Source organism: Nomascus leucogenys, chromosome 3 (assembly GCF_006542625.1).
Source record: "Nomascus leucogenys isolate Asia chromosome 3, Asia_NLE_v1, whole genome shotgun sequence".
In the NCBI taxonomy this organism is placed as follows: Eukaryota; Metazoa; Chordata; class Mammalia; order Primates; family Hylobatidae; genus Nomascus; species Nomascus leucogenys.
Window position 1 is genome coordinate 94677815 of NC_044383.1, and position 244822 is coordinate 94922636.

The 244822-nt window shown below is 39.4% G+C and overlaps 1 protein-coding gene, 1 long non-coding RNA gene, 2 other non-coding genes and 2 pseudogenes across 4 annotated transcripts; 4 read left to right on the forward strand and 2 right to left on the reverse strand.

Annotated features, from left to right (window-relative positions):
• Nucleotides 1-1190: 1190 nt before the first annotated feature.
• On the forward strand, nt 1191-1292 carry LOC115834515. Its single transcript, XR_004029462.1, has one exon. It is a non-coding gene; the product is annotated as a U6 spliceosomal RNA (small nuclear RNA).
• Nucleotides 1293-3411: 2119 nt separating this feature from the next.
• On the forward strand, nt 3412-237637 carry AFG1L (AFG1 like ATPase). Its single transcript, XM_003278929.4, has 13 exons — nt 3412-3752; nt 34809-35032; nt 58520-58571; nt 67109-67210; nt 68147-68277; nt 77683-77782; nt 121923-121981; nt 168952-169034; nt 200691-200761; nt 201018-201118; nt 227892-228032; nt 231822-231935; nt 234413-237637. Exons 1-13 carry the CDS (start codon nt 3614-3616, stop codon nt 234539-234541), a joined length of 1446 nt encoding a protein of 481 aa, XP_003278977.3. The 5' UTR covers nt 3412-3613; the 3' UTR covers nt 234542-237637.
• Nucleotides 84551-84706, reverse strand: LOC115834442 (annotated as a pseudogene).
• Nucleotides 112288-112392, forward strand: LOC115834513. Its single transcript, XR_004029460.1, has one exon. It is a non-coding gene; the product is annotated as a U6 spliceosomal RNA (small nuclear RNA).
• Nucleotides 178729-178852, forward strand: LOC115834612 (annotated as a pseudogene).
• Nucleotides 204959-222580, reverse strand: LOC115834443. Its single transcript, XR_004029332.1, has 3 exons — nt 222499-222580; nt 206160-206166; nt 204959-204969 (listed from the first exon to the last, which is right to left on the reverse strand). It is a non-coding gene; the product is annotated as an uncharacterized LOC115834443 (long non-coding RNA).
• Nucleotides 237638-244822: the final 7185 nt, after the last annotated feature.

Sequence of the window (244822 nt, forward strand, 5' to 3'; positions counted from 1 at the left end):
AAGAAAAGAAAAAAAAAAGAAAAACAGAGAGAGCTTGAATTAGTGACAAAATCAGAAATCAAATATATCTCCTGACTCAGTATGTTTTGTATTGACCACTTTCTTTCTTATTTCCTCATTTCTTTCATTGTATTTGTCCTTCTCTAGACTATTTTAGTTTGGTTTTATCCTTAATTTTACATGCCAGAGCTACTTGCCATTTTCTCTAGGAAGATTTTTTAAACAACGACAAGAAAATACCTCGTAATTTTATGACTTATTTCAAATAGTTTTCCTGACAATGTTAAAAATTTTTTTCAGGCTAATTATTTTGTTTGTTTTAGGAATTGCAGGAACAGCAGGATTAATGTTTTAATAAAATGGTTTACAATGGCTACTTAGTCTTCTGGTCATTCTCTTGACTACATCAATTATAATATAATTGAATACATCAATTACAATCTAAGTTATTAAGTTAATCTAAGTTATTTCCCTCTAAATTAGCTTACATTTGTACAAAATAAAGTTAATTTCCTATGTTTCTACTTGCACAACCATGTGAAAATTTCCTGTAGGTCTTCTTTGGCATCAAATTATCCATGAGTGCTTATATTACCTCCATAATTATTAAGCTGTTGGAATTTCTAATAAAGGATAATTTCATTGGCCAAGGCAAGTGATTTTTTGAAGCAAACATAATGAAATCTAAATACTCTCTGAAAGTCTTTTGAGTGTGATAAATACATCTGCAAGTCAAGGGAGAAACAATCAGATTTTTCAAAAGGTCTTTCACAAAGTGTCACACCAAAAATTAGCAACAAAATAAAAAAAAAAAATCACCATAGTATGGAAGAACAGTTTGTCATGTCAGGCAATGGAATTACAGATAGAAGATAAATAGTACGTGTAAATTGGCTTATTTTGACAGATACAATCAAAATAATTTTTTCCATAAATGATTTGACCAAGTTGGTAGAGACGTCTCTAAATTATGATGCCATGCTACACTTTCTCTTTCTTTTTTCTTTGGAATCCCTCTTCTAGTGTGGACCAACTGTCTGACTTCCTTGAATTCTTCTTAGTGTAGTCTTTTCATTTGTTTTCACACAACTGAACTTTCTCCTTCCTATACTCCAGACTTTCTTGCCTGCCTGACTTCACTCTATTCCCTGTTCTTGGAAGGTCTTTATCTCTTAAAAGTTAAGCTTGTAGTGCTTGCTTTGGCAGCACATATACTAAAATTGGAATGATAGAGATTAGCATGATCTCTGTGCAAGGATGACACACAAATTCGTGAAGTATTCCATGTTTTTTAAAATTAAAAAAAAAAAAAAGCTTTAAAGTTTAGGATGGTGGTTGCACCTGTAGTCCCAGCTACTGGGGAGGCTGAAGCAGGAGGATCATGTAAGTTCAGGTGTTCAAGGCTACTATGCACAATGATGGGAGTCTGTGAATAGCCACAGCACTTGGGCCTGGGCAACATAGTGAGGCCACTTCTCTTAAAAAAAAAAAAAAAAGTTGAGCTTTTAGAAGGCCTTTTTGATTTACCAGCTAAACTGCTCTCTCATTGATTCCACAACACCGAATTATCTTTATTTTAAAAAAAATTTATTTAAAAAATCTTTTTATTTTGTTCCTTCCCCTTTTCCCCTTCCCCTCCCCTCCCTCCCCTTCCCCTCCCCTCCCCTTCCCCTCCTCTCCCCTCCCCTCCCCTCCCCTCCCCTTCCCCTCCCTCTCCTCCCCTTTCCCTCCCTTCCCCCTCTCCTCCCCCTTCCCCTCCCCTTCCCCTCCCTCTCCTCCCCCTTCCCCTCCCTTCCCCCCTCTCCTCCCCCTTTCCCTCCCTTCCCCCTCTCCTCCCCCTTTCCCTCCCTTCCCCCTCTCCTCCCCCTTCCCCTCCCCCTTCCCCTCCCTCTCCTCCCCCTTTCCCTCCCTTCCCCCTCTCCTCCCCCTTTCCCTCCCTTCCCCCCTCCTCCCCCTTCCCCTCCATTCCCCCTCTCCTCCCCCTTCCCCCCTCCTCCCTTCCCCTCCCCCTTCCCCTCCTCCTTCCCTTCCCCTCCCCCTCCCATTCCCCTCCCCCTTCCTCACCTCCTTCCCTTCCCCTCCCCCTTCCCCTCCCCTCCCCCTGCCCCTTTTCTCCTCTCCCCCTCCCCTCCCCCTCCCCCCCTCCCCCTCCTTCCCTCCTCCTTCCCCTCCCTTCCCCTCCTCTTCTCTTTTTATTTTTTTCTTTTTTTGAGACAGAGTCTTGCTCAGCCACCCAGGCTGGAGCACAGTGGCACGATCTCGACTCACTGCAGCCACCCTCTCCCGGATTCAAGCGATTCTCCCTGCCTCCGCCTCCCAAGTAGTTGGGATTACAGGCACCCGCCATCATGCCGGCTAATTTTTATATTTTAGTAGAGATGGAGTTTCACCATGTTGGCCAGGCTGGTCTTGAACTCCTGACCTCAGGTGATACGCCTGCTTCAGCCTCCTAACATGCTAGGATTACAGGTGTGAGCCACCGCGCTGGGCCTTCTCCTTTCTTTTTTTTTTTTTGAGACAGGGACTCACTCTGTCTCCCAGGCAGGAGTGCAGTGGCACAATCCCAGCTCACTGCAGCCTCCACCTCCTGGCCGCAACCCCACCTCGGCCTCCCTAGTAACTAGGACTACAGGGCACAGACCACCATGCCCAGTTAATTTTTGTATTTTTTGCAGAGACAGGATCTCGCTATGTTACCCAGACTGGTCTCAAACTCCTGGGCTCAAGCGATTCTCCTGCCTGGGCTTCCCAGGCATGAGCCACCTAGCCCGGCCTGTATTATCTTTTCTGGAATTCATCTCGCTTACTGGATTGCCAGCCTCTTCTGGACAGCAATTTGTACTCCTAATTCGCTTATTATAGTATGTCAAAGCAGTTTTTGTTTAATCAAATTAGGGCTGATCAATGAGAAGTTACCCTTCGGATACACTGTCCCATGACTTCTCCGTCCACCAACAGTCCTTCTTAGGCCCTTGGCTTTCCCAGGCCGCTTATACATTCTTTCAAAGCATATGAGTGCGTACCATTTATATTATTCAAATACGAAAAGGGAAAGTGGTAGGCGCACATTTCAGGTACTCGTCAAAGATGAGTTGGGCGCTGGAGGTAAAATAAAAAATGGGCCTACCATTTAGGGAGGTGTGACGAAGTGACATCACTCTTCTGTTAAAACCCGAGGGCCCATTGGGTCACCTCCATTTTATTCAGGTTTCGGAATCTCGGTCATGTGAATTAACTTAAAAGGCTCAAGAGTGGTTACCTGCCTACCCGTCAAAATCACTTCCCAATTCCTTGAAAACTTCGGGTTCCTCGGCCGGCCACCAGCGCCTGGCGGAGAATTGCCCTCCCTCCCACTGCGCAGACTGGAGCTGCCCATTCCGTTCCGCCCCGCCCCACTGCATGCTGGAAGTCGTAGTCCCGGCTGGCAGCGTCCGGAAGGACGGGAGGGCACGGGAGCCCGCCCTTGTGGCTACTGGGGGTCACGTTCCCTAACTGATCCCTTGGTTCTCTCGGGTGGAGCCTTCAGAGTGCACGGCGGGATTTGACTTTGCCACCGTCTCTCTTCTGGGTTTCAATAAAGTTTTCCTCTTCCTCTCCTCGTACGGAGTTCAAGATGGCGGCCTCCTGGTCGCTCTTGGTTACCCTGCGCCCCTTAGCACAGAGCCCGCTGAGAGGGAGATGTGTTGGGTGCGGGGCCTGGGCCGCCGCTCTCGCTCCTCTGGCCATCGCCCCTGGGAAGCCCCTTTGGAAAGGTCAGTGACTGTGCCATGAGTAGTCCGAGCCGACTGCATATGACTGGAGAAGCCTCTGGGGTTACCCTGCCTGTCCCATCTACCCCAGGTGTCTCCTGCTTTCACGAAGCTGAGGGCTCTTCGAGAGGCGTTTCCATTTCTCTTGACTTTTTATACTGTCTGTGAATGAGCCCTGAGCACTGAGGGAAATGACCCTGAGTGACTTTCATTTTGAGGGTCAGAGGTCGACTCAGAGTTTGTTCCCTCCGGGACGTTTAGAGAGCTGAGCCTAGTGGGAGTGCCTGGCTTGAAGTAATGGAGGTGTAGGGTTGGGATCTGGGGACCCCTACCTTCTGCGTTTTCCAAGCTCTCAGGGCTGGTGACTGACGGGCACTGGAGGAAGAGCCGCGCCTGGGACCTCTGCAGGCCCTGATATCTATCGTGATTCTAGGAAGGAAAGTCCACACACATTCTCAGATTGAGGAATCGATTCTTGGTATTCTTTTCAAGTCACTAGAAGCGTCAGTGGAATTATTTTGTCACCAAGCTTTCTTTCTCCCTGGCTTCCTTCATTGAGTTATATGTTCATGAATGAATGAATGAATGAATGTATATTCTGAGTAACCAAGTCAAGAGTGCCAGTTTTACTGCTCTATTTATATATTCGCACTAAACTGCACGTTTTTCAAAGGCAAGGACATTGTGTCATTGTTTCCTAAGCACTTAGCGCAATGATTGGTACTTGATGTGCAAATATGATTTTTGAATGAATGAATGAAATTATTCTTATTGTCTCCCTCATCCACATACTCGTTTTCCTTTCTCAAATCCAAGCAACCCCTGTAATATACCTTAATAGATTGATAGACCTTAATAAAGTATATACCTTAATAGATTCTTATTTATTAATTTAGCTAAAAATATGACAGTCTTTGACCCTTATCATCAATGCAGTTGAAATTAATACTAGAACTTTGATTAGGTCACCTTACGTTTTTCTCCAAAGATTAGCATAATGCACTTAGTATAATGGAATAGGCTCCACACACTACCTAGGGGGTAGCCCTGATCTGCTGGAGTAGTCGTTAAAAGTAAATAAATAAATAAAGATATAATGGAATCTTCTGGTAGTGTAAGCTGTGGATTATAATATAAATTTCATTTTTCATTTTTGGTAGTCAATAAAAGCAAATGCTATAAATTTCAACAGGTGCAAGAAAGAATATGGCAAAATGTAAGGCTTTTTTCTGTCCATATCCCTTAGCTGCTTAGTTTTTCTCCTCAGAGGCAATCCGTGATACTAGTTTCTTATGTATTCTTCCAGATACATTCTGTGTATGTACAAGCATATACATATATAGATAACCGTATTAAAAAAAAGAAGTAACATGCTGTACACGTTGTTTTGTGTTTACAGCAGTTAATTCTGTTAATTGTTAATTTCTTTTAAATTTAGTAGCTCGGAGATCATTCCATATCAATACCATATCAATTTCATATGAATAGAACTGCCTCGTGTTTTAAGTTTTAAAAAAGTATTCCATTCTATGTATATACCATGATTTATCAACATTAAAGATTTAAGGAGCATCATTATAACATACAAAATTCACTGAATGCTTATTCTGTGTCATACAATATACTAAGTACTTTCTACATACAGTATCTTATTATTCCTCATTATCCTCATTTTGGAGATCATGAATCCAAGGTTGCTGAAGATATATGGCTAGTAAGTGTCAGAACTTCTGGATTCAAGTAAAGGCTGTGCTATTAATCTATACTCATACTTTCTCCAATACACAAAATTTAGCCAATTCTGGGTGTGAAGATTTGATGAAAATGCAGTTAGGTTAGAGGTCCATTTAATTGTATCTAAAGATGTTCCCTTCCCCTATTTATTTTTTTGAGATGGAGCCTTGCTCTGTCTCCCAGACTGGAGTGCAATGGCATGATCTCGGCTCACTGCAATCTCCACCTCCCGGGTTCAAGCAATTCTCCCTGCCTCAGCCTCCCTAGTAGCTGAGATCACAGGTGCCCACCACCATGCCTGGCTAGTTTTTGTATTTTTAGTAGAGATGGGGTTTCACCATGTTGGGCAGGCTGGTCTCAAACTCCTGACCTCAGGTGATCCGGAGCCTCGGCCCCGCAAAATGCTGGGATTACAGGCGTGAGCCACGGTGCCCTGCCCCCATCTTTAAATAAAAGGAAAATTTTAGTTGAAATTTTGTTCAGTATTCAGAGTCTGATTTACAAATGGATTTTCTATCCCTTTCCTGTTTTTTTTGGGGGGGTACATTTCGATTTTATCTTCATTTTTCATCTTTTGAAGTCTACTATTTAGTACAGTGTAATGTGGCTGGGTGTGGTGGCTCACACCTGTAATCCCAGCACTTTGGAAGCCTGAGGGGGGAAGATCACTTGAGCTCAGGAGTTTGAGACCAGCGTGGGCAACATGGCAAAACCCCCTCTCTATAAAAAATATAAAACTTAGCGGGGTGTGGTGGTGCACACCTGTAGTCCCAGCTACTTGGGAGGCTGAGGTGGGAGGATCACTTGAGCCCAGGAAGTCAAGGCTGCAGTGAGCTGAGAGAGATGGCATCACTGCATTCCAGGCTGGGTGACAGAGTGAGACCCTGTCTCAAAAAAAAAAAAAAAAAAAGGAAAAGTGAATGAAACTGAGTTCTAGCCCTTGAATAGCCCATAGCCTTGAGAGGCAGATGGAATTATGGTAGCCAGCATTTGATGAGCCCCTTCTGTGTTCTAGGCACTTTGCTAGCAGTTTCGGTTTCATAATTTAATCTTCATAAAACCCTATAAAAATTGTTGTCTTTATTGTATAGATGAATAAACAAGGATGGTCACCCAACTTGGATTTTAAACCTAGGCATTTTTGCTTCGGAGTCACAAACTTAACTGCTATTTGTACTAGCTCTTTAATGTAACAGTGAACATTAATAACATATTGTACCATGATCTAAGCCTGTTTGAAGTGTTATGAGACTACAGAGGAGGAAGCAGCTCTGCTTGGAGAGGGGAAGAATTTTTTTTTTTTTTTGAGACAGAGTCTTGCTCTGTCGCCCAGGCTGTAGTGCAATGGTGTGATCTCTGCTCACTGCAACCTCTGCCTCCTGGGTTCAAGCAATTTTCCTGCCTCAGCCTCCTGAGTAGCTGGAATTACAGGCGCTCGCCACCACACCCACCTAATTTTCGTATTTTTAGTAGAGAGGGGGTTTCAACATGTTGATGAGGCTGGTCTTGAACTCCTGACCTCAGGTGATCCACCCATCTCGGCCTCCCAAAGTGTTGGTATTACAGGTGTGAGCCACTGTGCCTGGCCAGATTTTTTATTTTTAGCAAAACTGTGGATGTGAGCTGTACATGGCCCTTATTGGTTAATGGTCTCTGAGACAGCAACTAGAGATGAAGCTGTAAAGGTGGGCTGATCTGGTTGAGAAGAGTCTCTTACAGTATGTTAAGATGTCTAAGCTCAGTGGGACACTAGTGGAAGTTTCTCAGGAATAGAAGTGATCAGATCTGTTTTAGCATGATTGTTCTTGTGGCCACCTGAAAAACAAATCAGAAATGGCTGGATGGGAGAATACCGGAAGCTGGGTAATTATTTAGGAGGAAGTTGAAGTAGATACAGTGTTAGGGAGTGGTTTAGGGGCTGAATTACTGCTGTGGTGAAGGAGAGCAGGGCAGCTGAGGGAGGGAATTCAGAGACACTTCTTTGATAGAATTAACATACTTGGCCAGGCACAGTGGCTCATGCCTGTAATCCTAGCACTTTGGGAGGCTGAGGCTGGCGGATCACCTGAGGTCAGGAGTTTGAGACCAGCCTGGCCAACATGGTGAAACCTCGCTCTACTAAAAATACAAAAATTAGCTGGGCATGGTGGTACATGCCTGTAATCCCAGCTACTTGGGAGGCTGAGGCAGGAGAATCGCTTGAACCCAGGAGGTGGAGGTTGCAGTGAGCCAAGTTCACACCACTGCGCTCCAGCCTGGAGGACAGAGCAAGACTCCATCTCAAAAAAGAAAAAAAAAAAAAAAAAATTAACATACTTGGACATACTTGGAGGAGACAATGAAAGGGAGGAGTGAAGGTAAATTTAGATTTCCTATTGCAGGTGAAATAATGACATAATAAGTAAAAAGTAAAACAATAAAAAAGCAATTTAGGTTTCTGAGTTTGGGCAATTTAATCAAAAGAAACAAAACAAAAATGAAACAAAATGGTAGGGCCAAAGGATTTTAGAGAGAGATTCAATTTGGCTCTCGACTCACTGCAACCTCCGCTTCCCATGTTCAATTTGTTGTTAAATTTGAGGCATTTATTATAGTTCTAGGTAAATAAGTCTAGTTAGTTGTAGGACATTTGGGGATCTGAGACTAAGAAAGAAAATATGAAGCATTGAGAGCTATGAGAGTAGAAGAATGAGCCTGGGAATATATGTGTAGGGTGAAAAGAGCCTGTGGCTTGTGCCTGAAATCCCAGCTACTCATGAGGCCAAAGCAGGAGGATTGCTTGAGGCCAGGAGTTTGAGACAAGCCTGGGCAACATAATGAGACCCTGTCTCTAAAAAAAGAAGAGAAAAGAAAAGCAAAAGCAAAAGCTGAGGGCTAGTGCTTGAGGAAACTTGACATTTTGTGAGCAGAAGAAGGGGGCCTCATAGAGTGGTCTTAGGAGACTAGGAGAGAAGCCAGGGAGGGAAATGTTTATAGGTTTTCCAAAACCTAAAAATTAGCATATCCGAAATTCCATTTTCTTTAAGCTAGCCTTAGAAATTAAATGTATTTCATAGAAGCAAGGTAATATGAGGATCACATCTTGTGATTTCTTTTTATTATGCTGACAATATCACAATATTATATTTTTAGGTGCCTCTATTAAATGATGATTCATATTTAACTCCACAATCTCTTTAGTATACATACATAGGAGTTTATTCCCTTTTAGGGTTTTTTTTTTTTTTTTTTTGAGATGGAGTTTTGCTCTTGTCGCCCAGGCGGGAGTGCAATGGTGCGATCTTGGCTCACTGCAACCTCTGCCTCCTAGGTTCAAGCTATTCTCCTGTCTCAGCTTCCTAAGTAGCTGAGACTACAGGCATGTGCCACCACTGCCCAGCTAATTTTTTTGTATTTTTAGTAGAGACGGGGTTTCGCCATGTTGGCCAGGCTAGTCTGGAACTCCTGACCTCAGGTGATCTACCCAACTTGGCCCCCACAAAATGCAGGGATTACAGGTGTGAGCCACCAGGCCTGTCCCCTGATTAGGTATTAATGTGAGTAGAACTAACCCTCCTCAGCCATATGAATTGGTATAGTTTATTATTTATTTATTTATACATATTTTGTTTCTCTTTTACTTTTACATGTTACTTGCCAAGGTACAATTTATAAGTAGTACATATTACTAGTTAAGAAAATAGTCTTTGGACTTACTTTCTGTTTCCCTTAATACTCACTGGTTATAGCATTTGAACTTACTTTTTTTTTTTTTTTTTTTTTGAGACAGAGTCTCGCTCTATCGCCCAGGCTGGAGTGCAGTGGCGCAATCTCGGCTCACTGCAAGCTCCGCCTCCCGGGTTCACGCCATTCTCCTGCCTCAGCCTCTCCGAGTAGCTGGGACTACAGGCGCCCGCCACCACGCCCGGCTAATTTTTTTTGTATTTTTAGTAGAGACGGGGTTTCACCGTGGTCTCGATCTCCTGACCTCATGATCCGCCCGCCTCGGCCTCCCAAAGTGCTGGGATTACAAGCGTGAGCCACCGCGCCCGGCCTTTTTTTTTTTTTTTTTTGAGACGGAATATCACTCTGTCATCCAGGCTGGATGACAGTGGAGCGATCTCGGCTCACTGCAACCTCCGCCCCCCAGGTTCAAGCGATTTTCCTGCCTCAGCCTCCTGAGCAGCTGGGACTACAGGCGCACGCCATCACGCCTGGCTAATTTTTTGTATTTTTAGTAGAAATGGGGTTTCACCGTGTTAGCCAGGATGGTCTCGATCTCCTGACCTTGTGATCCACCCACCTTGGCCTCCCAAAGTGCTGGGATTATAGGCGTGAGCCACTGCGCCCGGCCTGAACTTACTTTTTGTTATCCAATTAGATGAATATCTTTATGTGAACTTATTTCATGTTTCTTGGATTTTTGTTAATATTTATTATATTAGAAAAGAATGTCATGCCTATCCCTGAGACTGATTATCTTTATCATAATTGAGGATTTTGTGGTGCTGGTGGGAGTATAGCAGTAAGGCCAACCAGAGGTCACTCTCATCGCCATCTTGGTTTTGCCTGGCTTCTTTACTGCAAGTTGTTTTATCAGCAAGATCTTTATGACCTGTATCTTGTGCCAACCTCATATCTCATCCTGTGACTAATAATGCCTTAGCCTCCTGGGAATGCAGCCCACCAAGTCTCAGACTTATTTTACCCAGCCCTTATTCAAAATGGAGTTGCTCGAGTTCAAATGCCTCTGACATTTCCCCCCACTCCCTTTTACAAGGGAACCCTTAATAAAGGTTGAAGAGAAACAAAGATCCATCTTCTGCAACTTCTTCAGGCTGAATAGGGGCAATGCTATTCCTGCCTAACTATTAGGGTCTCTGGTATTCAGGGTAGAGAGGAGCTCAGTCACAAAGCGTGGGTATGGCAAGGGCCTTTCATAACTCTTGAGTTCTGACAAAAGGTGATATCTGGAAGATTAATAACTGTTCAGTTTAAGAGAACATTGAGTAAGCTTATCCTGCATTCCTTCACAAAGAGTACAATAGCAATATATTCCACAAAAGTAAGGTAAAATAAATAAAATTATTCCAAGTAAATGAACTTAGAAGGCTTTCCATGAACTGGGCAACTGTTGGAACCAAGCTCATGTGGGGTTGCTAGCTGATTCCAATATGTGCCCAGGATTAGAATATTGATCCAGATTTTTACATTATCTATTCCTCTTGTTTCTTCTGAGTAGCAACCAAAGATCACTGATTGATTTACAAGAATAAGCAGAGTCAGTTTAAATTGCAGAAAAACCTTAAAAACAACTGATGAGACTAGATTTTTTTTTTTTTTGAGACAGAATCTCATTCTGTTGCCCAGGCTGGAGTGCAGTTGGCATGATTTCAGCTCACTGCAACCTCCATCTCCCGGGTTCAAGTGACTCTCCCACCTCAGCCTCCTGAGTAGCTGAGATTTTAGGTGCCCACCACCATGCCCTGCTAATTTTTGTATTTTTAGTAGAGACAGGGTTTCACCATGTTGGCCAGGATGGTCTCGAACTCTTGCAGGTGATCTGCCTGCCTTGGCCTCCCAAAGTGCTGGGATTACAGGCATGAGCCATCATTGCTCCCAGCCCGAGACTAGAATTTAATAGCAGGTATACCACAGTTCTTGAAACATAATTTTTCTCTCCAGTCTCCCATTTTTACTAAAGACAAATCACGGTAAGACGGATTTGCTTTATTGTACTTGGCCTGATATTTGTATAAAGTGCAGGAAAAGTAATTATTTTTCACATAGGCTTTTAAAATTGACTTTGATGGAACTCTGTTCCATAGAAGGAATCTCAGATAAGACTTTTTTTTTTTTTTAAAGCTGAGCCCAGCCATGGGTTTGTACCCTCAAATACCTATGAGTTGAGTAAATACCTCTTCTCTTGAGGTTCCAAGATAACTTGGGGCTCCTGGGCCTGTACTTTACTTACTTACTTGCTATAGGTCAGGAACCCAGGGCAGGGACTGTGTGGACAAGATACGAGGCCAGTTTCCAAAGGAGCTTTTATTGGCTCTATAAGTCAAGTTTGATTCCTTAAAGGAAAGCACACCACTCCAGTCAAAACCTTGGTAAAATAACCAGTTTCTCCAATTGTGCCCTGTTACAAATGAAAACAGATTTCTATTGCACTTATGCAAATAAGTATTGCCGTAAGTTAAGATACTCACTAATAGTTTTCAAGTTCTGGAGAAATCAGTTAGAGAGAAACAATTATGCTCCAAATTTTTTTTATAGGAGTATACTTTACTTAATTGTTAAAAGCTGTCAATAGCTCAAAAGAAAAGTTTCCTTGACTTTGGAAATTGGAGTTTCGCTCTGTCACCCACTGCAACCTCCACCTCCCAGGTTCATGCAATTCTTGTGCTTCAGCCTCCTGAGTAGCTGGGATTACAGGTGTGAGCTGCCACACCCGGCTAATTTTTGTATTTTTAGTAGAGATGGGTTTTGCCATGTTGGCCAGGCTGGTCTTGAACTCCTAATCTCAAGCGATCTGTCTGTCTCAGCCTTCCAAAGTGTTGGGATTACAGGCGTGAGCCACCACGCCTGGCCTTTATATTTTTTTAAATTAGAGACACAGTCTCACTATATTGCTTGCCCTGGTCTGGAACTCCTGGGCTCAAGCTATCCTCCTGCCTTGGCCTCCCAAAGTGTGAGGATTACAGGTGTGAGCCAACATGCCCAGCCTGGTCTCTAATTTGAGCTCAAGTGATCCTCTAACCCCAGTCTCCAGTAGTAGACTTCAGGTGTGCTAGCTCTGTCTTCTCTCCTAAAAGCATTATGGATGCTAGCTCTTCCTGCTGTCTTTTGCCTCCCTTGCCCAAGTTCTCTGTTGAGGACCATTTCTACTCCTTGCCTGGAGATACCTGATACTTTAATTTCCAGAATCTCTTTCATAACCTCTTTTTACTATCCTGCTTATCCTTCTTATTTCTTCTCTTCATTGCCCCCATCCCAGAAGCTACTCTATAAACATATTATCTATCCATACTCTTGACCAGGTGGCAGTTTTCAATAAGTTTTTAAGCCTGAACATGTAATTCTTTATAGTCGTTCCTCCATTTCTTCATAATATCATTTAAATGCAACTCCTGTAGATTCCATTTTGAAATTCTTATTTATATATGTGTGTGTATAAAATTTAAACTAACATAACAAATGAATGGGTTTAAAAATCTTTTGAAAAAAATTAGATCCCTTAGATGTCTTTATTAAATAGTATGTGAACAGGGTGAATATTAAGGAGTTACTCAGTATGCTGGGCCATGCCTGTAATTACTTCAGAATAGCTTTATTCAGATTTTTAGGCATTATTTTACTGATTTGTTATCATGAAATTTAAAGTACAATTTTTTTTCCCTTTGTAAAGTTATACACATTGGCACATTTAAGATTAACTAGCTTCTGAAGGAAAAGAATGATAACCACCAAGCATTTAGTTTTAATTTTCATAATTTTTCTATTTAAATCAAAAGCACCCTTTTAAAGCCCCTAACTAAGCCTTTTATAAATAAAGCAAATCATCTTGCAGTGCATTCCTTGATGATGGCTTATGTTGTTTTTCTAAAGAAAGTTTAATTAAGATTTGATTTTCTTCTATTCTGTACTTTGTTTATTCATCACAGAATGAAACATAGGTCTTTAATGTCAATGGTAAGTCTGACTTTTTGGGTCATTGATGACCATTGCAGTTTTCAAAAAAGCAGCTGAATATTTATCTTTTGGGTATGATTAGAACATAATAGAGCATAAAATGGGCTGCCTATGACCTTAGCATAGGCTTTTGTCATTGCAGGAGAACATTTCTGGTCAGTGGCCACTGTTTACAGTTTGTTAAAATCAGCACAAATGTACAAATAACTCATGAATAATTGTGAACACAGTGTTTAAATGGATGTTTAATAAATATGCATTAAAAATCTCATTACAGTAATGAAGTTTACAGCTGAAATTTTAATCCAGCCCTTTAGAAATATTAAAGTGCTTTTCCTGATTGTGCATTTTTCTCACAGCAGTTGGGTAAACATTTTAAACTGGAAATCTGAATTCCTTATATAGTTTTGATTTCATTTAACTAAGCATGTGTTCTTTTTGGCAACCCTCTTCTTTCTCTTTGTGAAGAAGTGAAGCTCCTTTATTCCATAACTGTTACTTTGAAGCATTTTGATCAGTTCTGTTTTAGGAATGGTGAACATATGGGATACCAGATGACTAATAAAACCTGATCTGGAAAAGACTAGATTGCGATTTTGGTTTCATTCTGCAGTGCTGGATCAATCATTTGATTTGGTATTTCCATTTGTCATCTGTAGAATGCGTTGCATTTTCCTAACTCTACCTTCCTTGCAGGTAATTTATGAGACTCAAATAGGTTATTATGTGAGAAAGTCTTTTGAAAACTGTAAGAAATGTTACATAAATGTATGTAAGTGAAATATTAACAATAACATGCCAGAGGTGGTGGATTCTAGTCAGTGACTAGAAATGGAATGTACTCAACTTTATACAGAATTTTTAGAGCCATTTTAATTCTGGAGAGGCTCATTATATTAACAATGGCCAAGGGCCTAATCTGAATTCAGTGCTTTGGATTCCAGAAAATGCAGTTCTGATTTTTCTGAGATTGTGCAAAGGGCCTCTGTAGATAACCAGGGGTGGTTTTTGTTCTCCTGGACTTCACCTTTCCTCTGGATACTCTGGACACCTAGAGGTTTTTAGAAATTATGAATTGCCTCTTTTTTGAGACAGAGTCTTGCTCTGTTACCCAGGCTGGAGTGCAGTGGCGTGATCACGGCTCACTGCAGCCTCAACCTTCTGGGCTCATGTGAGCCTCTTGACAGCCTCTCGAGTAGCTGGGACCACAGGCACAAGCCACCACCACTACGCCCGGCTAATTTTTGTATTTTTTTTTTGAACCTCTAAGTCTACTTTATAATTTTTTTGCGGGGAGGTAGAGACAGGGTTTCAGCATATTGCCCAGGCTGGTCTCGAACTTCTGGGCTCAAGCAGTGCGCCTGCCTCAGCCTCCTAAATTGCTGGGATTATAGTTGTGAGCTACCACACCAGGCTATGAATTACTTCTTTTGCCATTATGTTTCAAAGAAAGCTGTTGAAATTTGATTTATACTATGCAGGTAAACTATCTTCATTTAGTAAGAAATGGATACTGGTTTCAAAAGGAACTGGAGTGATTGTGAATTATTTGCTGTACAGTGAGATCTAAAGATGGCTTTTTTGTTTTGTTTTGTTTTGAGAGCTGTGCTCTGTTGTCCAGGCTGGAATGCAGTGGTGCAATTTTGGCTTACTGCATCCTCTACCTCCCAGGTTCAAATGATTCTCCTGCCTCAGCCTCTTGAGTAGCTGGGACTACAGGCGCCTGTCACCACGCCTGGCTAATTTTTGTATTTTTAGTATAGGTGGGGTTTTGCCATATTGGCCAGGCTAGCCTTGAACTCCTGACTTCAGGTTATCCACCCACCTCATCCTCCCAAAGTGCTAGGATTACAGATGTGAGCCACTGTGCCCAGCCTCAAGATGGCATTTCACAGAAGCATAGAGTATTAGTGCTGCAGAGGGCCTCTGGGCCACATAGTCAAACAATGTTAGACATGTAGCTTCTGCCTTAACTGCTTCTTTTTGAGGCATCCTATTGATTTTTGGATAGCCTTAATTTTGAAAAAACTCTTAAGTAGGATGAAATTTGAGCACTTATGTAACTTCTCCCCATTCATCTTGAATCTTTCCTCAGGTGTGGTATATATAACACTAATACTGATTCCATGTGTGACCGCTCTTTTAACATATCAAGACTGATAATATTTCATTCATTTATTTACTCACTTACTCATTCATTTATCAAATTATTGGGTGCCACCTTGTCCCAATTCCATTTAATCACCTTTAAAACATTAAAGGCTTATTATATTTCTCCCATTCATTCATTCATTTCCCAAGCACTTCTTGCTGCCATCCATATGCTACATGCAGGATGCGGGGATGTATGCTAAGTGTCTTGTTAATGTCAGCAGTCTTTTGTGCTGTCAGTCAAGTCTCACAACATAGTTTCTAGATCCTTGAACTCCTTCCCTTCTTGAGATTACTATCTACTTTCTGAATGACACTCTGAAAATGTGGCCCCCATATCACAATATATTCCTTCAAGTATGGTCAGCCTAGAGCCTTGTTTAGGTTACCTTTTCTGTGTCCTGTTGCAGTAACTTTTGGTGGTCAGGTCACATTCATATCTCACTTGCGACTCTTAGAGTTATTAAAACAGGTCTCTCCTGTTTGTATTTGATTTATTATTTTTTTCTATTTAAACATAAATTACTTTTTTTCTTTCTTTTTTTTTGAGATGGAGTCTTGCTCTGTCACCCAGGCTGGAGTGCAATGGCATGATCTCAGCTCACTGCTATCTCCATTTCCTGGGTTCAAGAGATTCTCCTGCCTCAGTCTCGTGAGTAGCTGGGATTACAGGCACATGCTACCATGCCTGGCTAATTTTTGCATTTTTAGTAGAGACAGGGTTTCACAATGTTGGCCGGGCTGGTCTAGAACTCCTGACGTTGTGATCTGCCCAACTTGGCCTCCCAAAGTGCTAGGATTACGGGCGTGAGCCACTGCACATGGCCTAAAAATAAATTACTTTTAATTATAAAAATACTACATCATATTTACAGTAGAAAATATAGAAAAGACAACTGCTGTTAACTTTAATTTTTCTTTCCTCTTTTTGTTTTTTTTGGAAACAGGGTTTTGCCCAGTCGCCCAGGCTGGAGTACAGTGGTGTGATCACAGCTCACTGCCGCCTAAACCTCCCAGGTTCAAGTGATCCTCCCACCTCAGTCTCCTGAGTAACTGAGACTACAGGCGAGCACCACCATGTCTGGCTACTTTTTGTATTTTTTGTAGAGATGGGGTCTCGCCATGTTGCCCAGGCCTATAGTACTGCTATGAATATGTTTGTACATATATTTGGTGCATATATGTATGCTTTCTGTTGGGCAGATACCAAATAATAGAATTGCTGGGTGATTTTATACATATGTTCAGCTTTAGTAGACAAGGCCAGTTTTCTAAAATGGTTATATCAATGTATCTTTCCATTAGCAGTGTGTGAGATTTCAGTTACTATGCATCCTCATGAACAGCTGGTATTCTTTTTAATTTTAGTCACTCTAATAAGTGTGTACTGATATCTCATTATGATTTTATTTTGCTTTTCCCTGATGCATTTTAAGGTTGAATACTTTTTTTATATATTTACTGGACATTTGGATAGGCTCTTTTGTGACATGCACATTGTCTGTTTCTTAATGAGTGGCAGTTCTTTATATAATCTTGATGTAAGTCCTTTGTCAGATACATAGATTGCAAGTATTTTCTCCCAGTCTGTAGCTAGCTTTTTAATTTTATTTTTTCATTTATCTCTTATCTTATAAGTGGTGTGTAAGGCCAGCTTTTTCATTAAAAAAATTTTTTTTGAGACTAGATCTCTCTGTGTCATCCAGGCTGGAGTGCAGTGGTACAATCATGGTTCACTGCAGCCTGGACCTCCTTGGCTCAAGCAATCCTCTCACCTCAGCCTCCCGAGTAGCTGGGACAACAGGCATGTGCCACCACATCCAGCTAATTGTTAAAATTTTTTATAGAGACAGCATCTCTCTATGTTGCCCAGGTCATTCTCAGACTCCTGGCCTCAAGCTATCCTCCCACCTTGGCCTCTCAAAGTGTTGGGATTACCAGCATGAGCCACTGTGTCCAATTTAGCTTTTTCATTGCTAATGGAGTCTTTTCATGAACAGAAGCTCCAAATTTTATTTTACTTATTTAATTTTAATTTTTTTAGAGATGGGGTTTTGCTCTGTTGCCCAGGCTAGAGTGCAGTGATGCAATCATAGCTCACTGCAGCCTCAAACTCCTGGGTTCAAGCGATCCTCCTATTTTAGCTTTCCAAGTAGCTAGGACTACAGGGTTGTGCCTAGATGAAGAAGTTCTAAATTTTATTTATTTTATTATTTATTTATTTAGAGACAGAGTCGCACTCTGTCACCCAGGCTGGAGTACAGTGGCACAATCTTGGCTCACTGCAACCTCTCCACCTCCCAGGTTCAAGTGATTCTTTTGCCTCAGCCTCCTGAGTAGCTGGGACTACAGGCGTGTGCCACCACGCCCAGCTGCTTTTTTGTATTTTTAGTAGAGATGGGGTTTCACCATGTTGGCCACGCTGGTCTCAAACTCCTAACCTCAGGTGATCTGCCTGCCTTGGCCTCCCAAAGTGCTGGGATTACAGGTGTGAGCCACTGCGCCCGGCCAAGAAGTTCTAAATTTTAATGTAGTCCAATTTAGCAATCTTTTTGTGGTGTGTCCTGTTTAAGAAATCTTTGCTTACCTCAAGGTCACGAAGGTATTTTTATATGTTCTTTTAGAAGCTTTATTGTTTTACCTTTCATGTTTAGATCTATGATACCTCTGGAATTAAGTTTTGTGTATGACATTAGGTTAGGGTCAAGATTTATTTTTCTTTGTGTGGATATCCAGTTGATCCAGCAACATTTTTTATATAGAGCATCTTTTTTTTCTGGGCTACTGCAGTGCTGCTTTTGACATAAATCAAGTGACCGTGTATGTGTGGGCTTCTATTTTGTTCCATTGGTCTATTCTTGTACCAGTATCACACTGTCCTAACTCTGTAGTTTTATAATAAGTTTTAATATCTGGTTGTGTAAGTCCTCCAACTTTGTTCTTTTTCAAGATTGACCAGACCTGAGCTTTGATACCATCGTCATTAGCCACATGTGGACACTGAGCACTTGAAATGTGTAATATGACTGGGGAACAAAATTTTTAATTTCATTTAATTTTAGTTAAATATAAAATTTAAAAAGGATACTTGATTCTGCTGTTGGAAAACCGTTCAGCTATTGGAAAACTTTTAAATATTCTTGGAACATCTTGGGAAAGTGAATCTACTTTTTCTCCACTGTAGATTTTATGAAGTCTAAATACAACTTAAATATTTCCAATGAAAATTTAGATTCCAAATTGAGATGTGTTGCAGGTGTCAAATACTTTAAGACCTAATAGAAAAAAAGAACACAAAATATTAATAATTAAAAAATTTTTATTTTATGTTGATTACATGCCAATTACAATTCTTGATGTCAACAACTCTCAGGGGTTTGAGATTTTTACCCAGCTTGCAAGACAACACTTTAGCTTGTTACTGTTTCATGGATGTTGGAAAAAGACATGGAACTCCTGGATCAGAGATAAAGAACTTTATCATGGACTAGCAGGCAACGTGAGCTTAATTCCCCTTGTTCCTTGCCTCAGTTCCATTGCCTCAGTTCCCCTTGTTCCTCAAGTCCCATGGGGCTATTCAGAGGTCGGTCCAGGTGGGTGATGTATACTCAGCAGGTTTGGTTTGTGTCATGGTTTAGGAACCCCAAGCTTAGGAAACCTCATCTTTTATAAGGGTTGCAAACAAGCCTTCCCAGCTTTTGACCTGGGGGAGACGTTATTATACTAGACAGCAAACAAGCCTGCAGCATTTACATTTCCATCAGCAGTGTATGAGGTTCTAATTTCTCTGCATCTTCTCTAACACTAGTTATTGTCTGTCTTATCATTGCAATCCTAGTAGATGTGAGATGGTATCTCATTTTAGTTATGATTCATATTTCCCAGATGACTAATGATATTGAGTATCATTTCATGTGTTTATTGACCATTTATATATCTTTGGAGAAATGTCTACTTAAATCCTTTGTCCATTTAAAAATTGAATTTGCCTTTTTATTGTTGAATTGTAAAAGTTCTTTATATATTCTGGATACAGATTCCTTATCAGAGATGTGATTTGCAAATATTTTCTCCCATTCTGTGGGTTGTATTTTCACCTTCTTTTTTTTGAGACAGAGTCTTGCTCTGTCACCTAGGCTGGAGTACAGTGGGGTGATCTCAGCTCACTGCAACCTCCACCTCACGGGCTCAAGTGATTCTCGTACCTCAGCCTCCAGGGTAGCTGGGAGTACAGGCGTGTGCCACCGTACCCGGCTACTTTTTGTATTTTTGTTGGAGACAGGGTTTCGCCATGTTGGCCAGGCTGGTCTCAAACTCCTCAGCTCTGAAGCAATCCTCCCACTTAAACCCCTTGAGTAGCTGCAAGTACAGGCAAGTGTGTCATTGTGCCTGGAAGTTAATATTATTTTTATTCTAGAATTCTTATTGTAATTGTGAATGGAATCCTTTTTTTTCTATTGTATTTTCCAACTGGTTATCTATGGTATGCTGAAAGATAAAGATAGTAAAATGTGTTTCTCTGTTTCCAGTATCCTTCTTTTTGGCTTAAGAGAAGGTGTAAGCCACTGCATTCTTTAAAACGTTTAAGTGGCTCCTGTGGCCTTTAAGAGTTAAATTCAAACTGCTTATCATTGCAAGGCCCTGCTTCACCTGGCTCCCTTGTACTCCTCCAGTAGTTCATCTCTTACCTCTCTCCGCCTTTCACTTTATGTCTCAGCCAAACTGAACTTGTTCTGTTTTTTCTAGTGTTTCACACTGTCGTGTTTCTGGGCCCTCTTTCAGGCTAGTACATCTCCCTCCTTCCTTCCCTCCCTTCCCATGGACCACTTCTGTCTGCCCTTCTGATCTCAATGGAAACATCATTTCCTCTGAGTACCCTTCCTAAACTCCCTAACCTAGATTACTAGCTTTGGCCCTGTGATCTTATAGCATCTGCCCCTTCCCCTTATGACATACCATACACTTTATTAGAGTTGTTTATCCACTTATTTGTGTCTACCTGTTTTTTTGTTTTGTTTTTTTTGTTTGTTTGTTTGGTTTTTGTTTTTCTTTTTTTTGAGATGGATGTGTTGGTGTGTTGCCCAGGCTGGTCTTAAACTCCGGGGCTCAAGCTATCCTCCCACCTCAGCCTCCTGAGTAGCTGGGATTACAGATGCACTCCACCATGCCCAGCTGTCACTGCTTTGAGTGCAGTTAACAGCATCCATCCAGCTCGCCACTGATGGTATTTGCAGTTTCTAGCACAGAGCTTTGTACACTATAGATACTGTATCATTATTTTTGAGCCATTTATTACTTCACGAAACTCTATTTTATACTTTTTAAAACTGATTCTTTCCAGGATAATTAAGTTATTTATTTATGTATTTTATTTTATTTTATTTTATTTTTTTGAGACAGTGTCTCGCTCTGTTGCCCAGGCTTGAGTAAAGTGGTACGATCTCTGCTCACTGCAACCTATGCCTCCTGGGTTCAAGTGATTCTCCTGCCTCAGCCTCCCGAGTAGCTGGGATTACAGGCATGCACCACCATGCCTGGATAATGTTTGTGTTTTTAGTAGAGATGGGGTTTCACCATGTTGGCCAGGTTGGTCTCAAACTCCTGACCTCAGGTGATCTGCCCGCCTCGGCCTCCCAAAGTGCAGGGATTATAGGTGTGAGCCACTGCGCCCAGCTAGGATAATTAAGTTTTTAAGCCTAAATGCACTTTAGTTAAATTCTATGTTGGTAGTTTCATCCAACTTTTGTAGCACATCAACATCTTCTTGAATTGTGATTGTGACCCAGCATGATTTGCTTCCTGATTTGGTGTCATCTTCAGATTTGAAGACTAGGTCATTTATGTCTTCATTTAGTGCTAAATATATTAATATTTTATACTTGGAGTTCAACAAAGTGTACATAAACCTAGTTATTATCAAAATTCTTAGGAGCCTGTTATGTAAAATATAAGGGCTTTTAGATGTATATGAAAAGGAATTTCTTGGCCAGCACGGTGGCTCATGCCTGTAATCCCAGCACTTTGGAAGGCCGAGGTGGGCGGATCATGAGGTCAGGAGTTTGAGACCAGCCTGGCCAACATGGTGAAACCCTGTCTCTACTAAAAATACAAAAATTAGCCCGGCGTAGTGGCGGGCGCCTGTAATCCCAGCTACTCGGATGGCTGAGGCAGGAGAATCACTTGAAACCGGGAGGGGGAGGTTATAGTGAGTGGAGATTGTGCCATGCACTCCAACCTGGGTGAAAGAGTGAAATTTCTTCTCAAAAACATAAAAAAAAGGAAAAGGAATTTCTTCCCTCCAACACTTTGGCTTTGGGCTTTTCATAGAAAAAGCTCCTGCTGCTGATTGGCTTTAGAAGAGTGCCACTTATTAGTAGAGGCAGTTGACCTTAGCATGTAGGCAGGGCCAAGCTCTAGAAAGGTTGAGGAGGATGGAGACCCAGGAGGAGTGGGTTGTTGGTTGCTCTAGGAGGCTTGAGTACTTCAGATATGAGAACCTGAAAGAGGTTTGTGTTTTGATTTTCTGTTACCTGCCTGTGACAAATGGGAGCACAGCCTTCATTAGTCTATAGTATTATGGTTGTTTGAGTAAGAGTGAAATCCTGGTGTTTTGGGTCACTTAGCTTCAGATCCTGGCTTGGACACTCACTTAACTTTTTAAGGTATTTTAGTTTCTTCATGTATAAGGAATAATAATGCCTAACTCAGGTTTTTCTGGAGAAGTAAGATAATATACAGAAAGTGCTATTTGTGCACTGGCTATATAGTAAGCACTTTTTTTTTTTTTTTTTGGAGATAGGGCCTCTGTTGCCCAGGCTGGAGTACAGTGGCATCATCTCAGCTCACTGCAGCCTCGACCTCCAGAGCTCAGGTGATCCTTCCACCCCAGCCTCCCAAGTCGCTGGGACTACAGGCGCATGCCACCATGCTGGATTAATTTTTGTATTTTTTGTAGAGATGGGGTTTCGCCATGTTGCCCAGGGTGGTCTTGAACTCCGGAGCTCAAGAGATACTTTATTTTATTTTATTTTAAGATAGGATCTCACTCTGTCATCCAGGCTGAGTGCAGTGATACGATCATGGCTCACTGTGGCCTTGATCTCCCAAGCTCAAGTGATCCTCCCACTTCAGCCCCACAGAGTAGCTGGGACTATAGGTGCATGCCACCCCACCCAGCTGATTTTTTATTTTTTTGTAGAGACAGGGTCTTGTCATGTTGCCTAGGCTGGTCTTGAACTCCTGGACTCAAGCGATACTCCCTCCTTGGCCTCCTACAGCCGTGAGCTACCACACCTGGCCAGAAGGATAGTTTTCTTTACTTTGGATACACCTTACATTTGTATAGATATATGTAATTTTGCATGTCTTCAATTCTTTCCTTTAATCATGGATGTTTTTGAGTTGGAAATTTTTTATAGAATGTTTCTAGCTCAACGCCACTTTACTAATAAGTTGTAAGTTTTGTGCACATTATATGACATCTTTATTGATTTTGAGTATGCAGTTGGAGATGGATTCTCAAAAAACATTGACCTCAAGTATTAAAATAACCTTAAGAAAGAAGCAAAGCTTTTACATATATATATATATTTTTTTTTTCTTGAGACAGGGTCTTGCTCTTTCACCCAGGCTGGAGTGCAGTGGTATGATCTCAGCTCACTGCAATCTTCACCTCCAGGGTTCAAGCAATTCTTCTGCCTCAGCCTCCCGAGTAGCTGGGACTACAGGCATGTGCCACCATGCCTGACTAATTTTTGTATTTTTAGTAGAGATGGGGTTTCACCATGTTGGCCAGGCTGATCTTGAACTCCTAACCTCAGAGGATCCACCTGCCTCAGCCTCCCAAAGTGTTGGGATTACAGACGTGAGCCACCGTGCCCAGCCTAAAATATAATTTTAAAAAGAAAATGTTTACTTTCTGTTGAAAGATTCTGGTCCCTCATTTTTCCTAAGTTGCTAAAGAGTATCAAATATAGAGGCCAGGCAAGTGGCTCATGCCTGTGATCCCAGCACTTTGGGAGCCCGAGGCAGGAGGATCACTTGAGGCTAGAAGTTCAAGACCAGCTTGGGCAACATAGTGAGACCCTGTCTCTACAAAAAAGTAAAAAAAATAAAAAATTACTCCGGCATGTAGTGCGTACCTGTAGTCCCAGCTACTGGGGAGACTGAGTTGAGAGAATCACTTGAACCCAGGAGTTGAGCCCAGGAATTTGAGGCTGCAGTGCTATGCTTGAGCCACTGCACTCTAGCCTGGACAAAAGAGAGAGACCTTGTCTCTAAAATAAAGTAATAATAATAAAAAAGAATGTCAATACAATACAGATATTGAATCTAGTCCAACTTAAAGCACCAAAGAACACATAGGCCCCATGTTCCCTTTGCTATTATCACCCTAGCTATGTGGAAACAGTGTCAATACAATTAAGCTTTATGACATATGTCAAGATTAAGATTATCTTGCCTGTGTCAACAATGTTTCCCCTTATGTTCTTTTTTTGGTTGTGAGATAGAGTCTCGCTGTGTTGCCCAGTACAACTACAGTGCAGTGGTGCGATCATAGATCATAGTTCACCGTGGCCTTGAACTCCTGTGCTCTAGTGATCCTCCCACCTTGGCTTCCTAAAGTGCTGGGATTACAGGTATGAGCCATTGCACCCAGCCTTCCTCTCATGTTCTTAAGATGCAGCAGTCCAGGTATCCTGATTTCACAGGTAGAAGTACAAAGGTAGGAAGGAGCGAGTCCCTGTCCTGGTCTCCTTTTGAAGAGCATCGGGGAAGACTTTGCCAGAAGCTAACTTACCCATTAGGCATCATTGGCCAGGGTGGTGATCACATGCTCAGTCCACCATGGAGAACAACGTTATCATGATTTAGAGCTGAAACGGTGGAGTCAGGTAAGGAATCTGGAGGTTATTATTCCAGAGCCCACATTCCTTCCACTACTGTAACATCCTGCCTTCCTGCTATACTGGGGGCCACAGATGCCACTTCCTGGCTTTGGGAACATGGACAAGTTACTTCGCCTCTCTGTGCCTCAGTTTCTTCATCTTTAAAGTAGGGATAATATTAGTACCTACCTCAAAGGGTAGTTGTGAAGATCGAATCAGTTAATGTACAGAAATTCCTTAGAAAAGTAACCTGTTACTTAATAAATACTCAGTAAAGGTTAGCAATTGCTACTGTTATTAACTACATGATCTTGGTCTATTAACCTACAATGCCAACTCTCTGATCCAAATCATAGACATTGCTTTCTCTCTTTCTTTTATTTATTTATTTATTTTCTTTAAGACAGGGTCTCACTGTTGCCCAGGCTGGAGTGCAGTGACATAATCATGGCTCACTGCAGCCTTAACCTTCCTGGGCTTAAGTGATTCTCCCATCTCAGTCTTCTATGTAGCTGGTACAACAGGTGTGCATCACCACACCTGGCTAAGTTTTGTATTTTTTGTAGAGACGGAATTTCACCATGTTGCCTAGGCTGGTCCTGAACTCCTGGACTCCAGTGATCTGCCTGCTTCGGCCTCCCAAATTGCTATGATTACAGGCATGATCCACTGAGTCCAGCCCATGGATATCGCTTAACTCAACTATTTGAATAGTCTCATAATTTCTACTTCCACATAAAAAAATACATAATAGTTTTATCGAAAATAATTCACAGCTGGGTGCAGTGGCTCATGCCTGTAATCCCAGTACTTTGGGAGGCCAAGGCGGGTGGATCACCTGAGGTCAGGAGTTTAAGACCAGCCTGGCCAACATGGTGAAACCCCATCTCTACTAAAAATACAAAAAATTAGCCAGGCGTGGTGGTGGGTGCCTGTAATCCCAGCTACTTGGGAGGCTGAGGCAGGAAAATTGCTTGAACCCGGAAGGTGGAGGTTGCAGTGAGCCGAGATCGCTCCATTGTACTCCAGTCTGGGCAACAAAGGTGGAACTCCATCTCAAAAAAAGAAAAAAAAAGATAAGAAAATAATTCACATACTATATAATCCACGCATTCTGCTTCTGCTTTGCATTCCTAGTCTTATTTTCTAAAGCAATCTTTTATTATCAAGTGTTATTATCTTCAATAATATCTTGTACCCTGATCAAAACCTTCTTCTGCTTCTTTTTTTTTTTTAAGAGATGGAGTCTTGCTCTGTCGCCCAGGCTGGAGTGCTGTGGTGCGATCTCGGCTCACCGCAACCTCCACCTCCCAGGTTCAAGCAATTCTCCTACCTCAGCCTCCCGAGTAGCTGCGACTACAGGCACACGCCACCATGCCCGGCTAATTTCTTTTGTGTTTTGGTAGAAATAGGGTTTCACCGTGTTGCCTAGGCTGGTCTCAAACTCCTGAGCTCAGGCCATTCGCCCGCCTCAGCCTCCCGAAATTGCTAGGATTACAGGCGTGAGCCAGCACTCCGAGCCCCTTCTGCTTCTTAGAGGGGTTAAGTTTAATAATAATAAAAAAAGGAAATAAAGAAAAACAAAACAAAACAGAAAAACCTTCTCCTTGTTCTCAATCCTACTTATAAAACCTGCCTTCCTTACCATGGCTTTTAATGCCCTACGTCATTTAGTTCTTGTACTTTTTTTTTTGAGACAGCATCTTGCTGTCACCCAGGCTGGAGTGCAGTGGGGTGATGTTGGCTCATGCAAACTTTGCCTCCTGGGTTCAAGTGATTCTCGTGCTGCAGCCACATGAGTAGATGGGATTACAGGCATGCACCAGCATGCCCAGCTAATTTTTGTATTTTTAGTAGAGACGAAGTTTCACCATGTTGGCCAGGCTGGCTTCAAGTGATCACCGCCCGCCTCAAGTGATCTGCCCGCCTCGAACTCCTGGCCTCAAGTGATCTGCTGGCCTTAGTCTCCCAAAGTATTGGGATTACAGGTGTGAGCCACTGTGCTGGGTCTCTTATTGTCCTTTCCAACCTCTTCTTGTAGCACATACTCTACCTTGCTCATTTGCATCAACCATATAAACTTCTTTTCTCTTCCCTCGAAAATGTGAAGCTTATTTCCATTTCCACTTTGCCTCATCTATAACCTTAGGCTGGGATATTATTGATATTTCTCATGGGTGACTCCTTTTGGCATTCAAGTGTCAATTTAATGTGTTTTTCACAGAAAGGCTTTTTCCTGATAATCTGTAGGAGTCTCTGGTCATTCCTTGGCACAGTTCTTCTCAACCTTTAATGTGCATGTAAAACACCAAAGTATTTTGTTGAAAATGCAAATTTTGATTCAGAGGGCTGGGGTAGGGCCTCAGATTCTGTATGCCTTCCTTCCTTCCTTGTTCTCTTTTCTTTCCTTCCTTTTTTGTCGCTTTTTTAGAGATAGGGGCTTCCTTTGTTTCCCAGGCTGGAGTGCAGTGTTATAATCATAGCTCACTGTAACCTCAAACTCCTGGTCTCAAGTGATCAGCCTCCCACGGTGCTGAGATTACAGGCATGAGCCACTGTGCACAGCCCAACAGTTCTTTTTTAAACAATGGTTCTTGGGTTGGATGTGGTAGCTCATGCCTGTAATTCCAGATCTTTGGGAGGCCAAGGCTGAAGGATCGTTTGAGCCCAGGAGTTCAAGACCAGCCTGGGCAACATAGGGAGAACTCCTCTCTACAAAAAATGAAATATGAGCCAGGAATGGTGGTGTGCACCTGTAGTCCCAGCTACTCGGGAGAATGGAGGGGAAGGATAGCTTGAGCCTGGAAGGTTGAGGCTGCAGTGAGCCATGATCATGCCACTGCACTCCAGCATGGGCCACAGAATGAGAGACCCTGTTTAAAAAAAAAATTATAAAACATTGGTTCTTATCTTGTTTAAAAATCAGAAAGTTGTATATTTAGAGGACTTGCCTCAGATTAAACATACTCACACATAATATTCTTTCTTTTATAGAACTCATAAATTAATTGACAAATAATTGTATATATTTATGGGGTATACTCTGATTTTTTTTTTTTTTTTGAGACGGCACCTTGCTCTGTTGCCCAGGCTGGAGTGCAGTGGTGCGATCTCAGCTCACTGCAAGCTCCGCCTCCCAGGTTCACGCCATTCTCCTGCCTCAGCCTCCGAGTAGCTGGGACTACAGGCACCTGCCACCACGCCTGGCTAATTTTTTGTATTTTTAGTAGAGACGAGGTTTCACTGTGTTAGCCAGGATGGTCTCAATCTCCTGACCTCGTGATCTGCCCACCTTGGCCTCCCAAAGTGCTGGGATTACAAGCGTGAGCCACCGCGCCCAGCCCACTCTGATGTTTTAACAGATATATATGTTCTAGAAAGATTAAATCAAGTTAATAACATCCATCACCTCAACTCCTTATCATATGTTTGTGATGAGACCATTTAAAATCCATTATTAATTTTGAAATATACAATATACAATTTTATTTTAATTTCAAGAGGCTCCAAGACACCTACCTCCCCTTAAGTCTGTCTTGGATGCCAACTCAGACCTTTTTAAGAAAAAAAAGCCCTATATTTATTATATAACAATTCTTGTAAGGATATCAGTGACAATTTGGATTGCCTCTTCTTTTTGGATGGTGCTATTAAGAAGAACATGATTATGAATTGGTAATTACCTGTTTACTGCACAGACAAAATCAATCCCCTGAGACCGTGGCATTGCAGTAGAGAAAAGAGTTTAACTGATGCAAGGCAGTCCCACACAGGAGAACTGGAGTTATCCCTCAAATCAGTCTCTCTGCAGGGTTAGAGCTGAGGGTTTTTATGGACAATTTCACGGGCAGGGGGCTAGGGAATGGCGCTGTTGATTGGTTGGGGATGAAATAATAGGGGTGTGGAAATTGATCCTCATGCGCTGAGTCCAACTGTGGGTGGGACAACAGGACCAGTTGAGTCATGAGTCCAGGTGGGGTAAGTCTGAAAGACATTTCAGCAAAACCAATCTTAGGTTCTATAACAGTGATGTTACTTGTAGAAGCAGTTGGAGAAGTCACAAATCTTGTGACCTCTGGCCACATGACCCCTGAGCAGTAGGGGATTGTAGAAACTTGGCCTACATTTTAGCAGAGTTCGGGCTCCTCCCATAATTTTATTCTTGTAGGCTTTCATTAGCCTTACAAAGGTGGCTTTTGGTTTTTGAGAAAGGGTGGGGTTAGCTTAAGGGAGGGAGCAATAATATTGTCATCATTATTTTAAAGTTAAACTATAAACTAAATTCATCCTAAAGTTAGCTTGGCCTGTGCCCAGGAATGATCAGGCAGAGCTTGGAGGTAAGAAGCAAGGTGGAGTCAACTATGTCAGATTTCTCTTACTGTCGTAAATTTGTAAAAACAGTTTGTTTATTATATATTATTTGTTTAATGTAGTAAGATTAGTTAAGGGGAGCATATTAGCATAAACTTGGGATTCCACAGCTTCAGGAGAATTTTATTTGTTCCAAACTTATGTTTTAAAGTGAAAATGGGACCAGGCGCGGTGGCTCACGCTTGTAATCCCAGCACTTCGGGAGGCCGAGGCGGGCGGATCACGAGGTCAGGAGATCGAGACCACGGTGAAACCCCGTCTCTACTAAAAATACAAAAAATTAGCCGGGCGTGGTGGCGGGCACCTGTAGTCCCAGCTACTCGGAGAGGTTGAGGCAGGAGAATGGCGTGAACCTGGGAGGCGGAGCTTGCAGTGAGCCGAGATTGTGCCACTGCACTCCAGCCTGGGCAACAGAGCGAGACTCCGTCTCAAAAATAAAATAAAATAAAATAAAGTGAAAACGGAAAAATTGAAGGAAATCACTTCTTTTCTTGCAGATAGCATTCCCATAAAGATGGTGAATGTCTCTAAAACCCTCTAGACTTTCTGTAACATGTGTGGCATGTGGCAAGTACCAACTTCACGACAAGATCAGGATAAGAAGGGCAAGGATTCTCTGTGTGCCCAAGGAAAGTGGCGTTATGATAGGAAGCAGAGTGACCATCATCATCATAGGCAGACTAAGCTGATTTTCCAGAAAAAGGCTAAAACAAAAAGAAGACTGTGCTGAGACTTGAATGCGTTGAGCCCAACTGCAGATCTAAGAGAATGCTGGCCATAAGAGATGCAAGCATTTTGAACTGGGAAGAGATAGGAGAAAGGCCAAGTGTTGATCTAGTTTCTAAGTATCATCTTTTGTTTTATTATGCAGATAATAAAATCTTGAGGTTACATTTACTTAAAAAAGTTGGAGAAAATAAAAGTAATTACGACTATACACAAAGCCTGAGGAAACTCATTTTTTCCCTGGGGAAAGTAAAACTAAATAGGAGTAATTTTTACAGTATCAAGGAAGTTTTAATAGGTTATTCAGATGTAGGACACAAGATATTGATGAAATCTTTCAGCAAGTGGGCTGTGGAGTATAGTAGGATCTTCCTGAAACTTAGTTTAGGAGAATATAGTGAAATAAGGTATAAAATTGAAGTATTCGAAAGAATAGCTCAGACTTTTTGGGTTCCTAAAATCTTTCATTTATGTTTGTAAATTAGTGTGTGGAACTTCCGCATAGCATTTTCCCACTGTCCATTTGGAGTACAATAAGACAAATTAATACGAATCAAAATAATATGGCAGCAGCATCACATAATTTGTGTACACTGATGTAGTAACAGATTTAATTTAATGCAGCTTTTGGGAAGTCTTTTGTATTTCAATTTATACAGCTGCTATCCAGGGCTAAGCTGGCCAATCTGTCAGCCTTGAGTATCTTGCCTGACTGATTCTCTTTTTATCTCTGCTGACTAGCTGAATTTATGCCTCATCTTCACTGTACCTTGGTTTTCTTTTCTGAAAACTGGGAATGAAGTCTACATTATTAAATCAAGATGTTAGGCTAGTGAAAATAAAAGTAGAAGGACTTTAAGCCTCTCCAAAGGCAGATGCCAAGATAAACAGTATGTTTTGCCCACAATACTGATATTTCCTATGATTAACTTTTAAACACTTTGTAATTAATTAATTAATTAATTTAGACAGGGTCTCATTCTGTCACCCAGGCAGGAGTGCAGTGGCACGATCTCCACTCACTGCAGCCTCAACCTCCCAGGCTCAAGTTATCCTCCCACCTCAGCCCTCCGAGTAGCAATAGTTCCTAGTAGTAGTAATCCCTATAGGACTAGAGGCATATACCATTATGCCTGGCTAATTAAATTTTTTTTTTTTCCATCTGTAAACACAGAGGTTTCACTATGTTTCCCAGGCTGGTCTTGAGCTCCTGGACTCAAGAGATCTTTTCACCTCAGCCTCCCAAAGTGCTGGGATTACAGGCGTGAGCCACTGTGCTTGGCCAAAACAATTTTTATTTATCTTATTTTTATTTTTTTTAGAGTTGAGGTCTTGCTATGTTGCCAAGGCTGGAGTGCAGTGGCTATTCACAGATATGATCATGGTGCTCTGCAGCCTCCAACTTTTGGTTTCAAGGGATCCTCCTGCCTCAGCCTCCCAAGTAGCTGGGACTGCAGATGTGCACCACTCCACCTAGCCTCAGCTTTAAAAAATTAGGTATTATTTATTTATTTATTTTGAGACATAAGTAAATATGCTCTGTGGATGGTAGTCTCAGGCCTGTTGTGTTAACCCTTTTATGCACATTATTTGTACTAAATATAATCCTCTAAAGTGAGGCTGTTGGGAAATAGGGGTGGTGTGGGTATGTGAATGAGGGGGATATGAAGAGGGTGGGACTTTGTGCCCCCCTTCCCACTTTTCTCTTTAATAAATTGAGGATTCTATGGAAGATTTTGTATGTAAAAAACGTACAGCTATTAAAAAAGTTTGAAAACCACTCCTTTAAACAATGAGATGAATTTCAAGCCAAAGATTGATAAAATCACATTTGGATTTTAGTAAGATCAGCCCTGGAGTTGGCGGAAGATATTTTACAGATCATGATAGTGGTAAATTTGGCACAGTGGTGGTGATCAGAGTCATACATCAGTACATGGAGGCTATGCATTGATTTGACCTAAAATAGTGGGACATCTTGAAGGGAGTGGCCTGCAGGTCAAAGCTGGATTAAAAGATTTTCTGATTTGCAATTGGTTAAGGAAACAAAGCTTTGTCTAAAAATTTCAGGTCAACAGAAAAGAATGTTAGCTCTGGCTCGTGAGCATAACCTCCTCCAGGCCCCTCAGGAAGAAATTTAGAACAAAGAATAGTGGTCAGAATTCAGTCCTCTGTTCCCTCTTATCTGAGGTCTGTGTGCCAGTGGATCCATTTGGTAGGGGTTGGAGTTTCTGAAAAACAACTCAGTGACATATATTAAGATGTTATCTTTAGTTTCTGTAGGGAACATCTCTAACTTCCTTGGCCATGATTTTGAGCTCCTATTATCTTCTTGCTTATCAAGTGGCTCATTTACTTCTCAGGGCTAGGTAGGTGTCTGGAATTTCCCTTGAAGAAATTCCAGATTTTTCTTTATTTCCACGTTGCAGGGGGCATGGCAGGCCCTAAGAGAGACCCCTGCTTCCTTTAAAGGGCTCAAGCTGGGGTGGTAGGATGAGGAAGGAGAGGAGGGAATGAATTAGAGAATATTTCGCATACAAAATTGAGTAGCATCGATGATGGATTGGCTGAGAACCTGGTTGAGGAATAGAGAACAGGATTGTGGGAGGAAGAGGAATATATCAGTAATCACTCTGAAGTTTCTCACTTGGTTGACTCCAGAAGTCTAAAAGAGGGGGTAGAGACGAGCGTTTTTCTCTTGTGAGATTCTCAAATCCTGTAACACTAACTGGGTATTCAACAGTTCAGTTTGATTCTGGCACTCTTTATTTGAAGTGAGCATCAGATCCCACAAGTAAAAGGGCTCAGTCCCACAGAATGCCCCCACTTCACATGCCAGCTGCAAATGGGGTATACAGGCTACCCACATATCTACCTGGCAATTACAAATTCGGGAATTCCCATAGCCTTCCTCCCCTTTAGATTTGATAATTTGCTAGAATAGCTCACAGAACTCAGGGGAAAACGTTGCTTATGTTTACTGGTTTATGATAAAGGATACAACTCAGGGAGCCCAGTAGAAGAGATGCCTAGGGGGATACCTAGAGGTTGAATGCACCTAGATGTGTTCACCAAGCCAGAAGCTCTCCAAGTCTCCTTGAGTGTTTACAGAGCTCAATCTCTAGCCCCACCTTCCTGGGGTCAGTGCATGGGGCTGAAAGTTCCAACCTTCTACCCACTTGGTCCTTCTGGCTACCAGCCTCACCCTAGAGTCACCTCCTTAACATAAAGTCAGGTGTGATGCAATGAGTAACAGAAAACACTCCTATTACTCAGGAAATTCCAAGGGTTTTAGGAACTCTGTGCCAAGGACCAGGGTATATTTGTTATTATGCCACACTGGCAAATATCTCAAATTGCCGGGAACATTTAGGAACTCTCAACCTGCATCTCCAGCTTCAACATTGAACCCAAACCTTATCCTGGTGCTGTGAGGCCCAGTGTTCCAGGATACCCTTAGATTCTGTTTTACAGACCTTAGGCAACTATATCAGTTAGGGTACAACTTAGGCTCATGTAACAGAGACCCCAATTATACACTACTTTAAAAGCAAGATAGAAGTTTATTACTCCCTTTTTATTTCTTTTGGAGAGAGAGTCTCACTCTGTTGCCCGGGCTGGAGTGCAGTGGTGTAGGTCATAGCTCACTGCAGCCTCAAACTCCTGGGCTTAAGCCGCCTCCCACCTCAGCCTCCCCAAGTAGCTGGGACTACAGGCACATGCTAATTTTAAGCCTGGCTAATTAAAAAAAAATTTATTTTAATTTGTTATTTTTATTAGAGATGAGGTCCCACTATGTTGCCCAGGCTGGTCTCGAACTCCTGAGCTCAAGTGATCTGCCTGTCTCAGCCTCCCAAAGTGCTAGGATTACAGGTGTGAGCCACTGTGCCTGGCCAGAAGTTTATTATTCTTTTACATAAAAATCCAGGTAGGCAATCCAGAGCTGGTTTGGCAGCTCAGCATTGTTGGAGAACCAGGCTTTGTGTTTCTTGTTGCTCTGCTTCATTCAACATTCTGTGTGCATCTCATTGCCTCTTCCAGCTGCAGTCATTACACTTTCACTCCAGTTAGAGAGAGGGGAGGAAAAGGGAGCCAGGAGGATATGCCCTTTTCCTTTAATGGGGTATGTCAGAACTACACACGTTTCTGCTCATATCCCATTGTTAGAACCTGCTCACATGGCCATACCTGACTGCAAGAGAGGCCAGGAGATGTAATATGTATCTGGGCAGCCATGCATCCAGCTAAAACTTCTATTTACAAAGGTGGAACAAATAATGGAAGACAGCCGTCCCTATCTCCAACATTCATGGTATATTTAAGGACTTTTCCCCCTCTTTTGGGGAAAACGTGGACCTAACATTGTGGTTGTTAATTCTTTTCCCTAAAGTAATTTTTATGTTATTGTGACAAAGGAAACATGATGTTCAATGAAATGAATAAAATGCTGGCAGAGTACCTTTGGGAAATCTTGTTCTGAAAAATGTGCCAGGTTGCTGCTGTTTATTGTTGCTTCTAAACAGTAGAGAAGGAGTTAGCTGCTTATTAAACCTGCCCCACATAAGGAATGGAATTATGTTTGGACCTCGCCACAATCATTTCTCTCCCAGGAGAGGCCAAAAGTAGGATCAGAACACCACCCTGCTTTGAAGCAGACACTCTTGCTGTGTCTCAACTCCATGTCCAACTCCCTAAATGTTATGGAAAACAGAAAAAGATCTTAGAAGCAGAGGGCTGAAATCGATGTGGTAATATCTGAATGTTGTGTTGTCTTTGGGTAGAGAATTAAGGAGCAGTGGAAAACCCTTGGGACTAATCTTGACGTCTCTGCTTGGTGCTTAAGAACCAGAATTAGGGCTAACTCAAAGAAAGACAACTCTCTTGCTTTGGGAAGGAGATGAGGAACCCCATTGTCTCCTTTAGTGGGCTGGAAGCAAAGCAGAAGCTGTAGTAGGAATAGGCCTTCTGGAAGAGAGGTTACAATTATAGTTTATGGGTTTGAGGTTTATTTCCTTTTGTCAAAACAATTAGAAATATATTGATTGTTTAAATTTTTTTTTTTTTTTTTTGAGACCAAGTATCACTCTGTCACCCAGGCTGGAGTACAGTGGCACAATCTCTGCTCACTTCCACCGCTGCCTCCCAGGTTCAAGCAATTCTCGTGCCTCAGCCCCCTAAGTAGCTGGGATTACAAGCATGCACCACCATGCCCGGCTAATTTTTGTGTTTTTAGTAGAGATGGGGTTTCACCATTTGGCCAGGATGATCTTGAACTCCTGACCTCAAGTGATCCACCTGCCTTGGTCTCCCAAAGTGCTGGGATTACAGGCGTGAGCCACTATGCCTGGCTGAAAATGTATTTTATATTATTTTTATCAAAATGACATTTACAAAAACTGCTCAAATAGATATACTTGTAACTAGTTAAAAGTTTGAATTTGACCCTTAAGAAACATGTAGAGCACTGTGAAATGTATTTAAGAAAGTCTAAAATTTTATATGTTTTTGTTTGTAGCCTATACGGTTCAGACATCCGAGAGCGTGACCCCAACTGCCACTTCAGAGACTTATTTGAAAGCTTTGGCCGTTTGCCATGGACCTCTGGACCACTATGATTTTCTGATCAAAGCTCATGAGCTAAAGGATGATGAACATCAAAGAAGAGTCATACAGTGTTTGCAGAAATTACACGAGGACCTTAAAGGATACAATATAGAGGCAGAAGGCCTTTTTTCAAAGGTGAGGCTTGTGTGATATGAAAGATGAAACAGTTAAAAGTGTAAGCATTTTCTAAAATGGATGCAATGCAGTAGGACACAATCATGAAACAGCTTGAAAAATTTTCACCAGTTCCTTTACACAAATTCTGTTGGATACCCATTCCTGGCCTTTTGATGTTCCATAGCTTTCTTTTGCCTTCAGGGGTTTGAATAGCTTCATATTTAGGTATTTAAAAATGCAGTCCAGTCTAAATAAAAACTTCTATGGAAATCAAACTTTCCCTTTCCTCTAGCTCAGGCCTCATCCAGGGATCAGCAGTGGAAAAGGAGGAATGATGTGTTCTTTCCCTTTTCTTCCTCCTTCTTTCTCTGTTTGCCTGACATGTCTAGGGTCAGAATGAGAGGAATGAAAGATTAGAGTGAAACAGCAGCCTTAAGTGACCAGTTAGTTACTGGGGCCTTTGTATGGTAGATGCTGACATGCTGGCTCTTTGTTGAGGGTCTTATTGGTGGGTTCTTCAGGACTCCCATGGGGACCTCCACACTTCTCCAATCTTTGACGAACCTCTTATGACTCTGGGGAAGCAACTCACAACCCTGCATTCTGCTGACACCGCCTCGCCCTTGCCCTTAGCCTTCTTTGGTGGGGTCCTTTCAGGACTTTTTTTTTTTTGTTTTTTGAGACAGAGTCTTGCTCTGTCACCTAGGCTGGAGTGCAGTGGTGCAATATCATGGCTCATGGCAACCTTTGCCTCCTGGGTTCAAGCGATTGTCCCGCCTCAGCCTCCCAAGTAACTGGGTTACAAGCGTGCACCACTACACTCAGCTAATTTTTGTATTTTTAGTAGAGACGGGGTTTCACCATGTTGGCTAGGCTGGTCTTGAACTCCTGACCTCAAGTGATCCACCTGTCTCGGCCTCCCAAAGTGCTGGGATTACAGGTGTGAGCCACTGTGCCTGGCCTGGGACATTTCTTGTTGGGACATCTTTTATGGTGTCCGTGCAGGCCACAGGAAACAACATCTCCTTTCTCTACCCCTTGCTGCATGGGCAGCCTCAGTCAGCCTCCTGTCTTCAGACTTCTGCAAGCAAGAAGCAGGCACTAGTTTCTGTCTTTGTCATGCATACGCCTTTCTCCTGGGGACTTACATCAAGTTCTCCCATGAACCCTTCCACTCTCTGCTCTGGCAGCTGCTTGTGCATTTCCTTACCTAGGCAAGCATCCAGCTGGGGAGAGCGATGTCCATCTCAGTTTATATTCAGTCCTCATCTCTTTGGATGCTTCTCTTGGGAACCCCTCGTATTTGTTACGAGATATCTGAAGGGAACACCATGGCACTCTACCCAGCTAACAACTTTATACCTTGATCACTTTCTTCAGTTTCACTTTGGTTTTAGGGCTGTTTTGCCTTTTTTTTTTTTTTTTTAACCTAATTCCTGCATGGATGTGACTAGTGTGTATATTTATTTATTTATTTATAGATGGATTTTTGCTCTATTGCCCAGGCTAGAGTGCAGTGGTGTGATCTTGGCTCACTGCAACCTCCACCTCCCAGGTTCAAGCAATCCTCCTGCTTCAGCCTCCTGAGTAGCTGGGATTACAGGCACACACCACCACACCTAGCTAATTTTTGTGCTTTTAGTAGAGATGGGGTTTCACCATGTTTGTCAGGCTGGTCTCAAACTCCTGACCTCAGGTGATCCGCCCACCTCGGCCTCCCAAAGTGCTGGGACTACAGGCATAAGCCACTGCACCTGACCTATTTATTTATTTGAGACAGAGTGTTACTCTGTTGCCCAGGCTGAAGTGCAGTGGCGTGATATCTTGGCTCACTGTAGCCTCCACCTCCCAGGTTCAAACGATTCTCCTGCCTCCCAAGTAGCTAGGATTACAGGCGCCTGCCACCATGCCTGGCTAATTTTTGTATTTTTAGTAGAGATGGGGTTTTGCATTACTGGCCAGGCTTGTCTTGAACTCCTGATCTCAAGTGATCCCCCTGCTTCGGCCTCCCAAAGTACTGGGATCACAGACATGAGCCACTGTGCCTGGCCTATTTATTTTTGGAGATACTGTCTCATTGTGTCACCCAGGTGGGGTGCAGTAGCACAATCATAGCTCACTAGTAGCCTTGAAGTCCTGGGCCCAAGTGATTCTCCTCCCGCAGCCCCCTGAGTAGGCTAGGGCTACAGGCATGCACCACGATGCTCCACTAATTTTTTAATTTTTTGTAGAGACAGGACCTTACTATGTTGCCAGGCTGGTCTTGAACTTCTAGTCTTAAGCAATCCTCCTGCCTCAGCCTCTGAAGCACTGGGATAATTGGTGTGAGTCACCACACTCAGCCTTTGTCTTTCTTTAGAGTGAGTGGGAGCTTATTTTCGCTGGTCATCAGCTTTGAGCTTTTGTTGAAATTCTATGACAACAGGAAAACTCCTGTTCCTTATCTAATATAGAAGCCAATAGTCTCATCTTTAAATTCTGGAGAAAACATTAATAGTAATAAGAGTTAAAATATGGTCCAACCTAAGAAACTAGTTTTCCTTTAATTGACTGTCCCCACCCCCTGCCAAATATGCTTTTACTGTAAAGTCTTTAGAAGAAAGGCACCGTGGAACAACCATTAGTAGTACTTTATTTAAAAACAAATGAGGGGCCAGACGCAGTGGCTCATGCCTGTAATCCCGGCACTTTGGGAAGCCGAGGTGGGCAGATCACCTGAGGTCAGGAGTTCGAGACCAGCCTGGCCAACATGATGAAACCCTGTCTCTACCAAAAATACAAAAATTAGCCAGGTGTGGTGGCAGGTGCCTGTAATCTCAGCTGCTCAGGAGGCTGAGGCAGGAGAATCGCTTGAATCCAGGAGGCGGAGGTTGCAGTGAGCCAAGATCACTCCAGCCTGGGTGACAGAGTGAGACTCCGTCTCAAAAAAAAAAAAAAAAAAAGAATAACGGCCAGGTGTGGTGGCTGAACCTATAATCCTAGCACTTTGGGAGGCCAGGGTGGAAGGATAGCTTGAAGCCAGAAGTTTGAGATCAGCCTGGATGATATAGGGAGACCCCGTCTCTACAATACAAATAAAAAACAAACAAACAAAAATGAATGAAAGTAATTTTACTTTTTAATAAAGCTCCTGAGAGTATAATTAGTTTTATTTTTATGTAAAGAAAATGTCTTCCCATTATGTTAACACCATTAGTTGAAAGAAATAGAGATTCATTTAGATTGCAGAAAGAAATGGAGATTTAGAATAAGATTATATAAGAACATAGCAATGAAAGGCATCTCCATGACACAGCTAGGCCTTACAGTGCCCTGCCATTCATGTCATTCATTGTCTTGGTCCACTTGGGCTGCTATAACAAAATACCATAAACTGGGTAGCTTATAAACAACAGAAAAAGATTTCTCATAGTTCTGGGTGCTGGGAAGGCCAAGATCAAAGTGCTGGCAAATTCAGTGTCTGGTGAGGGCCTGCTTAACTATTCGTGGGCAGCTGTCTTTTCACTGTGTCCTCACATGGCTGAAGGGACAAATGAGCTCCCTCGGGCCTCTTTTGTAAGGGCACTAATCCAACTGAGGAGGGCCCTGCTCTCATGACCTCATCACCTTCCAAAGGTCCTACCTCCTAAGAGCCTCACTTTGGGGGTTAGAATTTCAACATATGAATTTTGGGGTGATGCAAACCTTGAGACCATAGCACCCACTTATTTTGTTGTTCGTTTTCTCTCATGTCTGCTTCCACTTCTGTTCACTCTACCAACTTCTTAATTCTGTCTGTGTGTCTGTAGTTTAAATTCCTGAGTAAGGATCTCACAGGCCAACCAATGACTTCATCCCTGTTTGGGTAGTGCTTTCACATTGGGTTTCTTAGAGGCCATTAACCAGCGTAAAGATTTGCTTACCTATGGTCCCATGCAGGGCTGCTCCTGTGAGCATGGCAGTTGCTCTCAGAAGTGGACTGTGAGTGTGGTGGGCACCATGAGTGACCAGTCCAGCACAATGATTATAGGTAATGATGAATTATTTCTTTTGATGACCAACCTCTTTTTCCCATATTTCTCAAAGTTTATAGGTGAGTAAAGAACCAAAAAGTGTGAAAAATATAGACTGCTTATGTACTGCATATCTAGTTATATGTTATATATATAGGGATATATTTGCGTATAGTATATAAACTATAACATATAAAACTATGTAATTATATAGTTTGTGATACAGGTGGGCCTCCAAGTAAAATAATAATTTGGTTACGTGGCCTAGCTAGGAAACAACATGTTGTACTCAACTGGATATTTTGGTTATCTGAGACTTGAATTGCTTTCCTGAATTTTATATCTTGTTCCCTTTCTAGTCCTCTTCCTTTTGGAAATATATTCCTTTTGTTTTGTTTTGTTTTTGAGACAGGGTCTCACTCTATTGCCTAGCTGGAATGCAGTGGCACAATCATGGCTCACTGCGGCCTTGACCTCCCGGGCTCCAGCAAGCCTCACACCTCAGCCTCCCCAGTAACTGGGACTACAGGTGCATGCCACCACACCCAGCTAATTTTTTGTATTTTTTTTTAATAGAGATGGGGTTTTGCCATGTTGTCTAGGCTGGTCTTGAACTCCTGAGCTCAAGCAATCTGTCTGCCCTGGCTTCCTGGAAATATATTCCTTTTATCCCTCCTCCCTACTCTATAGCATCCCCAGGACTCATCTTACAGTGGTTGGTGACCTCCCATCCAATCACAAGTATCCTATAACTATTAACGTATTTGGTTGCCAATTCAACAACGGTGGTTTTTAAAAAAATCATTGGCTCTTCTTAGGGGTATTTTCCCATACGTCCACCTTTGATATCAGAGTTGGCTATGATGGGCCAGCTAGTGAATAACCCTGGTTTTATTGGGTAGTTGAAATCTAATGTAAATGGAAGATTTGATATGTCAGGTAGAGTTTCAAATGTGTCTAATGAAAGGTCCTATTTGTTAAATCCTAGTGCATGTGAATAAATGTTTAGTAGGTAGAGCAACATCTTTTTCTAATAGTATTTGTCTTATTCCCTCCCTCCCTCCCTCCCTCCCTCCCTCCCTCCCTGCCTGCCTGCCTTCCCTCCCTCCCTCCCTGCCTGCCTGCCTGCCTGCCCGCCCTCCCTCCTCCCTCCTCCCTCCTTCCCTCCTTCCCTCCTTCCCTCCTTCCCTCCTTCCCTCCTTCCCTCCTTCCCTCCTTCCCTCCTTCCCTCCTTCCCTCCTTCCCTCCTTCCTCCTTCCTTCCTTCCTTCCTTCCTTCCTTCCTTCCTTCCTTCCCTGCAAGACAGGGTCTTGCCATGTTGCCCAGGCTGGTCTTCATCTCTGGGCTCAAGCAGTCCTCCCATCTTGGCCTCACAAAGTGCTGGGATTACAGGCATGAGCCACCGCTCTTGGCCCTTATAGTTTCCTAAACCCACTAAATGTTTATTTTAAATAAAGATTTTATTTAAAAATTTTATTTTTTATTTTTTTTGAGACAGAGTCTCACTCTATCACCCAGGCTTGAGTGCAATGGTGCGATCTTGGCTCACTGCAACCTCTGCCTCCTGGGTTCAAGTGATTCTCCTGTCTCAGCCTCCTGAGTAGCTGGGATTACAGGCGCCTACCACCATGCCTGGCTAATTTTTGCATTTTTAGTAGAGACGAGGTTTCACCATCTCGGTCAGGCTGGTCTCGAACTCCTGACCTCAAGTGATCTGCCCTCCTTGGCCTCCCAAAGTGCTGGGATTACAGATGTGAGCCACTGCGCCTGGCCCCACTAAATCTTTAAAATATTGAAAGAGATCCAAACATCTAACATTATTTGAAAAAAAGTATATAAAACTTTAGTTTTTGAAGAGTATAAAGATGACACAGACCTATTTTTTTCTAAAAACAAACACTGATATGCCAATTATCAGAAAAGGAAACTTTGGGCTATTAGGTTTTCCAGTGATGGAAAAACTTTATTTGGAGAGTTCTTTATTCTGGTGCTACGGTTTGAATATTTGTCTCTTTCAGAACTCATGTTGACATTTAATCCCCAGTGTGGCAGTATTGAAAGGTGAATCCTTTCAGAGGTGACTGGGTCATGAGAGCTCTGCTGTCATGAATGGATTAGTCCATTCGTGGAGTAATGGGTTAATGGATTAATGGATTATCATGGGAGTGGGACTGGTAGCTTTATAAGGGGAAGAGAGTCTTGAGCTAGCATGCTCAGCCCCCTCGCCATGTGATGCCCCTGTGTCATCTGGGGCTCTGCAGAGAGTCTTCACCAGCAAGAAGGTCCTCACTAGGTGGGGTCCCTCAGACATGGACTTCTCAGCCTCCATCACTGTAAGAAATAAATTCCTTTCTTTTCTTTCTTTCTTTTTTTTTTTTTGTGACTGAGTCTCACTCTGTTGCCAGGCTGGAGTATAGTGGTGCGATCTCAGCTCACGGCAACCTCCCCCGAGTTCAAGTGATTCTCTTGCCTCAGCTTCCCGAGTAGCTGGGACTACAGGTGCGTGCCACCATGCCCAGCTAATTTTTGTATTTTTAGTAAAGACCAGGTTTCACCATGTTGGCCAGGCTGGTCTTGAACTCCTGACCTCATGCTCTGCCTGCCTGGGCCTCCCAAAGTGTTGGGATTACAGGTGTGAGCCACTGCACCTGGCCCATAAATTCCTTTTCTTTATAAATTACTCAGTTTCTGAAGATAAAACTCTGACTTTGGACTGTAAACCTTTGCCTTGGGTATGAAACCTTGACATTGTTGAAAGAATAGTGGAAGCTGTAAGGGACAACAAGTTTCACCACAGCACAGTCTTCTTTCCCTGACAGGCCATCCGAACAGCTAAGGAGAAGACAGATCACTCAAGAACTGAAGTTGTTTATTAGCTACAGCATTTCTGCTGCTGTGATACACATTTAGCCATTTTGGAGGAAAGCTAAGCAGTACTGACTGCCCATTTTCATGAACTTTAAATAACAAATACTATTTTTCAAGGTCTTCATTTTATCATTAAATTCAGCTAATTACTACCTGTTTAAAAATAAATAAATAAATAAATAAATTTCAGAATATCTGAAACTCAGTTTCAGATATTCTGTTACATGCGACAGAAAATGAACTAAGACATGTGCTAAGTAGGATTTATGATTTTATGAACTTTAGATTTTGTTTTCAATACAGTTGTTTAAACTTCATTATAGGCTGGGTGTGGTGGCTCATGCCTGTAATTCCAGCATTTTGAGAGGCTGAGATGGGAGGATTGCTTGAGGCCAGGAGTTTGAGATCAGCCTGGCCAACATAGGGAGACCCCATCTCTACCAAAAAAAAAAAAAATTAGCTAGGCATGGTGGTACATGCCTGTGGTCCACCTAATTGGGAGGCTGAGGTGGGAGGATCACTTGAGCCCAGAAGGTTGAGGCTGCAGTAAGCCAAGATCGTGCCACTGCACTCCAGCCTGGGTGACAGAGAGAGACTATCTCAAAAAACAAAACAAAACACAAATAGACTTTGTTATGGTGGACTAATTTTTTTTCCCTCATTATACTCCTAAGAAACTTTCTGTAAGTCTATGCTATAATATTAAAATAAAGTATACCTTCTTCACAAGATACCAAATTTATTAACCAAGGTGAAAAAATTGGTGACAAACTACCAGGCTGCTTTCACCTACCTATGTAACAATGTTTTCTCTAGTAAATTAACATTTGAAGATGTTATGAACAGATGACCATGCCATATGAGCAACCAACTATGAAGAATGAACATTTATAAACACTTACTTTTGTTATTGAATAAAATTTACAACCAGGTTAATCTGACACTTTTAATGTATGCATAATTGTTATTGTGCTGTGAGGTAATTAGGCATAAATGGTAAGTAGTTCATGTAAATCACTATAATTAGAATTACTTTTACACAGCCAAATCAAGCATTTCCAGAGTCAGGGAGGGAGAGAATTAAATAGAGTATGGAGCTACTCTGAAAATCTCTGTTTCCATTAATCGGGGGTCTATAGGCAGCCAGGTTTTTTCATCTCTTGGGAGGAGACATTGTAGCCCAAGAGACCTGAGAATTCGGAGCCACAGAACTCCTTTCCTTTTTCTCCTGCCCTCTACCAGATAATTTTCAGTTTTTCCCTAATGAGAACTTATTTCCAACTCCCTCTTATATCCTACCATCTTTTATTTAGATACCCCCTCCTCACCCTTCCAAGAACAATGCATGAGGCAGATGGAAAAGAACTACTCAATTGTACCATTGCACTCAGAGCAGCCACAGGCAATACATAAATAACTGTATTCCAATAAATCTTTACAAAAACAAGTGTCATGCTGGATTTAGCCCATGGCCATAATTTGCTGGCCTTTGCTCTAGATGACTGCTACCTGACTAGATATGAGGGCTGGTAGATCATTAATTGTATTCAAAGTCCTGCTTGAACTTTACCTAGTCTAGCTTTCAAGTTTAATATTCCATTACTATATTGTATCCCTGCCTCTATTCAACAGGAGCTATTCACTATTCCATTAAATAGACAAACAGACAAATAGAACAAAATAGAAAGTTGAGAATATACATGGGAACTTGATATATGATTGAGTTGACATTGTGAATTAGTTGGAAAAGTATCGTCTATTCACTAAATTAGCATGGGATCATTGGTTATCTATGTGAAGATTAAAATAAAATTAGGTACTTACCTCTAGAAATAAATGCCCTAAATTTAAAGTGAAACTTTAGAACTTCTTGAAGAAAATATAGAGGAGTAACTTCGTGAACTTGGGAAAAGAAATAATTTCTTTTCTTTTTTTCGAGGTAGAGTTTTGCTGTGTTGCCCAGGCTGGAGTGCAGTCATGGCTCACTGCAGCCTTGACCTCCCGGGCTCAAGCAATCCTTTCAGCTTAGCCTCCCTAGTAGCTGGGACTACATGTGCATACCACCACGCCTGGCTAATTTTTTGTATTTTGTAGAGATGTGGTCTCACCATGTTGCCCCGGCTGGTCTTAAACTCCTGGTCTCAAGCAATTCACCTGCCTCAGTCTTCCAAAGTGCTGGGGTTACAGGCTGAGCCATCATGCCCAGCCAGAAGAATTTCTTATACAAGATATGAAAGTCCAATATATATGTTCATGTTGTCCTGTAAATTAAAAAAAAAAAGTCCAACTTGTAAACACTGATACATTTGACTATGTTAAAATTTAAAACTTCTAGTTAACAAAAGGTACCATAGGAAAAGTGAAAATGTAGACGACAGACTGGGAGAAAAGATTTTTCATCAAAAATAATTGACTACTGGCTGGGCGCGATGGCTCACGCCTGTAATCCCAGCACTTTGGGAGGCTGAGGCAGGAGGATCACCTGAGGTCAGGAGTTCGAGACCAACCTGGCCAACATGGTGAAACCCCGTCTCTACTAAAAATACAAAAATTAGCCAGGTGTGGTGGCGGGCGCCTGTAATTCCAGCTACTCAGAAGGCTGAGGCATGAGAATCGCTTGAACGTGGGAGGCGGAGGTTGCAGTGAGGTTATATCCGCCACTGCACTCCAGCCTGGGTGACAGAGGGAGACTCCATCTCAAAAAAAAAAAAAAATTGATTATGGATCGCTCTCTAGAATACGTAAAGAACCCTGACCAGATGCAATGGCTCATGCCTGTAATCTCAACACTATGAGAGGCTGAGGGTTGGGAGGATCGCTTGAGGCCAGGAGTTTGAAACGAGCCTGAGCAACATAGCAAGACCTCATCTCTGCAAATGATAATAATAATAAAGAATATATAAATAACATCTACCATATAATAGAAAAACAGACAACCCAGTAGAAAAATAGACAAAGGAGAGTATTTTTTTTCAGAAATAACTAGCAGATGCCACAAGACTGGATAAACAAATCAGAATGTATTTATAAAATGGAATGTTGCTTAGCATGGGGATGATAAACTATACATTCAAGTGGCTAATACTGAGGAGGAAGGGGACAAGGGAGGCTTCAACTATACTTAATGCTTTATTACTTAAATTTTGAAATAAATGTCAACATAGAAAGATTTGATAAAGCTGGAGGGTGGGTAACGAGGTGTTCCATATAGTCTTCAGTTTTGCCTGTTTGTAATATTCCATTGTGAAAATATTTTACATGTGATTGCAAGATATTTCAACAGGTTAGTTTTGTTTTTGTTTTGTTTTGTTTTTGAGACAGAGTCTTGATCTGTCACACAGGCTGGAGTTCAGTGGTGCGATCTCGGCTCACTGCAACCTCTGCCTCCTGGGTTCAAGCAATTCTCGTGCCACAGCCTCCTGAGTAGGTAGGGCTACAGGCATGCACCACCACGCCCGGCTAATTTTTGTATTTTTAGTAGATACTGTGTTTCACCATGTTGGTCAGGCTGGTCTCAAACTCCTGGCCTCAAATGATTGCCCACCTCAGCCTCCCATAGTGCTGGGATTACAGGTGTGAGCCACTGTGCCTGGCAGGGTTAGTTGAATTTTTTTTTCAGTTTGAAAAAATTACAACTTTTCTTGAAAATAAAATTTTAGAGTCTACTAGTTCAGCCTTTCCTTCTTACAAATAGACTGAGGGGCTGGGTGTGGTGGGTCATGCCTGTAATCCCAGCACTTTGGGAGGTTGAGGCGGGCAGAACACTTGAGCCCAGGAGTTTGAAATGAGCCTGGGCATCATGGCAAGACTTCATCTCTAAAAAATAAAAATTACAAAAATTAAAAAAAAACAGACTGTGGAAGGGGAATTATTAGCACAGTCCTCAGAAAGGTATATGAAATGTGTTTATAAGAGGGTTTTAGCAATGCAATGTTTTCCTGTTTCTGAAATTTCATAAACTGAATACATATAAATCTGATCACACTCTTCTCCTGCTTAAAGCTTTCAGCCCCCTCGGGATAAACTACAAACTCAGCATGTCCTTCAAGAGTCTTGAGAGCCTAGTCCCTGCCTCTTGCCAGCCTCCTCTGCCATTGTTCCCTGCTGGCAATAAAAGCCCCAGCTATGATGACCCTGCTTTAAGATCCTTGGATGAGGCGGAGACCTTATTTTGTCTCTGGGTCTTTGCTAAAGCTGCCCACCCTTCATCCTTTTGTTATGGCTCACCTCACGTTGCCTTCTTGGTGACCACATCCTCCTCTGGTAGATATTGTATTTCTTTCTTTCTTTCTTTTTTATTTTTTTTTGAGATGGAATCTCACTCTGTCACCCAGGCTGGAGTGCAGTGGCACGATCTCAGCTCGTGGCAACTTCCACCTCCCAAGTTAAGGCGATTTTCATGCCTCAGCCTCCGAAGCAGCTGGGATTATAGGTGTTTGCCACCGTGCTTGGCTAACTTTTAGTAGAGATGAGCCAGGCTGGTCTTGAACTCCTAACCTGAAGTGATCTTCCTACCTTGGCCTCTGAAAGTGTTGGGATTACAGGTGTGAGCCACTGCCCCTGTCCGGTTTTTCTTTTCTTGGCCTTCTGGGCCTGAAGATCCCAGCCCACTGCCTAGCACAAAGTAGGTGCTCAATACTCAATTCATGTTTGTGGAACGAATGAAACGTGAATGAGTAACAAAGCCATCACTAAAGAGTCACAGAGCCTATCCATGTATCTGTGTGAGAGTGTAGGTGTCTCCATTGTTTGCCTGTATCCACGTATGTCTCTGTGAATGTGTCCTCTTCTCATTCCCTCCTTAACATCAGTTTTTAGCTAACCCTGAAGATGCCTGGAAGGCCAGTTTAATTTCTCAGATTCAGAACAACAACAGCGTTCAGAACAAGGGATATTTTCCACATCTTTCTTTTGATGAAGCCCAGATTGGCTTGAGAATAATGCTCATATCTCAGTAGTGGACTGAACTAGTAGTGGACTGGAGTAGACCAGACCTAGCAGAGCTTCACCTAAGCTAGGCCAAAAGCAGAGTATCAGGTAGGAGCAAAGTGAACATGGAAGGATTTGCCAGAAAACTAGCCCGCTGTCATTTGTCTCCCAGTGGTGCACACAGGAACTTATAAATGTTTGTGACTTGAATGCATGAGACATCAAAAAGTCATTTGCATCTTTAAATTGTGTTATAATCAGAAATTGAGCCATTTCTTACACTAGTAGTTTTAGAGTTTTAAGCACACCCCCAACTTATTTAGATACTTAAATAGGCTTAATTATGCTAGTAAACTGAGCAAGTTGGTGTATTATACTTTAGGCTGCCGAGATTCTTTTGCAAATCAGCTAAAGACATTTCAAAAACCATTTTCATTTAAAGAGAATTTATGGGTGCTAATATATAGTTCAGTTTTTTAGTTTTTAAAGATCTTCTTAGAAACCTGAAATGATCTACTTTTATCAAAAAGTGGTCCATGTTGAGAATGCTATAATGCCAGTTTTTAAAAGATGTAATTATGCTCAGCATTCCAGCTGGAATCATTGTTTCTGATTCTATCATTTTGGAGATAATAATGCAATGGTGGGGGGAACGGAGAGAAACAGGAAAAGTAGTATTCCTGCATTTTAAACAAATTGAAAACAACACTTTTTATTTTAACAGCACCACCCTTATTATCTAATTGTCCTAGTGGAAATGATGCCAGAGTAGCAGGTGGATAGTGACCCAGAAAGGCAGAGGACGTGCTATTTCAATGTGTAACTTTGATGAGAATCACCTTGGATCATTTTTTAATGCTAGAACTTTAATATCATAGGGAACAAAGGATAATGTTAAAATCATTAAATCAAAATATTTGGAAGGATGGATGACATACATTCTTTTAGTTTGCAGTAAAGGAATAGTTCTGATAACAGTTTTGAAAGCAAATGTCTACAATATAAATATGCAAATATTTTTGAATAATTTTAGATTTATTTCAAAAGTAAAAGTAATATAGTAGTCACCTTACCAAATTTTGTTCTGTTTTTTTCCAACTTTTCATTTTGAAAAATTTCAACAATATACTTAGATCCACTAATGGTTAACATTTTGCCACATTTGTTTAATTTTCTCTCTAAATATCTTATTTTCTAGAACCATCTACAAGTAAGTTGCACCATAACACTTGACCCCTAAATATATCACATATAATGCCTAACAAGGACCTTTTCCTGCATAACTATATTATCATCATCACATTCCAGAAATTTAACACTCATTTAGTAATGTTATCTAAAGTAGGGTTGGCAGATTTAGCAAATAAAAATACAGGCTGCCCAGATAAATGTGAATTGTATGTATGTATGTGTGAGATGGGGTCTTGCTATAGCCCAGGCTAGTGTCTAACTCCTGGGCTCATGTGATCCTCCTGCCTCGGCCTCCTGGGTAGCTAGATTACAAGTGTGAGATATGACATTTTTGAAAGGAATGTAGCACGATCTAACCTTGAAGATGTGAACTACCTCAAGCTAATAGTTTACCTGATATACGAGAGATGTTGCTGTATCTCAGTAGTGGACTGAAACATTTAAAATAGCCCTTAGAGCTCCTTCGAGTTTGCTGCAGTGCCCTGGGTGCCTCAATTTGAGAACTTCAATTCTTTGCAATATGTTGTATTGACTTTTTAGTACATGCGAGCATTGTGTGTTCACTACACATGCAGTATATATTATGTTATATGCTCTGTGTGTTTTATTATTTGTGTTTTGTCTCCCCTTCTATTCCGTGAATTCCTTGGAAACAAGGATTGCTTTCTACACATTATTGTATCCTCAGCACATAGCACAGTACATGCAGAGTACAGAGTACATGCCCATAAATGCTGGTTGAATTGTATGAAATTGAATCTAGGTTAATCTCCTAATTTTATTAATGAGACATAAAGGCCTAAGGTTAGCAGAAATATCTTGTGTTCAGAAATATTTGTTAGTGATAAAGAGATCTTAGTTTTCAAATACAACCCTGACTTGAACCTCTGCTTTTCAGTTAAGTAGAAACCTAAATTGGACATATATCATATATTATGGGTAGTAACAGTGAGGTATATTGAAATAAATAATCAAAAAATTCCAAAGCTAAATATTATAATGTTCGTCTTGGGATTGGTGCTTGGTGGTTACATGAAAGATAGGGCTTTTACTAAAGCTTTTCTGTTTTTGCTACTAAATCCTCAGGGAGATGGTGTAATGAAAACATTTCACTGCAGTGGCTCATGCCTGTAATCCCAGCAGTTCGGGAGGCTGAGGCGGGAGAATCGCTTGAGCCCAGGAGTTTGAAACCAGCTTGTGCAACATAGGGAGATCTCATCTCTACAAAAAATGTAAAAATTAGCTGGGCATGGTGGTGGGCACCTGTGGTCCCAGCTACTTGGGAGGCTAGGGTGGGAGGATTGCTTGAGCCCGGGAGGTCAAGCCTGAAGTGAGCTGTGATGGTGCCACTGGACTCCAGCCTGGGTGACAGAGCGACACCTTGTCTCAAAAAAACAAAAAAATCATTTTGGACTTTGGAGTCAGAGTTGAAGTGCATTTCCATTTTGGCTCTGACACTATCTTCATCTTTGTCTTAGTTTTGCCATCTAATTCATAAGTCATTTGCTAAGAGTGGGAATATCTATCTCTGAGAAAACTTTTTCCTCCATGATTACAAAATGTGAAATATTTAAAAAAGAGCTCTGTGATCAAGTAAGTTTAGGAAATGCTATGTGAATAACTCTCAGAGAATCACAATGCCGTTAGTATATCAAAGGCTCTGAGAAATTCTGCAGTAAACAAACTTTTTTTTGTTGTTTTTTATTTTTATTTTTGTAGAGATGAGATCTCTCTATGTTGTCCAGGTTGGTCTTGAACTCCTGGGCTCAGGCATTCTTTCTGCCTCAGCTTCCCAAAGTGTTGGGATTACAGGAGTGAGCTACCATGCCTAGTCAAAGAAACTTTTAAACTTTGGTCCTGTAATTCAGTGTTTCTCCAACTTGAACACATGGCTTCTTTTAAAATGAACACCCATAAACATAATGCAGAAGTAATGCTTTATGCAATAAACTTTAGAAAACCCTACTTGCTTCATAGGAATTGTTTGATGTGTCTGACATGTAGTGAGAGCTCAACAAAAGATGCGAGACCTCATTACCAAGACACACATCCTGGATTCTGGCTTGAAGACATTCAATGCTTATTTATTTATTTATCCAGACAGAGTAGTCTTGCTGTGTCGCCCAGGTTGGAGTGCAGCAGCGTGATCTCAGCTCGCCTGTCCCCCTACATCTTTGTTAATACAGTGTCCTCTCAAACTTTCAGATTTTTACCATGGTGGTATTTCATTAATATTTTAAGTCGTACCTCTTGTATTGTGAATGAGAGTATTCTTTCAACGTTAAAGCCATTTGCATTTGTTTTTCTTACTGATTGATTTATAAAAGCTCTTTGTTTATTAAGAAAATAAACTCTTTTTTTTTTTCTTTTGAGCCAGAGTCTTGCTCTTTCGCCCAGACTGGAGTGCAGTGGCGTAATCTCAGCTCACTGCAACCTCTGCCAAATGATTCTTGTGCCTCAGCCTCTCGAGTAGCTGGGACTACAGGCACGTGCCACCACACCCGACTAATTTTTGTATTTTTAGTAGAGATGGAGTTTCACCATGTTGGCCAGGGTGGTCTCAAACTCTTGGCCTCAAGTGATCTGCTCATGTTGGCCTTCCAAAGTGCTGGGATTACAGGTGTGAGCCACTGCACCTAGGCAGAAAATAAATTCCTTAAATTTTTTTTTTTTTTTTTTTTTGAGACAGTCTTGCTCTGTTGCCCAGCCTGGAGTGCAGTGGCATGATCTCTGCTCACTGCAACCTCCGTCTACCGGGTTCAGGTGATTCTCCCACCTCAGTCTCCCAGGTAGCTGGGATTACAGGTGTGTGCCACCATGCCTGGCTAATTTTTGTATTTTTAGTAGAAACGGGGTTTCACCATGTTGGCTAGGTTGGTTTTGAACTCCTGACCTCCCACCTTGGCCTCCCAAAGTGCTGGATTACAGGTGTGAACTACTGAAATTCTTTTAAATTATTTTTTAATTTTTAATTTTTGTGGGTATATAGTAGGTGTATATATTTATGGGGTACATGAGATGTTTTGATACAGGCTTGCAATATGAAATAATCACATCATGGAGAATGGGATATCCGGCCTCTCAAACATTTATCCTTTGTGTTACAATCAAATTATATACTCTTTTAGTTATTTTAAAATCTACAATTAAGTTATTGACTATAGTCATTCTGTTGTGCTATCAAATAGTAGGACTTATTCTTTCTATTTTTTTTGTACCCGTTAACCATCCCCACCTCCCCCTCCACCCCAGCCTCCCACTACCCTTCCCAGTCTCTGGTAACCATCCTTCTACTCTCTATGTTCATGAGTTCAATTGCTTTGATTTTTGGATCCTACAAATAAGTGAGAATATGTGGTGTTTGTCTTTCTGTGCCTGGCTTATTTCACTTAATGTAATGACCTCCAGTTTCATTCATGTTGTTGCAAATAACAGTATCTCATTCTTTTTTTATGGCTGAATAGGACTCCTCTGTGTTCTTGTCCATAATAACTGATGCAGTTTTTTTTTTTTTGCAGTTTATTTGCTGTTTTTCCTTCCTTAGGATTTTTTCTAACAAAGTTTTAATTTCAGTGGTTTTTTTTCTTTCTTTCTTTTTTTTTTTTTTTGAGATGGAGTCTTGCTCTGTTGTCCAGGCTGGAGTGCAGTGGTGCAATCTAAGCTCACTGCAACCTCCACCTCCCAAGTTCAAGCGATTCTCCTGCCTCAGCCTCTCCCAAGTAGCAGGGATTACAGGTGTGTGCCACCACAGCCAGCTAATTTTTATATTTTTAGTAGAGACAGGGTCTCACCATGTTGGTCAGGCTGGTCTTGAACTCTTGACCTCAAGTGATCTGCCTGCCTCAGCCTCCCAAAGTGCTGGGATTACAGGTGTGAGCTTTATAAGCTGTTGATAAGAAGGATTACAAGAGAAGAGGAATTTGATTTGATGGGCCCTGGTTTCTGAGAAGGTAGATGGGGTATGAAATAAACACTGATAGAAGGTTGGAAGAAGGACAGGAAGAGGAATCGTTTTCCTTTGTAACAGGAGGAACGTCACAGGAGGGAGGAATGGATGGGTGCAGACGTGGGTGGGATTGCAGTTTCACATAGGAAGTTGAAGGACTTTCAACCCAATGCCTTCTGTTCTCTTTATGAAGAAGTAGGAGACATCTTCTGAAAGTGATGAGTGAAATGTAGTTTTGCTTAATGGGAAGTAAGAAGGTTCCAGAGATTCTTTGCAGAGACACAGTGAACTCACTAAGGAAACAGAATTGTTGACAATATGGAGGGCCCGGAGAGAGGGTCCTCTCTGCACGACTGTCAGACTTTTTTCAGCAATCCTCAGCAATCTGGGTGAAGTTCATGGAAGGGTATATATTTTAGTATGAGATTTTTCTATTTTTAGCTATCTTTTTATCATTTACGTATAATTTTATTAAATTATGGTTAGAGTACATTTGATTCTTTGGAATTTATTGAAGTTTTCTTTCTGGCTTAGCATATGGACTATATTTGAAATTATGCTGCTTGTTCTTGAATGTATTCTTGGTTTGTTGGGTTTAGAGTTTATATGGATGTAAATTGCTTGAACTTACTAATTGTATTGTTCAGATCTTTGAGAGGGATGTGTCAAAGGGTGTGATGTTTCTTTTTTCACGAATTACAGGTCTGAGTATAAACAGATATTGGTAAGCACATTATGCTTGCAGTCTTTGGCGTGATTACACATGCAGAGGTGAGCAGTGATGGGGAACTTCCCTGTGCTGGGCCCTGCACGCAACAGATAAGGAGACAGCAGGTTGGAGAGTTGAGAGGGCTTACCCAGGGTCACCTAGCTAATAAGCAGCCAGCCAGGATTTGTACCTAGATCTTTTGGGTTCAACTCTAATACTCTTCTGCCATATCTCTTATGCTTGCTGGAGGTAGGTGGTAGGTTATCACTGTCTTCCAACATCATCCTTAAGCTTATGATCTGTCTGCACAATCTAAAAGGTGATGTCACTGGATCCTCATCAAAACCCATTAGAGAAGGTATCATCATCCTACTTTACAAACTCCCTAAGATACAGGTAACTTGTGACAAATCTTATAACTGGTCACTAGATAAACGTAATCATTTCAGATTTTGAAGTCTGAGTCTAATGTTACGTGTGTGCATTTTGGGAGTCCGGGATGTGTCAGAGTCCTGGCAGAAAACAGTTCACAGCAGATGTTTCAGTAAAGACCAAATTTAGAGACTACTTAGAGAGGCATGGGCAGGCTTAAGGCAGCAAACAAGGGATGGAAGGGCAAAGGAGGAGACTGGTGAGAGCTGGAGCTGTGGCCTGAGGGATGGGCCGCTTGTTGGTCTGGAGGGATGCAGCTCTACTGAGGCACAGCTCTGAAGCAGGGAGGGATGGGAGAGAACGACCCATCCCTTTCTATGCCCTCTCTCCTATTTCCTGCAAGGAATGCCTCCCACGGGCTGAACCAGCCAGGAGCCAGCCAGAAAGGTCAGTCGCTTGGGGTACAGACAGGATGGAGAAGGCATCAGGGGAGGGGAGCACATGGAGAATGACCAGCACCGAGAAACAGTGTAAGGGTGGAGTTCACTGTGATTTCTGAGACATAAGGACAAGTTATAGGGAATTAAATTTAAGGAAGGAAATTTAATAGAACAGAAAAATAGCGTTAAGTTGCGAGAAAATGTAAATTAGGAGCATGCAAATGATGTGGGTTCCTAAGGGACAGCCATTTTGAAGAAAACCGTGTAAACCTTCCTCTCCCTGAAATCACTACGATTAATAAAGAATTCAAAAACTTTTTTAGGACCCATTTTATATCCTTCTGATTAGTCTCACTGTTCTCCATTTGATCCTCTGATTTTTCCCTTAAGACATAGATTTTTAAGCCCCTTAAAATAATTTCAATAATTATTAGAAAACTGAAATTTTTATTAGGAGAAAATTAGCTTGTTTCCCCAAGTAAAAATACGTGGAGTATATAATATTGTTTAGATAGACTATGTCTATGTCTAATGATTCTCGTTAGGAGGGTATTCATTTTGTTGATCAATTTACTTATATTAAAATCTCCGTCTTATACGGTATTCATGCGATATGAGGTATTTGTGACCTTAGATGTTTGAGGATCTTTTCTTTGGCACAGCAGTATCTCTTTGTCATCTTCTAAATATTGCTATAAAATATAAGACAACATAACAGATTATATATGTAATATGTAATGTAGTATTTGCTAAAGTGCTCTTTCTAAAATATATTGAGTTGAGAGAGAAAAATAGAAGAGAGGACCGTGAGTGCAACTTTTTCTTTCTTTTCTTTTCTTTTTTTTTTTGAGATGGAGTCTTCCTCTGTTGCCCAGGCTGGAGTGCAATGGCGCAATCTCGGCTTACTGCAACCTCTGCCTCCTGGGTTCAAGTGATTCTCCTGCCTCAGCCCCTGAGTAGCCTGCCATCATGCCTGGCTAATTTTTGTATTTTTAGTAGAGACGGGGTTTCACCATGTTGGCCACTGTTCTCGAACTCCTGACCTCAAGTGATCCGCCCACCGGGGCCTCCCAAAGTGCTAGGATTACAGGTGTGAGCCACCACGCCCGGCCAACTTTTTTGTTTTTTTAGAAGCATTCAGCTCTCTCCATGCAATCTTTCCCCCCATCTTTCTTCATTCCTTTTCCCTAAACTTCATTTATTCAGCCTATCTTGAGTATATCATGTAGCAGTATTAGAATAGGCCTTAAACTATTCCCACAAAATGTATTGTGAAGAATTATGAATTGCTATGACACTCTCAGTTACCTAATACAAAATGCTGCTTTCAAAAGATTTCACATACATAGAATATACTTAGAGATTATTAGGTTTTATGCAAGTTTTCCAATTTGAAGCTGTTCTAAAATTAAGAGCATAATGCTTTTTCTGGCAAGTTGAAAATAGAATAACCATTGCATGATAATGGTTCATATAAGAAACAAAAAACCAAGAAAAATTAAGAAGTTTTGGCAGGAGTAGAAAACTGTTTTGAGTGGAGATTTAAGAATAGATGGAGAGTTAACATGCAGAGAAATGCCAGGAAGCCATCCAGATGGCAGAGTCAAAGCAAAGAAGATCCTTTTGTCTGGCCTAGACCATGAGTGAGGTCTAGAAGGCACAAGCTACATTTAGTAGAGAAAGAAAGCAAAAAGGAACAGGAAAGCAAGAGAGGTTTCTGAGGCAGGTTGGACTGAACCCATAAATTATAAAACAAAAACAGGCCAGGTATGGTGGCTCATGCCTACAATCCCAGCACTTTGGGAGGCCTAGGCTGCAGTTTAAGACCAGACTGGGCAACATAGTGAGACCCCATCTCTACAGGATAGTTTGTTTGTTTTTTGAGATGGAGTCTCGTTCTGTTGCCCAGGCTGGGTGCAGTGGCGCGATCTTGGCTCACTGCAACCTCCGCCTCCCGGTTCAAGCAATTCTCCCACCTCATCCTCCCAAGTAGCTGAGATTATAGGCATGCACCACAGCACCCAGCTAATTTTTATATTTTCGGAACAGACAGGGTTTGACCATGTTGGCCAGGCTGGTCTTAAACTCCTGACTTCAAGTGATCTGCCTGCCTTGGCCTCCCAGAGTGCTAGGATTACAGGCATGAGCCATCGCACCCAGCCTACAGGATAGTTTTTTTATAAAAATTAGCTGGATGTAGTGGTGTCCACCTGCCCCAGCTACTCAGGAGGCTGAGGCAAGAGGATTGCTTGAGTCCAGGAGTTCAAGGCTGTAGTATGCTATGATCATGCCACTGCACTCCAGCCTGGATGACAGAGTGAGACCCTGTCTCTAATATAAATAAAATAAGACAAAGCCAAAAGCATTATGGATGAGACGCTGAAAGCTAGGTTTTGAGAATGTTCTCTGCCAAATTATTGACCACTCTAGTTGATGCTAAGTGGCATAATCTTCACTTTTTTCTGTTTTACCCTCCCTTTCTGAACTCACTCCACCCTATCATACCTTGTTTTTTGCACAGGTGTTTAGGAACTGCTGCAGAGTATGAAGGTTACTCTTCTAAGTGTAACAAAATTCAAGATGGTTATTTGGGTTGATAATAGCATTAGGTAAGAGAAGTTCTATTTTGCTTCATCTCCAGAGCCCTTCAGTTTCCAGTTTTGCTCTGGACCTGACTGCTTTCCTGACCTGCAGTGCCACTGTGGTCCTGGAAGCAGGCCTCCCTCTGACAAGCTTTTTTCCCTCCCAGGGGCCCTCTACATTTCCCAGGGCCTATGTTTTCTTCTTGCTGAGTAGGAAGTTTTGTTCATACCCTGAATTTATGAAAGGACAATTTTCCATTTTCACACTTGATGAATAGATTGGATGGATTGGTAGGAAATCATTTTTCCTCAATTGAAACAATTTCTTTTTTGTAAAAATGGTATCTTGCTTTGTTGCCCAGGCTAGTCTCAAACTCCTGGGCTCAAGCAATCCTAATGCCTCAGCCTCCCAAACAGCATTTATTGAAGAGACAATTTCTTTCTCCCACTATGCTTTATATAGTTTTAGTAGCTTCTCTTATTTTTCCTTAGTATATTATTATATTGACTTCACTTTTATTTTTATTTTATTTTATTTTATTTTTTTGAGACGGAGTCTCACTCTGTCGCCCAGGCTGGAGTGCAGTGGCGCAATCTCGGCTCACTGCAAGCTCCGCCTCCCGGGTTCACGCCATTCTCCTGCCTCAGCCTCTCCGAGTAGCTGGGACTACAGGCGCCCGCCACCACGCCCGGCTAATTTTTTTGTATTTTTAGTAGAGACGGGGTTTCACCATGGTCTCGATCTCCTGACCTCGTGATCTGCCCGCCTCGGCCTCCCAAAGTGCTGGGATTACAAGCATGAGCCACCGCGCCCAGCCGACTTCACTTTTATTTTTACTGATTGATTGATTGAGTGAGACAGGGTCTCGCTCTGTTGTCCAGGCTGGAGTGCAGTGATGTGATCTCGATTCACTGTAGTCTCCACCTCCTGGGCTCAAGCAATCCTTCCACCTCAGCCTCCCAAGTAGCTGGGACTGTGGGAGTACACCACCATGCCCAGCTGATTTTTGTAGAGATGGGGTTTTGCTATGTTGCCCAGGCTAGTCTCAAACTCCTGAGCTCAAACAATCTGCCCACCTTGGCCTCCCAAAATGCTGGAATTATAGGTGTGAGCCACCATGCCTGGCCCACTTTTATTTTTGAGGTTTTTTTTTTTTTTTTGATGTCTGAATAGTCCTCTGTTTCCTCTGAGTTTATTCCCCTCTGTATATTCTGGTCTCTGACTGTTATGTTGGAAGTTTTTTCCAAATATCCATTGACCACTGGTATTAACAAGCTGATTGAAGCTCCAGCTTGAGAGGTTTGGTGACTGGTGTGCTTTACCAGAAGGTAATCTGGTAGGGATCTAGGTCTTTCTTTGGGAGAAGCTTAACCAATGTAAGTGCCTCTGGCCTTTTTATCTGGAGATCATTCAGTTTCACCAGAACAATTCTTCTACTCTATTAATTGCTGAGAATGAACCTAGCTGCCATTGTTTGGGGAGCCCATCTGGGAAAGAAGGGAAAGACTACATGCCTGGTAAATGGTAGAGGGGATGTACATTCAAGTTGTGTGACTGTGAACCCCTCGCTGTGGGCTACTATGGTTATTGCCTCCTGTGTTGACTCCTAAGAGGGGCTTCACAGCATTTTTTTCCAATTTTCTTTTTTGGTAAATACACACATAAGATTTACCATCTTAATCATTTTTTAAGAGTACAGTTCAGTGCTATTAAATACATTCTTAATGTCATGCAACCATCACTACCATTTATCTCCAGAACTACTTTCATCTTGTAAAACTGAAACTCTGAACCCATTAAACAATAATTCCCCATTCCTTCCTCCCCCCAGCCCCTGGCAACCCCTTTTTCTACTTTTTTTTTTTTAAATTGAGATGGGGTCTTGCTCTGTTGTCTAGGCTGCAGTACAGTGGTGTGAACATGGCTCACTGTAGCCTTGACCTCCTGAGTTCAAGCAATCCTTCAACTTCAGCCCCCTGAGTAACTGGGACCACAGGCGCATGCCACCATGCCTGGCTAATTCTTTTTAACTATTTACAGAGACGAGGTCTCCCTATATTGCCCAGGCTGGTCTTGAACTCTTGGGCTCAAGTGATCCTCCCACCTCAGCCTGCCAAAGTGCTCAGATTATAGGCGTGAGCCACAGCACCTGATTTCTACTTTCTGTCTCTTTAATTGTTCGCTGTTCTAAGTACCTCATGTAAGTGGAATGAGAATATTTGTCTTTTTGTGACTGGTTTATGTCACCTAGCATAATGTCCTCAATGTTCATTCATGTATACATTAAGAGTTTTTTCCCTTTTTAAGGCTGCATAATATTTCAGCTTTACACACTTTTATATCAAGTTTTTTTCTTACTTATTGTATATAATAGCCCCTCTTGGTTCTGTATATAGGACAGTTAGGAAGACTATGTATATGATTATATTTAATTATTTGCATGGTAGAGATTAATAATTTGTTCTTAATTTGCAGCTTTTTTCAAGGAGCAAACCTCCAAGGGGCCTGTATGTTTATGGAGATGTTGGTAAGTGTGTTAAAATAAGTTTTGGGTGGGCAAAACAGAAAGTTTCTCAGCTTTCGCTCAGGGATGATTTCTATTTCTATCCCTCAATCTGTTACCAGCAAGGGAATAGGATGAGGCAGGGTAAGGTAGGGAGAGAGGAAAAGGGAGAGAGGGCAGTTATTTCAGCTTTTACTTTACTTCTCATAGGGTACAGCTGTAGTCTAGGGCAGAATTAGTCACCATGTTAGGGTGCAAACATTATTTAATGTATAAAGTAATTAATATCAGGGAAGGAAATCATCTACAGATAGGTTATTGGACAAATCAGGATTCCGTGACTCATTAACTCAGCTTAATACTTTTTTAAAAAATAAGCTGTTCTTTTTTACTTTTAATTTCCACTAAATTTCTAGTCATAACCTAAGCCCTTAGATGAATAATTTAGTCATTATTATCTTTAATGTAGTTGATAGTAGATACTCTTAATGCATAAGTGGTAACATTTCCTTGGTCTCCCAGTTCTAGACATTGGGCAGAAAGACTCACATTTTGGTGGAAACCTTCTGAGTGGTCACTTCTTTCTAGGTTTTCCTAATCATGTAGTGTCTTGCTTATGAAGTCTTCCCTGACCTCATTCTTACTGAAATAATTCTGTTTTGTGGTTTCTATTTTCTTCAAACAAATCCTTTTCTCTTAGTCTTAAACCTCTCCTTGGCCACCCTCAGCCACTGATATCATGAAGGAGTTTCTACTTGACTTTATTGCCTCCTTGCTTTCAATTATTTCTTTGATGCCTTTTTAAATTTTTTAATTTTAACTTTTTCTAATCCCTCAGTTTACTGTCAATCAATTATTTCTTCTACTGGCATACTCAAAACTCACATTCACATGTAACAAGGTCAGTTTTGGACCTAGACTAATATTCACACTCCAGGCTCCCCTGTAGCCACAACACATTTGCGTTATGAGGGAGTGATGGCAGGGAATATTATCTTAGTAACATTTTTAGGAAAAGAAAAAAAAAGGGCATTGAATAAGTAGGTTCATGCCATTCTCCTGCCTCAGCCTCCCAAGTAGCTGGGACTACAGGTGTCTGCCACCATGCCCGGCTAATTTTTTGTATTTTTAGTAGAGACGGGGTTTCACTGTGTTAGCCAGAATGGTCTCGATCTCCTGACCTCATGATCCGCCCTCCTCGGCCTTCCAAAGTACTGGGATTACAGGCGTGAGCCACGGCGCCCAGCCGAATAAGTAGTTTTAATGCCTTAAAGATAAAACTGTTCCTTTCTAAACTGTTCCTTCTTTTTCTAATTTGTTTACTGCTGCCTTGCATTGAATGTCCATTTTGTATTTCCAGATTTAGCTTATCTGAGAGAATAATTTAGTTGACAAAAGTGAACATTAGAGATTGCCCCTTAAAATTCTTCAGGTTCTTGAAATTACAGAAAAGAAGCTCAAACTATTCTTTTTCTTAGTTCACTGGCTAATTGGTACTTTTGAGACCAATGTATACTTACTTCTTATTTAGAAAGCAGTTATAACAGACACTTGAACAATTTTATGTTCTTGCACCTTTGGGCACCATTAATGATTCTCATCTTGTTGTCAGGTCTCATTCTTTGCCTCCTGAGAACATCTACTTCTAGTACCTTCACTTTCATATTAAGTCATCGCTAAAATCAACAACTTTGTTCCTCCTGTTACCTTAACCACCTGACCATAAATGGAGATGGTTAAAAAAGCATAACTGCTTCCACTTCTGTAAAAGCACTATTTTTTTTAAACCCTATGAATATTGTTGGATTTTAGTTTAGAAAATACAGCCATATGGTAACTAATTGAAGGGAAGCACATTACAAGTTATTCATCTGAGTGTTTGAAAGCAATAGAAAAGATGTGATAGTATGGGATGTTCATATAGTTTGGGTATGTGGCAACCTTTGTTTGGAAACATCCTTATAATATAGAGAGGGGAAGAGAAAGGAATTCTGAAATGGGAAGTGAGACGAACATTTTGGTGGCTATAATAAGTTTAGTTCAGACCACTTATAAAATACGTAATCGGCCAGGCATGATGGCTCATACCTGCAATCCCAGCACTTTGGGAGGCCGAGGCGAGTGGATTGCTTGAGCCCAGGAGTTCAAGACCAGCCTGGGCAACATGGCAAAACCCTGTCTCCACAAAAAATACAAAAATTAGCCTGGCGTGGCAGCATGTGCTTATAGTCCCAACTGCTCGAGAGGCTGAGGTGGGAGGATCACTTGAGCCTGGGAGGTCAATGCTACAGTGAGCCATGATTATGCCACTGCACTCCAGTCTGGGCAACAGAGTGAGACCCCCATCTCAAAAATGAAATAAAATAGGTAATAAAAGATCAAGTTTTCATTTGAGGGGCTCTCTGTATGAGAGAGTAGCCTCAAAATGCCACCATAAACTCTTATTCTTTATTCTTTTCCTTTGTTGGACTTGGGAAACAGGTATTAAATTTTAAGAAGGCTGGGCATGGTGGCTCATGCCTGTAATCTCAGCACTTTGGGAGGCTGAGGCAGGATGATTGCTTAAGACCAGGAGTTTGAGACTAGCCTGGACAACCAGGTGAGACCCCGTCTCTACAAAAAAATTAAAAAATTAGCTGAGCATGGTGGTGTGTGCCTGTGGTTCCAGCTACTCAGTAGGATGAGGTGGGAGGATCACTTGAGCCGGGGAGATCAAGGTTGTAGTGAGTTGAGATTGCACCACTGCACTCCAGCCTGGTCTACAGAGTGAGGCCCTATCTTAAAAATAAATAAATCAGTAAATTGGGCTAGGTGCGGTGGCCCACGCCTATAATGCCAGCAACTTTGGGAGGCTGAGCAGGGCAGATCATTGAGGTCAGGATTTCAGACCAGCCTGGCCAAAATGGCGAAACCCTGCCTCTACTAAAAATACAAAAATTAGCCGGGTGTGGTGGCGGGTGCCTGTAGTCACAGCCACTCAGGAGGCTGAGGCAGAAGAATTTCTTGAACCCAGGAGGCAGAGGTTGCAGTGAGCCGAGATCACACCACTGCACTCCAGCCTGGGCAACAGAGCAAGACTCTGTCTCAAAATAAATAAATAAATACATAAATAAGTAAAATAAAAATAAATAAATAAACATGCTTGAGCTCAGGAGTTCGAGACCAGCCTGGGCAACATAGTGAGACCTCATCTCTTATGTTTTTTTTTTTTTTTTAAGAAAAATTTAAATTAATAAATAATTTTTAAGGAGACTTCATGGGATAGAGAATACCTACCTGGTAGCACTCCCTTCCCACTCTTCATTCTTGCACTCTATTTGGGCTTTGTCCTGCTCGCTTCACCTCTTTCTTTGCAGATGTGTTGAGATGATTGACTCAGATGGACCCTAAATCCTGGGAACTGCAGTAGGGTTGATGTATGAGTTGGAGGGATTATTATCATGGTTCAATCTTGAAATGAATTATTTTTGTTATAAAATATTTATCACATCTCATATAGAAGCCAAAAGCTGTGGTAGTAGTATTTTGTGGCTTCATTCATACCCTACAGCTGGCTTTCTCACAACAGAGCCTCAGCTGTTGACCAGCTGACTGCAGTGGTTATGGCAGGGTTAATGATTTCTCTGGTACACTAGAAGAGAATAAAAGTACATTTTGCTTATCAGCCCCTTTTCTGCTGCCTCCTGGTTTCACCTCACCTGTTTCACATTGATTCAGATTCTAATTTCACCAGTTGAAAGGTAGGCTGGCTTTAAGGTTAGGAGTTAGGAAGCATAGTTCTCCCTGGCTTGGATGCAGGGATACATCTGCCTACTGCACACCTAGGCTGTATTATAGAATCTATTGCTCCTGTGCTACAAACCTGTACAGCATGTTACTGTATTGAATACTGTAGGCAGTTGTAACACTGTGGTATTTGCTTATCTAAACATATCTAAACAGAGAAGATGCAGTAATAATACAGTATAATAGATAAAATATGGGATGCCTGTTTGACCATGAATGGACTGGAAGTTGCTCTGAATGAATCAGTGAGTGAGTGGTGAGTGGATGTGAAGGCTGAGGACATTTCTGTATACTTCTTTATACAAGATATTATCAGTGCTGTGTACTTGGGCTACACTAAATTTATAAAAAAATTTAATTGTACTTCCATGTTAGGATAGCTATGACATCACTAAGTGACAGAAATTTTTCAGCTTCTTTATAATCTTTTGGGACCACCATTGTATATGTGGTCCATTGTTGACCAAAATGTCATTATATGCATTACTGTTTATAGAAATGCAGTGGGTTTTTTGATGACCTTGTATCCTGTGATCTTGCTGAATTTAATTATTAACTCTAGTGGTGATTTGGTAGATTCTTTAGAATTTTTTTTTGTGTATACAATTAGGTCATCTGCCAATAAAGATAATTTTACTTCTTTAAATTTTTATGCCTTTTATTTCTTTTTGCTGCCTCCTTGCACTAGCTAGGACCTCAGTACAATGTTGAATAGAAGTAGTGAGTGTAGACGTCCTTGCCTGTGTCAAATTGTAGGGGAGAAGTGTGCAGTCTTTTACAAATAAGCATATTAACTATGTTTTAAAAAAATGTATTCAATTGTTTTTATTATGGTAAAACACATAACATAAAATTGTCCCTTTTAAACATTTCCAGTATATGATTCAGTATCATTAAGTCTATTCACATTGTTGTACAACTATTACCACCATCCATTTTCAGAACATGAGTGTAGACATCCTTGCCTTTGTCAAATTGTAGGGGAGAAGTGTTCAGTCTTTTACCAATAAGCATATTAACTAAAGGTTTTTAAAAATGTATTCAATTGTTTTTATTATGGTAAAACACATTACATAAAATTTACCCTTTTAAACATTTTTAGTGTATAATTCAGTAGCATTAAGTCTGTCCACATTGTTGTACAACTATTACCACCATCTATCTTCAGAACATTTTTATCTTCCCAAACTGAAACTCTGTGTCCATTAAACAACAACATCCTATTCTACCTCTCTCCCACGTTTTCCACATCCCGCCACCTGACTCCCCTGGCCTGGCAACCACCATTCTACTTTCTGTCTTTATGAATTTGATTATCCTTCAGTACCTTATATAAATGGAATCATATAATATTTGTCCTTTTGGGTCTGGATTATTTTACTTAGCAAAATATCTTCAAGATTCATCCATATTATTGTGTATTGCATATGAGTTGGATTCCTTTTTAAGGCTGAATAATATACTTGGTATTCATGGGGGATTGGTTTCAGGATGCCCTTGGATACCAAAATTTGAGGATGCTCAAGTTCCTTATGTAAAATGCTGTAGCATTTGCATATAAACTTTGTGTGTTGTCCTGTACACTTTAAATCCTCTAGATTACTTATAACAATGTAAATGGTACATAAATGCTATAATAGTTGTTATACTATATTATTTTTTGTTTATGATGATGATTATTATTATTTTGAAGCAGGGTCTCGCTCTGTCACCCAGGTCCTGAAGTGTAGTGGTGTGAATCAGCACACTGCAGCCTCCACCTTCTGGGCTTAAGTGATCCTCCTGCCTCAGCTTTTTGAGTAGCTGGGACTACAGGCATGCACCACAATGCCCAGCTAATTTTTATATTTTTTTGTAGAGATGGGATTTTGCCATATCACCCAGGCTGGTCTCGAACACCTGGACTCAAGTAATCTGCCTGCCTTGGACTCCCAAATTGCTGGGATTATAGGCGTGAGCCACTCCACCTGTTCCTTGTATTATTTTTTATTTTAAAAATATTTTTGATCCACTGTTGGTTGAATCTGGGGATGTAGAAACTAGATACAGAGGGCCAACTGTAACATTTTATGTATATACCACTTTTTGTTTATCCATTCATCTATTAATGGATGTTTGGGTTGTTCCATCTTTTGACTATTGTGAATAATTCTGCTGTGAATATTGAAGTGTAAGTATTTGTTTGAATCCCTGCTTTTGGTTGTTTTGTGCATATACTCAGAAGTGGAATTGCTGGATCCTATGGTCACACTATGTTTAATTTTTTTTTTTTTTTTGGACACAAAGTCTCTCTCTGTTGCCCATTCTGGAGTGCAGTAGCACGATCATAGCTCACTGCAACCTTGAACTCCTGGGCACAAGCAATCCTCCCATTTCAGCCTCCTGAGTAGCTGGGACTACAGGCATGCATCACCAAACCTGGCTAATATTTTAAATTTTTAGTAGAGATGAGATCTCACTATGTTGCCCAGGCTGGTATTGAATTCCTAGGCTCAAGCAATTCTCCCTCCTTGGCCTCCCAAAGTGCTGGAATTATAGGTGTGAACCATTGCACTTGGCTTGTGTTTAATTTTTTTGAAGAACTGCCATACTGTTTTCCACAGTGACAATAGCATTGTTATTCTCACCAGCAATTCACAGGTTCCAATTTTTATACATCCTTGCTAACACTTGTCATTTTCTGTTTTTTTTTTTAATAGTTGTTCTAATGTATGTGAAGTGGTATCTTGTAGTTTTGATTTGCTTTACCCTAATGATTAGTGAATGCATTTTTGGTTAGATAATTCATGACTTTATTCTGAATCTATAAGTATACTACACTGCATGCAGCAGAATTTGAAACTTTATTAACTTTTCTGGGTAAATATAATTATTTAAAATCTACTGCTAATCACTATATCAAGAGATACTGTACTGAATATTTTTGCAATGAATGACTTTCCATCAAAGTGACTTCTTCATTAAAAAAAGTTTGGTGGATTGTTTTTTCATATACAAAAGCACTCTGACATTCAAATGGCATGGGCCCAGTGTCATCTTGTGGCATGAAGGAAACCCGAAAGATAAGACTTAGATCTTCTTACTTTCTGAAGTGCCTTTGGATTCTAGTAATTGCAAAGGAATTACTAGACAGGAAGTAATCTTGTGATGGTGGGAGACGGGGAAACCGGGAGGGTGTGAGACTGGACTAGCACATGCTGGCCTGGCTTACTGAGGAATGCCAGGTACAAACTGAGCATGGACCACTGACCTGAATGCCCTAGGCTTTCTGAGAGGGAATAAGGCATTTTATGCTACCTGCATTAAATGCTCAGGCTGTTGGATATTCAATTACAGTAGTTTCCCCTTATTCGCAGAGGATAGTTCCAGTGGATGCCTGAAACCTCACATAGTACTGAACCCTATGTTTTTGTTTTTGTTTTTGTTTTTTAAGATAGAGTCTCTCTCTTGTTGCCCAGGCTGGAGTGCAGTGGCACGATCTCACTGCAACCTCCGCCTCCCAGGTTCAAGCTATTCTCCTGCCTCAGCCTCCTGAGTAGCTGGGATTACAGGCACCCACCACCATGCCCAGCTAATTTTTGTACTTTTAGTAGAGACAGGGTTTTGCCATGTCTCATGTTGACCAGGCTGGTCTCGAACTCCTGACCTTAGGTGATCCACCCACCTTGGCCTCCCAAAGTGCTGGGATTATAGGCGTGAGCTATTGCGTCTGGCCTATATACTATGTTTTTAACAGAGAAGGCCACTAAGTGACCGATGGGAGGGTAGTGAATACAGTGTGGATATGCTAGACAAAGGGATGATTTATGTCCTGGGTGGGATGGAACGGGATGACATGAGTTCTCTTCATGCTACTCAGGATAGCCGCACAATTTAATACTTATGAATTGTTTATTTTTGGAGTTTTCCATTTAACATTTTTAGACTATGATTGATTGTGGGCCTTGAGTAACTGAATTCTCAGATAAGAGGGTTCTACTGTACTAATGCGATTGTAGTCATTAAAAGTTTTAGTGTTGAAAATTAGATAATTTAATTATAAGGATTGACTGTATCAGAATTTCCTCAAGTAGGCTTTATTTTGAGAGATCTATATTCTTAGCTTTTAAAAAATGGAAGTGTTACAATTGGCAATTCTCTAGCTCTAATCTACATATATGATTCATGTTCAATATTTATGTTAGATACTAATCTTTATATTTCATCTTTCTTCTCTCTTTTTTTTTTTTTTTTTTTTTTTTGTGATGGGAGTCTCACTATGTTTCCCAGGCTGGTCTTGAACTCTTGGGCTCAGGCAATTCTCCCATCTTGGCCTCCCAAAGCACTGGGATTATAGGCATAAGCCACCGTGCCCAGCCTCTTCTCTTATTTTTCATTTTTGAGTTTTCCCATAGTGCCTAAAACAGTTCTTTATGCATAGTAATGACCCAATAAATATTTAATTAAGTTATTTTATTTATGCTAGTGTCTTTTGGAAGAGAAGACTGTAAATCTTGCCAGTTTATGAACATAGTTTTCAGGGGGAGATAGCCCCTGTAATGTTAACTAAATGTTGAATTTCCATAAACAGGATTTTAACAGAAAAGAGTAATATTAACATTTTATTTTTAGCTAGTTTAACATACAAAGTAAGCTCCCCCTTCTAAAGAAGTGACATAGTCTTCAGCTTCCTAGTGGAAGAGTATGGTTTCATTATCTCAAAGCTAATGAACAATCATTACAGCAATCAGTACATACTATTTAATAGTATTCTTAAATTTTTTTTTATTTTTAAGGTACAGGAAAAACAATGGTGATGGACATGTTTTATGCTTATGTGGAAATGAAGAGGAAAAAACGGGTTCATTTTCATGGTTTCATGCTAGATGTGCACAAAAGTAAGCAATGATCTGAAAGAAGTGATTTTTTTCATTGGGGAAACACTACAAAATGGTTTTCTTCATTGAATGAATATACACTCTTTAAAAATTAGATTTTTGCTTGCAGTAAGATTTTATTTGGTTCCATTTGTTTTGTGCTATGTTGAAACAGTCAGTAATGTGTCCAGAGTTGGTCCTTAAGACCAATTTAATACTTTCAAATCAGAGAACAGAGATTGCTATATGAAGCTCAGGCATTTTCTGTTTCTACTAAGGGCCAATAAAAAAATGTTAAAAATGCACCTGTTTAAATAAGTGATTCTTGATTAGGTCCTTTACTCTGTATTACCTTAGCATGTAGGCATTCAGTTTGAGTACGATGTAAGCTTTACTGCTTTGCTAGTGATCTTACGTTATTTCACTTTTGCATGATTTGTCTACCAGCTGCACTGTAACCTCCCCAGAGCAGGAATCATGTGTTTTTTTCCTCTAATACTTGCAGCATTTAGTACACACATAATGAATGAAGTGGACTGGCCTTAGTGTATTAGGCTAGAGATAAGGACGCATTTCGATTCATATGCTAGACATAACATGCACTACTTGGGCAGGATCACATCCTCTGCTCTCATCCCTGAAATAAAGGACTAAGGTGGATGTGTTGATGCATCTAATCACTTGTCTATCACCTTGTCGTTTCTGAAATGATTAAAGAGTAGAAATGGAATGACCTTGAAGTTTCCTTACAACTATAAGAACATAATAATATTTGAACAAACTTATTTTGAAGTAGAGAAAATGCAAACAATTTCAATGATCAAATTTGATTTTACATGGAATTTAAACTTAATTTTATGTCCATACTAAAGTTTCATTTAGAGATTTTAAAAATATGTTATAATTGTCTAAAATGTACTAATGTATTTCATCTGTGTTTAATTTCATTCATTTGAGGAATACATCGCCTTAAACAGAGTTTGCCAAAAAGGAAACCAGGATTTATGGCTAAATCATATGACCCAATAGCTCCCATAGCTGAAGAAATCAGCGAAGAAGCATGTCTCCTATGTTTCGATGAATTTCAGGTAAAGTAGAGATTTTTCATAGATAGAGAATGGTATATTGAATGAGGTATGAAGATTTAAATTTTGCTCCTGATTTTATCATTGTTTTATAAGGTGATTTGACACATTATCTCTTACTGCTTCAATTTTACTATCTAGTTCAGGAGCTGCACAGGGCAAATCTGACCTTCTTGTTTTTTTATGGTTAGTGAGAAAAGAAGAGTGTATACACACATACACACACACACGCACGTACACACACACGCACGTGCACACACACACATATTTTAAGAGACAGGGTCCTGCTCTGTCACCCAGGCCCAGGCTGGAGTGCAGTGGCATAATCATAGCTCATTATAACCTCAAACTCCTAGGTTCAACTTCCTGCCTCAGCTTCCTGAGTAGCTGGAACTATAGGCTTGTGCACCATACCTAGCACATTTTTAAAAACAATTTTGTAGAGATTAGGTCTCATTATGTTTCCCAGGCTGGTTTCAAACTCCTGGCCTCAAGTGATCCTCCAGCTTCAGCCTCCCAAAGTGCTGAAATTACAGGCATGAGCCATGACACCCAGCCAAGTTTTTGTAATTTTAAAGGTAGGTGAAAGAAGAAGAAGAAAAAGAAGAAAGTACAAAAGAGACCCTATATGGCTTGCAAAGCCTAAAATATTTACCATTCAGTCTTTTGTAGAAAAAGTCTGCCCACCTCTAAATTTTGGTCGATGACTGTACATCTCCCCTACACCACAAAGATAATGTAATTATTATAAAACAATATCTTTAAAGATGTTTGAGTATTTTTAAAAAGTGTTATATAAAGAACAAGTGATTCATCTCATTTAAGCCTCACAACATATGTATCTGTGATAAAGGGAGGGAATTGCCTTAGTTGAACTTTTAAAGTTTCTCTTAGTTTTAGGATTCTCTGAAATTATGCATTTAAATTAGTAGTGAGTTATTTCTTGTTCTTCTGTGTTTTATAATCTGGATTAGTGGGAAGATGATATGGCCAAGATGCTTTTATCCCAAAGCATGCATGATTGGTCTCCTTTAGCAACTGGTACACATAGCTAACAATAGTCTAGATTTATGATGGAGGGGAAAGAATTTTTACCAGCAATGCTGTTACACTAAACCATCTGGGGAAGAGGGATCTTTGCTTCTTTCTTCCTTCAGTCATATTAAGACAGACTAGACTCACCTTTGTATTTAGAACTGCAAAGGTCTTCCAAGGAAAGGCTTTATGGAAAAGAACAGATGCTCTCCTGCTGCTCTGAAGAGTCATACTAACCACATCAATGTTTTGCAGGAAAAGGGCCTCATTGAGTTGTTTGAAAAAGCACTGACTTAACAGTTATGCTGCTTTCAAGAACAAAAGTCAGTGGTGAATCAATAGGGGCCATTTCTCTTGATTTTCCATTACTAGCCTTTTAACCAAAATATCTCTAAATAAAATTGAACTGGCATAGTTACAATTTTGATTAAGGTATTGAAGTTAAATTTTTAAAGAGGTTTATTAATACGTAGCCTTTGTAAAATGATCCGTAGTTTACAATGCGTTTTTACATCCTTATCTCATTTAATTCTGCAAAATAGTTGATATCTCCACATGGCGATGAGAAATCTAAAGGCATTAGAATTTCCTAGGTATCATGTAAAAATCATTACCCTTAACTTTAAAAATGTAGATTTCAAAACTTTCTGAGAAATGATTGGCTTTTTTATTTTTATTTTTTTTGAGATGGAGTTTCGCTCTCGTTGCCTAGACTGGGGTGCAATGGCGTGATCTTGGCTCACTGCAACCTCTGCCTCCTGGGTCAAGCAATTCTTCTGCCTCAGCCTCCTGAGTAGCTGGGATTACAGGCAGGCGCCACCATGCCTGGCTAATTTTTTTGTATTTTTAGTAGAGATGGGGTTTCACCATGTTGGCTAGGCTGGTTGCGAACTCCTGACTTCAGGTGATCCACCTGCCTCGGCCTCCCAAAGTGCTGGGATTACAGGTGTGAGCCACCACACCTGGCCTGATTGGCATGTTTTTATGGCATAAGTGTATTGGAAGGCAAGACTAAGAAGGTTAGGATGCTATGAAAATCTGGCTGTGCAAAGCACATGATCCTGAAGAAGATACAGAGCAAGCAGGGCAACTTGCCCGGTCGGTGCAGCAGACATAGTGTCTAGGGCTCATGATACTTTTAGGGATCAAGAAAATATTTTAATTTCTTTTAAAATTTGTGGACATAAATGAATATATCAATAATGACTCTAGCCTGTATCTGTCTATTTCGTATTATATTTGTCCTTATACCAACATAGTCGTAATGTTTTTTGAATTGAGGATGGGGCTTATGAAAGTAAAAGTTCCTAGGGCTTACAAGAGTCATAATGCCACCTCGATAGTGAAGTCCTACCAAAAACCTGCCTGGTTGTACTGACATACTCCACTGGGTTTAGATTTCAAAAGGTTGATATATAAATAGAAGGAAACAAAAACAACTGTCAGAACACTAATGTTCCAAATGAACTGAGTCTTGCAAAGAAATGCAGGCCACAGAAAGGATTTTTCAGATTACGTGTTGAGTGTAAGAGAGATCCAGGGGAGACAGGCTCTTATAAAATGCTGCTTGCTGATGGAGAGAAAGCAGATGTGATAGAGATCCCTGTTATTGCCTGCCCTGTCCAGATTGCTTTGATATTTATTCATTCATTGACTCATTCATCTCAAGGATGCCTTGAAGGCCCTTATTCCATATCACAGGACAGGGCCCTATCTGTCCCATAGCTAAATGGACCATGCCTGGACAGCTGATCTATAAGTAGCTAATCCACAATCTTCTCAGCAGCCTTGGACTTGTATGATGTGGCTTGGTGAATGGGCCAGTTGTAGCCCCTCTCTAATGAATTTGAACTAAATGGCACAGAGGGAAGCTCTTCTTAGTAATGAAACAGAAACAAAGAAATATAGAAAGTAATTGAGCTGTAGTTCCCATAAGGTGCCATCAGTATTGTCCCTATCCTGGAGTTTCAAGTAAATCTCTTTTCTTCAGCTGGATCTCCGGTGCCTATTTCTTACAAACAGTCTTGATGAGAATAGAACTATTTTGCTGCCATCTACTATGTCAAGACGTATTTCCCTATGATCTGTAAAAGATAGCATAAACATTGGTAAGAAGTACTGTGAGGAAATGTCACTTTCCTTAATATGAAATCCCTTACCTCCAGTGGAAGAATTAACCAGTGAGCTAAAGCCCAGGAAGAGAAAGATGAGGTATCTGCTAGGAATGCTTTTGGCCACAGGAAACAGAAAACCCAACTTAAAAGGGCTTATACTCTAATGGGGAAATATTCTGTTATATAAAGTAGTGTCATTTTCCTTGTTCAAACCCTTCTGCTTCCTCTCTGACTTTGTCTCCTACAGGTTCAGCCTCACTCATTGCTCCCTACTGTTCCCAATACTATTTTCTTCATAGATTAAGGAACCACAGTTAGTAGTTGGGTATTATACCAACTACTTATTTCTCTCAGGGCTCTGAGGAAAACATGCACAGAGATGACAAAACAAGACAATACCAAATTGATTGCTTTCATTTGATCCCAAATTTTAGTGTAGCATTTTTTTTTCCATTCCCAATTATTGCATAATATAGCATTCTTCTATGTTAGAGTTGACAACATGGGAGACCCTATTCCCCTGAGCAAGTTTGGCCTGAATGTCCTAGAATGCAAAATATTAATAGTTTTGCTCTTTTATTTCCTTTACAATTCCAACTTGAATCTTGGAGATTACTGCTGAATGCAAGAAAAAGCCGATATCTGCATATACCCAGTGTTACAAGAGCCAGAGAAAGTGAAAATATAAGGGCAAGAATGTGTCCCCTAAGGGAAGAAGTGATCTCTGCTAGTTTCAGTATCCTGAACTGTCTCCTACAGGTCTTAAAGAAGTTTCTCCAATACACCAAAATTAGATGATCACAAGTCCAAATCTCTACTTACCCTTCTTCCCTAAAACTCAAGAGGGTGAAATATACTCCAAGATGTTGCTACACCAGCACTCTGATCCCCACCATCTACTCAATGTATAACGAACAAGCGGAGCCTTTGCACTGGGCATTCTTTCTGCACAGAGTGGTCCCTCTGTTCTGAGAGCCCCCAGCTAAATTGGGGTTCTAGCACCAGAGCGGCTGGCAACCCTGCCCTAACAGGAAGTGCAGGGAGCTGGATATAGGTGTTTACAGCATGCCTTTCACAAGATACTTCTTTCACCTGGAGGACGGCCTAATGCCTGGTTGTCTCACCCATGACCAGGGGGTCCCTCACACAGGAAACTTGTTTATACTGGCATATGCCTTTGTGGCTCTTGTCTGACCTATGTCCAGTTTATGCCTGTCTGACTATTGCTCTGGCAGTGGGAGCCTGATCTTGTGTTCTTCCTGGCGTCCCAGGAAAATCCTGGCCTGGGGCAGACCCTGGTTCTTCAGATGGAAGGTGCAAATCAATACACCACTACAATAGAAAATAAGTTCAAAGATTGATTATTTACAGATGCTGGGCAGGGAGGGAGCAATGAGTCAGAAGGCCAGTCCTTCGTCCCCGGTCACAGGAGGCAGTAATGAAGAGTCAGGCAGAGAGAGAGTATGGCAACTAGCAGCATGCGTGTATGTGTGTATTTTATATATGTGTAGGAATAGGGCGGGGTAACTATGTTTGTGAGCAAAAGCCTGAATGGTTCATTTAAAGTAAAGGAAGCAGCAGGAAAAGTGAGGAGCTCCATCTTGTAAGCAAGAGCTATGCCTCTAAGCTCTTATCTCTGGCCACAGGCTTGAGCCATTGGGTTCTACTTTTAATGCCTAGGCAGCAACCATTGCTGTGTGGTTTCCCTCACGCCCTTACATATTCCTAAGAGCAACTCCCTCATTTCATCATCTCTTTGTTCAATTACCTCCTTAACAAGGCCCATCTTAACACCCTATTTGAAATTGCAGCTTACCGTTGACCCCCACGCTTCTGATGCCCCTTACCCACCTTTTTTCCCATATCATATATCACCTTTTAACATATTATATGTAATTTACTTATTTATTATGTTTATTGTTTATCTGTATTCCCAGAATGTAAACTTGAAGGCATGAATCCTTATTAATTGATGTATCTCAGGTTTCTAGAACAGTGTCTGAGAATGAATGAATAAGTAGTGAATAAATGAATGAATGAATGAATCTAATACCAAATGAAAACTAAGGAAGTGGTTCCCATATTGAGTCCCACTCCCCTTACATGTAATAGCATTTCTCAAGCAAAATCAGCATTTATAGAACCCAAGGTATATTATAACTTCAACCCACATTTTTTCCTGTCATCATTCTGAATTATCTGAACATTTTTGTCTAATTGAATACATAAAAAGTGGTGTCTTGTTTTAATTTGTATTCCTTTAGGAAATAATATGGTTGATTTTTTTTCATGTTTGTTTACATGCTAGTTAAATCCATCTTTTATGAACTGTTTGAGGTATTGCCCATTTATTTATTAGAATGCTTATATTCCATCTATTATATATGTTCTATAATATTAGTTACTGTTTATTGAGTGTTTTTCTATGTGCCTGTGTTCTTAATAACTGTATAATGCTAAATGTAATTCTAGCTACAGCTAAAATTCTATGTAGCTATACATGAATAATACAGAATTATATTAATACTAGCATATATACCATACATAGGTAATAGTCAAAGTTAATGGTCTCTCATTTCTTGAGAGTTTACTTTATGTCTCATAACAATATTGCAGGGTAAGTATTATTACTGCTTTCGTTGCATTGATGAGGAAATTGAGGGTCAGAGAGGTTCAGTAACTTGACTGAGGTCACACAGCTGGTAACTAACAGTTTAGGTCCAGCACTAATGCTCTTGTTTACCAGTAACAGCTATGCTATACATTTTCCTTGGTATATAAAGTCTTGTATTATGTGTTTAAATATACAGTTCTAGAGCTGGGTGGGGTTTTGGTAGATGTTTTAGTGATGGAACCTAAAAATTATCCTTAAGCCTATTAAGCCTAGCACAATACTTGCTGATTTATTAGAAAAGAGTTTTTAAGGCACTTTATTCTTAGTGACAGTATATCTACAATCACCACTTCACTTTTAAAATGGAATCGTATTAGTAGCCTTGATTTTTAGCTAGTTATTATTGGCCTTTAGGTAGTGTTAATTAATATAATATTTATTTTACTAGGGAGACGAATGGTAATTATTGCTGCTTAAAAACATGGATATACTCCTTTTTTGTGCTCTTGAATTTAAGGAATTTTAAAGATTATGTTTTGGTAAGCATTCAGATTACACTTGCAGAATGCTCTTCATTAGTTTGGTCTTCCTTACTAAGTGTAGAATTTCAGCTTTTTTTAACTTTTATTTTAGGCTCAGGGGTATGTGTACAGGTTTGTTATATAGGTAAGCATGTGTCACAAGAGTTTGCTGTACTGATTATTTTGTCACCCAGGTACTAAGCCTAGTAGCCAATAGTTCTTTTTTCTGCTCTTCCCCCTCCTCCCACCCTCTATCCTCAAGTAGGTACATTTCAGTTTTACCTGAGGTGTTAGATACACGATTCTTATCTTGGTTGAGAAATGTGTTTGGATAGGTTTTTTTTTTTTTTAACATGTGTTTTGGTTGGTGAAATAAGTAATAGCTTATCTTCAGAGTTTTCCTTAAGATCTTCATTATGTCCTCTTGGAATATTTATGTTACATGTTAAACTGTTTATGATTCTGAAGACATAAGATTAGTGAGGAAAACTGGTGTTTAAAAATGTTATTTCTTCATATCTCTTCTGAGACGGACACTGAATAGATGTTTTACCAATATGGGTCCAGAAAAAAAAAAAAGAATTCTGATGAGCAGAAGATCATGCAAAATTCTCCTCTATAAGCTATCAATATCATTTAAAAAATAGTTTTAACCATTTTTATGAAGCAGGAAGAAAGCTGTTAAAAACTGCTAATAAAAAATAGGTGCTTATTTTTGTGCTAATCCTAATTACTGATAATGCATGCTTATGTTTGTCACTCATTATATGGCACTGTACCAATCAGTGGATGACTGAGACTCAAGCACTCACACATGTAAATTAACCATTAGATTTTTTTTTCTTTTTTACTTAAGTGAGTCATAATGGAAAGCAACTCTGGGTTATAAAAAAATCTTTTCTCTTTAATGCTAATGAAATGTCTCCACTCTCTGTATTAGCGACTACCCTTATTGGTAATCTGTAGCCTTCTCTTTTGTTCGTGGTGGTAATGAAATGCTGGGTACTGAAAAAGCCAGCTCTCCAAGAATGTGTGGCCAATTGTCTTCTGTTCACTTATACTGTAAAATTACTGTTCCCTGGCAAGGCTGAACAAGTGTGGGGACAAGATCAAAAGAGTATACATTGGCACCCGGCTACACCAAGTGACTCCTTCTTTATTAATTAGTCATAGCTTCTCCAAGCTAATTTACTCTGATAGGGCAAAAACATTCTGATATATAAAAACAGCAAATTATAACTCAACCACAAGCCTTTACTGTTTGCTTTCTTCAACTTTCAGTTTAAACCTTTGCATTGTGTTACAAGCTAAATGTCCCTTCAGTTTTCTAAACCTTAGGGCACAAAAGCTATTTTACATTTTTTTCAAAAACATTAATGATATAGTCAAATGACCATTTTTATTCTCTAAAATCGGGTAACCTTTCATTGATATCGTTCTTTTAAAAAGTCAGTGTATTGGCAATGTAATTTAAAAGTGCAGTTCCTATTAAAATGTGCAAGCTCGTTCTGTCCTCTCATCAGAAATGCCACTGGTGTTCAAGCATTTGAAAGGGACTTTCTCTGTCAGTGTTTTTGCGGAAGCCAAATTTGACAGTGATCCTAAACTCCAAATTAAATAATATCAGCACCACTTTCCTTTTCATTTAATCACCATTTTGAAGTTCCTGAAGTCTTTTTAATATAAGGAATCTTTAGCAGTTTTTTAGTTATAACTTGAGACAGCAAAAAAAAAAAAAAATGTGCATCTCTATTTCATGGTTTTGTTTTCAGGTGGGAAAGAAATAATTAAACCTTTGAGTAAGATATTAGCTGTAAAAAGAAAAGTGATTTAGACCTGTGCAACCCAGGTTATTGTTAATTGCGTTATAACCATTCAGTTTGTAACTTTTAGTATTTTGATTTAATTGAAAGAATTCACCAATTTTTATGTCCTCTAATGGGGTTTAAAAATAACAGTGTACTATATCTTGTGGATATATGTAAAGCAAGTTGTACTGAGGTTATTTGAAATGTGCTATCAAAGAAAGATCAAAACATTTTTACACTGGGAGTATCTAAAGTCCATGTTATTATATTCTTAGGGGAAGTTGCAATGATTGATGTCAATCTTCATTACACATTTATTTTTGGAGTCAACTTCTTTCCCTCCTTAATTGTTGTCTTTCTTTGTGAATTTTAAAAGCCTTTAGAAAAAGTTACATCATTAAGCTTACTTCGTAATTGTGAATTTAAAAAAAAATTTTAGAAAAGATCAATAGTTATATTTCTCTGTAACCTAACTTGGATGGAATAGTTTTATCTGTATTATGCATTTCTTGTATTGTCACACGTTATTTTTTTAAGGGACTGTATTAGCTATTCTTGAAAGGTTGTTTTGGTTTTTGGTTTTTTTTTTTGGTAGAAGGAATATTTGTGTTTGTGAAGGTTAGCAGAGGCTGGCTGTGCTGGAAGTGACTGCAGTGCCTTTTGATTATTCATGGACAGTAATAGAAGGCACTTAAAAAGAACAATGAAATTGCTTATTTTTGTGATGGGCCATCTGTTGAATTGTTTTGTGCAACAATTGCACAATAGTATCTATGTCATATCATTCTATTTTCAACAGCAGCTGATTATGTCTCACTGGCTACTTGTCCTTATTTCTAAAGGCCCATGACCATTTAAAGTCACCTTTCCAGGGACCTTTGCCAGAAAGGTATTAGAAATCTCAAACAGCCTGTGTATTTTATTATTATTATTTTTTCATCTGTCTTTTTTGCGGGGGGTGTGGGAAGTGGTTGGGAAGAGGAGGAGGGTGTTGGTCAAGTTAGTTCTAATTAATTAGACTTCCTAAATGTTTAGGACAATTATCTATGCTTTCCACCTGTAGTTCTATAAAAGAAGTTATCATAGAACCATTTGGTAATTTGTGTAGAAATGATAGGCTTGCAAAAAAGAAGAGTCAAGTTTCAAAGACTGCTATACAGTGTTTCATGCTTTTAATTATCTACTCTTTTCTTCACGATGATAATTAGAATTTTTCTCTTGGAATTTACTTCCATCTTAAAAAAAAGATGATCCACTAGCAAATTTGTTACAGCAGAAGTGAAATTAAAATAAAACAAATGTGTTGTTGTCAATAGGTCACTGACATTGCTGATGCCATGATTCTGAAACAGCTTTTTGAAAATCTGTTCAAAAACGGGGTCGTCGTTGTGGCAACATCCAACAGGCCACCGGAAGGTAAAAACAAACATTGTGCTAGTCTCATCCAATTAGGTGGAAACTAACAAGCTTTTAAAAATCCATAATTTTGAACTAAATTTATTGTGTTAATAAATCTGATGACTTTGCTTATTATTAGTTTTATAACTGGCTTAATCTGAAAAATCAGTTGGTATTTGTATTTGAAAAGTTTTATATTCTTAGCAAGCTAAATCCAGTTGATTCCCATGTTTGGTACACTTGCTGTTTTTTTGTTTTTTGTTTTTCCCTAAATATTAGATATGTCATATGTGCTTAGCAAAAAATGCAGGCCTTTTGGACTGCTTTTTATGGGCCATAAAAGAAACTCAACCAAATGAAAGATGAAACTCATAATTAAATTTTAGAAAAAGACCGAAAACTTGCTTGCATGAATAGTTTCTAATACTTCACTTAAATTATCATTTCTAAAAAAACACTTGTGCCTTATTAGGAAAGTACTTAAAAATTAAAATACAAGTAATATTTAGATTAAAAACAACAAGTTTAAAATCTTGCATGTTTCAGCCCATCATGTGCTCAGTTAAAGGTCTAAGAAACCACAAATATTTCCTGAGAGACTTAATGGGAACATCTTTCTGCCTGGAGTGCTGTTTCTCCAGATACCTGCATGGCTAAGCCCTCACCTCCTTTGTCTTTGCTTAGAAGTTACATTGCCAGTGAAGCCTAGACTTGTCTCCCTGTTTGAACCTGCAACACATCCCTTTCTTCTTGGTACTGCTTCCCTTTACCCTGCTCTCTCTTTTACCCATAGCACTATGGACCTACCATATAATTTACTTATTTATTATATTTATAGTTTATTGTCTGTTCCCTTCCAGGATACAAAAGCTTCATGAGGGCAGTGATTTTTATCTCTTCTGTTCTCAGATGTGTTCTCAGCACCTGTAACAGTGTCTTACACATAGATGGTTCTCAGTAAATAGTCTTAGAATGAACATTGGATGATTGCATGTTTTAAAAAGATTCTCTGGCTGCAATGTTGAGAATAGAGTGTGGGTATGGGGTTTCAGAGTTAGAAGTAAGGAGACCTTTTAGGAGACTACTGCAACAATCCCAGGGGGAGGTGATGGAGCAGTAAAGTGGTGAGAAGAGGGCAGGTTCTGGATATACTATATAGGCAGAGTCAGCAGAATTTACTGATGGAGCTAGAGTATGAAAAAAGAGAGAGGGATCAAGAGTAACTCAAAGGTTTTGGCCTGAGCAATTGGAAGGATGAAGTTGCTGTTTACTGAGATGGGGAAGACTACAGAAAAAGCAGATTTGGGTAGGGAGGTGGAGGTAGGGGTTTCTGTGGTGACAAGGGGGATGCATATAAGAGTTTGGACTTCATTGGAAACGTCTGGGCTGGAGATATACATTTGGAAGTCATCAGTCCTAAAGGAGGCAGGAAAGAGCAGCTGGTGAGGTAGGAGGAGAACCAGGAGAGTGTCAAGTGAGGAAAAGAAAAGTAGTACAAAAAGGATTGATGATTACTTCTGTTAAATGCTGCTACAAGCTGAAAATGAGGTTGAGAATTAACCATTGCAATTAGTAACATGGAATTCATTAGTGAGTCTGAAAAGAGTAACGTCATAGTGGGAACTTTTTTTTTAAAGTAAGCTATGCCACATTGATGGTGTATATTGAATTTAAAATTGCTAACAGACCCAGATTTTACTATGTAGCCTGCTGTGAAACTAGGTCTCTCTCATTCTATGTTTGTGTAGTGGATTTCTTTTTCTTCTATTACATTTCAGCTTATTAGTCTATGTTGTTCCATTTTATTGATTTTTATTGAAGTATTTTTTATTTTTATTTTTGTTTTCTGTTTTTATTTATTTTTGTTTTGCAGATGGAGTATGTTTGAAGTTTTTTTTTTTTTTTTTTTTTTTTGAGACGGAGTCTCGCTCTGTCGCCCAGGCTGGAGTGCAGTGGCGCGATCTCGGCTCACTGCAAGCTCCGCCTCCCGGGTTCACGCCATTCTCCTGCCTCAGCCTCTCCGAGTAGCTGGGACTACAGGCGCCCGCCACCACGCCCGGCTAATTTTTTGTATTTTTAGTAGAGACGGGGTTTCACTGTGGTCTCGATCTCCTGACCTCGTGATCCGCCCGCCTCGGCCTCCCAAAGTGCTGGGACTACAAGCGTGAGCCACCGCGCCCGGCCTTTGAAGTATTTTTGAAGTATGATTCTAACATAAATTTTCTTTGGCTATCCCTACTATGACATTTATACATTTCATAATCATATTTCTATATCTTTAGCCATTCCTTAATTAAAATGTGTAAATCAGATAGGACTAAATTAAGTTACTTGTTGCATACCACTGGAGGTCTTATCTTAGGAAGACATCAATTAACTAATCAACACCTTTTGGATCCAGTTATTCAAACAATTATAGTTATACCTCATCCATTGTACTACAAAAGAATTATGAGTGATTTTGCAGATGTACTTATTAAAATCCATATAATGTTATATACAGCATTCTTGTGATTAACTAGTGTTAGCAACCCTATGAGCCAAGGGAGTGAGCTTTTTAATATTAGATCTTCTATCTAGGTGGAAGTGAAGCTTGTCTCTACCACAGCTGATGTGTTGATTCGACAGTGGCATCAGTATCACCTTTAGACATTCAGTGACAAGCTATGCTCGTAAATAGCAAAGAGCTAGAACAATTTTGGAAGCCCTTTAGCAAAGACTGCTGAAAGGATAATTAGGCTGCTCAGACTATGGCAGTGTAGTTAACTAACTGAGGAAGGACAGCCACCAGGAGGGGTTAAGGAATATTTTGCAGCTCCTAGCTTTGTAGGAGTGAACAAAGCTACCGGTGTATCAGGGTAGCCTGCAGAAATCTGAGCTGGAGCCACCCTTCTGGAGAAGACTGAAAGTTCAAGATGCGGAATTGCAAAAATTGGACAAACTTAGAGAAAGCCTTTTCTAAATATAAACTGTGGAAGGAATGGGATGCTTGTCATAGACCAGGTTTTTTAGCCACAGCAGACAATCATCATAAATAACTTAATATTTTAATGTAATGAAGATGACATGTATATGTGTGCGTGTGTGTGTGTATAATTTTATTTGTGGAGAAAAAGACTCAGAAAGCCTAAGCATATCAGGAAGAGGTAAAACTATAAGACGAAGAATGAAGCAGTGATTGCCAAGGTCCGGGTTGAGGAGGTGTTTGATTACAAAGGGGCAGCCTCAGGTTGCAACTGCTGCATCCAGGTTGTAGTGGTGGTTGCATGTGCTAAAAACTCGTAGAACTGTAGGCCAAAAAAGTTACATATTATATGTAAATTAAAAACAAATCACATGGATAGTGAATGACAGAACAAAGACTAGAACTTAGGTTTTGTGACTCTTTTTACACATTGTTTTCTATCTTTTTGCCTTGTGGTCATCACTGATCTGTCTATCCTGTCCCAGAGAAAGAATGTCCTTTTCTTAAAACAGCAACTCAAAGTACTATATTAAAAAAAGGTGGGGAGTGGGGAAGAAAATAAAGAAGAGTGTCCTCTTTTCCAGCCATCAAAATGCATTCAACTTTTTTTTAGGTCACAATTTTTTTTTTTTTTTTTTTTGAGATGGAGCCTTGCTCTGTCGCCCAGACTGGAGTGCAGTGGTGGGAGCTTGGTTCACTGCAACCTCCGCCTCCTGGGTTCAAGCAGTTCTCCTGCCCCAGTCTGGGATTACAGGCACCCACCACCATGCCCAGCTAATTTTTGTATTTTTAGTAGAGACAGGGTTTCACCATGTTGGCCAGGCTTGTCTTGAACTCCTGACCTCAGGTGATACACCTGCCTCGGCCTCCCAAAGTGCTAGGATTATAGGCGTGAGCTACCGCGCCCAGCCCCAGATTGATCTGTCGATCTGTCTGTCTGTCTGTCTGTCTGTCTGTCTGTCTGTCTATCTATCTATCTATCTATCTATCTATCTATCTATCTATCTATCTTTTAAAATAGAACCAACTTCTTAGACTGCTACAAGAGCTGGCAGAGGGTTGAGGCAAAGCCGAGTGGCTGGAGATAGAATGACCCATTTGAGGTAGCCAGTGGGGCTAGAGTGGAGAGTGAAGGGGAGAAGGATGCAGTAAGGTACAAGTTGAATCTGTAGAAGTAAGAGCTAAACCTTGTAGCAATAATAAGGATTTTGGATTTTATTCTAAGAGAAACGCTAAGCCACTGAAGCTTATTTTAAGCAAGGACTGACGTGATCTGAGTTGGAAATATCCTTCTGGCTGTAGTTTGGAGAATAGGTTACTAGATGGGGTATGGTAATATGGTGCATGCAGGGAGACAGGAAGCTGTTGTAGCACACTAGACAAGAAATGATGATACCTTGGTAAGGGTATAAGGCAGTGATTCTCAATGAGGGGCCTCTTTTGCTCACCAGGGAATATTTGGTAACATCTGAGACATTTTTGGTTGTCTCACCTGGTGGAAGAGGGCTGCTGCTGGCATCTAGTAGGTAAAGGCCAGGAATATAGCCAAAGTATCCTATAATGTAACCCCTGCAACAAGGAACTATGTAGCCTAGGTTAAGAAACCCAGGTACAAGGTGATGGCAATGGATATTAAGAGAAGGATAGATTTGAGAGAGATTTAGGGGGTGAAGTAGACAGCACTTGGATATAGGTTGGATACTGAGGAAAAAGGAAAGGACACTTTCTAACTTTCTGGCTTGTACAGCTGGGTGAATGGTGTGTCTGCCATTCAATAGAGTCAGAAAACTAGAGGTTAGGAGTCTAGAACACACATTTTCTTTTTTCTCTCTATTAATCCTTTAGCCCCTCTGATTAATTCCTTCTGCTTCATTCATCTCATTCCCTCCATTTCTAGTTATAGTGCTTCAATAATTGATGGTCATGTAAAGCAACACCAAGTTTAGGAACCTAGAGAGTAAATAGCTGTGGAGTGGAGTGTCTCGGAAGGTCTTGTGGAAGAGAAGGGGAAGTCATACTTGAGGCGGGTGGAGGGAATAAGGTACCAAAGACTGCTGTCCTGCACTGCATTGTTTTTTCTAGCCCTAACTTCCAGTTCATGCCTTGTTTCGGTCCAAGGCCTCAACCTCTGTACACCATGCAGCTGTTAAACCCCAAATCAGTGTCAGCTTGTGATTACTACTTTATTTTTTGTTTTGTTTTATTTTTGTTTTGTTTTGTGACAGTCTCACTCTGTCACCCAGACTGGAGTGTAGTGGTGTGATACCACTACAAGACACTAGAAATGTTGTTTAAAATAAAGTAAACAGGCTGGATGTAATGGCTCATGCTTATAATCCCAGCCTTTTGGGAGGCCTAGGCAGGAAAATTGCTTGAGCACAGGAGTTTGGGACTAGCCTGGGCAACATAATGAGACCCTATCTCTACAAAAAATTTAAAATTAGTTGGGCCCAGTGGCAAGTGGTACTGCTCACTGCATGCTTGACCTCCTGAGCCCAAGCGATCCTTCTGCCTTAGCCTTGTGAGTAGCTTGGACTACCAGGCCCAGCAAATTTTTAAATTTTTTGTAGATCTCCCTGTGTTGCCTAGGCTGGTCTCAAACTCCTGTGCTGAAACTATTTTCCCGCCTTAGCCTCCCAAAATGTTGGGATTATAGGCTTGAGTCCCTGTGCCTGGCATGATTACTACTTTAGTTTTTAGCTTTCTCTTTGTTTTTTGGTCTCTAGGGATTTTCCTTTCTGGCAGTCTCAAAATGTTTATTAAATTTAATTAATTAATTATTTATTTTTAGAGACAAGAGTCTTACTCTGACCCAGGCTGGAGTGCAGGGGTATAATTATAGCTCACTGTAACCTTGAATGTCTGGGCTCGAACCGTCCTCCTGCCTCAGCCTCCTGAGTTGCTAGGACTACAGGCATGTACCACTGTGCCCAGCTAATTTTTAATTTTTTTGGTAGAGTTAGGGTCTCATTATGTTGCCCAGGCTAGTCTCAGACTCCTGGGCTCAAGTAGTTCTCCCTCCTAGTCCTCCCAAAAGGCTGGGATTATAAGCATGAGCCATCACGCCCAGCCTGTTTAGTTTATTTTAAATAACATTTCTAGTAGTAGTACTATTATGTACGTATATATGTATATATATATATATATTTCACTTTATATAAATTATATAAATTCACTTTTTTTTTCATTTATTTCAAATATGTGATGACATAACTATAAAATTAACATTTGGTTATTTTCTTTATTTTTTTAATTTATTTTTATTTTTTTAAATTTATTTTTATTTTTTGCTAGGAAAAGATTTTTATTTTATTTTTTTACTTACCAAATAGTTTTGTATTTTAGCTATGAAGGTCAATTACCAGAGCCAAACTTGTTTTTTTTTTTTTTTTTTTTTGAGACAGAGTCTCACTCTGCCATCCAGGCTGGAGTGCAGTGGTGCAATCTCAGCTCACTGCAACCTCCACCTCCTGGGTTCAAGCGCTTCTCCTGCCTCAGCCTCCTGAGTAGCTGGGATTACAGGCGCGCACTGCCATGCCTAGTGAATTTTTGTATTTTTAGTAGAGATGGGGTTTCACTATGTTGGCCAGGCTGGTCTCAAACTCCTGACCTCGTGATCCGCCCACCTCGGCCTCCCAAAGTGCTGGGATTGCAGGTGTGACCCACTGTACCTGGCCCAAACTTGTTCTTAACAAGTAAAATTATTATGTCCATTAAGTCAAAGCGTCTCTTAAACCTTTCTGGGCCTATTCACTTGCAGAGAGGAGTAGAAACTGTAACCAGGTTCTTCATGTCATGCATTCACATGTGATGCCCAATCTTCATATGCTGTCCAATTTCTTTAAGATAAAAAGAGTGATTCTCAGCAGGGCCATGTACTGGAGGAAGTTCTATATGGAGGAGAACACATCCTCATGCATCTTCTCTTTCACCTCCTCCAAGTCCAGCTTTGGCATGAGGCCCCCCATCCTGAACATCATGGTCTGACTCAGCATATGCCATGCTCTGCTCTTCTCAGTGGTTGCCTTGTGCCCAGAACTCAGCCTAGATTTTTACTTTTATTTATTTTTGTTTTTTACTTTTTTATTTTTCAACTTTTGTCTTAGATTCGGGGGGTACACGTGCAGGTTTGTTACCTGTGTATATTGCATGATGCTGAGGTTTGGGGTACAAATGATCCCATCACCTAGGTACTGAGCATAGTATCCAACAGTTAGTTTTTCCACCCTTACCTGCTTCTACCCTTCCCCTCTAGTAGTCCCCCGTGTCTATTGTTCCCATCTTTATGTCCATGAGTACCCGATGTCTAGCTCCCACTCATAAGTGAGAACATGTGGTATATGGTTTTTTTGTTCCTGTATTAATTCATTTAGGCTAATGGCCTCCAGCTGCATCCATGTTGCTGCAAAAGACATGATTTCATTCTTTTTATGGCTGTGTAATACTCTTGGTGTATATGTACCACATTTTCCTCATCAGTCGTTATTAGTGGGCACCTGGGTTGATGCTATGACTTTGCTATTGTGAATAGTGCTGTGATGAATGTGCAAATGCATGTCTTTTGGTAGAAAGATTTGTTTTCTTTTGGATAGACACCCAGTAATGGGATTGCTGGGTCAAATGGTAGTTCTGAGATTTTTTTTTTTTTTTTTTTTGAGATGGAGTCTAGCTTTGTTACTCAGGCTGGAGTGCAGCGACATGATCTCGGCTCTGCCTCCTGGGTTCAAGTGATTCTGCTGCGTCAGCCTCCCGAGTAGCTGGGATTACAGGCATGCGCCACCATGCCCGGCTAATTTTTGTAGTTTTAGTAGAGACAGGGTTTCACCATGTTGGCCAGACTGGTCTCGAACTCCTGACCTCAAGTGATCCACTTGCCTCGGCCTCCCAAAGTGATGGGATTACAGGCATGATCCACTGCGCCTGGCCGGTAGTTCTGTTTTAAGTTCTTTGAGATGTCTCCAAACTGCTTTCCACAGTGGCTGAACTAATTTACATTCCCACCAATGGTGTATAAGCATTCCCTTTTCTCCACAGCCTCACCAGCATCTGTTATTTTTTACTTTTTAATACTAGCCATTCAGACTGGTGTGAGATGGTATCTCATTGTGGTTTTCATTTGTGTTTCTCTCGTGATTGGTGATATGGATTTTTTTTTATATGTTTGTTGGCCACTGTGTGTCTTCTTTTGAGAAGTGACTGTGCATATCTTTTGCCCATGTTTTAATGGAGTTATTTGTTTTTTGCTTGTTCAGTTGTTTAATTTGCTTATAGATTCTGGATATTAGACCTTTGTCAGATGCATAGCTTGCAAATATTTTCTCCCTTTCTGCAGGTTATCTGTTTACTCTGTGGGTAGTTGCTTTTACTGTGCAGAAGTTCTTTAGTTTAATTAGGCCTCACTTACAAATTTTTGTTTTTCTTGCAATTGTTTTTGAGAACTTAGTAATAAATTATTTCCCAAGACTGATATTCAGAATGGTGTTCCCTATATTTTCATCTAGGATTCTTATAGTTTGAAGTCTTACGTTTAAATCTTTGATTCATCTTGAGTTAATTTTTGCATATGGTGAAAGGTCCAGTTTCATTCTTCTGCATATGGCTAGCCAGCTATCCCAGCATCATTTATTGAATAGGGAGTCCTTTCCCCATTGCTTATTTTTGTCAACTTCGTTGAATATCAAATGGCTATAGGTGTACAGCTTTATTTCTGTGTTCTTTATTTCATTCCATTGGTCTATATGTCTGTTTTTGTACCAGTACCATGCTATTTTGGTTACCGTAGCCTTACGGTATAGTTTGAAGTTGGTTAATGTGATGCATTTGGCTTTGTTCCTTTTGTTTTGGGTTGCTTTGGTTATTTTGGCTCCTTTTTGGTTCCATATGAATTTTAGAATAGTTTTTTTCCAAATCTGTGAAAAATGGCATTGGTAGTTTGATAGGAATAGCATTGAATTCATAGATCGCTTTGGGCAGTATGGCCATTTTAATGACATAGATTCTTCCAATCCACGAGCCTGGAATATTTCTCCATTTCTTTGTGTCGTCTGTGTCTTTTAGCAGTGTTTTGTAGTTCTCCTTGTAGAGATCTTTCTCTTTCTTGGTTAGATGTATTCATAGGCATTTTTTGTGTGTATGGCTATTACAAATGGGATTGCATTCTTGATTTGGCTCTCAGTTTGAATGTTATTGGTGTATAGAAATGCTACTGATTTTTATATATGGATTTTGGTATCCTGAAACTTTCCTGAAGTTATTTATTAGTTCCAGGAGACTTTTGATGGAGTCTTTAGAGTTTTCAAGGTATAGAATCATACTGTCTGTGAAGAAAGATAGTTTGATTTCTCCTTTTCCAATTTGGATTCCTTTTATTTCTTCCTCTTGCCTGATTGCTCTGGCGGGCACTTCCAGTACATGAATAGGAGTGGTGAGAGTGGACATCCTTTCTTATTCCAGTTCTCAAAGGGAATGCTTCCAGTTTTTGCCCATTTAGTATGATGTTGGCTGTGGGTATGTCATAGATGGCTCTTATTATTTTTTAGGTGTGTTCCTGCAGTGTCTAGTTTCTTGAGGGTTTTTATCATGAAGGGTTGCTGGATTTTATTTAAAGCTTTTTCTGCATCTGTTGAGATGATTCTATGGTTTTTGTTTTTAATTCTGTTCATGTGGTGAATCACATTTATTGATTTGTGTATGTTGAACCAACCTTGCATCCCAGGACTGAGGCCTACTTGACTATCGTGAATTAACTTTTTTGGCGTGTTGTTGAATTCAGTTTTCTAGTATTTTTTGAGGATTTTGGTATCTATGCCCATCAGGGATATCAGCCTTTTCATTGTCTCTTTGCCAGGTTTTGGTACTAGGGTGATACTGGCTTTGTAGAATGAGTTAGGGAGGAGTCTCTCCTCAGTTTTTTGAAATAGTTTCAGTAGAATTGGTACCGGCTCTTCTTTGTATGTCTGGTAGAATTTGGCTGTGAATCCATTTCTGGTCTAGGGCTTTTTTGGATTAGTAGGTTTTTAATTATTGATTCAATTTTGGAACTCGATATTGGTCTGTTTGGTGTTTCGATTTCTTTCTGATTCAATCTTGGGAGATTGTATGTTTCCAGGAATTAATCCATTTCCGCTAGATTTTCTAGTTTGTGTGCATAGAGGTGTTCATATTAGTCTCTGAGGATCTTTTGTATTTCTGTGGGATTGGCTGGAATGTCACCTTTGTCATTTCTGATTGTGCTTATTTGGATTTTCTCTCTCTTTTTCTTTTTTAATCTAGCTAGCAGTCTATAGATCTTGTTTATCCTTTCAAAGAACCAACTTCTGGTTTCGCTGATTCTTTGTGTGGATTTTTGAGTCTCAATTTTGTTCAGTTATGCTCTGATTTTAGTTATTTCTTTTCTTCTGCTAGCTTTGGGGTTAGTTTGTTTTTGTTTTTTCTAGTTCTTCTAGGTGTGATGTTAGATTGTTGGTTAGTATCTCTGGGTTACTGCTTTTGCTATATCCCAGAGATTTTGGGATATTGTGTCTTTGTTTTTATTTATTTCAAAGAATCTTTTGATTTCAGCCTCGATTTTATTGTTTACCCCAAAGTCATTCAGGAGCAAGTTGTTTAATTTCTATGTAATTGTGTGGTTTTGAGAGATCTTCTTGGTACTGATTTCTATTTTTATTCTACTGCGGTCCAAGAGTATGGTTGATATGATTTTGATTTTTAAAAAATTTATCAAGACTTGCTTTATGATTGAGCATGTGGTTAATCTTGGAGTATGTTCTGTGTGCAGATGAGAAGAATGTATATTTGTGGTTGACATATAGAGTATTCTGTACATATCTATTAGTCCATTTGGTCAACTGTTAAGTCCAGAATTTCTTTGTTAATTTTCTGCCTTGATGATCTAATCCTGTCAGTGGGGCATTGAAGTCCCCTATTATTATTTTGTGGCTATCTAAGTCTTTTTGTAAGTGTATAGGTACTTGTTTTATGAATCTGGATGCTCCAATGTTGGATACATAAATATTTAGGATAGTTAACTTTTATTGAATATAACCCTTTATCATTATGTAATACCCTTCTTTGTATGTTTTTGCCGTTGTTGGTTTAAAGTCTGTTTAATCTGATAGTAAGATTTTTTTTTGTCTTTTTTTTTGCCTTTTTTTTGGTTCTCTTTTTGCATGGTAGATCTTTCTCCACCCCTGTACTTGGAGCCTATGGGTGTCATTACATGTGAAATGGGTCTCTTGAAGACAACAGATGGATGGGTCTTGTTTCTTTATCCAACTTGCCACTCTTTGCCTTGTAAGTGGGGCGTTTAGACCATTTACATTCAAGGTTAATATTGATATGTGAAGTTTTGATCCTATTGTGAAGTTGTTAGCTGTTTGCTTTGTAGTTTCTATTGTTTTTTTCTTTATAGGGTCTGTGGGCTATGTACTTAAGTGTGTTTTTGTGGTAGCAGGTATCATTCTTTTGTTTCCATATTTAGGACTCCCTTAGGGATCTAATGTAAGGCTGCTCTAGTGGTAACCCATTCCTTTGGCACTTACTTGTCTGGAAAAGATTTTATTTCTTCTTTGCTGTGAAACTTAGTTTGGCAGGATATGAAATTCTTGGTTGGAGTTTCTTTTCTTTAAGAATGCTGATAATTGGCTCCCAATCTCTCCTGGTTTGCAAGGTTTCTGCTGACAAGTCCACTGTTAGCCTGATGGGGTTCCTTTTGTACATGATCTGCCCTTTTTCTCTAGCTGCCTTTAAGATTTTTTCTTTAACACTGACCTTGCACAGTGTGGTGACTATATATGTCTTGGTGATGTTCATTTTGTATATAGTATCTTGCAGGTGTTCTCTGGATTTCTTGTATCTGGATGTTTACCTCCCTGGAAAGATAAGGAAAGTTTCCTTTTTTTTTTTTTCTTTTTTTTGACATTTTTCACAAATTTATTTATCCATGTTCTAAGGACTAGGGAAGTTTTCTTGAATTATTGCCTCAAGTATATTTTCCAAGTTGTTTGCTTTTTCTCCTTCTCTCTCAGGAATGCCAGTAATTTGAAGGTTTGGTTGCATTACATAATCCCACATTTCTCAAATAATTTACTTATTTTACTTATTTTTAAAAATTCTTTTTTTTTTTTTTGGTCAGATTGGGTTCATTCAAAAGACCAGTCTTGAAGTCCTGAAATTCTTGTGCTTGGTCCAGTCCATTTATAAAGCTTTCAATTTTATTTTGAAATTCCTTAAGTGAGTTTTTTAATTCTAGAGGCTCTGATTGATTTCTTTTTGAGATGTTTATCTCTTCATTTCCTGGATTGCTTTAGAAGTTTCTTTGTCTCGATTTTTAACTTTGTCTTGGATCTCTATAAGCTTCCTTGCAAGCCATGCTTTGAAGTTGTTTTTTGTTTTGTTTTTTTGTTTGTTTTTTTGATACAGAGTCTCACTCTGATACCCAGGCTGGAGTCACGCAATCTGAGCTTACTGCAACCTCCACCTCCCAGGTTCAAGTGATTCTCCTGCCTCAGCTTCCTGAGTAGCTGGGATTACAGGCACATGCCACCACGCCCAGCTAATTTTTGTATTTTTAGTAGAGATGGGGTTTCACCATATTGGCCAGGCTGGTCTCGAACTCCCGACCTCAGGTGATCTGGCCACCTTGGCCTCCCAAAGTGCTGGGATTACAGGCATGAGCCACCACACCCGGCCTGTGCTTTGAGTTCCTTATCTGTTATTTCTGAATTTCTATTTTGGTTAGGGACCATTGCTGGAGATCTAGTGAAATTTTTTGGTGGTGTCAGTACCTTCAGCTTTTTCATGGTGCCAGAATTCTTGTGCTGGTTGCTTCTCATCTGGAGACACTGGCACTTCTGATTTTTGTAATTATTTTCATGCAGGTAGGATTTTTTTCTTTTTCTTTCTTTCCCTATAATGTTGTTATTATTATTATTATTAATTCTTCTTTCCTTTCCCTTTTCCCCGCTTGCCTAGGGGATGTGACCGTAGAGAATGCTTGGTAAGATCTTTTGGCTTTGCTTGAACAGCCCTATGCTGTTGCTGCTGCTCTTCTCCTTCTCCTTCTTTTTTTTTTGGAGATAGAGTCTCACTTAGTCACCCAGGCTGGAGTGCGGAGTGCAGTGGTCCGATCTTGGCTCACTACCTCCTCCTCCCAGGTCCAGGCAATTCTCCTGCCTCAGCCTCCTGAGTAGCTGGGATTGCAGGCACCCACTACCATGCCTGGCTAAGTTTTGTATTTTTAGTAGAGACAGGGTTTCACCTTGTTTGCCAGACTGGTCTTGATCTCCTGACCTCAAGTGATCCGTCCACCTTAGCCTCCCAAGGTGTTGTGTTTACAGGCATGAGTCACCGCGTCCGGCTGCCCTATGTACTTCTTTCAGCATGTTTTATATTGGGCTGTGAAGTTTGCCTTACAAGCCGGTAGATGGCATGCACAGGTGAGAGCCAGCTACAGCTAGTGTGTTTGGGTATATACTTGATCCTTACTTACTGGCAGAAGCTCTCTGTTGCTCCAGGCGATTAGCTGATTTGTAGAATGCACAGTGGTCTGCACTCCTTCAGCCCTGGTGGTGACAGGGGTTGGGAGGGTGGCAATGGGAGCCATGAAGGGCAGAGGCAGACCTGGCAAATCTGCCTGCAGGTCCCCTGATGGCAGACACAATCACTAGTGCCAAGGGAGAATCCAGTGGGTGACCATGAGGTACCCAAAGGTTTTCTGAGGTGTGGAGCTGGGAAACCTGCTCAGCTCCAAATTCTCTGCATGAGGATGAGGGGATGGCCTAAGCTCCTAATCCAGGAGAGTGGGTGCTCCAGATGCCTGGCGTACTGCCTGGACATGGAGCAGAGAGGGTCTTGCTGCACTATGATCTATACCCAGGAAGCGTGGGGCAGCTTAGGCTGCTGAACCAGGTGAGAGGGTGCTCTGAATGCCTGGAGATCTGCCTGGTTGTGAGGCAGAGAGGGCCTCTCCATACCATACTCTCTTCACAGGAAGAGTGGGGCAGGTCAAGCTGCCGATCCAGGTGGGGGATGCTCCAAATGCCTGGAGATCTGCCTAGGCATGGAGCAGAGAGGGCCCCCATGCACTAAGATCTCTACACAGGAGGGGTGGGGCAACTTAGGCTGCTGGACCGTGCATGCAGGTACTCTGAATGCCTGGAGATCTTCCTGGGCATGTAACAGAGAGGGTTCCCCTGCACCAGGATCTCTGTTCAGGAAGGGTGGGGCAGCTTAGGCTGCTGAACCCGGCAAACAGGTGTTCTAAATGCCTGGAGATCTGCCTAGGTGTGGAGCAGAGAGAGCCTCGCAGCACCGCAATCTATGTCCAGGAAGGGTGGGGTGGCTTGGGCTACTGGTTCAGGCAAGTATGTATTCCAAATGCCTGGATTTCTGCCTGGGGTTGGAAGGGAGAGGGCCCCGCTGCATCATGATCTCAGGGAAGCAGAGTGGGGCACCCAGTGATGGCACACGCAGATCAGTTGCAGGTTTCCAAGCTGGCCCTGGCTGCAAGTCTTGCCACCCAGGAGAAACTGCAGCTGTAGCCGCTCTCTTCCATGCCAGACTTGTGACAGGGGAGAGCACAATTCCAGCACCTACTGCTGAAGCACTTTCCACAGTTCTGGATGTGGAGGCCCCCTATCCAACTCTGGAGCAGGTGCTCCAATCTCTGGTCTGAGACTAAAATGCCCATACAGCCATGCTGCAGGTCACCAAAGAATGGCCTGGATTAAAAATGGTGTCCTGCTCTCATTCTCAGATCTGGGAAAATGCCTGCAGCTTTTCTCAGTGTCTTTCCTTCACAGTGTCTCCAATCCTCTCCTCAAGTTAACTCCCGGGCTTGGGAGAAGCAAAATGCTTTCCCTTGGCCTGGGTTGCTTGGATCCCCAGTGGAAAGGTGAGTCACAGAGGAGACTTCTTCCTTTCTCACATACTGGGGCTTCACTCACCTTTATCAGCTGGATGCTATCATGGGGGCTGTTTTCTGGCATTCTCCTCCCTGGGTTCTGGGATGTCCTTTATGATTCTGGTAGATTTCCATTTTCCTTCTTGAATTAAAACTTACAGAGTTTATCTTTATGTATTATCTTGCTGTTTCCAAGTGTCTGAGGCATGCTGAAAGCTGCTAATCCACCATCTTGGAAAAAAACCAACCAAAAACACTCATTTTATATTTCATGGGACAATCTGGTTAAGGCTCTTGAACCTGAAATAAAGAGGATCTTGGGTCAGATCCATAGGAATAGGAAATTATTTGAAAAGTTTCAGATAAAATATACGCAGAGAGAGTTCGTATTTAATTTCTTATTTTTATAAAGCTTCAAGTAAATTATTCATTCAGCAATTTTGTCATTTAGGTAAATATCTTAATGTCTACATACAAGTAGATACATTTTTACTTTTCTTTTTTTTTTAATCAGAAGAGACCTGGATTATGGTTTTTACTTTTCAAAGATTCTAGTGTCAGGAGCTGGGTGCATTTGCACATGTCTGTCATCCTAGCTACTTGGGGGGCTGAGGCAGGAGAATCACTTGAGTCCAGGAGTTCAAGGCTACAGTGAGCTACAGTCATGCCTATAAATAGCCACTGACTCTAGCCTGGACAACATAGGAAGCTTGTCTCTGGAAAAAAAAAAAAAAATACAGTGTCAAGTCATCAGAATAGCTAGAAACAAAAATCCATGATTTAAAATTTCACATATGTGATTCTCACGTTTTAGGTACTGCAATAAAATTTTGTTAATTTCATGACATTCCAATAGGGAAATATAATAAGACTGATTTAAGTGGATGAAGACTCTGACAACAAATTAATAATAGACTAGTAGGTTAAATTAGTTAAACATTTGAAATTAAATTAATAGTTCAACTTGAGAAATTTATTCAATCAAAAATAGAAATACATTTTTATGGGGAAATAGACTACATGAATTGAAATGACTGTGCTTCTTTGGCAGATTAACACAAGGTGCTAAAAATGTCCCATGCTGACTGACCCTAGAACTGTAAGAGCAGTGAACTTTGGAGTTTCTGGTTTTTATTCACTGTTTTTTTTTTTTGAGTTGAAGCTTTGCTCTTGTTGTCCAGGCTGGAGTGCAATGGCACAATCTCGGCTCACTGCAACCTCTGCCTGCCGGGTTCAAGCGATTCTCCTGCCTCAGCCTCCCGAGTAGCTGGGATTACAAGCATGCACCACCACACCTGGCTAATTTTGTATTTTTAGTAGAGACGGGGTTTCTCCATGTTGGTCAAACTGGTCTCGAACTCCCGACCTCAGGTGATCCACCCGCCTTGGCTTCCCAAGTGCTGGGATTACAGGTGTGAGCCACCGCGCCTGGCTATTCACTGTTTATTATAATGAAAATGCATTAGATAGCATTAGAATGTCAAAATAACACTATTTTTCTTAGATTATCAGGCAACAGCATTATGTGATTCCTACTCAGACCAGCATATTCATACTAAATAAAAGACTGAATATCACTAGAAAGTTGGCCAACAGTTAGGGGTATGCACGTACACACACGTATTAATTTTAATTTATTATTTTAATGCTTCTGGGGGGAAAATACAATGTTCATCACCTTAAAGGCCAACAAAGCATTTGGCAAAATTCAACATCATTTCTTCATAGAATAACTTCATAAAATATAAGTGGATGAATAGTTTCTTAATATGAATACCAAATATATGTATCTTAGTTAAAAAGCCTGAATTATGCTTAGCAGGGAAACTATGGAGGCATTTCTGCCACAGTTATGAACACATCCAGGATGACAATGATTACTTTTTAATATTGAACTAAAGTACAGACAGATTATGACAACAACTAGGTGGGAAGTGAGGGAAACTAGGTAAAAGCCACAAATCTTGATTGTAGAGTTGCACCAAAATTAGACCTTGTTCAAGATTATATACACTTGCTTAAGAAAATACCTTAATATGAGAACAACAAAAGATACTGCAGCAATAAATCTAATTCTTAAAAGGTGAAAGAAGCTGAGTGCCGTGGCTTATGCCTTATAATCCCACCACTTTGGGAGGCCAGGCAGGTGGATCACTTGAGGCCGGGAGTTGGAGACCAGCTTGGCCCACATGGTAAAACCCTGTCTCTACTAAAAATACAAAAAAATTTGTGGTGGTGCACACCTGTAATTCCAGCTACTCAGGAAGCTGAAGCATGAGAATTGTTTGAACCCAGGAGGCGGAGGTTGCAGTGAACTGAGATCAGGCCACTACACTCCAGCCTGGGCAACAGAGTGAGAGTCTGTCTCAGTAAATAAATAAATAAATAAAATAAAAAAGGTGAAAGAATAACATCCTTTTACAGATGATCTACTAGAGCAAAGAGAAGTATGTTTTAGGAATTTTTTGTTTTATATTATTCAAAAATCAGGAAAACATAGACTCTGCAATACAGATGATTCAAGCTGAGAAAAGACAACAGACTGAGCTGAAAACTGATTTACTGAGATCAGCTGTGATAAAAGAAAGCAAAATGAAATAGAAAGAGATTAAATTAATTAAAATTAAATAAATTAAAATTTTCAGTAGAAGCACTAAACTGTAGACTTAAAACTGAAGAAAGTAAAATCAGTCATGTAGGAAAACTAACACAAGAAGCTCTGCCAGAATACAGAAATAGAATAATAGAATGATGAAGAAAGAAAAAAGTCCTTTGGTTATAAATAATAATTTTGTTCCCTTTGCAGGGAGAGTTTACAGATCTTGAGGGGCAGTGTCATCAGTTGTAACACTGGTAATTGGGGACAGATACAGTCAAGTATTTTAGAATTTGAAATATGCCTTCTACTTTTCAAATTACTTGAAAATCTTTTCTACAAAAGTAGAAAAGATGAAAGATCAAATAAAAAATATTTCTTAGAGCGAAAGCTAGAAAACAGCAAAAAGTATGAACAAAAAGTGTGAAACAAGATCAGATATTTCACTGACAGGGAATATAAATGGGTTGAGTTCCCTATTAAAAACTAAAACCTCTTCAGTATATGTAAGGCCATAGCCAAATGATCTTTCTGCAGGTAATAATGATAAATTCTGAGCAAAATACTCTACACAACTATGTGAAGGTCCTGGAGAGTTAAAAAAAAAAAAAAAAAAAAAAGCTGGCAGATTCTTGAGGAAAGACAACACTTGGAAGAATGTCCAGCATGGAGAGTTTCCTGTTTTTTATGATACCAGCCTCAGGGCAGGGTGAAGTCAGTGCTGCATTGATACCTGCTATTCTCATAGAAAATCCAGTCTTTCTTGCCTGAAAAACCAGATGACAGAGTTTGCGGTGAGAACTACTGCTGGAAAATGAGAAATGGATCCCAGAGAGAACTAGATTGGTATAGCCCGAGGTTCTGTGTGTAACCCCTGCCCAAATCTCAGACTGACTTCTGAACCATGCATTTGCAGGGCAGACTAACAGCTACCCAACTAGGGGTAGGTCCAGACCTGAGATTTGAGTTGCTGCCCAAGAGAAGAGTTTGTAGTTTTTGAATCCAAGCAAGATAATTTCCTACTAAAGCAAAAATATCAATACTCTTCAGTGAAGAAAATGAAATTCACAGTATAACATTCACAAGGTCCAGGATACTATCCAAAATTGAAAATGAGGAAAATGTGTCCCATTCTGAAGACAGAAAGCAGTTAACAGAGACTAACCCCCAATATGAACTGGATTAGCAGACAACTACTTTAAAGCAGCTGGGGAAGCAATTGCTGGGAAAGGGTGAGGTAAAGAAAATATGTTCAGAATGAGTGAAAAGACAAGAAATCTCAGCAGAGAACTGAAATCATAAAAAATATGAATTCTAGAACTATAAAATATAATATCTTATATAAAAATTCACTTGATGGGCTTAATAGCAGAATGGAGATAACAGAGGAAATGTTCAAATAACTTAAAATTATCCCATGTAAAGAATAGAAAGAAAATGATTAGAAGAAAAGAAACAGAGCATTAGGAATGTGAGGAACTGCGCAAGCTTCTAACATATTTCCAATTAGAATCCCAGAAGAAAAAGAGGGAGAGAATGAGGCAGAAAAACTTTTGAAAAAACAGTGACTGAAAAATTTCCAAATCTGAAACACATAAATTTATAGATTCCAGAAACTTAGTGAACTTAAAGCAGAATAAATTAAGCACACTTCAGTAAAACTGCTAAAAACCTAAGGTAAAGAGCAAATCTAGAAAGCAACCAGAGAAAACATGACACATTAAATATAGAGGTGTTGGGAACAGGCCCCCAAAATCTGGCCATAAACTGGCCCAAAACTGGTCATAAACAAAATCTCTGCAGCACTGTGACACATTTGTGATGGCCATGATGCCCACGCTGAAGGTTGTGGGTGTACTGGAATGAGGGCAAGGAACACCTGGCCCACCCAGGGTGGAAAACCGCTTAAGGCATTCTTAAACCACAAATGATAGCATGAGGGATCGATGCCTGAAGGACATGTTCCTGCTGCAGATGACTAGCCAGAGCCCATCCCTTTATTTCAGCCCATCCCTTTGTTTCCTGTAAGGAATACTTTTAGTTAATCTATAATCTATAGAAAAAATGCTTATCACTGGCTTGCTGTCAATAAATATGTGGGTAAATCTCTGTTTGAGGCTCTCAGCTCTGAAGGCTGTGAGACCCCTGATTTCCCACTCCACATGCTATATTTCTGTATGTGTGTCTTTAATTTCTGTAGCGCCGCTGGGTTAGGGTCTCCACGAGCGAGCTGGTCTCTGCCTGGAGGAACGATGATTGGGAACTGATGACTTCTGTTAGAAACTTTGGAGGTCAGAGACAGTGGAACATCTTTAAAATGTTGAGAGGAAGAAACCATCAACTTAGAATCTTATTCTAGAACTTCCTGTGAGAATGAAGATAGTAGCTCACACCTGTAATCCCAGTGCTTTGGGAGGCTGAGGCAGGAGGATTGCTTGGGGCTAGGAGTTTAAGACCTGCCTGAGCAACATAGTGAGACCCCATCTCTACAAGAAATTTAGAAAAAATTAGCTGGTGTGCTGGCAACATGCCTGTAGTGGGAGCTTCTCAGGAGACTGAGGTTGGGGGGATCACTTGAGCCCACAAATTTGAGGCTGCAGTGAGCTATAATTGTGCCACTGCACTCTAGCTTGGGCAACGGAATGAGACTCTGTCTCTCAAATAAATAAATAAATAAATAAATAAATAAATAAATAAAAGAATGAAGGCAAAATAAAGACATTCTAAGATTAAAAAGAAAAATGCCTCTCCTGGGCGCGGTGGCTCATGCCTTGTAATCTCAGCACTTCGGGAGGCCAAGGCAGGTGGATCACCTGAGGTCAGGAGTTCGAGACCAGCCTGGCCAACATGGTGAAACCCTGTCTCTACCAAAAATACAAAATTAGCTGGGCATGGTGGCTCATACCTGTAATCCTGGCTATTTGGGGGGCTGAGGCAGGAGAATCGCTTGAACCCGGGAGGTGGAGGTTGCAGTGAGCCAAGACTGTGCCATTGTACTCCAGCTTAGGCAACAAGAGCGAAACGCCATCTCAAAAAAAAAAAAAAAGAAAAGAAAAGAAGAGAAAAATACCTAAGAGAATTTATCACCAACAAACCTGTACTACAAGAGATTCCAAAACATGTTCTTCAGGTAGAAGGAAAATGATGGATGGGTACTTCAGTGATGAAGAAGTGAAACACATCAGAAATGAAAATGGTTAATATTGGGGTAAATATAAGCACTAGTTTTGTCTCTTAGTTTCTTTAAAATGTAATTGATTTACGTAAAATTATAGTGTTGTCTTATAGAGTTTATACTGTATGTAGATATGATACATGTGACACCAGTAGCAGAAAGGGGGATGTTTAGATGGTTCTATACGAATGCAGTGTTTCTACATTTTTTTGAAGTGATGTGATATTCTAAGTAGAGCATGAAAAGCTAAGGATGTATATTGTAATCATAGAACAACAACTAAAATAAAGGCTGATAGATTAAATTCAAAAGGAATTTAAAAATGTATTCAAATAATTCAAAAAATGTAGGCAAAAAGTAAAAGAAGGGACAAAAAGAAAACCAATAATAAAGTCATGGACCTAAATATTAAATGTTAATGAACTAAACATTCCAATTAAAAGGTAGAGATTATCAGAACAAATTTAAAAAATGCCAAGAGACATACTTTAAAAATAAAGACACAGATAGATTGAAAGCAATTGTATGCAAAAAGATACAGCATCCAAAAAGTAATGATAAGAAGGCTAACATGGATGTATTAGTGCCAGATTAAATAAACTTCAGGAAAAGCTGGGCTTCTCTTTCGCAGCAAAGATGGATTCTGAGGTGGATGGGGAGGTCAGCTTCCCAGGGTGGCTTCCCAAGGTGGTGGAGGCTGTGGCCACACCATGGTCTCAGATGCTGAGGCAGGCCTGTGTGACTGCCAGTGGGTAGGCCATGGTGAGTGGAGAAAACAGGCAGTTGTCCCCTCTGCATGCCCTGCACATACACCTGGGCTGTGGGCCCCACTAGCGGATGCTTGTGCAGGGCTCAGCCTTTCCCTTGTTGGTTTCTGGCAGCACTAGGCCTGTGTCCCTTACTTCTGGGCCATAGTGCTGAAGTTTGTCTTCTAGGGATTAGGTTGTAGATAAATCAAGTATTGTATGGTGGCTTGTGGAAGACAGTTTTGATTCTAAGATCAGTTCAACAACCGTTAGCTTCAGCTATAATCATTTATGATATCAAAAAGAAATATTTTCAACATGAAGGAATTGATTAAATGATTTTTAAGTTTTTTTTTCTTCCTTGTATCAAGGGACAAGTCATAGATTAAAAAATTTTTGACAGCAAGCCCTATCTAATTTTATAGTTGACAAATGTGTGCTATTATCACAAAGGAGAAGTCAGAGAAAGATGCTATAGACTGCGCCAGTTCATTCATACAATTTTTCTGTAGTTCAAAAACCACAATGTCTCACATCCTCTAGCAGCTAGAATGTTTTTTTTTTTTTTTTTTAGTTTAAGAAAAGCAAAAGACCACAATGAACTTAAATGAACTCTTTAAAGAAATGAGTTGAATAATTCCATCCACTCACACAAACACCGCATCTGGTAGTAAGGCCTTTAGACTCCAAAGACAATCTAGAGGCAAAGTGGAAGCTATTGTTGGCTGAGCCTCAGTCGCTCATGCTTCATAATGAAATAGGTAGTTTTAAAAGTTAACAGGAGGATTCTGGTCACTGCCATTAGTTTGTACATGGATTTTGGGTCTTCTTCACACACAAAGGATTCCCAGAAATGTCTAAGTTTTGTTCTCTTGTTGAAGACTGTAGTCATGATGTTTAAGTCCATTGACTTCTATTATATAAAGAATCTCTGGTGCGAAAAACTACATCATTAGTGTTTGACCTTACTGAAAATAAATATGTAAGTATATGGATGGTGGTATTTTTGCAATCAAATTTTATGGAGCATTTTATAAAGAGAAAATTAGGGTCAGGTGCAGTGGCTTATGCCTGTAATCTCAACACTTTGGGAGTCCAAGGCGGGAGGATGGTTTTAGGTCTAACATTTAAGTCTTTAATCCATCTTGAATTAATTTTTGTATAAGGTATAAGGAAGGGATCCAGTTTCAGCTTTCTACCTATGGCTAGCCAGTTTTCCCAGCACCATTTATTAAATAGGGAATCCTTTCCCCATTTCTTGTTTTTGTCAGGTTTGTCAAAGATCAGAAGGTTGTAGATGTGTGGTATTATTTCTGAGGGCTCTGTTCTGTTCCATTGGTCTATATCTCTGTTTTGGTACCAGTACCATGCTGGTTTGGTTACTGTAGCCTTGTAGTATAGTTTGAAGTCAGGTAGCGTGATGCCTCCTGCTTTACTCTTTTGGCTTAGGATTGTCTTGGCAATGCAGGCTCTTTTTTGGTTCCATATGAACTTTAAAGTAGTTTTTTCCAATTCTGTGAAGAAAGTCATTGGTAACTTGATGGGGATGGCATTGAATCTATAAATTACCCTGGGTAGTATGGCCATTTTCATGATATTGATTCTTCCTACCCGTGAGCATGGAGTGTTCTTACATTTGTTTGTATCCTCTTTTATTTCGTTGAGCAGTGGTTTGTAGTTCTCCTTGAAGAGGTCCTTCACATCTCTTGTAAGTTGGATTCCTAGGTATTTTATTCTCTTTGAAGCAGTTGTGAATGGGAGTTCACTCATGATTTGGCTCTCTGTTTGTCTGTTATTGGTGTATAGGAATGCTTGTGATTTTTGCACATTGATTTTGTACCCTGAGACTTTGCTGAAGTTGCTAATCAGCTTAAGGAGATTTTGGGCTGAGACGATGGGGTTTTCTAAATATACAATCTTGTCATCTGCAAACGGGCAATTTGACTTCCTCTTTTCCTAATTGAATATCCTTTATTTCTTTCTCTTGCCTGATTGCCCTGGCCAGAACTTCCAACACTATGTTGAATAGAAGTGGTGAGAGAGGGCATCCCTGTCTTGTGCCAGTTTTCAAAGGGAATGCTTCCAGTTTTTGCCTATTCAGTATGATATTGGCTGTGGGTTTGTCATAAATAGCTCTTATTATTTCAAGATATGTCCCATCAATACCTAATTTATTGAGAGTTTTTAGCATGAAGGGCTGTTGAATTTTGTCAAAGACCTTTTCTGCATCTATTGAGATAATCATGCGGTTTTTGTCTTTGGTTCTGTTTATGTGCTGGATTACGTTTATTGATTTGCGTATGTTGAACCAGCCTTGCATCCCAGGGATGAAGCCCAGTTGATCATGGTGGATAAGCTTTTTGATGTGCTGCTGGATTCGGTTTGCCAGTATTTTATTGAGGATTTTTGCATCGATGTTCATAAGGGATATTGGTCTAAAATTCTCTTTTTTTGTTGTGTCTCTGCCAGGCTTTAGTATCAGGATGATGTTGGCCTGAAGGAATGGTACCAGCTCCTCGTTGTACCTCTAGTAGAATTCGGCTGTGAATCTATCTGGTTCTGGACTTTTTTTGGTTGGTAGGCTATTAATTATTGCCTCAATTTCAGAACCTGTTATTGGTCTATTCGGGGATTCAACTTCTTCCTGGTTTAGTCTTGGGAGGGTGTATGTGTCCAGGAATTTATTCACTTCTTCTAGATTTTCTAGTTTGTGTAGAGGTGTGTATAGTATTCTCTGATGGTAGTTTGTATTTCTGTGGGATCGGTGGTGATATCCCCTTTATCATTTTTTATTACGTCTATTTGATTCTTCTCTCTTTTCTTCTTTATTAGTCTTGCTAGTGGTCTATCAATTTTGTTGATCTTTTCAAAAAAGCAGCTCCTGGATTCATTGATTTTTTGAAGGGTTTTCTGTGTCTCTATCTCCTTCAGTTCTTCTCTGATCTTAGTTATTTCTTGCCTTCTGCTAGCTTTTGAATGTGTTTGCTCTTGCTTCTCTAGTTCTTTTAACTGTGATGTTAGGGTGTCAATTTTAGATCTTTCCTGGTTTCTCTTGTGGGCATTTAGTGCTATAAATTTCCCTCTACACACTGTTTTAAATGTGTCCTAGAGATTCTGGTATGTGGTGTCTTTGTTCTCATTGGTTTCAAAGAACATCTTTACTTCTGCCTTCATTTCGTTATGTACCCAGTAGTTCACTCAGGAGCAGGTTGTTCAGTTTCCATGTAGTTGAGCGGTTTTGAGTGAGTTTCTTAATCCTGAGTTCTAGTTTGATTGCACTGTGGTCTGAGAGTTTGTTATAATTTCTGTTCTTTTACATTTGCTGAGGAGTGCTTTACTTCCAACTATGTGGTCAATTTTGGAATAAGTGTGACATGGTGCTGAGAAAAATGTATATTCTGTTGTTTGGGAGTGGAGAGTTCTGTAGATGTCTATTAGGTCCACTTGGTGCAGAGCTGAGTTCAATTCCTGGATATCCTTGTTAACTTTCTCTGTCGTTGATCTGTCTAATGTTGATAGTGCGGTGTAAAAGTCTCCCATTATTATTGTGTGGGAGTCTAAGTCTCTTTGTAGGTCTCTAAGGACTTGCTTTATGAATCTGGGTGCTCCTGTATTTGGTGCATATATATTTAAGATAGTTAGCTCTTCTTGTTGAGTTGATCCCTTTACCATTATGTAGTGGCCTTCTTCGTCTCTTTTGATCTTTGTTGGTTTAAAGTCTGTTTTATCAGAGACTAGGATTGCAACCCCTGCTTTTTTTTGTTTTCCATTTGCTTAGTAGATCTTCCTCCATCCCTTTATTTTGAGCCCATGTGTGTCTCTGCACGTGAGATGGGTCTCCTGAATACAGCACACTGATGGGTCTTGACTATCCAATTTGCCAGTCTGTGTCTTTTAATGGGAGCATTTAGCCCATTTACATTTAAGGTTGATATTGTTATGTGTGAATTTGATCCTGTCGTTATGATGTTAGCTGGTTATTTTGCTCGTTAGTTGATGCAGTTTCTTCCTAGCATTGATGATCTTTACAATTTGGCATGCTTTTGAAGTGGCTGGTACCAGGTGTTCCTTTCCATGTTTAGTGCTTCCTTCAGGAGCTCTTGTAGGGCAGGCCTGGTGGTAACAAAATCTTTCAGCATTTGCTTTTCTGTAAAGGATTTTATTTCTCCTTCACATATGAAGCTTAGTTTGGCTGGATATGAAATTCTGGGTTGAAAATTCTTTCCTTTAAGAGTGTTGAATATTGGCTCCCACTCTCTTCTGGCTTATAGAATTTCTTTTTTTTTTTTTTTCTTTTTTCTTTTTTTTGAGACGGAGTCTCGCTCTGTCACCCAGGCTGGAGTGCAGTGGCGCAATCTCGGCTCACTGCAAGCTTCACCTCCTGGGTTCACGCCATTCTCCTGCCTCAGCCTCCCAAGTAGCTGGGAATACAGGCGCCCGCCAACACGCCCGGCTAATTTTTTGTGTTTTTTTTAGTAGAGACAGGGTTTCACTGTGTTAGCCAGGATGGTCTCGATCTCCTGACCTCGTGATCCGCCCGCCTCAGCCTCCCAAAGTGCTGGGATTACAGGCTTGAGCCACCTCGCCCGGCTGGCTTGTAGAATTTCTGCCAAGAGGGGGGTGGAGCCAAGATGGCCGAATAGGAACAGCTCCGGTCTCCAGCTCCCAGCCCCAGCGACACAGAAGACCGGTGATTTCTGCATTTCTGCTTGAGGTACTGGTTTCATCTCACTAGGGAGTGCCTAACAGTGGGTACAGGACAGTCGGTGAAGCGCACTGTGCGCGAGCCGAAGCAGGGCGAGGCATTGACTCACTCGGGAAGCGCAAGGGGTCAGGGAGTTCCCTTTCCTAGTCAAAGAAAGGGGAAGCAGACGGCACCTGGAATATCGGGTCAGTCCCACCCTAACTGCGCTTTTCCAACGGGCCTGGAAAACGGCACACTAGGAGATTGTGTCCCGCACCTGGCTCGGAGGGTCCTATGCCCACGGAGTCTCGCTAATTGCTAGCACAGCAGTCTGAGATCAAGCTGCGAGGTGGCAGCGAGGCTGGGGGAGGGGCACCCGCCATTGCCCAGGCTTGCTTAGGTAAACAAAGCAGCCAGGAAGCTCGAACTGGGTGGAGCCCACCACAGCTCAAGGAGGCCTCCTGCCTCTGTAGGCTCCACCTCTGGGGGCAGGGCACAGACAAACAAAAACTCTGCAAGAACTTCCACAGACTTAAATGTCCCTGTCTGACTGACAGCTTTGAAGAGAGTAGTGGTTCTCCCAGCACGCAGCTGGAGATCTGAGAACAGTCAGACTGCCTCCTAAAGTGGGTCCCTCACCCCTGAGCAGCCTAACTGGGAGGCACCCCCCAGTAGGGACAGACTGACACCTCATTCAACCCGGTACTTCTCTGAGACAAAACTTTCAGAGGAACTATCAGACAGCTGAATTTGTGGTCTCACGAAAATCTGCTGTTCTGCAGCCACCGCTGCTGACACCCAGCCAAACAGGGTCTGGAGTGCACCTCTAGTAAACTCCAACAGACCTGCAGCTGAGGGTCCTGTCTGGTAGAAGGAAAACTAACAAACAGAAAGGACATCCACACCAAAAACCCATCTGTACATCACCATCATCAAAGACAAAAAGTAGATAAAACCACAAAGATGGGGAAAAAACAGACCAAAAAACTGGAAACTCTAAAAAACAGAGCACCTCTCCTCCTCCAAAGGAACGCAGTTCCTCACCAGCAACGGAACAAAGCTGGATGGAGGATGACTTTGATGAGTTGAGAGAAGAAGGCTTCAGACGATCAAACTACTCTGAGCTACGAGAGGAAATTCAAAACAACAGCAAAGAAGTTAAAAACTTTGAAAAAAAATTAGAAGAATGGATAACTAGAATAACCAATGGAGAGAAGGGCTTCAAGGAGCCGATGGAGCTGAAAGCCAAGTTTCGAGAACTACGTGAAGATTGCAGAAGCCTCAGTAGCAGATGCGATCAACTGGAAGAAAGGGTATCGCTGATGGAAGATGAAATGAATGAAATGAAGAGAGAAGGGAAGTTTAGAGAAAAAAGGATAAAAAGAAATGAACAAAGCCTCCAAGAAATTTGGGACTATGTGAAAAGACCAAACCTACGTCTGATTGGTGTACCTGAAAATGATGGGGAGAATGGAACCAAGTTGGAAAACACTCTGCAAGATATTATCCAGGAGAACTTCCCCAATCTAGCAAGGCAGGCCAGCATTCAGATTCAGGAAATACAGAGAACGCCACAAAGATACTCCTCGAGAAGGGCAACTCCAAGACACATTATTGTCAGATTCACCAAAGTTGAAATGAAAGAAAAAATGTTAAGGGCAGCCAGAGAGAAAGGTCGGGTTACCCACAAAGGGAAGCCCATCAGACTAACAGCTGATCTCTCAGCAGAAACTCTACAAGCCAGAAGAGAGTGGGGGCCGATATTCAACATTCTTAAAGAAAAGAATTTTCAACCCAGAATCTCCTATCCCGCCAAACTAAGCTTCATAAGTGAAGGAGAAATAAAACACTTTACAGACAAGCAAACGCTGAGTGATTTTGTCACCACCAGGCCTGCCCTAAAAGAGCTCCTGAAGGAAGCACTAAACATGGAAAGGAACAACCGGTACCAGCCACTGCAAAAACATGCCAAATTGTAAAGACCATCGAGACTAGGAAGAAACTATAGCAACTAACGAGCAAAATAACCAACTAACATCATAATGACAGGATCAGATTCACACATAACAATATTAACGTTAAATGTAAATGGGCTAAATGCTCCAATCAAAAGACACAGACTGGCAAACTGGATAAGGAGTCAGGACCCATCAGTGTGCTGTATTCAGGAAACCCATCTCACATGCAGAGACACACATAGACTCAAAATAAAGGGATGGAGGAAGATCTATCAAGCAACTGGAAAACAAAAAAAGGCAGGGGTTGCAATCCTAGTCTCTGATAAAATAGACTTTAAACCAACAAAGATCAAAAGAGACAAAGAAGGCCATTACATAATGGTAAAGGGATCAATTCATCAAGAAGAGCTAACTCTCCTAAATATATATGCACCCAACACAGGAGCACCCAGATTCATAAAGCAAGTCCTGAGTGACCTACTAAGGGACTTAAACTCCCACACAATAATAATGGGAGATTTTAACACCCCACTGTCAGCATTAGACAGATCAACGAGACAGAAAGTTAACAAGGATATCCAGGAATTGAACTCAGCTCTACATAAAGTGGACCTAATAGACATCTACAGAACTCTCCACCCCAAGTCAACAGAATATACATTTTTTTCAGCACCACACCACACCTATTCCAAAATTGACCACATAGTTGGAAGTAAAGCTCTCCTCAGCAAATGTAAAAGAACAGAAATTATAACAAACTGTCTCTCAGACCACAGTGCAATCAAACTAGAACTCAGGATTAAGAAACTCACTCAAAACCGCTCTACTACATGGAAACTGAACAACCTGCTCCTGAATGACTATTGGGTACATAATGAAATGAAGGCAGAAATAAAGATGTTCTTTGAAACCAACGAGAACAAAGACACAACATACCAGAATCTCTGGGACACATTCAAAGCAGTGTGTAGAGGGAAATTTATAGCACTAAATGCCCACAAGAGAAAGCAGGAAAGATCCAAAATTGACTCCCTAACATCACAATTAAAAGAACTAGAAAAGCAAGAGCAAACACATTCAAAAGCTAGCAGAAGGCTAGAAATAACTAAAATCAGAGCAGAACTGAAGGAAATAGAGACACAAAAAACCCTTCAAAAAATTAATGAATCCAGGAGCTGGTTTTTTGAAAAGATCAACAAAATTGATGGACCCCTAGCAAGACTAATAAAGAAGAAAAGAGAGAAGAATCAAATAGATGCAATAAAAAATGAAAAAGGGGATATCACCACCGATCCCACAGAAATACAATCTACCATCAGAGAATACTACAAACACCTCTATGCAAATAAACTAGAAAATCTAGAAGAAATGGATAAATTCCTCGACAAATACACCCTCCCAAGACTAAACCAGGAAGAAGTTGAATCTCTGAATAGACCAATAACAGGTTCTGAAATTGTGGCAATAATCAATAGCTTACCAACCAAAAAGAGTCCAGGACCTGATGGATTCACAGCCGAATTCTACCAGAGGTACAAGGAGGAACTGGTACCATTCCTTCTGAAACTATTCCAATCGATAGAAAAAGAGGGAATCCTCCCTAACACATTTTATGAAGCCAGCATCGTCCTGATACCAAAACCTGGCAGAGACATAACCAAAAAAGAGAATTTCAGACCAATATCCTTGATGAACATTGATGCAAAAATCCTCAATAAAATACTGGCAAACCGAATCCAGCAGCACATCAAAAAGCTTATCCACCATGATCAAGTGGGCTTCATCCCTGGGATGCAAGGCTGGTTCAACATACGCAAATCAATAAATGTAATCCAACATATAAACAGAACCAAAGACAAAAACCACATGATTATCTCAATAGATGCAGAAAAGGCCTTTGACAAAATTCAACAACCCTTCATGCTAAAAACTCTCAATAAATTAGGTATTGATGGGACGTATCTCAAAATAATAAGAGCTATCTATGACAAACCCACAGCCAATATCATACTGAATGGGCAAAAACTGGAAGCATTCCCTCTGAAAACTGGCACAAGACAGGGATGCCCTCTCTCACCGCTCCTGTTCAACATAGTGCTGGAAGTTCTGGCCAGAGCAATCAGGCAGGAGAAGGAAATAAAAGGTATTCAATTAGGAAAAGAGGAAATCAAATTGTCCCTGTTTGCAGATGACATGATTGTATATCTAGAAAACCCCATTGTCTCAGCCCAAAATCTCCTTAAGCTGATTAGCAACTTCAGCGAAGTCTCAGGATACAAAATTAATGTACAAAAATCACAAGCATTCTTGTACACCAATAACAGACAAACAGAGAGCCAAATCATGAGTGAACTCCCATTCACAATTGCTTCAAAGAGAATCAAATACCTAGGAATCCAACTTACAAGGGATGTGAAGGACCTCTTCAAGGAGAACTACAAACCACTGCTCAATGAAATAAAAGAGGATACAAACAAATGGAAGAACATTCCATGCTCATGGGTTGGAAGAATCAATATCGTGAAAATGGCCATACTGCCCAAGGTAATTTATAGATTCAATGCCATCCCCATCAAGCTACCAATGACTTTCTTCACAGAATTGGAAAAAAACTACTTTAAAGTTCATATGGAACCAAAAAAGAGCCCGCATCGCCAAGTCAATCCTAAGCCAAAAGAACAAAGCTGGAGGCATCACGCTACCTGACTTTAAACTATACTACAAGGCTACAGTAACCAAAACAGCATGGTACTGGTACCACAACAGAGACATAGATCAATGGAACAGAACAGAGCCCTCAGAAATGATGCCGCATAGCTACAACTATCTGATCTTTGACAAACCTGACAAAAACAAGAAATGGGGAAAGGATTCCCTATTTAATAAATGGTGCTGGGAAAACTGGCTAGCCATATGTAGAAAGCTGCAACTGGATCCCTTCCTTACACCTTATACAAAAATTAATTCAAGATGGATTAAAGACTTATATGTTAGACCTAAAACCATTAAAATCCTACAAGAAAACCTAGGCAATACCATTCAGGACATAGGCGTGGGCAAGGACTTCATGTCTAAAACACCAAAAGCAATGGCAACAAAAGCCAAAATTGACAAATGGGATCTAATTAAACTAAAGAGCTTCTGCACAGCAAAAGAAACTATCATCAGAATGAACAGGCAACCTACAGAATGGGAGAAAATTTTTGCAACCTACTCGTCTGACAAAGGGCTAATATCCAGAATCTATAATGAACTCAAACAAATTTACAAGAAAAAAACAAACAACCCCATCAAAAAGTGGGCAGAGGACATGAACAGACACTTCTCAAAAGAAGACATTTATGCAGCCAGAAAACACATGAAGAAATGCTCATCATCACTGGCCATCAGAGAAATGCAAATCAAAACCACAGTGAGATACCATCTCACACCAGTTAGAATGGCCATCATTAAAAAATCAGGAAACAACAGGTGCTGGAGAGGATGTGGAGAAATAGGAACACTTTTACACTGTTGGTGGGACTGTAAACTAGTTCAACCATTGTGGAAGTCAGTGTGGCGATTCCTCAGGGATCTCGAACTAGAAATACCATTTGACCCAGCCATCCCATTACTGGGTATATACCCAAAGGACTATAAATCATGCTGCTATAAAGACACATGCACACGTATGTTTATTGCGGCACTATTCACAATAGCAAAGAGTTGGAACCAACCCAAATGTCCAACAACGATAGACTGGATTAAGAAAATGTGGCACATATACACCATGGAATACTATGCAGCCATAAAAAATGATGAGTTCGTGTCCTTTGTAGGGACATGGATGAAACTGGAAAACATCATTCTCAGTAAACTATCGCAAGGACAAAAAACCAAACACCGCATGTTCTCACTCATAGGTGGGAATTGAACAATGAGAACTCATGGACACAGGAAGGGGAACATCACACTCCGGGGACTGTTGTGGGGTGGGGGGAGGGGGAGGGACAGCATTAGGAGATACACCTAATGCTAAATGACGAGTTAATGGGTGCAGGAAATCAACATGGCACATGGATACATATGTAACAAACCTGCACATTGTGCACATGTACCCTAAAACCCTAAAGTATAATAAAAAAAAAAAAAGAAAAAAAAAAAGAATTTCTGCCAAGAGATCCACTGTTAGTCTGATGGGCTTCCCTTTGTGGGTAACCCGACCTTTCTCTCTGGCTGCCCTTAACATTTTTTCCTTCATTTCAACTTTGGTGAGTCTGACAATTACGTGTCTTGGAGTTGTTCTTCTCGAGGAGTATCTTTGTGGCGTTCTCTGTATTTCCTGAATTTGGATGTTGGCCTGCCTCGCTAGGTTGGGGAAGTTCTCCTGGATAATATCCTGAAGAGTGTTTTCCAACTTGATTCCATTCTCCCTTTCACTTTCAGGTACACCAATCACACGTAGATTTGGTCTTTTCACATAGTCCCATATTTCTTGGAGGCTTTGTTCGTTTCTTTTTACTTTTTTTCTCTAAACTTCTCTTCTCGCTTCATTTCATTCATTCGATCTTCATCACTGGTATCCTTTCTTCCAGTTGATCGAATCGGCTACTGAAGCTTATGCATTCATCACGTAGGTCTCGTGCCATGGTTTTCAGCTCCATCAGGTCATTTTAGGACTTCTTTACACTGGTTATTCTAGTTAGCCATTCGTCTAATCTTTTTTCAAGGTTTTTAGCTTCTTTGCATTCGGTTCGAACTTCCTCCTTTAGCTCAGAGAAGTTTGATCGTCTGAAGCCTTCTTCTCTCAACTCATCAAAGTCATTCTCCATCCAGCTTTATTCTGTTGCTGGCAAGGAGCTGTGTTCCTTTGGAGGGGGAGAGGTGCTCTGATTTTTAGAATTTTTAGCTTTTCTGCTCTGTTATTTCCCCATCTTTGTGGTTTTATCTACCTTTGGTCTTTGATGATGGTGACATACAGATGGGGTTTTGGTGTGGATGTCCTTTCTGTTTGTTAGTTTTCCTTCTAACAGTCAGGACTCTCAGCTGCAGGTCTGTTGGAGTTTGCTGGAGGTCCACTCCAGACCCTGTTTGCCTGGGTGTCAGCAGTGGAGGCTGCAGAACAGCGAATATTGCTGAACAGCAAATGTTGCTGCATGATCGTTCCTCTGGAAGCTTCGTCTCAGAGGGGTACCCACTGTGTGAGGTGTCAGTCTGCCCCTACTGGGGGGTGCCTCCCAGTTAGGCTGCTCGTGGGTCAGGGACCCACTTTAGGAGGCAGTCTGTCCTTTCTCAGATCTCAAACTCCGTACTGGGAGAACCACTGCTCTCTTCAAAGCTCAGTTGGAAATGCAGGAATCACCCATCGTCTGCGTCGCTCATGCTGGGAGCTGTAGACTGGAGCTGTTCCTATTCGGCTATCTAGGAACCCTCATTACACCACAATTTCTTTATCCATTTGTTGATTGATGGGCATTTGGGCTCGTTCCGTATTTTTACAATTGTGAATTGTGCTGCTATAAACATGCCTGTGCAGGTATCTTTTTTGTATAATGACCTCTTTTCCTCTGGGTAGATACCCAAGAGTGGGAGGTAGATATCCAAGAGTGGGATTGCTGGATCAGATGGAATTTCTACTGTTAATTCTTTAAGGAATCTTCACAGTAGTGATTGTACTAGTTTACATTCCCACCAGCAGTGTAGAAGTGTTCCTTTTCTACCGCATCCACACCAACATCTATTATTTTTTGATTTTTTGATTATGGCCATTCTTGCAGGAGTAAGGTGGTATTGCATTGTGGTTTTGATTTGCATTTCCCTGATCATTAGTGATGTTGAGCATTTTTTCATATGTTTATTGGCCATTTGTGTGTCTTCTCTTGAGAATTGTCTATTCATGTCCTTAGCCTACTTTTTGATGGGATTATTTTTTTTTTCTTGCCAACTTGGTTGAGTTCCTTGTAGATTCTGGGTATCAGTCCTTTGTCAGATGTATAAATTGTGAAGACTTTCTCCCAGTGTGTGGGTTGTCTGTTTACTCTGCTGACTGTTCCTTTTGCTGTGCAGAAGCTCTTTAGTTAAGTCTCACCTATTTATCTTTGTTTTTATTGCACATGCTTTTGGTTTCTTGGTCATGAAGCCTTTGTCTAAGCCAATGTTTAGAAGGGTTTTTTTGTTATTATCTTCTGGAATTTTTTGGATGAAACATTTTAAAAAGCCATCCAACAGAATGCATTCCTAGAGGATGCATTTTTTGGTCCCTCAACTGCTTCTGATGTCTTTTCTCACCTAAAAAATAATAATAATAAAAATACAGCGTACAGTACGAGGCTCAACATTGTAGGTAGAGACTGAAAGCCTGCCATTGTTAATGTTGTTTGCAACTGGTGTAGGTGTTCTGATGATGCTACTATGCTGCTTACTTACCGTGAACACATTATTTTTTATTGTATTAATGATATGTCATATTTTTTCCTGTTGAGTACTTATATGTGAATAAGTATAAGAAAATGATTGCTGTGCTTGCTTTGGAAGCACATATATTACAATTGGAATGATACAGAGAAGATTAGTATGGCTTCTGCACAAGGATAAGTTTTATTTAAAAGATGTAAAATTTTTTACAAAAGAAAATGATTGCTTATTGGTAGCATATAAAGACAGGAATGATGGTGATGCTTAACAACCACAGATTGTCCTCATGGGTGGCAGAGATAGTGTTACCTTCGCTTTCTGATCATTAAATGTACACAGTCTTTGTTTCATGCACAAAATTATTAAAAATATTGTATAAAATTACTTTTAGGTGATGTATATAAGTTATATATGGAACATAAATGAATTTCGTGTTTAGACTTGGGTCTTACTTATTATGATTTGTGTGCAGTGGCTGGCAAATTGTGTAGCTTCTAGTAGGTGTTCTGTAAATCTTGGTTCCTTTTTTTATTTATCTGTTGTCTTCAGCACTCGTTTCAGTGAAGACATGGTAGAATTCATCAGTGTGTGTTGAATTGAATATCAAGCTATAATATACTATCAAATGGGTATATTTGATGAGCTGTACTACCTACAGATTTAGTAAAATGTTGTTTGAACTTTAGTTCTTTTAAAAGAAGCTATTTCAGCAACAGCTGCTTAGTCTATAGGTACTCTTTTAGTCTGTAATATAATAAGAATGTCCTAGAAGGATAAATCAAATTGGTTCCATGAAACCATAAAATTATTGTGTGATAATTTATAGGAAACCTCCTTTAATGACATGTTTTAAAAGTTTTTCTTACTCTAAATCAATATGTATATATATAAATAAGCATTATTCAACTTCTTGGTTTGACACTTGGATTTTCAAAGAAAAGATCTGCATATCCATGTGCATCTCCAAAATATTTATTTAGGTACTTGTAATTACTTTAAAAATCCTCTTTGCTTGTGTTTCATCTGTAGGTATTATAGCTATTCACTGTTGAGAATTTAGAGGTACTTATACCATTTTTTACAAAATGAATGTCCTGCAATTCTAGTATTCTGTTTTATATGACCAAGTGCTCATTTCACTCTGTTTAGAAATCATGAAGGAATCATAGTCAAGAACTCCTGAATTTTAAAATAGCATTTAGTAATGACAAATGTTGATATAAATGTATTATGAAATCTTTATGTCTAAGAAAAATAATATTAAACAGCTAATATTAAAAATTTTGGTGGCTAAATAACATTTCAAGAGATGGATGTATTGCGTTGATAATTAGCATGATATTTGAATTACAAAAAACTCTTCAATTTAATGCATATGGTCCCTTTTCACTTGTGTTCTATAAAAACCTAAAGGTTCTTAAGCCAAATGATTTCTGTTTAGAATTCTGTTTAGAATACACTTCTCAGAGCTTATAGTTTTGGATGATATATCCTTGTAAAGGCTGATTTTTTAAAAAGTTCATCCTTTAAAAAATTAAGTCTCTAGGACTTAAAGGCATTGGTATTCTACTTTAACTTTGTTGATGAGTGGAAACCTTTTAATCAAGAATATTACAAGTGGGCCTCTACATCTCTCATTATCATTAATGAACTAAAAGGTGCATGCTTGTTAAACTACATCTCAGAGCCTTGTACATCCGTAAAAAAGATGTTATTCTACAAGTAGGACCAAAATGTTACCTTAACATAGACGAACTTTCATTAGTGTAGTATCTTAGTTTTAATTCTATAACATTGTGCTCTTTAATAATCACTAATGATATGTATGGCTTTTTTCCCAATAAAACTTTTAATGGACTTATTGAAATATATTTGACATATAATAGGCTGCACATAGTTAAAGGATACAATTTTTAAAATACTGTCATATGTGTACCTTCATGAGACCATTGCCACAATAGAACATTTCCATCACCCCAAAAAGTTTCCTCTTGCCCTTTTCTCTCTTTTTCTTCTTCTTTCTTTCTCTCTGTCTTTCCCCTTCCCCTCCCTCCCTCCCTCCTTCTTTCCTTTTGTTTCCTTTCCTTCCTTTTCTCTCTTTTCTCTTTCTTTTCTTTCCTTTCTCCCCCTCCCCTTCCCTCCCCCTCCCCTCCCCCCTCCCCTTTCCCTTCCCCTCCCCCCTCTCCTCTTCCTTCCCCCCCCCTCCCCTTTCCCTTCCCCTCCCCCCTCTCCTCTCCCTTCCCCCCCTCCTCTCCCTTCCCCTCTCCCCTCCCCTCCCATCCCCTCTCCCCCCTCCCCTCCCCTCTCCTCTCCTCTCCTCTCCTCTCCTCTCCTCTCCTCTCCTCTCCTTTCTTTCCAGAGTCTCACTCTATTGTCCAGTCTGGAGGGCAACGGCGCAGTCTTGGCTCACTGCAACCTTTGCCTCCTGAGTTCAAGTGATTCCCCTGCCTCAGCCTCCCAAGTAGCTGGGATTACAGGCATGTGCTACCACACCCGGCTAATTCTGTTTTTTTTTTTTTTAGTAGAGATGGGGTTTCACTATGTCGGTCAGGCTGGTCTTGAACTCCTGACCTCAGGTGATCCACCTGCCTTGGTCTCCCAAAGTGATGGAATTACAGGCATGAGCCACCATGCCCGGCCTTGCCGTTTTTTTCATCTGTCACTACCAAACCTGTCATCCCTTCCCCAAGCAACTACTGATTAGCTTTCTGTTGCTGTAGATTTGTTTGCATTTTCTAGAGTTTTATATAAATGGAATCACATAGTATGTACTCATTTTTTTGGTCTGTCTTCTTTTACTCTGTGTACTTGTTTTGAGTTTCATCTATTTTGCTATGTGTATGAATAGTCTGTCCTTTTTATTGCTGAGTAGTATTTCATTGTACAGATATGGCACAATTTGTTTATCCATTCCCCTGATGACGGATATTTAGATTTCTTCATGTGTTTGGCTATCCCAAATAAAGCTGAAGTTTTTAGCTTATTTATGAACAAAGCTGCTGTAAACATTGAGTATGTTTTAAAAATTGTCTGATTTTCCATTTTTACCACTTCCCACAATTATGACTATCAACTCTTAACATACACCAATGTTTTTATCCACCTTCCTCAGCAACTTGGCAATTAGGAAAGACTGAAAATATTTAACATTAAACCCATTTCCTGCATTTTAATCCTTTTACTCATTAGAGGTATTTACTATAGGGAAGAAAAAAATCTCATTTTGAATCTTGAAATCTAAATAGCCTGGCCAGCATTATTTTACTTTTTATGACATTCCTAAATAAAATTTTTAAATATACAAATTGAAACCTGTAGTTTTTAACTACCCAAAAAGCTTATGCAAATACTTTGCTTACTATAATGATGTTATGATGAATCTTTTCTAAAGAGAATAAATGTTTCCTAATGACCATATTTTATTTCCATAAGTATATGTGGAATTTGAAGTCTATCATACTTACCGAATTTTCTCTAAACAAGGAAATATGGAAAAAATCCCATAATGCCATACTTTTTAAAAAAATTGAGACACATAATCTAATTTGTGTTTTTTATTATTGAAAATTTTTTACTATTCCTTTTTTCTTTTTTTTTTGAGACGGTGTCTCACTCTGCACCCAGGCTGGAGTGCAGTGGCACTATCATGACTCACTGCAGTCTCAACCTCTCAGGTTCAGGTGAGCCTCCCACCTCATAGTCCTGAGTAGCTGAAACTACAGGCATGTACCACCACTCCAGCCTAATTTTTCTATTTTTTGTACAGACAGAGTTTCACCATGTTGCCCAGGCTGGTCTCAAACTCCTGGGCTCAAACAATTCACCCACCATGGCCTCCTAAAGTGCTGGAATTTACAAATGTGAGCCAGCGTGCTGGGTCTACTACTGTATCTATTTTCATAAAATTTAAAAAATCTCATAACTTTGTAGAATGACCTTGAGGGAGGGAGGGAGGGAGGTAGAGAGGGGGAGAGAGAGAGAGAGAGAGAGAGAGAGAGAGAGAGAGAATGGAGTCTTGCTCTGTCACCCAGACTGGAGAGCAGTGGCGCTATCCAGCTCACTGCAACCTCGACATACAGGGTTCAAGCAATCCTCCTACCTCACCCTTCCAAGTAGTTGGGCCCACAGGTGTGTGCCACCACACTGGGCTAGGTGTCTTTTTTTGTTTGTTTGTTTGTTTGTTTGTTTTGTAGAGATGGGGTTTCCCTATGTTGCCCAGGCTGATCTTGAACTCCTGGGCTCAAACGACCCTCCCGACTTGGCCTCTCAAAGTGCTGAGATTATAGGCATGAGCCACCATGCCCAGCCTGTAGAATGACTTTTAAAAGGAATGTTTATATGAAATAAAATTTCAACCTCCATTTTTTAAGAAAAATATTCAGAGCTTAAAACTTGTCCCTTTTCATTTGTTTGTTCTTGACAATACGTATGTTTACATGTATGTGTGTGTAAATATACATACACTGTGACAGTTATGTATATTAAAAAACATGTTCCTAAGGCAATAAATACTACCTGTTTGTGATATAATTGCATTATATTTACAGCTTATTAAGAGTTTTTAAGAAATAGTTTTAAAATTTTCTGTGGGTACATAGTAGGTGTATATCTTTTTTTTGTTTTGTTTTGTTTTGTTTTTGAGGCAGAGTCTCACTCTTTTGCCCAGGCTGGAGTGCAGTGGTGCAATCTTGGCTCACTGCAGCCTCCACCTCCGGGGTTCAAGCTGTTCTCCTGCCTCAGCCTCCCAAGTAACTGGGATTACAGGTACTCGCCACCACCCCCAGCTAATTTTTGTATTTTTAGTTGAGATGGGGTTTCGACATGTTGGCCAGGCGAGTCTTGAACTCCTGACCTCAAGTGATCCACCTGCCTCAGCCTCCCAAAGTGCTGGGATTACAGGCTTGAGCCACTGCACCCAGGCCATAGTAGGTATATATCTTTATGAGGTATGTGAGATATTTTGGTACAGGTATGAGATTATTTGGTAATATTCATATCATGGAAAATTGGATATACCATCCTCTCAAGCACGTATCCTTTGTATTACAAACAATCCATTATACTCTATTAGTTATTTTAAATGTACAATTAAATTATTATTGAACTATAATAATTCTGTTGTGCTGTCAAATACTAGGCCTTTTTCATTCATTCTTTTTTGTTTTCGTTTGTTTTTTGAGACAAAGTCTTGCTCTGTTGCCCAGGCTGGAGGGCAGTGGCATGGTCTCAGCTCACTGCAACCTCTGACTCCCAGGTTCAAGCAATTCTCCTGCCTCAGCCTCCTGAGTAGCTGGGATTACAGGTGCACACCACCATGGCTGGCTAATTTTTTCTGCAATCTCCGCCTTCTGGATTCAAGCAATTCTCCTGCCTCAGTCTCCCAAGTAGCTGGGATAACAGGCATGTGCCACCACACCTGGCTGATTTTTGTATTTTTAGTAGAGACAGGATTTCACTATGTTGGCCAGGCTGGTCTCGAACTCCTGACCGCAGGTGATCCACCCACCTTGGCCTCCCAAAGTGCTGGGATTATAGGCGTGAGCTCTGGCTGATTTTTGTATTTTTAGTAGAGATGGGATTTCACCATGTTGGCCAGGCTGGTCTCAAACTCTTGACCTCAAGTGATCCGCCCACCTTGGCCTCCCAAAGTGCTGGGATTACAGGCATGAGCCATGACGCCCCGCCTTTTTTATTCTTTCTATTTTTTTTTGTACCCATTATCCATCCCCACCTTCCCCCATCCCCCACTACCCTTCCCAGCCTCTGGTGACCATCCTTCTATTCTCTGTGACTTTAGTTGTTTTGACTTTCAGATCCTACAAATAAGTAAAAATATGCGATGTTTGTCTTTCTGTGCCTGGCTCATTTCACTTAACCCAATGACCTCCAGTTCCATCCATGTTGTTGCAAGTTCCATTCTTTTTTATGGCAGAATAGTACTCCGTTGTGTATAAATAACACATTTTCTTTATCCATTCATCTGTTGATGGACACTTCAACAGTGTTGGACACTTAGGTTGCATCAAAATCTTGGTTATTGTGAACAGTGCTGTAACAAACATGAGTGTGCTGATATATCTTTGATGTACTGATTTCCTTTCTTTTGGATATATACACAGCAGTGAGATTGCTGGATCATGTAGTAGCTCTTTTTTCAGTGTTTTGAGGAACCTGCAAACTGATCTCCATAGTGGTTGTACTAATTTACATTCCCACCAATAGAGTATTGAGGGTTCCCTTTTCTCTGCATCCTCAGCAGTGTTTGTTATTCCCTGTCTGGATAAAAGCCATTTTAACTGGGGTGAGATGATACTTCATTGTAGTTTTGATTTGCATTTCTCTTATGATCAATGATGTTGAGCACTTTTTCTTATGCCTGTTTGCTGTTTGTATGTCTTCTTTTAAGAATGTTTATTCAAATCTTTTGCCCATCTTTTAATCGGATTTATTAGATTTTTTCCCTATAGAGTTGTTTGAGCTTCTTATATATTCTGGTTATTAATCACTTGTCAGATGAGTAGTTTGCAAATATTTTCTCCCATTCTGTGGGTTGTCTCTTCACTTTGCCAGCTGTTTCCTTTGCTGTGCAGAAGCTTTTTAACTTGATGTGATCCCATTTGTTCATTTTTGCTTTGGTTGTCTGTGCTTGTGAAGTATGACTCAAGAAATTTTTGCTCAGACCAATGTCCTGGAGAGTTTCCCCAATGTTTTCTTACAGTAGTTTCATAATTTGAGGTCTTAGATTTAAGCCTTAAATTTGTTTTTATTTTATTTTTCTATAAGGTGAGATAGGGGTCTAGTCTCATTCTTCTGCATATGGATATCCAGTTTTTCCAGCACCATTTAATGAAGAGATGGTCTTTTCCCCAATGTGTGTTCTTGGCACCTTTGTCAAAAATGTGTTCACTGTAGGTATGTGGATTTGTTTCCGGGTTCTCTATTTTGTTCCATTGATCTATGTGTCTGTTTTTGTGCCAGTACCATGCTGTTTTTGTCTATAGTTTTGTAGTATAGTGTGAAGTCAGGTATTGTGATTTCTGCAGTTTTGTTATTTTTACTCAGGAGAGCTTTGGCTATTTTGGATCTTTTCTGATTCCATATAAATTTTAGGATTGCTTTTTCTATTTCTGTGAAGAATGGCGTTGTGATTTTGGTGGGGATTGCATTGAATCTGTAGATTGCTTTGGGTAGTATGAGCATTTTAACAATATTGATTCTTCCAATCCATGAATACGGAATAGCTTTCTATTTTTGTGTTTGTGCCCTCTTTAATTTCTTTCATCAATGTTTTATAGTTTCTATTGCAAAGATCTGTCACTTCTTTTTTGTTTGTTTGTTTGTTTGTTTGTTTTGAGACAGAGTCTCACTCTGTCGCCAGGCTGGAGTGCAGTGGCACGATCTCAACTCACTGCAACCTCTGCCTCCTGGGTTCAAGTGATTTCCCTGCCTCAGCCTCCTGAGTAGCTGGGACTACAGGTGTGTGCCACCACACCCCACTAATTTTTGTATTTTTTGTAGAGACGGGGTTTCACCATGTTTGCCAGGATGGTCTCGATCTCTTGACCTCGTGATCCACTTGCCTCGGCCTCCCAAAGTGCTGGGATTACAGGCGTGAGCCACGGTGCCCGGCCATCTTTCACTTCTTTGGTTAATTCCTAGGTATTTGATTTTATTTGTGACTGTTGTAAATGGGATTACTTTTTAAATTTGTTTTTCATATTGTTTACTGCTGGCATATATAAATGCTACTGATTTTTGTTATGTTGATTTTGCATCCTGCAACTTTACTGAATTTATCAGTTCTAATAGTTTTCCTTTTTTTTTTTTTTTTTTTTAAATACTGGGCATGGTGTTGTGTGCCTATAGTCCCAGCTACTGGGGAGTCTGGGGTGGGGTGTGGAAGTATCTCTTTTTTTTTTTTTTTTTGAGATAAGGTCTCTCTCTGTTGCCCAGGCTGGAGTGCAGTGGCAAGATCTTGGCCCACTGCAGCCTCTGCCTCCCAGGCTCAAGTGATACTTCCACCTCAACTTCCTAAGTAGCTGGGGCTACAGGCACATGCCACTACACCTGGCTAATTTTTGTATTTTTTGTAGAGATGGGATTTTGCCATGTTGCTCAGGCTGGTCCCGACCTCCTGGACTCAAGGGATCCACCTGGCTTGGCCTCCCAAAGTGCTGGGATTACAGGTGTGAGCCACTATGCCCAGCCCTCTTGTGGAATCTTTAGATTTTTCCAAATATAAGCTTGTATCACCTGCAAACAAGGATAATTTGACTGTTCCCCTTTCCTTTCCAATTTGGAAGCCCTTTATTTCTTTCTCATCTGATTGCTTTAGCTCAGACATCTAGTACTATGTTGAATAACAATGGTGAAAGTGGGCATAATTTGTCATGTTCCAGATCTAAGAGAAAAGGCTTTCAGTTTTCCCCCATTTCATATGATACTAGCTGTGGGTCTGTCATATATAGTTTTTATTATGTTGAGGTCTGTTATTTCTATACCTAGTTTTTTGAGGGTTTTTATTATGAAGGGATATGGAGCTTTATCAGATAATTTTTCAGCATCAACTGAAATTATTATATGGTTTTTGTCCTTCAAAGAATGGAGTTTTAATTTTTAGGCAATTTCATTTAAAATGACTTTTTAAAACTTTGATATCAAATGTATAATATAATTTACATTATATATAAATATATATTTTATATATAATATATATTGTATTAAATACAATATATAATATATTATATATCGTATGATATATAATACATAATATATTATATATTGTATGATATATAATATATTATATATTGTATGATATATAATATATATTGTATTATATATAATATATAATAATTAAATTATAAAATATAAAATATAATATATTATATATAAATATATATTTATATATAATATATTATATATAAATATATATTTATATATAATGCAAATATATATAATGCAAATACATGAGCAGTTCTATTGATGTATTTTCTAAAAAGGCTAATCTTATTACACAATGTTTAATTCTTTTTTTCTTTTTTTTTTGAGACAGTCTCGCTCTGTCACCCAGGCTGAAGTGCAGTGGTGTGATCTTGGCTAACTGTAACTTCCACCTCCCTGGTTCAAGCGATTCTCCTCCCTCACCCTCTGAGTAGTTGGGCTTACAGTTCCCATCACCATGCCTGGCTAATTTTTGTATTTTTGTATTTTTGGTAGAGTTGGGGTTTCACCATGTTGGCCAGGCTGATCTCAAACTCCTGACCTCAAGTGGCCTCCCCAAAGTGCTGGGATTACAGGCATGAGCTACTGAGCCCGTCCAAGTTCTTTACTAAGAATTTTTATTATAGATTGAGAAAAGGAGAGAATTTTTTTTCCTAGTAGAATTCTATATATTCAAGTATTAAATGCTTTTACATATCTAATCTTCTCATATTGGGTTATTGATTTTGAATTTTAGAAGTGATACCTTCCAAATTCTTTTATTGCCTCTTATTACAGTTTAAAGCTAATTTGATTGAATACCTTTTGATCTTCTTTCTGTGGCTGTTAATTTTTTTCTTTTATTAAAATTATAATAAAGTGTGTGTAGGACCCGAAGAGAAATCAATTTTGGTCTTTTTTTCTTTTTGCTCCTTTATCTTTTTTTTAATCAGTAGAAAGCTTTATTTGCCAGGCTAAATGATAAATTAACATCATGATTTAGGCTAAATAAAAAACTAATATCATTTTTTTCTTTCAGATCTCTATAAAAATGGACTCCAAAGAGCTAACTTTGTACCATTCATAGCAGTCTTGAAGGTAAAAACAAATCATTTATTTGTGTTTACTGACTAAGATCATACTTACTGATAATCAAGGGCTTTAGTAGGATTGTCTTGGTCTTGGCATTCAAGCAGAATTTATTTTGGCATTTAGATAGTAATAGTCACGGTGGCTCAGGCCTGTAATCCCAGCACTTTGGGAGGCCAAGGTGGGCGGATCAGAAGGTCAGGGTTCAAGACCAGCCTGACCAACATGGTGAAACCCCGTCTCTATTAAAGATACAAAAATTAGCTGGGTGTGGTGGCATGCACCTGTAATCCCAGCTACTGGGGAGGCTGAGGCAGGAGAATCATTTGAACCCTGGAGGCAGAGGTTGCAGAGAGCCGAGATCGTGCCACTGCACTCCAGCCTGGGTGACAGGGCGAGACTCCGTCTCAAAAAAAAAAAAAAAAAAAGACTAGCCAGGGCAACATGGCAAAACCTCTTCTCTAGATAGTAATAGTCAAAGACACTAAAGGAGAAAAGAATCTTTTGACATAGTATTCATCCATGTGTACACTGAAAAAATTACAAAATATAGTCTAAATTATTCTCTAACTGAAACATTGGGTAGTTTGCATTTTATAAATTTTAAATTGAGGTATGCTCATAAATATTATAGTGGAAGATTTAAACTTATACATTTATTTCTGAAAAAAATGTTTAATGTTCCCTGTTTCCTTCAGGTTAATGGCCATTATTAACATGTTTTCCCAGCTATTAAAGTTGCTATTCTAGAATAGCATTATTACAAAAATATTCTAATATATTTAAATGTGATTGCCATCAAGTTATGAAATTATGTCAAGTTGAGGCACATAAATGGTTTAAATATTTGTGTGTATCATCACTGCATAGAGTTTAAAATAGTCTTCATTACAATATGATTAAGAATAAAACAGCCTCCTTTTTTACTATTAATTTTAAGTAATATTTTACATGATTATTTAATGATTTCACATTCTGCCAATATTTATTGAGAACCTACTATGTAGAATGTGTTGCATTAGGCATAATGGATAATAGAATTATGAACTAAGCTGTTTTTCTGGCACATTATTTATAATCTAGTTGAGGGTGTAAAATATATAAAAAATCCCTATAAGAGAAAGCAAAATTTGCCAAAATATAATTCCCACAATTTTAGATAAATACTTTCTTCCCATGCACATCAATGAATCTGAAGAAAGGATAAAGTATTTTTTAAAAATTGAAACCTTAAAAATTCTTACCCAAGAAGTGTTCAAATATTTTACCTTCAGACATTCTAAAGGCATAATCAGACAATCTTTTTGACGTGTACTTTGGTTGGAATTATTGTTGGTGCCAAACTTTATTCCCTATGCTACACTTAGGAGAATTCAAACATCTGTTTCCTTGACCAATTTTAGGTTCCCAAGGATTTTAATTTCTCGGAGATATTTATAGATGTAGGAAAAGTACTTTTGGAAGATTTATGCTGTTAGTAATTTTTTTCCCTTTATATTCACGCTTTGCATTTAGGGAGAACATAGACTTGCAACGTTTTCTCCATGCTAGGAATCCAAAGTAATATGGTATACACAGATACCAAAATATAAAGAGGAAGCTAGGAAAAATAGGTGCTAAAAATAGTGTCTTCATATAGCATAAAATACACAAAATATAAAAAGAGAAGTCTCAGAAAGAAACAAGTTAAGGGGTTCTGAGGGAGAAACTTTGTAGCTGTACTTTTTTTTTCTCCTCCAAATATTTTGTTGTTGTTTTCTTTGGCCAGTAATTTGTCATACTTCAATATATAATAGCAGTATTAATAGGCAAAATGAATAGTAACAATTTGAAAGTGAACATGAACTGAGAGGTATAATATACAATTTAAAGTTGAACATGGACTGAACTTCCCAGGAAACTAAATATCAGATTAGATGAGAAAAGGTCTAAAATGTCTAATTTATTCAAGAGACTTTTCATATATGACAAAACATCACTGAAATGAAAACTAGAGCTGGTTTCTCTGAAGCTTTTCTGTTTGGGCATATAAAGTTTCTTTTGTAAGGAAAGATAGTTTAATATTAACTTAAGTGACATTTTGCCTCTTCACAGATGCTAGTGTTACTTCTTCATTCTGGCCTAGCTGAGAGAAAGGTATAGCAAAAGTCAATCTTAAAACAAATTGAGAATCTTAGTTTAATAAAAAGAAATTATTATAAACAAGATAGAAATTTGTTGAGGAAAAAGTACATTGCAAAATTCATTTTAAAAAATGTTCTCTATAAACCAAATAGTTACAAGTTTGTAATTCACCACAGAAGCTTGTGGTTTGTTGCTTGGGATATTGAAAAATAAAAAAACTTGTATAAGCTCTTAGTAAAGCCTGCTTTATGGCCCAACATGTGGATAATTTTTGTAAATATTTTCTTTAAAATATTTCTTCAAAATAGTGGGTACTCTTCAGTTATTTTGTATTATTGTGTAGGTTTGTTAATTATGCTGTTCAAATCTTTATTCTCATATTTTTTTCCTGTCAATTACTGAGAGACTTATTGGAAACATCTCTCACTATAATTGTGAATTTGTCTTTTTTTCTTGTAATTCTGTCATTTGCCTTACATATTTGGAGGCTATGTTATAAGTTGCATACAGATTTATAATAATTATTTTATTTATTTTTTTATTTTGAGACAGAGTCTTGCTCTGTCACCCAGGCTAGAGTGCAGTGGTACAATATTGGCTCACTGCAACCTCTGCCTCCCAGGTTCAAGCGTTTTTCCTGCCTTAGCCTCCTGAGTAGCTGGGACTACAAGTGCACACCACCACACCAGGCTAATTTTTGTATTTTTTGTAGAGATGGGGTTTCACCATGTTGGCCAGGCTGGTCCCAAACTCCTGACCTCAAGTGATCTGCCTGCCTTGGCCTCCCAAAGTGCTGGGAGTACAGGTATTAGCCACCATACCTGGCCAGATTTACAGTAGTTAAATACTGCTTGTGAATGGAACTTTTAAATATTATTGAGTAGTATTGCTCTTTCTTTTCAAGTGTATTTGTAACCATCTCTTGAAACATTGTTATCATGACTGCTTTAAAATCTTTATCAGATAATTCTAACGTCTCTGCCATCTTGATGTTGCCATTTCTTTACATTCAGTTTGAGATCTTCCTGATTTTTCGTATAAGTGATTTACAATGGAAACTGACATTTTCATAATTTGTCATGCGACTTTGAATCTTAATGTTTTAACCAAATTTTTTATTGTGGCAAAATATACGTAACAAAAATTACTTTTTTAATGATTTAGTTATTTACATTTTGAGACAGGGTCTCACTCTGTTGCCCAGGCTGGAGTGCAGTGGCACAATCATAACTTACTGCCGCCTCAACCTCCCCAGGCTCAGGTGATCCTCCTGCCCCAGCCTCCTGAGTAGCTGGGACTATAGGCATATTCCACCATGCCCAGCTAATTTTTGTATTTTTTGTAGAGACAGAGTTTCACTATGTTTCCCAGGCTGGTCTCAAACTCCTGGGCTCAAGTGATTTGCCTGCCTCCACCTCCCAAAGTGTTGGGATTACAGGCAAGAGTCACCACACCTGGCCTATTTGAATGATTTTTAAGTGTACAGTTCAGTGGCATTAAGTGCATTCACATTGTTGTACAAGCACCACCATGATTCATCTCCAGAATTTTTCATCTTATCAAACTGAAACTTTGTACTCACTAAATGATAACCACCCATTGTCCCCCTTTCCCAACCCTGCTTACCACCATTCTGCTGTCTGCCTCTGTGAATTTGTCTTTTCTAGATACTTCATGTAAGTGGAATTACCTAATATTTGTCTTTTTCTTTCTAGCTTATTTCACTTAGCACAGTGTCTCCAAGGTCTATGCATGTTGTAACGTGTCAGAATTCTAATCCTTTTTATGTCATAATAATATTCCATTGTAAGGATATGCCACATTTTGTTTATCCATTCACCTGTCAATAGAATTTGGGTTGTTTCTACCTTTTAGCTATTATGAATATTGCTGCTTCGAACATTTGTGTACAAATATCTATTTGAGTCCCTGCTTTCAATTTTTTTGTGTACATACCCAGAACTGAAATTGCTACATCTTATGGTAATGATATGTTTAATTTCTTGAGGAACTGCCATACTGTTTTCCATAGCGGCTGTACCATGTTATGTTCCCATCAGCAATACATAAGCATTCCAATTTCTCTGCATTTTCCCCAACACTTATTTTCTTTTTCCTTTTTTTTTTTTTATAATAACCATCCCAGTGGGTGTGAAGTGATGTCTCATTATGGTTTTGATTTGCATTTCCCAAATGATTAATGATATTGAGTATCTTTTCATGTGTTTATTTTATTGATTGACTGATTGATTGATTGAGATGGAGTCTTGCTCTGTCACCCAGGCTGGAGTGCAGTGGCACGATCTTGGCTCACTGCAACATCTGCCTCCTGGGTTCAAATGATTCTCATTCCTCAGCCTCCCGAGTAGCTGGGATTACAGGCACGTGCTACCACGCCCAGCTAATTTTTGTATTTTTGGTAGAGATGGGGTTTCACCATGTTTCCCAGGCTGGTCTCGAACTCCTGACCTCAGGTGATCCGCCCGCCTCAGCCTCCCAAAATGTGGAGATTACAGGTGTTAGCCAGTGTGCCTGGCCTTATCTTCTCTTTTTTCAAATTGGGCAACATCTCATTCTACAAAATAGATTGTTATTCTGTTTGTGGATCTCATTTGAACTTTCTGTTTTAGTTAGCTCTTTTTAGACATTCTATCAAGAGAAGGGGGGAGGCACTGCTTGCTTCCTTTACTACCAGATACAGCTAGAAATCCAGGTTCACTATTCAGCCTCCATTGATACCTGAGCTGTGGTTTGGGGTGTGCTCCTTGTTACCTGTTACTGCTGGAAAGAGGGTTCTGACTCCCATGTGATCTCCACTGATATCATTGTGGGAGGAGGATGCTCATTACTGGTTGGCTGGGATGAAAGTCCCAGTTCCTACTTGGCCTTCCGTGACATCACCCTGGCAGTGGTGTTGGGATTCCTCGTGACAGCCTTATGAGGTTACATTTTAGGACCTTTCTAAGCTCTTTACTGAATCCCCATGGTGTTCATTGAGGTATTTCAGGTTTGACTATAACAGAATGCTTATATCTCCCAGATTATGTGTATTGTTCTTTGCCCAGCTCTGCATATGCAATTTGTTATTCAGCCAAAGATTACATTCCCTATGCAGATATCTGGAGCTTTTCTTCTGCATAGCATTTTCCTGTGCTGAACTCTGCTGTGCAAATTCCAACTGTTTCAGCATCCCAAAACTCTGAGGACTGTCTCTTCAACTCATTTAGATTGTTCTATTGCAGTCTAGAAATTGCCTCTAGATAGAAAGCCAGGGAATATGGCCAGCTTGCTTGCCTGATTTTTTTCCCTCATATCTCAGGGATTGCTGTCTTTTGCTACCTATTATGTAATGTCTGATATCAGCTGTTTCACATGTTTTGTCCAGTGTTTTAGTTATTTATTGCAGAAGGGCAAAATCCAGTTCCAATTACTCTGCCTTGGCTGAAGGCACAAATCTCTTTCTTAGTTTTTAGTTATAAAGGAAAAGAAGATCAGGTTTTTTTTCTTTTTTCTTTTTTTTTAGTAATTTAGGAACTTAGAGCCATGTTTTATCATAGAAACAAAAAAATAAATAGGATAACAATAAAGAGACAGTTGTGGGCACAGGAATTTTGTTTCAGCTTTCTCTCACACATTTAGAGGAACAGTTAAGTAAATGATGATGCAGTCACATGAGGGGATATAACAGTTTTACGGAATATTTTTCAAAAACTTTTGATAATGTAGAATAATGCTTACAGATAACGTGAGTGGAAAAGTATGATGCAAGGGTACACCTATTCCTGTCTCAACTGTGGAAATAATACACATGCATGAAAAAATACTGGAAAGAAATATCCCAAAATGTTAATAGAACCTATTTCTGGATCTTAAGATTACGACTGATTAAAATTTTCTCTTTTAGACTTTTCTAAGATTTCTGGAATGATCTTGTATTATTTTTATAATGAAAACCATTTTTGAACAGGTGAATTTTGCTCACTTCTCTTTGGAAATCAGCAGACCTGACTAGGCAAACTTATAGTCAAAGTTGAGAAATCAGCAAATAGCAAAATGGATTGAACATGGGTCCTATCTGTAGAGATCATTATTACAAAAATAAATGGGAAGGCAGGCACAGGGAGGAAGGAGCAAGAGCAGGGGGAGAGGCAGAGATGAACTAACAAGTAAAAGCACGTGACAGATATATTTTGGAGGAAGAACTACCTCAGGAAATGGGAGAATTTTTCAGGTAAAATTTTCTATATTCTAAGAGAAATTAAAGTAGTCATGGTACTGATGACATAAGAGATTAGACATGAAATAATTATAAGATTAGATGATAAGTGAGCTGGCAGAGCAGCTCTCAAATAAACTGAGAGCAGACCATTAAGAAAAGGAAAAGCATCTTAGAAAAAGCAAATGATAGAATCAACACTGCTGAAAATAAAATCAATGATAAAGAGACCAAACTTATGAAAGATCATATAAAATGACGCTGGAATAATCAGAGATGAAAACTACTGCAGAAAAAAAATGCTAGATGTGGAAAGCAGACAGCAGAGATCATACATTCACATAACTCATATTTCTAAAAAAGAAAACACAAAGATACATCAGAAGAAAACTTTCTTTTTTTTTTTATTATACTTTAGGTTTTAGGGTACATGTGCACAATGTGCAGGTTTGTTACATATGTATCCATGTGCCATGTTGATTTCCTGCACCCATTAACTCGTCATTTAGCATTAGGTATATCTCCTAATGCTGTCCCTCCCCCCTCCCCCTACCCCACAACAGTCCCTGGAATGTGATGTTCCCCTTCCTGTGTCCATGAATTCTCATTGTTCAATTCCCACCTATGAGTGAGAACATGCGGTGTTTGGTTTTTTGTCCTTGCGATAGTTTACTGAGAATGATGTTTTCCAGTTTCATCCATGTCCCTACAAAGGACATGAACTCATCATTTTTTATGGCTGCATAGTATTCCATGGTGTATATGTGCCACATTTTCTTAATCCAGTCTATCATTGTTGGACATTTGGGTTGGTTCCAAGTCTTTGCTATTGTGAATAGTGCCGCCATAAACATACGTGTGCATGTGTCTTTATAGCAGCATGATTTATAGTCCTTTGGATATATACCCAGTAATGGGATGGCTGGGTCAAATGGTATTTCTAGTTCTAGATCCCTGAGGAATCGCCACACTGACTTCCACAATGGTTGAACTAGTTTACAGTCCCACCAACAGTGTAAAAGTGTTCCTATTTCTCCACATCCTCTCCAGCACCTGTTGTTTCCTGATTTTTTAATGATGGCCATTCTAACTGGTGTGAGATGGTATCTCACTGTGGTTTTGATTTGCATTTCTCTGATGGCCAGTGATGATGAGCATTTCTTCATGTGTTTTTTGGCTGCATAAATGTCTTCTTTTGAGAAGTGTCTGTTCATGTCCTTTGCCCACCTTTTGATGGGGTTGTTTGTTTTTTTCTTGTAAATTTGTTTGAGTTCATTGTAGATTCTGGATATTAGCTCTTTGTCAGATGAGTAGGTTGCAAAAATTTTCTCCCATTCTGTAGGTTGCCTGTTCACTCTGATGGTAGTTTCTTTTGCTGTGCAGAAGCTCTTTAGTTTAATTAGATCCCATTTGTCAATTTTGGCTTTTGTTGCCATTGCTTTTGGTGTTTTAGACATGAAGTCCTTGCCCATGCCTATGTCCTGAATGGTATTGCCTAGGTTTTCTTGTAGGATTTTAATGGTTTTAGTGCTGGAAGTTCTGGCCAGAGCAATCAGGCAGGAGAAGGAAATAAAGGGTATTCAATTAGGAAAAGAGGAAGTCAAACTGTCCCTGTTTGCAGATGACATGATTGTATATCTAGAAAATCCCATTGTCTCAGCCCAAAATCTCCTTAAGCTGATTAGCAACTTCAGCAAAGTCTCAGGATACAAAATCAATGTACAAAAATCACAAGCATTCTTGTACACCAATCACAGACAAACAGAGAACCAAATCATGAGTGAACTCCCATTCACAGTTGCTTCAAAGAGAATAAAATACCTAGGAATCCAACTTACAAGGGATGTGAAGGACCTCTTCAAGGAGAACTACAAACCACTGCTCAATGAAATAAAAGAAGATACAAACAAATGGAAGAACATTCCATGCTCATGGGTTGGAAGAATCAATATCGTGAAAATGGCCATACTGCCCAAAGTAATTTATAGATTCAATGCCATCCCCATCAAGCTACCAATGACTTTCTTCACAGAATTGGAAAAAACTACTTTAAAGTTCATATGGAACCAAAAAAGAGCGCACATCGCCAAGTCAGTCCTAAGCCAAAAGAACAAAGCTGGAGGCATCACGCTACCTGACTTCAAACTATACTACAAGGCTACAGTAACCAAAACAGCATGGTACTGGTACCACAACAGAGATATAGATCAATGGAACAGAACAGAGCCCTCAGAAATGATGCCGCATATCTACAACTATCTGATCTTTGACAAACCTGACAAAAACAAGAAATGGGGAAAGGATTCCCTATTTAATGAATGGTGCTGGGAAAACTGGCTAGCCATATGTAGAAAGCTGAAACTGGACCCCTTCCTTACACCTTATACAAAAATTAATTCAAAATGGATTAAAGAAAACTTTCATGAAAGAAAGTTAGGTTGAAAGTCTAGATTCAAAGTGTTCACTGTTTATTTTCCATTGTATGATTCCCCCATCAAGGATTATACATTTTTGGCTGGGCGCAGTGGCTCACACCTGTAATCCTAGCACTTTGGGAGGCCAAGGCAGGTGGATCACTTGAGGTCAGGAGTTCGAAACCAGCCTGGCCAACATAGTGAAACCCCATCTCTATCAAAAATACAAAAAAATTAGCCGGCCATGAGGTGGGTGCCTGTAATCCCAGCTACTTGGAAGACTGAGGCAGGAGAATAGCTTGAACCTGGGAGGCAGAGGTTGCAGTGAGCCAAGATTGTGCCACTGGACTCCAGCCTGGGCAACAGAGCGAGACTCTGTCTCAAAAAAAAAAAAACATACTTTTTTTGATGCACAACTGAACCTGAACCTGAAGGATTATAAAAAGAATCCTAGAATCATATGGAAGAAAAATCAATGGGAAAAGAAGTCAAGCTGGTCTGAGACTTGTAAACTGCAAGTAGATACTAGAAGAGAAGAGTTTTTACTATATTCAATTTTTTAAAAATGTGACATCTGGTCAGCTAGGCTGTAATGTACCTCTACGCCTACAGTTATATATTTTGGATATATGATAATTTAGGATATGTAGTCCTTAATTAAGTTTCCTGAATAAACAACTTTAAGATTTTATACTACCAGTCAAAATTAATAACATAAATGGAGATATTGTGGTAAGAAAATATTGGTGGTCATTGAATCTGACTAAACATTGTCTTCTTCTGATCTATAAGTCAGACAATAAAAATTTTTATCATATTATGTGAGAACTTCTGTAATTGAGTTAACTACAGGATGCTAAAAAATAAAGGGGCCCTAGGAGGTTCCAAGATGGCCAAATAGGAACAGCTCCAGTCTACAGCTCCAAGCATAAGTGATGTAGAAGACAGGTGATTTCAGCCTTTCCAACTGAGGTATCGGGTTCATCTTACTGGGGCTTGTCAGACAGTGGGTGCAGCCCACGGACCAGGGCAGGCATCGCCTCACCCAGGAAGCTCAAGGGGTCGGGGAATTCCCTTTCCTAGCAAAGGGAAGCCATGACAGACGGTACCTGGAAAATTGGGACACTACCACCCAAATACTGCACTTTTCCAACGGCCTTAGCAAATGGCACACCAGAAGATTATATCCTATGCCTGGCTCGGAGGGTCCCATGCCCACGGAGCCTTGCTCACTGCTAGCACAGCAGTCTGAGATTGAACTGCAAGGTGGCAGCGAGGCTGGGGGAGGGGCATCTGCCATTGCAGAGGCTTGAGTAGGTAAACAAAGTGTCCCAGAAGCTGGAGCTGGGTGGAGCCCACTGCAGCTCAAGGAGGCCTGCCTGCCTCTGTAGACTCCACCTTTGGGGGCAGGGCATAGCTGAACAAAAGGCAGCAGAAACTTCTGCATACTTAAAAGTCCCTGTCTGACAGCTTTCTAGAGAGTAGGGGTTCTCCCAGCACGGAGTTTGAGACATGAGAACGGACAGACTGCCTCCTCAAGTGGGTCCCTGACTCCCAGGTAGCCTAACTGGGAGACACCTCTCAGTAGGGGCTGACTGACACCTCATACAGCTGGGTGCCCCTCTGAGATGAAGCTTCCAGAGGAAGGATCAGGCAGCAACATTTGCCGTTCTGCAATATTTGCTGTTCTGCAGCCTCTGCTGCTGATACCCAGGCAAACAGGGTCTGGAGTGGACCTCCAGCAAACTCCAACAGACCTGCAGCTGAGAGTCCTGACTGTTAGAAGGAAAACTAACAAACAGAAAGGACATCCACTCCAAAACCCCATCTGTACGTCACCATCATCAAAGACCAAAGGTAGATAAAACCACAAAGATGGGGAGAAACCAGAGCAGAGAAACTGAAAATGCTAAAAATCAGAGTGCCTCTTCTCCTCCAAAGGAACACAGTTCCTCACCAGCAACAGAACAAAGCTGGACAGAGAATGACTTTGACGAGTTGAGAGAAGAAGGCTTCAGACGATCGGTAATAACAAACTTCTCCGAGCTAAAGGAGGATGTTTGAACCCATCTCAAAGACGCGAAAAACCTTGAAAAAAAGATTAGATGAATGGCTAACTAGAATAAACTGTGTAGAGAGGTCCTTAAATGACCTGATGGAGCTGAAAACCATGGCACGAGAACTATGTGACTCATGCCCAAGCTTCAGTAGCTGATTTGATCAAGTGGAAGAAAGGCTATCAGTGATGGAAGATCAAATGAATGAAATGAAGCAAGAAGAGAAGTTTAGAGGAAAAAGAGTAAAAAGCAATGAACAAAGCCTCCAAGAAATATGGGACTATGTGAAAAGACCAAATCTATGTCTGATTGGTGTACCTGAAAGTGACAGGGAGAATGGAACCAAGTTGGAAAATACTCTTCAGGATATTATCCAGGAGAACTTCCCCAACCTAGTGAGGCAGGCCAACATTCAAATTCAGGAAATACGGAGAACGCCACAGAGATACTCCTCGAGAAGAGCAACTCCAAGACACGTAATTGTCAGATTCACCAAAGTTGAAATGAAGGAAAAAATGTTAAGGGCAGCCAGAGAGAAAGGTCAGGTTATCCACAAAGGGAAGCGCATCAGACTAACAGCGGATCTCTTGGCAGAAACTCTACAAGCCAGAAGAGAGTGGGGGCCAATATTCAACGTTCTTAAAGAAAAGAATTTTCAATCCAGAATTTCATATCCAGCCAAACTAAGCTTCATAAGTGAAGGATAAATAAAATACTTTACAGACAAGCAAATGCTGACAGATTTTGTCACCATCAGGCCTACCTTACAAGAGCTCCTGAAGGAAGCACTAAACATGGAAAGGAACACATGGTACCAGTCACTGCAAAAACATGCCAAATTGTAAAGACCATTAATGCTAGGAAGAAACTGCATCAACTAATGAGCAAAATAACCAGCTAACATCATAATGACAGGATCAAATTCACACGTAACAATATCAACCTTAAATGTAAATGGGCTAAATTCTCCAATTAAAAGACACAGACTGGCAAATTGGATAAAGAGTCAAGACCCATCAGTGTGCTGTATTCAGGAGACCCATCTCACGTGCAGAGACACACATGGGCTCAAAATAAAGGGATGGAGGAAGATCTACCAAGCAAATGGAAAACAAAAAAAAAAGCAGGGGTTGCAATCCTAGTCTCTGATAAAACAGACTTTAAACCAACAAAGATCAAAAGAGACGAAGAAGGCCATTTCATAGTGGTAAAGGGATCAATTCAACAAGAAGAGCTAACTATCTTAAATATATATGCACCCAATACAGGAGCACCCAGATTCATAAAGCAAGTCCTTAGAGACCCACAAAAAGACTTAGACTCCCACACAATAATAATGGGAGACTTTTACACTGCACTATCAACATTAGACAGATCAACGACAGAGAAAGTTAACAAGGATATCCAGGAATTGAACTCAGCTCTGCGCCAAGCAGACCTGATAGACATCTACAGAACTCTCCACCCCCAATCAACAGAATATACATTCTTCTCAGCACCACATCACACTTATTCCAAAATTGACCACATAGTTGGAAGTAAAGCACTCCTCAGCAAATGTAAAAAAACAGAAATTATAACAAACTGTCTCTCAGACCACAGTGCAATCAAACTAGAACTCAGGATTAAGAAACTCACTCAAAACCACTCAACTACATGGAAACTGAACAACCTGCTCCTGAATGAACTACTGGGTACATAACGAAATGAAGGCAGAAACAAAGATGTTCTTTGAAACCAATGAGAACAAAGACACCACATACCAGAATCTCTGGGACACATTTAAAACAGTGTGTAGAGGGAAATTTATAGCACTAAATGCCCACAAGAGAAACCAGGAAAAATCTAAAATTGACACCCTAACATCACAATTAAAAGAACTAGAGAAGCAAGAGCAAACACATTCAAAAGCTAGCAGAAGGCAAGAAGTAACTAAGAACAGAGCAGAGCTGAAGGAGATAGAGACACAAAAAACCCTTCAAAAAAATCAATGAATCCAGGAGCTTATTTTTTGAAAAGATCAACAAAATTGATAGACCACTAGCAAGACTAATAAAGAAGAAAAGAGAGAAGAATCAAATAGACACAATAAAAAATGATAAAGGGGATATCACCACCGATCCCACAGAAATACAAACTACCATCAGAGAATACTATACACACCTCTATGCAAATAAACTAGAAAATCTAGAAGAAGTGGATAAATTCCTGGACACATACACCCTCCCAAGACTAAACTGGGAAGAAGTTGAATCCCTGTATAGACCAATAACAGGTTCTGAAATTGACGCAAAAATTAATAGCCTACCAACCAAAAGAAGTCCAGGACCAGATGGATTCATAGCCAAATTCTACCAGAGGTACAAAGAGGAGCTGGTACCATTCCTTCTGAAATTATTCCAATTAATAGAAAAAGAGGGAATCCTCCCTAATTCACTTTATGAGGCCAGCATCATCCTGATACCAAAGCCTGGCAGAGACACAACAAAAAAAGAGAATTTTAGACCAATATCCCTGATGAACATCGATGCAAAAATCCTCAATAAAATACTGGCAAACTGAATCCAGCAGCACATCAAAAAGCTTATCCACCATGATGAAGTTGGTTTCTTCCCTGGGATGCAAGGCTGGTTCAACATATGCAAATCAATAAAAGTAATCCATCATGTAAACAGAACCAAAGACAAAAACCACATGATTATCTCAATAGATGCAGAAAAGGCCTTTGACCAAATTCAACAGCCCTTCATGCCAAAAACTCTCAATAAACTAGGTATTGATGGGATGTATCTCAAAATAATAAGAGCTGTTTATGACAAACCCACAGCCAATATTGTACTGAATGAGCAAAACTGGAAGCATTCCCTTTGAAAACTGGCACAAGACAGGGATGCCTTCTCTCACCACTCCTATTCAACATAGTGTTGGAAGTTCTGGCCAGGGCAATCAGGCAAGAGAAAGAAATAAAGGGTATTCAGTTAGGAAAAGAGGAAGTCAAATTGTCCCTGTTTGCAGATGACATGATTGTATATTTAGAAAACCCCATCATCTCAGCCCAAAATCTCCTTAAGCTGATAAGCAACTTCAGCAAAGTCTCAGGATACAAAATCAATGTGCAAAAATCACAAGCATTCCTCTAACCAATAACAAACAGAGAGCCAAATCATGAGTGAACTCCCATTCACAACTGCTTCAAAGAGAATAAAATACCTAGGAATCCAACTTACAAGGGATGTGAAGGACCTCTTCAAGGAGAACTACAAACCACTGCTCAATGAAATAAAAGAGGATACAACAAATGGAAGAACATTCCATGCTCATGGATAGGAAGAATCAATATTGTGAAAATGGCCATACTGCCCAAGGTAATTTATAGATTCAATGCTATCCCCATCAAGCTACCAGTGACTTTCTTCACAGAATTGGAAAAAACTATTTTAAAGTTCATATGGAATCTAAAACGAGCCCACATTGCCAAGACAATCCTAAACCAAAAGAATAAAGCTGGAAGCATCACACTACCTGACTTCAAACTATACTACAAGGCTACAGTAACCAAAACAGCAGCATGGTACTGGTACCAAAACAGAGATAATAGACCAACAGAACAGAATAGAGCCCCCGGAAATAATACCACACATCTGCAACCATCTGATCTTTGAGAAACCTGACAAAAACAAGAAATGGGGAAAGGATTCCCTATTTAATAAACGGTGCTGGGAAAACTGGCTAGCCATAGGTAGAAAGCTGAAACTGGATCCCTTCCTTACACCTTATACAAAAATTAATTCAAGATGGATTAAAGACTTAAATGTTAGACCTAAAACCATTAAAACCCTAGAAGAAAACCTAGGCAATACCATTCAGGCTATAGGCATGGGCAAGGACTTCATGTCTAAAACACCAAAAGCAAGGGCAACAAAAGCCAAAATTGACAAATGGGATCTAATTAAACGAAAGAGCTTCTGCACAGCAAAAGAAACGACCATCAGAGTGAACAGGCAACCTACAGAGTGGGAGAAATTTTTTGCAATCTACCCATCTGACAAAGGGCTAATATCCAGAATCTACAGAGAACTCAAACAAATTTACATGAAAAAGTCAAACATCCCCATCAAAAAGTGGGTGAAGGATATGAACAGACACTTCTCAAAAGAAGACATTTATGCAGCCAACAGACACATGAAAAAATGCTCATCATCACTGGCCGTGAGAGAAATGCAAATCCAAACCACAATGAGATACCATCTCACACCAGTTTTAGAATGGCCATCATTAAAAAGTCAGGAAACAACAGGTGCTGGAGAGGATGTGGAGAAATAGGAATGCTTTTATAGTTGGTGGGACTGTAAACTAGTTCAACCATTGTGGAAGACAGTGTGGTGATTTCTCAAGGATCTAGAACTAGAAATACCATTTGACCCAGCCATCCCATTACTGGGCATACACCCAAAGGATTATAAATCATGCTGCTATAAAGACACGTGCACACATATGTTTATTGCAGCACTATTCACAATAGCAAAGACTTGGAACCAACCCAGATGTCCATCGATGATAGACTGGATTAAGAAAATGTGGCACATATACACCATGGAATACTATGCAGCCATAAAAAAGGATGAGTTCATGTCCTTTGTAGGGACATGGATGAAGCTGGTAACCATCATTCTCAGCAAACTATCATAAGGACAGAAAACCAAACACCGCATGTTCTCACTCATAGGTGGGAACTGAACAATGCAAACACTCGGACACAGGGTAGGGAACATCACACACCGGGGCCTGTCATGCAGTTGCGGGAGGTGGGAGGGATAGCATTAGGAGATATACCTAATGTTAAATGACGAGTTAACGGGTGCAGCACACCAACTTGGCACATGTATAGATATGGTATAGATATGTAACAAACCTGCATGTTGTGCACGTGTACCCTAGAATTTAAAGTATAATAATAATAAAAAATAAATAAATAAAGGGGCCTGGGCTGGGTGTGGTGGCTCAGGCCTATAATCCCAGTGCTTTGGGAGACTGAGGTTGGAGGATTGCTTGAGGAGTTTGAGATCAGCCTGGGAAACATGGTAAGACCTCATCTCTACAAAAAAATTAAAAAATTAGTCAGGCATGGTGGTGCATGCCTGTGGTCCCAGGTACTGGGGAAGCTGAGGTGGGAGGATTGCTTGAGCCCAGGAGTTCCAGGCTGCAGTGAGCCACGATTGCACCACTGGATTCCAGCGTGGGCGACAGAGCAAGACATTGTCTTAAACACACACACACACACACACACACACACACACACACACACACACACACACACGAAAACGGGGAAAAAAAGAAAAAGAAAAGGGGCCCTGACCCACACTGGCAGTTTGAGTGGAGGAGGTAGCACATGTCAGGAGTATTTTTCCAAAGAGCCGATGATGCTTAAACTGAGACTTAAAAGACAAGTAAGTTACCAAGAAAAGTGGGAAAGGATGTTTACCATGCAGGGAAAAGACATTGAAGTATGAGAACTGTAATTAAAAATTTTGTTTTCAGTAATCAGTTCATTGAGAAAAATAATTTTCATAAAATAACTGTCACTAGTCTGTTTACTTGAGGTTTGCAGATTTATGTAAAACTCAGATTTTTCTCCAAATAAAAGCAAGATATGTTTTGTGTTGTATTTAAATAGAAAAATTTAGGTAATTCTTATTCTCTTGGTTGTAATTATAATAATTATCCCTCCTTCAATGAGTCTGTACTTTAACTTGAAATTTCTTTCTGATCATATGACATAGTATCTTGATTTTACCAATATTAATAAAACTTAGGTAATTCTCCTAAAGTATAAGAACAAATATAATTGTTTTATTTTATTTATTTATTTTTGAGACGGAGTCTCGCCCTGTCTCCCAGGCTGGAGTGCAGTGGTGCAATCTCGGCTCACTGCAAGCTCCACCTCCCAGGTTCACACCATTCTCCTGCCTCAGCCTCCCGAGTAGCTGGGACTACAGGTGCCTGCCACCACGCCCAGCTAATTTTTTGTATTTTCAGTAGAGACAGGGTTTCACCACGTTAGCCAGGATGGTCTCAATTTCCTGGACCTCATGATCCACCTGCCTCGGCCTCCCAAAGACAAATATAATTGTTAAAGCATTTGTTGGTATCTATATAGCATCATTTTATAAAGTTAAATGCATTCATTTTACCCTCTGCACTGAAAGTATTTTAAAGTAGCCTGTGATAGTTTATACCAGGGTGGACAAACTATAGCCAGTGGCCAAATCTGGCCTGCTGCCTGTTTTTATAAATCAAGTTTTATTGAAAAATTTTATGCTCATTTATTTATGTATTACCTATGGCTCTTTTTGGAGTACAGTTGCAGAGTTGAGTAGCTGCAGTGGAGACTTACGGCTTTCAAAGCCTAACATATTTACTATCTGACCCTTTACAGGAAGTTTGCTGGCCCTGATCTATATAATATACAAAGGGCAAACAATTGCTTAAAATGACATATGTCAATAGCACGGTTTTTTTTTCTATGAAGTACGACTTGTTTTTTGTGATGAAAATCCTGTGTCAGCATAGATTTATTAGTAGGTCTTGGAGAAAGGGGCATTCCAAGAGCTTGCTGGATAAGTGGTTGATCGAAGGGAGGAAGCTTGGTGAGTGAACCAAAAGCAAAGATAGTGGTTCAGTATCAATTTCAGATAATTTAGTAACTTGAGAAATATCAGCTTTGTTAGGATCGACTTTCTTAGAAATATCTTCAATTTTATACATTTAAAAGGAGTAATATATCTTAAATGTACATTCATTGAATAATATTTATGGAGTATAATCTCACTGTATTTGTAAACACTATTTAAAATTAGTGTGGTTAAAAGGAAAAGAGAACCAGCTGATATTTTGAACAGAAGAATAGTTTATTAGGTTACTTTCAATTTACTATTACTAGCCTTCTTGAAGATTAGATTGCCTGGCAAGCATTGCTATTCTCATCTGATCAAGGTCTAGCAATTCATGATATTTTACACAAATTTTTCCATTTGGGTAAAAATCTGTCTGTTTACTCCATCACTTACACTTTCATAAACCATTTAGTTTGTTTCATTCCATAATGAACCCTAAAAGAGATAAATGCTTTTCATAAGTTTTAAGGTTAAAAAAATTCTCAATGTGAATTTCGTTAGCTTTCTTTTTATGATTTTCTTAATCAGTTTAACAGTGTGAAATAATCTAAAATAATCTCCCTAGGGGAAACGTTCCTGTGCAAGATTGTATGTAGTGTTTTTGCACACAATGATAGATTTTAATATCTGTAATTTAGCACTTTGATTCTCATTCACAATGACACGTTAGCATGCTATCTTTTTTCTTAACTTTTAAATTTCTTCTTAAAATTAAATGTTTGATGATTAGATTACTGAATGATAACTAAACTGGTGAAAAATAACCAACAAGGCATTCTACAATAGAATTTTCTCTTTGATGAATTTCAGATGATTCGGTTAGAGAAAAATAATTCCAGCATTAACTCTTATAAATATGAATTTTCCTTTTCCTAATAAAGAGTTGCCCACTTGGAAAGCATCACTATCTGATTTATTTGTTTGGTTTAAATATGTAACATAAAGAAGTGATACTTTATAATCTGAGATACTAACAATTTTGTTCTTATTATTACTACTTTTGTAATTTGTTTAATGTTCAGGTAATGACATCATATCTTCTACTTGGTTGTTAGTGTTTCTTCACTGTTGTGCATCCTTTATATAAAACTTAAAAAAATTAAGTGATATATTAGTTTTTATGTTTTTATTTCCTGAGAAAATTTTTCCAACTATAAGAAAATTTTTCCTGATAGTAAACTAGAATATTCCCATGGTGTGATTTCCAGTTACAAACTTTAGAAAACTTGTTTGATTATAACCCTTAGATAAAATGCTTCAGTGTTCAGCCTTTGTCCAGCCACCTGCATTAGGATTTATAGACTTGCTAAATAAATGTATATTTGCCATTTTTCCGCCACAGTTTTCATTTCATTGGTGAAATTGATTTGTCAGTTTGTTCATTATAACTTTCAATACCAGAGCTTTCAGAGTGCTAAATAATCAGAATCAGCCTTTGAGGTCAGTGTCAGTCAGCCTCTATGACCTCTACTGCGTTGTCACCTGAGTCAGCCTTGCAGGGATTAACCCTTTGTTAGTGTAATAATGTCTTTACTTATGAGTTGGCTTTTTAATACTTAAGATTGAAAGAAACAAAAGACAGAACAAAAGTAGCAGACAACTCCTGAATTGGAAAGAGTTGTTGCTTTTCCCCACAAACTGTTTTAAGTGTGAAATTTGAATTCTAGTATTCAATATTTTACCATATAAAATGGTCATTTTATATGGTAAAATATTTCTAAAATTATCAAGTTTTAGTCTAACTAAGTCTAGGAAATCTACCCAAGATATTTTCTTAAATTAACCTATTCCATATATGTTTGAGAAAATTTGTTAAAGAAAATTGGCTGTAGTAACAGGCACTAAAGTTTTATTTGTAATGGTGTTTTTGTGCTGTGTCCTTGCAATTAATAAATATCTAGGACGAAATGGTTGTGATGTGGATTTAAAATACAATCCTTTTCTATCTTCATAACAGAATGTAGACTTTGTATTAGTCAGGTCCTATCTATAGAAAAGTAATTTTAGGTGTATGCCTTTTAAAATATTTTCTCTATCTCATATAAAATAAAAATAAAGGTTTTTCATGAAATATGTAAATTATATATTTGTAGTTATCTGGAAAAAAACAAGCTATTGCTTACATGTAAAATATATACTGTTTAGGACTTGAATTCTCTTCTCTTAGAATAATAAATAGTTATTTTTGGTTAAATCACAAGATATCAATTATTTGATGACAAAAATGGCTTAAAGGAAGTGTGTCTTAAATATGGATTAACTAGTTCTTTGAATGATGAGATAAATTAGTTTAATTACACGTGGCAATTTTCTTGGCTGGTGATGTAATGTGAAATAAAATTCTCCCTTTCCCCTCCCTGAAAACTCAAGCCAATTAATAGAACTTTTAAGCTCTTTGTCATAGGCCACCATGGAGGTCTGCAGAGAAGAACTTTAATCCAATAAACATTTCATTTAGATCATGAAAAGAAAGCCTGAGGAGAAGCTCCTGTAAGAGAGGGTGTTACTATGATTCCAACCATGAAGAGATGTGAGGAATTTGCCAAATTAACCAAGAGGTCCTCATATTGAACGCATAAATGTGTCAAAACTAACAGAATCATTATTTAATTTGCTTGAACTCTATATTGAGGAAACTCTAAAAAGCCACAACTGTTTTCTTCAAAGCCTTCACTGTTGGACTGGATGGACAGGGCAAAGGGAGGTTGTGAGAAATCCAGATACCAAATAACACTGGCCGAAGCTGGTCAGAAAAGGGAATAGATAATTAGGCGTAATTAGCGTGTATGAATCGTTGTCTCTCTGCCCTTAGCTTGAATAAATTTTGAAGAAAAAACCCTAGTGGTGAAAATCCTTTGATGTAGGAAGAGTCATTGTGGCTTGGCAGCATAAAGGCAGTGTTTTATACTTTTTACATAATGGTTGTGATACAGACAGAGTGAATGGACCCTGCACCCCCCCCCCGTCTGCTTTAGACCAAGGACTTTTGGATTCTCTTGAAACAAAATGCATCACAAGTTTTCATTTGTTCGTAATGAGGTAGCGGACCTCATCAGGGCTCAGAGGAAGCCATCTTTAGCTTTTGTTTAAACCTTAATCACAGTTTTTTTTCTTTCTGGGAAATCTGTTTTCTTAAATCAACACTTCTTTTTTCTTCTTTGCTTGCACCTCCAATAGGAGATGGGAATCATGCTTAAGAAAGCTAAATAGAAAAGTTAAACAAAAATTATCACATAAAAGATGTATACATTTTTTAATCCCACATGAAAAAGATGCTTGCTATATTCCCTTTTGCCTTTAAATCAGTAACATTCTAGTAAAGTTGTTTTATAATAGAAAATATAAGAAAACATATAGGGGATAATTTTAGATTGTTTTTGGAAAGAACTTATTTTCAAATTGAAATTACACAAAGTAAAATGGTAAGTAGGTTACTGTTTCACAGAATTTAAGTTTTTAAGTGGAAATCAGTTTGGTTAAAAATATTAGTAGATTTACTGCAAACTTCATTTATTCAAAAGTCATAGTTAAAACATAGGTTTGAGAACCTGTGTCCAGAATAGTCAATTTGTCTGATGTCCACTACTGGGAAGTGAAGAAATTATTCTTGAGAAAGCATTGCATTTATTCTGAGGCAGGTGGATTACATGAGCTCAGGAGTTTGAAAAAGCATTGCATTTATTTTGAAATTTTCTGAAGCACTGAAACAATAAATCACCTAAAATGCAGTTATCAACTTTTTCTGGCAGTTGAATTATGTTCACTTTGTCTATCCAAAATATTTTTTTAAAATTGGTCCTCAGCGAAAAAAAAAAAAAAAAAAGAAGAAGAAGAAATGGGCTATTTCAGAACTCTAGAGTAAATCAGGTATTTTGTTGGGGGAAGGAGGTGCTGAAATAATTTGTATATTATCCTCAATATCAGAATTGCATCTCTAAGTAAGTTTTATAATTCTGATAAGTGTTCAATCTCTTTATTAGCTACTTTGAAACTACATTTAAAAAAATCTACCCTTCAAATACTTCAGTGCTCAGGTTTCCTTCTAATTAATATTATTCTTTTAATGTATTTTAATTACAGGACTTTCTGCAGTAGTCATCAGTGATCCATTTCTTAATGTGTAATCTGTGAAGCTATTTTTATAAGCATTGCTCTGCTTTAGAGTAGTTTTACTATGACGTTTTGATTCTAGATAGACTTCTTTCAAGCCACAATGCTCTGAGATGCTTTTGGCTACTTAACCCATTTTGCATATTGTACCATTTGTAGAATAAAGTAGCCTTTTATACTTGAAGTTGATTTGAACTCTGAAAGGCAACACCTGAACATCTCACAAAACTGGATAATTATGGCTGATTGTGTTTTTCAGGTATAGGTCACAGGAAATTCATTTGGGGTAAAGTATGCACAAAGCTAAGAAATATGCAGATTTTCTGTTGTAGGACTGTGTAAAAATTATTTACAGTTAATACTTGCATAAAGGTTAGAAAGGTTGATGAAGTGATATTTAGTTTTGCTTTACTATTCACTGCATGTCAGAATGTAATTATGACTGATTCATGAAACTGTCTTAGAAACGAACCATCTTTATTAAAATGCTGATCAAGATAAGAGCTGACAGTAATAAAGAATAGAACATTTTAGTCTTGTTGCTTTTGAATGATTGCTAATTACCCCAGAGGTCATGTATAGTGCTTGGTAGGATTCATTGACATTATTTCTTTTAAGTCTGCTGTTTCAACAACATCTGAGCATGAAGACACAAACTGTGTGCACATTGAACAATAGTTTGGCTAAGTTTTCAGGGCTTCAAGATATCTAAGAAATCTTCTGCCACAGTGAATTTAGTTTTTCTCTATCAAAATTATAGTATATTAGGGGTGCTTGGTACAAAATACATTGTATATTTATTTACTATTGACTGTATGTACACCTCCCATTTTTAAGTTGCAATAAATAGTATATATAGGTTATTGGGACAGTGTCACCTCTGAATATACACACAAGCATATACAAGTAATAAGAACAAAATGAGTACTAACATTTAAGTTAGAATACATAAAAGGACTTTCTAATGTGTAATCAGAATATACTCTATCAGAATATACAATTTGAACACTAACTACTGATAGTTTGGTTTTTATCAAATGTGAACTTTGTAATTTGTCTCTCAATATATGTGGAAATCCTTATCATGTATTCCTTCGCCAATTATGATTGATAGGATTCATATATTATAAATACATAGTTGATTACATAGTTGATTAACTGAATAAACTCTGACATACTGTCTAAAATAACTTAAATCTTTATAATTATTAACTAAAAGTAGAAGAATGTGGAATATATATATGTAATATGCATGCATGTATGTGTGTGTGTCAGTATATATATATATATATATATATATATATATATATATACACAAACTACACAATCACATCACACTTTTCTGTTTTTCTGGTTTCCATGATGTAACAGAAAAATCAATGGGATGAGAAGGCAATCTTTGTGCACCTGGCTCTGTCACTGGCTTTGCTCGTCACTGGCAATCCTCTTAAACCTGTTTGAGCTCATTTCCTCTGTAAATGATGGGATTGGACTACAGGGTTGCTAAGGCTGTCATGAAGCTATGGATTTTCAAAAAGATTAAGTTTCAGAAGTTTACTTATAAATTATTTCTTTTAAACTATGATAGATTTCTCCCTCAAATAGTGTTCTAAATGTGATAATAAAGTCTTAGGCTACCTAGTCTACAAAAGCCTAATTGCCCCAAATAGCTCATATTATTATACCCTTGTAAAATGAAGTAGAAGAAAGCAATAGATTTCAACATGCATTTTTGAAGGGCTTAGTCACTGGGGATACAATGATAAATGTGTTACTGAGTTGAATCCTGCCATCAGGGAAATTAGGATGTTCTAGTAGGGGAAGTAGACCAAAAATGATTATTAGATAGCATATAAAAATATTATAATGTTAGAGATATATTGTAATATATGTAATAGAGAATGAGTTAGAAATGGTTAGCTGTGTGGTGGGAGGTTATAATACTAGCAGTTATGTAAATTGCAATATATTAAATTAAAAGCACAACTTTTAAATAAGTTTTCTACCTCTGTGATGCTGGTAATTGTGGAGGAGGAATGGATGAGATAGTAATGTTTGTGAATTCTGAAAGGACTCCTGTATGTGTTTACAAATTTCAGAGGTTGATGAAACTGGAGTTTTGTTTTGCCTTTTGTTTTCTTTATATAAATGTGTCACTGCCATCACTCTTGGTTTAATAGTCATGCTTATGATACTGGAATGAGATGGAGATTTCCTAAGAAAACTGGACAAAGCTTAGAAGGGAGACAGAAAGAGCGGAGGAAGAAAGCTAAAAATGTTTCAGTGTATACAGAAGAAGTTACCTGACATAGAACTAAATAAGTTATGCATAGTGAGAGCTGAGAAATACAGAGCAAGGCATATGTAGAAACTCTTTTTGAGGGGGGCAGTGGGAAAGGGATGGCACTCTAGGTTGTAACCAGAGGTTAAGAGAGCCTTTTTAACTCCTGGAATGTCACTGTGTGTAGAAGGCAGAATACAAACAGAGGGTTACACATGGTAGACATTTTATAATTTAAGAATGCTTGTAAATAAGGATGATTGTTCATACTTTTGAAAAACTGGTATAGCATTGACAGACGAAACATAGCAGATGCTGGGTTGTGATCAGTTGCCCCATACTGGTGTATGCTAGTGAGTACCAGCCTTACCTGTAAATAGAAGTGTGTGTATGTGTGTGTGTGTGTATGTGTATACTCACAGAATTTGAAGGCACTTTAGAAACACTTATCCCACCACCTTATTATACAGTGGAGGCGACTGAAGCTCATGCCTGAGATCATCTTACCTAAGATTGCCCGGATAGCAGCAAAGCCAGGTCTACAATCCAGATTTCCTAGTTTTTATTGAGAGCTCTTTCCTCCAAACCATGTTGCACAATATGTGTGTGTGTGTGTGTGTGTGTGTGTGTGTATGTATGGAGACATATATACATACACATATACACATATATTCACTATATTTACATATTGCATACCTTATTGTCTTTAGGTGGAATTAATTATATTCCCAATTGCTCTTATTGATAAGGAACTCTTTATCTTTCTTTTATGTAACTATCTTATTAATCTAGCTTTAGTCATACACAATGGTAAGTTAAATATAGTGATATCCAAATATTGTTTTAGATAATAGCTTAAAATTTACTCTTCAGATCTTTTTTCAGCGATAACAATTGACTATTGTTAAGAGTGACTAAATTTGTCTCTTTTCATCTTCAGATAAAGGTGCTAATAAGCAGTGAAATGACAAAAAGTTGAGCAAATACAATGAAGAAAGAACAGAACCAAAGTTTAGAATATTTATAAATGCTATCCTGGATACTAAAACTCTAAATAATGAAGCCTCTCTGTAAATGGGTAGGGGTCATTTTTTAAGCTACATATTTTATTGAGATATTCTTTTTCTTGATTATTCCAGAGTGGTAATTACAGTGTAAATGAATCATATGCCTTATGGGCTTTGTGTAATTATAGTGCACTTTTTTTTTTTAGTTAGAAAAGTTATTGCTTACCTATGATTATTTGTACAGAAGAAGAAAAAATCTTGTGGGTAAATTTACTGAATGTTGAAAAACTAATTTTGCAAAGCTGCATGTATAGTGGGAACTTCCTATTAGCTTAAAGCTGTATTGCATAGTTCCTTTCTGTGAGAGAAAATTAAAGCTTACAGGAGCTGCAGTTGTGTGTTTGGTAGCATAGTTATAAAAAGGATTCTCAAAAGGTGCACATTTCAACTTCTTTGCAGCATGTGGTATGCCACTCTTCTACTTTTCTTTTCTTTTTCCCCCTAGGAATGAGGACTCTGGTTTTCTTGGATAAGGTAAACAGTGGGAGAAGAATGGAATATTAATTAAAATTCTGTTTGTTATGACAGAGTTGGAAATGTATAATGGTTGTGATTTCCATAAGACAGCTATCAGCTTTTTCCCAGCACCAGTCTTTGGGGACGATACTCAAAGATATTTCCTTTTGTAAATTTTCGTAAGAGATAAATGAATGCATGATAGGCTAACAAATGCCAACATCACATAAATATATAAACTAAATATTAAAACCCCCCCTTCACCACTCTTCCCTCTTCCCATCCCTCCTCCACCTTCTACTCCACCTCATTCCTACTTCCCTCCCCAGGAGTAGCCACTATTAAAAATTTAGTTTGTATCTTTTCAAGCATTTTTCTTTACATTTATATGCATACATATCTATATATATGTCCAAACATATAGTTTTGTTTTGTTATAAGTTAATGAGGGTAATATATATACCTTAGTCTGAGTTATACTTTTATCCCTCAGAGATATCCTAAAGATCTTTTGATATTAGATATAACTCAATCTCATTTTTAGTTTTTTAATTTTTAATTTTTATTTATTTATCTTTTTGGAGACTTTGTCTTTCCCTATTGCCCAGACTAGAGTGCAGTGGTGTGATCATAGCTCACTGCAGACTCGATCTCCTGGGCTCAAGTGATCCTTCTGCCTCAGCCTTCTGAGTAGCTAGGACTACACACTTGGATAACTTTTTTATTTTCTGTAGAGATGGTATCTTGCTGTGTTGCCCAGGCTGGTCTCAAACCCGTGGCCTTATATAATTCTCTTACCTCCCACTCTCAGTTTTAAAAGGCTGCATTATTATTTTAAAACTAATTGCTATTTTTGTATACTTAGGTTTATTCTAGTTTAGTTTACTCTACTTTTAAAGTAATGCCTTAAAAATATGTTTACAAATGTATTTTTGGTGCATACGAGCCAATATTTCTGTAGGTTAGATTTCTCAAAATGGATTTTTTTTTTTTTTTTTTGAGCTGGAGTCTTGCTCTGTCACCCAGGTTGGAGTGCAGTGGCATAATCTTGGCTCACTGCAAACTCTGCCTCCCAGACTCAAGCAATCCCTTGCCTCACCCTCCTGAGTAGCTGGGACTACAGGCGAACGCCACCACACCCGGCTAATTTTTATACTTTTAGTAGAGACAAGGTTTCACCATGTTGGTAAGGCTGATCTTGAACTCTTGACCTCAAGTGATTCACCATGTTGGTAAGGCTGATCTTGAACTCTTGACCTCAAGTGATCCGCCTACCTTGGCCTCCCAAAATGCTGGGATTATAGGCGTGAGCCACCACCCCTGGCCTCAGAATGGAATTTCTAGGTCAAAGGCTCTTGTAATTAAAACTTTGCTGGATTTTGTCATATTGCTCTTTACTTGTGTATTAGCTAACATTAAAAATTAAATTATAAAATTAAATTTCTAAAAAGTTATTATATATTTGTATTTCAATAGCTTCTGGGGTACAAGTGATTTTTGGTTACATGAATGAATTGTATAGCGGTGAAGTTTGAGGTTTTAGCGTACCCATCATCTGAGTAGTGTACGTTGTACCCAATATGTAGTTTTTTATACTCAGCCCTCTATAACCACTCCATCTTCTGAGTCTCTGATGTCCATTATATCACTGACTATGCTTTGCATACTGATAGCTTAGCTCCCACTTGTAAGTGGGAACATGTGGTATTTGGTTTTCTATTCCTGAGTTACTTCACTTGGAATAATGGCCTTTACCTCCATCCAAGTTGCTGCAAAAGACATTATTTAATTCTTTTTAATGGCTGAGTAGCATTCCATGGTGTATATATACCACATTTTCTTTATCCACTCATTGGTCAGTGGGATTAGTTCTCCATGTTTGCAATTGTGAATTGTGCTGCGATAAACATATGCATGGAGGTGTCTTTTCGATGTAATGGTTTCTTTTCCTTTGGCTGGATACCCAATAGTGGGATTGCTGGATAGAACGGTAGATCTACTTTTAGTTCTCTGAAATCTGTATGTTATTTTCCATAGATGTTGTAGTAATTTACATTCCCACCAACAGTGTATAAGAGTTTCCTTTTTACCACATTTCCACTGACATCTATTGTTTTTTGACTTTTTAGTAATGGCCATTCTGGCTGGGGTAAGGTGGTACCTCATTGTGGTTTTAATTTGCATATCCTTGGCAGTTAGTGATATTGAGCATTTTTCCATATGTTTGTTGTCCATTTGTATATCTTCTTTTGAGAAGTATCTATTCATGTTATTTTTCAACTTTTGATGAGATTATTTGTTTTTTTCTTTCTGATTTGCTTGTCTTCCTTGTATATTCTGGATATCAGTCCTTGTCAGACACAATAGTTTATGGGTTGTCTGTTTACTCTGATGATTATTTCCTTTGCTGTGTAGAAGCTTTTTAGTTTAGGTCCCATTTATTTATTTTTGTTTTTGCTGTACTTGCTTTTGGGGTCTTAGTCATAAATTCTTTGCCTACGCCAATGTCCAGAAGAGTTTTTTCTAGGCTTTCTTCTAGAATGTTTGTGGTTTAAGTTTTCAAGCCATCTTGAGTTGACTTTTGTATAAGATAAGAGATAGGGATCCAGTTTTATTCTTCCACCTGTAGCTATCCAGTTTTCCCAGCACCATTTATTGAATAGTGTGTCCTTTCCCTAACTTACATTTTTGTATGTATATTAGTCTGTTCTCATGCTGCTAATAAAGACACACCTGAGACTGGGTAATTTATAAAGGAAAGAGGTTTGACTCACAGTTCCACATGACTGGGGAGGCTTCACAATCATGGCTGAAGGCAAATGATGAGCAAAGTCATATTTTACATGCTGCCAGGCAAGAAGAACTTGTGTAGGGGAACTCCCCTTTATAAAACCATCAGATCTTGAGGAGACTTATTCACTACCACAAGAAGAACACGGGAAAGACCCATCCCCATGATTCAGTTTCCTCCCACCAGGTCCTTTCCACACGTGGGAATTATGGGAGCTACAATTCAAGATGAGATTTGGGTGGGGACACAGCAAAACCATATCAGTATGCTTTGTCAAAGATCAGCCAGATGTAAGTATTTGGCTTTATTTTTGGGTTCTCCGTTCTGTTCCATTGGTCTGTGTATCTACTTTTATACCAGTACCATGCTGTTTTGGTTACTATAGCCTTGCAGTATAATTTGAATCTGAGTAATGTAATACCCCCAGATTCATTCTTTTTGGCTAGGATTGCTTTGGCTATTAGGGCTCTTTCTTTTTTTTTTATTTTTTTATTTTTTTCTTTTTATTATTATACTTTAAGTTTTAGGGTACATGTGCACAATGTGCAGGTTTGTTACATATGTATACATGTGCCATGTTGGTGTGCTGCACCCATTAACTCGTCATTTAACATTAGGTATATCTCCTAATGCTATCCCTCCCCACGCCCGCAACTGCATGACAGGCCCTGGTGTGTGATGTTCCCCACCCTGTGTCCGAGTGTTTGCATTGTTCAGTTCCCACCTATGAGTGAGAACATGCGGTGTTTGGTTTTCTGTCCTTACGATAGTTTGCTGAGAATGATGGTTACCAGTTTCATCCATGTCCCTACAAAGGACATGAACTCATCCTTTTTTATGGCTGCATAGTATTCCATGGTGTATATGTGCCACATTTTCTTAATCCAGTCTATCGTTGTTGGACATTTGGGTTGGTTCCAAGTCTTTGCTATTGTGAATAGTGCCGCAACAAACATACGTGTGCCTGTGTCTTTATAGCAGCATGATTTATAATCCTGTGGGTATATACCCAGTAATGGGATGGCTGCGTCAAATGGTATTTCTAGTTCTAGATCCCTGAGGAATTGCCACACTGTCTTCCACAATGGTTGAACTAGTTTACAGTCCCACCAACAGTGTAAAAGTGTTCCTGTTTCTCCACATCCTCTCCAGCACCTGTTGTTTCCTGACTTTTTAATGATGGCCATTCTAACTGGTGTGAGGTGGTATCTCATTGTAGTTTTGATTTGCATTTCTCTGATGGCCAGTGATGATGAGCATTTTTTCATGTGTTTTTTGGCTGCATAATTGATTCTATATGAATTTAGGATTTTTTTTTCTAATTCTGTGGAAAATTGCTTTGCTGCCCAAAGCAATTCCTATCAAAATACTGTAGTTTTTTTGGGCAGTATGGACATTTTCACAATATAGATTCTTCCAATCAGTGAGCATGGGAGGTAGTTTCATTTGTTTGCATCATGTTATTTTTTCTTTATTTTATTTTATTTTTTGAGATGGAGTCTTGCTGTGTTGCCCAGGCTGGAATGCAGTGGCACGATCTCAGCTCACTGCAAACTCCACCTCCTGGGTTCAAGCAATTCTCCTGCCTCAGCCTCCCGAGTAGCTGAGATTACAGGTACCTGCCACAATGCCTGGCTAATTTTTGTGGTTTTAGTAGAGATGGGGTTTCACCATTTTGGCCAGGCTGATCTCAAATTCCTGACCTCAAGTGTTCCGCCCGCCTCGGCCTCCTAAAGTGCTAAATACAGGTGTGAGCCACTGTGCCCAGTCATAAGATGGTATTTTTTAAGAAGCCACATTAACCTTTCTAGAATACAGTAGGGCATATAAATAAATGACAAGAAATCATCTAAGTTGAGGTATCATACTCTGGAAATTTTATTGGGTATTGCTTATACATATTGAATTAACAACAAGGTATTGCAAAATCATCATTACCAAAATATTTAAGGGTGGTGGAAGTTTTGAACTTTTATTCTGCGCCTTGTTCTGGACATGGGAGGTGTGTGTAGTGGTTAAGAGCACATAGTCTGCAAACCCGATTTCAGCTACTGCTTCCCACACCCATGAAGAGGCTTAATAACTCTAGACAGATAGAGAACAAAATACTTGATCCTTTTGAACCTCAGGTAATGCATTGATAAATTGGAGCCAATGAGCCTGTCTTTAAAGAATCTTACCTTTAAAGCTGTAAAATTAACTGCACAATAAATGATTGCTCTTGTTTTTTTTATTTTTCTGTAACAGTGTTATAAAGATAACTATGACTTAACATTTATCCTCTGGTTTAAAAGGCAGTGGGGCAGTTTCTGTCTAACAGATAAAAACACATAAGCACTGTATAGTGCCCCTTATCTCAAATTTTACCATTTTGTAAATTGTTTGGATGAAAAGAAGTAACTCTTCATATTAACATTAGGATTTTTTGTTTCGTTTTCCACCCCCATGCCAAATAATTTGAATAGTATAAGGACAAGACTTCATCAATTCTTACTTGCTCGGCATCCTGGCACATAGCTATTAGAATGCAAACTAGTACCTTAGATCATTCACATCAGTTTCCTGATATGCTAATAGACCCAAGGTCTTGACCAAGTTGACAAAGTTGGTACAGATTTTTATTCTTTATAATTTCTTTTTTTTTTTTTTTTTTTTTTTTTTTGAGACGAAGTCTTGCTCTTGTCACCCAGGCTGGAGTGCAGTGGCGTGATCTTGGCTCATTGCAACCTCCGCCCCCCAGGTTCAAGCGCTTCTCCTGCCTCAGCCTCCTGAATAGCTGGGATTAGAGGCGCCTGCCACCATGCCCGGCTAATTTTTGTATTTTTAGTAGAGACAGAGTTTCACCATGCTGGCCATGCTGGTCTCTAACTGCTGACCTCAGGCGATTCACCTGCCTCAGCCTCCCAAAGTTCTGGGATTACAGATGTGAGCCACCGTGCCTGGCTATTCTTTATAATTTATTACTGATATTCTAAAGATGACAAATACTATATTTTATAAGATTCTGAATGATTTGTAGAAATTATTATGTCTAAGATAGAGAGTATGGAAGAAAAAGTAAGTCACTGGCATTCTGAACAAGACCTCTGGTTACACAGTAGAAGTTGCCACAGTCAGATGTTTCACCTTTCTTTGTTGCTTTTTTTTTGAGACTGAGTTTTGCTGTTGTAACCCAGGCTGGAGTGCAATAGCACAATCTCAACTAACTGCAACCTCCTCTTCCCAGGTTCAAGTGATTCTCCTGCCTCAGCCTCCTGAGTAGCTGGGATTATAGGTGCTTGCCACCACGCCTGGCTAATTTTTTGTATTTTTAGTAGAGATGGGGTTTCACCATGTTGTCCAGGCTGGTCTCGAACTCCTGACCTCAAGTGATCCACCCACCTCGGCCTCCCAAAAGTGCTGAGATTACAGGCATGAGCCATTGCGCTCGGCCAGCCCTCACCTTTCTTTTTATAATTAGAGTGATGGTGTCTTTGAAGCACCATGGTCCTCCGCAGAGTTCCAGACACTGACAGAGAGACCCTACAACTCTCTGTGCTGGTCTTCAGTGATACACTTGTAGTTCGATCTGGTATGCCATCAGGTGCCGGTGCTTTGCCTGGTTATTATTATTTTTGGTTCTAAGTACTTTGAAAATATTTTTAGTGACATATCCAGAAAGTCTTTGTTTCAGAGGGAGATTGGTATGTTCCAAATCATAGTGGTCCTCAAAAAGGTAAAAATATCACCTTATTTACAATATGAGTTGGAAACCCAACTGTATAACTTAGGGTCATCTGGTTTGAGATGTTGAAATGTCTAACTGAATAATCTGTAGTATCTCACCACCCAGGACTTCTTCTACCCCTTCTGTACATTCTTATGTGTTTTCTCAAGCCCTCTTTAAACTACTTCAGCTTTGGAACACTTCCTTAGCTTTACCAGTCCTTTGTTTCCACAGTACCCTACTCTTCTCAGTTTATTCAAGTAGTTCTGGACTACTCATATACTTTATGTCCTTTACCCCCATTGCGGAGTAATGGTGGTTTTCTTTTCATTTTATTTTATCCAAATATAAACCAGAAGGAAGTTATTACCACCAATCTCTGCCTCTGTCGTTCTAAGATCACAAACACCAGCCCTTGATGATCCTATGGCTTTAGTTGCCACCCATGGTGGACACTGTGGTTGTCTCCCCGAAATTCATTTCACTCTCTGCTACTGTGTAGTAACCATGTAGTTTGGATGGAACTGACCAGAGATGGGGCCTGATTAGGCTAAGCCAGTGGTTCTCAACCCTGGCCCATTGGGATTACCTAAGGAGCTTAAAACAAAACAGAAAAAATCAGCCAACCAAATCCTCCTCCCTGAAATTTCTGGGAGTGGGGCCTGGAGGTTGGCATTTTCTAGATACTTCCCAGGTGAGGCTAATGGGCAGCCAGTGTTGAGAACCACTGGTCTGCCATCTTCCCTGCCACTGGCATTGGTTCAGGAAATTCACACCTATGCCAGTTAGCTTTTGCTATTCCCTAAGCTACAGGAACTGGTTGTCATGGTTATAGTCAACATAATCAGGGTAGCTCAGGACTTTCGTTTTATAGATATAGAAAAGTTCTCAGTCTCCTCTTTTTGTTATGAGGAAATCCTGCCGTGGGATGAAATTGTTACTTGGAAGAGGGCAGAAATGACAGATGTGAAGAGAATAGAACCAGGGCCCTGATTAAACTGTTTTATACCCCTGGACTTTTCAGTTATGTGAACCAATAAATCTGCTTTATTATTTAATTGGTCTTCTGATACATGTGACTAAGTTAACCACAAACGTTAACTTTATTATTGTTATTATTATTATTTTTTTGAGAGACAGAGTCTTGCTGTGTCGCCCAGGCTGGAGTGCAGTGGCGCGACCTCAGCTCATTGCAACCTCCGCCTCCCGGGTTCAGCCGATTCTCCTGCCTCAGCTTCCCAAGTAGCTGGTACTACAGGCATGCACCACCACACCCAGCTAATTTTTGTATTTTTTTTTTGGTAGAGACAGGGTCTCACTATGTGTTGGCCAGGCTGGTCTCGAACTTCTGACCTTAGGTAATCCACCTACCTCGGCCTCCCAAAGTGCTGGGATTACATATGTAAGCCACCACGCCTGTCCTTATTATTTTATTATTTTATTTTTTGAGTGGATCTCACTCTGTTGCCCAGGCTGGAGTGCAGTGGTGCAATCTCAGCTCACTGCAACCTCTGCCTCCCTGGTTCAAGCGATTCTCCTGCCTCGGCTTTCTGAGTAGCTGGGATTACAGGCACAAGGCGCCATGTCCGGCTAATTTTTGTATTTTTAGTAGAGATGGGGTGTCACCATGTTGGCCAGGCTGGTCTTGAACTCCTGACCTCAGGTGATCTGCCCGCCTCGGCCTCCCAAAGTGCTGAGATTACAGGCGTGAGCTACCGTGCCCAGCTACATACATTAACTTTAAAAATCACAGAATTATAACTTTAGAAAAAGACTATTTCTTTAAAGTGTTACAGCCTGCAACATGGCCATCCCGCAGGCTGGGAAGCATAGCCTTTGACAAAGACCAAGACAGGCACTTCAAGGGAACAGGAATTGGAATAGGAGCTTTATGCTGAATGGGTTGGCTAAATATACATATTGAACAGGTTATGGGAGGAGCTATGAATATTTAGGAATGTGGTTCTGACACATGTATATTGAACAAACATGCATGTAACATAGTACCCGTGTTCACCTTGGGGTGGAGACTTAACATTTAAATGTATTACAGCTCTGTGCTGATGGCTCCTAACTCAGAATTTTTGTCTTGGCTCCATCTCCTAGAGTGCCCAGCCTAGTATCTAGGCTGGACATCTGCACCTAGAGAAGTCCCAAGATCCTCAAATTCACCATGCCACCGAACTGAATGATCCTCTTCCCCACTTGCTCTTACTCCAGTTCTTTGTTGAATGGCATAGCTATGTGGTTGCCTAAGCCAGAAACCCAACAGTCTTCTTGACTCTTTCTTCCTCATTCTTTACCTTTAAAGCAATCAAGCTCTGTTGATCTATCCACTTCTCTCTTTCCTTACTCTGTTGCTTTTCTAGGCCACTTTCACATCTTTTCTAGATTTTTCTGACACCTGCTAACTCAGCAACGTTGATGCAGTTTTTTCCCCCCTCCATTGTTTTCCCAACTCTGGAGCAGTGATCTGAGCCTGTCACCCCCCTTCCTAAATCTTTACATTACTTCCATTTTATGGACTTAGGATATTTAACTTGCAAAGCCCTTTATGACATGAGCTCTTGCCAGCTTCTATAGCCCCATTTTGGGCCACTCTTAGAATACATGCAACTGAAAGCATCCTAATGGTTGAACTCTGCATTCTTGCTATGCTAAACTAATTTTAGATCCCCAATTCACTAAGCTGTCTTTTGCATCTATATATGTATAGGTGTTATTTCTTGAGTTTGAAACATTCTTTCCTACATCTTCTCCCTCACCTGCTAAATGAGGCTACTTGCCACTTTTTTGGAGTTAGTTGTTACTGTTCAGTGTTCCAGAGCACCCTGTTCTGATTCTTAACCATCCGTCTTCCTTGCTAGACAGATGTTCTGATCACCTCCTATTTACCCTGTCAGTAAAGGAGGGATCCACAACCAAATAGTGATTAAGATGGTCAAGCACAAGATGCCCGACATTGGGCAGACGAGATTGGCAGCAGTGTATTAGTCACATGAACTCACAGCCTGAGGGATAGGGACACTACACACATAACGATTATAAACCAGAAGGGGCTATGGGAGGCAGGCTTTGTAGTAAGATGAAGGTGGGATACAGCTGGTCTGGCTGATAGGGATACCGACCAGGTAGGGACACTTTACCTCTGGGCATGGGAACCACTGGGTGTATCTGACAAGAGCAAAGAATGGCTCTGTGAGGCTCAAAAATGTCAAGGTAGCACTTGAGTGTTTAGGTCTTACAATAGGGCTGGGCACAGTGGCTCACGCCTGTAATCCAGCACTTTGGGAGGCTGAGATGGAAGGATCGCTTGAGGCCAGGAGTTTGAGACCAACCTGGGCAGCAAAGCCACACTCTGTCTCAACAAAAATTACAAAAATTAGCTGGGCATGATGACACATGCCTGTAGTCCCAGCTACTCAGGAGGCTGAGGTGGAAGAATCGCTTGAGTCCAGGAGAGAAGATATTTCCTCATATAGACTCGAGTGTGTAGCACTCAGGGTGTGGGTAGTGAGACCTGATGATGAGTAGGTAGAGATGGGCTGTGAACTCCAGGGTGCAGTCTTTTCGAAATCCTGCCATTTTCTCAGTTGCTGACCTTATAACTGGCAGAACGTAGCTGGAAGAATGCTTCATTTTGTCATAAGAGCTCCTTGAGAAAGGAACTGCACTGGTTGGCTTCTTCCTGTAGTTCCTAACATACTAACTTGCAGTAGAGCTTTACACATACGTGTCTGTTAATGGTTTGTTCAGTTGATAAATATTTACTGAGCATTTACTGTGTACTATGTGCTAGATAGTAACTGCTGAAGAGACAATGATGACAAAACAGACATGATCCTGGTCACATAGAACTTACAGGCTTGAAACCCAAATCTGTCTCTACAATCTCATTCAGTAGAGAAAAATGACCCATTTTGTTATGTTGCAATGTAATATGTAGCAGCTACGCAAAGTTTCTTGAAAGCTGCCCCATATCATTTTTGTATGAGAGTAGGTTTTTTTTTTTAGACAGAGTCTCGCTGTGTTGCCAGGCTGGAGTGCAGTGTCACGATCTCGGCTCACTGCAACTTCCGCCTGCCGGGTTCAAGTGGTTCTTCTGTCTCAGCCTCCTGAGTAGCTGGGACTACAGGTGCACACCACCACGGTCAGCTAATTTTTGTATTTTTAGTAGAGACGGGGTTTCACTATATTGGCCAGGATGATCTCGATCTCTTGGCCTTGTGATCTGCCTGCCTTGGCCTCTCAAAGTGCTGGGATTACAGGCATGAGCCACTGCACCCGGCCGAGATTAGGTTTTAAACAAATAAACCAATCTGTTTATTGCAACATGCTATTTCTTAGGAAAGCAAGCAAGTTTGGGCCTTACTCAGTGAGCACAGGAGCAGAGGGCAACAGATGTAGGATTTTGCGAGGCAAGCTGACAGTACTGTGAAAACCTCCCAACAAGCCCTTGTGAATTTTCCATTGCCTTGTGTATCCAAGCAAGAACCACAGTTGCCTGAGCATATCATGGGCTATGATGAAACACCAGAGCCAAAATGCCTGCACTTGAATCCTGGTTCTGTCACTTTTGGGCTGTTTGACAATAGATAAGTTACTTAGCCTCTCTGTGCTTTAGTTTCTTTATCCATTTGTAAAATAGAATAATAATAATTTCTACCTCATAGAGTGGGTGAAAGAATTAAATGAATACATTTAAGGATCTTAGAATAGTCCCTGGCCCATGGTAAGCCCTTATACCTGTGTTTGCTATTGCCATGGCATCTTAGTCCAGGCTGAGAAGTCTAAGATGAGGGCACCAGCAGATTTGGTATTGGATGAGGACTCCCTTTCTGGTTCCAAGATGTTACCTTCTAGCTGTGTCCTCACATCATGGAAGGAAGGGACAAACAAGCTCCCTCAGCCTTTTTTTTATAAAGGCAGTAATCCCATTCATGAGGGATCTGCCCTCAGGACTTAATCACCTCCGAAAGGCCCTACCTCCTAATATCACTCTGGAGATTAGGTTTCAACATATGAATTCTGGGGGGACACAAATATTTAGACCATAGCAGATGATGCTGATGATAATGATGGACTCATTTATTTACACCTCAAATTCCTTACCAAGTTTATGCCAGGTCTTATTATGGGACCTATTAAAATGTGAGAGGAATTATCGTGTATTTTGTGGAAGAGAGTAATTGTCCAAGATTACTTTGTACTTTTCATTTTGGCATCTCTGAGAGAGAGAGGGGAAATCATCATCCTGTTAGACTCTCTTCTGCTTTGAAGGGTCTTTGAGTATATGGTGCTGTGTAGGATTAAGAGGCAGTCCCGCTCTCTTGGAGTTTCCTTTCCAAGACTGACGTCCTTGGTTTACATGATCAACTGAAAGCCATAGGAACAGTGGACTATGAGTTGAGCAGACATTTTAGATAAACATAGAAAATGTCCTATGTAATTGAAATTTACTGTAATATAACCCATTATAGTATATAATTTAGTCTGGGGTAAATTTATTTCATACATGATTTTGGACTAAATACCTAAAGGAAATCATATAGAATCATATTGTATGGCCCTCAGAAGAGTAATTAGCATATTTACACTGTGCAGAGGTAATTAATTTGAGATGGGAGGGAGAGGTGGAGGAGCAAAAATGAATTATGTAAGTTGTGTAAGACTAAAGAAAAATGATCCTGTGGTCACTGTTGAATAAATCAGTGTGACATGGTGGGAGGACCATGGATTTGGTGGAGGCAAGATTGTCCTGGTCAAATCACAGCTCAGCCACCTACAAACTGTGTGGCCTCTTTTTGGATGCACTGTGAATTGTGAATGTACTGTGATGTTTTCTTCTGGCTGTGGCTGCAGAAAGAGTCAGATTGTGACTCACCTCACAAGCAAGTGTATGGAGGTGTGTTTTTAGCTTCTGTCCTGGCTTGCTTGCTTGCTTTTTTGAATCTTGCAATTATTCTTTCTTTTTTTACTCTTTTATAAAATGCCTTTCTGTATGCTTATTACTGGAGCAAGGTAGCATATTGGTGATTGTATTGGTTTATTAGGACTGCTAAAACAAAATTCAACAGACTGGATGACTTAAACCATGGAAATTCATTGTCTCACAGTTCTGGTGGTTAGAAGGACAAAGGCGTCAGCAGGTTTGGTCTCTCCTGAGGCCTCTCTCCGTGACTTGCAGGTGGCCACCTTCTTGCTGTGTTTTCACATGGCCTTTCTATGGGGTACACACATAACTGTATCCACATGTCCACATTTCCTCTTCTCATAAGGATACCAGTCAGACTTCATTTTAACTGAATTAAAGGCTCTGTCTCCAAATACAGTCACATTATGAGGTATTGAGAGTTAAGAGTTTCAACATGAATTTTGGGAAGATGCAGTTAAGTCCATAATATTACTTTTTTTTAAAGTTACCTCTCTGATCCTATGTTTCCTCAACTGTAAAATGGGGATTTAAAAAAGTATTGCCTTGCCCTGGGGATGGATATTATGAGGAAGATAAGAGATAAAGCCAAGTCAGTTGCCTAGCACATCTGAAGCACATAATAAGCACTTTATGATGCTTAAATATCCCCCTTCCTGCTTTTTGGAAGGAGAAAGAAATTCTGAAATTGCTTGATAAAAAGAAGGGATACAGACCTTACCTAATAAGTTAATCAGGTATGGGTATTTGAAGTGTGAGACAAGTAGGGTAGCTAGGGAAAGAGGAGTGGGGAGATATGGAAAAAGATGTTTTTGATTTACTTTGGTATATGAGATGATCAACAAAGCAAAGGAGGCTGATATAGCCTGAGGTAGACTCAGGCCGTGCGGTCTGCTCTAAAGTGAGGTAAGCCCAAGGAAGAACTCAGCCCTGAAGAGCCCTGAAGTGACAGAACTTCGCAATAATGTTGAGAATTTAGAGCTTAAAGGGATCATAATCAATTCCTTTATTTTGTAGAGGAGAAAACTGACATCTGGAGAGGTTACATAAGAGGCTAAAACCACACAGCGTGACAATTGGCAGAGGACTTCTCAATTTATCAACTTGAAAAATTACGTCTATGATTGAGAGAAGAAAATGATAACTTGAACAAATATCTGATTACTACCAGACTGTCAGAGCAAAAGCTATATCTTATTCATCATTATATTTCTAGTAACCAGGGAAGTGCCAAACCTGTAGTATTCAATTTTGTTTGTTAGGTTGATCCAAAATAAATATTAAATTTGGAGGGGACTTGTTAAACCATAAGTGCACATTTTTATGATTTAAAACAGTGTGGCATATTTTATTAAATATATGAAACACCTTTAGTATCATCCTGATCTTCCATGTAGATGGAAGAATCTCACAGACATAAAAGAGCCCTATCACAAAAGAATACATACTGTATGATTTCACTTATAAAAAGCTCCAGAAACAGGCAAAATTCTATGGTGCTAGAATCAGAATAGTAGTTACCTCTGGGGAGTAGAAGGTGATATTAGTGGGGCTTCAGAGATGCTGGTGATATTCTGTTTCATGACTGAGCTGGACACTTATAATTTGTATACTTTCCTGTATTAAGTTATACTTAAATTATAAAAACCTTAAAATATGGAGCAGCTTATGTATTGAATTTTCTTATATATCATTGTTTAAGCTTAGAAGTAGTAGTACATGATTACTTTAAATATGACTCAAACAGCTGTCTTAGAGTGTATAACTGCCTCAAAATAAAATAAGATACCCTCCACTCAGTCTCCCACCCTTAATTGTATTCTTAGCAAAAAAATTAGTACAGTATGCAATTAAGCTTTTCTGTATTTAAGTGTTTATTTTCTCTCATAGAACTTTTAAGATATCAAAAGAATTAAGCATAGAACTATGTATATAATCTGATAGATGTCTACCTCTGTAAGCTCCATATGTATAGGAAAAACTTGAATCATATAAGCTATAAACAAACTTTTTTCTGAGAAAGGGGTATTCATTTCTGTTATGCTTTTAATATCATTTGAATGTTTTATAATAAGCATGGATCACTTTTTCAGTTCAAAAACGATACATTTTTATTTTATTTTTTGAGACAGAGTCTCATTCTGTTGCCCAGGCTGGAGCAGTCTTGGTTCATTGCAACCTCCACCTCCCAGGTTCAAGCAATTCTCCTGCCTCAGCCTCCTGAGTAGCTGGGATTACAGGTGTACGCCACCACACCCAGCTACTTTTTGTATTTTTAGTAGAGATGAGGTTTCGCCATGTTGGGCAGGCTGGTCTCAAACTCCTGACCTCAGGTGATCTGCCTGCCTCAGCCTCCCAAAGTGCTGGGATTACAGGTGTGAGCCACTGCACCCGGCCTAAAAAGGATACGTTTCTTAAATAATCAAGTAAAATGATATATCTTAGTTATTTAAAATTTTATTTCCTGGAATAAGAAAAAGTCTCGACTGGGCGCGGTGGCTCACACCTGTAATCCCAGCAATTTGGGAGGCTGAGGCAGGCATTCAAGACCATCCTGGCCAACACGGTGAAACCCTATCTCTACTAAAAAATACAAAAATTAGCCGGGCATGGTGGCATGCACCTGTAATCCCAGCTACTTGGGAGGCTGAGGCAGGGAGAATTGCTTGAACCCAGGAGGCAGAGGTTGCAGTGAGCTGAGATCATGCCACTGCACTCCAGCCTACACAACAGAGTGAGACTCCATCTCAAAAAAAAAAAAAAGAAAAAAGAAAAAAGAAAAAGTCTCAACCATTTTTTCTTTTTATTGATTACTCATTAAAAATTTATAAAATAAATTAGTTGACTGTTATCAAGAAAAACACTGATAATTTTGATTCTTTAAATGCCTATTTAATATAGTCACTTAGATAAGGGATAGACGTTTGATTTATGTAGTTGGGATTTTTTCCTCATATTCCAAATTTCTATGATAAGTGAAATTGCTTTTATAATAAAAAATGCTAAGGTGGGCAAATCTGTGTTTATTATTTCAATCTTTGCTTAAGAGGTTAGTATGTTATAGTTTTAAAAGATTTTCTCCACAATGTCTTTATTCTTTCTTCCAACTGGGATGGAGTAGAAGCTATATAAAGTTATTTTGTGCGATGGCTGTTTTTCTAATGGTATTATTCAGGATTGCTAAAAATACACACAATAGATTTTGAGGACAATATAAACTGCTTTAATACAGTTCTTTTAGTCATACATTTTTCTTTCCAAACTCAAAGGCCTTTGACATGAGTATGCTCAGAAGGCTGTGTTAACCTCCCTCCTTTTCCTCCCCAAATTTTCTAATTGCATTTTTTTAGATTGTGTAATTGTATTTGTCCTTTGTATATATAAATATGCAAACTATTTTAAAATAAATTTTGCTTGCTGGCTGATTAGTGTTATGTATTAGAATCGGATGGTGGTAAGAGGTCACAGGCCTTGTAAATATCACTGGAAATTAGGAAATTACTTAGAGATCATGCTCTTTTGACTAGATTCACTGTCAACTTGCAGCTTAGCTTCCCCCCTCCTCCACCCTTCTGCAAAGAGCTTTGAAGAATCTAGTGTAAGTGAATGAAATCTGAAAAGTTGAGGTTTATTTAAAAAAAAAAAAATATATATATATATAGACCGAGTGTTAGTATTTTTCAGGCAATTAAGTGCTAACATCTAAGGGCTTTGGTAGTAGTTCTTTTGCTGCTGATTAGGTATTCCTCAGTGGTGATTAGTGAATGTACAAATGCAATCATTTGGTAGGTCTTAATCACTCATATGATCGAGAAGTTAGTTACCCAGAAAGAGAAACTGAAGCTGTATAACTTTCATTAGCCTTATTTTTTAATAGCAAAATATAAGAAAACTTTTTGACTAAATTAGGAATACTGAGTCATAAAAGATAAATTGTAGTTTAAAAGAAATAGAGAACCTGGCAAATATATTTATATGACTATATTGTGACACTGTATTTTATGTCTGTAGTAAAGATAGCTTATGAAAAATTGACCATTGCTTACCATAGTAGGGCAGGTTTTTCTCAGGGAGATTGAGTAAGATATGTTCCCTACATAAGGATATTTTTCCTTCTTTTGTTTTTTTTTTACTGGGTGACTGAGCTCTCACAATTATAGCAGGAACAAGGGAAAGAAAGTATTTTTTCACATTCATGACATCAAGAAAAACACAGAACATCTTGAGGCAAGGGGAGAGATATATATTCATATATCTCTCTTCTTCTCAAGAAGTAATGTAGTATATATATAAAACACAGGACATCTTGAGGCAAGGAGAGAGTGGAATGCATGTATTTGGGCAATGCTGTATTCTCCTCTGGTGGGACTGGTTATAGGGCCCAGGTCCTGAAGGAGAGGCCTGGGGAGTTGGGTTTGGACAACTTGGAATGATGAGCTAGGGATATCTGTATGGAGACGCCAACAGGTTGCTCATGCCAGCATTGCAGGGAGCCATGACTTTTGCTAGTTTTTCAGAGCTGTTCTTCAAATGTTAGTTCAAAAGCCTAGGTTTGTAGGCCTCCCTAGAGGACCAGCTTCTTGGGTGTTATTTTATGCTAATCAAATTCAGAATTGCTGACATATAATCAAAATGCTATACCTACACTAGCCACAACCCAGTCTTCTGGGTCTTCACTCAGGGTAACCAACCATCCCAGATTGTCTAGGATTGTCCTAGTGTTAGCACTGAAAGTTCTATATCCAAAAACCACCCATAGTCTTGGGGAAACCCCTCATTTCCAGGGGATTGTTGGTCACCTATTTTACTCTCCTGAGCCCCTTAGCAGCTGCAGCATGGGAGGAGGGGAAATGCAATCTATTCCCTGGATGCAGGTGATAAACAGCCCTCAGCCCTTGCGTAACAGTACAACCCAGGATGCACTTTCAGGGAGGAAGAACATTGCTACTTCTCAAGTGTGCCCAGATATTGCTGTTCTGATTATCTCTTGCTGCATAATAAATTACTGTAAAATGACTGTAAAAGAGGCTTAAAAAACATTACTTTATTCTCTCCTGGTTTCTGTGGGTCAGGGATTTGGTAAAGGCTCAGCTGGCAATTCTGGCTCCCTCAGTAAGATAGTGGCTACAGCTACAACAGCTGGGGACTGTCAACACCTCTGTCTTCGTGTCATCTCAGTGCCTCTCCAGGGCCTCCTCTCTCTGTATGGGGTAGTTTAAGCTTTCTCACAGCATAGTAGCCTCCAGGCAATTAAATGCCCAATTGGCACTTCAGAGTTCCGGAACAAGCATTCCAACCAATAAGAAGCTGCCTCAAGTGTCACCTAGGATATTATTGCATAGACCATTTCCATCATAGTCACAACATTCAAGGAGTGGGACATAGACTTCACTTCTTGATAACTGGAATATCAACATCACCTTGTAAGAAGAACATGTTGGGATGGAGAGATTATTTTGCAATGTACAAGTCTTAAAACCCACCACAATTACGTTGGTTCCAAAGGTTTGAAAAATGCAGTTTTTGGGCGTGGTAGCTCATGCCTGTAATCCCAGTACTTTGGGAGGCTGAGGGGAGCAGATCACTTGAGGCCAGGAGTTCGAGGCCAGGAGTTCAAGACCAGCTTGGCCAGCAGGGAGAAACCCCATCTCCACTAAAAATACAAAAATTACCCGGGCATGGTGACACATGCCTGTAGTCCCAGCTACTTGGGAGGCTGAGGCACGAAAATTGTTTGAACCTAAGAGGAGAAGGTTGCAGTGAGCCAAGATCATGCCACTGCCCTCCACCCTGGGCAACAGAGTAAGACTCTGTCTAAAAAAAAAAAAAAAAAAAAAAAATTGCATTTTTTTTCATTAATGAAAGTAGTGATGTTAAAATATATTTTTCCCATGAATTGTCATTAAGACAATTTTCATTTCGAATGCAAACAAAATGTCAGGCTATAATTGTTTCTTGACTTGTCCTGAAATCCCTTAGTCGCCATTCTTCTTCTGAAGTGAATATCTCCCCTGTCTGTCTGTCTGCCTGTCTGTCTGTCTGTCTATCTATCTATCTATCTATCTATCTATCTATCTATCTATCTATCTATCTATCTATATCTGCACAGGCATACCTTAGAGATATCGAGGGTTTGGTTCTAGGCTACTGCAATACAACAGTATTGCAATAAAATGAGTTGCAGGAAGCTTTTGGTTTCCCAGTGCATATAAAGGTTATATTTATACAATACTATAGTCTATTAAGTGTGCAGTAGTATTATGTCTAAAAAAATACCTTAATTTAAAAAATACTTTATTGCTAAAAATGCCAATAATCATCTGAACCTTCAGTGAGTGGTCATCTCTTTGCTGGTCTTGCCTCAATGTTGATGGCTGCTGACTAATCAGGATGGTGACTGCTAAAGGTTGGGGTGGCTGTGGCAGTTTCTTAAGATAATGTTGAAGGTTGCTATATAGATTGACTCTTCCTTTCACAAAAGATATTTGTGGCAGATATAGCCTTACAAAATGTATTTCTTAAATAATAAAACTTATAAGTTGAAATTACTTCTTGATTCATGGGCTGCAGAATGGATGGTATGTTAGCAGGCAGGGAAACAACATTTATCTCCTTGTGCACTGCCATCAGAGCTCTTTGATGACCAAGTGGATTGTCATGAGCAGTCATCTTTTGAAAACAATCTTTCTTCTAAGCAGTAGCTCTAAATAGTAGGCTTAAAATATTTAGTAAACCATACTGTAAACAGATGTGCTGCCATCCAAGGGCTTTGTTATTTCATTTATAAAGCACAGGCAGAGTAGATGTAGCATAATTCTTAAGGGCCCTGGGATTTTCAGATTGGTAAATGAACATTTGCTTCAACATCAAGTCACCAGTTGCATTAGCCTCTAACAAGAGAGTCATCCTGTCCTTTGAAGCTTTGAAGCCAGGCATTGACTTCTCCTCTCTAACTATGAAAGTCCTAGTTGGTATCTTCTTCCAGTAGAAGGCTGTTTCACCTCCAAAGAAGATCTGTTGTTTAGTGTAGTCACCTTCATCAATGATCTTAACTAAGTCTTCTGGATAACTTGTTGCACCTTCTGCATCAGCACTTGCTGCTTTACCTTGTACTTTGATGTTTTAGAGATGGCTTATTTATTGAAACCTCATGAACCAACCTCTGCTAGCTTCCAGCTTTTCTTCTGTAGCTTCCTCACCTCTCTCAACCATCATAGAATTGAAGGGGGTTAGGGCCTTTCTCTGGATTAGGCTTTGGCTTACGAGAATGCTGTGGCTGTTTTGATCTTCTATCCAGATCACTCAAACTTTTATCCATATCAGTAATAAGGCTGTTTCACTTTCTTATGGTTCATGTGTTCACTGGAGTATCACTTTTCATTTCCTTCAAGAACTTTTCCTTTGCAATCACAACTTAGCTAACTTTTTGGTGCAAGAGGCCTAGGTTTTTTTCTGTTGTGGCTTTTGTCATACCTTCCTCAATAAGCTTAATCATTTCTAGCTTTTGATTGAGAGTGAGAGATGTGTGACTCTTCCTTTGACCTGAACACTTAGAGGTCATTGTAGGGCTATTAATCGACATAATTTCAATATTCTTGTGTTTCAGAGAATAGGGACACCTAAGGAGAGAGAGAGAGAGAGAGAGAGAGAGAGAAACAGCCAGTTGGTATGGCAGTCAGAATACAAACAGCATGCATAAATTAAGTTCACCCTCTTCTATGGGTGCAGTTTGTGGTGCCCTAAAACAATTACAATAATAGCATCAAAGATCACTGATCATATAATTAATGACAGATATAATTTTTAAAAGTTTGAAATATTGCAAGAATTACCAAAATGTGATACAGAGACACAAAGTGAGCACATGCTGTTGGAAAATTGAGGCCAGTAGACTTGCTTCATGCAGGGTTGCCACAAACCTTCACTTTGTAAAAAATGCAATATTTGAGAGGCACAATAAAAGGAAACACAATAAAATGAAGTATGCCTCTATCTATGTAGAGATACACACACACACACACACACACCCCTACATATATATTCCTCTCATGGCCCCCAAAATCCAGCTGACCAAGAAGATAGGTGTTGCAAAAGTACATTTGCCCTCAAAGTTAGAATTTGGGATGTGTGTGTGTGTGTATGTGTGTGGTGTATGTGCTTGTGTGCACATATGCACCCTGGGGGAATGGAAAAAAAGGAGCACTTGGGAGAAGAGAAGGACATTAGTGGCACAGGGTGACTCGGGTTGAAAGGAAGCATCCACAGCAGGAAAGTGCACTGAAATGTTGGTGGCCAGAGAGGAAATTAAAAGGGAGACAAGGGCAGTGGCGGCCATTTAGAAGCGAAGGATGGGCATACCTACAACATCATTCTAGTTTGGTCATTTGGTTTAAAATGTGGACACTAATATTCTGGCCCAACTCTCTCTCTCTCGTTTTTTGTTTTTTTTTTTTTTTTTTTGTGAGACAAGGTCTTGCTCTGTTGCCCAGGCTGGAGTGCAGTGGCACAGTCATAGCTCATTGCAACCTCCACCTCCCAGGCTCAAGCAATCCTCGCACCTCAGCCGGCCAAGTAGCTGAGACCACAGGCGTGTGCCACCACGCCCAGCTAATTTTTGTATTTTTTGTAGAGATGGGTTTTGCTATGTTGCCCAGGCTGGTCTCAAACTCCTGGACAAACACAATCTGCCCATCTCAGCCTCTCAAAGTGCTGGAATTACAGGCGTGAGCCACCATGTCCAGTCCCAGCTGTCTTATGCTGCCTCTCCCCTCCTGTGGTGCTTAAGACCCATGAGTTTTTCTTTCTGGTAGCCTCTGGTTTCTCACTCCAGGGTATTAGAAATTGGGCTATTTAAAAAAAACCCAAATGAAGTTATTTGGGGAATTTGCTGACAGCACTTTTTGGGCAATGTTTCAGAAAACATGATGCAAATTTTAATTTTTTTAAACTGTTATTTCAGTGGCTTGATATATTTAATATTGCAACTTTAGTTTTATGAATCTTGCATGAGTTCTATTGTTTTCTTGTCATCTTATTATATTATTTTTTGAGCAAACATTTGAAAAATTTTTTAAATGTATAGTATAAGGGAAGGATTGTAATTCTGAGCCACTACTTGTTTAAAAAGACACTTTATTTGTTTGGATTGTAGGAATATTGTAATACAGTCCAGCTAGATTCTGGGATAGATTACCGGAAAAGGGAACTTCCTGCTGCAGGAAAACTCTACTACCTGTAAGTGTTTTTAATTTTTAACGTTTAATATCTAATCGTTAATCAGAAAAAGAAGATAAAAATAAGCAGTGTAATTATTGGAACGTGAAAGGCTGGTTCTGAAGCCCATGATTTTTAAATTGCAAATGTTCTCATGTTAACTTCTTCAACCCGTGTCTTTACCATCCATATTTGCATCATTTATAATGTGTGATTGGACAAAATCCTAATTAGTTTTTTGGGGTCGAATGATGACAGATGGTTAGGATGTAATGAGTATCCTTTTATAAGAGACTCTACTATTACAAGAATATCTTTAATGTGTGAAGTAATTAATTATTTGTGGATATCATCTGACAAGTGTGCCATTTCCATTCCCCCAAAAATTGTTGTTTTATTTGTCAATCTGTTTGTATTTATCATTGTTGATTGACTTCCATATATAACTGATATACAATATATATACACAAATACAACTGGATATATTTTTGTCTTTTAAAAGCTAAGATGCTCCTGAGTAGGAGCAATTTATAATAATAGATGTATTCAGCACGTGCAGCTAATACTGAAAAACAAATATAGTTTGTTTTAAAATGTCCTTTGTGAGAACCTGAAAAGGAAAAAGTGCTTTATAAAAGCAAACTTGTTTAGTATATGCCAACAGTGTTGGTCACATAGCAAATTCTCAGTAAATAGATCTGTCTAAGGACTAATTGTAATTTAACTAAAAGGCATGTTTCTGGTAATTTAAATTTTGATGACAACGTGCATTTGAGAGGTTGAGAAAAGTTCTTGTCTCTGCCACCTTGTAAGCAGAAGTACTTTACTGTTTTTGAAGCAGAAATTAGCTAGAAAAATCACATAATTAAAATTGCATACTTTACAGTGTACCAAGGGGACTATCTTAGTTTATTATTCAGATCCTGATGATTATTATAGGAGATTCTTCATTTATCCTCAAGTACTTTGTCTTTAAAGTACTTTATAATTTTAAAAAATTCATATAGCACATTTTTCTGCTTTAACTTGGACTTTTTCTTCCCACTTTCTTTTATGTTGGTGTTTACTGGATATTTTATTTTTCTGATATTCACAGCCTTTCCCTGATTTTTTGCCAACTGTGTCTTGATATTCCAGATGTATGGTACCAATGCATTAATTAATTATTATTCTCTTTATTCTTTTTTTAAAGGAGGTAATTCTTGTTCTCTGTTTTTTTTTTCAAAAAGTGTATCCTCAAGTGGAAAAATAAAAATATTTTCCTGATGGGAAGTTCCTTAAATAAAGATGGTAGTCTGAGTCTAAATTATGAAATTTGTTTCATAGTGCCGATGAGGTTTTGGAAGTTACTGGAGGTGAAAAGGCTACTTTTGCTTGGAGCATAGCCATTTTTTGTCTCTGACTTAACCTGTGTTACCCCTTCCTTTTCCTGATAAAAGTAATAACATTCTAACCCAGTGAAGTTCAGTTTTGATCTTTAAAAATATGCTAGAGGAAAACCAACACTAACAATGTCCAGAGTCCAGAAAAGCAGACCTACAAAGGACACCAGGAAACTCTGGACCAGCTTTCCTGAGAAGTATATAAATTCAAAGGCCAGGCACAATGGCTCATGCCTATAATCCAAGCACTTTGGGAGGCCGAGGTTGGGGGATCACTTGAGCCCAGGAGTTTGAAACCAGCCTGGGCAACACAGGGAGACCCTGTCTCTACAAAAAATTTAAAAAATAGAGGGTGTGGTGGCACCTGCCTGTAGTCCCAGCTACTTGGGAGGCTGAGATGGGAGGATCGCTTGAGCCTGGGAGGTGGAGGCTGCAGTGAGCTGTGATCACACCACTGTACTTCAGCCTGGGCGACAGAGCAAGACGCTGTTTCAAAAAATATATATATATATACACTTATATAGATACATATAGATAGATAGATGTCTATTATCTATCATCTATCTATCTATCTATCTATCTATCTATCTATCTATCTATAAATTCATTTAATCCTCAAGGAAGATAAATTTGTTCGTGAATTTAACATCCAACGGGCTTGACCATAGTCAATAATAGAAAGCCTGGGGGTACCCCTCAGTCAGAGGAGAAGGCAAATATGTAAGTATCCCTGAGGAGAATTAGCAATTAAAATCATCTCAGAAGTGGGAAACTAATATGAGTTACTAAGACAGGATGCTAGAGATGTGTATTGTATTGTTTCACATGAGGACTTGGGTAGAACTTCTTTCATGAAGATTTTCTGAGGTTATGTTAACATTTGATTTAATTAGGTTTCTTTTTATATTGTTCTTGTAGAAAAACTTTTTTTTTATTATTATTATACTTTAACTTTTAGGGTACATGTGCACAACGTGCAGGTTTGTTACATATGTATCCACGTGCTGTGTTGGTGTGCTGCACCCATTAACTCGTCATTTAACATTAGGTATATCTCCTAATGCTATCCCCCCCGACTCCACCCCACAACAGGCCCTGGTGTGTGATGTTCCCCTTCCTCTGTCCATGTGTTCTCATTGTTCAGTTCCCACCTATGAGTGAGAACATGCGGTGTTTGGTTTTTTGTCCTTGCGATAGTTTGCTGAGAATGATGGTTTCCAGCTTCATCCATGTCCCTACAAAGGACATGAACTCATCATTTTTTGTGGCTGCATAGTATTCCATGGTGTATATGTGCCACGTTTTCTTAATCCAGTCTATCGTTGTTGGACATTTGGGTTGGTTCCAAGTCTTTGTTATTGTGAATAGTGCCGCAATAAACATATGTGTGCATGTGTCTTTATAGCAGCATGATTTATAATCCTGTGGGTATATACCCAGTAATGGGATGGCTGGGTCAAATGGTATTTCTAGTTCTAGATCCCTGAGGAGTCGCCACACTGACTTCCACAATGGTTGAACTAGTTTACAGTCCCACCAACAGTGTAAAAGTGTTCCTATTTCTCCACATCCTCTCCAGCACCTGTTATTTCCTAACTTTTTAATGATGGCCATTCTAACTGGTGTGAGATGGTATCTCATTGTGGTTTCGATTTGCATTTCTCTGATGGCCAGTGATGATGAGCATTTTTTCATGTGTCTGTTGGCTGCATAAATGTCTTCTTTTGAGAAGTGTCTGTTCATATCCTTCGCCCACTTTTTGATGGGGTTGTTTTTTTCTTGTAAATTTGTTTGAGTTCATTGTAGATTCTGGGTATTAGCCCTTTGTCAGATGAGTAGGTTGCAAAAATTTTCTCCCATTCTGTAGGTTGCCTGTTCACTCTGATGGTAGTTTCCTTTGCTGTGCAGAAGCTCTTTAGTTTAATTAGATCCCATTTGTCAATTTTGGCTTTTGTTGCCATTGCTTTTGGTGTTTTAGACATGAAGTCCTTGTCCACGCCTATAGCCTGAATGGTATTGCCTAGGTTTTCTTCTAGGGTTTTAATGGTTTTAGGTCTAACATTTAAGTCTTTAATCCATCTTGAATTAATTCTTGTGTAAGGTGTAAGGAAGGGATCCAGTTTCAGCTTTCTACATATGGCTAGCCAGTTTTCCCAGCACCATTTATTAAATAGGGAATCCTTTCCCCATTTCTTGTTTTTGTCAGGTTTGTCAAAGATCAGATAGTTGTAGATATGTGGCATTATTTCTGAGGGCTCTGTTCTGTTCCATTGGTTAAAAAAAAGAAAAACTTATTAACTTTACCCTGTAACAGACTTTAATGTGCTATGCTATATATTGCCCTATTAAAGCATGTGTTTCTCTTTATTACCATCTGGCCAGACATCTGGCCCCAACTGCCTGAAAACAAACAAACAAACAAAAACATAAAAAACCAAATTTTAGCTTCCTTCTAGGGGAACAACAAGCGCTATCTCAGAATTTCATACAAGTAGAATCCCACATAAGATCTTTAATGAAACAGAAATATTAATATTCATCAACTCAGTATTTTATTAGTCTAATTTCCCAAAGCCAATTAAAAATATCCAAAATACAATCCAAATAATATCAAGAATTACCACAGATTTCTAAAACTACCCAAAAAGTTGGCATGGAGCAATTTCTGTAGTTCATAATATTGCCTGAGTCCCACAAGAACTAATTCACATAAGACATTGCATGTTTGTATGTAGTCTATATCACATTAAATTTAGGAATCCTAGAGTACCTTCGTAAGTAAGTTTCAGATGTTTTTGGCCCTGTAACAACCTCATATACAGCAAACTCGGAGAATTTAAATTTAGCAAGCTACAAAACAGAGACCTTGATTGCAAATATCCAAACTTCTGTGTAGATTAAAACACCCCATGCTTGTCCAGTTTTTTATTCTGTACTAAATGCATGATCACTCCAGAGATGAGCACAGTTTGTTTCTTTTCTTTTTTTTTTTTTTTTCTTTTTTTTTTTTTTGTGGGGGACACGGAGTCTTGCTCTGTCACTGGAGGGCTGGAGTGCAGTGGCGTGATCTTGGCTCACTGCAACCTCTGCCTCCTAGGTTCAAGCAATTCTCCTGCCTCAGCCTCCTGAGTAGCTGGAATTACAGGCACACGCCACCACACCCGGCTAATTTTTGTATTTTTAGTAGAAACGGAGTTTTGCCATGTTTGCCCAGCTGGTCTTGAACTCCTGACCTTAGGTGATCCACCCGCCTCGGCCTCTCCAAGTGCTGGGATTACAGGCGTGAGCCACCATGCCCGGCCAGTTTGTTTCTTTTCTAGTTGCTTGGTGAATAACACTCAATAAGGTCCCCATGCTGAAGTCCAACAGATCAATCAAGCACTGGGTAATCTGGTACTGATCAAGGGTGACCCCATCTCATGCTTACAGAGAATTTAACTGCTTCAGATTAGCTCTCTGGGGGCTGGTAATACTAGAGATTATTACTTTATATATGTATATCTTTTTAAACAAGAAGCACCGTTGCTGAAGGATCCATGGTATGCTGCTCCAGGCCATTTTGCTGTCCCTATTGTGAAGCGTTACTGGTTTCCTGGGGAGAGGAATTCACATCACCTTGGACTCACCCTTGCTGTCTCTTTTTTATTCCAAGGCTGAGTCCTATAGGTTCTTTTCTCTACTAAGTCTGTTGAAGGGGGGGATTCTATTCAAGCACCATATCTTTCCATACTCACATACAAACACTTTGCCCTCCACACAGATGCCATAACCTCAAGGGAAGTTTTAAACTGAACCAAAAGGGGTGGGGGCAGGCATTGGTCCTGGGATTTTATTTTACCCCACTTACAAGCCTAAACTTAAAATAGGTTTGCCTTTTATTATTTCATATGTGCTGGCAGAAGACAACAGAGACCTGGGTCAGAGACACAGGATCTTATTAGCCTTGGCACAGATAGCAGCATGAGCATTAGCATGTTGTGTCAGTTCCCTCTTTGCTCCTTAGTCCCATGGAGTGGAGGGGAGGGTGTTTTGCTGAGGGCCTAGATAATTCCTGCAACAGGCAGTGAATTGTGTTACAGGAAAAGGGCTCTGAGCTTGTGGAATCTGCCATTTTATAGCCAGACATAAGCAAGTCTGCTTTTTGTCTCGAGGGAGACATTGTCTCATCTTTCAAGGTTGCTCACTACACACACAACCTTGAGAAATGGTTAGGGCCTCGCATTCTTGGCATACTCAGCAAGATGTGAAGGAGAGACCCATGGAGGGGCTTGTCTCTCCCAACAGGGGGCATTTACCAGACATTAGACCTTAAAGAACTGGGCTTCCTCCCTTTGTTTCAGTTGGCTTCTGTCCACTGAAGTCATCTACCACTTCAACAAAACTACATCTGAAGCATATTGTTCAGTTGCTTAAAACTTAAATTGTCTCAAGACCATTTCAATTTCATGTATATGGGGATTTTGGATCATCCTGAAAAATCTAATTTATGGCTTTTTAGATACAGCCCAAATATTCACACATTTATACTTGGCTAATATAATATATTTACCCATCTTTTTAACAGATTTCAAAAAAAAAAGTTTTTTCTTAAATACTTTTACTAGTGGAAGTTTTATGTCTCAAGCACTCTTAGTTTTCTACTTGGGAAATATCTATTCCAAATAGAAAATCATTTTGGAGAATATAACTTTGAACACCATTTTTAAAAAGAATAACAATTAGCTGACAAAAAGACACACAGCTTCAAGGTTATAGCTCTGTTTCAGAAGAAAGGTCTGTGAAAACTAAGACTGAAGCTTGTATGTGTTAAAACATACTTCCCCATAATTAAAAACTTAATGTTTCTTGCCTGTGATATTACTTACAAAGACTCCTCTGCTCTCAACTGTGAGAATCAGATTAATGAAACTTAAAAACATTTCTTAGCTTGATTGTTGCATCTTCCCATACCTAAACTTTGGCTGAGACCCAGCTTCTGCCTCTAAGGTTGCCATCTTCTGGTTTAGTGGAGTGTCTAGGACAGCTTGGTACCTTCTCTCCATCACCCATCATTACCATTACAATTCTGTCCCAGACATTGGAATCTGCAGTTTCAGTCTCAGTTTTTCTTACCAGTTAGACAGCTAGCCCAGTCATTTCCCATTTCAATTCCCACGGAAGAACCTCTGAAACATTCACCAGTGCAAGCAACTTGCAAATGGTTAAGTCCGGCCCCCTTCCTTTTAGGCTGTCATTTGTTGTGCTAGACTGCCCAGAGTCCTGTAGCAGGCAATATGCACATCCCATTGAAATATTTATCTCATCCTCTACAACAAAATTTTTATGGTCTTATGCCAAATATGAGCCGGCTGTACTCCTCCTCCAGTTCCTTAAATTCTCTCATGTGTCTTTTAGACTCCATTATATTCACATCATTTCTACTTCTCACACTAGTTTGCATGGTGTCACAATGGAATAGTGATGGTATCAATGGAAAAATACCACACAGTTTAAGACTATAAAATTTATTTAGCAGTCAGGGTTGCAGAAATGTATCCACATGGAGACACTTGCACAAAACAGAAGATAATAGAGCATATTCCCAGTTGAAGCTGTAAGTTTTTATGGCCTTTGAGGGCCCATTAGGTGACAAAGATAGCACCTGATCAAGATAAGGGTCCCATTAGATCACCTTTGTCATTCTTAGGTGAGTAGGTTTATACCCTCCTGGTAAGTCTTGATTGCTGTGGAGACTCTGGCTGTATGCCTGCCTGCTTGCCAGGTACAATTACCAGGTGCAAACCCTAAGCCATGACTGAATGTTTATTGTCAGTGTAAATCAAAGGTCGGTTTCCCATCCTTCAGCAGCACCAGTCACTAGGCCTTCCTGAAGTCTGTTCTTTTATTATTATTATTATTGAGACAGAATCTCACTCTGTTGCCCAGACTAGAGTGCAGTAGTGCGATCTTGGCTCACTGTAACCTCCGCCTCCCAGGTTCGAACAATTCTCGTGCCTCAGCCTCCCAAGTAGCTGGGATTACAGGCGCATGCCACCACGCCCAGCTAATTTTTGTATTTTTAGTAAAGCTGGGGTTTCACCATGTTGGCCAGGCTGGTTTCAAGCAGTCCGCCTGCCTCAGCCTCCCAAAGTGCTGGGATTACAGGAATGAGCCACCGTGCCTGGCCCTGAAGTCTGTTCCTCAGAGAACAAGAGATAGAATTTCTGTCTCTGGCAATCAAAGAAACTGTCTGCTTTCTTGAGGTTCTGACTGTTGTCTGGCTAATTCCTCAGTCTGGGGAAGGGATGAAGATATTTGGGATATTTTTGATGTTTACAGATTATGTTTTACTTCTTCTTAGCGTCATGGCACAGAAGAACATTTAAGTTTTTCTACGTAAGAAATAATCAGAAATGAAAATATTTACAGATGATATAATACAGTGTCTAGGATTTGCTTCAAAATAATACAGTGTAGGGGAATTGAGGGGAGGTATAGAGGAAACAAGATTGACCATGCCATGTATTGAGTGGGTGATTATTACACTGGGGTTTTAATAGTACTATTCTTGTCACATGTGTTTATATGTAAAATTTTTCATAATCAAAAGATTTTTAAAAAGATAGCCTTCTCTGTTTTTTTCTGATCATGCTTACTGCAGTTTTAAGTCTATTGATCTTCCCAACAAAACTGCTTTTGTTGTGTTGATTTTCTCTATTATTACTTTCTGTTTTCTATATCCTTAATTTCTGAACTTTCATTATTTCCTTTCTTCTGCTTAGTTTGGATTTAATTTGCTCTTCTTTTTCTAGTTTTTTAAGGTAGAAGGTTAAGTTCTTGATTTTAAACCTTTCTGCTCTTATATAAGCATTTTAAAACTATAGATTTTTCTTTACTACTTTAGCTGCATCTCACACGTTTTATTATGTCATGTTTTCTCTCGTGATTTATTTTTTGGCCCATGGGTTATTAAAAGTGTGTTATTTACTTTCCAAACGTTTGTTGATTTTTTTATACATCTTTCTGTTAATGATTCCCAGATTTAACTAATTATGGTTACAGAATCTATGTTGTATGATTTGAATCCTTTTGAATTTATTGAGGCTTGCTTTATGGCCCAGAATATGATGCATCTTGGAACAGGTTTCTCATGCACTTGATTATGTATTCTGCTATTGTTAGTAGTGTGTACTTTAAATGCCATTGGGTCAAGTTGGTTGACAGGGTTGTTCAAGTCTCCTATATTCTTACTGATTTTTTGTCTACTTTTTCTATTAAGTATTGAGAAAGAGGTGCTGAAATTTCCAAGTATAATTATGGATTTTTCTGTTTCCTCTTACAGTTCTGTCTGGTTTTGCTTCATGTATTTTGAAGCTCTATTATTAGGTATATAAATGTTTAGGATTGATGTGTTCTCTTGATGAATTGACCTCTTCATCATTATGAAATGAACCTCATTATTCCTGGTAATATTCCTTCTACTATGCTTAATATTAATGTAGCCACTTCAGCTTTTTTAAAATTAGTGTTTGCATGATATATCTTTTCTCATCTTTTTACTTTCAGCCTATCTGTGTCTTTATATTAAAATGGGTTTCTTGTTGACAACATGTATTTGAGTATTTATTTTTTATGCAATCTTACAATCTTTTTCTTTTAATTGGGGATATTTAAACCATTTACACTTGATCTGATTGTTGATATGGCTGGGTTTAAATATACTATCTTGCTACTTTTTTTTTGTACTTTTTAGAAAAAAGTTATTGAGATACAATTCACCCTTTTAAAGTCTATAACTCAGTGGTTTGTTAGTATATTTAGAGTTGTACTACCATCACCACTATCTAATTTCAGAACATTTTTATCACCCCAGAAAGAAACCCATAACCATTAGCAGTCATACCTCTCACCCCTCTACCCTCTGCCAATCTACCTTCTCTCTCTATGGAATTTGCCTATTTTATATATTTCATATAAATGGAATCACATAAGATGTAATATAGTCATACACTGCATAGTAATATTTTAGCCAATGATGGACCATAGCATAGATATGATGGTGGTCCCATAAGATTATAATACTGTATTTTTATTGTATCTTTTCTATGTTTAGATACACAAATACTTGCCATTATATTACAGTTGCTTACAATATTCAGTACAGTAAAATGCTGTATAGGTTTATAGCCTAGGAGCATTAGGCTATACTGTACAGCACAAGTGTGTAGCAGGCTATGCCATCACGGTTTGTGTCAGTATACTCTATCATGTCTGCATGATGACAAAATCACCTAACAACACTCTTAAAACGTATCACCATTGTTAAGTAATGTACCACTGTATGTATGATGTATATTACTTCTCAGTCTTTTGGTTAAGATCAAGTGTAGTATCTGTTCTTACCAGTTTAATACAATAAGATGTGGTCTTTGTGCCTGGCTTCTTTCACTTAGCGTAATGTTTTCAAAGTTAATCCATGTTGTTTGCTGTTTGTTTTCTATTGTCCCATCTGTTCTTTTTTCCAATTTCCCTCTTTTTCTGACTTCATATTAGTTATTTTTTTTAAGATTCCCTTTTACCTCTTATTAGCTATACCTCCTTGATTTTTTTCTTTTAATAGTCACTTTAGGGCTTAGCATAAGCACCTTTAACTTATCATAGTTTGCCTTCAAGTAAGAGTATAACACTTGATGTATAACATAAAAACCTATAGTATACTTCCATTTTTACTATCCTCGGCTTTGTGCTTTTATTTTCTTTTTTGTTATTTTATTATGTAATTGTGTATTTTATTATATAATATTATTATATACAGTACTTTATTATCTTTTTAGGTTATAAACTCCATAATACGTTGTCATTACTTTTGCTTAAACAGTCAATAATCCTTTAAAGAGATTTTTATTTTTTTTTTGTTTTTATTTTTATTATTATACTTTAGGTTTCAGGGTACATGTGTACAGTGTGCAGGTTTGTTACATATGTATCCACGTGCTGTGTTGGTTTGCTGCACCCATTAACTCGTCATTTAGCATTAGGTATATCTCCTAATGCTGTCCCTTTCCCCTCCCCCCAACCCACAACAGTCCCCGGAGTATGATGTTCCCCTTCCTGTGTCCATGAGTTCTCATTGTTCAATTCCCACCCATGAGTGAGAACATGTGGTGTTTGGTTTTTTGTCCTTGCGATAGTTTGCTGAGAATGATGGTTTCCAGCTTCATCCATGTCCCTACAAAGGACATGAACTCATCATTTTTTATGGCTGCATAGTATTCCATGGTGTATATGTGCCACATTTTCTTAATCCAGTCTATCATTGTTGGACATTTGGGTTGGTTTCAAGTCTTTGCTATTGTGAATAGTGCCGCAACAAACATACGTGTGCATGTGTCTTTATAGCAGCATGATTTATAGTCCTTTGGGTATATACTCAGTAATGGGATGGCTGGGTCAAATGGTATTTCTAGTTCTAGATCCCTGAGGAGTCGCCACACTGACTTCCACAATGGTTGAACTAGTTTACAGTCCCACCAACAGTGTAAAAGTGTTCCTATTTCTCCACATCCTCTCCAGCACCTGTTGTTTCCTAACTTTTTAATGATGGCCATTCTAACTGGTGTGAGATGGTATCTCATTGTGGTTTTGATTTGCATTTCTCTGATGGCCAGTGATGATCAGCATTTTTTCATGTGTTTTTTGGCTGCATAAATGTCTTCTTTTGAGAAGTGTCTGTTCATGTCCTTCGCCCACTTTTTGATGGGGTTGTTTGTTTTTTTCTTGTAAATTTGTTTGAGTTCATTGTAGATTCTGGATATTAGCCCTTTGTCAGATGAGTAGGTTGCAAAAATTTTCTCCCATTTTGTAGGTTGCCTGTTCACTCTGATGGTAGTTTCTTTTGCTGTGCAGAAGCTCTTTAGTTTAATTAGATGCCATTTGTCAATTTTGGCTTTTGTTGCCATTGCTTTTGGTGTTTTAGACATGAAGTCCTTGCCCACGCCTATGTCCTGAATGGTATTGCCTAGGTTTTCTTCTAGGGTTTTTATGATTTTAGGTCTAACATGTAAGTCTTGAATCCATCTTGAATTAATTCTTGTGTAAGGTGCAAGGAAGGGATCCAGTTTCAGCTTTCTACATATGGCTAGCCAGTTTTCCCAGCACCATTTATTAAATAGGGAATCCTTTCCCCATTTCTTGTTTTTGTCAGGTTTGTCAAAGATCAGATAGTTGTAGATATGTGGCATTATTTCTGAGGGCTCTGTTCTGTTCCATTGATATATGTCTCTGTTGTGGTACCAGTACCATGCTGTTTTGGTTACTGTAGCCTTGTAGGATAGTTTGAAGTCAGGTAGTGTGATGCCTCCAGCTTTGTTCTTTTGGCTTAGGATTGACTTGGCAATGCGGGCTCTTTTTTGGTTCCATATGAACTTTAAAGTAGTTTTTTCCAATTCTGTGAAGAAAGTCATTGGTAGCTTGATGCGGATGGCATTGAATCTATAAATTACCTTGGGCAGTATGGCCATTTTCACGATATTGATTCTTCCAACCCATGAGCATGGAATATTCTTCCATTTGTTTGTATCCTCTTTTATTTCATAGTGCAGTGGTTTGTAGTTCTCCTTGAAGAGGTCCTTCATATCCCTTGTAAGTTGGATTCCTAGGTATTTTATTCTCTTTGAAGCAATTGTGAAGGGGAGTTCACTCATGATTTGGCTCTCTGTTTGTCTGTGATTGGTGTACAAGAATGCTTGTGATTTTTGTACATTGATTTTGTATCCTGAGACTTTGCTGAAGTTGCTAATCAGCTTAAGGAGATTTTGGGCTGAGACGATGGGGTTTTCTAGATATACAGTCATGTCATCTGCAAACAGGGACAATTTGACTTCCTCTTTTCCTAATTGAATACCCTTTATTTCCTTCTCCTGCCTGATTGCCCTGGCCAGAACTTCCAGCACTATGTTGAATAGGAGTGGTGAGAGAGTTAAGAAAAAAGTCTTTTAATTTACCTGTGTATTTACTATTTCTTGTACTCTTCATTCTGTTATATAGATTGAAATTTCCCCCTGATATAATTTCTCTTTTTCCTAAAGGACTCTGTTTAACATTTCTTATAGTAGTGGTCTGCTGGTGATGAATTTTCTCATATTAAAGTTTTTGTTTTGCTTTTATTTTTGAAAGATTTTTGCTGGCTAGAGAATTCTAGGCTGACAGGCTGGCTGGCCTTCCTTTCTTCCTTCCCCCTTTCCTTCCTTCCTTCCTCTCACTTTCTTCCTTCCTTCACTTTTTCTCTTATAGTACTTTAGTGATGTTGCTTTCTCCTCTTCTGGCTTGCATTGTTTCTCATGAAAAATCTACTGGCATTCTTTGTCCTTCTCTACATAAGGACATAAGTCTTATCACTGGCTGCTTCTACAATTTTATTTTTATCTTGGTTTCAAACAGTTTTATTATGATATGCATTGGTGTGGTTTTTAGCATGTTTCTTTTGCCTGGATTTGGTTGTGCTTCTTGGATGTGTGGGTTTATAGTTTTCAGTTAATTTGGAGAATTTTCTCTTATTTCTTTACAATTTCTCCCCATCCCTTCCCCTCCTCTTCAATTTCTGGGACTCCAGTTACACTTATATTAGGCCTCTTTATATTATCCCACAGCTCACTGATGCTCTGTTCACTTTTTTCATTCTTTTTTTCTTCCTGTGTTTGTGTTTCATTTTGGGTAGTTTCTTTTGCAATGTCTAATATGCTATTAATTATAATCCAGTGTATTTGTCCGTGTTAGGGGTGGTGTTTTTCCTTTTTAAAAGCTAAACTTGGGTTTCTTTCCCTTTTTTTTTCTTTTCTTTTTTAAAATGCAAGGTCTTGCTATGTTGCCCAGGCTGGTCTTGAACTCATGGACTCAAGAGATTCTCCCACCTTAGCCTCTCAATAGTTGGGACTACAGACACACACCACCATGCCGGGGAGGTTTCTTTTTTTATATCTTCTTTGTTTGTTCTTATACTCATGCCTTCCTCTACCTTATTGAGCATATGCAGCATATTTATAATTGCAGTTTTAATGTCTTTGTCTACTAATACTATCATCTGTGTCATTTCTGGGTCTGTTTCTATTGATCAATTTTTGTCCTTTTTATGAGTTGATTTTCCTGCTTTTCATGCTTTTTTAATTGGGTTTCAGATATTGTGAATTTTATATTGTTGGGTACTAGAGTTTTTTGTATTCCTTTTAGTATTTTAAGACTTTGTTCTGGGACACAGTTAAGTTACTTGGAAACAATTTTATCCTCTTGAGGCTAGGCTTTGTAAAGTAGAACCAGAGTGCCTTTATTCTAGGGCTAATTATTCCTGAAGCAATACGCTTCTGAGAATTCCACCTGATACCCTATGCTTTAGTAGGACTTTCCTCTGACCAGGGGGAACATGAACTATTCCTGGCCATTTATGAGCTCCAGGGGTAATGCTTTGTGATTCCAGTGGGTCACCTCCAACCTGCCCATTTGAAGTAGTTGCTTCTTATGCATACACAGTTTAGTACTCAGCTAAAGACTCAGGGAAGCCCTCTGCAGATCACTGGACTTCTGTTTCTATATCTTTTTTTCCAGTATTATACCTTGCAAATTCTAGCTGCCCTAGCCTCCCCAAATGCTGAATTCCATTTTCTCAACCTCCCAAATGCTGAGCTGTGTTTGTGTCCCTATTCCTGAAGTCTGGAAACTCACCAGGCAGTAAGTTGAGGCTAAACTGATTTGTTTCCCTTCCCTGGGGATCGCTGTACTGTGCTTTTTGTTATTCAGTGTCTGCAAACCATTGTTTCATATATTTTAGATTGTTTCTAGTTGTTTAAGGCAGATAGGTAACTCTGGGCCCTGTTATTCCCATCATAGCCAGAAGTGGAAGCGTCTAGACCATTATTCTGAAAAATTGGTAAATAAAAGGAAAGAATCAAGTATTTTTTCCTGCCTGTTTTAAAATAACTGATCCATAGTATAACAAAATAGTTGATGAGGGAGGGGAAGCTTCTCTTTATAAAAGTTTTCTAGGTAGCAATTGAAAAAATGTTGAGAGAATTAGAATAGAATTAGAATATCACCATTTTGTAAAACATTCATAATTTAATGGATCTAGTTAATGATCACAAATTCTATAATAATTGCTACAAAATGAAACCTGAATTTTATCCATTTACAGGAAATATAGGGGCAATGGAATATGTTCAATAACATCACAGGAATACATCCAATAAAATGTAGACTGTAGATTTTTTAAATGACATAAATCAATTGCTTCTTCAACAAATAAATAAGAAAAAGAGAGAGAGATGGATAGGGAACCTTTAGTTTAAAGGAGATATAGAAATATATCAACCAATTATAGTACATGGGCCTTATGTGGATCCTGAAACACACAAACTGTAAGAATGAAAACAAAGACAAAACAAAAAAAAAGCTACAGCACAATAAAAAATACAAATACTACAGGATGTTTCATGACATTGAGGATTATTGTTAACTTTGTTAGGTGTGATAGGGTATTATACTTATTTAAAAAAATTTTTTTTATAGCTTTATCAAGACGCAATTTTAAATGACATAAATCAATTGCTTCTTCAATAAATAAATAAGAAAAAGAGACAGAGATGGATAGGGAACCCTTAGTTTAAAGGAGACATAGATAATACAGATTAGTAGAAATTAATGAAATAGAGAATAGAAAAACATCAGGAACCTATTTGTATCTCTGAATCTAAAACCTGTCTCCTATAGACAGCATATACTTGGGTCTTTTTTTATCCAGTATGACAATCTCTGCTTTTTGATTGAATTGTTTAATACATTTGCAAATTATGTTATTATAGATGGAATTAAATTTACATTTGCTTTTTACTTTTTGTTTTCTTTATGTTTCCTGTTCATTTCCACTCGTCTATTCTTCCTTTACTGCTTTCTTTTACATTAAGTGTTTTCTGTTTTTTGATTTTTTGAGACAAGGTCTCACTCTGTTGCCAAGGCTAGTCTCAAACTCCTGGGCTCAAGAAGTCCTGGCCAGGCGCGGTGGCTCACACCTGTAATCCCAGCATTTTGGGAGGTCAAGGCGGGAGGATCATGAGGTCAGGAGATCGAGACCATCCTGGCTAACATGGTGAAACCCCATCTCTACTAAAAATACAAAAACAAAAACAAAAAAAAAAATTAGCCAGTCATGGTGGTGGGCGCCTGTATTCCCAGCTGCTTGGGAGGATGAGGCAGGAGAATTGCGTGAACCCGGGAGGTGGAGCTTGCAGTGAGCTGAGATCGCACCACTGCACTCCAGCCTGGGTGACAGCGAGACTCCGTCTCAACAACGACGACGACAACAACAACAACAACAACAACAACAACGGAAGTCCTCCTGTCTCAGCCCCTCTCATGTGGCTGGGGCTAAATCTGACTTTTTAATAACATTTTAATTTTTTCAATAATTTTTTTCATTGTATTTTTGTTACTTTCTTAGTGAAGAACTATTTATTTCTATGAGAAATACAAAGTATTCAAACCGAAATGTCTCAGATTCAAATCAAAGCATTGTGTGTTGCTATATGTTTTTGATAAGTAGCTGATCAGTAATGGTAATGAATCTGTGCTCAAAGAACACCTGGGAGGGGAAAGGGCTCTGTGGTGGGGAAATATAGTTGGTTCTCAAAAGTAGATGCACAGTAGTATCTTTGTCATAAGAACTCCTGTTGATATTTTATGAATGAGTAAAGCCCTGTTGTACACTTATAGCTGTATATTATAAACAACAACAAAACAACAACTTTTTGTTTTGTATTTTATAGGACATGATCCAGTAGGCTGTTTCTTGTTGTTTGTTTGTTTGTTTGTTTTTGAGACCAGGTCTGACTCAGTAGTAGCCCAGGCTGGAGTGCAGTGGTGCCATCTCAGCTCACTTCAGCCTCCTTCTCCTAGACTGAAGCCATTTTCCCACCTCAGCCTACTGAGTATCTGGGACTACAGGCACGTGCCACCATGCCTGGCTAATTTTTGTATTTATTTTGGCAGAGATTGGTTTTTACTGTGTTGCCCAGGCTGGTCTCAAATTCTTGGCCTCAAGCAATCCACCTGCCTCAGCCTCCCAAATTGCTGGGATTACAGGCATGAGTCACTGTGCCCAGCCCAAGTAGACTGTTTAAAAAAATTTTTTTATGTCTATTGAAAATCACGGAAGTCTGGCAGTGCACGGTGGCTCACACCTGTAATCCCAGCACTTTGGGAGGCCAAGGTGGGCGGATCACAAGGGCAGGAGATCAAGACCATCCTGGCTAACATGGTGAAATTCCGTCTCTACTAAAAGTACAGAAAAATTAGCCGGGCATTGTGGCAGACACCTGTAGTCCCAGCTACTCGGGAGGCTGAGGCAGGAGAATGACGTGAACCTGGGAGGTGGAGCTTCCTGTGAGCCGAGATTGTGTCACTGCACTCTAGCCTGGGCAACAGAGCGAGACTCTGTCTCAAAAAAAGGGAAAAAAAAAATCATAAAAGGCTGGGTGCATTGGTTCATGCCTATAATTCCAGCACTTTGAGAGGCTGAGATGGGTGGATTGCTTGAGCCCAGGAATTTGAGACCAACCTGGGCAACATGTAGAGACCTCATGTCTACAAAGGTTAAAAAAAACTAACTGGGCTTGGTGTTGTGTATCTGTGGTCCCAGCTACTTGAGAGGCTGAGGTGGGAGAATTGCTTGAACCCAGGAGGTCGAGGATGCTGCGAGCCATGATTGTGCCACTGCACTCCAGCCTGGGTGACAGAGTGAGACCTTGTCTCAAAAAACAAACAAACCAACCAACCAACCACCCCCAAATCACAAAATTGTACATTTGGTATAATTTAGATGTCCTTCTAAATCTTTATTAATTAATCTTGCATTAACTCAAAAACTACTGAATTAGAAATTAATTTCACTATTTGAAACAGCACCTATAAAGTGGTACAGCAACAAAAGAAGTCCATCTAATATAGACTTCAGTATCAGGTTCCACCAGTCAGTTTAGTATGCCTTTTATCTCCTATTCCTTTATTGAATAGTGTTTGTTTTCCAGCAGGAGAACCTGAATAGAGCTGGCCCACTATATCCAGCTAAACACATTGACAAAATATTCAATTGTATGGCCACAGTCATCTAGTAGAGTGTAAATAATAATTGTGTATATATATAATGTGTATATTAGTAGATAATATGTATTCTTATACATATAAAAATACAGAAGAGGGTTTTTAGATTTCCTTAGAATTTTCATTACATAATTTCATCTCCAAATAGATCACAGTTATAACTGAAGATCAATCTGCTGCATAAGAAAAGCTGATCTGGCAAAAACCCTAGGTCTTTAGTTATTTGCTATGTTCATTTTTAGCTATTAAAACTCCCTGGCCTCAGCCGGGTGCGGTGACTCATGCCTGTAATCCCAGCACTGTGGGAGGCTGAGACTGGTGGATCACTTGAGGTCAGGAGTTCAAGATAGCTTGGCCAACATGGTGAAACCCCATCTCTACTAAAAATACAAAAATTAGCCAGGTATGGTGGTGCATGCCTGTAATCTCAGCTACTCAGGAGGCTGAGGCAGGGGAATTGCCTGAACCTGCGAGGCAGAGGTTACAGTGAACTGAGATCATGCCACTGCACTCCAGCCTGGGTGACAGAATGAGACTCTGTCAGAAAAAAAAAAAAAAAAATTCCCTGGCCTCTGGCCTCTCTTTCCCAAGTGGATGTGACCATCTTTTTCTCCTGAAGAGGAGTTAGAGCTTTTTACTCTCCAACTTCTTCTCCCTCTTTTTTTTTTTTTTTTTAAATCTTCAGTCATTATAGCCTTCCTGAAATTCCATTTTAAAAAGAAGTATTTTTATATCTACCAAGTTGCAATTCTAGATGTTATGGCACTGATTTATTTGAGGAAAAATACAATATATAGATTTGATAGAAATGTTATATGGGAGTTTGTGGCTGAGAAGAGGAGGTGAAGGTCCGGAATTTGAGAGCTAAAGGTGCTAGATACCACTTTCTGCATAATGTACAGGTCAAGATTAATGGAACCAGGTAAGTTACTCTCCAGGTGATTGAGAAGGGTGGGAAATTTAGAGACTGAAATGGATCTCTGAACAGTCAGTTAAGCCTTTGAGTGATTGAGAAGATAAATACTCAGACAAAATCCATTCTAACAACTGATTTCGTTATGTAAAACAAACCTAGAGGATTTGAAATGCAACCAAGTCTGTTTTATATTAAGGCGAGTATAAACCAACTTAATTTTAGACCTGCCTCCAGCCCCAGATTATGTTTGGTATGAGGACAAAGAGCTGTACAGCATGAATGCGCAGGCAATCAGTAGAGTGAGAAGGCTCACTGCCAGGGAAGTTTGGCAAAGAACTCTAAGAGGAAGGGGAAATTTCTGCGTCGAATCAACTTTGGCTCTCTGGAATAGAGAACATGGAGAGAGAGGGACTAAGGAAAGCCAACCCTATTCTACTTGTTGATACCTTAACAAGCTGTTGATTTTTGAAAAGGGATAAAGAAGCAAAGTGTGGGTAGCATTCTGTTCCCTTGAGTCAATCCTAATGAAGTAGGAGGTTCTTGAAGAAATTAATTTCCATTTAAATTCATGCGTGACCCTCTTCCAGAAACCCCTAAGTGTTTTGGAATTTTTGTTGAGAATTTCAAATGATCCAGCAATAATAAGGTCTTTTTTGACATGTTCTGTTTCTTTGAGTCTAAGTTTTATGTTGAATGCCTGATTTTAGCTGTAGAAATTTTCTCAAAATGGAAATGACTTGATTACTTTCCTCTCTGTTCACTAATTTAATATGGAAAAATAAATCATGATTCTCATACTCCCAAAGCACTCAGGCTTTTCATCCAGGGTACTGTACTCACAGGATTCCTGTAGGAGTTGATGCCAAATTTCCTGGCAACTGAACAGTGGTCGATTCCAGGGTTTTTCTGACTTAAAGACACAGTGGTACTACTCAATAGAAAATAGAAACCTGCCCCTCTGCTGCAGTTTCTGAGTTTAACAAAAGGTGACAGAAGCAATGAAATGGATGGGTTTTATCAGGGCATGCACAACAAAAGAAAAAAGAGCCCATCTTCTGTTGAGCTTTGCTCCTCAACCCTACCTCCCAACCCCCTCCCCTCAAAAAACAAAAAACAAAAAAATGCTTGAAAAGAGTGACTCTGCTTCTTCATCAGAAATGACTTCAGTTTCTTTACTGTGATCAGCTTTTGATTATCTGTGGGTAGACTTTCTTGTTTACATTATCTGCACAAAGGCCTACTTTATAGTAGCATCCCACTGATGGGGCAATTACTCAGAATGGAGCTGTTTCACAGGAATGAAAGGAAGTCACTTAAATTCTTTATCATTACTCAGTGTCTGTCTCTCCTTAGGAGAAGAAAGGGGAGATGATTTATAGCATCTGAACTTTATTTATTTATTTCCACCTGATCATTTTTGTGCTACCCAGGTCACTATTACTCAAGATACTCTTCTTTGTGGTTAAAATGGAATTATACGAAGTTGAACGGGATATTTTCTTCTATGCTATGTGACATTATATTCTTGTAGCCCCAAAAGAAAACTCTAAATTTAGCTCCTTATTTACACTGAAAAAAAAATCATGTTAAATTTAGTGCCGTCTTCATGCTGTGGTCTTTCCATACAACTACTGTTGACTACCAGATGTCTCTACTTCCTCAAATTTTACTGGTTAGGCTGGAATATTTTTCAATTATGTTTACAGTTTGAGTTTAATTGTAATCACTGTTTGTATTTTTATATAATCTATATCCTTGCGTATTTTTTTGTACATTTGTTTTTCATATAGGCTTGTTGCTGACCTTAGGTCTTATGTCCCAAATACCAGATTTTTAAAAATGAGATAATCCTGGTCCTTCTTTAGAGCCTCACAAGCATGGATATATTTCTGAATAGAGATTTTTAGTGTAAGGTAATGTTACTATCTTTTTAAATGGTTTCACTACAGAACTAACAAGAGGGCCCTAGAGTCATAGAGTCACTGCTGCTGCTGCTGCTGCTAAAGTTTTTACAATAAAGTTGTGTTCTTAAATTTTCCTACTTTAGAAAGTGAAGATATCTTGAAGCACGGGTTTTAAAATTTTATGTGTATCATGACAATTGAGAAAATGTTTCTAGATTAACTCTTTTGTTTATTTTTAATTTTTAATTAATTAGTTCTTTAACTTTTTTAAAGAGTTATGTTTAACACTTTAAAACATAGTGACACTTTTTTAAAGTGTCACTATGTTGCCCAGGCTGGCCTCAAACTCCTGGGCTCAAGTGATCCTCTTGCCTCAGCCTCCCTAGTAGCTGAGACTATAGGCATGAGTCACTACACTATGGATTAAGTCTTTTGTTAATTAAATTATATTTGTGTTTTTATGCCCCATCCTTGTTAAAAAATAAACTTGAGGCAACTTATATTGAAGTCATTTATAATTTATCCACCATAATCACTAAAATGGAAGAGATGGAAAATGCCAAGTATTGGCAAGGACGTGGAGAAAATGGAACTTTTTTTGTATTGCTGGTGGGAGTATAAATTGCTACAACCAATTGGAAAACTGGCAACATCTCCTACACTGAACATAGGTATACCCCATAAGCAGCAATTCTAGCCGTATGCCCAACAGATATGTATATATGAGTTTACCAAAAGGAATGTACTAGAATGTTCATAGTAGCACTATTCACAGTATCCCCAAAATGTGGACTACACAAATGCTCACTGTTGTGGACTGAATTGTGTCCCCCAAAATTCACAGGTTGAAGCCTTTACCCCTGTGGAACTATATTTGGAGATAGGGCCTTTAAGGAGGTACCTAAGATTAACTGAAGTCATAAGGATAGGGCCTTAATCCAATAGGACTGGTGTTCTCATAAGAAAAGGCAGAGACCCCAGGAGTGCGTGCACACAGAGGAAAGAAAGGCCATGTGAGGACATAGTGAAGGCGGCCATCTGCAAGAAAGAGAGCCCTCACCAAAAATCGATCCTGGCAGCACCTTGATCTTGGCCTCTAGCCTCCAGAACTGTGAGAGAGAAAAAAAATATATATATATGTATATATTTAATATATATATTAAACAACATATATATATTAAGCAACATATATATATATATATATATATATATATATATGTTGTTTAAGCCACCCAGTCTGTGGTATTTTGTTATGGCAGCCCTAGCAGACAAATGCACCCATCACCAGTAAAATGATAATAAATTGTGGTATTTTTATGCAATACAATACAGTGACAAAAATAAACAAACTACTTCTACACACATCAATATAGATGAATCTCACAAACATAATATTGAGTGAGAGAAGTCACATACATGTGAATAACGGAAATGAGCCTATATGAAGCAATATGTACTTATACCCAACTTGAAGTTGATTTAGGATGCACTCTTATTTAGAGATTTGACCAATGTCAGTGCAAAATGAAAGAATTTTCCTATGTCTAGAATATTTGTCAACCAGCAAAGATCAGGACTGTCAGATAGGGTAATTATTGTGTTTCAGAAGTTTTTAATTTTAAAAATAATAACTTTTACATATTAAATATTTGAGGTACTTACTTTTTTTTTTTTTTTTTTTGAGGTGGAGTTTTGCTCTTGTTGCCCAAGCTGCAGTGCAATGGCACGATCTTGGCTCACTGCAACTTCCTGCTTTCCGGGTTCAAATGATTCTGCCTCAGCCTGCCGAGTAGCTGGGATTACAGGCCCCCGCCACCACACCCAGCTAGTTTTTTGTATTTTTAGTAGAATTGGAGTTTCGCCATATTGGCTAGGCTGGTCTCAAACTCCTGACCTCAGGTGATCCACCCACCTCAGCCTCCCAAAGTGCTGGGATTACAGGTGTGAGCTACTGGGTACTTACATTTTAAAGTAATTTTTACTTAGCATTTTTTTTGTGTTAATGGTCTTATGTTTTCCACTTTACATGTCTGTATCAGGTAGAGATCACTTTTACATGTTATTGCAACATATAATCTTGTTACAGTACATTGATTTATAATAGTGATAAGCCATGCATTTATTATTATACTGTTATTTTACAGAAAACTACTGAGTATAACCCTATGGTAGAGAAATGATTCACTATTATTATGGGCATGCATTATTGTTTGAAAACACATAAAATGTAATAAATACAGAATAACTTAAATGGTTTCAGGATTTTTTTTAAGATTAATATCTATTGGGAATTTGGGAACATATTTTCTGGGATTCCCCAACTTTCAACTTTCCTCTGGTTATTCATGTCAAAAGGACTGCAGGTTTTCTACTGGAGTTTTAGTTGACCTGAGCAGTACTGACTGCACTGTCTTCAGTCTGAAAGCTGTAAGACTGGGTAACCCCATATTTATCCCTTCTCCCAAATGTCAGCACCCCACCAGAATCTGTTCACTTCTGTCCACTGTCCCATGCCTTCAGATGCCTGTTTTTATATTTTTCCAGAGTTTACATATAGTTGTTATCAACAGGGAGGGTTGGTTGAAGCAGAGCCAACTTGGTCCTATTAGAAGCAGAACTCCTCTCCCTTGTTCTAAATAGAACACACCCTCACGTATCATCCTGAGAAGGGTACATGGGAAATATATATTTTGAAAACTCACATGTCCAAAAAATGTATTTATTTTACTTGATTAATAGTTTGACTAATCATGGTTATCACACGGTAATATTCTCTTAGAATATTTTAGACACTATACCATTATCTTCAAGCTTCCATTATTGCTGTTACAAAGTTGGATGTGAATCTGTTTCTTGACCTTTTATATTTGACCTGTTTTTTCCTCTTGAAGTTTTTAGAATAGTCTCTTTGTTCCTGGTTTCCTGAAATTGCATAAGGATATGCCTTGGAATGGAGCTTTTTTCCATTCTTTGTGCTGGGTATTCATTGAACCCTGTCAGCTTTAGAAAGTCATGTCCTGCAGTTCTAGGAAAGTCAATTTTATTCTGATTCTTTTCTTCTCCCCGCCCCTCCACCCCATCTCATATTCTCCGGAACTCCTCCTGAACTTTGTGAATTGAACTGAACCTTGTGAATTGATCTTCTAATGTTCCTTTGTTTTCTCTTCTATTTTCCTTTTTTTTTTTTTTTTTTTTGGTCTTTTTGTTCTATTTTCTCATATGACCTCAACTTTTTCTTTCAATCCTTTTCCTGCATTTTGGATCTAGCAGTCCTATTTAGAGATCTTCCTTATGCCTTTGTTGTTCTTTTGGTTTACAGCATTCTTCTTTCTCTTATGGGTGCAATATCTTATTCTCTCCAAGCATATTATAGTGTGTTCTTCCCTTTCTGCTCTCTTATTTTTTTCTTTGCTTCCTCCAAGGTCCTTTTAAAAATGTCTTTATTTTGGTCTTTGTCTTTTACCTGCGGAAATACTTGGTTGTCCATTCACATGTAAGAATGAGGCATTAAAAAGCTGATCAGAAGTTCTGAGTGCATAAGCAAGGTTTTATTGATTGGTGGGCTTCACTGGAGGGTGATAAGGTGGCTAGTCATGTTTTTCACTGGAGAACTCCAAATGTGAATATCTGTAAGTCTTTCTTTGGCTGTTCAGTTTCCTCCAAAGGTAAATCTTTCTGTCTAATTCCTGGGATAGAAGTTTTGCTGGTAGGGTTCTGGTTGCTGAAAAGGTACAGGTTGTTAGTTACACTATTTAATATGTAGGATTTTATACAGCTCAAGGGACATTAAAAAAAAAGAAAAGAAAATTTTAATGTAGGCTGTCAGTATGGTATCTCTCCCTTTTTCTTCATTGTTAAGTCTACCCCAGCTGCCAAACTTACTGTTGTGGGTAATGACTGTCTGGCTGGTGGTGTGAGTGATAAGAAGAGAAGACAGTTGTGGGTAAAGAAAGGCAAATGTATTAGAGAAGGTATAAAAATATGTTGTAAGGGTACAACAGGCAGGTCAGCAAGAAAGGAGGTAGCTGCAAGGAGACAGAGGCTTGCTGGGGATTTTATAGGATGATACTTGTGCTGTGTGCTGAAGAGGGCTTTGTGCAGTGATAATGCCAAGGTTGCAGTGAACTAACTTGCATTTTTCTATCAACCGAGTGTCTGGTGATAGCTGGGCACATGAAGATTGTGAGTTATTTGCACAGGAGGAGTATGTGTCCTGGACCATCAAGAAAGGCAGACTTACCTGCTTTCTCTTTTTGCTTTCCCCTGGTCCTGCCAGCCTGACTTTTTCCCCCTAATTAGAATTCCAGACTTGCCAGTTTCTGCTGGTGTGGAGGAGGGCAGGAATCTGGCTATCCAAGTAGAGGGAGAGAATCTAAGGAACTGTCTTTATCTTATTTTCAAACAAATACCCCTGTTTGCAGCCTAACTCCTCACCTGTATATTCGATTGTATCTGCTAGTGCCAAGCCTTTGGAGAGTTCTTTGGTGAGAACTGGTCTGCTTCATTTTGGCTCTGTACTCCACCTCTCACCTTCTGATTTCCCATCAATTAAGGTTCTGCTCATCCAAGTAAGGAAAGCAATGCCAGTCGTTCCTTCTTCTAGGCTCCCTAATATTTCCAAGTTATTCTCTCAGAGAACACTTCCCCCATCACTTGCCTTTGGGGAGGATAAGTCATCATCCTCTTCTTTCCCAAGGGGAAGGGAGGGAAAGGCTCTTATCACACATACTATACCCAAAAGCTAGTGACTGTTGTTCCATTTCCCCCTCCTTATAAAGATACTGTGTTGTGGGGTATAACAGGAGATGGTGGAGGAGGAGTGGCAATAGAAGTGGCACTGCTTATATAACCATGAGGGCAGAAGTCTAGACCTAGTGGCTGTTGGCACTAGGTGGCTCACTGGCAGTTCTGTTTAGAAAGTAGCGGGATACTTAACACTCTACCATCAACTTTGTGCCTTAATTGTAATTCTAGGACAAGAGGGAAATATTGCACTTACAGAACTGCTTACTGTTCCATTGTGTAAGTGTATCCAAATGTACTTAACCAAATTCCCCTTTGTGGGACATTTCTTTTTCACTTTTGTGGTGCTAGGAACAGTATTACAGTGATCACCCTTGTAGTAGTTAACCATTATTATGTCCATAGGTAAAATTCCTATGAGTTTCATATTTCATAAAAACATAAACGTTTTTAGTACTTTCATTAAATATCATCTGTTTGCCTGAAATCTGGTACTATTTTTATACTCCTCCCAGCTGTACATAAGAGTGTTGTTTGAGACAACTGAACAGGAGGAGACTGACAGGAACATGAACAAGAACTCATTCACGTGTTAGGAGGGTGGCACAGCCGAACTCCAAGGGGACAGATACTCCTGTGCTAAGGACCCTTGCAGAGCTCATTGTATGTGTCTCTTCATCTGGCTGTGTATTTATTTCCTTTAAGATATCCTTTGTAATAAACTATTAAACAAGAATCTTGGTCGACCACGAGGAGGGAGAAATGGTGAGGACATGCTGACAGAATCATTTCAACTCTTCTCAATTGATCATTTTCCTAAAAGGTGACTAAGTGGAATGTAGTGAATGTGAGTGAATCTTTCTTGAGGGCGAGATTTGAAACCTCTGGAAATAATTAATGAGAACACAAATTCTCAACCTTCAGAACTACGATGAAGGCAGAGACACTGTAAAAGACTGAACTTAAATACCACTGGCCCCAGGACTGGAGCTGATCGTTTTTCTTGGACTAAACCTCTGATGCAAATATGTTTTTATCAATACTCTTGGATCTCCCATCGCTCCTAAGATAGTATTGGGCCATAGAAATTAAATTCAGAATGTTTCATTTAAATTGATGTTCTATCATGTTCTTCTTCTTTTTTTTTTTTTTTTTTTTTGACACTGTCGCCCAGGCTGGAGTGCAGTGGCACGATCTTGGCTCACTACAACCTCCCCCTCCTGGGTTCAAGTGATTCTCCTGCCTCAGCCTTCCAAGTAGCTGGGATTACAGGTGCCCACCACCATGCCCGGTTAAGTTTTTGTATTTTTAGTAGAGATGGGGTTTCACTATGTTGGCCAGGCTGGTCTTGAACTCCTGACCTCGTGATCTGCCCACCTCGGCCTCCCAAATCCATCATGTTCTTATTAAAAATTTGAAAACATGTTGCCTCCTATTTACACCAGAGGATACTTCGACAAGAAATATAATTATGGGACCATGTTTTCCTCTTGCCTTCTTGCTTCATTCCGAAACTTGCTTACTCTTCTCTTTTCGTATTCCCAAGTTCCTCTGGAGTCATTATATGGAACAAAGCATACTGGGAAAGAATTATGTTTAAAAGTCTATAAGGAACGCAGTGTCCATTGATGGATGAATGGATAAATTGTGGTCTGTATACACAATGGAATATTATTCAACCTTAAAAAAGGAGATCCTGCAATTTGCAACAACATGGATGAAACTGGAGGACATTATATTAAGTAAAATAAGCTAGATACAGACAGAAAGATACTATAAGATCTCACTTGTATATGGGATCTTCTAAAAAAGTTACATACTTAGAAACAGAGAAATCAAATATAGAATAGAGTAGTCGTTACCAGAGATGGGGGGTTGAGTGAGGAGAAGGGGAAGGGATGAGGAGAGGTAGGTCAAAAGGTAGCAAGTTGCAATTACAAAGGATGACTAAGTCTAAAGATCAAATATACAGCATGAGGACTATAGTTGAAAATAGTGTATTGTATACTGGAAATTTGCTGAAAGAATAGATTTTAGGTGCTCTTACCACCCCCAACTCCTCACACACAAAAGGTAACTGTGAGATGACAGATATATCAATTTGATTGGCTGTAGTGGTAATTTCACTATGTATATCAAAACATCATGTAGTACACCTTAATATATACAACAAAAAAGTTTAAAATATCTTTTTAAACGAATGTCCATTTTCTTTGCTTAGGATAGTTTATCTTTTTCCTTCTCTCTGCTAATTTGGATAGAAGAATAGCATCTTATTATTTTACTTTGCATTTGTTATTACTAGTAAAAAAAGAATGATTTTACATATGCTTCTTGTTCACCGAGCTATCTTTTTTTTTTTTTTTTGAGGCGGAATCTGGCTGTGTCGCCCAGGCTGGAGGGCAGTGGCACAGTCTCCCTCCCTCTCTCCCTTCCTCCCTTCCTCCCTTCCTCCCTTCCTCCCTTCCTCCCTTCCTCCTTTCCTCCCTCCCTCCCTCCCTCCCTTCTTTCTTCTTCTTTTTTTTTTTTTTTTTTGAGTCAGGGTCTCCCTCTGTAGCCCAGGCTGGAGTCCAGTGGCATGATCTTGGCTCACTGCAACCTCCACCTCCCAGGTTCAAGGATTCTCGTGCCTCAGCCTCCTGAGTAGCTGGGATCACAGGCACGCACCACCATGCCGGCTAATTTTTGTATTTTTTGTAGAGATAAAGTTTTGTCATGTTGGCCAGGCTGGTCTCCAACTCCTGGCCTCAAGCAATCTGACCACCTCGGCTTCCCAAAGTGCCAGGATTATAGGCATGTGTCACCACGCCTGGATTACACCAATAACATTTTTTATTTTGCATTTTGTAACTTCTGAGTGACTATAATAGAATTCTTATAAGACACTGTTATAATAAAATAATTTTGTGATATTTCACGTGTAATTTCACTATATAGAAAATCAAGTATTGTAATTTCACAGGTGACTTAGGAGAGGTGACCTGATTGAAGTTTAGTGAGTCACATTTTGATAATATAGTATATATGAGACCGTAGAGTAATAAAGAAATCACCACTGAGGAAGATTGTAAGGAATTATTTATTCACCAAATATGCTTTTGGAGGCCTGTCTTCTTTCTTGGTTGTTTTCAGAATTCAGTTTTCCCCCTATGTTGAGTAATGTGCCTGTCCTAAGGAAAGATTAACTTTCTAAATGACAGCAGACCATACCGAGTGGGTGGTGTTGCTCTCTTTTCGCTATGTTCCTTAAAAAGCAGCTCACTTTTTCTTTTTTCTTTTTTTTTGAGACAGAGTTTTGCTCTTGTTGCCCAAGCTGGAGTGCAATGGCGCAATCTTGGCTCACTGCAACTTCCGCCTCACGGGTTCAAGCGATTCTCCTGCCTCAGCCTTCCGAGTAGCTGGGATTGCAGGCGCATGCCACCACGCCCAGCTAATTTTTTGTATTTTTGGTAGAGACAGGGTTTCACCATGTTAGCCAGGCTGGTCTCGAACTCCTGACCTCAGATGATTCGCCCAACTCAGCCTTCCAAAGTGCCAGGATTACAGGCGTGAGCCACCACGCCCAGCCAGCTCACTTTTTAAAAATATATATTTTATTTTAAGTTCGGGGATACATGTGTAGGATGTGCAAATTTGTTACATAGGTAAATGTGTGCCATGGTGTTTGCTGCACCGATCAACCCGTCACCTAGATATTAAGCCCCACATGCATTAGCTATTTATCTTGATGCTCTTCCTCCCCTCCACCTGGCTCCTGACACGCTCTGGTGTGTGTTGTTCCCCTCCATGTGTCCATGTGTTCTCATTGTTTAGCTTCCACTTAGAAGCGAGAACATGTGGTGTTTGGTTTTCTGTTCCTGTGTTAGTTTGCTGAGGATAATGGCTTTGGCATTATCCTCCATCCATGTCCCTGCCAAGGACGTGATCTCATTCATTTTATGGCTGCATAGTATTACATAGTGTATATGTACCACATTTTCTTTATCCAGTCCATCATTGATGGGCATTTGGGTTGATTCCCTGTCTTTGCTGTTGTGAATAGTGCTGCAATACATATATGTGTGCATTTATCTTTATAATAGAATGATTTATATTCCTTTGGGTATATATCCAGTAATGGGATTGCTGGGTCAAATGGTATTTCTGGTTCTAGATCCTTGAGGAATCACCATACTGTCTTCCACAATGGTCGAGCTAATTTACATTCCCACCAACAATGTAAAAGCATTCTTATTTCTCCACAGCCTCGCCAGCATCTGTTGTTTCTTGACTTTTTAATAATCGCCATTCTAACTGGCATGAGACGTTATCTCATTGTGGTTTTGATTTGCATTTCCCTAATGACCAGTGGTGTTGAGCTTTCTTTCATATGTCTGTTGGCCGCATGAATGTCTTCTTTCGAGAAGTGTCTGTTCATGTCCTTTGCTCACTTTTTGATGGGGTTGTTTGTTTTCTTTTTTCTTGTAAATTTGTTTAAGTTCCTTGTAGATTCTGGATATTAAACCTTTGTCAGATGGGTAGATTACAAAATTTTCTCCCATTCTGTAGGTTGTTTGTTCACTCTGATGATAGTTTCTTTTGCTGTGCAGAAGCTCTTTAGTTTAGTCAGATCCCATTTGTCAATTTTTGCTTTCATTGCAATTGCTTTTGGTGATTTTGTCATAAAATCTTTGCCCATGCCTATGTCCTGAATGATATTGCCTAGATTTTCTTCTAGGGTTTTTATGGTTTTGGGTTTTACATTTAAGCCTTTAATTCATCTTGAGTTAATTTTTATATAAGGCGTAAGGAAGGCGTCCAGTTTTGGTTTTCTGCGTATGGCTAGCCAGTTTTCCCAGCAGGAAATCCTTTCCCCATTTATTTATTTATTCATTTATTAAACAGGAAATCCTTTCCCCATTGCTTGTTTTTGTCAGGTTTGTTGAAGATCAGATGGTTGTAGAGGAGTGGTCTTATTTCTGAGATCTCTATTCTGTTCCATTGGTCTATGTGTCTGTATTGGTACCAGTACCATGCTGTTTTGGTTACTGTAGCCTTGTGGTATAGTTTGAAGTTCACTAGCATGATGCCTCCAGCTTTGTTCTTTTTGCTTAAGATTGTCTTGGCCATATGGGCTCAAAAAGTAGCTCACTTTTAAGCTTTTTGTTTGTTTGTTTTTTTGCTTGTATACACCAAAGGTGATGTTGGTTCCAAATGCATTCTAAAGAATAATGTCTAAACAGACATGTGCTTGGCATGAGCATTGACATTTACATTGGTTTGTGTGATTTCTTTTACCTTTAAGATTGTTTCTGTCTCTAAAATTACTTTCTATAGTGTCATTTCATTATTTTAATACCGCTCTATTTGAATATGATACCAGACCTCATGGAAGTCAAATAGCATTTCTCTTGCAAAGTTGGCCATTGCAAATGATGTTTTTAACATCCTTTGAGGTGGAGTGGTTATTACTTGGAATGTGACAGTTTCATACTTTTCATAATAACTATGTGCTTTGTTGCATTTTAAAGACATTTGCTCTAGAACAGTTGAAGAATTGGGTGCTTGTGTGTTAAATGCCTACCACCTGATAATTATCGCAAGGGAGAATTTGTTTAGTTTAAGCTTAATCTAAATAAAAGATAACCTGTCATACTAATTTTCAATAAGACTTTAGTAAGATGGATGTCCAGAATTTAGTTTAATTGCTTCCACTACTACGTAAGAGTGATTTGTGTGTCAAAATTAAGCGTATTGGCAGGTCATCCTGTAAAAGTTTGTATGTGGAGTTGAAATAAACTTACATTTTTACTTGAAGCTCTTTTTAACAGTTTATTTCTTCTGCCAGTTATTTTATTGACTGTTAATTTACCACCCCTCTTAAAAAAAAAAAGGTGAGAGGAAAAAGGCCATAGCATCATCACATTTATATATGAGTTCCCTAAACCATATGGTGATTTCTAATTAGAATACAAAAGATTCTGTGATGAGACTAACTTCGTAGTAGCTGTAACAGTGGGCATCACAGAAGGAGAGAGTTTTCTTCAATTTCCAACACGGAGACTTTTGAGAGAAACTGTGTGGTCTATAATTGTCCTTATACTAGAAGTCTGACAAAGTTATTGATGTGCAGATCAAGTTGGTATTTCGAAGGTAGTAATTTAATTCTAGAGGTTTGATCCTCTCAGTCAGTGGTTTGACTTGATTTTTTTTAAATGCAGCTTCAATATTGAATTTCACATGTACCCTCTCAGTAGAGATTTCAAAGGATACTTTGCTGGATGCTTGACTGCCTTGTCTATTTGCTCTTGTTTTGCATGCAAGAGAGAGCCAGAAGCTTTCTTCTCATTGTGTACACATGGTATTAATGGATTTACTCTGCCTGTATCGTCTCATTACTGGAAACAGCTAGAAGCACAGAAGTCTTTCAGTGTATGCAAATAAGGTAGAATCATCTACCTGAGAGTTAATATTCTCTGCTTTTAAGTGTATTCTAAATCTAATGTTTGTATTTAGAGCATAACATCCTGTTCTTTTTTTTATGGGCAAAAAGCTAAGCAGGCTCAGGCAGCTGTTTGATGTTGGCTTCAAGTGTTATTAATTTCATATTCTATTATTCTTTTCACTGTAGCACAAGTGAAGCTGATGTGGAGGCTGTCATGGATAAGTTGTTTGATGAGCTGGCTCAGAAACAAAATGATTGTACGTAAGTTAATTTCTCTTGAAAGAGAATACATTTAGAACACAATGCCCAATCTCCACTGACCAATTAATAAGTTCCATTGCTGTATATGGGTTGATGCCACGCTCAAGTGGCAGTCATTGTATCAGCATTTTGTCTAATTTATGTGTTGAATCATGTGCTATTATTCATCAAGCTATGCATTTCCTATCTGTAAGAGATGAATTTTATAGTAATTATCCAGACAAGATTGAGTCTTTGTTCATGTTCCCATAGTAACTAGACCAAGGATTCTAAAAGTGCAAGGCAGAGAGCTGTGCCTGAATAAAGCCTGTGGAACCGTTGCCGACTGCACATTTGAAGAGCTGTGTGAGAGAGTAAGTATCCAGGCACGTCCAGACTCACTGGCCTTTTCACATGTTAAAATACTTCATGTTTTCCTCTCTGCCCATTTCAGATTTTAAAATACCATTCACAGAGTCAGAACCGATTTAAAAGTCTCATTAAGGGAAATACTTATCTGTATTTGCTATGTGCTTTTTATAGATATTGGCACAAAATTTGCACTTAGAGGGGCTCTAATGCAAAATTAGAAATGCAGAGAGAACTGTCAACTGTTGCTAGAAGCAAAAATAAAATCAGTTTTGGGGCTGTTTTGTAAAAGTCAAACATAAGAGATTTTGGAAAAATATTTGAGGTGAGAGTTAGGAAAAAGGAAGATGAAATAATGCTATCATGATCCAAGGAAGCATCACATAAAAGAATTTCCACTCCTGTACTCATTGCCCATTTGATATTGCCATAACATCGGACCTATTAGGGCCAGGGTCAAAGAAGGTGAATTTCTATAACTGTGACATCTATATTATATATTAAATAATATGTTAAACAGAGAAAAAATGTTTACCTGTATATGCACACATTCATATAACTGAGAAAGATCTTGACTGAAGATTCATTATAGATATGAATTGTCTTTTAAAAAATCTGGAATTAAAAAAAAATCTGGAATTCTCAGTACTCAGTGGATATTCAATGTATTTATTGATTGCAAATATTGAGGAAAGCAAATCCAAATTAGATATAATTTTAAGCATAATTTTTCGATTGACATGCTTAATTTATCATTCTAGCTGGTCTCTGATTTATCTTGACTTTTAGGTAACTAAAGAACAGTTGCTTTTCAGTAAGGGAAAAGACAAAATACTTATACCTGCAGCCATTTTATGAGTGCTTTTCTTAAAAGCTAGTGACGGCCTGGCGCGGTGGCTCGCGCCTGTAATCCCAGCACTTTGGGAGGTCGAGGCGGGTGGATCATGAGGTCAGGAGATTGAGACCATCCTGGCTAACATGGTGAAACCCCGTCTCTACTAAAAATACAAAAAATTAGCCGGGCATGGTGGTGGGCGCGTGTAGTCCCAGTTGCTGGGGAGGCTGAGGCAGGAGAATGGCGTGAACCCGGGAGGCGGAGCTTGCAGTGAGCCGAGATCGCGCCACTGCACTCCAGTCTGGGTGACAGTGCGAGACTCCATCTCAAAAAAGCAATTATTTAGCACTTCAGAACCAGTAAAGTTTAGGATCAATGAGGATCCTCCAACTGGGTGGTAATGTTGATCTCTGTTAGTGAAAGTCATTCTGGGTGATATGGACCTTTCAGACCTCTCCTGGATCAGTCTTTAAGGTCCTGATAACCTAACATCTCCTGACAAAATTCTATTAAGGATCCCACTTAGGTTTGACTTATTTTTGCAAGAAAAATAAACTTGAGAAGAATCTTGTATATCCAAAAGATGAAGCTCCTCCACTTTCTGCAGAAGAGGACCCAGTGGGGAACGGGAAAAGACAGGCCTGTTGAATCTTGGGGGAGGAAGGCAAAGATGGTCTCTTTTGGAGCAGACACTGAGTTTTATCTACATTTTAAAAATATGCTCATTGTTTTAGGAGTCTTAGTAACAGGAAAAGGCCACTTATCAGGAACCAAAATCTTCAGTTTATTTACTATCTGGGAGTGATGGGGAAGACTGATAGAGACGTTATCTTGAAAAATGAAATAATGCTTATAAAAATAAATTGTTTTGTCTTATTTGACAAAAATGTGGATTATAATAGCAACTACAAACTAAACTCTTAGATTAAACAATGAGAAAGTGCAGTGGCATGATCATGGCTCACTACAGCCTTGACCTCCTGGGCTCAGGCAATCCTCCAACCTCAGCCTCCCCGGTAGGTGGGACTGCAGGCACACCACGCCATGCCTGGCTAGTTTTTTAAAAAAGTTTTTGTAGAGATGGAGGTCTTACCATGTTGTCCAGGCTGTTCTCAAATTCCTGGCCTCAAGAGATCCACCCACCTCAGCCTTCCAAAGTGCTGGATTACAGATGTGAGCTACCATGACCAGCCTTGTCAATTATTTTCTTTCGAAGTCTTTGTGATGTTATTATTTGTTAATTTTTTTTCTTCTCCAAGTTGGCCAGATCTTCATTTGTCAGTGAGTTTGCATGGACAGGTTTGCCCTTTATCTAGACCGTAATTGTGGGGTGTTTACTACATTACACAAGCACTGAATGACCTGCAACAGGCATTGACGTGATAAGTGGGGTTAGGTCGCAGTGTTAAGCTATGAGGGATGTTTGAGGAAGGGCTAAGTTTTTAAGTACCTAGTTTGTTTGTGATATTTTCTTGTTATGATGATTTTGCATTGCTTTGCAACTTTGTAACTGCAATTCAGATATTGATTTCTTGCATGAAGAGGACAATTGAAATCCCTCAACTTCAGAAGTAGCCTAAAACTCTTAATGAGTTATAATGATATTATGAGCCAGGCTAAATAATTGCCAAAAACCATTAAGTAAAGATAAAAACACATACAACCTAAGGTAAAGAAGCAGGCATCTATCTGGTGTGTCTGGGACAGTCCCAGCTTTGGATCATCTATCCTAATTTTCTAGAAGGCTCTTGAAGCCCAAGACCTGCCCAATCACCTGATACCATCATGAAAAAGTCTTTGGCAAGGAGTAGATTGGTTAACAGTCCATAATGATTATTTTTGAGCCATGGCCCCTTCCAAGGAAAAAAATAATACAGAAACTTACCTGTGTCTTGATAAGGTAAAAGAAGATTTAGATTGGAAGCCCTTGACATAAGCCATAAGTAAAATGAAAAAGCCTGGCACATTCTGCTGTTTGCACACCTCTTCCCTTGCTGTTCCAAGCACAGTTCCTCAGATTTGGAATCCTACAGGTTAACATCTAGCCTCTTAGTATCTCCTGGATTCTCTTTCTTTGTAAATTTGTAATTCAGTATGTCATGTTCAGCAGTCTGAGTTAGGAGACCCTGCAACACACACATAATAATAATAACGAATGTAGCCACACATCAGGTATCATTCTAAGCGCTTTTATATATTAACTCATTTGATACTTATAATAGGTAGGCACTAATATTGTCCCCATTTTATAGGTAGAGAATTTGAGACACCAAGATGTTAAGTTACCTTCCCAAGGTCACACAGCTAATAAGTGGTGTAGCCAGAGCTCGGACTTCTTGGTAGTTTGGGAGTCAGATTCTGTGCTTTTAATCAGTACATTGTATCTGAAGATGTTATGGACAAGTTCTTCCTCAATCTTTAATATACTTTGGACTCTATCTTAAAGTGTAATCATTTGGGAGGCCGAGGCAGACGGATCACATGAGGTCAGGAGTTCAAGACCAGTCTGGACAACATGGCAAAACCCCGTCTCTACTAAAAATATAGAAATTAGCTGGGCATGGTGGCATGCACCTGTAATCCCAGCTACTCAGGAGGCTGAGACATGAGAATCGTTTGAACCCAGGAGGTGGAGGTTGCAGTAAGCCAAGATCGCGCCACTGCATTCCAGCCTGGGTGACAGAGACTCTGTCTCAATAAATAAATAAATAAATAACAACAACAAAAATAAAGTGTAATCAGATAATTCGTGAATTCTCACATCTGAGCTAAGCTTTAAGAATTTTATGGAGCATGAAGCTGAATGGGGAACAGACATCCTCCAGTCCTGAGAGCTTCCCTCTGTGTTGAAAACCTTAGTACAGACCTGCCGAACTCATGTGTGTTGGCATACCCACTGAGAAGTCCAGCTAGGAGCCCCTCTGCTCTTCTGAAGGCTGTACCTCCAGGGTTTGTGGCTCCAGGCAAGGGGCCCCAAGCCTTAGGCAGCCTCATCCCTTTGCCTATTAATAAAAATACTTTCTCTTCCTGCCATGACAAAGGTTGAGAAGTGCTGCCTTAGAGAAGTGTGGGAGGGTGGAGGAGAATATGTTTGGGCGGTCTTTGTTCCCTGCCGTTCCCTCCATATCAGAGCTGTGGCCAAGGAACATGAAGCAGATCCATCTCTGTGGACATGACATGAGGTTTCAAGTTTCCTTTCCTTACCTTGATACAGCTACTTGGTTTAATCCAAGGGTAGTGGAGAAGTCAGAAATATGGTTATTGAAGGCAGTGGTTCTCAAACTATGGTTTATAGACCTCTAGGGGTCCCCGAGACCCTTTCAGGGGTCCTGGGAATCTAAACTCTCTGTAACACTTCTTGCCTTTTTCACTCTGGTAGTATTTACGGTAATGATGCAGAAGCACTGATAGGTGAAACTGCTGGCACCTTAGCAGGAATCAAGGCAATAGCACAAAAAATACTATATTTTTCACTGATCAAATACTCACAGTAAAAATAAATAAATAAATAAACAACCCAGTTCCATTTAAGAATATCCTTAAAGAAGCAGTAACAATTATTTTGTTAAATCTCAATTTTGAGAACATGTCTTTTGAATATTCTTTGTGATGAAGTGAAGGTACACGTAATAAAACACTTCTGCTGTATATCAAATATGAAGGCTGTCCTGGGGAAAAGCACTTGTACGATTGTTTGAGTTGCAAGCTGAACTAGCCACTATTTTCAGAGAATACCGTTTTTACTTGGAAGACTGAGTGACAGACAAACTATGGTTATTCAGATTTGGCAGACATTTTCTCACAATGTTTGACAGACATTTTCTTGAAAATGAATGAAATAAGACTGTCATTTCAAGGAAAACAACTGACAATATTTGTTGCCAGTGATAAAATTTGAGCAAACAAGTGAAAATTAGAATTTTGGAAAACTTGTTTCTGCCATCATGAGCTTGACAGCTTCCCAATTCTTAAACATCTTTCAGATGAGATTGATGGTGATATTAACACATGCAATGTTTTGATAATTGTTTAATTAAATGTGTCAACATTTGGAAGATCTACATAACTCAATGAACCAATACTTTCCAATAACCAATGTGTGCTCTTACAAAATCATACATGACAAAAGATCCGCTTAAAGTGCAGGAAAGACTAATGGATTTTAATATAACAGAATTCAAAAAGTATACTGATACTATTTCAGTTTCTACATTGCAACTAACAGTTTAAAAATTACCTCCTTTCAAGTTAAAATTTTTTGATAGATTCTATTTTTTAGAACAGTTTTGGGCTTATAGAAAATCAAGACTCTAGTACAGAGAGTTTCCATATACCTCCTAATCTAGTTTCCCCTATTAACATCTTACATTCGTGTGGTATATCTGTTACAATTAATGAACCAATATTAATACATTATTATTAACTAAAGTCCATATTTTATTCGGATTTCCCTAGTTTTTACCTAATGTCCTTTTTCTGTTCCACAATACCACATTACGTTTAGCTATGTCTCCTTAGGCTTCTCTTGGCTATGGCAGTTTCTCACAGACTTTTCGTTTTTGATGATCTTGACAGTTTTGAGGAGTACTAGTTAGGTATTTGTAAAATGTCTCCCAACTGGGATTTGTCTGATGTTTTCCTTATGATTAGACTGGAATGATGGTCTTTGGGGAATAGACCACAGAGATCAAGTACTACTTTCATCACATCATGTCAAGGATTCATACTGTCAACATGGCTTATAACTGTTGATGCTAACGTTCATCATACTTGTTTGAGATAATGTTTGTCAGGTTTTTTTTTTGCCCTAAAGTTATTCTTTCTCCCCCTTTCTACAGTGTACTCGGCAGTAGCTTCTTGTTGAGTTTTCATGTAGCATCAAAGAATATCCACAATTATCTGATAAGGCTATTAAAATACATTTCCCTCTTTAAACTACATATCCATGTAAGGCTAGATTTTCTTATATACTTCAACCCAAATAACTGAGTTGCAATAGATTGGATGTAAAAGTGGATATGAGAATCCAGCTATTTTCTGTTAATCCAGATATTAAAGAGATTTACAAAAATGTAAGACAATGCCATTCTTCTTATTTTCATTTCAAAAAACAGAAGTATTTTTCATAAAAATGTGATTTGTGTTAATTTGATGGGCTTAATGTAATGGCTTTATAATTGTTACTTTAAATGAATTAATACATATTTTAATTTTTCTCAGTTTTAATTTCTATTGCAGTAAACACTGGGAGAAATAACCTATATAAGCAAACATTCCTTGGGTTCCTCAATAATTTTTAAAAGTATAAAGGAGTCCTGGAGCCAAAAAGTTTGAGAACTCCTTGCTTTAGGGTTAAACTTTCATGGACCAAAAATGAAAGAATCCTACCGAAAGAAAATAAGCCAAAGCTGAATTCTAAAGGCTTAATGAGTAAACTGACTAGACCCGAATTTTCCTTATTGAGAAATATAATTTTTACACCTGCAGAAAATTGTTTCCTTAACCGATAACTGTGCTCACAAGTAACTGTTTGCAAGAGCAGTTTGTTATTTGTGTCTTAAAAATAATGACAGGTGGCCAGGTGTGTTTGCAAAAAGTCTAGGCAGAAAAATGTACCAGTTGATGCATATGCATGGCTGTACGCATTGCTCACTATCAACTTCTTGTTTAGTACCTTTCTTCTTTGGTTTTTAGTACTCAAGAAATGAAAGTCTATCAGATAAGTGTATTGGCCTCCATTTTTCTATTAATCTTGATTATATCATATTAGTGTATATATCCTTAGACTTATAAGTGTACCACATAGTATCCCTTAGGGAGTTGTTAAGTGACATTTTCCTTCTCTTGCTCTTTTTATGCTTCATTTAGCTTTATTCCAAGCGAAACCACTGATTGGGAGCTACTTCTGGTTTATGTCCTGTGCTTCGTTCACTCTCAGTAAATATCATACTAAAGGATGAATAGCTTTTATCTCTACTACTTGGCCAAGAGTCAAGGCTGATGGTGTTGGGATGCCAACAGTGGTAATTAGCATCAAGGAATAAGGGCATTAATCACCAGAGCTGAGGCAGCCCAGGAATCTCCTTGGCCTTTTACCTTCCCAGCAGCAAAACCATTTTTATAGCATTGCTGATCTGTGTATGCTCATTTTCCACATTTCCTGATTTCTGGCCTTGCCGTGTCCAAATAAGGCAGCCTGGCCACAGCATAGTGACAGGGAGGACAGAAGTGAGATTGCAAAGAGCTTAATAGAGAATGGGTCAGATTCTTGTAGGGAGGAATATGAATCCATTGTCACAAATGAGCCGTAAGTATTTTGTCTGTCTTTCCCCATCCACATTCCTAGTCAGTCCTTAAACTAAAGAGTCATAGTCTTGGTGTTGCAAAGCACCTCAAGGGTCACCTTATCTAACGGTTCAACCACCACTGAATCCTACAAGACCCCAGGCCTCCACTTGCCTTGCAGTGCCAAATTGGGGATTGCAGTTAAACATATGAGAAGAAATATAGGACATGTTAAGATAGGTGCAAAATTTTAGCATACACACCTAGACCTAGCCTATTTCATGAGTCCTCAGAATTATAAAGAAGGTTTTTGGAATAAAATCCCATAATTGACTTATAATTTGATTTTAAAAAGTAAGATGTACACAACTTCTTATATGAATTTATTTTGTTCTGATATTTTGTACATAAAAGAAAAAGTGAACTCTCTGTAAGACTGGAGATTGGACTGAGGGATCCATTTTTACTAATTGTTGATTGATTATATCTTCCAAAGAAATTACTATATATCAGGTTAAAAGTTACTGATTTTTTTAATATCTTACTATTTTAAAGGAAAAAAGAAATGTCTGAAAAATAGGGTCTGGATTAGAAATTTGAAAACTGTAGCCTCTTAGAATAATTGTGAACGTTTCTATGATGAAAAGGGAGTAAAGAAGGATTAAAGGAATAAAGAGAACACGTTCCTCCTTTCTTCACTGGCAAATTTTCTGTAATAGGACACATAGTGAGGCTGAACAATCCTGCCCAGCTTCTGTTCCCAAACTGAGGCAAGAGCAGCTTCTTAGATGATGCTGCTCAGGGCTTCAGATTTTAAGCTCTGCAAGCCATGGACTTCTCAGACTCAGCAGCCTGAAGCTCCTCTGTGGGAGAAAACGTGCTTTCATTTTCTGTGAATATATTTATGTCATGTTGTTAGCTGAAATGGTTCAAAAATATTGTCTCTCCTGTAATGGGGAGAAAATGCCCAAGGATTCCCAGAGGGTCTCAATGGAAGAGTAAGTGTGCCAAAAACTGTATACTTTCAATATGTTCTCCATAATATTACTTTGAGGATTGGATCTAGTAGTAGACACAAGTCCTCATGTTTGTTTTAAGGTCATTTCTACTCTAGGAAAGTATGAGAAACTGATATTTAATATTTGCCTCAGTCTTTGAGAGGAATATGTCATTCATTTGCTGAGACAATAATTAAGAAGTACAAAGATTAAGAAATATGAATTTAAAAATATTTATATATATATTTTTTGAGACAGGGTCTTGTTCTTTTGCCCAGACTGGAGTTCAGTGGTTTGATCACTGCTCACTGCATCCTCAGCCTCCCAGGCTCAAGCAATCCTTCCCACCTCAGCCTCCCAAGTAACTGGGACTACAGGCATGCACCACCATGCCCAGATAATTTTAGTATTTTTTGTAGAGACAGGGTTTTGCCATGTTGCCCAGGCTGGTCTCGAACTCCTGGGCTCAAGCAGTCCACCCTGCCTCAACCTCCCAAAGTACTGGGATTACAGGCATAAGCCACCATGCCCATGGTCATTAATTTTTAAAAATAGAATTTGTTTTTAATTTAAAGATAAATTATCTCATTTGGCTTTTAATAATAAATATATCAGAGCTCTAAATAATAATTAAGAATAGCTCTCTAAACAGAAGACCCGTATGAAGAGATTGGTAAAGTGCTGAGAGAAAACAAGTCTAATTCAACCAATTAATATGAATATAAAACACTTTAAAAGTACTTGTTTGATTTTTTTAAAAAGCTTTAACACTGATGGTTTTCCTATTGCTTACCTATCAACTGGCCTGGTTTTTCTTAAACATAAATTTTTTTTTAATCAAGTAATCCTTAAGTGTTTGTCTCCTATCATAGAGTATGATTTGCTATTTTCCATAGTACCTTCCCCCAGATTAGATCAGTTGACCCAAAATTAGTAATTACTTATTACATTGCCAATTAGAATATTTAATAAGATATATTCCATTTTATCACTTTGAAATATATTTTATGGAAAAAAGTTTAGAAATTGTTAGAATATGCTATTTTTGTTTTTTAAAATGGCTTGGTGAAGATACTATTGAGTCGGGCAAAAGATTTTGAGAAAAAACTAGAAAAGAGCAAATAAGCCATAATATCTTAAGAATTATAAGATTTTCACATATTTTAGGGTCAAATATTACTTCATTCTTTTCTCTTTTATTGTTAATCAAGAAATATATGCTATGTAAGATCCAACCCTCCAAGATTACTACATTGACTTAGTGGTCGGCAACTATTTCTTTTTCTTTTCTTTCTTTCTTTTTTTTTTTTTTTTTTTTTTTTGAGACAGAGTCTTGCTCTGTCATCCAGACATGATCTTGGCTCACTACAACCTCCGCCTCCTGGATTCAAGCAATTCATGTGCCTCAGCCTTCCAAATAGCAGGGATTACAGGCAAACCTCACCATGCCCAGCTAATTTTAGTATTTTTAGTAGAGATGGGGTTTCACCATGTTGGTCAGGCTGGTCTCGAACTCCTGACCCCAGGTGACCCACCTGCCTCAGCCTCCCAAAGTGTTGGGATTATGGGCATAAGCCACCATGCCCAGCCAGTCAGCAACTATTTCTTAAGTACTTCTATATCTGTATGCCTATGTTATGAGGAATATAAAAGAAGTGTGTAAGAAGTTTCTTTCAAAGAGTTTACAGTTTAGTAAAGGAAATAACATAAGCCAAATATTATACAGCGAAGCAGAGTAGAAAGAGGCCCAACTGAGTCAGGAGATATCAATTCCATTCATTAACTCCAATACTGTTTAGCTGACACTGGGCACTGTGGCACACACTTGTAGTCTCAGCTACTTGGGAGGCTGGGGCAGGAGGATCACTTGAGTACAGGAGTTCTTGGCTGTCCTGTGCTATGATCATGTCTGAGGATAGTCAAGGCACTCCAGCCTGGGCAACATAGCCAGACTCTGATTACTCCTACCAGAAAAAGATACTATTTAGCTGAGTTGCCTTAGGCAGATCACTTAACCACTTCACCATTCTGGGTCTAAGTTCCTCACTTGTGAAATGCATGATGTGATCAGCACATTTCTGTCATTCCTTTTATTTTATTTCATTTTATTTTTATACCATCAGTTTTGATGAATACTGATCTGTCATTCCTTTTAGCTGTAACAGTCTCCTTTAAATAGCAGTGCTCACTAGTTAACTACATAATATGAATGTATCAGGAGTTCAAAGTAAGGATGCCAAGGGTTGGAAAGGCTCCAACAAGATACGAGATTTAAAGAGGAAATTGACCTTGACCTGGAAAGGCGAGCAGAATGTAGATGAGTGGAGTAAAAGTATTTCAACCATAATCAGAAACCAAGCATCCCATGTTTCAGGAGGACAGACTGATGCCTAATGAGAGCAGAGTGCATATTGGGGAGGAAAAGGAAATAAAGATGAAACAGATCTCAGACAGATTCTACCATCAAAATCAGGCAGAGAAATAGTCTTCTTACTATAATCCAGAGGGAGTCATTTTAGGTTTTGAGCAGGAATGTGGTACCTAGAATAATATTTTAGGAAGATTAATGGGTCAATATACTCTGGGAGAGGTTGTAACTTTCACCAACATGTCCAGTGGACCAGCAAATAGTATCTCCTCTTGGGAAGATTCTTCTTTCCAGTAGGAAACTTGGTTAAATAAACTAACATGCTAGATATTTGTTTGTTCGCTTATGCAGGGTAACAGACACAGTCCTACCCTTTTAATATTTTACTCGCACTTCTGCCTAATCATCCACCAGATATTTACAGAGTACTTAATAGAAGGCTGGCATATTTCTAGGAACTGTAGTGGGTACCAAGATGTGAGTAAAATCTCCACTTTTATGGAGTCTTAATTTAGAAGAGAAAATGAGATCAGTACGTAGATCGCTAGAATGTGAGGCAGATTATAATTAGTACTACAGGATCAGTATGACCAGAACGCTATGGATGATCGAAGTGGAACTGGGCCTTGAAGGCTGGAGGGTTGGAGATTCTGTTGGTGCAAAGACTGGGGGGAGTATGAGGTGGTAGCTGTTTGGTTTTTCCTAAGCAAAGGAGATCATGAGGGGCATCTTTATGATCTCTTCCTTCTCTGAAGTTTTATGTTTCTGGGAAAAACACAAGAGTTGGGGCTGGGCGCAGTGGCCCACGCCTGTAGTCCTAGCACTTTGGGAGGCCAAGGCGGGCAGATTGCCTGAGCTCAGGAGTTCGAGACCAGCCTGGCCAACATGGTGAAACCCCATCTCTACTGAAATACCAAAAAAAAAAAAAAAATTAGCTGGGTGTGATGGCACACATCTATAATCTCAGCTATTTGGGAGGCTGAGGCATGAGAATCACTTGTACCCAGGAAGCCAAGATCGCGCCATTGCACTCCAGCCTGGGTGACAGAGTGAGACTCTGTCTCCAGAAACAAACAAACAAGCAAACAAAAAACCAGAGTTGGAGATTACAGAGTATATTCAGAGAACTACAGACTCAGGAAGGTTCTACTTCCATTTGTGGCAGAGTAGCTCCTATTTGATCAAATTACCTGTTGATCACCTCTGAAAACTCTGGACAAAATCTGAAAAATAACTATCCAGAAGGCACTGCTTATCAAAAGCAGGGAGAAAGTAGAGCACAGTCAACACTTGGAAGAAAGGATTGATACTGGTGAGTTTCTCATTTTTATAGTTTTTCTCCTGAGGGCAGATCACAGTTGGTCTTACACGGATGTCTAAAACTCGGTAGAAACCTGCTGTTTTTAGCTCGAAGAACCAGAGAAGAGCAAATCAGTGACCATAACAGCTGGAAAGTGTAAGGAGAAATCTGGGAAAGGAGAGAACCACAGAGGAATAGCCTGAAATTTTTCCTATAAACTCTGCCCAAATCTTGGGCTGACCTATGAAATACACATACACAGCAAATGCTAAAAAAAACTGAATGGAGATTTTCGCTGCTATGCATCACAGAGGAGACAGAGTTTGGAACTTGAGGCTAACCAAGTTAATAACCTGCTAACATAGCAACAACAACAAAAAATCAATATACTTAAGAATCCCAAGTCTCCACGACATACCATATACAATGTCTAGAATACAGTCCCAAATTACCATGCCCCTCATCAGGGTACATGGCTGGACAGAGTATGGACTGGATTTCAGCTCCTAATTGCCCCCCTCGAGGAGGGGCACAAACCAGGTATACTTGAGAAATTGCACGAAACAAGATAAATAGAAGAGAAGTCAGAGGATTGGGCATGGAGGAGGTCAGGGATGAGGACAAGCCACCTAGGGCTCCAACAGTTTCAGTGTGAATAACCAGAGAAATGGCAGGACCCTTAACAGACAAACCAAAATGCTAGGGGTAGGAGAACGGGGCTTACAAGTAGTTGGAAATTTAGGACTGAAGATAAAGATCTAGAAGTCATTTATAAAGGTGTGTTAGTTTGGAGCCTAAAGGAGTCAATGACATCATCTGAACTGACATAGAAAAAGGAAGAGATGAGGGGGTGGGTGGGGTTGAAAAGTATGTTTTCACTAGAGTCAATGGAAGGAAACAGAGCCAGAGGACTAGTATAGTTTAATCAAAGGCACAGGAGAAACTCTACACATTCCTCACCATTTTACTGAAGAATCTTAAAACATAGAAGTAATTTACTAGGCTAGGCGCGGTGGCTTACGCCTGTAATCCCAGCACTTTGGGAGGCCGAGGTGGGCGGATCACAAGGTCAAGAAATGGAGACCATCCTAGTCAACATGGTGAAACCCCATCTCTACTAAAAATACAAAAATTAACTGGGCGTGGTGGCGCATGCCTGTAGTCCCAGCTACTCCAGAGGCTGAAGCAGGAGAATCACTTGAACCCAGGAGGCGGAGGTTGCAGTGAGCCGAAATCACGCCACTACACTCCAGCCTGGCGACAGAGTGAGACTTCATCTCAAAAGCAAACAAACAAACAAAAAAACAGGAGTAATTTACTAGATCAGTAATATCTTAGGGTTTGGATGTTACTTTGTAGAAAATCTTAATATAATAAGCCACTGTCATAAGTTTATTAATAACCTAATCTTACTGCTTTTCAGCCTTAGTATATGTGAAAAACTGTAAGTTGTAAATCATTATACACATTTACATGGGAATATAAAAATCATCTTGCATACATGTTTGTATTGTCAATTTTTTTCCTGAACTTTCTGCATTGTCTCTCTATCATGTCCTATATAAATCCAAATAGTTACATAGTCACATCATCCGAACTGCAGCCTTTGCAATGCACTTCTTAATCTCCCCCTTCACTGCTTTACTAAAGCCAAGGATGCTTTGTCTTTCTCAGGCTACTTCTTTATGCCAAATTCCATTCGATTTCGTGTTCATGAAATAGATTTCTACTTCTCTACACTGGGCTATTTCCCTCTGTTGAAAACCCACCTTCTCTAAGAATATCTCTCTCTACTGACGGATGCTCAGTACATACTTGGTAACTAACAAAATCAAAAGAGGCACTGCTATTTATTATCTGAGGTTCTTACTGACGTTTTATTTCCCTAATTCTCTTTTGCCTCCTGTTTAACTGAAAGCAGACGAAATAAGCTTTAAACAGAAATAGAATAATTTTAGCATGGATTTATGTATGTCTTATCTGATTCCAAAAAGTATTTTATATGTGTGTACAGATACACACACACAACCATATACACACAGAACTAAATGTTTTAAAAATCAGGACAAAGGGAAAATAATGAATACTTAAGCTGAAAGACAGAAAAGTTAATATACATAAATCCATGTCATAAACTTCTACATAGTTCTTAAAATCAAACAATTAAGTCAAAACTCAGCCTTCTATCAGCCAAAGAGGGGAAAAGATATTCAGTAAGTTAGAAGATATGAACAAACCAGTTACTCAGAAGAAGTGATGATTTTTGCTGGCACTTGGACCTTTCGTAAATGGACTTCTGAAAGATGCCAGGAGACATTTCTTCAGCACCATTCCTGCTGCCGACATATGCTTATATCTGACAGATTCTTATATCCAAGCTGGGAACATAATGACAAAGTAAAGTTTAATGAAACTGTGCTATAAGGGCAAAAATAGTGCTTTACAGCTGAGCTTTTCTCTTTATTTATCTGGCTTGATCCAGAAAAATAGTTCTAAATGTTTAGAGATTGAATAGATGCATGTTGTTCCGGCCTTTCATGGATGTTTTTATCTTTTAATAAAATTTGGGCAGCAGATAATTCAAGGTTGTCTTTTGGCAAGAAGATGAAGTGAATAATTCTGTTGGTCTTACTCACAGTTTGAAGGGCTTGGCCCTTTATTCCAGCAGCACAGGGAGGTATTCAGTCTTGCCCTGATTCACTTTTTAATATCTTTTGAATATGAATTAGAATTTTTAACTGAGTATTTCCATGATTTGGAAAGCAGAAGAGTGGGAGGAAGAAAGCAACTCTTCAATATCCATTTCTTTTCCATCTCTGATTAGGCTTTTCAAATATCCAAGCCTGAGAGAGTTCCATTTCTTTCCAATGGACTCTCACAAAGAAAGCAAAACAAACAAAAACAACAGCAAAAAGCAAAACAAAAGTAACAAAACCTCTGCATTTATAAGACTTTAACGTGTTCAGAAGTTACAGTTCTCAAATTTAAAATAACTTCTTAGCTATTCTAAAGCCTTTTCTCCTTTTTCATTTGGGGATCCTAAATATCTCTTTTCGTGCCACTTAGCTCTGATTTCCAAAGGAAAAAGTTAACATTGGTTCACCTTTCATGTCACATGCACATGCAAGACTGGTGTCAGAGAGTCTAGAACCTGACCTTGCACTATGCAGCTCATCTTTCCCATTTCTTCTGGGTAGATCTCAAAGCCAGACAAATGTACAAGTCTTTCCTCCCACGGAGATGTAGCAAATACTGCCCTCTACCGAGGGTACAATCAGGATGGCTTGATTATGTTAATGATTAAGTACTGATTTCAATGATTATGGTAAACTAATGCTGGCACTAATTACTTCATCATTATTATATACTTTCTTATTAAAATCATTATATTCAGAAAGAGAATACAAAAGCGGTGGAAACATATTTTAGCCTTGGCCACATTCACTTACTATGTTCTGTAGTCTGGACAATCAGATATCACAGCATTGTGTCTGAGGCATTCATGATAATGTTTAAACTTCCTTTTGTTTTGAACTAGCTAAGAAAATACCTTTTCCAGTGGGAAATTAGAAGGAGTTGTTACAGCATTATTTTAATAAAGGAGCTTGTGAAATAATTCTAGCAACAGTTGGGCTATTTTTCTTCCCCTTGCCTGTCTACTGGATTGCTAATATTCAGAGTAATTTCACAGGACTAGCTGTTAGTGAAGTTACAATAAATTTTTTCTTTGTTCTTTATGACTTTAAAGGGTGAATTGTACATGTTTAACAGTATAGGATCATGTTAAAGTAAATGCCTTTTAACAAAAAGCTTCTTAAAAATATTAAACTAACCAAATAATTATACACACAGAGAGAGAGAGAGAGAGAGAGAGACATACATTTGTAATGGCATGTTTTTAAAAAATGTTATATTATCTATGTTCCTGGATCTGGAGAGTATGGGTTCTTTTATTAGGCTAAATGCTCACTGTAATGTACTATCCAGCTCACTTGTGCTGTTCCTGTTTTTCTAGAACAGGGTTTGCTTAGGATTGGCCTGAAGCTAAACAAATTTTAGCAAGGGAGCCATGAGAATCAAAACCTAGTGATCTGAAGTGTTCACAGCATCTGATAAACTCCAAAGCTTAAACCTCTGGTTTCTTTAATTCAGAAACCTTAGATACTGTGAGATCTAGGAGGAGAGTCGAGCCAGGCTAAATCATCTGGTGGTGAAGATAGCTTCCAGAACATGGTGAGCCAAGGTGTGTGAAGGCCCATTTCCTCCAGCCTCACAAACCAAAGCAGCAGCCTTGTTCTTCACAGGCTCCCTCTGCCTTCTGAGTGCCCCTCACACTACAGTTAAGCTGAAAACTTAAGCTGAATAAAGTAGCTAGGCAAAACTTTCTCACTCTAGAAATATGGAGAGTCTTTCTGACTGGGGGCTCTGAGCTACACTAGCTCATTTGCTGTTGTTAATTCTCTTGTATGGTCGAGCCCAGTTTATCCCATTTCCAAAAGGAGCAACTTGACTTCTCCTGGATTTTAGATGCCTACCAAACAACAGATGCCAGGTAATTAGCAAGGTATAGTCTGGTTCATTCAATCCCAGGTGGTTAGTACAACCCATTCCACTAATTTGTACCATGTCATGGATATGCTTTTGCTGTTGTTATCTATTGTCTTGGAGTTGTGTTGATGCTTACATTTAGCGATGCTCATTAATGATGATGATGCTAATTAGGACGATTTCCTACTTCTTCATCTTCTTTTTCTTTTCTTTTCTTCTGTTTTTGAGACAGAGTCTCACTGTCACTCAGGCTGGAGTGCAGTGGCATGATCTCACTCACTGCAACCTCCGCCCTTCAGGTTCAAGCGATTCTTATGCGTTGGCCTCCCGAGTAGCTACAGGCCTGTGCCACCATGACTGGCTAATTTTTGTATTTTAGTAGAGATGGGATTTCGTCATGTTGGCCAGGCCAGTCTCGAGCTCAAGCAATCCACCCGCCTCAGCCTCCCAAACTGCTGGGATTACAGGTGTGAGTCACCACACCCGGCCTCACATTTTCATTTTGGTTTTCTGTTTTTATGCCAATTGTTTTGATCCCCACTCCCCCTGCTCCCCTGCCCCAGTGAGTCCAGCACGGTGCTTTTCACATGGTAGATCTGATTTGATAGACCTGACTTGATGTGGCTTGTGTCTTGAGAAAATTGTCAGTTCCAGGATCCCCAGAATTAGACATCTCCAGAATTTGGAGATCTCTTTATTACATACACAAAGCTGGTCAAGTAGAGTAGAGGAGTGTACCCTCCTCTAGTTTGTCACATTGATTTTTTTGTTAAGTCATTGTTTCTACAAGCAAAATATGCCCCCCCTGCAAAAAAAATACTGTATTAACCATTAAAAGGGGATAGAGAATTTAGCAAAAATCTGGCAGATTTAGGTAGAACCAGCCTCCTGCCATTGAGACTGCATAAATCAAACGGCAAAACTTTCCCTCAGCACTCCAAAGAACACCCTGAGAAGTAGAATGTGTTAAGAATTGGTGATATTTTCTAGAATGGTGAGATATTTCCCAGCTGGGTGTTTGGACTTCATATTCCTGAGATTTCTCATATTGAGGTGCCATATGAATCTTGGGAAATTATTTACTATGCAAATACACACAATTTCAGTGCTCTGCTTTTCTTTCTTTATTTTTTTCTTTTCTTTTTTCTTTTTCTTTTTTTTTTTTTCAGACATAGTCTTGCTCTGTCGCGTAGGTTGGAGTGCAGTGGTCCTATCTCAGCTCACTGCAACCTCCGCCTCCCAAGTTCCAGTGATTCTCCTGCCTCAGCCTCCTGAGTAGCTAGGATTACAGGCATGCACCACCCTGCCAAGCTAAATTTTTTTTGTATTTTTAGTAGAGACGGGGTTTCACCATGTTGGCCAGGCTGGTCTCCAACTCCTGACCTCAAGTGATCTGCCCACCTCGGCCTCCCAAAGTGCTGGGATTACAAGCGTGAGCCACCATGCCCAGCCTTGTTTTTCTAATTATTATATTTATTATTTTGGAATCTGGCACATAAAAATAGTCTTAACATCAATTCATATGGTATTTTCAGTTTGTTTTGAAAAGGGTACATTCATCCTAATACCATTCAAGCATTTTTCAATTAAAAGGTACTTCTCTTTAAGATATGAAGTATTGTCATTGCCATGTAAATAAAGTAAGATGCCACGAATGTTTGTTTAATGAAGAGCTATCAGTGTATTCCTACAAAGGGTTTATAAGGAGGAGTCTATACAGATAAAGAGTAACCCTTAGGACCGTATAATCTAGATAGAGCTTGAAATCATAATCGTCCTACTTCAGCTGAAATAATGGTAGCAGAGCAAGCATTAGTGAGGCAGAGAAAAAAGAAACTCCAGCTGACACCTCATTTGGGTATAGTGAAGTGGATCATTGTAGGGCAGAAGGTGGTCTGACGGTAATGCTTGTACATTTCACATTGGTGTGGCATTGAGAAAATTCCCACTTCTGGCACCAGGATCAATACCAAAGCAGACAACTGGGCCATTTCACATATGGGAGGAAAAAGACAGCAAGCAAGCTCTTTATTTTTAAGTTTGTTAGAGAAACTGGGCTACATATGATCCAGCTGTATACTCTTGGTAATTAAGGAAAACAAATACTCTTTGCAAAGTCATTGTAGATTTAAAGTTCTTTAAGTTTTCATCAGGTTTCCACAGAAACAAAGAGTTTGAAACAATAGTGGAGAATGCACAAACCGTCGAGTAAGTGGATTTTAATTGTTCCTGTTAAGAAAATTATTCAGATAACCAGCCACATCAAAGGCTATTAAACTTTTTAATTGCTCAGGTGGAAAGATGGAGCATGTCATCATTATCTATCATAAGAAGAATCAGCCTTAGATAATCCTACTTGAATTTCGAGTTAGAATAACATACTCAAGGATGCTACTAACTGAAGTGCCATTTAGTACTCAAAAGTAATCATATGCTTTAATTATTCATAGGGCACAATGCATGAATTCACAATACTAATTATGGTTTCAAAAAGTGTATTATGCTATGGTTTAGTTACATAGGAGGATCAACTAATGCAAAACAAAAGTATAAATATTTGCAACTGCTGTAGATATACTGTGCCTGTAATTTAGTTACATGTTAGTGTGGTCAAAGGAGTAGAGAAATGTCTTTTCCCTGTGTTTTGCCAAGTTCTTGTAGGATTTAATACAATGCCTTATATTTATTAAGCATTCAGTAGTTATAATTGATTTTGAAGACTTGGTGATAGTGTCTTTATTTATTCATTAATTACGTATTATGCAAAACTCTGTTCCCTAGTCTGTGCTAGGTGCTGGGGACACTGAGGTGAATAGAACTCCCTGTCTTGCACAATGACGTAAATGAGTGTGGCAATAGCAAATGTAAATGGCGTTGTAGCTCCTCAAGGTCTTTAATATATGCTTTGTGTTGAATATTTTACATATTCATGATGTATTATAATATTAGGGAAGATGCAGGGGACTAAATAGCTGAAAAATAAAAACACACAGTGAATACACTTTGGAATTAATAAAGACCTTTAGTGTTGTTTTTCTACATCATTATTTTGGTTTTACTCTTTTTTGTCATTATTTTGCTTCTTTCTTCTTTGGAAAATACTGACAAATCTAAAAAAATGAAGATTATTAAACATAACTCTAAGTCTTTCACTCCAACCATTTAGAAATAACAACTAACATTTTAAATATATTTACTTATGCTTTTTTCTGGATATATATTTTGAGCAAAACAAATATATAATTTTGCATTATGCTTTTTCGCTTAGTTTTTTTTTTTTTTAATCATGGCATGTTTCCATATGATAAAATATTTTTCATGGACACCATTATTTGTTGGCAACATGTTATTTTATTATATCAATGTGCTGTAATTTATTGAACCATTCTTCTGTTATTAGATATTAAAGTTGCTTTTTGGTGACATAGTTATAAATAATCTTATGTATAACCTTTGGTTGAATTTCTGATCACTTTCTCCTGATTGATTTCTAGAAGTGAAATGACTGGTGTAAGTTTATAACTTTTTTTTAGGGCTCTTACTACAACCCAACAAACTGTTTTCAGGAACAACTAAACTAATTTGCTCTTCCAGCAGCAGTGGATGCTGCATTACATGTTTGCCACCATCAAATTGCATGAATTATTTTTCTTTGCCAAATTGCTATTTGAAAAATGATATAACATTCTTATTTCTTTGAAATAAGAATTTCTTTATTAATACTGAGCTTGACTATTTTTTTCATTTGTTTATTAGCCTCTTTTACTTGACCATATTCTTTGCCCCATGAATTGTCTATTCAAATTCTATATTCATTTTTTTTCTGTTGGAATGCCCTTACAATTTTGGTTTTATTGTAGTCAATCCTTGTCTCACTTAATTCCTTTTTCGTATCAGTTTGCTCTCTCCCTGCATTTCTCTGCTTGTATTTGATTGGGTCCATGTCTTGTATCCTAAAATGATACCACAAAATTTTCCAACTTTTTCCTTCTAGTTCTTGTATACAGTAAATCATAAGTTTTATTTCTGGAAATAAGTTTTATATTACACCATAAAAATTCCAAAATTGATTATAAAAATAAATGAACATAAAATAAATGATGATATATGTGTTTAAATATACTTATCAATTATGCAAAACTAATTCTTAACTATAAAAGCTGGATCATATTTTTCTACAGGGGCTGGACTTGCTAATGACTTAAAAGCTTTCACTAGTAAATCTCTGTAGCAAGTATGGTGTTTTCGTTAGCTCTTGATGCATAATAAATCACCCCAAAATTCAAAGACATAAACTGAGTAACAATAAACATTTGTTATTACCCTCTAGTCTACAGGCTATGGGGAAGTTCTTTGGATCTCTGCTGGGTTCATATGTGCATCTGCAGTCAGTTTGCTGCTCTGGGCTAGGCTCTTCTCATCTGTGTGGGGCCAGCTGGCTGTATGCAGCCTAGGATGCTATCTTGGCTTTTGTCCTTCTTGTGTTCTCTCCTCCTCCAGCAGGCTAGCCGAGGTATTGCAAAAAAGTGAACAGAAGCATGCAAAGCCTCTTGAGACCTAAGTTCAGAACTTGAAAACCGTGACTTTTGCTTCATTCTGTGGGCCATGGTAAAGAGTTGAACCATGGTAAAGAATAGACTCCATGTCACAATACAAGAGCTGGAAAATTGCAATCCAAAGGATCTCTTGACTTTTGACATGCCTTCCCCACTAAGCATAATCATTTCTAACTTTAGCTTTTATATGAGAGATGTACGACTCTTCCTTTCACTTGAACACAGAGGCCACTGTAATGTTATTAGTTGACCTAATTTTAATATTGTTGTATCTCAGGGAATAGGGAGGCCTGAGGAGAGGGAGAAAGATGGGGGAACAGCCAGTGGTGAAGCAGTCAGAACACACAAAATGTATCAATTAAGTCCACCATCTTATAAGGGTGTGGTTCGTGGCACCCCAAAGCAATTACAACAGTAACATGGAAGATCACTGATCCCAGATCACCATACCAGATGTAATAGTAATGAAAAAGTGTGATATATTGTGGCAATTACCAAAATGTGACACAGAGACATGAAGTGAGCACATGCTGTTGGAAAAATGTCACCAACAGACTTGCTTGATGCAGAGTTGCCACAAATCTAAAATTTGTAAACAAAACAAAAGTATCTTCAGAAGGCAGTAAAATGAAGCACAATAAAATGAAGTGTGCCTGTAGTCTCTGTGCCCAGAAGAGAAAAACATGGATATTGGTATGCACTAAGCAATCTTGTTTTCAAAATGAGGTGAGCTGAGCTTACTTTGGCAGCCTTATTGGGTTAGTGGGACAAAAGTCAGAGACTAGGTTCCAAGGATGGGAACCTATTAACTGCCTGTCTCCCCCACTTTGGATAAAGTCCTGAGTGGATTTCATCCTGAAGTCCTGAAGGACTGCACTTAGGAATTAGCGTAAAGCAGAAATAAGCCAGCCCTCTCATGGACTTCAGCCAGATTTTCAGCTGAATACTTAGAAAACCTCAAGCCCTGAGCTTGGATTTTTTTTTTTTTTTTTGAGATGGAGTCTCACTCTGTCACCCAGGCTGGAGTGCAATGGCATCATCTCAGCTCCCTGCACCCTCTGCCCCCTAGGTTCAAGGAATTCTCTTGCCTCAGCTTCCCAAGTAGCTGGGATTGCAAGCACCTGCCACCGTGCCCAGCTAATTTTTGTATTTTTAGTAGAGATGGGGTTTCACCATCTTGGCCAGGCTGGTCTTGATGTGAGCCACTGCGCCCAGCCAGCTTTTTTTCTATATGTATTTTTTTTCAAAGGTAAAATCCAGGATGTACAAAGATAACCAGGCATATGAGGAGACAAGACACTGTGAATGAGAACAAACAAAAACAACAGACAATAAAATTAGGAACTCCAGATATTGGAAGTATGAGTCTATATTTTAAACAGCTAGACTTACGTATTCAAAGAACTTTTTCTAAAAAAAAAGTGGGCTTGGAACTACACTTCAGAAGGGATCTAGAGATAATAAAAAGAGACATCTCAACCTTGAAAAAGAATCAGTGGAAATTCTAGAGCTACAAAGTGCAGTAACCAAAATTAAGGGCTCAAGGGATGAGCTTAAGAGCAGATTAAACACAGCTAAGGAGAAGCATAGTGGATCAGAAAAACTACCCAAAATGAATCATGTAGAAGTAATAAAGAAATATACAAAATAAAGGATAAAAGGAGAGTATGACGTTTAACCTAGGTTCATTTAAAGTATCAGAAGGAGAAGAGAAAGGGAATGGAGCAGAGGCAATATACATATGTAGATGTACTTTATATTGTCTGACATTTATGGAGAAAAACACTGACAACACACTAGTCATCATGCTTACATGGGGAAAAATTGCTAAAATTAAGACATGCTATAAATGGGAGCATATTGACCTGGGCTGTGTCATGGGTTTTGACTGGTTTACTTTAAAGTACAATCACCCTTCTGTATCCATGGGTAATTGGTTCCAGGACCTTCCACAGACACCAAATCTGCAGATCCTGAAGTCCCTGATATAAAATGGAGTAGTATTTGCATATAACCCATGCACATCCTCCCATATTTTTTGTTTGTTTGTTTGTTTTTGAGACAAGATCTCTGTCAACCAGGCTCGAGTGCAATGGTGGTGATCTCAGCTCACTGCAAACTCAGACTCACAGGCGCAAATGATCCTCCCACCTCAGCCTCCAGAGTAGCTGCAACCACAGGCACATGCCACCACACTGGCTAACTTTGTGTATCTTTTGCAGAGATGGGGTTTCACTATGTTGCCCAAGCTGGTCTCCAACTCCTGAGCTCAAGTGATCCACCCACCTCAGCTTCCCAAAGTGCTGGGATTACAGGCGTGAGCCACTGGTTCTGGCTTCCTCCCGTATTCTTTAATTATCTCCAGATTATTTATAATACCTAGTGCAATGTAAATGTTATATAAATAGTTGTTATAATATATCGCTTTTTAATTTGTATTGGTTTTCATGTTATATTTTTTTCCAAATATTTTGATTGGCAGTTGGTTGGATCCACAGATGTGGAACCCACAGATATGGAGAGCCAACTGAATTGTTTTTCTTGTTTATCTTTCCTATTTATTATTCTCTTTTTTATTTTTGACTTTTTTGAACTTTTCTTTTTAGAAATATGCTTACCCATGAATTTATTAAAAACCAAAATGTCTTTATTTTAAATTAGTCCTATTCTTACTGGATCTGATTTTTTTTTGGGAAAAAACTTCCTTCTTTGATTTATACATTTCATTCTTCTTTCTCATGTTTTTAAAGAAAAAAGTAATATTGCTATCTCTTCATGGCCTAAATTGAGAGAGATCTCTTTGGCAATGAATAACCTCTCCTTGTTTGAATGACTTTTTTTTATCGTAGTAAAATACTATATAACATAAAATTGACCATTTTAACTAATTTTAAGTGTACAGTTCAGTGGCATTAAGTACATTCATATTGTTATGCAGTGATCAACACTGTCTACCTCTAGAACTTTTTCCTCATCCTAGACTGAATGTATTAAACAACAATTCCACATTCCCCCAATGACTGTTGTCTTGTAAGGAGATAGATAACTCTATTGAGCTTTGTTTTCTTTATGTGAATGAGCATGTAATTGTTTTAGGGATATGAGAGGAAGGAATAGTTGCTAATATAATGGCAAATGAGAACCTACTGACAAAGGTATGTAATTTGTAAAATAGCTGAATGGGCAAAATTCTGATTTTTCAGTTGCCCTAGGCACTTCAGTCCACTTCTGATAATGATTTTCCTTGGGCATATAGTTATTCTGATAGAAATCACATCCATGCATAACGAGTGAGCTTAATTATACATAACTACATACCTAATATGAGGTTTTAAATTTTTTTACATATACTTTCTGGTTTACAAAAGATGAGACACTAAGTCCTAACAGCTCAAAAAAAGTAGTGTACCCTCAGAGCATGAGAGTCTTAATGTATGAGTTTTCCTTTTTACAAAAAGACACTATATTTTGCCCTCCCCTCTTTCCCTTTTGGGGATTGTTTTCACTATTTGGTGATTCCACAGTCTCATCTGGTGCCTGCTGTGACTCCCAAGACAGACAAGTGCACAAAGGCTGATTTAGGGTCTTGTATTCCTCTTGAGAATGACATACTCAATTCATTTGTAGTGAGCCCAATCATTTGAGCTCAAAATAATAAAAATAAAAGTAGCCAAGATGGTTTGAATACTAATGTATGCCCCAGGCACTGTGCTAAATGCTTTGCCTATATTATTTTGTTTAATCCTCACAATTCTGTCAGATAGGAATCAAATCTCCATTTTACAAATGAGAAAACTAAGGAACAGGAAGATGATGTAACTTGCCAGTGGCACCCAGTTGATAAGTAGCAACTGAGGAGTCAGATCCAGGCCTTCCAGAGCCCTCACTCCCACCTTCTCTATTAACACGTGCTCTTGGTCTGTATTGGGCTCAACAGCAGGATTCTCTTGGAAGAGAAGCAGGTTTAAACCAACCCCACCCTACTCCCAGAAAAGCCCACAGCATGCTGGAACCCTCCATCGCTGAGGTGAGTGGCTTATCTCAGCTAAGGCCAGGCACGAGGTCTGGAGGTAGAGGCTCTCCAGCCAGGGAAGGAAAATGGGAAGGGCGGAGGTTGTCTCCTCCTGGCTGCCATTTGTTATCTGGTTGGTGAGAAGAGATGGGAGGAAGGGGCACTCTCAGCCCATTTCCAAAGGATTCGGGTCATTCTTGGTGCTCTTTGTCTCTGGTTTTGTGCCCATTGCCTAGGTCCCATAATTGCTGCATCCTTCTTAGAACTGCTTACTATTTAGGGAACCACTTCTCCAGAACCTAACTCTCTGGATTTACTTGTACCTCCCACTTGTACCTCCCCACACCTCCATGCGAATTCTTCTTTCCTGAGCATAACTGATTTCAGCTGGTTGGTAGGACAGTGGTAGGCTTAAGTGAATGGACAAAGGTGAGAATGACTCTCCTCCTCACGGTTTCCTAATTCTCCCAGGAATATCGCCATATCAACATTTCTGAAAGAAGTTTCATGCAAAGGACTTCCCAAATGAGATAGACATTTCTGGACAGGGAAGAGTATTGATGGATTCTGCCAAAAACTGAGGAGGCTCAGCCACCTGTGTCCTAGAGGTCGGTCAGGGTGACCCAGGAGCTTCCAGAGGGACTTCAGAGCAGCTCCTGGGCCACTCAGTCTCTGCCTTCTCCCGACTCCAGCAGGGCCAGAAACACTCTCCCAACATTTGCTCATGGTTTGCTGCTCACAGAGTACAGTCATCCACAGGCAGCTTAAAATGAGCAGAGGTAACATTTCCTGGGAGTGTTCCTAACCCCAAAGAATGTGTTTGCAGATCGTGTTCCTAATGTTCAGGAGTTAAATTCATGTTTCAGAAACAAGCGCTTTACATCTGTAGGTGGCACTTTTATGAATAATATTGTGGACCTTGAGTCCCATACTCTCCTCGTATCAAGAGGCAGTGCACTGCCTCCAGTTATTCTGGAGCTCTCATCTGCTCCTGCTTATTTAAGCCCTTCAGTATTTCCTACAGAGGTTAGCAATGTTGCACTTGAATAATTGTACCTTAAATTAAACTAAAAATAATTTCTGATGATTTTCATACTGAAGCACAGTCTTTATTTCAAAATGGTGGCATAGTCTTCAGCATGCCATTATCAAATAGCTCCATTGACCGATAGTGGCAGTTTGCAGTTGAGTCACAGGAAGGATTTATTAGGACATGTTTAAAGTGATGTCATAGAAATAAAAATATGGACAGGGACCTAAAACTACCAACTAAGGCTGTGGCTAGAGATATTCTTTAACTCCCCACCACACTCTTTTCTTCTCTCTTGCCCCTTTTTTACATCACTATTAAGGCAACACAGTGTACGTTGTATGTGTCCTTAGCCTACTCTGAAAACACTGCCCTTGGTTTCACCAAATAGTGAAAACAATCCCCAAAAGGGAGAGAGGGGAGGGCAAAATATAGTGTCTTTTTGTAAAAAGGAAAATTCATGCATTAAGACTCTCATGCTCTGAGGGTACACTCCTTTTTTTGAGATCAGTTAGGATTTAGTGTCTCATCTTTTGTAAACCAGAAAGTATATGTAAAAAAATGTAAAACCTCATATTAGGTATGTAGTTATGTATAACTAAGCTCACTAGTTATGCATGGATGTGATTTCTATCACAACAACTACATGCCCAAAGAAAATCATTATCAGAAGTGCACTGAAGTGCCTAGGGCAGCTGCCTTTGGGTAACTTGGTCAAGTTACCCAAAGCTACCACCTAGATCACACCATGACAAGAAAGAGGTGTTTTCACACTAAACTAATCCAAAGGCAACCAGAATTGGTTTGTTTTTTAATTTTCTTTTCTTTATTTCATTTTAATCATAGCCACTTGGAGCCAGTGACTATTTGGAACTATCAAAGAATTTTGATACAATATTTTTACGAAACATTCCGCAATTTACTCTGGCAAACAGGACTCAAGGTCGAAGATTCATAACTCTCATTGATAACTTTTATGATCTCAAGGTAAGGATGTAGTACATTTTCTTAAAACTAAACACTTTGTATTGTGGAGCCAGATTGCCTGGGCTGGAAATCCTGACTTAACATACTTCTATCACTTACTTCACCTCTTTGTGCCTCCATTCCCTCATGTGTGAATTGGGAATGATAATATTATTTACTTCTGAGAGTTCTTGCGAGGACTAAAAAGGCACATCCATGTAAAGCATTTAAAACATTTGGCACAAGCTGAATGCTGTATAAGCACTATCAGTAGAAGCAGCAGTAATACTATAGTAAAACTCCCATCACAAGATGCTCTGCTATATGAATGATTGTTTCATTCTACCAGACAGCTTATGTGCTTCATCTGTCACATTCTAAAACACAATGTCTTGCATAAACTGAATGCTCAGTATTTGTTGCATGAATAAATGAATGCACTGATAGAATAATGCATGAGCAAGCCAGGTGTGATGGCTCATGCCTATCATCCCAGCACTTTGGGAGGCCAAGGGAGGATCGCTTGAGGCCAGGAGTTCAAGACCAGCCTGGACAACATAGCAAAATCCTAGCTCTACAAAAAATAAGAAAATTAGCTGGGTGTGGTGGTGAGGGCCTGTCATCCTGCTTACTTGGGAGGCTGAGGTGGGAGGATTGCTTAAGCCCAGGAGTTCAAGGTTACAGTAGTGAGTCATGATCACGCCACTGCACTCCAGCCCTCCAGCCTGGGTGACAGAGTGAGGCCCTATCTCTCAAAAAAAAAAAAAAAAAAAAAAAGGAGAAGGGGGAGGAGGGAAGAAGGAGGAAGGAGGAAGGAAGAAGGAAGAAAAGGAGAAGGAGGAGAAGGAGAAGGAGAAGAAAACAAATGAGTGAATGACTAGAGGACCCTTCTGAATATTGAAGCTCTGTCTCTCCCTATGACCCAGAAACCCCAGTAGCTAGCATTATACCATCTTGTTGTCTCTTTGTTTTTAATCCATATGTTTTAGTGTGAATTGCCAAGCCATTGCCCATTCATCAAAGACAGCATAGCCTACTGGTTCAAGAGTGGGCCCTGGGGTCAGGCTGTCTATCCTAAAGACCATCTTAATCTCTCTGAGCTTCAACTGCCTTTTCTAGAAAAAGCAGATAATAATGGTACTTATAAAGTTGTTGTGAGTATTAAACGAGCATGTAAAGCACAAAGAATGTTGTCTGGCATATGGTACGCTCTCAATAAAGGTGAGCTATTAATAGAATGTATCTGTAAATATAGATTCATAGCAAAAGTACAATTTGAAATTAGAGTTAATTTAAATATTATTTTACCATTAGATACACTTTTTTCTCCCTATTCTTTGCACAGAATTAGATAGAGCAGTGATTCTAAATTGAAGGGGCTTTGTGGGAAGAAGATAAGCAACAGAATCTGCTGGGAGGGAGAGGTGACAATTTAATGTTTCATTTGCTCATTCATTCTGTAAACTTCATCATGCCAAGCACTAGAAATTCAGTGGCAAGTGAAACTAGATGGTGCCTGCCTTCAAAGAGCTTAGGTAGCCTGATGTCAGAGAAATGTGAATCAGATGTCCACAGAACTCAATGTAAAATCACCACTGTGGGATGACCTCTTAGACAGAGAAGGAGGCATATGGTGCTGTGAGAGTCTAGCAGGGGAGAGTGCACTGATCTATGGGGTGGGAAATCCTCTGAGGGCCACCTGTGGCAGAACCATCTGGCCTACTTAAAAATCCAGATTCCAGAGCTCACCCATCCCCACCCCAGCAAATGAGTACCAGGCATGGGGCCAGGAACTGCATGTTCTCATGTTTCTCAGGTGCTTCTTATAAACGCTGAGAAGAGTGAGGGCTGAACTCTATGCACAGAATGAAAAGGGGTAACCAGCATGGGGAGTTTGCAGCAACGGCTCCAGGATGGGCTGAATGTGAAAGGCAGCAAGTGTGGCTCTGATGCAGAAGCTGAGGGAAGCCCACCTAAGGGAGTGCTATCAAAAGCTGCTGTGCATCCCCGCGGAGCCCACACACGTGTGATTGGGGAATCTGGAGAGGCAGAAGGCTGAGGACACAGAGCTGGGGGATGGAGGCCCATCAGCTGTGAGTGGTGGCCTCCCACAGACTCGACTCTACAGTATTGGTGGGGAGGGCAGGGGTGGAATGAAGGACGGGGCCTGGAGGCTGCTGTTTTTATAGGACTAGGCTTCAAGAAGAAGACAACGGAGGGGCATGAATAGGATGGCTCATAGTGGAGGATTGAGAGACTCGTTATTTTGGTATTTCAGCTACGAATGCCTTAGAGAAAGCTTATGGCCCCCATCCCTCAGTCCCACCCCCCAACCCTACCTCACCCCCACCTTTTCACTTCTTAATTGAAGGTAAAAAGAATTTATCTGGCAATATGATGGAATACTCAAACTACCCTCCTAACGTTCCCTTTAACTAAATCACACATTTAGAGATTACACTCTTTATTAAAGTGTAGTCAAAACCATTTTATTTCAGAAATTGGGAGCATTAAACAGACATTATTCTAGAATGTATTTGTGGAGATTTGTGAAAGAAGGATATTCCCATGTAAATAATGAAAAAGTGTCTTTGATTAAAATAACTTATAAGAGAAGGTAGAAGGCCATTTGGATATGGAAAATCTAGTGTCAAATGTCAATACATGATTTTTAAGTACTGGTGTATTATTATTTAAATAATGATTTTAAAAGATAGCTATGAATCCTGAAGACAAATTCAGGACTTTTAAAACATCAAAAAGAATATGTTTTGTATTTAAACTAGTGGATATAAAAAATATAAAAGCTGTTTCCAATATATGATCACATATGAACACTCACTCAAATACTTATGTAATCAAGAGATATTAATGTAAATCTTAGTCTTTTTGAAGAAGGTCCTAGCAGGATGCTAATATAAATGTAGGTTCTGGACACTCACTGGCCTAATTAGAATAGCAATGCACTGAACTTAGCAGTCTGCTGTGCAGCAAAAGGGTAACTAACCTCTTTACAGTGTCTCTGGGGAGCATCTTAGGTGCACAGACCAGCTCCAAACAGCCAGGTATAAATGTCAACGTCACAGTGTAATCATCTTAGTCAGTATGTGGGGCTATCACAAAATACCACGGACTGGGTAATTTATAAATAATAGGAATTTATTTCTTCCAGTTCTGGGAGGTCTGAGAGCAAGGTGCCAGCAGGTTTGGGTGTTTGGTGAGGGCTACTCTCTGCTTCAAGATGATGCCTTGTTGCCACCAGAGGGCACAAATGTTGTGTTCTCGCATGGTGGAAGGAATGGAAGGCAAAAAGTGGTGAACTCCCTCCATCAAATCCTGTATAAGGGCACCGAATCCCATGTGTGAAGGCAGAGCCTCATGACTCAATCATATCCTAGAGGTCACACCTCTTAATCCTGTTGCATTGTGGAGTAAGTTTCAGCATGAATTTTGGATGGGACAAAAACATTCAAACCAGAGCAGTAATGGAAAAAGCATTGGACTAAGAACTGAAGATCTGGGCTGACATCTTGAGCTGAGTCCTCTCCAGCCCTGAAGTCTCCCAATAAACCTTTGTGCCCTGCTTCACAGGGTGGTATGAGTTGTGTGGAAATATTCTGAAAAGTACTATGCAGTTTTAAAACACTGCTTTAAAGAGATAAACAATTAGGAAAAAAAATATGGGCGTCTTAAAAGCAAAGATCCAAGCTCCTGTATGTGAAAAACAGACTTTCATTTTGTGAGATTCTTCTTACCTTCAACTTGTGAAATGTAAAGAGTAACAGATTTACTCATTTTCTTCTATTTCAGGTGCGTATAATTTGCTCTGCGTCGACTCCTATATCAAGCTTATTTTTGCATCAACATCATGACAGTGAGTTGGAGCAAAGCAGAATACTGATGGATGATTTGGGGCTGAGCCAGGTAGGTGATATTAACATAATCTCTTTTTATTATAAAACAGCTTAATTGTTTTTGGTTTGATGCATGGCTACATTTTGAAGAAGAAATGCAGTGTATAGTTAACCATTGATTTGCTGCTGCTTCTATAAGCCCGTGTAGCAAATTTATCATTCTCAATATCACTAAATATAGAAAATTACAAACTTACAGTGGAAGGAACCTCAGTGGTCATGTAGTTCAGTGCTCCATTTTGCATGTGATAAAAATGAAGCCCATGGAGGTGGACTAAGGTGCCCACAGTCACACTGCTGAATAATGGCAGGCCAGAGCTGGATGCCAAGCCACCTGTGCCTGGTTCTGGGCTTGCTCTGCTATACCATGCTGCCCTTTCTGGATATCTTTCTAAATGATTGCTGGATTTGTAGAGTACATGATACAGTATCCAAGCATCCAAGCATGTAGGCTGGCTAGTCCAGGACCATGGAGTGCCTAGCAAGGCCCCAGGTTTGAAAAGAAATCCCTGACTAATCTCCCAACCTCCATTCTGCAAACATTTATGGAGTACCTGTGGGTGCCAGGCTCTGGGGACACTCTCTAGGGAAGAAACAGATGCTAGCCCAGTTCTCCTGGAGCTTGGAGTCTGGTGATTCACCCCAGGCCGACCAGAAGTGACTTTGCGTTTTCTTCTTCTATAAGAACGTTACAGGATGTGTTTCTCAACTATCGACAATTGAAATATTAGTCAAAAGTTTACAACTATCAACACTAACCCCATGAGGGGAGCCCAATTCTTCCAGCCCCAAAGGTGAAAGACCGTCTGGAACAAGGAAACAATTCCTTATCAACCTGAGTAGAAATGAGGCATTTTCAGGAGTTTGGGAGAACAAGGCCAATTTAAATAGTGAACTTTCCAATATGATGACTTAAACCTATGTGTATGTCTTAGTCTGCTATAACAAAACACCATGAACTGGGTAGCTTACAGACAACAGAAATTTATTTCTAACAGTTCTGGAGGCTGGGAAGTCCAAGATCAGGGTGCCAGATTTGGCATCTGATGAAGGCCCACTTCCTAGTTCATAAGCCTCTGTCTTTTCTGTGTAAACCTCACATGGTGGAAGGGGTGAGGGATCTCTCTGGGGCATCTTTTATAAAGGCATTAATCCTGTTCATGAGGGATTAATCAAGACCTAATCAACTCCCAAAGGCTCCGCCTCCAATACCATTACCTTATGGGTTAGGATTTCAGCATATGAATTTTGGATGTACACAAACATTCAGATCTAAGGTAGAACAGTTTCATTCCGAAACCATCCCCCTGCCCCTGGTCCATGGAAAAAATTATCTCTCATGAAACTGGACCCTGGTGCCAAAAGGTTGGTAAAGTTTACATCATTGGCTCTTAAAATTTTTTTCCCCTAGGCTGGTGCAATGGGTCGTTCCTATAATCCTAGCACTTTGGGAGGCCGAGGTGGGCAGACTGCTTTGAGCTCAGGAGTTCAAGACCAGCCTGGGCAACATGGTGAAACCCCATTTCTACAAAAAAATAAAAAATAAAATAAAATAATTAGCTGGGTGTGGTGGCACACACCTGTAATCCTAGCTACTGGGGAGGCTGACACAGGAAGATCACTTGAACCCAAAAGGCAGAGGTTGCAGTGAGCCAAGATGGCACCACTGCACTCCAGCCTGGGTGACAGAGTGAGACCATGTCTCAAATTCCCCTAGGATCAAGAAAAAGTAAGCTCAGCAGATGGAGCCAATCATATATGAAGAAATCAGGGAATGTGATCTCAGGGTCATGAAGGTTCACAATGGATCAGTGGAGAAGATGGACTTAGGAATCTAGAATTTTTCTCTGAAAAAGCATACTAGCAAACCCCAAGGAAAGAGAAAAATTCCAAGCCCACTTAGTGGCCATGAGTCTGTGTTGGTATCACCAGTCTGGGGTTACCAACCTCACAGAGACAGGGCTTCCCAACTTGGTCCTAGATGGTAGGATCAATTGTCCCAGCAGCTGAAGGCTAAAAACAGCCCTGGCTTTCAGCCCTGGCTTTTAGATCCCAGGCACATTCTCCAGAACCCAGACCCACTGTTCATTTGCATTTGCTCTCTTTTAGTCATTGGTTGGATTGGAAAAAGCTCTCCAGAGGTTTGTCCTTAGGGCCTCCGCCTTAGGCACTGGGACCCTGTCTGGAGGCCTACACCAGCCTCTTTCTAGCTTCTCAGAACTACTATTGCCATTACTTATTTCTGGTGTACACTTTTGGAGAAAGTTTTCCCTTTTTTCTCTCTGATAATTTGATGTGTTTACTGCCTATCTGTTTAAATTGGTTGACTCTCTAGTCTCATTTAAGGGATTGTATATGAAAAAACAAGTTATAAAAAAAGGCATAATCTAAACTGGTAAGCCTAAAAAGTTTTTTTAAACCTATACTTAGGTTCTATAAATTTTCATTTGTGATAGCTTTAATTTAATTTCTTTGTTTTATAACCAGGATTCAGCAGAAGGACTTTCCATGTTTACCGGAGAAGAGGAAATCTTTGCATTTCAGCGCACGATTTCCCGACTCACGGAAATGCAGACTGAACAGTATTGGAACGAAGGAGACAGAACCAAGAAGTAACTGTCACTTTTGCATAAATAAAACTCTAGACAAATGGCTAACGCAGGCAGAACTCCTTATTGTGGGACTTGAAGGAATCATTTTCTCATCTTTAATTATGCACTTTGTCCTCTGGACCATTTTAACCTAAAATTGCTGTCAAGGATCTAGTGGATTAGTAAGTTAAACACTTAACATTTTTTAGGTCTACTTTTTCTTATTTGGCCTTATTTCTGCACCATGAAATAAAAATCATCATTCCTGAAGATGAATGTAGGACCAGACATTTTAGCTTCACATTAAACCAACTGAATGAACCTTGAATGCACAAGTAAATGCAAGACGTCTGGATACTATCAAGCTTTGGCTGCATGGTGGTGGCACGTTAGAAATACATCTTTTATAACAGGGGAAGAATGCCCTATGTTTCAATTCAAAACAAAGACAGTTTTCCAATCTGATATAAACTAAAAAGGATAATATTTTAGAAGATGGGCTTATACGTGGGGTTTTTTTGGTTATGAATTACAGTAAATCGCCCAGGCCTTCAGATTTCTACATAATGGAAGAATATGTTTTTAACCTTGAGATCAAGCTTAGTAGGCAGGACTTGATCTCAAGTGGTCACAGAGTTTTCTAAAAAAAAGAGAATTATGATGGGATCAAATAAGGAGCAAGTGTCAAATTCCAGCCAAAAGGCAGATCTTCAGGCAGAGCTACCAACTCTGCAGCCAGGAATGGGGACCAGTGAGAGAGTGTGGGTGGGGGGGTGGGTGTCAGAGTTGTAGGCACTCCATCAGCAGAGGAGACTCCCGCTCACATGAGGCCAGCTGTACCCCAGTGGACAGCAGGCTCCTTCCCACTGTCGTAGACACTTGCTGTCCTTGCAGCATGCTGCCCCTGCCCTTGCCGCCAACTCTGCCGTGAGATGGACCTAACAGGAAATAGGAAAGAATGCCTGACAAGCCTGCTTCACAGGAAATCTGATTTGTCCTTCACTGAGCTCGTTTTTTGCTTCTTTGAGTAAAACCTGGCTTTACTAACTATTGTTACAAAGTGGATCTTCGGCTGTGGATGAGTGTGAAAAAAAAGAAAAATATAAAATCCACAAAATCTTGTGAAAATTAAGCATTTGGGGGAAGGTAAGGCATAGGTGAGTTAGTTCAGTGGTTACAATGGTCAACATAAGTAAGCTCTTTGAACTATTTATTTTTTATTTATTATTATTTTTATTTTTTTATATCTTGGCCACTCCAGCCATCTCCTGGCAGGGGTAATGTGGCACAGCATGGCCCTATTTAATTTCTTAGTCAATAATCCATCACAGTAGTCTTCTTTTAGACATTAACCTAATTAAGGCAAGCAGATAGATGGATGAGTACCCAAGCCAAGAGAAGAGTTTAAATCAAGCCTTCTATAAACGAAATGTGATTTAAAGATATTTTTATTGAAGTGAAACACAGTAATTTCAAAGAGGTTACATAATACAGAGAAAGGATGGGAAATAACCACTTTGTGCCGGATTTAATGCTACATATTTACATTAGCTCAGTTAAAAAAAATAGTCTTAGAAAGTGAATATTATAATCCCTGTTTAAAGATAAGAAAACTGAGGCTTGGGAAAGTTAAGTAGCTTGACCTGAGATTCACAGTTTACAGCTACAAAACTCATATACTATATTTTATACCACACTGTCTCTTACTATTTAAAAAAAGAGATTGTTTTAAAAATTGATTCATTTAACTCAGGGAATGAAGTTGAAGGTAAATATACAACAGAACCATTGATTTGAACTCAGTAAATATAAAATGTTTAACTTTATTCTTTAGATCTTAGCTTTTTACTTTTCACATTCCTTTGGTAATTATTCTGTACCTTAATTTTTTAAAAAATCATGTGAATGGATGGACAGATAGATGGACAGTATGACCGATAGAACTGTCCCTGAGTGTCAGTGTATGTAGAAGAGTCCCCCTGTCAAGTTATGTTATAAAAGTTCATTTGAGGTCAAATATTGGGAATAAAGTTTCATTTTTCCATTGAAACAATCATGTAATGTTAGTTGGGGTGCTGGTCGAACGCATAGGAGCCTATGTAATTCCCAGTGTAGCTTCCCTATAATGTCATTTTGGTACGAAAGAACTTAAACCCTGAGAAAAAAACTGTAGCTCAGGCTCCACCTAAGTAACTGGAGCATGTGCCCACTTCTGTGCCCCCAGTCTGCAATCTCCTTCCCCAGCTCCAAGGGCCTGGTGGGATTGGCTGCAGTGGAAGAGGCTCTTTGAGCTGGGAGAAGGGTTTATGCAGAAAGTGGGGCTGGAAGGCTTTGGCTGGATCTTTGGAGGGGAGGGAGTTCCATCTCCAAAGTTTGTTTCATAAAATAACATGCAAGAAAAAAACCCAAGTCTTCAAGAATAGCCATCACTAGGTAACAGTATGGTAGCTCTACTAAAAGAAAAGTAACGCCAACATGAAAAACAACCCCTAGATTGGAGAGCAACATTTCACTTTGTATGTCTTTCTTCCGAGCCCTGCCCCTATTACATTCTCAGCATTCCAGTCTTTCTCCCTAGAAGTCTCTCAGCAAATGCTCTTTTTTTGAAATGCTTTAAATGTATACTTTGAGACGGAGGTTTGAGCTGAGTACTGCTGTGGAAAGCTCCCGCTCAATTCAAAACACAGACAGAGGGATGTCTTTAGAGTCAGGAGAAAACATCATGTGCCAAGGGTGCTCTCCAAACTGATGACTAGTTCCCAGACTTTGTAACAGAGGTCAAGCGGAGAAAAAGGAAAACTTTCTTTAGAGAAGAAAAAGAAAAATCTTATCACTTCTCATATTTCTTTAGGCAGTGTATGAGCTTATTTGCTGATATCACTAATCCTGAGATGAAAAACAGGATGGACTTAAGTAATTTTTAACCTATTTCTGAGTCCAAAAAGACTGTAGTATTATTTTAATCAAATTTATGCATTTTCAGCGGGACTTCAGATTTTAATAATAAGGCAATACTTTTATCTTCTTAAAATATATTTCCTGTACTTAAAAGTGTGCAAATGACATAATTTTAAAATTAGTTGGAATATTGAAAAAAATTGAAATTTCACTTGCAAAATAAGTGGATGTGCTTATATCCATTTATTTATTTAAGAAACACATGATGTTTTCTGTGTTCTGGGCATGGTTCTATGTGCTTCATAAATAAACTCTTTTGATCCATATAACAGTCTTATGAGATAGGTGCCACTATAATCATTTTATAGACAGAGAAGCTGAGACACAGAAAAGAGCTAAAACAGAATACTGAATTGCTAAGATATACACTGAAGTCAATAAAATTAGCAAAGTGCTAACGTATTAAATTTTCCATTTCATTGCCTCTGTCCTGAAAACAGTATTGCTGGTCCATGTAACTTGAACCTACACTTGATGGCTGCTTTATCTGAGATTAAAAACATGCAGAAGGATTGGGCGCCTGGGTCCCTGACATTTGGGTTCCTGATCAGTTATGGGAATCTGTCTTGCAGCAAGTCTGTAAGTTACCTTTATTAGATTTATTAATCTCAAAAGAAGTCACTTGCTGATAGGAAAGGATTTTCTTTGGAAATGAGTTTATAACTTCTTATACAGTCAGAATTAAGATGAATGTTCCCTATTGGCATATAGCAGTTCATTTTTCTGGAACAGAAAATTACAAATGTTAAAATCTGCCCTCTGGTCGAGTGTCTACTGACTCAGTCCAGCAGTTCACTAGGACCCTCACATCTGTTGCCCCAGCTGGTCACTCGGTCCAGTCAAACATGCCTGTCCACTGGCCTTTCGTCTGTGCTGCGTGGAGCCATCAGTCTGTCTTACCTGCTTGCCTAGGCGGCTTTCCGGATGTTGTCCCGAGAATTTTCCTGTCTCAGGGCTGTACTTTCTGGGTTCCCGGTGGTTGATTGCTGGTCTCTAATGATGCAGTGGGAAGGGCTTGAGACCTGGCATTGGAAAATTCAGTTCTGCTAATTATTGTTTTGTGACCTCGGCCAAGATAGTGCTCTGAGCCTCAGTTGTATCATCTTATAAATGAGAATCATAATGCCCATTTCATAGAGTTACTATGAGGATTATTGGTGAAAAGCGCTTTGCAAATGGCAAAGATTAAACGAACATCAGTTGTTATTGATACTAATGATTATGATCATAAATCCTACTTTCTTTGTGTTATAGCCTTTTGAGGAATGCAAAACAGAAGACACATTCCAACCCACTGGTTTCTAACAGAAGGGAAAAGGTACGCATTAAATGGCTAGACATCAAGAGCACACGGTCTGGCTTAATGAGATGCTGGAGAAGGTTGTTAAATTCAAATCCATGTTTTCAGGATTAATACAGAAAATGAATTGCTTCTTGTTTGGTGAACATCAAAGATTTCCCAGAAAGAGGGCACCATCTTGTGGTCAGTAGGATGAACTGACAGGAAAAAAAAAAAGTCCAGTGGTTCTCAAGGCTACACATTCCTAGGCCTAGGTCCACCTCCAGCGTCAGGTATGGTGGGTCAGATGCGGGGCCCCAGCATCAGCACTTGTTAATGTTCCTTGTAGGATTCTAAGGTGCAGCAGGGTTGATCACCGCCAATCAGGCAGGCCGTGGAGCTCTTGCCTGTGACTACACGCCAGTACACACAGAGAGCCCTGCCTGCAGCTGGGTCCTGACTCTGGGCGCCTGATGCAGAGACCACGGCACTTTCCAGGGAGCAGAGGCTGTTGCTATGATTCCTGGAGCCCAGGTCATCAGCACACTGGCACATAAAAAGGCACCTCCCAGAGCCCATCCCTCTCCTCCCTGGAGACCTGGGCTCCTCTGCCTTTCTTCTCCACCCACAGTAACAACGTCAAAATAGGTAACCACGCAGCACTTCCTAGTTTACAAAGCACTTTAGGAGGCCAAGGCGGAAGGATCGTTTGCTCGTACCATACCCGTCGTCCACAGCAAATTCTGCAAGGGAGATGGGATTATCCTACTACCCATGAGGAAACCGGAGCACTCAGAGGGTAATTGGTTTCACAAGCATATCGAGTAAGCACATGTCTTCTGGATTCCAACCCTGTGCTCTGCAGCCTTCCTGGTAGTAGTAATAATAGTAGCTCCTATTTTAAAGTCATCGTGGGTCTTGAGGCTAGAACAGGAAAGATGTGGGTGTAGGGGTATGTACAAGGGTGTTGTTTTGCAAGCCCCATATGTGATGGCAAAGAACTGGAATCAGTGGTTGGCAAACTTTGAAATATTTAATCTTCACAATAATTGAGACAGTGTCCTACTCTGTCACCCAGGCACAATCATGGCTCACTGCAGCCTTGACCTCCCAGGCTCAAGTGATCCTTCCACCTCAGCCTCTCAAGTACCTGGGACTACAGGTGTGCACCACCATGCTCAGCTAATTTTAAAAAATTTTTTAAAAACCCAGATGGGCTCTGGCTGTGTTGCCAGGGCTGGTCTCGAACTCCTGGGCTCAAGTGATCCTCCCACGTTGGCCTCCCAAAGTGCTGGAATTATAAGCATGAGCCACCACGTCTGGCCCCACTTTCCACTTTCAAAATGCTTGCAGACCCCAAAGAGCTTTTATGTGGGTGGGATATATAATCACCAGTATTAGAAATCAAACAGAAATTGTTAGATATTTAATTCATTTAAAAATAACAATAAGCACATGAAATATTACCTAAATAGCATTATGAAAAGTAACAGCATTTCCAAAACAAACAACAAGTTAGTGAGAAAAGTGGCATGGTTTTAAATTTTTGCCAATGTCTGGTTTAGTAAAATACAGCCAGATTCTCATACCTGCCTCTGCATTCAATCTGTTGGAATATCACACATCATGTAGCTCCTGAAAAAATCAACTGTGTGCACGTGGGAGAATGAGTGAGAAAGGTAAATAATGTCTTAGTGGTTGGTTTTATGGAAAATGACTTTGACCTCATGGACTCACTAAGAGTCACAGGTCCCTCAAGGGTCCCTGGACCACACTTGGACAAGGCTGAGTTTATTGCTAATGGGATGAAGGATTCCCATGTGCCCACTGGAGCCCACTGGTAAGAGCTGGTATTGGCAACTGGAGTGGAGAGAGGGTGCTAAGCATGGGAAGGGTGGGGCCAAGCTGGATGGGAATTTGAATACAGGAGAAGATGGTAGCCAGTCTACCCATTGAGACCCCCTAGCCACTGCCTTGTGTCATCCTCGTTGCTGCCTGCTGCTCTGAGCCCTAAGCACTTTGCCAGCCCAGCCCCAACCTTGCAACTCTCTTCTCTAGCTTCTCCTCCTGTGTCTCGGCTCTTCCTTCTCTGAAACCTTCTGGTTCCTTTTCCTTTTCTCACCATCTAAGTTCTTTGTTGGATCCACATAAAAATGGTAATTATAAAAAACAACACCTAATATTATACAAAGTACTTTCACACATAACGTCTTTTTCACACTCTTTTCTTGATGTCCATAGCAACAAATACCAGCTGATGCCAGTTATTCTCAAGTGTGTCTTCCCATCCCTGACTCCACCAGTCTCCTGTTCTGTACTTCCAATTGCCTACTGGATCTCTCCTCTTGAATGTTGCTTAAACTCAGTGTGTCTCAAATAGTTACTCAACCCAATCCTCCACACTGAAATATCTTCTTGCAGTGGTATACTTTTTGCAATGATACTGTCTCAGGCACTCACACAGCTGCAGTACTCTAATACTTTGCCACTGGCCTCTTGGCAGTCGACAAGAGCCAGTGATGTTGGGAACAGAAAAGAAGGGATAGATATTAGAACCATGTTACATGACGGAGAAAGGGTTCAAGATAAGTATCAGTGCAGGACAGGACTTGGAGAATGGTTAGTTATTGGAATGAATGGCAAATCCAACAATCTGAAGACAGGAGCAGTTTGAGCAAAGGTGATCCCAGGACTTTCAGCCTGTCCTGCATGTTTCTACAGTTTCTTCTACAGTGACTGGATCAGTTCTGGAGTCTCCCAGTTCTCATTATCCACCTGGGGGCTGGGGATAAGACTCCAGAGAGTCTTAGGACAAGCTGGCCTTTGGGAATGCAGCAGGTAGTTCTCATTTCTCTGATTCACTCTTTAATTTATTGAATAAACACTGTCAAGTGCTTCTTATGACAAGGCACTCTGCTAGATGCTATGTGGGACATAATGAAGTTTAAAGCTTAAAAAAAAAAAAAAAGTCATTATTTTGGCCAGGCACAATGGCTCACGTCTATAATCCCAACACTTTGGGAGGCCAAGGTGGGGGGATCACTTGAAGCCAGGAGTGAAAAGAAAGAAAAAAGAAAAAGAGTGATTATTTTAATAGGAGAATCTATAGGTTGGTTATATTGCTCCTTAAGGAAAAGTCAGCAATTTAAATCAAAATTAAAGCTTGAATCTCTAAAACTGGCTAACCTCATCTGGAACATGTGGCTCCCCCTTGCCCCTAAGATCACCTTCTCCCTTGTCTACCAGGCTAGCGTGAGCCACACCTGTTCAGTTTTCCAACTCTCAGCTAAGAGAAAGACTTCATTAATATTTGGGGGATACAGGCCGGGCACAGTGTCTCATACCTGTAATCCCAGCACTTTGGGAGGCTGAGGCGGGTGGATTGCTTGAGGCCAGGGGTTCAAGACCAGCCTGGCCAACATGGTGAAACCCCATATCCACAAAAAATATGAAAATTAGCCAGGCATGGTGGTTTGTGCCTGTAATCCCATCTTCTTGGGAGGCTGAGGCAGGAGAATCACTTAAACCCAGGAGGCGGAGGTTGTAGTGAGCCGAGACTCCACCTTTGCACTCCAGCCTGGGCAACAGAGTGAAACTCTCAAAAATATATATATATTTTGGGGATACAGATAATAAATTCAGAAAATACTTGGAGTCTAGATGATATGGCTAATAAAATTTAATGTGATCATCTTCAGCATGAATCTCCACTTTGTTCTAGCTCCCCCTCCAGATGCCAGATACCTCCTCTATCCCCTCCACAAGATGATACTCACAGACACACATACACCTCTGAGTGCTTCTCGGAAAGGGCAGAGTTCAAAAAGAAGCCTCTTCTCCATGACAGTCATTGCTAGAACTTGCCCATAACCAGTTCTCTCTTTCCAAGCACACAGGCGGGTCACACTTTCTGGCCCCTTGGCAGTTAGGCAAGGCCACATGACTATTTCTGAGCAGTTAGTTGGCAGTGAGTGGAAGTGATGTGACATGTGTCATTTCCAAGGTAAAGCTCTTACTAGCTGGCTTGAGAGATTTTAGATCTCTTTTCTTTTGCATGGAAAACCTGGAAATACCATATTGAGGCAGAGACACCCAAGATAAAATAGCCTGGAAGGCTGAGCCACCACATGGAAATGCCAAACCACCCATGGCAAATGCTGTGTGAGCAAGAAATAAAATTACATTCTGTTTTTTCTTGGAGAAATAAGGGAAAAATAAGAATAATTTACATTCTAATAAATCATGGAGACTTTTGGCATTATTTGTTATGGTAGCATAATCCAGCTTGTCTTGACTATACACCAGCTGGCCCGCAGGCCAGCCCCTTCAGGGTCTGTTTCTTGTCTGAGGACCTGACCCTTCTTTGGGAATTGACACTAAGAATGGCTGCTCTCCTTGGCTTCATCTCCAGACCCATGTGGCTTGTCTCTGGAGGGCTTAGCAATAGCAACACATCTCTCTATTGCCCCAAACCTCAACATTCACACATATGCTATAACTGCCCCAAGAATCCCCCTGCATCCCTTAACTTTAAATACTGTCTTACTTGGGTTTTGTGTTTTTTGGGTCACAGTGAAAATATTAGGTGGACAGGTTTAAATGTATCCGATGACTTTAAACCTGACTTTGATACTCAAGTGGCCAAGAAAGCTGCTTCCAATTCTTTAGGGCTTGGACTTGAGCCGTCAGTTGTTTAAAACGCTAAGCAGAAACCATTTGTTCACATATGAAGTCTGCATCCGTAGAAAACCATTTTCAGAGTTGAAATCAATCTAACCAAAGAAGAATAGGCAGGGCATAAAATCAAGCAGTGCCAAGGCACATGCTTACCCTGACCCATAAGGAATACAGCCTTTCATTCCTCCAGCAGGTGGGGATCCAGAGGCATCCTGAGAGAAGGGGCAGGTGGGAAGAACAGAGCACCATTAGGAGTCAGGAGTGTATCTGAGATCCTGTACTGCTACTAACCATATATAACCTCATGCACATAACTTTAGGTAAGTCACTTAATGTTACTCTTTGGGCCTCATCTATGACCTTTATTTCTGTGAAGCTCTGATGACTTATAATTTGATCAAACGGTGTATACAGATGGCGTAAACACACGAAAAGATGCTCAGTATCATGACTCATTAGGGAAATGCAAATCAAAATCACTGTGAGACACTACACTACTAGGATGGTTAGAATCAAAGAGATGGAGAATAAAAAAGGCTGGCAAAGATGTGAAGAAACTGGAACTCATACACTGCTGATGAAAATGTAAAATGGTGTAGCTTTGGAAAACAGTTTGTCAGCTCCTCAAAATATTAAGCATCTAGCAATTCTACTCCTAGATACCTAACAGAAATAAAAATATATATCCGCACAAGAACTTATACATGAATGTTTGCAAAAGATTATTATATTAGCCCCAAAGTGAAAACCCAAATGTCCACTACCTGATGAATGGATAAACATGATGTGGCATTACATACAAAGTAGTAGTATCCAGCAATGAAAATGAAGTCCTGATGCGTGCTACTACAAGGATGGACCTTGAAAACATTATTCTCAGTGAAAGAAGCCAATCATGAAGGGCACACGTATGTATGGCTCCATGTGTATATGTCAAGTAGGCAAATCTGTAGTGATAAAGAGTAGGGCCTGGGGGTGAGGACAGGAATGAGGAATAATTGCTAATGGGTACAAGATTTCTTTCAGGGTTAATGATAGTGGTGATCACACAACTCTGTGACTAGACTAAAAATCGCTGAACTCTGTGCCTTACATGGTTGGATTTTATGGTATGTGAATTATACCTCAATCAAGCTATTAAAAATAGTGTACAGGGCTGGGCGCGATGGCTCACGCCTGTAATCCCAGCACTTTGGGAGGCCGAGGCGGGTGGATCGCTTGAGGCCAGGAGTTCAAGACCAGCCTCGCCGACATGGCAAAACCACCTGTCTCTACTCAAAATACAAAAATTAGCTGGGCATGGTGGCGCACATCTGTAATCTCAGCTACTCAGGAGGCTGAGGCACTAGAATTGCTTGAACCCAGGAGGTGGAGGCTGCAGTGAGCCAAGAT

Excerpts from the sequence above, each read along its gene's own strand:
- AFG1L (XM_003278929.4), top strand. The coding sequence starts at position 3,614 with ATGGCGGCCTCCTGGTCGCTCTTGGTTACCCTGCGCCCCTTAGCACAG. Across the intron at positions 68,278-77,682 it reads TATGTTTCGATGAATTTCAG|GTCACTGACATTGCTGATGC; the intron begins GTAAAGTAGAGA and ends TGTTGTCAATAG. Across the intron at positions 231,936-234,412 it reads ATGATTTGGGGCTGAGCCAG|GATTCAGCAGAAGGACTTTC; the intron begins GTAGGTGATATT and ends TTTTATAACCAG.